Source organism: Heterodontus francisci, chromosome 11, assembly GCF_036365525.1.
Source record: "Heterodontus francisci isolate sHetFra1 chromosome 11, sHetFra1.hap1, whole genome shotgun sequence".
Classification (NCBI taxonomy): domain Eukaryota; kingdom Metazoa; phylum Chordata; class Chondrichthyes; order Heterodontiformes; family Heterodontidae; genus Heterodontus; species Heterodontus francisci.
In genome coordinates, this window is record NC_090381.1 from 81,417,562 (window position 1) to 81,705,919 (window position 288,358).

The 288,358-nt window shown below is 42.9% G+C and overlaps 1 protein-coding gene across 1 annotated transcript; it reads right to left on the reverse strand.

Annotated features, from left to right (window-relative positions):
* Nucleotides 1–25,454: 25,454 nt before the first annotated feature.
* atp11b (ATPase phospholipid transporting 11B) lies at nt 25,455–193,553 on the reverse strand. Its single transcript, XM_068042349.1, has 30 exons — nt 193,174–193,553; nt 183,863–183,979; nt 169,612–169,701; nt 167,552–167,632; nt 164,149–164,256; nt 157,125–157,253; nt 143,244–143,347; nt 143,047–143,094; nt 141,298–141,362; nt 135,052–135,133; nt 131,438–131,573; nt 128,045–128,242; nt 123,764–123,919; nt 122,217–122,389; nt 118,295–118,363; nt 113,497–113,570; nt 111,015–111,118; nt 107,089–107,270; nt 102,604–102,807; nt 101,023–101,176; nt 95,711–95,813; nt 94,555–94,700; nt 93,344–93,403; nt 87,937–88,064; nt 86,030–86,168; nt 80,582–80,647; nt 77,682–77,785; nt 76,082–76,247; nt 31,402–31,535; nt 25,455–28,492 (listed from the first exon to the last, which is right to left on the reverse strand). Exons 1-30 carry the CDS (start codon nt 193,198–193,200, stop codon nt 28,399–28,401), a joined length of 3,441 nt encoding a protein of 1,146 aa, XP_067898450.1. The 5' UTR covers nt 193,201–193,553; the 3' UTR covers nt 25,455–28,398.
* Between the last annotated feature and the right edge of the window lie 94,805 nt (nt 193,554–288,358).

Here is a 288,358-nt window from a genome sequence, read left to right on the forward strand (position 1 = left end):
ACAGCGCTGCATGGATGCCCAGTTTTGCATTGCTAGATCTATTCGAAATCTATCCCATGTAGCATGGTGGCAGTGCCACACAACACAATGGAGGATATCCTCAATGTGAAGACAGGACTTCATCTCCACAAGGACTGTGCGGTGGTCACTCCTAACAATACTGTCATGAACAGATGCAACTGTGGCAGGCAGATTGGTGAGGACGAGGTCAAGTATGTTTTTTCTTGTTGGTTACCTCACCACATACCCAGTCTAGCAGCTATGTCCTTTAGGGCTCGGTCCGTAGTGGTGCTGCTGAGCCACTCTTGGTGATGGACATTTAAATCCCCCACCCAGAGTACATTCTGCACCCTAGCCTCCCTCAGTGCTTCCTCCACGTGGTGATCAACATGGAGGAGTACTGATTCATTAGCTGAGGGAGGATGGTTGGTGGTAATCAGCAGGAGGTTTCCTTGCCCATGTTTGATCTGATGACATGAGACTTCATGGGGTCTGGAGTCAATGTTGAGGACTCCCTGGGCAACTCCTCCCACCTGTATACCACTGTGCCGCCACCTGGTGATGGTAGTGTCTGGGACATTAACTCAAAGGTGTGAGTATGACTATCAGGTTGTTGCTTGACTAGTCTGTGGAACAGCTCTCCCAACTTTGTCACAAGCCCCCAGATGTTAGTAAGGACGACTTTGCAGGGTCGATAGGGCTGAGTTTGCTGTTGTTGTTTCTAGTGCCAAAGTCAATGCCGGGTGGTCTGTCTGGTTTCGTTCCGTTTTATTGACCGTGTAGTGGTTAGATACAACTGAGTGGCTTGTTAGGCCAGACCAGATAAGGACAGCATATTTCCTTCCCTAAAGGATATTAGTGTACCAGATGGGTTTTTACAACAATTAACAATGGTTTCTTGGCCATCATTAGACTAGCTTTTAATTCTAGATTTATTAATTGAATTCAAATTCCACCTTCTGCTGTGGTGGGATTCGAACCCATGTCCCCAGAGCAATACCCTGGGTCTCTGGATTACTAGTCCAGTGACAGTACCACTAGGCCACCGCCTCCCCCTAGTGGCAATAATGGAAATGTGGCTTAAAAATGGTAAGGACTGGGTGCTTAATATACAAGGTTATAAAGTGTTCAGAAAAGATAGAGAAGGAAAAAAGGGAGGAGGGTTGGCAGTACTATTGGGGAAGACATTGTAGTGTTGGAAAAAGGGGGTGTCCTTGAGTGGGCAAGGACAGAATCCATTTGGTTAGAGTTGAGGAGCACAAAGGATATAATCACACTACTGGGGCTATTCTATCGGACTTCAATTAGTGAGAGTGAGAGAGAGAGAGGGAGGAGCAAATCTGCAGGGAAATCAGATGTGTAAGAACTCTAGAATGGTGATACTGGGGGACTTTTAATTACCTATATATCGATTGAGATCACGTTAGGAATAGAGGGAAAGGAGGGGGAGGAATTTCTTAAATGTGTTCAGGAGCATTTCCTTGACCAATATGTTCTCAGCCCAACTAGGAAGGAGGCATGGGTGGATCTGGTGCTGGGAGATGAGGTGGGCCAAGTGTCTGGGGGAACAGTGATCATTGTAGCAGAAGGTTTAGATTCTTAATGCAGAAAAGCAAGGAATAATATAAGTAGAACAGCTAGATTGGAAGTGGGCTAATTTCAATGCGATGAGAAGAGATCTAGCCAGGGTAAAATGGAACCAAAGACTGATTAGGAAAAAACTGTAACAGAACAATGGCTTATCTTTAAGGAAGAGATGCTTCAGGTGCAGGCTAGGTACATTCCAACAAGAGTGAAAGATAGGGGAACCAAAAACAGGGGTCCTTGGTGATGAGGGAGATAGAGATTATGATGAAACAAAAAAGAGGGTGTATGATGCAGGTCAGGTGAATTCTTCAAGCGAGAACCAGGCCAAATACAATAAGCTGAGAGGGAAAATGAAAAGGAAATAAGACTGGCAAAGAGAGCATCAAATAGCAGTCAATATAAAAGGGAACCCAAAAATCTTCTGCCTACCTAAGAGACATCTTGACAAATACACGAATAGGAAGGGAATAGAGGGATATGGGCCCTGGAAGTGCAGAGGGTGTTGGTTTGGGCAGGCATCGAGATCGGCGCAGGCTTGGAGGGCCGAATGGCCTGTTCCTGTGCTGTAATTTGTTCTTTGTACCTGTAAATAGTAAGTGGTTAGTAAGAGATGGGGTGGGGCCTATTCGGGACAGAGTAATAAATACTTACAGGCACAGGGCAAGGCTAGAATACTTAATGAGTACTTTGTCTTGGTGTTTACTAAGGAAAAGGAATCTGACAAAATATCAGTAGAAGTGGAGAGAATAGAGACAATGGATAGGGTAAAAAATGAGAGGGAGGAGGTACTGGAAAGGCTGGCTAGGCTTAGGATAGATAAGTCACCTGGTCCAGATAGCTTGCACCCAGGTTGCTAAAGGAAGTGGGGGTGGAAATAGCAGAAGGGCTTGCCATAATTTTCCAATCTTACCTAGATATGGGGGAGATGCCAGAGGTTTGGAGAGTGGCAAATGTGACACCCTTATTTAAGAAAGACTGTAAGGACAGTCCTAGTAATGTTAGGCTCGTCGATTTAACATTAATTTAGGGAATATGGGATTACTGTAGGGTTAGTATAAATGGGTGGTTGTTGGTTGGCAAAGACTCGGTGGGCCGAAGGCCTGTTTCAGTGCTGTATCTATAAATAAAATAAAATAAGTGATGGGTAATGTTTTAGAAACAATGTTCAGGGGGAAAAAAATCATCAGACACATGGAGAAGTTCAAGTTAATTAAGGAGAGCCAACACAGATTTGTAAAAGGGAGATCATACTTGACTAACGTAATGGAATTTTTTAATGAAATAACAGAAGGTTGAAGAAGGAAATGCGATAGATGTTGTCCATACGGATTTTAAGAAAGTGTTTGCTAAAGTACCACATAAAAGGCTAGTTAACAAAATTAAGACTCTCGCAATAGGAGGGTCAGTGTCCAATTGGATGAAAAATTGGCTTAAGGACAGAAAACAGCAAGTCATAAATGGTCATTTTTCAGACTGGAGGATGGTGGACAGTAGTGTTCAAGGTTCATGTTAGGATCACTGGTTTTTTTGCTGCAAAAAAAAAAATTACTTGGATCTTGAAATACAGAGTAGAATTTCAAAATTTGCTGATGATACCAAACTTGGAGTCTCAAGCAGTGAGGACGATATGAACCGCCTGCAACAGGGCATAGATAGGCTAGTTGAATGGACAGACAAGTGGCAGATGCAATTTAATATAGAGAAGTGTGAGATGATGCATTTTGGCAGAAGGGATCGGGTGAGACTTAATAGCGCAGTTCGAAAGAGTGTGCAGGAACAGAGGGACATGGGGGTGCAAGTGCATCGATCTTTGAAGGTGGCAGGACATATTAAGTGGTTAGCAAAGCAAACGAAAATCTTGGGCTTCAGAAATAGAAGTATGGAGTACAAAGCAGGGAAGTTATGCTGAACCTTAATAAAGCTCTGGTTAGGCCCCAACTGGAGTATTGTGTCCAGTTCTGGTCATCGCACTTTAGATTTACAAGAATGGTTCCAGGGATGGGGGATTTTAATTACAAGGTTAGGTTGGAAAAATGCGTTTGTTCTCTCTGAAGCAAAGGAAAGTGAGGGGAGTTTTCATAGAGGTGTACAAGATTATACCAGGCTTAAATAAGTTAGACAAGGAAAAACTGTTCCCATTAACTGATGGTACAAGGAATAGGGGACACTGAATGAAGGTTTTGGGCAAGAAATGCAGGGGGAATGTGAGGAAGAACTTTTTTACACAGTGAGCGGTAATGACCTGGAACTCACTGCCTAAGAGGGTGGTGGAAACAGAGACAATCAATGATTTCAAAAGGAAATTATATGGCCACTTGAAGGAAATAAACTTTCAGGGCTATGGGGATCGAACTGGGGAGTGGGACTGACTAGATTGCTCTGCGGAGAGCTGGCATGGACGTGATGGGCCAAATGGCCTCCTATTTTGTAAATGGCTGAGCCTTTGCTGGTTTCTAAACACTCCCCATCCTCAGTCTTACTACTATTCTTTAAAAGAAGAGGCTTATAATGTTGCAATCTAATTCTATCCTCAACTTCCATAGTAAGCCACAGATGGATCTTGCTGTGTTTTTGTTTTTTTAATGGAATGTATTTTCATTGAATGTTTTGAAATGTTTCTTTAAATGTTTCCCAGTGTTTATTTACGACTATACCTTTTAGTCTTTCTGCCCAACCAACCTTAGCTCTCCCCTCATACCTATGTAACTAGCTTTGTTGAAGTTTCTTATTTAGGACTAGAGTATGCCTCTCTCAAACCTAATATGCAATTCAATTCTACTATGATCACAGGGGAGGCGGTGGTGCAGTGGTAATGTTGCTGAACTAGTAATCCAGACTCCAGGCTAATGGTCCAGGGACATGGGTACGAATCCCACCATGGCAGATGGTAAAATTAGAATTCAATTAATAAATCTTGAATTAAAAGCTCGTCTAATGGTGACCACAAAACCATTGTCGATTGTTGTAAAAACCCATCTGGTTCACTAATGTCCTTTAGGGAAGGAAATCTGCCATTCTTACCTGCTCTAGCCTACATGTGACTCCAGACCCACAACAATGTGATTGACTCTTAAATGTCCTCTGAAATGGCCTCGCAAGCCACTCAGTTTAAGGGCAATTAGGGATGGGCAAGAAATGCTGGCTGGCCAGTGCTGCCCACAGCCCACAAACGAATAAAACTTCTTCCAAGAGGATCTTTTATTAATTAAACCTGCCTCATTGCCCAATACTAGATCTAAAATAACTCCATTTCAAGTTGGTTCCACAATGTATTGTTCCAGGCAACTGTCACAAAAGTATTCTACAAACTCATCTTCTATACCACCTTTGCCAGTTTGATTTCTCCAGTCTCTATGAAGATTAAAGTCCCTAATGATTATTACATTGACTTTGTTACAAGCTCCAATTATTTCTTGCTTAATGCTCTGTCCAATGGCGGCGCAGTGGTTAGCACCGCAGCCTCACAGCTCCAGGGACCCGGGTTCAATTCTGGGTACTGCCTGTGCGGAGTTTGCACAGTTCTCCCTGTGACTGCGTGGGTTTTCGCCGGGTGCTCCGGTTTCTTCCCATAGCCAAAGGACTTGCAGGTGATAGGTAAATTGGCCATTGTAAATTGCCCCTAGTGTAGGTAGGTGATTATGGGATTACTGTAGAGTTAGTATAAATGGTGGTTCTTGGTCGGCACAGACTCGGTGGGCCGAAGGGCCTGTTTCAGTGCTGTATCTCTAAATATAAAATAAATATATAATATAATTACTGTTATTCCTAATCTCCACCCAGACTGATTCTACTTGCTGATCTTCTGAGCCAAGATCTTTTCTCACTACTGTCCTTTTGTCATCCTTTACTATCAGGGCTACTCCTCCTACTTTTGCATTCTGCCTGTCTTTTTCAAATGTTGTGTACCCTGGACTATTCATTTCCCAATATTGGTGACCTTGTAATCATGTCTCTGTGATGGCGATTACATCTAAACCATTCATCTCTATTTGTGCCGATATTTCATCTATCTTATTACAAATGCTTCATGCATTCAGATAAACAGCCTTTAATTTTTTTCCTACTATTCTGTACATTAACCTTATTTGCTGATGCACTCTTACCATTAAACTCTGTCCCTTCCTGTCCCACTTTACTTGGCTTTACCAAATCACTACACTGTTCTATTGCCTTGACTGTTCTCTATAGATAGCTTAAATCCTCCTTCACCTGACCTCTCCCCAATTTTAGTTTAAAGCCCTATCCACAGCCTTATTTATAGGATTTGCCAGAACAGTTACCGTCTGGGAGAGCAGCAGAGAGGAGCGGACCTGTGGGAAGAACACTGAGCGGGGAGCCGATAAATAGAGCCCGAGGAACGCAGCCTAGAGCACTTACCTTCCAGGAGAGGAGTCCAGGCACGCTGGAGTTTGAAAACAAAGTGAGCAGTGACATCACAGAAAAGCCACAAGGTGATTGGTGAGTAACTGCCGTTAGGGAGTATTAGTAAATAGCTGGATTAGTAACTAAAGTAAAGAGAAAGGTGAGGTCTACAGTTTTTTTTTATATAATTAGTTTTTTTTTAGGGAATCAAGGTCCCTAGTGTAAATAATCTCTAATTTTTGAGAAATTTAAGGGAGTAAATTAAGGGTAAGTCATGGCAGGGCAGCTCAGCAGCATGGAGTGCTCCTCTTGTGCAATGTGGGAAGTCAGGAACACTTCCAGCGTGCAGGAAGTGTACCCAGTTGCAGTTACTCTAAATCCGCAGTTCGGATCTGGAGCAGTGGTTGGGGATACTGTGGAGCATCCGCGAGGCTGAGATCATCGTGGATAGCATATACAGGGAGGTTGTTACACCGCAGGTAAAGACTGCTCAGGCAGAAATGGAATGGGTGACCCCCAGGCAGCGTAAAAGGACTAGGCAGGTAGTGCAGGAGTCCCCTGGGTCGATCTGCCTTGCTAACAGATTTTCTGCTTTGGGTACTGTTGGGGGAAGATAGCTTCTCGGGAATGCAGCAAGAGCCAAGTCTGTGGCACTACGGATGGCTCAGCTGCACAAGAGGGGAAGAAAAGGAGTGGGAGAGCTATAGCACAGCCAAATATAGAAGAGAAACTAAGTCAGTCTGGAAGGCTGAGCAAATATTGACCTGTTAAGGCACAAGCGAATAATACAAGGCTGGATTGCATCTATTTTAACACAAGGAGTCTTACAAGTAAGGCCGATGAATTGAGGATGTTGATTAACACATGGGAATATATTATTGCTATCAGAGACATGGTTGAGGGAAGGGCAGGACTGGCAACTCAATATCTTAGGTTACAGAATCTTCAGGCCTGACCGGGCCGGGGCGGGGGGTAAAAGAGGTGGCATTGCACTATTGATCAAGGAGTCAATTACTGCAGTAAGGAGGTATGATATCTTAGAAGGTTCCACAAATTAGGCCATATTGGGTAGAACTTAAAAACAAAAAGGGGGCAATCACTTGGCTGGGTGTCTACTACTGGCCTCCAAACAGTCAGGGAGAGATAGAAGAGCAGATATGTAGGTAAATCTGAGAGAGGTGTAAAAATAATAGGGTAAGAATAGTAGGGGATTTCAACTTCCCCAATATTAACTGGGATAGACTTACTGCAAAATGCTTAAAGGGGGCGGAATTCTGAAAGTGCATACAAGAGAGCTTTTTGAGCCAGCACTTAGAAAGTCCTACAAGAGAAGTGACGGTACTGGACCTAATCCTAGGGAATGAAGCCGGACAAGTGGTAGAAGTGTCAGTGGGGAAGCATTTCAGGGATAGTGACAGTAACTCTAAGATTTAAGGTAGTTATGGAAAATGACAAAGATGGACTGGAAATAAAGGTACTGAATTGGGGGAGGGCCGATTTCAATATGATAAAACAGGATCTGGCCAAAGTGGACTGGGAGCAGCTACTTGTAGGAAAGTCTGCATCAGACCAGTGGGAGTCATTCAAAGAGGAAATAGTGAGAATTCAGGGCCAATATGTTCCTGTAAAGGTGAAGGGTAGGACCAACAAGTTCAGGGAACCTTGGATGTCAAGGGATATAGAGGATTGGATAAGGAAAAAAAAAAAGGAAGCTAATGGCAGATTCAGAGGGCTGAAAACAGTGGAGGCCCTAGAGGAGTATAGAAAGTGTAGGGGGTAATTAAAGAAGTAATTAGGAGAGCGAAGAGGGGGCATGAAAAAACACTGGCGGGCAAGATAAAGGAAAATCCCAAGGCATTTTTAAAGTATATTAAGGGCAAGAGGATAACCAGGGCAGGGCCCATTAGGGACCAAGGTGGCAATCTGTATGTGGAGCTGGAGAATGTAGGTGAGGTTTTAAATGATTATTTTTCATCTGTGTTCACTATGGAGAGGGATGATGTAGGTGTCGAGATCAAGGGGATTGTGATATACTTGAACAAGTTAGCATTGAAAGGAGGAAGTATTAGCTGTTTTAGTGGGCTTAAAAGTGGATAAGTCCCCAGGCCCAGATGAGATGTATTCCAGGCTGCCATGAGGCAAGGGAGGAGACTGTAGGGGCTCTGACACAAATTTTCAAATCCTCTCTGGCCACAGGAGAGGTGCCAGAGGACTGGAGGACAGCGAATGTGGTACCTTTATTCAAGAAGGGTAGCAGGGTTAAACCAGGTAATTACAGGTCAGTGAGTCTAACATCAGTGGTAGGGTAACTATTGGAAAAAATTCTGAGGGAAGGATTAATCTCCACATGGAGAGGCAGGGATTAATCAAGGATAGTCAGCATAGCTTTGTCAGGGGGAGGTCATGTCTAACAAATTTGAATGAATTTTTCGAGGAGATGACTAAATGTGTAGACGAGGGTAAAGCAGTTGATGTAATCTACATGGACTTCAGTAAGGCTTTGATAAGGTCCCGCATTGGTCAAGAAGGTCAGAGCCCGTGGGATCCAGGGCAATTTGGATCCAAAGTTGGCTTAGTGGCAGGAGGCAGAGGGTGATGGTTGAGGGTTGTTTTTGCAAGTGGAAGCCTGTGACCAGTGGTGTATCACAGGGATCAATGTTGAGACCCTTGCTGTTTGTCGTGTACATTAATGATTTAGACGTGAATATAGGAGGTATGATCAGTAAGTTCGCAGAGGATATGAAAATTGGTGGTGTCGTAAAAAGTGAGGAGGAAAGCCTTAGATTACAGGATGATATAGATGGGCTGGTAAGATGGGTGGAGCTGTGGCAAATGCAATTTAATCCTGAGAAGTGTGAGGTGATGCATTTTGGGAGGACTAACAAGGCAAGGGAATATACAATGGGTGGTAGGACCCTAGGAAGTACAGAGGGTCAGAGGGACCTTGGTGTACTTGTCCATAGATCACTGAAGGCTGCAGCACAGGTAGATAAGGTAGTTAGGAAGGCATATGGGATACTTGCTTTTATTAGCCAAGGCATAAAATATAAGAGCAGGGAGGTTATGATGGAGCTATATAAAACGCCAGTTAGGCCACAGCTGGAGTACTGTGGACAGTTCTGGTCGCCACACTATAGGAAGGATGTAATTCCACTGGAGAGGGTACAGAGGAGATTCACCAGGATGTTGCCTGGGCTGCAGCATTTCAGCTATCAAGAGAGACTGGATAGACAAGGGTTGTTTTCCTTAGAGCAGAGAAGGCTGAGGGAGGGCTTGATTGAGGTATACAAAATTATATGGGGCATAGATACGGTAGATAGGAAGAAACCTTTTCCCATAGTGGAGGTGTCAATAACCAGAGGGCATAGATTTACGCAAGGGGCAGGAGGTTTAGAGGGGATTTGAGAATTTTTTTTTCACCTAGACGGTGGTTGGAATCTGGAACACACTACCCGAAGAGGTGGTAGAGGCAGGAACCCTCGCAACATTTAGGAAGTATTTAGATGAGCACTTGAAACGCCATAGCATACAAGGTTACGGGCCAAGTGCTGGAAAATGGGATTAGGATAGGTGCTTGATGGCCGGCACAGACACGATGGGCCGAAGGGCCTGTTTCTGTGCTGTATAACTCTGATCCTAGCTTGGATTAAGTGAAGCCCATCCCAACTGAATAGCTTCCTCTTTGCCCAGTGCTGGTGCCAGTAATGCATAAATCAAAACCCTTTCTTCCTACACCACTCCGCTAATCTGCTTGACCATATGTCAATTGATGCCATGGATTGCTAACAATCCAGAGATAATTACCTATGATGTTCTGCATTTTAATTTGGACTCTAACTGCTCAAACTTGCAGCAGAACATCATTCCTAGTTCTACCCAAGTGGACCACCGCAACTGGATCCTCCCCTTCCCATTCCAAACTGTTCCCAGTGGTGAGGAGATGTCTTTAACCCTGGCACAAAGTTGTGGCTACAGAGAACGGAATCTATCAGCCTGACTATACTGTCCCCCATTACTACCACATTCCTTTTCACTCCTGCAACTTGAATGGCTTCCTGCACCATTCACCCTGCAATCCTTGTTCTCATCCACACAGGTAGCAAGTACCTTGTACTTGTTGGTCAAAATCAAGGGCTGAGGCTCCTCCACCACCTACAGCCTGGTTCCTCATACCTGCCTGACTTACTGTCATATTCTCCTGTCCCTGACCAACTTTAAAGTTCCAGTTAACCTAAGGGGGTGTGACTGCTTCCTGGAACAAGTGTACAGGTTACTCTTCCCCCTCCCTGATACCGCACAATGTCTGCAACTATAGACTTATACTCCAGCTACAAAATGAACTGAGGTTGCTTGAGCGGCACCTACCTCGGATATGGTTGTCCTAGATCACAATGCTCTCCACAAACACCCGTATGTTGGAATTACAGTGCACTTCCTGCCTGTCATGTCTGTCTGTCCTTATTTATTTGATTAGTTAATAATTTAGTAAAGCAATAGGCAGTTACAGTTTCCTAGCTTGGAGGAAAAAACTCACCACCTATCGGAAGTAAAACAAAGAGTAAAAAAACAGCATCTCCACACTTGCACCAAATTCCCGACTTCAGCACTCGTGTTTATGAAGTACTCTGTTTGCTGATCACTTTGTGCAGTAGCAAACACTATCTACTTTTATTGAGAGCTTCTGACTCTCTCCCAAGTTACAACTGCTAAGTCAGCTTTCTGCTGCAGTAATTAACACCTGCTCAGGTGACCACTTTCAGTTGATTGACCAGGCAGTTTATTAACTACATGTTTTAACTAGCTTGCTGTTTCTTTGACAGGTTGACAGGGCCCTCAACCGTGTCCGACCCATTTCCCGCACCTCTACCCTTACCCCTTCCCCTCCCAGAACGGCGACAAGATTCCCCTTGTCCTCACTTTCCGCCTCCATATCCAAAAGATCATCCTCTGCCATTTCCAACGTGATGCCACAACCAAAGGCATCTTCACCTCCCTTCCCTCGTCAGCATTCCGTAGGGATCGTTCCCTCCGCGACACCCTGGTCCACTCCTCCATTACCCCCAGTAATTGCTGTCATTGAAAGAGCTAGGAAGGGAATTCCAGAGCTTGGGGCCCAGAGGACTGAAAATTGCAAAGGAAATTGGTATGCACAAGATGTCAGAATTGGAGGAACAAGAGTACTTGGAGGGTTGTAGGAGTTCAGAGATCAGATGGGGTGAGAACATGGAGGTATATGAACATAGGATGTGAATTTTCAATTCAAGGTGTTGGGGGGAGGGGGGGCGTGGTGGTGGTGGGAACAGGAAGCAAGGTACTAGCTCAAAGGTTGCTTAGTGCTCCATTCACCCTATTAAATCCAATAGGTGTATTTATTTATTTAGAGATACAGCACTGAAACAGGTCCTTCGGCCCACCGAGTCTGTGCCAACCACCCATTTATACTAATCCTACACTAATCCCATATTCCTACCACATCCCCACCTGTCCCTATATTCCCCTACCACCTACCTATACTAGGGCCAATTTACCTATCAACCTGCAAGTCTTTGGCTGTGGGAGGAAACCAGAGCACCCGGCGAAAACCCACGCAGACACAGGGAGAACTTGCAAACTCCACACAGGCAGTACCCAGAATTGAACCCGGGTCGCTTGAGCTGTGAGGCTGCGGTGCTAACCACTGCGCCGCCCTGTACATAGATTGATTTATGTTTGTTCCAATATTGAAGGCAGCTTTCCTAATGGGACACATACCACATGCCGTAGTCCAGGGAAGTTAGGTACAGATAAGCAGAGCCAAGGTTTTGGGTTACCAGATCATACAGGAATACCATTATGTCATAAGGTATTCAATTAAAATCATTAGCAAAATCAATAAAAACAATGAGTTTTCTCTGAGCCATATAATCTGCAAGATATATAATTTGCTTCGATGTGTTAGTTTTGTTTGACTTAAATTGTTGAGGCAAAGAAATCAGTGGCTACATTATCTGCTGCTCAGTCTGTCCCATGAACAGTCATACACACCCTAGACTTCACGTTCTCCATGTGTCTCTTTTGAAAGAGTGCTTTGCACAATTGTTGTAGCATTCAGACCATCAACATGGTAAGCTGGTCCAGAAGGTTCGAACACATGGAATCCAGGGTGAGCTAGCCAATTGGATACAAAATTGGCTTGGTGATAGGAGGCAGAGGGTGGTAGTGGAAGGTTGTTTTTCAGATTGGAGGCCGGTGACCAGTGGTATGCCGCAGGGATCGGTGCTGGGCCCTCTGTTGTTTGTCATATATATTAATGACTTGGATGTGAATGTAGGGGGCATGATTAGTAAGTTTGCAGATGACATCAGAATTGGTGGTATAGTGGACAGTGAAGAAGGTTGTCTAAGGTTACAAAAGGATATAGATAAACTGGGAAAGTGGGCAAGGGATTGGCAAATAGAATTTAATGCAAACAAGTGCGAAGTGATGCATTTTGGGAAGTTAAACCAGGGCAGGACATATACAGTGAATGGCAGGGCCCTGGGGAGTGTTGTTGAGCAGAGAGACCTTGGGGTGCAAGTCCATAGTTCCCTGAAAGTGGCAACACAGGTAGTCAGGGTGGTGAGGAAGGCATATGGCATGCTTGCCTTCATCGGCCGAGGCATTGAGTACAAGAGTTGGGACATCATGTTACAGTTGTACATAATGTTGGTTAGGCCGCATTTGGAGTACTGTGCGCATTTCTGGTCGCCGCACTACAGGAAATATGTGATTAAGCTAGAGAGGCTGCAGAAAAGAATCACAAGGATGTTGCTTGGTTTGGAGGGCTTGAGTTATGAAGAGAGATTGGCTAGGCTGGGTCTGTTTTCCCTGGAGCGAAGGAGGCTGAGAGGGGACATGATAGAGGTATATAAAAGGTAGATAGCTAGTTACCCATGGTAGGGGTGACTATAACTAGAGGGCATAGATTTAAGGTGAGATGGAGGAGGTTTAAAGGGGATTAAAGGGGTACATTTTTCACACAAAGAATAGTGGGTATCTGGAATGAGCTGCCAGAGGAGGAGTTGGAGGCAGGAACAGTAGCAACATTTAAGAGGCATCTGGACAGGTACTTGAATGAGCAAGGCATAGAGGGATATGGAATTAATGCAGGCAGGTGGGATTAGTATAGATAGGCATTATGGTCGGCATGAACGCAGTGGGCTGAAGGGCCTGTTTCTGTGCTGTACGACTCTATAACCACTCCAACTTAGCAGTCACACTTTACCTTGGGAACATTATTTTGCTCAAGACAGCTAAGTTTATACTTGCCTTAAAGGGCACAATTGACCGCTGATATTTAGTAATAACAATTGAAACTTTCTGCACGACATGGAATGCAAGTTGAAACCTTTTGTTTTTGGATCTTGGCAGAATTGAGTGCATGCACAGTTACAGCTGTAGCACAGGGTGGGTCATATACCAAATTTTGTAACTGTTATGTAGTCAATTTAAGTCCCTTAGTGGACTTCAGGTCAGAGTCAGCTGAGACTCTTAAATTTGACATTAAGCTTGACAGTTTTCCAGATTCCAACACCATACTATCTTATCTGGGGAGTACAATCTAAAACTGAGTGATCAGTTCCTCATTTTGGGAGCTTAAGAGGGTTATTCCTTAATCATTGACAATGACTTCCTTAAATGCACCTCTACCAAGTATTCACCCTGCTAATGGCTTCAAGTCCACGCTTTATTCCACCTCACAGTTCCCAGGTGAGCAGTACCCTGATAGCTCCCACTCCAAAGGCCTTACTTAGTTCTCCTTAAGCCAGCTATCAAAAAGTCCAAAATGCTTCACAGGATGGGCTTGCACAGTGCTTCGTCTGGCCAATACTTGGCTGGTTAGTCAGTGCTTCTTAAAGAGGCTTACTATCAAAGGTGAAGTTCTGGTGTTAAAAAAGGGGCTGAACTGCTCTCAACAGCCCAATATAAAGTCAGACAATATTCCTTCCTTTGATGCTGAGAGGTGGAGATCCTACTTATGGTGTATCGAGGGAGGAAGACCCTACCGGGGCTGAAGAAAAAGCATAGGTGGCACCTGCATGGTGGAAGGTCATTGAGTCAGTCTAGTCACTCAACTCCCTTACAGCTAGTGACAACTGAAGAAGTACACTCATATCAGGAGCAAGACAATGCTGAGCATGCTCCTCAATTTTGCAAATATTTGTTTTTGGGCCCATCCAGCATGGTTCAGACACAAAGGCAATGAACCTACCATTCACCATAACTAAAACAATTGCATCCATGCTATTTGGAGAGCACATTTTATATAGAGCTATTTGCATTTATTTAGCACCTTTAACATAGAAAAAATAACCCAAGATGCCTCAGAGGTGTGACATAAAAAGGGAGGTGGAGCCTAGGAAGATATTCAGAGGAACGATAGTTTAGTCAGAGGTGGATTTTAAGCAGGGTTTTAAAGGAGGAGGGAGGCAAAGGGGTGGAAGAAGGGAATGTTACAGAATAGGACTGTGACAGATAAAGGCATGGCCATTAATGGAGGGGTGAAGGGGAAGCAGGGGCTGGACAAAAGGCTGGACTTGGAAGAAACTGAAATTTTGGTGGCAGCGTATGGAAAAAAACCCCATAGATTTGAAAGGTTACAGAAATAGAGAAGGGGTGACCCTGAGGGATGCAATACAAGGATGAGACTTAAATTTATGGTGTTGAGGGAACTGAGAGCCAATTATAGGTAGCTATATTAGCTGCCAGGCCAGTAGGATATGGGCAGCAAAATTTTGGATTAGCCGAAGTTTATTAAAAGTGGAGAATGGGAGACTGGCTAGGATTATTAGAATTAATTCTGTGCAGGTGATGAGAACATGAATAAGGGTTTCAGCAGAAGATGTGCTTGGGTAGGGGAGAAGGCAGGCAATATTAGAGGTGGAAGGTGGTTTATGGGGGTTAAAACCCCAGTTCAAGGTCAAGCATGAGTAGCCATTTGGGAGATACAATGAAACATTTTTACAATTTAAAACATGGGTGCACAGGTGAGTGGGAGTGGGTCTTGTGGGAGCTCAGGGACATGGCTGATGACCCTGACTCCTTCACGTGCAGGAAGTGTGTCCAGCTGCAGCTCTTAGACCGCATGACGGCTCTCGAGCTGCGGATGGACTCACTTTGGAGCATGCGCGATGCTGAGGAGGTCGTGGATAGCACGTTTAGTGAATTGGTCACACCGCAGATTAGGATTGCTGAGGGAGAAAGGGAATGGGTGACCAAAAGGCAGAGAAAGAGCAGGAAGGCAGCGCAGGAGTCCCCTGCGGTCATCTCCCTCCAAAACAAGTATACCGTTTTGGATACTGTTGAGGGAGATGGCTCACCAGGGGAAGGCAGCAGTAGCCAGGTCCATGGCACCGTGGCTGGCTCTGCTGTTCCGAAGGGCGGGAAAAAGAGTGGAAGGGCTATAGTCGTAGGGGATTCGATTGTAAGGGGAGTAGATAGGCGGTTCTGTGGTCGAAAACGAGGCTCCCGAATGGTATGTTGCCTCCCAGGTGCACGGGTCAGGGACGTCTCAGATCGGCTGCAGAACATTCTAAAGGGGGAGGGTGAACAGCCAGTTGTCATTGTGCACATAGGCACTAATGATATAGGTAAAAAACGGGATGAGGTCCTACATGCAGAGTTTAGGGAGTTAGGAGCCAAGTTAAAAAGTAGGACCTCAAAGGTAGTAATCTCAGGATTACTACCAGTGCCACGTGATAGTCAGAGTAAAAATGAAAGAATAGTCAGGATGAATGCGTGGCTTGAGAGATGGTGCAGGAAGGAGGGGTTCAGATTTTTGGGACATTGGGACCGGTTCTGGGGGAGGTGGGACTATTACAAATTGGACGGTCTACACCTGGGCCGGACTGGAACCAATGTCCTTGGAGGTGCTTTTGCTAACGCTGTTGGGGAGGGTTTAAACTAATGTGGCAGGGGGATGGGAACCAATTGAGGTCAGTTGACAGTAAGGAGGTAGTAACAAAAGCCTGTAAGGAACTAGATAATGAAGTCAGTGTGACTAAGGGGAAGAGCAGGCAGGGAGCAGATGATGAATATAAAGGGACTGGTGGTCTGAGGTGCATTTGTTTTAATGCAAGAAGTGTAGTAGGTAAGGCAGATGAACTTAGGGCTTGGATTAGTACCTGGGAGTATGATGTTATTGCTATTACTGAGACTTGGTTGAGGGAAGGGCATGATTGGCAACTAAATATCCCAGGATATCGATGCTTCAGGCGGGATAGAGAGGGAGGTAAAAGGGGTGGAGGAGTTGCATTACTGGTCAAAGAGGATATCACAGCTGTGCTGAAGGAGGGCACTATGGAGGACTCGAGCAGTGAGGCAATATGGACAGAACTCAGAAATAGGAAGGGTGGGGTAACAATGTTGGGGCTGTACTACAGGCCTCCCAACAGCGAGCGTGAGATAGAGGTACAAATATGTAAACAGATTATGGAAAGATGTAGGAGCAACAGGGTGGTGGTGATAGGAGATTTTAATTTTCCCAACATTGACTGGGATTCGCTTAGTGTTAGAGGTCCAGATGGAGCAGAATTTGTAAGGAGCATCCAGGAGGGTTTTCTAGAGCAGTATGTAAATAGTCCAACTCGGGAAGGGGCCATACTGGACCTGGTGTTGGGGAATGAGCCCGGCCAGGTTGTTGAAGTTTCAGTAGGGGACTACTTTGGGAATAGTGATCACAATTCCGTAAGCTTTAAAATACTCATGGACAAAGACGAGAGTGGTCCAAAAGGGAGAGTGCTAAATTGGGGGAAGGCCAACTACACCAAAATTCGGCAGGAGCTGGGAAATGTAGATTGGGAGCAGCTGTTTGAAGGTAAATCCACATGTGATATGTGGGAGGCTTTTAAAGAGAGGTTGATTAGCGTGCAGGAGAGACATGTTCCTGTGAAAATGAGGGATAGAAATGGCAAGATTAGGGAACCATGGATGACAGGTGAAATTGTGAGACTAGCTAAGAGGAAAAAGGAAGCATACATAAGGTCTAGGCGGCTGATGAAAGACGAAGCTTTGAAAGAATATTGGGAATGTAGGACCAATCTGAAACGAGGAATTAAGAGGGCTAAAAGGGGTCATGAAATATCTTTAGCAAACAGGGTTAAGGAAAATCCCAAAGCCTTTTATTCATATATAAGGAGAAAGAGGGTAACTAGAGAAAGGATTGGCCCACTAAAGAACAAAGGAGGAATGTTATGCTTGGACTCAGAGAAAATGGGTGAGATTCGAAACGAGTACTTTGCATCGGTATTCACCGAGGAGAGGGACATGACGGATGTTGAGGTTAGGAACAGATGTTTGATTACTCTAGGTCAAGTCGGCATAAGGAGGGAGGAAGTGTTGGGTATTCTAAAGGGCATTAAGGTGGACAAGTCCCCAGGTCCGGATGGGATCTATCCCAGGTTACTGAGGGAAGCGAGAGAGGAAATAGCTGGGGCCTTAACAGATATCTTTGCAGCATCCTTAAACACGGGTGAGGTCCCGGAGGACTGGAGAATTGCTAATGTTGTCCCCTTGTTTAAGAAGGGTAGCAGGGATAATCCAGGTAATTATAGACCGGTGAGCCTGACGTCAGTGGTAGGGAAGCTGCTGGAGAAGATACTGAGGGATAGGATCTATTCCCATTTGGAAGAAAATGGGCTCATCAGTGATAGGCAACATGGTTTTGTGCAGGGAAGGTCATGTCTTACCAACTTAATAGAATTCTTTGAGGAAGTGACAAAGTTGATTGATGAGGGAAGGGCTGTTGATGTCATATACATGGACTTCAGTAAGGCGTTTGATAAGGTTCCCCATGGCAGGCTGATGGAGAAAGTGAAGGCGCTTGGGGTCCAAGGTGTACTAGCTAGATGGATAAAGAACTGGCTGGGCAACAGGAGACAGAGAGTAGCAGTAGAAGGGAGTTTCTCAAAATGGAGACGTGTGACCAGTGGTGTTCCACAGGGATCCGTGCTGGGACCACTGTTGTTTGTGATATACATTAATGATTTGGAGGAAAGTATAGGTGGACTGATTAGCAAATTTGCAGACGACACTAAGATTGGTGGAGTAGCAGATAGTGAAGGGGACTGTCAGAGAATACAGCAGAATATAGATAGATTGGAGAGTTGGGCAGAGAAATGGCAGATGGAGTTCAATCAGGGCAAATGCGAGGTGATGCATTTTGGAAGATCCAATTCAAGAGTGAACTATACAGTAAATGGAAAAGTCCTGGGGAAAATTGATGTCCAGAGAGATTTGGGTGTTCAGGTCCACTGTTCCCTGAAGGTGGCAACGCAGGTAAATAGAGTGGTCAAGAAGGCATACGGCATGCTTTCCTTCATCGGACGGGGCATTGAGTACAAGAGTTGGCAGGTCATGTTACAGTTGTATAGGACTTTGGTTCGGCCACATTTGGAATACTGCGTACAGTTCTGGTCGCCACATTATCAAAAGGATGTGGATGCTTTGGAGAGGGTGCAGAGGAGGTTCACCAGGATGTTGCCTGGTATGGAGGGCGCTAGCTATGAAGAGAGGTTGAGCAGATTAGGATTATTTTCATTAGAAAGATGGAGGTTGAGGGGGGACCTGATTGAGGTGTACAAAATCATGAGAGGTATAGACAGGGTGGATAGCAAGAGGCTTTTTCCCAGAGTGGGGGTTTCAATTACTAGAGGACACGAGTTCAAAGTGAAAGGGGAAAAGTTTAGGGGGGATATGCGTGGAAAGTTCTTTACGCAGAGGGTGGTGGGCACCTGGAACGCATTGCCAGCGGAGGTGGTAGATGCGGGCACGATGGAGTCTTTTAAGATGTATCTAGACAGATACATGAATGGGCAGGAAGAAAAGAGATACAGAACCTTAGAAAATAGGCGACATGTTTAGAGAGAGGATCTGGATCGGCACAGGCTTGGAGGGCCGAAGGGCCTGTTCCTGTGCTGTAATTATCTTTGTTCTTTGTTCTAATATTGGCTTTTGTGGAATTGGGAGTTCCTTACCAAACATCCTTAAGCAGCAGAAAAGTTCCAACTGTGGGATTGAATGCTTGCACAGCTCTATCCCAGGGATAAAGTGGATTCGCTGCAGTTATTGATGTTGGATAAAGAACACCCCATTCTACTGAATATTTTTCCAGTACATACAATGACCATTTTGAAAATAAAGACACTTAGAAAAAAGGACAGCAGATGCCAGTTCTGAAAGTATAATTTTCTGAAGGTGGGCATCTACGCCAGGTGGATGAATACATGATCAGCCTTAGTACCACGTGCCAAATGAGGCCAAAGCGTGTGGAAGTCTGTGAGTATGTGTGATGGGGATGCATGATGTTACTTGACATGTCACTAACTCTGCACTTTGTTATGCAGGATGAACAGACACCATAATGCCCATAAGCAAGGAAAGACAAGGGGTGGAGGTTGGACATAAGGATACTTACCCCAGCTGAGGAGGGGGGTCTCCAGCTTGCAGGAGAGGAGGGAGGTTGAGCCATTGCAGATGGCGAGGCTGGAATGACCAGGCCTCGGGATGAAGAAGCCGACTATGACTATTTGAGAGCCCCTCTAGACTGGTCAAGGCAGGGGAGGTTTGTTCAGTTTGCTTACCCACTGTTTTTATTCATGTTTGCACTTGCTGCTGTTCAATATTCAGTCCGTTAACACCTTTTCTGTACTAATGCTTTGTCTTTCAACACACCATTAACATATTCTTTGCTCCATGACCTTTTGGTCAGTTATGTGGCCTTGTTATCTCTTGCCCCACCCCACTTGCTTATAACCTGCGACATTTTTAATATTTGTCAGTTCTGAAGAAGGGTCACTGACCCAAAATGTTAACTCTGCTTCTCTTTCCACAGATGCTGCCAGACCTGCTGAGTGGTTCCAGCATTTCTTGTGTTTATTTGAGGCAGGGGAAGTGCATTTTCAGCAAGCCAATGGTGTGTTCAGTGATGGCTCTGGTGGAGGTGTGAGCTTCATTGTATCACTCTTCTGCTGCACTCTGGGGATACCTCACTGGTGCTGTCAACCATGGCTGCAGGGAAAGCCCTCATCACTCAGTATCCAGCTGGGGCCTTAAAAAGCTCTGCGAGCTGGGAGATGTGCAAAATGTATGCATTGTGATAGCTCCCTGGAAAACGAGCACAGACCTGCATGATTCTTCGCTTATGGTCAAATCACAAATGCAGCTGGCTGGTCCCGGGATGCACTAATGGCCACGAGTGCAGTCGATGACCCCTTACACACTAGGAAAACGAGTGATGACCCTGAAGGCTGATGACCTTGCTGACATGACTGTAGAGGGCATTGATGGTCACCTTTATGCACCTGTGAGTGGCAGCCTATGATATTGCGTCACCTGTTGAGCCCTGAAAACCACTGCTGGCAAAATAAAAAGTGCTGCAGTCACCTCGAGGGCCACTGAAGGCATGGGGTTTCTACCAAATCCACATACCTCAGTGACCACTTCCAGCATATCCTCTGGTATTGCCTCTCCAACATCTGAAGATAGTTAGTCCTCATCCTCATCTACGATGCTTTCATTCTGAGCAGCCTCCCCCTCTGGTGCTGCCTGCTGGTGGCACTGTGGCCTCAACTGTTGAGCAGCAAGAGCCCTCCTTTGTCATATCCTCTCCTCACAAGGTTGTAAGAATATTGGGTGTATGAGACTCATGTTATTGCAGCACTATAACTGTTAAAAAGACAGTGATATGAGAACATGTTTATCTGTGATTTTCATCTACAGAACTAATGAGCAGTGAGTTTTTCACTCCTCCCATTGTCCACACCCACAACTTCACCCACCTAACACTGGCCGCCTCCCACCTCCATCTGCAATCCTGGCATCCATCCTCATGTGCGCTGGCAGCGACCTTGGACAAATGGTGCGTTTTAACCTCCGACCTGATCCTCTACCTTCCACTCGTCTCATCACCCTTGACCCATCCAACATAACCTTGCCCCCTTCCCTCGAATGCTTAAAACTCCCCTCGTCACAACTGAACTGGGCATGCCATCTCTACCCTCTATGCCTACACCAGTCTGTCGAAATGCCAATTCTGACCCTAAGCCCTCCCATCGTCAGCCTTACTGTTTTCATCCAAACCTGTGCCCTGTACTACGAGACCTTCGATTACCCAAACATAAATTGAGGCATTGAGCACAAAATCAGGGAAGTTATGCAGAACCTTTTATAAAGCTCTTGTTAGGCCCCAACTGGAGTATTGTGTCCATTTCTGGTCAAGAAGGTCCTTGAGAGATAGTGCAGAGGAGATTTACCAGAATGGTTCCAGGGATGGTGGATTTTAGTTACAAGGTTAGGTTGGAAAAGCTAGGATTGGTCTCTTTAGAGCAAAGGAGAGAGGGGAGATTTAATACAAGTGAACAAGATTATGACAGGCTTAGATAAGTTAGACAAGGACTAGGGGACACAGATTGAAAGTTTTGTGCAAAAGTTGCAGGGAGAATATGAGGAAGCGCTTTTCTATGCAGTGGGTGGTAATGACCTGGAACTCGCCGACCACAAGGGTGTTGGAAACAGAGACGATCAATGATTTCAAGACGAAGTTGGATGGCCACCTGAGAGAAATAGACTTGCAGGGCTATGGGGATCAAGCCGGGGAGTGGGAGTGGGACTGACTACATAGCTCTGTGGAGCACTGGCATAGACTTGAGGGGCTGAATGGCCTCCTTTTTTGCCGTAAATGACCATGACATGACACTGGACCTGCCCCCCTAACGAATCCCACTCCCCCCGTGACTGACTATTCCTACCGCCATCCAGTCCCAGGTTCAACCCACAGGACACACATGTGGACAGTAGTGACCTTGCCTTTAGAACCCTCATTCACCTCACCTTCACTGACTGCAACCCCACCACTACCACACCCAGGATGCTGGGCCCTTCCCTCCTTTGCACCTCCATGCATCCAAACCCAACCCTTTCATCCCTTGTATCTCTCCTCCACAGCTCCATTCGTCCAAACCCCAACCTTTCAACCCCCTTGCCAAGGCTGGAGCCAAACATCCATTCCATTGTTGCCCTTTCTTGTGCCGCAGAGATCAAAGAAAACTGCTGACCTCATATACAACTGCACAAAGACGACTGGTGCATGCCACCTTTAAATGAATGCGAACTGAGACCCACGAGATTCCTCTGTGCCGCGGACTAAATCTGGAAGGTAGAACTTAATTCAGTTTAATTACAAGATAATGAGTATTCATGGTATGCAGAAGTTGGAACCCGCCACAGGATGGGGTGAGGCCGGACCTGCCACAAACACATCACTGACTTAATCTCTAAATTTGAACCTGCCCTCAGGAAAGTGAAATTTCACCTCCTGCCTAATTAAGTCACCCCGCCCACCACGATTCCTGCTCTTGCAGGCCCCATAAAATTTCCCCTCTTATGTGCATCAGGGGCACACCACGACTGCTACAGCCGGCACCTACAATATGGACAATTTCATAGTAAATGAGTTATTTAAATCTGGATCTTACAATTGTTGTACATTAGAGTTACAAGCTGATGTAATTAATATTTTGCTGAAATTTTTCATCAAAATGTGAGTTGGAGTAAATGTTGCTGTGGACGATAAGTGGTTGTTCCTTGCACATTCAATCCACTTTCTAAAAGAATTTAGAAGCGGGATTATTCTGCAACCCAGTGGAAAACAAAGGCGTTTTACTGATCACCTTTTGAAACGACATCTGTTTGGATCTGTAGGTTGGTTGAAACCAGACAGACAGTCTCAGAAAACATTAGAGCTGAAATTCAAACACTGACTAATCCATTCAAAGAAAGGATCAGAAAAGTGGTAAAGGTCACAGTGATAGAACCTTTTAAAGTGGACTTTACTGTAATTCCTAATTAGTTCCATCAATTTTTAAAAATTAAATGATACAAAATATTTCTCTGGCAAAACTATAGGCTTGTATCAGAAAAAACAGCACTTCAATAACTTTTGATTTTCTTTTGTAAATGCCTTTGAGAAAAATCACCTTTTGAAGATAAGTAAACATTTATACATGAAATGTGGAAGTGAGATTTGGTGGTCTTAAAAAATTATAATGCAAACCCAGAAATGAGGAAGACTTGAACTGAATGGTATACTGGATTAGATATTCGCCATTCATCTCGAATTGGAGTCAGATCTGTCCCAGACTGATGGAATGAAAGGATCCTGGCAGCAGTACAAAGACAGACAATGAGAAGGGTTGGACAGTTGGCAGATAATTGGCAAAATCTGGAAGGTCTAATGAGAGAAATGGAAAACTATTGCACTGGTGCAGTACAGGATGCTCTTTCATAGAAGGGCTTCATTTTGCATCAAACTGTGCATATACTGAAATATACCTGACCAGAAGATGCTTAATCCCAATCCTGTAGCTAAAAAGATTGCATAACATTCCCCAAGACAGCCCTCACCACATTGAGCATAAAAAGTTGATTAACTTAAAAAAAGCTCAAGTATAAAGGAGAGCATAGGATGTTATTTTTCTTTTCATCCCACCAGCCTCCATATCCAAAGGATCATCCTCTGCCATTTTCGCCACCTCCAGCATGATGCCACTACCAGTCGCATCTTCCTCTCCCTTCCCCTGTCAGCATTCCGAAGGGATCGTTCCCTCCGCGACACCCTAGTCCACTCCTCCATTACCCCCACCACCTCGTCCCCGTCCCAGGGCACCTTCCCCTGCAATCGCAGGAGGTGTAATACCTGTCCATTTACCTCCTCTCTCCTCACTATCCCAGGCCCCAAACACTCCTTTCAAGTGAAGCAGCGATTTACTTGTACTTCTTTCAATGTAGTATACTGTATTCGCTGCTCACAGTGTGGTCTCCTCTACATTGGGGAGACCAAGCGCAGACTAGGTGACCGCTTTGCGGAACATCTCCGCTCAGTCCGCAAGCAGGACCCTGAGCTTCCGGTTGCTTGCCATTTCAACACTCCCCCCTGCTCACATCTCTGTCCTGGGATTGCTGCAGTGTTCCATTGAACATCAACGCAAGCTCGAGGAACAGCATCTCATCTACCGATTAGGTACACTTCAGCCTGCCGGACTGAACATTGAGTTCAATAATTTCAGAGCATGACAGCCCCCCATTTTACTTTCATTTTTTACAATCTTGTTTTTGCATTTATTTCATTTCATCTTAGTTTGTTCAGTTTGCTTACCCACTGTTTTTTTCAGGTTTGCACTTGCTGCTGTTCAATATTCAGTGTATTTACACCTAATCTGTACTAATGCTTTGTCTTTCAACACACCATTAACATATTGTTTGCCTTTGCTCTGTGACCTTTTGGTCAGCTATGTGGCCTGGTCCAATCTGCACCTTTTCCTTTGTTATCTCTTGCCCCACCCCCACCTCACTTGCTTATAATCTGTGACTTTTCTAATATTTGTCAGTTCCGATGAAGGGTCACTGACCCGAAACGTTAACTCTGCTTCTCTTTCCACAGATGCTGCCAGACCTGCTGAGTGATTCCAGCATTTCTTGTTTTTGTTTCAGATTTCCAGCATCTGCAGTATTTTGCTTTTATGTTATTTTTCTTCTTTAGTTCAACGTTCTTGGGTTAGTAATTCATGAGTTGTTGGCCCGAGTATCTTATGTAGTTTTGATGTGCTGGACAGTTAGAAAACGAAGTGAGAGGGATGGCTGACCATCTGATGAAGCATTGCCAGTGAGATAGCTTAGTGGACTTACAAGTGGAATGTTTCATGCCCATCAGTAGGATGAGTAATATTTCAACCACTAGATGGCAACAAATGGACCAGACATACTTTCCGTGATGATAGTGAGCCCATAAAAACTGAAGGGAAAGCTAGAAAAAAGTATTTATACAGAACGCAGTTAGAATACAATTTCTACCACAAAATTGAAGTAGACTCTCTAGATTCTTTTAAAACAGGTTACTTAATTGTTTCAAAAAGAGGGATATTAAACATTATTCACGTGGGATCTTGTCAGAGGCTTTTGAACATCTAAATAAACCACAGGAAATTCAATTATTATGTAATGTTCTCAAAAAGGCTGGCCAAGCATGATTTTCTCCTAAATTCATGTCAGTTCTTATATCTGCTCCTTATAATGGTGACCATGATTAATGTTAGGTCAATGGATGCATACTTGCCTGGTTGAACTTGTCCCCTATTATACATGTAGATTCTAGTTTTGCAGAACCTCACCAGTACTCAATGATTATTTTATGACCATGGCCATTGCCCGATGATATATTCCATCTGGCCCAGAGGATCTGTTGGTCTTCAGTCCTTTAATTAAGTTTATTCTCTACATTCAAGAAATTTAAAATGAACCTCTGTTACAATACTAGAAACATAATTCCTCTGTGTGCCCTTTAATTGTAACAAAAGGCTTGGTTAAATCACAAATATTTGGTCCAATTCACTAGAAGCTACAACATTGGGAAAGTTTTCTTAGCAGCCCTGAAGTTTTCCTTGTTCAATTACCTTTATTATAGTTAAGATTACATTAAAACAATGAAAAACACATTCTTATTTTAACTTCATTTTTTCCCTTGGTTTATTGGTAAATATGACCATAAATATTGTAGGAAAAGTTACACCAACATAGAGTGGCTTAGGAATGAGTAAATCAACAGAAGAACAATTTTAACAAAAACATAATGCAAACATACAAAACAATGAGAATCAGTGTATGAGGTCCAAGATTCTCAGTTTTTTATTGCTACGGATGTAAAACATACCAAACGCATCTGTGCCAGTACATCTTTCAGACTGAAGTATCACTGGAACAAACAAGGCTTTTGAGATTCTCTCAGCCTTCAGTATCTGCCTCATTATTTGCCAACATGACAGACGGTCATTTTCTTTCAGGTCACATTATACCGCTGCCATTTCCATCATAGAAAGAAGCTTTAAGAAACACCTTGAAACAGGGTAGGATCACATCACAAAAAAACTGGACCAGATCTACAGAGTTTTGCAAGCCTTGTAAAGGTTACATTTTAATAATGCAATTTTTTCCTTCTCATTAAACCCCATTTGCAAGGCACATTTCGTTCAGATTTAAATCTCAACTCACATTAAAAAGCATTTTGTAAACATTTCAAAATTTTGGAACACAATCATTGAATTCAATATTTAACTTTAACAGATATCCATGCAAAGCCAGCAACTGTTACAAATCTAACACCTTTAAAGTGGAATCTGCAGCTTTCCCTTTTCATGCATTGGGTAGGTGTCCATGATTTTGAACTGAACATATGAATAAATGAATTTATTGTACTATAAAAGATGTTTTCTGCCCAATGATAGAACTTTGGTCTTCCTAATTAGCTAGTTGATGGGAGTACAATTATCACCGGTTATTTTTTAAACGTCCAAATGTTACCTTAAATAGGAGTTTGACAGTGAGATTTCAATAATTTACTCACAAGCAGGATTGTCTATGCTGTATATTTAGCTGTGCGCCCTTGCAATCAAACACTGTAATCATTTGCTAAAATATAATGTCGTTGTCTTTTTCCTTCATACTTGCCTGACGTATTCACAGACAAATCTTCCCACTAAAATAGTGCCAGGTAGGACACAATATCCAAAGAATTTGACTGTATCTTGCACCCTTCTTACTGGGAAAACTTACTATGGAAGTATATACAGAAAGAAATCTCATTCATGTGGTTAATATCTGCAGCATCACAGATTGGCTAGTTCAAAAACAAGAAAAGGATTGTGCTGTGAGTAATCAATCAAAATTGTAATTTTTAATACTGTACTGACAATTGGGTAGGTAACAGTGCGTGTCTATTTTGGGAGAATATATTAAAATCCCACTGCTGTTTAATTACACTTCCACCAAATCATTTCATTAAAACTGATATAAAACGACAAATGCTAGAAATACAAAATGGGAAATTCAGGAATTTATGAATTTCCTATCTTCCACTGGAATAAACTTTGAATCTCTGCTGAGAAACTTTCAAATTAATAAAAGAAACTAAATCAAAAAGTAATCTCACTTTGATATTCATTAATCGCCTTCTTTGAAAAAGCATCCACATTGTAGCATTTTACTTCTCATCAATTACTGGTTAACTGCTGTTAATAAGTCAGTAATGGGAATGGTTTACATAATTCAGTTTAGTAACACTGAATATTCTCCAAAAATGTGGATATAGATTGGAAACATAAATGAACAGTGCAACTTGCAGTTTTTGAGATGCAATTGCAATTTGCCAACATTAACTTGTTGACAACATAGGCAATGTGATTTTTACATAGCAATCACAGAAACCAATCTGGTGTAAAGGTAGAACCAATTTTTATGGATGGCAAAAGTTTGTGGCGATTATCTAGATTACTAAATTTTTCTATACAAAAGTACAGGTACCAATGAATACTCCAGTATTATGTACAGCAATGGTTTTAACTTCCAAGATATACCCCATACCTCATCACCAATTTTAAGCAATTTTTTAAAAAAAACCTGTATCTAGTCTTGGGGTTCTGATAAGCACCTCAGTCTTTTGGTGTTTCCAAGTCTGCTGCAATAAGTAGTTGGCAAGTGCTGGAAGCTAAGGCAAACGGCAGAAATATTAGACACTGTTTGCCATTTCTGGATTCACCAGTCTGTGATTTTCCATCCATCCATTTTAATTGCCAGAACATTTCAGGCTAGTGAACTCAAACTGGAAGACCCCACCCATCACTTTTAGTGGCCAGTTTTGGAAACACCACAAAACCAGTTTTTGATCAAGACAGACCCTGTGCACCAAATTTATGAAGTTGATTTTTTAACATTTTACAAAAAAGTATTCTAAGATCTTAACTTGGCATACTCATTTACTGCAATTGTTGCACTAGCTCATAATCCAGTTCCAGCATTAACTGCAGACTGCTTCCACCCACATGTTCACTGTATTAGTCATCCAACAAAATACAGCAGGAGCAATTAGAATGGTAAGGACGCTACCAGTTTTTTGAGGTTGACAAGAATGAGTCACATGCCAGAAATTCTGCTTCCATAAAGTCACTTTTGAATGAACAGCTACTTTAAGTGCCAAAAAAAATTGATTGAGCAATAGTGCAGGTCTAGCACTAAAAAAAAAGGGGATGTACCAAAGGGAAGTTTCCAATATCCCACTCCCTAACCTCCCCCCTCCAAGAGCAAAAAAATAGAAAAATATAGCTCCAGAAATAGGACATCTTGTAAAAAGAGGAAATTGTGGTAAGTTACAACTATTTACAAATAAATTACAATCTTAACTGTCATTTTCTGCCCTGCTTTTTATACAATGCATTACCATCTTTGGGCTGTGATTGGATATATATGCAAAATTAAGACAGATGGCCAAGGATAGACCTTTACAAATATTTCCATCTTCCCCCATGACTCAGAATTAAATAGGGAATTGAGAGAACAAAACCCAACAGAAAATAACGACACAGCACCCACTATGTCTTCACTCAACTGTTAAACCCTTGAAGAATGTGAGGGACCATCCATTGATGAGAGAGTTAAGATGCTTCGGTCATTCGTGTAGCAGGAATCCAGATCATTCCAAGATCTAAAGAAAAAAAATATGCTTTGACAACCTGATACGTAGAATACGTTGCAATGTGGAAATTATGCAGATTTAAACTTGGTCGAAGAGCTTAACTGGTCAACACATTTAAAAAAAACTATCCTTAAGTTCTACGCCAAAGTCTCTAATACACCAAGAGTATTTAAATTAGTCAAAGTATATACAAATTCAACAATTTTAGCATTAACTTGTTTTATTAAAGACACATTGCACGGTTGTTAAAACTTGTAACAAAAATTCCTATTAGCTATTAACATTATAATGTGCTGTTCAAAATCATTTAATCTATGATGTCGCTAACTGGTAGGCTAACTTGTTCAAAAATCTTTGAAAAGAAAAATATTTTATTTTACAAAAGAAGAAATGATTACAAACCACCACTCTGGACTAAAATACATGATCACAGTCGACAGGCTGAAACTGCCTCAAAAGCTTTTCAATTCCTGCATGAACATTTTCAAACTTTAAAGTGATATTCCAGAACTTAAATTTAACCGCACAACTCTATTTGCTATTTAGGTTTTTTAAATTGATAAATTAATTGAATTTATCACATAGGCTAACCTTTTTTAAAATGGAGAAAGCTCAACGAAGGCTCATAGGTCAGGAAACCATCAAGGTTGAAAAGAGGAAAGGAAAGAAGATGAGATAAATCAAGTTAGGTGATGCCAAAGTTGGGACTTAAAATCTGCAGATGTCAGGGAAAACCAAAATAAAGGTAGGCCTTCCAAAGTTGAGGTGCAGAGAAAGAATGAATTACATTATAGGATGAGTCTTGATTTCAATACAGCAAGGAAGTATATAGAACGCTTGGGAAGAATAAGAGAAGTTCGGAGAAACCTACCATACTTACTATAAGAAATATTAACAAAGCATGGAATGAGAAAAGATTATCTGGTCAAACAAGCCCACATATCCCGAAGAGCACATACACTCTATCCTACCCCAACTGCTACCTGACCATTTCAACCTTCAGGAGTAACATTCTGCATAAAAATTCCAATCCTCAAAATGAAAACTCCATAATACTTATCCTCTGCCCTATTCAAAACCCAGCCTGAAGCACTCCATTATCCATCATAACTCAGGGGTGAAAATGTCATATGGAATTTTGGCTCAGTGGTAGCACTCTTATTTCAGTAAGGTTACGGATGCAAGCTCCACATCAGTGACTTGAGCCCATAATCTAGGTTGACACATCAGTGCAGTATTGAAGGACTGCTGCATTGTCTGAAATGCCTGCTTTTAGATGGGGTGTTAAACCGAGGGACCTGCCTACCATCTTAGATGGGTGAAAAAAAATCCCTTGACACTTTTGAAAAGGAGCAGGGGAATTTACCTCTCAACCATCTCATTACTATTTGTGCGACTTTGCTGAATGCAAATTGGTTGCCACATTTCCAAAACTGCTTCATTGGCTTGAAATGCTTCAGCACGTCTTGAGGATTTAAAAAGGTTGTATAAAAACAGAAGCCAGTTGCTTCTTTATTTAATCAATTCTATCTGTATCTACCCCAATACTCCTAATCCCAAAATTGGCTATGAAAGTTCATTTAGATTGATAAAAATTAAAAACAACTTACAATGTTTGTTTAAAGAATGCGGAATATTTACTGGTCCCCACATTGACATGTAACCAAAATATTGTCATAAAATAAAAAAAAAATGCTGTGTATTTTCAGTCTCCAAACATTCTAATGGGACAAACCACAGCTAATTTACAAAATAGAAAATGGATACCAGAAAAATTTAAATTTTTAACTACTTGACTGCTTTAAAAAGTAAATTCCTGTCAAAAATCTGGTGTTTTTACACCTGTAAATTTACTTTAAGGACACAATCTGCTTATTTTCAAAAACCATGCACATAGTAGAATGATTATTTTAGAAGAACAGTAAAGAAAACTATAAAAGTTTAGACATGCACGTGGATGAGAATTTGAACAGAATGAGTGAATGTTGAATTAATCATTAACAGACTTGATTCTTAATTGCTGTGATAATGAAAATGGCAATTTCAGTACCAGCAGACACTTCACGGCCTTTAGCCTGGTGTTAACCAGTAGGAACATCTGTTGAAAACTTGATGAAGCATAATGTGATTTTTTAAATTGAAGGACAGGGCAAATAAATTTATTTTAAATGTAGATTTAGCCCAGTAACTTGTTTGCCCTGAAATTTTTCCCCTCCAAAAGTTCAGTGTCAGTCATTTTAGAAAAGGAAAACATGGTACTTAGATTGTGAACTGCCATCTTATCGTTTGGTTGGGTAACCATACGCATAGTAGTTGAGGAGCCTTTCAAAAGAGTTTGGATGATTTGTAACCAGCAACTCAGGAAAAGTGAAAGAGTGAACAAATGCACAGACACCACAGATAAATTCTTAGCAGAAATTTACCACACTAAGATAGAGCTTGCGAATGCTTTAAAAATTAGGGGAGATGCGGTGGAGCAATACCCACAAAGTTATTAGTTGGTAATAACTATTCATTAGAAGAAAGCAAGCTCAACATAAACCTGAAGGCCCACAACACTACAAAGAACACACAGTTTGAAAAGTTCCCAAATCGACAGAAAGATACAACTTCTAATCATTTAGATAAAGTAAATGACAGGAAATTCTCACTTACACCCAACACAAAAAACAGACAATACAAAGTAACAAAAAAATCAATTTTCTTTACCTTACTGCTGGGATCAACCTCCCCCTCCCAAATTCCAATGCTAACTTACTGCTTGCCCAACACTTTTAACTCTTTTAGAAACAGGAGCAGTTTTTAGTTTTGTGGAGACACACCTACAGCTGTTCTATACATCAACAGCAGCAGGTTCCTCATGCTCCAGTTTGTAAGAAATATGCTTGCAGCACAGACTATTTAGAGAAATTCCACACCTGCTGACTTGCAAGGGGTTGCATCTTCCCATTATTTGATCTAGTATTCTTTTAAGAGGTGAACATGCTGTTTCTCCGCTTGAGCAACAGCAAATCGATTCCATACAGGTGATGCCAGAATTGGCCTCCATGAGCTGCAGGGGAAAATAAGCAAAAAAAATTATTTGCAAGGAATATGTGCAATAACATACAATACGATCCATTATTGACAAATATACTGAAAAATTGAAGGTATCGCCATTTTACTATGTATATTTGTAAATTATTATTTTGAATCAGTATTGAAATTTAACTTAACAAAATGGACAGATAGCTGGGACCTTTCAAGAACTGGACTCAAAATCTCAGCTTGATCATTTAGGCAAACCTTCTGGTTCTGAGCTGGGCTGTGTGATAAGACATGTTATCTTGATGGTTGGGGGTGGAAGAGCTAAAGATGAGGAAACAACAACAGGATGATGCATCTCACTCTACAAATGGGTACTTCATATGGAAACTCACTAACAAAGTGCTTTGCCCAGCGTGGGCCATTCTTCTGGGTTAAGGACAGTATAGTGAAGGATGGTGAAAGCTGATAACATTGGAATAAAACCATTTGGATAAAAATCAAGAACCTTTTATGAAACCTGTGCTCCCTACAATATTTACAAATGCACAGCTTTCATTACATGAATTGCAATGTATTATTATGCACAAAGACACATTGTACAGCGAGCTCGCCACTGGTATCAGACCCACCGGCTGTCCATGTCTCCGCTTTAGAGACGTCTGCAAGTGCGACATGAAGGCCTGTGACATTGATCACAAGTCGTGGGAGTCAGTTGCCAGCGTTCGCCAGAGCTGGCGGGCAGCCATAAAGGCGGGGCTAAAGTGTGGCGAGTCGAAGAGACTTAGCAGTTGGCAGGAAAAAAGACAAGAGGCGCAAGGGGAGAGCCAATTGTGTAACCGCCCCGACAACCAATTTTTCTGCAGCACCTGTGGAAGAGCCTGTCACTCTAGAATTGGCCTTCATAGCCACTCCAGGCGCTGCTCCACACACCACTGACCACCTCCAGGCGTTTACCCATTGTCTCTCGAGATAAGGAGGCCAAAGATTATGCACAAGTCAAAAATGCAACAAAATTTGTGGTACTATTAATTAGAAATATTAGCCAGCATGCAAGTAACTCTCAATCATCAGATGCTATGATTGGTATCTTGCCAAATCTGATAACTGGTATGTGTTTAATTCAAATCAGCTTGCGTTCTTTACCAAGAAGCCCTATTGTAGCTGTTACTTGGGGAGAAGAAAGGAAATGAACGGAAAGTCCATGGATGGTATTACATGCAAGGAAGCAGAGGCATGTGCAATGGAAATAATCTCAGAAGGAATTTAATACCAGTTATAACACAAACCTATATTCTATAGTGCATCAGATACAATAATATACAAAAATGAAACCACCACAGGTATAGTCTTCCTCACACTTCACACAAGCCATTTTTATCCTTTACAGGAAATAACTGAGAACACTGTTCCATTAAGAAATTGAGCTCCACACAGTCCAAGTGATCTTCTCCAACACTGCTGTATTTGGGATCTCATCCTAGATTGTACCCACAGTACTAAGATTAGAGAAAGCAGCATTGGGAGCCTAAGTAACACAAGAATACTGAAACCAATAAGAGTAGAGCCAGAAAAACAGGAATGAAGGAAAGATTGGGAGGGTAATCTATCTGTAGCCAATTAGCTTGTTTCAAATAGTGAATACTGCAAGTACAATAAGTAATCGAATGTACTTTCTCATTTATTCAACTTCATATAGAACACCAAATACATACAGGAACAATTGCTAGTCTCTGAGGGTGGCTTGGAGCACAAGAACACCAAAAAAATGTAATGCTGAACAGCAGAATAATTTTTTTTTAAAAAAAAGGTGACGAGCAAGCAACAGCCTGACGTTAGGTCATACTTACAGAATCATAACTAAACAATGATGTCCCAGACACCATCACCATCCCTGGGTATGTCCTATCCCACTGGCAGGACAGACCCACCAGAAGTGGCAGCACAGTGGTATACAGTCAGGAGGGAGGTGCTCTGGGAATCCTCAACATTGACTCCATACCCCATGAAGTCTCAGGTCAAACATGGGCAAGGAAACCTCCTGATTACCACCTACTTCACCCCCACCCCCCTTGGCTGATGAATCAGTGCTTCTCCATGTTGAATACCAATTGGAAGAAGATCTGAGGGTTGCAAAGGCACAGAATGTACTCTGGGTGAGGGACTTCAATGCCCATCACCAAGAGTGGCTCGGCAGCACCACCATTGACTGAGCTGGCCGAGTCCTAAAGGACATAGCTGCTAGATTGGGCCTGCGGCTGGTGGTGAGGGAACCAACAAGAAAGAAAAACATACTTGACCTCTTCCTCACTAAGCTACCTGTTGTAGATGCATCTGTCCATGACAGTATTGGTAGGAATGACCACTACACAGTCTTTGTGGAGACAAAGTCACATTGAGGATACCCACCATTATGTTGTGTGGCACTACTACTGTGCTAAATGGGATAGATTTCGAACAGATATAGCAACGCAAAACTAGGCATCCATGAGACAATGTGGGCTATCAGCAGCAGGCTTGTATGCAACCACAATCTATAACCTTATGGTCTGGCATATCCCCCAGTCTAGCATTACCAACAAGCAGGGGGACCAACCAGGATCAGCACCAGGCATACCTAAAAATGAGGTGTCAGCCTGGTGAAGCTACAGTATAGGACTACTCGCATGCCAAACAGCAGAAGCAGCATGCGATAGATCCCACAACCAACGGATCAGATCTAAGCTTTGTAGTCTCGCCACATCCAGTCGTAAATGGCGGTGGACAATTAAACAACTGACAGGAAGAGGAAGCTCCACAAATATCTCCAACCTCAACGATGGGGAAGCCCAGCGCATTCATGCGAAAGACAAGGGAAGCATTTGCATCCATCTTCAGCCAGAAGCGCCGAGTGCAGGATCCACCTCGGCCTCCTCCCGAGTTCCCCAGCATCACAGGTGCCAGTCTTCTGGATATTCCAATTCACTCCGCGAATTATCAAGAAAAGGCTAACGGCACTGGATTCTGCAAAGGCTATGGTCCCTGACAACATCCCAACAGAAGATGCTTGGGCCTGAAGACTTGTGCTCCAGAACTAGCCACGCCCCTAGCCAAGCTGTTCCAGTACAGCTACAACACTGGCATCTACCCAGCAATGTGGAAAATTGCCCAGGTATGTCCTGTCCACAAAAATCAGGACAAACCCAACCCGGCCAATTACCCTATCAAGCAGCACTTGCTCACTGATGCTCAGTTTGGGTTCCACCAGGGCCACTCAACTCCTGACCTCATTACAGTCTTGGTCTAAACATGGACAAAATAGCTGAACTCCATAGGTGAAGTGACAGTGACTGCCCTCAGTGACATCAAGACAACATTTGACCGAGTATGGCATTAAGGAGCCCTAGCAAAACTGGAGTCAATGGGAATCAGGGGGAAAAAACACAGCTGGTTGGAGTCATACCTAACACAAAGGAAGATGGTTGAAGTTGTTGGAGGTCAATCATCTCAGTCCCAGGACATCACTGCAAGAGTTCCTCATGGTAGTGTCCTAGGCCCAAGCATCTTCAGCTGCTTCATCAATGACCTTCCCTCCAACATAAGGTCAGAAGTGGGGCTGTCCGCTGATGATTGCGCAATGTTCAGCACCATTCGTGACTCCTCAGATACTGAAGCAGTCCTGGACATTATCCAGGCTTGGGCTGATATATAGCAAGTAATATTTGCACCACACAAGTGCCAGGCAATGACCATCTCAAACAAAAGAGAATCCAATAATCTCCCCTCGATGTTCAATGGCATTACCATTGCTGAATTCCCCACTATCTACAACCTGGTTGTTACCTTTGACCAGAAACTGAACTGGACCAGCCACTTAAATACTGTGGCTACAAGAGCAGGTCGGAGGCTGGGTATTCTGCAGTGAGTAACTCACCTCCCGACTCCCCACTTGCCTGGATGGGTGCAACTCCAACAACACTCAAGAAGCTCAACACCACCGAGGACAAAGCAGCCTGCTTGATTAGTGCCCCATCCACCACCTTCAACATTCACTCCTTCTACCACCGATGCACAGTGGCAGCAGCGTGTACCATCTATAAGATGCACTGCAGCAAATCACCAAGGCTCCTTCGACAGCACCTTCCAAACCCGCGACCTCGACCACCTAGAAGAACAAGGGCAGCAGATGCATGGGGACATCACCACCTGCAAGTTACCCTCCTAGCCACACACCATGCTGATTTGGAACTATATAGTCGTTTCTTCAGTTGCTGGGTCAAAATCCTGGAACTCCCTTCCTACCAGCACTGATGGTGTACCAGCATCCCAAGGACCGCAGCAGTTCAAAAAGGTGGCTCACCACTACCCGCTCAAGGGCAATTAGGGATGGGCAATAAATGCTGACCTAGCTGGTGACGCCCACATCCCACGAACAAATTTTAAAAAGTGCTGTTATTCAGAGGAATTTGGGTGTCCTAGTATATGGGATCGGTTAGCTCAGTTGGCTAGATGGCTAGAGTGTGATGCTGTAAGATGCCAACAGCACGGGTTCAATCCCCATACTGGCTGTGGCAGTTCATGGAGGCCCACTTCCTCGCCTTGCCCTACGTTTGCAGAGTGGTGTCCTATCAAGCTATACATTACCAACTGTCTCCAATGGAGAGAGATGCCTATGGCCCTTTGGGACTACAGCTTGAACAACAGTACGTGAATCACAGCAAGTTAACCTGCAGGTACAGCAAGCAATTAGGAAAACAAATGGTATGTTAGCCTTTATTGGAAGGTGGTCACAGCTTAAGAGAAAGGAAGTCTTGCTCCAATTACATTGGAACTTGAGACCTCATCTGGATTACTGCGTTTTGGTTTCCTTACCCAAGGAAAATATACTTGCCTGAGAGGGGTGCAATGACGGTTCAACAGATTGATTCCTGGTGAGGGGGCTGTTTTAAGAGGGAAGATTGAATAGAATGGGTCTATATTCTCTGGAGTTGAGAAAAATGAGAGGTGATCTCATTGAAATGTGTAAAATTCTTACAGGGCTTGACAGGATTGATACTGAGAGGGTGTTTCCTCTGGCTGTAGAGTCTGGAACTAGGGGTCATTTAGAACTGAGATGAGGAGAAATTTATTCACTCAGAGGTTGTGAATCTTTGGAATTCACCTCTAGAGAGGTGTGGATGCTCAGTTAATGAGTATATTCAAGACCAAGATTGACAGATTTCTGGCCAACAAGGGAATTAAGGCATATGAGGATAGGGCAAGAAAATGGAGTTGATATAGAAGTTTAGTCATGATCTTACTGAATGTCGGAGCAAGCTCAATGGGTCATATGGCCTACTCCTGCTTCTATTACTTATGCTATGCAAGTTGGGCCATGACTGGCCACGGCCCAGGAAAATGAGCTCCAACTTTACTTGATGACCCCAGACCTGGCAGGAAAATAAAAAGAAATCCACTCCACTATAGTATTTTATAATCTCCATTTAGTAATGATTTCCTCAAGATCCTTCTCCCAAAGAAAAAAAAACTGCTTACCTTCATGAAACTATTTCATTCTTTGTATACAAATAACTAAATCCCCGCTCATATCAACTAACAATATTTAATTTCAAAAGAAAAATATAACTGATGAATATAATGTTAATTTCCTGAGACAGCTGGAACAATTCTTTGGACAAAAGAGGTGTGGTGTGAAGCCTGCCCTACCTCTGCACCAAATGAAACAACATTTGGCCAACCATCTGTGATTTCAATTATGAAGGAAAATAAAGTTATTGAAATAATACTCTCCCTTCCTTTTTGAAAGCACTCTGTGTAGTTTAGCTCCACTAGTGCTAGTTCCCATTTGGATTCTTATCCAAGTGGCCGTCATTTATTTTGGGCCTTGAGGGTGAATGTTAACAGGTGTTTTGAACATCAGATCTGTGTTCAGTTTTGTCTTGCCCATCATCAACTTTCATGAGGGGGTCACTGGATATGGAGTTTTACTGACGGTGCTTCATTATGTGCTCCAGGTTAAAGATGGAAAAATCAAAGCACTCATTCTGAATTGAAAAATTAAGTTCACACAAAAAAGATTCAACAGGTTAACATTTTCAAATTCTACAGAGACAAAGCTGAGGAATAAAAGATCTCATTTTGCTACAAGCTTTCAAATCAAGATCTATAGAGCTATTTCAATCATCCCCATCAGAGACAGGTACTGGATAGAAATAGCAGCAATCTGGACTGTCAGTGAATTCAAATATGGCTCCTAGTCTGGATAGAATTTACAGATGTGACTTTAGATAGGACTTTTTCAGTGTTCACCACCTTTGATGCCCTCCTTTCAAGGTACTTTCTTGACCTATTGGGCAAACTCCCAATATCTCCTCCTTTGGCTCTGTCAATTTTTTGCTATATCTCTGAACTGCTTGGAAAAGACAACACTACAAATAAAAAAATTTAATTTGGATATTTGGATTCATTCAGGTAATGTCGATTTACTTAAAAATTTTATAACAAAAAACACATCTACTGCTCTTGCTGAGATGTGCCAATTCAGTGATGGGGAAACAATTTGGTCATCAGGGCTCGATATTGCTGGCCCTGGATTTTTATACTGGGTATACCCGGTCATGACAGTCAGTGAAAAATCACAATCTCAGTTCAGATCGTGTGATCATAGAAGTGTCTTTGCCTTTAAGGCTTGCAAAGGATCAGTATTGCTTTAAGAACCAGCAAGCCTCAGGAGTTATAGGAAGGTACGTTTCGTTGCCTTAGAAACAGCCATTTGGAGACTGCGATTCAAAGGGTGCATTCTCGTTACCATAGATACAGCCATGGGAGTGAGTATTAAGCGATACATTTGTTACAATTCAATTTTGAACTGGCTTTTTAGTTGAAGACAGTTTGTTCTAACAGAACACAGACACAGAGGACATGGACACAGACAGCTGTGGTGTACAGCACACCTGAAAAAGAGCTCTCAACCGAAGCTTAAACTGAATCTGTTTAGCTTAAACTAATCTGTTTAATTATCCCTCAAAATTCTAAAAAAGTCAAGCCAAAACAGAGATTTTTGGTGATTTAAACCAAAGGAAGGGAAGTTAGACTGTGACAATCATTTATCCCTCAAAAACTCTAAAGTCAGATTGATTCTATTGAAAGTGTCTGCAAGTCGTTAATTGTTGAAATTTGCTGGAGAAGGAAAGCATCACCTGGAGTTAGACTACGGATTGTTCTACTGTGGAAAAACCTTTTATCCGCATCAAACGACTTCAAGCAACATTCTGTGAGGACTTCAAGCAACATTGGACTGTAAATTTGCAAGGACTTTCATTTTTTTCTATTTTAAATGTTGTTTATATCTTCATAGTGTTTAAGAATTTAGTTCTTCTAATTAGTTAATTTGTTGGTTTAAAGACACCTGGTTTGGTTAGCCTCATTCAGGGGTTAATAGATGGAACAATTTGGCTGGGTCTTTCTTTAGTTTAGTTTTAGAGATACAGCACTGAAACAGGCCCTTCGGCCCACCGAGTCTGTGCCGACCACCAACCACCAATTTATACTAATCCTACACTAATTCCATATTCCTACCACATCCCCACCGGTCCCTATATTTCCCTACCACCTACCTATACTAGGGGCAATTGCTAATGGCCAATTTACCTATCAACCTGCAAGTCTTTGGCATGTGGGAGGAAACCGGAGCACCCAGAGGAAACCCACGCAGACACGGAGAACTTGCAAACTCCACACAGGCAGTACCCAGAATTGAACCCGGGTCGCTGGAGCTGTGAGGCTGCGGTGCTAACCACTGCGCCGCCCTATTTGGAAAGTTTTAAATGATATGTTAGGCGATCTGTGGAGCGACGGGATTGAATTAACATTGCGCTTCTCCCACCACAATCAGAATCATATATTTTGATTGGGGGCTTTGACTGGAGCGGTCAGTCATAACAGAAGCCTTCTGTTTGCCACAGCATGACCCATCAGGAATTTAAAAGTATTAACTTCAAACGTGCTCGGACCTGAAACTCCAAATAAAACCACTTATGACAGTGTCCCAATTCCTTAATATGTTACTGTCTTTTAATGCAACTTATGAATTACCCTATATGTGATTATGTCTTGGACAACCAACATCACCAAAAAACAGATGATCTGGTCTTGCATTCAGATACCATCCGTGTATAAACTGGCTTTCACACTTGCCTGCATTATGACAACTACACTTCAAAAGTATTCCATTGAATGAAGAACACTTTAGGATGTTCTGAGGGCATACTAATGTGCTATATAATTGTAAATTCTTTCTTGCTACATCATACATGCAAGACCACAGACAAAACCCTGCATATTAGAAATCAGGGCCTTTATATAGATCAAACTTGTCACCCATATTCAAAGGGTGACAGACTACTACAGAGCCAATTGTTCAACTTCAATCACAATTAAAAAAATCATGGAATCAATCAGATATAAACTTGAAGACTATCTGTATAACAGTAATATCATTAACAGCAGTCAACAAGAATTCAAAGGGAATATCCTGCTTGATCAACCTCCTTGACCTTTCCGAAGTGGACTGTTGTAAACCTGCAGACTTCAGGATGCATCTGACAAGGTTCCTCAAGAAAGATTATTAAGCTCTAAGCTGTAGGGGTTCAGAGTAAATCTTGGTCATGGGAAAGAAATTGGCTCAGGTGTTTTAAAAAAGGGTACTTGTTAGAGGAGTTACTTTGGGGTGAGCGTTGGGTGAAACTGCACCAGGGATCAGTGTTCAACTACCAATGTTTCTTATTTACATTAGTGACTTGGACAGAAACCCAATGCAAATTGGTCAAATTTGCAGAATATGCCAAATGAGTAGGATCAGTGGAATGAAGGCAACTTAGAAATTATAGAATGAGTTGGTCAAACTATGTAATAGAGCAAAACAATGGCAGATAAATTACAATCATAAAATAATAGAAAGTTTACAGCATAGAAAGAGGCCACTTGGCCCATCGTGTCTGCGCCGGCTGAAAAATCAGCCCAGCCTAATCCCACCTCCCAGCTTTTGGTCCATAGCCTTGCAGGTGATGGCACTTGAGGTGCATATCCAGACACTTTTTAAATGAGTTGAGGGTTTCTGCCTTTACTACCCTTTCAGGCAATGAGTTCCAGATCTCCACCATCCTCTGGGTGAAGAAACTTTTACCTCATCTCCCCTCTAATCTTTTTACCAATCACTTTAAATATATGTCCCCTAGTCACTGATCTCTCTCTGCGAAGGTAAATAGGCCCTTCGCATACACACTATCCAGGCCCCTCACAATTTTGTACATTTCAATCAAATCTCCCCTCAGCCTCCTCTGTTCCAAGGACAACCCCAGCTTATCCAATCTTTCCCCAAAGCTGCATTTTTCCAGTCCTGGCAACATCCCCGTAAATCTCTCCTCTACCCTCTCTAGCGCAATTACAGCCTTTCTGTAATGAAGTGACCAGAATTGGACACAGTACTCAAGCTGTGGCCTAACTAATGATTCATACAGTTCCAGCATAACCTCCCTGCTCTTATATTCTATACCTCGGCTAATAAAGGAAAGGATTCCATATATCTTCTTAACCACCTTATCAACCTGTCCTACTACCTTCATGGATCTGTGGACATTCATTCCAAGGCCCTTCACTTCCTCTACACCTCTTATTATTCTCGCATTGTGTATTCCTTTGCCTTGTTGGACCTCTCCAAATGCATAAAATTCAATTAGCAATAAAGTACTATTCGCAGGAAGGAAATTTGGCAACACATACTTAAGGAATGGTGAATTTGTAAGAATGACATTAAAAAAGATTTGAAAGTCTGAGTTGACTTGATGCTGAAAATATCCAATCACTGCAAAGCAGCAGTCAAGAAAACTAAAAGTTTAATTCTACAGCATTTACATAGCACCTATCAAACCCTCAGGACATCCCAAAGCACTTTACAGCCAATGAAGTATTTGAGAAGTGTAGTCACTATTGTAATGTATCAAGCAAGGCAGCCAATTTGCACAAGTAAGCTTCCACAATCAGCAATAGGACAATGCCTAGATAATCTGTTTTTGAAATGTTGGCCGAGGGATATATACTGGCCAGGATACAGGGAGAACTGCCCTGCTCCTTTCAAAATAGTGCCATAGGATCTTTAACAGCCACCTGAGGGGGCAGACTGGGCCTCGCTTTAAAACCTCATCTAAAAGACGACACCTCCAACAGTGCAGCAGTCCCTCAGTACGGCACTGGAGTGTCAGCCTGGATTTTGTGCTCAAGACTCTGGAGTGGGACTTGAACTCTCAAACTTCTAATGCAGGTGAGTGCTACCAGTGAGCCACAGCTGAACCCAAGTCAGGGAGAGTAATGATCCCTATACAGCTATCTGATCAGACCACACCTTCAGTACTGTTTGAAATTCTGATGTGATACAAGGGAGACACTCAAGTACTAGCAGTACAAAGGATCGCCACAAGGATGGTCCCAGTTCGTAGTTATGAGGAAGCACTGGAGAAACTTGGGCTCTTCAAATTTGAAAAGACGCTTTAGAGGAGGTATACAGGTTGTAAACACTATGCAACCAGGCAGAGAGTATCATGGATAGCACGTACAGAGAGGTGGTCACACCACAGGCTCAGACTCCACAGGAAGGAAGGGAATGGGTGGCCACCAGGCAGAGCAAGAGGACTAGGCAGGCAGTTCAGGAATCTCCTGTGGCTATTCCCCTGCAAAACAGATATACTGCTTTGGATACTATTGGGGGGAATGGCCTCTCAGGGAAAAGCAGCAACAGCCCATTTGTTGCACCACGGTTGGCTCTGCTGCACAGGGGAGGTGTAAGAAAAGTGTGGGAATGCAATAGTTATAGGGGATTCAATTGTAAGGGGAATAGATAGGCGTTTCTGTGGCCACAAAAGAGACTCCAGGATGGTATGTTGCCTCCCTGGTGCTAGGGTCAAGGATGTCTCAGCGTGACTACAGGACATTCTGAAGGGGGAGGGTGAACAGCCAGTGGCCGTGGTACACATTGGTACAAACGACATAGGTAAAAAAAAAGGATGCGGTCCTAAAAGCAAAATATAGGGAGCTAGGAAGTAAGTTGAAAAGTAGGACCTCAAAAGGTAGTGATCTCAGGATTACTACCAGTGTCATGTGCTAGTCAGAGTAGAAATAGCAGGATATATCGGATGAATATGTAGCTGAAGAAATGGTGCGAGGGAGAGGGTTTTAGATTCCTGGGACATTGGGACCGGTTCTGGGTGAGGTGGGACCAGTACAAACTGGATGGGTTACACCTGGGCAGGAGTGGGACTGATGGCCAAGGGGGAGTATTTGCTAGAGTGGTTGGGGAGGGTTTAAACTAAAATGGCAGGTGGATGGGAACCTTTGCAAGGAGTCATAAGAGGAGGGGGGATCAAAGACAAGAACGAAAAACAGTAAGGGGAATAAGTGATAGGCAGAGAAATCAAAGGCCAGAATCAAACAGGACCACAGTGAAAAAATAGAGGGAAGGGGACAAGTAATGTTAAAAAGACAATCCTTAAGGCTATGTGCCTACAGCGTGGAGCATTCGCAATAAAGTGGATGAATTAATCGTGCAATTAGATGTAAATGGGTATGATATAGTAGGGATTACGGAGACATGGCTACAAAGTGACCAGGGATGGGAAATGAACATCCAGGGGTATTCAGTATTTAGGAAGGACAGCCAAAAAGGAAAAGGTGGTGCAGTTGCATTACTGGTTAAAGAGGAAATTAATGCAATAGTGAGGAAAGGTATTAGCTCTGACGATGTGGAATCTGTATGGGTAGAGCTGAGAAACACTAAGAGGCAAAAAACGTTAGTGGGGGTTGTATATAGACCCCCAAACTGTAGTGGTGATGTTGGGAATGGCATTAAACAGGAAATTAGAGATGCAGGCGATAAAGGAATATCTGCAATTATGGGTGACCTTAATCTGCACATAGATTGGGCAAATCAAATTAGTCACAATACCGTAGAGGAACCAACTAGAGAACAGGCCATCCTAGACTGGGTATTGTGTAATGAGAGGGGAATTATTGACAATCTGGTGGTGCGAGACCCCTTGGGGATGAGCGACCATAATATGATAGAATTCTTCATCAAGTTGGAGAGTGATGTAGTTGATTCTGAGACTAGGGTCCTGAATCTTAGTAAAGGAAATTACGAAGGTATGAGGTGAGAGTTGGCTATGACGGATTGGGAAATGTTACTTAAAGGGATGACAGTGGATAGGCAATGGCAAACATTTAAAGAGCGCATGGATGAACTGCAACAATTGTTTATCCCTATCTGGAGCAAAAGTAAAACGGGAAAGGTAGCCAAACCATGGCTTACAAGGGAAATTAGAGAGATAACATTAGATCCAAGGTAGAACTCCCAGGTAGAGTAGTGGGGGTGAAATCCCTATAATCATGAGAAAAAATTGGATGCTGCTATTGGGGACTCTCAAATCAATCTGCATGGGTGCCCTAACAGATTGAAAGATCCTCCTCATCCCTTATTATCTTCTGGTATGCAAAGAACACCTAAATTTCTACTGAAAATGTATTTGCTGTCTTCCATTTGTCATATTTCACAAAGTGTTTTGAACCACTTAATAATCACAGATTAGCACTTTCACATGCAGCCTTTAAACACCAATATGCCTTTACTTTACTGCAGATATTCGAGAGCCAGGATGGGAATGGATCAGAAAAGCACCCTTGACTGCTGATGTAGTACATTTGATTGTGAAAGGCCATGTCTACCACATATTGAAAGTGGATCAGAACAGATTCCATGAGATCAAGAAGAAAACCAGACAAAACTTAGCTTTCACACAAAAGGTACACAAGATTGTGGGTGGTGCTGCACAAGTGATACAAATGCTGTCACAACTCAAAAAAGCCATTGTGTAAATGTTTGGTTTGAGAACAGTGGAAGTGATCACTGAAGCCTAATCGATGTAGTTCCCAAAGACAACATTAAGCATCTTTTTTCTCACTTTGCTTTCAAATATATCTAACTATATAAAAGTGCAATCTGCAGTAAGAACTAACCTCCTACATTTATATCCACCTTGCAGTAGGTACATACAAGCTACACTTAGGATTCCCATAGTATTCTCAATTATCTAATCTCCTGTACGTTTCATAGAACCAGGAACACCCAGACGCCACTGCACAACTGCATCATACACATCAGAAGATAATCTCAGAATTACCACTATTATAATCAGGCAAGAGCAGACAAACTGCTCAACTGGCCAAACATCTCTATATGGCTCGATGTTAAATTTTGTCTCACTTCAGTGATGTGCTTTGCGACATTTTATGACATTAAAAAGTTGTGTGTAAATGCAAGCTGTTGTCTCCTTCAACTGGATCCTCTCAGATAGCGAGAAATCCAAGAGGGCATACAGAGACCCAATTTCAAAACAGAGCCCATCAATAGTTTATGCCAACTCCTGCAGAAAATCTCAGCAATCTCTTGTACTAAAAGATTGTTATAAGATCTAGTTTAGTTTAGAGATACAGCACTGAAACAGGCCCTTCGGCCCACCGAGTCTGTGCCGACCATCAACCACCCATTTATACGAATCCTACACGAATCCCATATTCCAATAACATCCCCACCGGTCCCTATATATTTCCCTACAACCTACCTGTAGTAGGGGCAATTTATAATGGCCAATTAACCTACCAACCTGCAGGTCTTTGGCATGTGGGAGGAAACCGGAGCACCCGGAGGAAACCCACGCAGACACAGGGAGAACTTGCAAACTCCGCACAGGCAGTACCCAGAATCGAACCCGGGTCCCTGGAGCTGTGAGGCTGCAATGCTAACCACTGCGCCACTGTGCCGCCCCCTGTATAAATCAACCGGTTTGAGTATTATCAATTTGGCAACTTGTTTACTTGGGCTCTGTCCCTGCTCAGAACATCTGATATTTTCACCTCTGAACTGTTCAGTTGAAGCACCTAAAACATTCTAACAGCCATAATAAACTCACACTGCAACCCCATCTCTCTGTAGATAATATAAAATCGGCCCCATCATAATTCTGTCCAACCCAGTTAAAGACATGCTTAGTTGCTCTTTGCCAATAAAGGTCAAGCTGACTGCTGAGACAATTTTGCCAAAATTGAGACATCATTGCATCCAATTCTATGGGGAAAAAAAAGTTCTCACTTTTATTCATGTGTAAATTGGCCAACAACTTCCAGTGACTGCACATGCGCAGTTAAAGGCATAAATCAGGAAGTTGCTGTCCGAAATGCCCTGCTGCCAGGGATGTTCATTAATATACACAGAACAGTGTGAAGTTGCTGCGCTTACCTGACATATAAGCACTAAACTTGCCAGAAAAAATTTTGGCTTGTTCATTCCAGTATTAAGTACCCTTTTAATGGTGTGGCAATTCTTAAATTGAGTCAGAGGTTTTCCTGTTGGCGCTTGGAACTGAAATCAACCACTGAATTCATTCATATCAGCCTTCAAAATAGAAATTGGGTCTATAATGGTCTGTACCAGTACTCAAGCCTTAAACCATACAGGCCAATCTGTTTGGGCCAGTACTTTGGCTGACACCTTATTCTTTGCTCTGAGAAAGTACACATAATTGAGTCAGTTCTGAGCTGTTTCATGTTGAGGCTTGTTACTGGAATTGATCTGGATCAATAAGCAATTTGAAGTGACAGACAACAGTTTTGGGCAGTGCCCTAGTCTGTGCTCACAAAGCATGGAAACTGGCTGATGACTGGTAAGCAATCTGAATGCACTACTGAGAGGCATTAAAGGAAGAGATAGTGAGGGTTCAGAACAAATATGCTCCCACGAAGAAAAAAGGTAGGATTCCCAAATCTAGAGCCCCGGACATCTAGGAACACACAGGGTATGCTCAGGCAAAAAAGGGAAGTTAATGTCTGATATAGAAAGCTCAATACTGCAGAAAGCCTAAAGTAGTATAGAAAGTGAAGGGGTGAAATTATAAAGGAAATTGGGAAATTAAAGAGAGGGCATGAAAATATATTGGCAAGTATCAAAGATGTTTTTAAAGAGCAAGAAGAGAACTAAGGAAACAGTAGGTCCTACTTGAGACCAAAAAGGTAACCAGTGTGCGGAGGCGGAAGACGACAGCTTGGTTCTGAATGAATACTTTGCGTCTGTCTTTACAAGAGAGGGAGACGATGCTGACATTTTAGTTAAGGGAGGAAATAATCTTCTCTGGCTACAGATGTGGTGTTGGAGGTCTGCTAAGATACTTAATAAGGAAATGGTGGATGAAATCAACAAATATTTTGCTTTCGTCTTCACTGCTGAGGATACAAAAAAAAAACATTCCGGTAATAGCTGTAAATCAGGAAGCGGAAGGAAGAGAGGAACTTTGTGAAAGTACAATCACCAAGGAAGCTAACTGATGGAGCTGCAGGCTGACAAGTCCCCGGATCCTGATGGACTCCATCCTAGCGTCTTAAAAGAGGTGGCTAATGAGGTAGTAGTTGCATTGGCGTTAATTCTTTAAAATTCGCTAGATTCGGGAAAGGTTCCATCAGACTGGTAAGTAGCAAGCATAATCCCTCTATTCAAGAAGGGTGGGGGGCGGGGGGGAAAAGGGGGGTTTGGAGGCAGAAAACAGGTAACTATAGGCCAGTTAGCTTGACGTCTGTTGTGGGGAAGGTGTTGGAATCGATCATGAAGGAGGTTGTAGCTGGGTACTTAGAAAAACTCAAGGTAACTGGGAGTAATCAGCATGGTTTTGTGAAAGGGAAATCATGTTTAACCAATTTGTTGGAGTTCTTTGAAGGAGTGGCTTGTGCTGTGGATAAAGAAGAGCCCGTTGACGTACTGTACTTGGATTTCCAGAAGACATTTGACAAGGTGCCACATAAAAGGTTATTGCGCAAAGTAGAAGCACATGGTCTAGGGGGTAACGTATTATCATGGATAGAAGATTGGCTGGCTGGCAGTAAACAGGGTATGCATAAATGGGTCCTTCTCTGATTGGCAGGATGCGACAAGTGAAGTCCCACAGGGGCCTCAACTTTTTACAATTTATGTCAATGACTTAGATGAGGGGAGCAATGGCATGGTAGATAAATTTGCAGATGACAGTTAGGTAGGAAAGTATGTTGTGAAGAGGACATATGGAGCTTGCAGACTGATAAAGATAGGTTGAGTGAGTGGGCAAAAATCTGGCAAATGGAGTATAATGTGAGAAAATGTGAAGTTGTTCACTTTGGCAGGAAGAATAAAAAAAGCAGAGTATTACTTAAACGGAGAACGACTGCAAAATTCCGAGGTACAGAAGGATCTAGGTTTTCTAGTGCAGGGGTCACAAAAAGTTTGTATGCAGGTACAGCAAGTAATAAAGATGGCTAATGGAATGCTATCCTTTATTACGTGAGGAATTGAAAATAAAAGTAAGGATGTTATGCTTCAGTTATACAGAGCATCGGTGAGACCACATCTTGAATATTGTGTGCAGCTTTGGTCTCCTTATTTAAGGAAGGATATAAAAGCATTGGAGGTGGTTTACTAGATTGATACCTGGAATGAGCGGGTTGACTTATGAGGAAAGGACAGACAGACTGGGCTTCTTTTCACTGGAGCTTAGAAGAGCTAGCTTTCTCTGGTACTCTAATTTTACCTTCCTTATTAATCTTTTAGTCATTCTTTGCTTTTTTTTAAAAAATATTCTGTCCAATCTTCTGACCTGCCTCCCACCTTTGCACAATTAGAGGCTTTAAGTTTGATACTAATTTTAACTGTTTTAGTTAACCATGGATGGCGGGTCCCACCCTTGGAATTTTTCTCTCACTGAAATGCATCTATTCTGTGTATTCTGAAACATCCCCTTAAATGTCTGCCACTGCACCTCTACCTGATTTGCCAGTTCACTTTAGCTAGCTCTGTTTTCATGCCCTCATAATTGCCCTTATTTAAGTTTAAAAAACTAGTCTTGTACCCACTCTTCTCTCCCTCAAACTGAATATAAAATTTAATCATATTATGATCTCTGCTATCTAGGGGTGCCTTAACTATGAGGTCATTAATTAATCCTATCTCATTGCACAATACAAGGTCTAGTATAGCCTGCTCTCTGGTTAGCTCCAGAACGCTTTGTTCCAAGAAATTATCCCGAAAACATCCTATGTACTCCTCAAATCAAAACAAGAAATGCTGGAAATACTCAGGTCTGGCAGCATCTGTGGAGAGAGAGAAGCAGAGTTAACAAAGAACAAAGAACAAAGATAATTACAGCACAGGAACAGGCCCTTCGGCCCTCCAAGCCTGCGCCGATCCAGATCCTCTCTCTAAACATGTCGCCTATTTTCTAAGCTTCTGTATCTCTTTTCTTCCTGCCCATTCATGTATCTGTCTAGATACATCTTAAAAGACTCCATCGTGCCCGCATCTACCACCTCCGCTGGCAATGCGTTCCAGGTGCCCACCACCCTCTGCGTAAAGAACTTTCCACGCATATCCCCCCTAAACTTTTCCCCTTTCACTTTGAACTCGTGTCCTCTAGTAATTGAAACCCCCACTCAGGGAAAAAGCCTCTTGCTATCCACCCTGTCTATACCTCTCATGATTTTGTACACCTCAATCAGGTCCCCCCTCAACCTCCGTCTTTCTAATGAAAATAATCCTAATCTACTCAACCTCTCTTCATAGCTAGCGCCCTCCATACCAGGCAACATCCTGGTGAACCTCCTCTGCACCCTTTCCAAAGCATCCACATCCTTTTGATAATGTGGCGACCAGAACTGTACGCAGTATTCCAAATGTGGCCGAACCAAAGTCCTATACAACTGTAACATGACCTGCCAACTCTTGTACTCAATGCCCCGTCCGATGAAGGAAAGCATGCCGTATGCCTTCTTGACCACTCTATTTACCTGCGTTGCCACCTTCAGGGAACAGTGGACCTGAACACCCAAATCTCTCTGGACATCAATTTTCCCCAGGACTTTTCCATTTACTGTATAGTTCACTCTTGAATTGGATCTTCCAAAATGCATCACCTCGCATTTGCCCTGATTGAACTCCATCTGCCATTTCTCTGCCCAACTCTCCAATCTATCTATATTCTGCTGTATTCTCTGACAGTCCCCTTCACTATCTGCTACTCCACCAATCTTAGTGTCGTCTGCAAATTTGCTAATCAGTCCACCTATACTTTCCTCCAAATCATTAATGTATATCACAAACAACAGTGGTCCCAGCACGGATCCCTGTGGAACACCACTGGTCACACGTCTCCATTTTGAGAAACTCCCTTCTACTGCTACTCTCTGTCTCCTGTTGCCCAGCCAGTTCTTTATCCATCTAGCTAGTACACCTTAGACCCCAAGCGCCTTCACTTTCTCCATCAGCCTGCCATGGGGAACCTTATCAAACGCCTTACTGAAGTCCATGTATATGACATCGACAGCCCTTCCGTCATCAATCAACTTTGTCACTTCCTCAAAGAATTCTATTAAGTTGGTTAGACATGACCTTCCCTGCACAAAACCATGTTGCCTATCACTGATGAGCCCATTTTCTTCCAAATGGGAATAGATCCTATCCCTCAGTATCTTCTCCAGCAGCTTCCCTACCACTGACGTCAGGCTCACCGGTCTATAATTACCTGGATTATCCCTGCTACCCTTCTTAAACAAGGGGACAACATTAGCAATTCTCCAGTCCTCCGGGACCTCACCCGTGTTTAAGGATGCTGCAAAGATATCTGTTAAGGCCCCAGCTATTTCCTCTCTCGCTTCCCTCAGTAACCTGGGATAGATCCCATCCGGGATCCCATCAGGTCTGAGTTCTGATGAAAGGTTCCGTTAGATTGGGAAATAGCGAATGTAACTCCTTTATTCATAAAGGGAGGGAGACAGAAAGCAGGAAACTACAGGCCAGTTAGCTTAACATTTGTCTTAGGGAAAATGTTAGAAGCTATTCTTAAAGACTTTATAGCAGGGCATTTAGAAACATTCAAGGTAATCAGGCAGAGTCAACATGGTTTTGTGAAAGGGAAATCATGTTTAATCAATTTATTGGAGTTCTTTGAGGGAGTTACATGTGCTGTTGCGATCCGCTAGATGTATTGTACTTAGATTTCCAGAAGGCATTTGCTAAGGTGCCACGTCAAAGGTTATTGCAGAAAATAAAAACTCATGGTGTAGGGGGTAACATATTGACATGGATAGAAGATTGGCTAGCTGACAGGAAACAGAGAGTAGGCATAAATGGGTCATTTTCACTGACCTGAAACCTTAACTCTGCTTCTCTCTCCACAGATGCTGCCAAACCTGAGTATTTCCAGCATTTCTAGTTTTTATTTCAGATTTCCAGCACCTGCAGTATTTTGCTTTTATTTCTATGTACTCCTCATCTAGGCTACCTCTGCCCATCTGATTTTTACAGTCTATATGCAAGTTAAAATCCCCCATAATTATCACTATACCTTTCTGACACTACCTTCTGATCTTCTACCTCAGCTACACCTTTCTGCACTATCCCCATATCCCTCAACTCCCTTAGTATCTAAAAATCTCTCAATATACTTAACCAAGCATCCACAGTTCTGTGTGGTCAAAAACTCCAAAGGTTCACAACCCTTTGAGTGAAGAAATTTCTCCTCATCTCAATCCTCAATGGTTGACCCCTTATTGAGATTGCAACACCTAGTTCCAGCCAGGGGAAACGTTCTCCCAACATCTACCCTGTCAAGCTCTTTAAGGAATTTTGTTTCAATGTGATCACCTCTCACTCTTCTAAACACTCGGGAATACAGTCCTAGTTTACTCAATCTCTTCTCACTGGGCAATCCCTCATTCTAGGAATCAATCCAGTGAACCTTCATTGCACTCCCTCTAAAGCAAGTATATCTTCCCTTAAGTAAGGAGACCAAAACGATACACAGTACTCCATTAATAAAAACAGAAAGCACTGGAAATACTCAGCAAGACAGACAGCATCTGTGGAGAGAGAAACACAGAGTCAATGTTTCAGGTCGATGACCTTTCATCAGAACACAGTACTCCAGGCTACCTATTAATAGAGTGGGATTGAGTAGGACAAGTTAAATTGCTGTACTGGAGCAGTGACTAGTGTTCTCAAATGGAAAGCTTTGTAAGACTTTTATCTACCTATGTAAGTCAGTGCACTGTCCATATGAGCTGCTTTCAGAAAAGAAAAAAAAACACGTACAGATTTCGAGTGGCCTTTGACTATTTCCACATTAGAATACCTCATCCACCAGGAACGTAATCCACAAAAAACACACTTATTTTATTTATTCTTAAGACAGTTAATTTTTAAAAACACAATTTTTAAAACTGGTTAACTACTGTTACTTTTAAATGTGTGTGTGTGAATGGGGGCATTAGATTAAAATAAGTTATAAGGTCTTTAGATATAGGTTTTCTCTTAATAGTGTTTAAGATTTAGTTTTAATAGTTAGTTAATTTGTTGTTGTCTAAAGATACCTGCTTTAGTCTGTTTTATTCCAGGGGTTATTCGCGTTTAATTTGGCTTTTTTCCGATTGGGTGTGAAAGCTTAATAATATGCTACGACCTGTGGAGTGATGGGACTGAATTGACAGTGCATTGCTCCTGCCGTGGTTGTAACAATACCATTGACTAGAAAACAGACTAATCTGTTTTGATGGCAAAAAATGGAAACTGTGCTGATAAAAAATTGAATGAATGATAGGTTTAAAATTTCTTAGAAGGGATATTGTCTGTGGGACATTTCCCCCATAGGTTGGTTGGAATATTTTATGAAGAAGCTGAATGAATGGCAAACTATCAGGTTGTTTCTCAAATCTGAGTATTTTCCTTTTAAACACTTAATTACATGAATATCAAATGCATCAACATATTTACTTTTAGTGCATTTCTGAAATTAGTAAAAGCACATACAATTTCTAACTTTTTAAAAAACATCTGAACTTTCCTACTAGAATAAAACATATTTGAAATAAATTGATCTAACTAGCTAGCGGCTAGATGAAAATGCTAAAATATTCATTAGATAAAAAGTAATGCTCCTTTGTGCTAACTTTAAAAATAAAAAGCACTATACATGAGCATACAAATTAAGAACAGACCTTTCTGGAACAAAAGGTATTGCACTCTCCCAGAAGGAAAGACAAATATAAATACAAGGAACTTGATGACACAAACATACAAATGACATTGATTTCCAAAACAGCCCAAGCAGTTTCATCGTGTGCTTTAAAATACATTCTGCACACAGTTCCAAAGAGTAGCCACATTCAGTTAAGAAAATAAATATTTATTAGACCCATGCAATGCAAACAAAAATGTGCCACAGCTAATACTGGAGACATCTTAAGCATACGCACGCAGAGATTTAGTACAATACATGCTAAGCAGAGGGGCAAATTGCACTTAGGTTTCCAATCTTTTTACACTGTCAGAATGTGAATGGAACCATTGTGACTTTCAAAGAATTTAAAGCAGAATAAAGATAAAATTCTTAAAACATTACTTTTTCATAATATTTGAATGTATATTAGAGCTATAAATTAAAATTTGTACATACCCCCAAAAAATGAAAATCTGCATCAATACACTAAACCCTATTTCTAAGTATAATTCTACCCCAAGTAACCTCATAATTGGAAATGGTTGCTTCAACAGGCTAAACAAATCACTACATTTCTCACAAAAATGCTGTATTTTAAAGTTAGATCATAACTATCTACCATAAAGTGGCAGTAATTACAAAGAAAAAATGCATGATGAAATCAGAACCCATCACTGGATGCAATCACAATTACACAATTATCAATTTTCAAGATTCTTCGATTTAAATTCAAACAGAAATCAGGTAGCAATTTGCACGCCAATTTCATTTTCACCAATGACTCCAGTACATGTGGTAGAATACTCAGCATATTTTCCACTCCCATCTTTTGTACCAACTTGTACACATTTCACAGTCTTCTGAGAAGACTTCTAATTTTCTAGAGAAATTGAATAGTATAAAAATACAGGAGGTACTAAAAGGTTTCCACTGTTCAAAGTTAAAAAAAGTCATCTGGTCCGAATGAGATGCATCCTCAGTTGCTGAAGGACGCAAGGGTGGAGATTGCAGAGACTCTGGCAACAATCTTCCAATTCTCCTTAGATATGTGGGTAGTGCCAAAAGATTTGTAAAAGTATTTTTTATAATAAAACTAAGTAGTTGCTCAAACCAGCTATATTCCTTAAGCTGTACCAATTCATGCAAGTTTTCCAACTGGTTTTGCTATTTCTTAATAGGGAAGGAAGGCAGCCCTAAAGCAGGTGCTCGCTAAGCCATTATCCTGCATGCAGGTAGCTAGGTTTGCTTCTTCACCCTACCCCAATGTTCATGCCTTTTTGTCCTTGCCTAAGCACTGGTTAGTCCAATCATATCTGCCATGCAAATGACTGAGGAGCTGTCCCTTCTACTCTACCTAATCTTGCTCAGTTGATTCCTGGCCCTGGCCAGTGGCTGTAGAGCGATGTAGTCATCCCCTAAATCAACTCTGTTGATGTACATCTATAGAGGAATAGAAAAGGGATGGAACACACAATATATAAGTATCAAAACAGAACAATTTTAGTACCTTTTTCCAAGTAGACCATTAAAAACAAGTCATCTCAGATCAAGGTAATATTTTAATGCAGACTTTTAGTTTTGAAAAAAACATTTTTCCCATAATTATCGAGGGTAAACGAAAAATCTGCATGTGCTCTCCCAATGACGCAACAGCTAAATTCACCATGTGACATGATACGAGGGACAAACAAACAGTTTGAGACAATCCTAGGTTTGATTCCTGATCTATGCTGATCTCAGCTGGGCAGTGTGATGACCTAAATTGACTTTAGTTTTCTTTTGGGGCGAGGGTGGACCTCACTGGCTGGATTACAGAGACAGCTGGCTGCTTGGTACCAGAGGGCTGCCACAGCCCTTATAAACAAACTGAAAATGAATCACTCTTTCAGGACAAGAGAAAAGAAAGCTGAAGCATGGTTTTCTTTAGAAAGTATCACAATGGTCCACATTACAGTTGTATAATGATCTTTTCAATGTCAGACATTTGAAAAGTACGGACAGAAAGGGGTGCATTTTCCTAATTTGCAGAGTTAGTGTTTCAAAATGTCTTCAACTAATCGCATTTAAAAAATCATGGGTACTAATTAAATGGGATTATATCGTAAACTTTGAGAAAATAAATTTTAAACTTACCTTCATAACAAAATGGGCGAGTGTTTACTCTAAATGTCACTCAATATAGACCATCTATTTTAAAGGATTCCTGGGCCTCATTATATACAATGTTTATTAATTATTTTTATAAATTGCTTTAGCTGACTTTTAAACAATCCAATTCAAACTCTGTATACACTAACTTCAGCTCCAGTTGGTCTTCCATTCATTGCTGTTTGGAAACCAATTCAAACTAAAGATGGTTTCGTTGACCTGATTACAGTCACTACTGCCAAGCTCAAATTTAACTATAGAGTTGCACTGTTAACAGACATAAATACTTGGCGATTAGTGGTAATACAGTATTAGCGGTTCTACAAATGAGCTGATCACGCCTTTAACTCACCATGAAAGGATACTCCAAATTAAGTTTCACTATCTAATTCTTAGTAGATGGTCTTTAACTTGATGCTCAACTTGCAAGTCTCCTACCGAATGCAGTTAAGTCACATTTACTGAACAGTGCTTCTCTTCACAAAAAGTGAGCTCAAATTGAGGTAATTTTGGAAATCATTAACCCAGCCTAGATGCAATAAAAAAAAGCATTGTGGAGATGCAATTGTAAACTATAACATCTTAAACATTCTCTTCTTTTGAAATCAGATACACTAGGCAATATATTGAAAATATCACAATCAAAATTCAGCTCGAGAGAACTAGCTTTTTTTTTATTATTAAAGCCATCTTTCATTTAAGCAGTCACCACTTTCAGCACCCTCACTGACATGCTTAAGCATGTGAAAATCCAGCACAGTAGATAGCTAAAAAATATCTTGGTGGAATTATTTAGCCCATCACACACAAGCATCATGATTCTTTGTTTTATAGCAGGATATGAAGAAGTTTCAGATTTTCTGAAAAGCTTCCATTTTATCATAAAATGATGCAGCACAGGAGGCGGCCATTTGGCCCACTGTGGCTCTTTGATAGAGCTATATACTTGGTTAGGAAATTGAATGAGTGACAGGAACCTGAAAGCAGAAATAAAGGACAGGGACTCCGATTGGCTGAATGCGGCTAGTGGTATTCCACAAGGATCTTTCCTTGGCCCACTCCTATTTCTCATCTACATGCTGTCCCTTGGCGACATTATCCAAAAGCACAGCGCTAGTTTTCCCATGTACGCTGATGATACCCAGTTCTACCTTACCACCATCTCTTGACTCCAGCACTGCTGCTAAATTATCACGTTGCTTATCCAACATCCAGTACTGGATGAGCAGAAATTGCCTTTAATTAAATATTGAGAAGACTAAAGCTATTGGTTTCAGACCCTGGTCCAAACTCCCTTCTCTAGCCACCGATTCCATCCCTCTCTCTGGCAACAGTCTGAGACTGAACCAGTCTATTCACAACCTTGGTATCACATTTGACTCGAGATGAGTTTCCAGCCACATCTTAGAGCCATCACTAAGAAAGCCTATTCCCACCTCCAAAACATTGCCCAACTGCGCTCCGTCTCAGCTCATCTGTTGCCGAAACCCTCATTCATGCCTTTGTTACCTCTAGACTTGATTATTCCAATGCATTGCTGGCTGGTCTCCCACATTCTACCGTCTGTAAACTTGAGGTCATTCAAAACTTTGCTGCCTGTGTCTTAACCTGCACTAAGACCCATTCACCGAGCACTCGTGCTCGCTAACTTACATTGGCTCCCAGTCAAGCAAAGTCTTGATTTTAAAATTCTCATTTTTTTCCAAATCCCTTCATGGCCTCATACCTCCCTATCTCAATAATCCCCCTCCTACCTGAAAAGATTCCATAGATGTGTCTTTTTTTTAAAAACCAAGTGCACCAAAAGGACACTTGAGATGCTGTTTGAGAAACCACCTGCGCTGGAAGTCATGTGCTTTGGGGTCAGTAAACAACAGAACCCTTGGTGACCTGTGGAAAATGGTTGCAGAGAAACCACATGTCAATGTTTACGAAGGTCAGGAGGTCGACTCTCTGTTTGGAGTTTGGACATTGTTTTCAGTTTAGTTGGGTGTGAACAGTTTGAAGACAGTTGGTGTTTTTCCTGCCAAGAAAAAAGAAACCACCCAGCTCCCCTCTTTCTCTACCTCTTTGAAGAAATCCAATGTGGGAGAGCCAAAATTCCTGGTGCTGCATAGCTCCTGAGAAGCTGTAAGAAAATCCTGCGAAACAAGTGTGTGCTGGCGGAAAACCCTGATGTCACATTTCTCCTAGAAAGCCTACTAGAATAATTTTCGACATCTGCAGAACGGACTGCTTCTGAAATGATCCCAGTGACCTGTCTCCATATACATGGATGCCAGACCAAAAAAAGGGACAACTGACATCCTTCCATAACTTCTCTTTTTTTAAAATCAAGAATTACTAAGTATTTGGCCAAAGTAGTCTTTGTCCTTTTTTTTGTAACAGACCTCTGCAGAGAGAATTTCTGTATTTTTTCCAGTGAAAGTGTGAATGTAATTGAGGAATTTAAAAAGGGACCTTTCATATTTCAAGTATGTGTGTTAATGCTTTACTTCATTACTGGCTAAGTCTTGTTTCATAATAAACTGATAATTTTTTTGCTTATTAAAGAAACCTGGTCGGTGTATTTTATTCTGGGATAAAAAATAGAGTATATGATTGGCTATTACGGAACTGGGTAAACATGTAAATATATGTTGTGACCTGTGCAGAAGTGGAACTAAAAAAAGACAGCGCACTCCTCCTGCCTCAGTTGTAACAAATATAAGTTGCTGGGGGCCTCAACTATTCACCATATTTATGAAAGGATAGAAAGCCACATATCCACATTTTCAGATGACACAAAGATAACTGGCATTTTAATCACTGTAGATGGACGTATAAAATTATAAAGCGATATTGAAAGATAATATAAATAAGCAAAACAGTGGCAAATGGATTTCAATGTAGGCAAATGTGAGGTCATTCATCTTGGACCTAAAAAGGATGAAACAGGGTCATTTCTAACTGGTGAAAAGCTAGAAACAGTGGAGGTTTGGTCCATAGATCATTGAAATGTCATGAACAGGTACCAAGAAAAAAATCAAAAAAATCTAATGGAATTCTTGCTTTATATCTAGAGGACTAGAATACTAGGGGATAGAAGTCATGCTACAGCTATTCAAAGCCCTGGTCAGACTATACCTGGAGTATGGACAGTATTTCTGGGCAACACACCTTAGGAAGGATATACTGAAGATTACACAAACTAAGGTACTATCCCCCAGAATTTAGGTGGTGAAGGGTTGATTTGATCGAAGTTAAGAACATAAGAACATAGATTTATTTTCAGGATATTAAGGGCAAGAGATAGGGCAGATAGAGAGAAATTATTTATGCTGGCCTAAGTCTAGGGGGCATAGTCTAAAAATTAGAGCTCAGCTTTCCAGAAACAAAATTAGGACCTATACACAAAAGGGTGGTAAAATTTTGAAACTCTCTGCAGCAAACAGCAATTGATGCTCGATCAATTGTTTGGTTTAAAAAAAATTGAAATCAGTTTAAAACTAAGGTATTAAGGGATATGTGGCAAAGGTGGTATATGGAGTTCGGTCGCAGATCAGTCATGATCTCATTGAATGGCAGAATAAGCTCAAGGGGCTAAATGGCATACTCCTGTTCTTATGTTTTTATCCAACTAGTCCCACTCCCCTGCTCTTTCCCCAAAGCCTTTCAACTTTTTCCTTTCAAGTATATATCCAATTCAATTTAGCGTCCATATAGAAATTAATTTCCAGTACATTGTTCATTCATTATTACATAATAACAAAAAATTATCCCATCACAAAGTCTAAATTGATTAAAATGTTAAAAACTAATTCCAGTTCAGTAAAATAATGAGCCCCAATCGTACATATCCTCATCCATTCATCAAGCTGTTAAAAATTCTTAGACATAGGCACAAACGGGTTCAAGAGCCGACATGTTTTACATCTAAGGGATTGTAGCCTTTTCCCTGAACGCATCCAACAGTAACACAGATATGAGAGGTGATTCTCACTGTTCACAACACTCTTTACTTTCGTCAAAATTCTTCAAAAGCAAATTTAGTCAAGCAAGATCCTTCCTACCTGGTTCAACAATTTCTGTACCCTTAAAGAATCTCCATTCCCAAGACAACAGTACCAGGAGACACAGCCACCAAGAATAGCACTCTCAAATACAGCCGTATAGAAGAGGTTCATGATTGTGGGACCTACTCGAAAGGATTTTAACTTTGAGGTAGTATAATCGTGCATGTCCTTTGGCTACCACATCTCTACACTGTTTTCCCCCCCAATTCAACTTACCATCTACTTTGATACCTAGATACTTGTAGTTGGTGACTATTTCAAATGTCCACATCATGAATCTTCACATGAGCAATATTAAGTGGCTTTTTCCTGAAGTCTATAACTAGTTAGATTAGATTAGATTAGAGATACAGCACTGAAACAGGCCCTTCGGCCCACCGAGTCTGTGCCGACCATCAACCACCCATTTATACTAATCCTACACTAATCCCATATTCCTACCAAACATCCCCACCTGTCCCTATATTTCCCTACCACCTACCTATACTAGTGACAATTTATAATGGCCAATTTACCTATCAACCTGCAAGTCTTTTGGCTTGTGGGAGGAAACCGGAGCACCCGGAGAAAACCCACGCAGACACAGGGAGAACTTGCAAACTCCACACAGACAGTACCCAGAATCGAACCCGGGTCCCTGGAGCTGTGAGGCTGCAGTGCTAACCACTGCGCCACTGTGCCGCCCCATCTTATTTTCTTTCAATTGTTGGATCAAATGGACCAAAGTCAGAACAGCATCGTCCGCTGACTTATGAGGTCGCTAAGCAAACTGTAACTGATCGACATGTGGAACAAGAGGACCTAAAAGACGCTTTGACACAATGCACTCGAAACACATCATGACGATCTCACCATGTAACCCAAGTTTCTCATCACTGATAACTTTTAGTCAATCTCTTCTGTACTCTAAGGCCCGACATCCTTCCTAAAGTGTGGTGCCCAGAACTGAACACAATACTCCAAATGAGGCCTAACTAGTGTTTTGTAAAGGTTTACCATAACTTCCTTGCTTTTGTACTCTATGCCTCTATTAATAAAGCCAAGGATTCCATATGCTTTTTTTGACTACCTTCACAACTTGTCCTGCTATCTTCAAAGATTCATGCATTTTCATCCCGGGCTATCTTCTGTTCCTACAGCCACTTTAAAATTGTACCATTTAGATCCAATACAGAATTTGCTGACTGCTTACAGTGGTGTATTGTTGAATCTGATCACAGGCAGATACACAACACACCCTTTCCCATAAGTGCAGTTTTTTTTTGACACTGATGGTGAGGGGGTACATGACAGACAATCCATGAGCCTTTGGAGCTGGTTTTCTGTCTGGGCATCTAGTGCAGCATCATTAGCATATAGAAGTCCTATGATCAGGACATGCCGCACTTTTATCTTGATAGGTTGAAGAGTTTCCCGTCTGATTGTGTGTGGAGGTACACTTCTTCCATGTCGACTAGGAAAGCATAGGTCAGTAGGACAGAGAAAAAGATACAAAACAGAGTTGGGGCGAACCCGGTTTCACCTATCCTAGATTTAAAAACTTTTAGAGGTGGAGCTGTTGAACTGAATGGCGCCATGCATGTTATCCTGGAAGGACCCCATGAGACTGCGAAGCTTGGGAGGACAGCTGATTTTCTCCAGTATCAAGAGAGATCCGTCCTGCTCATGGTGTCAATGCTTTTGTGAGATCCACAAAGGCAAAATAGAGTGGTGTACACGAGTGTCATAGATAAAAATTCACACCAAGCCAAAGGAGATATTAGGAGGGGATGACTAAAAACTTGGTCAAAGAGGCAGTTTTTATGGAAGCTCAAAGCAAGAGGTGGAGAGGTTCAGGGACACAATTCCAGAGCTAAAGATCTAAACTGTTGAAGACATGACAGCTAATGATTGAGCAAAAGGACTGAGGGCTGCATACGAGGTAAGAGTTGGAGTTTTTGGACTACTAGACCAGTTAGTCTGACTCAGGTTATGGGCAAATGTTGGAATCTATAATCTAAAATTAATGAACATTTAGAGATGTGTATTCATAGATAGTCAGGACATGTTAAAGGCAGGTCATCTTTTTTAATTGACTGATTGCATAGCCAAAGGGTACACAGCAGATGTATGCAGATTTTCCGAAGTTGTTTGATAATGGTATATAACATTATATTTGATGGGAAAGAAATAATGAGTTAAGGTTAACTGTTGATTGGAGAAAAGTCAGAAATGGTGTAGCCTAGGTGCTGGGTCTATTTTTATTGAGATACGTAATTCCAACTTGGTCATAGGGAGCACGATATCGAAACTTGATAAAGACACAAAAGCAGGAGGACTGAAACGGCGAGGATTATGAAAAGACTTCAGGAGAACAGACAAGCTGGTCAGATACTGGGACAACTTCCACTGGAAGGCTAAAAAAAAAAATGTTCACAGAAGTTTTCAGCTGCCTAGGCCACAAGTTTCAGCATTCTCTCCCTAAACCTATCCACCTCTCCAGCTTTCTCTTCTCCTCTAAATTGCTCTTAAAATCTACCTCTTGGTCATCTGTCATAACATATATGTGGCTTGGTGCCAAATTTTGTCTGCTAATGCTCCTGTGAAGTAACTTGGGACACTTTTACTTCATTAAAGCTGCCACAAAAATGCAAGTTGTTGCTGAATTTAACTTATTTAGCCATCCCGGTTGTGAGTTTTCACTCAGGCTTTAGTTAGTTGTAGTACATTATTTATTAACTTGGCAAGCTTTTTTGAAGCCATTGGTAAATTTCACCAAATTGGAAGAGGATTTGAATTATACATGGCTAGTAATGTCCCACAGCCAAATGGCCTACCAACATTCAGTCTAGGTCACACATGGAACATATCCAGCTGAGTGAGGTACTGGACATCTGCTGACACCTTAAACTAAACCCCAGCATGAGCCATCGTCTTTGAGGGATAGACAGAAATAAGTGATAGATTTATGGACAACTGTAAACTGGGTTTAAAAAAAAAACTGGATAAAAAAAAGCCCCACACCATTATCCAAGTTGAAGTTCTAAGACAAATAAAATCGATTAGCCAAAAAATGTTCACAGATGAATCCTTTTGTAAAAGCATCCCCCATTCGTATAGTAAATAGGACAAATGTAGCTGTGCTTTTCTCGTTTAATCTCTCCTACCTTTCAACCCATCACAGACCTTCCCCTTTGCTCTTTTCCTGTTTTTGTACTTGCTCAAAACCGGTTACATTTCTAACCTTTTCCAGTTGACAAAAGGTCAATGACCTGAAACGTCAAATCTTTCTCTTTCCATAGATGTTGCCAGACCTGCAGAGTTGTCCCAGCATTGTTTTCATTTTATACTACACAAAGTCATTGTTGATTACTTCTGAAGGTTCACTATAATTTGTGGAAAGCGACTCAGTTAAAATATATAACTCCCTTCTTAAAAAAAAATGATGTGTATTGTCCATTTCTCTAAGGCCTTCAAAGTATCTGAAGCAATAACAGTACTATGTAATAAATATCTTATCCATGAACTTTCCTGCATGATCTGCTAGCGATCAATTATACGTGGTTTGAGTATTTTTTATGTATGGAAAAGCTGATGCCACTTCAAACCAACATTTATTAATCTGTGCTGCACAGAGAAACTGGTTTGCGGCTACAATAAAGGACTTGGTCCTTACCATACTATGAGATCATGTGTTAAGGGCAGAGACCTTTCATTTTATGATCTAAATATATATTCAGTTAAAAGCTTTCATTAAACAGGGCTATCTTTCTTATTCAAAAATAAAATGAAATAAAACCAACTTATTGCCACCTGCAGTTACTCGTATTGGTAAGTGAGTGAGTGCGGCTAATAATTCTTCTATTGCTAGAAGACTGTCTGGGAGGTTGGCATCCTCCTTTATAGAGTGGTACAATCATTATCTGGCTGGAAAAAGTAATGCAAAGGAGATAAAGATGGAAAACACAGCTGTGTATTTGCACAAAATAAAGCAAATTCTGTATAAAATGTTAATATATTCCAACTGAACTGTTAACTTCCCCATTTCTCTCCATTTTGTAACTTTTTTTCCAAAATATACTTTATTCATAAAAATCCGTAAAAAAATACATTACAAAACAGTTCCAAACAGCACTAAGTCAAAAAATACAAACAGTGCAAAGGAGATCAGTTTCCTTCAATACAGGATCAATGAGTTGCCTCACCACCCTTCCATTTCATTTTTCCTGCCATATACATTTTACAGCAAAGATTTTCCAGATACATTGAGGGGTTTTCCATGGATCCAGCCCCTCAGTTCAGCTTGGTGGGAGGACCTTACACAGTGGTCTTTCCCCATTGAGCCTTTGCTGCGGCTGCCCCAAGCTTTAGTGTGTCCCTCAGCACGTAGTCCTGGACCTTGGAATGTGCCAGTCTGCAACATTCGGTCGTGGACAACTCTTTGCGCTGGAAGAGCAGCAAGTTACGGGCAGACCAAAGGGCATCTTTCACCGAACTGATGGTCCTCCAGCAGCAGTTGATGTTTATCTTGGTGTGCGTCCCTGGGAACAGCCCATAGAGCACAGACTCCTGCGTTACAGAGCTGCTTGGGATGAACCTTGACAAAACCACTGCATCTCTTTCCACACCTGCTTTGCAAAGACACATTCCAGATGGAGGTGGGCAACCGTCTCTTCCCCACCACAGCCACAGCGAGGACATTGTGCGGAGGGGGTGAGACTTCGGGCATGCAGGAAGGATCTGATGGGGAGGGCTCTTCTCACCACCAGCCAAGCTACATCTTGGTGCTTGTTTGAAAGTTCTGGTGATGAGGCATTCCACCAAATGACTTTCGTAGTCTGTTCGGGGAACCATCCGACAGGATCCACCATCTCCTTTTCCCGTAGGGCCTTTGGGATATTCCGTGCAGACCACTGCCTGATGGATTGGCGGTCAAATGTGTTTTTCTGCAGAAACTTTTCCACGAAGGATAGGTGGTATGGCACAGTCCAACTGGATGGAGCGTTCCGCGGCAATGTGACCAGGCCCATCCTTCGCAACACCGGGGACAGATAGAACCTCAGCACATAGTGACACTTGGAGTTTGCGTACTGGAGGTTTATACATAGCTTGATGCAGCCGCACACAAAGGTGGTCATCAGGATGAGGGCGATGTTGGGTACATTTTTCCTGCCCTTATCCAGAGGTTTGAACATCGTGTCCCTCTGGACCCGGTCTGTTTTGGATCCCCAGATGACGCGGAAAATGGCTCGGGTGACCGCTACTGCGCAAGAGTGGGGTATGGGCCCGACCTACGCCACGTACAGCAACTACGTGAGCGCCCTGCACCTGATGGCCAGGTTCTTACCCATAATGGAGAGAGATCGCTGCTCCCACATGCTCAGCTTGTGTTGTACCCTGGCTACTCGCTGCTTCCAGGTTTTGGTGCACGGCCCGGCCCTTCTGAACCATATCCCCAACACCTTCAGGTAGTCTGACCTGACAGTGAAGGGGACGAGGATCGGTCAGCCCAGTTCCCAAAGAACATGGCCTCACTCTTGCCGTGGTTAACTCTGGCTCCAGAGGCCAGATTGAACTGGTCGCAGATGCTCATCTGTCTGCACACAGACAGCGGGTCCGAGCAAAAGACGGCGACGTCATCCATGTACAGGGAGGTTTTAGCCTGAGTGCCTCCACCACCTGGGATTGTCACCCCTCTTATGCTCGCATCCTTCCTAATAGACTCAACAAAGGGTTCAATACAGCAAACAAACAAGACAGGGGCGAGAGGAGAGTCCTGTCTGACTCCAGATTGTATCGGGAAACTTTCTGATTCCCACCCATTGATTGAGACTGCGCTACTGATGTTGGTGTAGAGCAGTTTGATCCAATTGCAGATTCCCTCCCCAAACCCCATTTTGGAAAGCATGTCCATCATGTAGGTGTGCGATATCCTGTTTAAAACCTTCTCCTGGTCCAGGCTGATGAGGCAGGTGTCCACCCTCCTGTCCCGGTCATAGTCTCGCGCTACTCAGGGATACGATCGCCTATCAGAGATCTCCCTGCCGGGTATAGTACAGGTCTGATCAGGGTGAATCACCAACTCCAGAGCAGACTTGACTTCACTGGCTATGACTTTTGATAGAATCTTGTAGTCAGCATTAAGCAGTGAGATGGGCCACCAATTTCTGATTTCTGCCCTCTGCCCCTTCCACTTGTAGATGAGGGTGATAATGCTTTTTAAAATAACCTATCACCTTGGGTGCCTTTCACAGTGTACTATTCCCCAAAAGAAGGGCCAAGCCTCAACTGATGACACTAAACAGCCTGCAAAGTGTATACAGCCATATCAAACTGAAATTCTTTCTCCCTGAAGGGATTGCACTTTGCTTCAACTCAGCTCTGTTTTCTCCAACCTTCCTGCTAAGATCTAGAATTTGGTGTGTTAAGAATTATTTGCAAGAACCCAGAACCCCCCTCTCCATTTTTGGCTTTTAGTTTAGGAGGCATTCCTCCACTTGTTCAGATGCAGGTTAGAATAATTTCTAAATATGGTAGGCATCTCAAGCAATAGTTGGGCTTAACTGTGTTCATACTTTAATAATAAATAGTCAATATCAATGCTTAATTTCTCATCTTGAATGAAAGCATTACTTAGTTAACATATCACGGGCTTACTGGACATGCACATGGATAGGAATTAGGATTTGAATGGAAATGTAGTTACAAGCATTAGATAAAGATACAGAATTGAGAATTAAGAGTGTAGTTGAACTCTATTCTAGCCTGTATTTGATGACCTCCTGGAGGTAAACCTCTCTGGGTATCACAAAACCTAGAAGGGGCTTGAGCCATGTTTAAGGATTTAAAAACAGGCTGACATCTTTCTGGCATGTCACTGGGTATGAAACTGCTATTGAAATTAACAAGAAAATCCAATGAATTTGAATTAGGAAGAACTTGCACTTCAATAGAAACTTTTAGGATCTCAGGATGCCCCAAAATATTTCACACCCAATTAAGCATTTTTGAGCTGTACTCACTGTTGTAATGCAGAGAAACACAGCAATCAATTTGTGCACAAGGTGCCTCAAATAGCTATGAGATAATGAATGACCAGGAAATCCAGTTTTGGTCTACATTGTGTGTTCAAATCCCTGCAGTGGGGTTGGAACCCACAACCTTCTGACTTGGATTAGAACACTACCATGGAGTCAAAGCTGACACCTGAATTAGCAGCAATTTATTTAATTTATAGTCAATTTATTTCTGACCAATTTAAACTAATCAAAATGCAATTTTGCAGCAAAAGGTAAATCCTCCAGAGATGTGAGATAGAAATGTGTTAATGTTGCACCAATTTTGAAATGATTGATATTTGTCTTGTGAACAAAGGAATCCTGAAGGGAAGGCACAAAAATATTATTCATGATCCTTTATGACCCGACAGATACTATAATTAATAAAGCTATTAACAATATTAACTATGGTAGTCCTGTTTGAATGTAGTTCAACCTGTACATTAATTACTGTAAATAGAATAGATTGAATGTAGCACCATACCATACAGAATTGTCTTAATCTTGGCATTAATTGATAAATCACTTTTATCTAGCAATATAAATTTCTTGGAGAAAAAGCACCATTCCATACTTGAACTGGCCAAGAAGGCAGAACAGTGAGTGACATTCTAGAACTCAAATTCCACTATGTTAAATCAAATCTGATTTTTGAAGAGAGATGATATTTATAGTTTCATTTGGCATTCAAATTATCATCACAATTGGGGCAAAAATGAATGGGTCCACCAGTTTATGAATTCCTCCACAGGAAGGCCCTTGTGGTATTTTCTCACATCAATCCAGCTGACAGGAGAAACTATTCAAAATGTTGTAAAGCATGCAATTCTTGCCATACATAATCTTAGCACCAGAATTTCACAAACAGAAGCTAAGGCAAAATCCACTCAGTACATAATAAAATGATTACAGAGTCAGATGAAATGTGGAACATGTGGTTAAACAATGTAACTGACTACAAATGTCTGTCATTATCTGTTGCCTGGGTAAGAAATAAAACATCTCATGCTAACTCAAGGATAACCACTAGGCCAGCCAACTGCTTGGACAGAATGAATAAGCCAAGCAGGGCTGAAGACCAGTAATTAGGTATTTTTAATGTGGCAAGGTTAGCTAGTTGCTGGAATTCCTTTAACACAAATGAAAGCTGCATGAGCTTATGAAGGTATAACTTGGCCAGATATGCAGTGGCCAATATAGATATTGCTAGGTTTCGTATCCCAAGCATGAAAAAACTAGACTCACGATTTGTGCGTGTGCAAGCTTTATTCAGATGCTTCTGATATGACCTCCTTTTTCCTCAACCGAGGATTTCCCCCCACTGTGGTTGACAGGGCCCTCAACCGTGTCCGACCCATTCCCCGCACCTCTACCCTCACCCCTTCCCCTCCCTCCCAGAACCGTGACAGGGTTCCCCTTGTCCTCACTTTTCATCCCACCAGCCTCCATATCCAAAGGATCATCCTCCGCCATTTTCGCCACCTCCAGCGTGATGCCACTACCAGTCGCATCTTCCCCTCCCTTCCCCTGTCAGCATTCCGAAGGGATCGTTCCCTCCGCGACACCCTGGTCCACTCCTCCATTACCCCCACCACCTCGTCCCCGTCCCAGGGCACCTTCCCTTGCAATCGCAGGAGGTGTAATACCTGCCCATTTACCTCCTCTCTCCTCACTATCCCAGGCCCCAAACACTCCTTTCAGGTGAAGCAGCGATTTACTTGTACTTCTTTCAATGTAGTATACTGTATTCGCTGCTCAGTGTGGTCTCCTCTACATTGGGGAGACCAAGCGCAGACTGGGTGACCGCTTTGCGGAACATCTCCGCTCAGTCCGCAAGCAGGACCCTGAGCTTCCGGTTGCTTGCCATTTCAACACTCCCCCCTGCTCTCATGCTCACATCTCTGTCCTGGGATTGCTGCAGTGTTCCAGTGAAGATCAACGCAAGCTCGAGGAACAGCATCTCATCTACCGATTAGGCACACTACAGCCTGCCGGACTGAACATTGAGTTCAATAATTTCAGAGCATGACAGCCCCCCACTTTACTTTCATTTTTAGTCATTTTTTCTTCCTTTTTTTTGCATTCCTTTTTACATTTTTTACAATTTTTTTTGCATTTATTTCATTTCATCTTAGTTTGTTCAGTTTGCTTACCCACTGTTTTTTTCAGGTTGTTTTTCTTCAGGTTTGCACTTGCTGATGTTCAATATTTAGTATATTCACACCTAATCTGTACTAATGCTTTGTCTTTCAACACACCATTAACATATTGTTTGCCTTTGCTCAGTGACCTTTTGGTCAGCTATGTGGCCTGGTCCAATCTGCACCTTCTCCTTTGTTATCTCTTGCCCAACCCCCACCTCACTTGTTTATAATGTGACTTTTCTAATATTTGTCAGTTCCGAAGAAGGGTCACTGACCCGAAACGTTAACTCTGCTTCTCTTTCCACAGATGCTGCCAGACCTGCTGAGTGAATCCAGCATTTCTTGTTTTTGTTTTATTCAGATGGCTGCCAGGTTCAGTCTTGGTTTCACTTTTGGAACCACAGCCCCTCAGGGTTGACTGACAACAGTAAGCAGTCTTACAAACTGAGCATAGAGCAAACACACACAACAATTTATATCAATGACTTAGATGAGGGAAGCGATGGCATAGTAGCTAAATTTGCAGATGACAAAGATAGGTAGGAAAGTATGTTGTGAAGAGGACGTAAGGAGCTTGCAGACCGATATAGGTTCAGTGAATGGGCAAAAATCGGGCAGATGGAGTATAATGTGGGAAAATGTGAAGTTGTTCACTTTGAATAAAAAAGCAGAGTATTCTTAAACGGGGAACTACTGCAGAATTCAGAGGTGCAAAGTGATCTGGGTGTTCCAGAGCATGAGTCACAAAAGGTTAGTATGCAGGAACAGCAAGTCATAAAGGCAGCTAATGGAATGCTATCCTTTATTACGAGAGGAATTGAAAATAAAAGGAAGGATGTTATGCTTCAGTTATACAGGGCATTGGTGAGACCACATCTCGAATACTGTTTGGTCTCCTTATTTAAGGATGTAAATGCGTTGGAGGTGGTTCAGAGGTTTACTAGATTGATACCTGGAATGAGCGGATTGTCTTATGAAGAAAGGTTGGATGGACTGGACTTGTTTTCACTGGAGTTTAGAAGAGTGAGGGGAGACTTGATTGAAGTATATAAGATCCTGAACGGTCTTAACAAGGTGTATGTGGAAAGGATGTTTCCTTTTGTGGGTGAGTCCAGATTAAGGGGGCACTACTTTAAAATTAGGGGTCACTGTTTTAGGACAGCAACAAGGAGAAATTTTTTCTGAGGGTTGCACGACTTTGGAATTCTCTGCCTCAGAAGGTGGGGTCATTGATTCCCTTGACTAACAAGAATCTAAGATATGAGTGTGAAATTCGAGACACAAACAGATCAGCCATGATCTTATAGAATGGCAGAGCAGACGCAACGGGCTGAATGGCCTACTTCTGCTCCCAGCTCGTATGTATGGTCGTAACATATTTCTCCCCTTGTAGACTAAGGAGCTTATTTTGAATTAAGCCTTCATAAGCAACAGGTATATATTAGCGTTAATTCTTAGAGTCCATTTGCTCCTGTAAGTACATAAATAATCTTCGAGATATGGAGGTCTTCTATAATGGCGCTGAGATTGCCGAAGATGTGGTTGTGGCTCAGCATGATCATTTTGAGGTAGATGATGAACATCACGATCACTAGTCGGAAAAGGAAATGTATTCTTGTAGTCACAATCAAAATCTCCAAGTCTACTTGCAATCAAGCACCTAGTGTTCCACTTGGTGTCATCATCCAAGAGATAAGCATTGGTACCAAGCATCTGCCTGATCTGCTTAGGTTGCGATAGAGAAAACGCGAGCTTGTGGTTGCGATTTGGACGTTTGATGTGAACCCAATCTCCAACTGCGAATCGTGGTTTCCTTGTGTGTGTTAGTTTATTAGAGTATGCTTTTACTTTGCCTGTTGCTTTGCGATTTCTTCTGCTTTTGCTCTGACTTTGTTATGGATGGCAGTGATGGCTGAAGAATGGTCAGTGGCATGCAAATTATAAGTTCGGACACTGTCTTTCCAGTCAGTATGTTTGAGGTGGGGGGGCGGTGGTGGATCAATTTGTGCGAAGTAGAATATGAATGGATTACTCAAACTGTTTCCTCTCAGACATGCTGGCTCTCAAAAACAGGCCTTGATCACCCTATTGAAACGTTTGACGCCGCCATTCGACTGCAGGTTGTATTGCGATGTCAGATGGTGGTTAATTCTGTAGCTTGCTAGAAACTCCGTGAACTGACTGGAAACAAACTGTGGTCCGTTGCCCCTGGTTATAGTCTCCAGCAAACCCCACTTGGTAAACAACTAGTCTGGAATATCAATAACCGAAGTGATGGTTGTGGAATTTTTTGTAGCTATTTCGGGACACTTGCTATGTAGATCATGAACAGCAAGCAAAACACGTCGATCGCTAGGCACTGCATGCACATCTCCGAAAGTATCTACTTGGAGTTGTTGCCATTGTTTTGGTGGCCATGGGGTCGGTTGTAGAGACGCAGATTTTTCTGAGATGAACTCTTCTCTGCGGCAATCTATTGCTGGACACCAGACTGCTTCATGGGATCATTGTTTCATCCCAACACCTGGATGTTCTTCATGGACAAGATGCAATACCCCTCAAGTTCCGCATGTGATACAGTTGTCAAACAATGCAAGCTCTTTGTGTACTCTGTAGCACAGGATCAGTTGCTCCTCTATTTCATGAGGTCAGTTGGTTTCTAAGTACTGGCTTACCTTCTGTAGTATGCTGTCTGCCGCCGACTCTGCCGTCAACTCCTCTTGCATCATAAGATTTGCTGTCACGTGCAAAATCACCGTGACTATGCAGTCTTCGATGTCGCAAGTCACTGCGCTATCGCTAACGCTGTCTGCAATAGTAGTGCGGCTAAGCAAGTCAGCTACTCGGTTGTGAACCTGCAAGATAGTCGACTTAAAAGTTGTACTGATAAAAGTGATCAGACTTCAGTAGATGCATAGAGGTCGATGACCAGATCCTGATGTGGTTAACAATGTAGTCAGCGCTTGATGATTGGAGCAGAGGGTGAACTTCCTACCATAGAGATACATGTGCCGATGTTCATAAGCGTAGACGCATGCTAGTGCTTCCCACTCTCAGGTGGAGTATTTGTATTCAGTTTCCAACATCGGGTGTGAAGCATATGCAATGGTTTGTTCGCTTCCTGCGATGTAGTGTTAGAGTAATACTCCTATCACATTTCCTGCGACATGCATTTCTGCATGTGAGTTGAAATGCCTGAGGACTGACTGAGATGCTACCTTCACCTTTAAATGTATCAAACGCTATTTTCTGTACAACTGTCCATTCCCATTTTCCCATTGCATATCTTTGCACAGTAGCTTTCCAAGAGGCTCCACGATGTTGGTATACTGGGTCAAAAATCTGTGAAAAAAGTTGGTAGTGTTGAGAAATTATGCCAACTCTTTCACATTAGACGGGGTTGGAAACTTTTGAATGGCTTTGATGTTGTCGTATGTCGGCTCTATTCCAGACGCTGTCACTTTGCACCCCAGAAAGTCAATCTCAGGTGCTGTGAATGTGCATTCATCCTCGTTGAGTGTGAAATTGCGTTGAGAGTCGAGCGAACACTACGGATAACTGATCGCGTTCTGCTTTGTCCCTTCCAGGAATATCCTTCCTGCATCGAGTCTGTCCAGTCATAGAGAGATACAGCACTGAAACAGGCCCATCGGCCCACCAAGTCTGTGCCGACCAACAACCACCTATTTATACTAAGCCTACATTAATCCCATATTCCCTACCACATCCCCACCATTCTCCTACCACCTACCTATCTACACTAGGGACAATTTACAATGGCCAATTTACCTATCAACCTACAAGTCTTTGGCTGTGGGAGGAAACCGGAGCACCCGGTGGAAACCCACGCAGTCACAGGGAGAACTTGCAAACTCCGCACAGACAGTACCCAGAACCGAACACGGGTCACTGGAGGTGTGAGGCTGCGGTGCTAATCACTGTGCCGCCCAACAGTCCTGTTAGAATTTTGTAGGTTTCTATGAGATCCGCTCTTTAGCGAATACAAGCCTAATCGACCCAATCTCTCTTCATACGTCAGTCCTGCCATCCCAGGAATCAGTCTGGTGAACGTTTGCTGCACTCTCTCCATAGCAAGAACATCCTTCCTCAGATAAGGAGACCAAAACTGCACACAATACCAGATGCGGTCTCACCAAGACCTTGTATAATTGCAGCAAGACATCCTTGCTCCTGTACTCTAATCCTCTCGCTATGAAGGCCAACATACCATTTGCCTTCTTAACTGCCTGCTGCACCTGCATGCTTACTTGCAGCGACTGGTGCACAAAGACACCCAGGTCTCACTGCACCTCCCCCTTTCCCAATCTATCACCGTTCAGATAATAATCTGCCTTTCTGTTTTTGCCACCAAAGTGGATAACCACACATTTATCCACATTATACTGCACCTGCCATGTATTTGCCCAATCACTCAACCTGTCCAAATCACACTGGAGCTTCTCTGCATCCTCCTCACAGCTCACACTCCCACCCAGCTTTGTGTCATCTGCAAACTTGGATATATTACATTTAATTCCCTCATTTAGATCATTTATATTGTGAATAGCTGGGGTCCGAGCACTGATCCCTGCAGTACCCCACTAGTCACTGCCTGCCACTCGGAAAAAGACCAGTTTTTTCCTACTCTGTTTCCTGTCTGCCAACCAGTTCTCTATCCAGGTCAGTACCTTACCCACAATTCCATGTGCTTTAATTTTGCATGCTAATCTCTTACGTGGGACCTTTTCGAAAGCCTTCTGAAAGTCCAAGTACACCTCATCCAATGGTTCTCCCTTATCTATTCTACTAGTTACAACCTCAAAAAAATTCCAGTAGGTTTGTCAAGCATGATTTCCCTTTCGTAAATCCATGTTGACTTTGTCCGATCCTGTCATTGTTTTCCAAGTGCTCTATTACATCCTTTATAGTGGACTCCAGCATTATCCCCACTACTGATGTCAGGCTAACTGGTCTATAATTCCCTGTTTTCTCTCTACCTCCTTTTTTTAAATAGTGGGGTTACATTAGCTACCCTCCAATCCATTGGTACTGTTCCAGACTCTATAGACTTTTGAAAAATGACCAGCAATGCATCTACAATTTTAGGGTCACTTCCTTAAGGACTCTGGGGTGTAGATTATCAGGCCCTGGGGAATTTATTGGCCTTCAATCCCATCAATTTCCCTTACACCATTTCCCTAATAATACTGATTTCATACAGTTTCTCCTCCTCACTAGACCCTATGTTCCCCAACACAGTGGCGCAGTGGTTAGCACCGCAGCCTCACAGCTCCAGCAACCCGGGTTCAATTCTGGGTACTGCCTGTGTGGAGTTTGCAAGTTCTCCCTGTGTCTGCGTGGGTTTCCTCCGGGTGCTCCGGTTTCCTCCCACAGCCAAAAGACTTGCAGGTTGATAGGTAAATTGGCCATTATAAATTGCCCCTAGTATAGGTAGGTGGTAGGGAAATATAGGGACAGGTGGGGATGTGGTAGGAATATGGGATTAGTGTAGGATTAGTATAAATGGGTGGTTGATGGTCGGCACAGACTCGGTGGGCCGAAGGGCCTGTTTCAGTGCTGTATCTCTAAACTAAACTAAACATTTCTGGGAGGTAATCTGTGTCCTCCTTTGTGAAGGCAGAACCAAAGTATGTATTTAATTGGTCTGCCATTTCTCCGTTCCCCATTATAAATTCCCCAGTTTCTGACTGTAAGGGACCCACATTTGTCTTCACATAGCTATAGAAGCTTTTATAGTCAGTTTTTACATTCTCTGCAAGCTTACTCTCATACTCTATTTTCCCCTTCTTAATCAATCCCTTTGTCCTCCTTTGCTGAATTCTAAACTGCTCCCAATCCTCAGGTTTGATGCTTGTTCTGGCTATTTTATATTTCTCCTCCTTGGATCTAATACTATCCCTAATTTCTTTTGTAAACAACAGTTGAGCCACCCTTCTTATTTTATTTTTGTGCCAGACAGGAATGAACAATTGTTGAAATTCATCCATGCGCTCTTTAAATGCTTGCCATTGCCGATCCAATGTCAGCCCTTTAAGTAACGTTCTCCAATCTATCATAGCCAACTCGCACCTCATACCTTCATAGTATCCTTTATTTAGATTCAGGACTCTAGTCTCGGAATCAACTCTCTCACTCTCCATCTTAATGAAGAATTCTATCACGTTATGGTTGCTCTTCCCCAAGGGATCCCACACAAGACTTATTAACTAATTCTTTCTCGCTACACAATACCCAATCTAGGATGGCCTGTTCTCTAGTTGGTTCCTCAATGTATTGGTCCAAAAAATCATCACATATGCACTCCAGGAATTTCTCCTCTGCAGTATTATTGCTAATTTGGTTTGCCCAATCTAGATGTAGATTAAAGTCACCCATAATTATAGTTGCACCCTTATTGCATGAGTCTCCAATTTCCTGTTTAATGCCATCCTCTACATCACTGCTGTTTGGGGGTCTATATACAACCCCCACCAACATTTTCTGCCCTTTGGTGTTTCTTAGCTCCACTCATACAGATTCCATATCATGATTCTCTGAGCTAATATCCTTCCTCACTATTATATTGATTTCCTCTTTTACTAACAATGCTACTCCACCTCCTTCCACTTTTTGCCTCTCATTCCTAAATATTGAATACCCTTGGATGTTCAGTTCCCATCCTTTGTCACCCTGTAGCCATGTCTTCGTAATCGCAACTATATCGTATCCATTTACATCTATTATCGGTGTTCATCTAATTCAGGCCTCTTAAGCAGACCCCAATTTTAATTGCACCATCACAGGTGGCCATGTCTTCAGCTGCCTGGGCCTTAAGCTCTGGAATTTTCTCCCTAAACCTGTTGCCTTCCTGCATCTCAAGACGCTCCTTAAAACCTACCTCTTTAGCCAAGCTTTTGACAATCTGCCCTAATATGGTCTTTTGTGGTTGAGTGACAAATTTTGCTTTATAATGCTCCTGTAAAGCATCCTGGAACACTTTGTTATGTTAAAGGTGCTGTATAAATACAAGTTATTATCCTCTAAAGAACTCCTCGTCAGCCTCCCATACTTATCCCTTCATAAATCCAACTTGTTCAAAATTCAGCCATCTATATCCTGTCCTGCAATTAGACTACTGAACCCTCACCTTCTCTTCACCAAACTAGATGGTTTTCTTGATACATTGAATTTAAAATTCTCACCCTGACCTTAAAATTGTCAATGACTTCAAGCCATCCAATGTTGCAATCTCCTGGGGCCTTAAGTATCCTCCCATACTTTTTTGGCCCTGTACATTCCACCATCCTTCAGACCACATTTTTGGGCATGTCTTCAACTGCCTCAAATATGCCATTAGGAAATACTAATCAAAGACTGCTTCTTGCTTCCATGTTTATGTGATGGGCAGCATGGTGATGACTTAATATGTTGAGAGTTGATCAGGCAATCAACATATCATGGTAAATTAAGCATTTACAATGCTTGTGCTGTTTACTCCTGACTCTTGCTACACACATATATTAACAAATCAGCTACGTAACAAAATTTACTTTGAGGGTTATGCTGCAACGTTTATATTCCTATTATGCTAGAATATTTATGCTGTACTTTAAATGGTTAACTGATAAAACATTCCAGTTTTATCACCCGATTTTATATAATCCTTGCACAAATTAGCAGGATACAACTTTCGTTATCTAACCATCACAATAACACCTGCACGTTGTAATAATTGAGAAAAGAATTATGCATGCATGAGGTGAAAGAGAAAAATATTGCTTAAAATAAAACCACTTTGACTACAACTATTATTTAATACAAAAACAGAGATTATAGTATCAACTAACACTGATTTTAAGAATAATTGCAAACATCTACTGTGTGGTACTCATACTGCAGTTATGAATATACAGACCATTATTACCAAATGGTATTTATCTGATGTGAAATGCAAGCTTATAAAATTCACGCATAAAGGTGATCAACTAAAATACCAAATGTTATTCAACTGGATTTTTTTTCTGGTAACCTGCATAACGATTTACACTCAAAAGATAAATCATCTGAAGTGTTCTATTGTTGCTACAGGAGCAACACTTACTTGCGATCTTTGTGCCAAGGTAGGTCGTGTATGTCTCCAGAATAGTTTCCTTAGGACATCAGGGAGCAAGCAGGCAACTACTATAACAATAACGCCAAGCCAGACTGAAGCACTGGACAGCAAGTGAATGAAGACACAGTACATTTCTTGTGATGGCAAAAATGGCCTGTAAAGAAAGAAATTGGAGATTAATTAAAAACATTGCAAGTACATTTTCCTGCACAGTCCTGTGAATCTCCTTAATCCCAGGCCACACCTTTATTTAAACGGTCTCCCAATGTGATAAACCACAAATGTCTAAACTTGCATAAAGAATATTTTAAATGCCTTTAGAAGTAAATACACAATTTAAATAAGCTGCTGTCACATAATGACATGCCCTTGAAACACGTCCAAAAATTGAATATTCATAAAAACTTGCTAACAAGCTTCATATTAATTGGATAATCCAACTCATTCTTCTTACCAAAGCATTCATTATTTTTGCATGATTTACTTTTCTTTACCAATGTACATAATCTAACATATTAAAGTAACCTTTATTCCAATCAGTGATTCAAAATACAAATTAATCAGCTGTTTCTGCTCTGCACTACCAAGTATCTAGAATTAGATAGAGCAAAATTAATTTCCAAATAGGTGTGCATTATAGCAACAAATGTCAAGAATGAGATACTGTAGACCCATAAACAGCTGGAAAAATACTACCAGCATAACCTAAAACCAATAGCCACAGTACGTTAAGACTGCAACATTTTTGACTCCTGAATTCAAAATATGAAATCTGAATGAACTATCTAATAGTACATAGCATATTGCACTTTTATAGTGCAATTTTGCACTTGAGATTAATTGTGCTTAAAGGGAAGATAGGGAACATAGCATTTCCCCCAGTGTGGCATCCAACATTACATGAAACATTTGGCAAGTTCAGGTGCAGATCCTTTTCACTCTGCCCAATAATATGCTTCGATTCCAACATAAAAGCACTCTCTTGCTATAGTGCGAACTTTCCACCTCCTACACCATCCATCCTTACAGTTGCAGTAAGATTGACAATGTAGTACCAATCCTTATCAACAGGTTGTTTTTTTTTTGCAATGGACCTGAATGTCACTACTACAACCGGATTGAGATGACTGGAATTCATTTCACAGAAAACCATTACAAACACAAGAGGGAAAGACTTTCTTTGCTCATTGGGGCTGATTATTATTCCAGCACCCAGATTCCAAATAACATTCTAACTCCCTGCACTATTTGTTCTTCATTTAGAGATAACATTTAATATACAGGGAAAACACCATTTCTAAATTTTATTTTATAGAATTGCTATAGAACGTGGATGTTAAATGTTCTGTCCTGCAAAAAAAAAAAATGTACATGTGTTTTGTATTTAATTCTTATGACTATTCTGGGCAAGTGCTAAAAGAAACTATTGAGCGCCCACAACCAAGAACTGAAATACAAGATTAATACACAAAATGCAGATCTAAGCCTCAGATTCCTATTTGCATTCAAATTACTTAAATATTTGTATTTTTCATAATAGAATACTTGATAAACTGTGTTCTGTCAGACAGTACAAAACACTACTTACCAAAGTACTGCTCCATAAAGCAAAGAGAATGCAAAGTAAAACATTATTGAACCCCACGTAACAAAGTGGTTTATCCAGGTCCAGTAGTGCGTCTCAATTCCAAGCTTGTTTTTTTTTTTGGAGAGGGACGATGGGGTGGGGAGGGGGGCAAACAGAAAGATTTAATTTAAAAAGAATCACTGGGAAAAACAGTAAAGGCACCAGCAGGGTTGGTATAAAACACTATCACAGCCAAACTTTAAAAGAAATTCCAAATAAAACAATAAAGCATCTAAATGACTCCTGGAACTTGCAGTTTCAATTTTCACATTAATAGCTTCCAAGGTCAGGTCATTACCAAAATTCTGAACAGATCAGGCGAACAATTAACCAAAGACAATATTTTTAATAGTTTTGAAATTTAATGAAGCTTCCACTTTGGGCAAAAGGCAATTATTTCAAGAACTTTTCACTATTCACTGCTACTTTTGATACCACTCTACCAAGGGCAAAATTGTTAAGTAACAGTGCCATCATAACTAAATCAAAACAAATCTAGCTGCTACTGAGCAGATCATTGGGAAAAGATGAGGTATGTGATAGATAATCATCAGTTAATGAAGCAGTCAGAGCCTGAGACATAGCAATGATAACTGAATCTAGAAATGTACCCAGAGAAATTTCAATGCCAGCCCCAAAGAGCTAAAGGATAATCATCCTTTAGATCAAAGGCAAACAAATTCTATTTTATTCATTCATGGGATGCGAGTGTCACTGGCAAGGCCAGCAGTTACTGCCAATCCCTAATTGCCCTAGATAAGGTCGATGAGCCGCCTTCTTGAACCAATGCAGTCCGTTTGCTGTTAGAGAGGGAGTTCCAGGACTTTGACCCAGCAACAGTGAAGGAATAACGATATAGTTCCAAGTCAGGATGGCTTGCGACTTAGAGGGGAACTTGCAGGTAGTGGTGTTTCCATGCATCTGCTGCCCTTGTCCTTCTAGGTGGTAAAGATCACGGGTTTGGAAGGTGCTGTAGAAAGAACCTTGGCAAGTTGCTGCAGTGCATCTTGAAGATGGTACACACGACTGCCACTGTGTGCCGATGGTGGAGTGAGCGGACATTTAAGTTGGTGGATGGGGTGATCAAGCAGGCTGCTGTGTCTTGGATAGTGTTGAGCTTCTGGAGTGTTGTTGGAGCCACACTCATCTAGGCAAGTGTATTCCATCACACTCCTGACTTGTGCCTTGTAGATGGAGGACAGGGAGATACTCCTCACAGAATTCCCAGCCTCTGACTTGCTCCTGTAATCACAGTATTTATTTGGCTGGCCCAGTTAAGTTTCTGGTCAATGGTAACCCCCAGGATGTTGACGGTAGGGGATAGTAATGCTGTTGAATGTCAAGGAGAGTTGGTTAGATCCTCTCTTGTTGGAGATGGTCATTGCATGGCAATTGTGTGGCATGAAGGTTACTTGCCATTTATTAGCCCAAGCCTGAATATTTCCAGGTCTTGCTGCATGCAGGCACAGACTGCTTCAGCATCTGAGGAGTTGCGAATGGCACTGAACATTGTGCAACCATCAGTGAGCATCCCTATTTCTGACCTTGTGATCGAGGCAAGGTTATTGATGAAGCAGTTGAAGATGGCTGAGCCTAGGACACTACCCTAAGGAACTCCTGCAGTGATGTCCTGGAGCTGAGATGATTAGCCTCCGACGACAACCACTTTCCTTTGCATCAGGTACGACTCCAACCAGTTGAGAGTCTCTCCTCTTTCTCCCCCTCCCCCCACCCCACCGATTCCCATTGACTTCAACTTTGCTAGGGCTCCTTGATGCCATACTCAGTCAAATGCTGCCTTGATTTCAAGGGCAGTCACTCTCACCTCACCTCTTGGGGCATACCACATGAATTAGATCAGAATAGGAAGGGGTCCTCCCAATTTCTTTGGTCCAATAAAGTAACAGGAGTGAAAACCTTTACCTTTGCTTAATGGGAACAAACTCTGATAACAAGCCGTGATAACGATAAATTTGTGAATAGGTGAAAATAATGAAATTTTGTCTCCTGAAAATGCTCTTAGATTTCTGTTTATTCTTGTCTATTATATACGACTGAGGAACTATCCTGTTTATCATAAGACTCTCAATTCTAGAGTCAGGTCGAAGGTCTCAGATGGGATCAATTCAAGATACCAAGTTACCAAGAGAGAGAGAAAAGGAGCCTTTATTTTTGGTGCATACAATCCCCTTTTGACTGCTCAAATCTTTTTTTATACAAAAAAGTACCAAAAAAAGTTCCAAATAATACGAACATTTCATGGCTCTTTTCAACTAATCTCTGCTTTGTGGAGATCATACTTTCACTTGTGGGAAAATCCAAAACTAGGCATCATTAATGCAAGATAGTCACTAATAAATCCAGAAGGAAAATGAGAAATTTCTTTCCTCAGTGTGGTTAGACTGTGGAGTGCACTGCCACAGGAAGTGGTTGCAGCAAATAGCTTAGATGCTTTCAAAAAATAAACAAGTGAGTACATGAGAAAAAAGGAAATAGAACAATATGCTGAAAGGCTGAGATAAGGTAGATGGGTTGGGGGGAGACTCTGAGGAAGAACATCACAAATTAGATGGGCTGAATGGCCTGTTCCTGTGCTGTATATTCTATGCAACACTTGTTTGAATTAGCCTTGACTCAATGATCTAAATTTTATAATTTTCACAATGCAGAGCTAACAAAAAGTTAGCCTTCAAAATCAGTAATAATTTTCAATTTTATGAAGGCATTTATCAGTGTTTATGTGAATCATATATCATGCCATTAAATGAATTTAGTACCAATATGCATTTTCCTGTACTAACATACTTTCAATAAATTGCCCCTTATTGCTTAAGCCCTCAGCTTTAGTAATACATACTTACCTTTAAAGTGACCGTAATAAACATAACTGTGAAGACCAGAAAGCCAAATGTCCAGTTTCCAAACATCTAAATGGAAAAAGTAGCAAGTTAAAACACAGGAATCAAAATCTTCCAAAATCCTCACAAATAATGCATATTAATGACGAAGAAAATGAATTAACTGGAAGTATTACCTTTGCTAGAAAGCAAGAAATCTCTCCTCTGTAAATTTCAACAGTTACAATATTAACCAGATCGGATAGCAATCTAAATAGACTAAGTTATTCATTTGGTTAAGTAGACTAAAATTACTTTTTAGCAATGATTATGAATTCTTATCAAATTCAAGAATAGCACGATGTGACTGAAGGTCAACTTATAAGCTCAACTGTAGTGTCTGCATCAAGATCAGTGCGAGTCAGCAGCGTCAGATTGTACGACTAAAATAAAGCAAAATATTGCAGATGCTAGAAATCTGAAATAAAAACAAAGTGCTGGAAATACTCAGCAAGTCAAACAGCATCTGTGGAGAGAGAAGCAGAGTTAACATTTCAGGTCTGAGAGTTCTGATGAAAGATCAAAAGCATTTGATACAGTGCCACACAACAGACTTGTGAGCAAAGTGAGGGCTCATGGAATAAAAGGGACAGTAGCAACATGGATACGAAATTGGGTGCGTGACAGGAAACAGTAGTGGTTAATGGATGTTTTTCGGGTTGGAGGAAGGCTGGTAATGGAGGTCCCTAGAGGTTGATGTTAGGATCCTTCCTGTTCCTGATTTTTAATGACCTAGACCTTGGTATACAGGGCAGAGTTCCAAAATTTGCAGATGGTACAAAACTTGGAAGCATTGTGAACTGTGAGGAGGATAAGGTAGAACTTCAAAAAAGGACACAGGCAGGTTGGTGGAACGGGTGGAGAAGTGGCAAATGAAATTTAATGCAGAGAAGTGTGAACGGATTCATTTTGGTAGTAAGAATGTGGACATAATAAAATAAAGGGCGCAATTCTAAATGGGGTGCAGGAGCAGAGGGACCTGGGTGCACATGTGCATACATCATTGAAGATGGCAGGACAGGTTGAGAGAGCAGTTAACAGAGCATACAGCATCCTAGGCTTCATTAATAGGGGCACTGAGTAGAAAAGCAAGTTATGACACATTTGCATAGAACACTGGCTCCGCCTCAACAGGAGTACCGTGTCCAATTCTGGGTGCCACACTTTAGGAAAGATGCAAAGGCACTGGGAGTGCAAAAAAGGTTTACGAGAATGAAATTCCTCATCCCTGGAACTAGTTACATGGATAGATTGGAGAAGCTGGGACTGTTTTCTTTGAAGAGAAGGTTGAGTGGAGATTTGATAGAGGTATTAAAAATCATGAGGGTTCTGGACAGGGTCTTCTTCTTCTTTGGTCTCCTTGTCTCGAGAGACAATGGGTAAGAGCCTGGAGATGGTCAGTGGTTTGTGCAGCAGCGCCTGGAGTGGCTATAAAGGCCAATTCTAGAGTGACAGACTCTTCCACAAGTGCTGCAGATAAAATTGGTTGTCGGGGCTGTTACACAGTTGGCTCTCCCCTTGCGCTTCTGTCTCTTTTCCTGCCAACTGCTAAGTGTCTTCAACTCGCCTCTCTTTAGCCCCGCCTTTATGGCGGTCCGCCAGCTCTGGCGATCGCTGGCAACTGACTCCCACGACTTGTGGTCAATGTCGCAGGACTTCATGTCACGTTTACAGACGTCTTTAAAGCAGAGACATGTGGATACCAGTGACAAGCTCGCTGTACAATGTGATAGATAGGGTAGATAGGGGGAAAACTGTATCCATTGGCGGAGGGATCGAGAACAAGAGGGCACAGATTGAAGTTAATTGGCAATTAGCGACTTGAGGAAAAACATTTTCGTGCAGCGAGCGCTTAGGATCTGGAAAGCACTGCCTGAGGGCATGGTGAAGGTAGATTCAATCGAGGCATTCAAGATAGAATTGGATTAGTATCTGAAAAGGAAGAATGTGTAGGGCTATGGGGAGAAGGCTGGGGAGTGACACTAGATAAACAGCATTTTCAGAGAGCCAGCGCAGACACGACGAGCCGAATGGCCTCTTCTATGCTATAACAATTTGGTGATACTTTACAATCATGTTTTTGGGAACCTTGCTTGTTAATCTCCCCCAAACCATACAGCCCTCCCAAATAAGCCAACAACTTCTACCGTTCTGAGAACAGGACTGACCACCGAATTTCCTGGCTGCAATGGTAACACTCATTTTTAGTGATCATTTCTAAAATAGGCCAATTTTCACAGTACTCCAGATTAATTTATTTCTAGATTAGTACAAATAGCAAAAAATGAGGTTTACCAATAACTCAAGCTTACCTACTAGTAAATATTACCATTTCTAAGTTGTCATGGCATTTTTGCTGCATTTAACTCCATTTCTAAATCAGTCGCAAATCAAATAATACATACTTGCAAGTAGGCATTGTTTCACATTGCTGCAGCTTGCTTTGAATGTCAAATATAGCACCATGGTCTTTTCTAACTTAGGAACAAAATGGTTAATCTCAGCAGATTCTGTACTGCTGTTGGGGACATACAGCTGATTTTAGCATGAAGCAAAAAACTTTTATATCAATGTACTTTACAGGTTATATATTTTAGCAGAAAACCTGTTAGACTGTTCATTAATGTCTCAAGAAAAATTACACTTTCGATCATGTACAGAAAGAAAATTATACAATTTCATTTGCTTCACACAATTCAAATAGTTGTAATAAAAGAAATCCAAAATCTAGTTTAGAAGTACAAAATAATTGCAACGCTGAATGATTAAAGTGTGAATGTTTGCAATTAGTAAAGTAAATCATATTGTATCCTTCAAACTGTAATTAGTTAGATTTATCTTTATGAAATCAGAAGGATTAATAATGTATAGCTTTTATCTCCTCCTGCCCCACCTCATCATAAATGTCATTTAAGATCAAGAACAGTCAACTCTTATCAGTTGTCTATTAGATTTCAAAATTTGAAGTCATGCATGCGAAGGGGGAAAAGGAAAAACAGTAGAAAACCAAAAGTTCAAGCAGAAGTAGGGTACAACATTTAATGTTGAATAATTTTTATAAGCATTCAGAAAAACATCAATTGGAAACACATCATTCCATTGCATGGAGCACCTTCCAGAAAGAAAAAACACTTTAGTTAGGGCCTTATCTCATCCTCAGACTGTTTCAAAGTCCTTCATAACTCTGTACTCCTCTAATTCTGTCCTTTTGGCATCCACGATTTCATAACTGCTGATTTACTCAAAATGCAGTCACCGCTGTCAGGTGGTTTATTAACACACATTAACCCACTATAGCACATGCCATTTGGACTAGCTAGCTTTATGCCACTGTTCTCAAAACTAAATAGCCATCATCTTTGTTATTTCCAGTATTATATTGATGTTGGATGCACTTAATATTAAGTCAATACATTTTGAACACAATTCCATTTTATAGGGTATGGCACACTGCATCTGAAGGCTCCAAACTCCTTAACCTAGATTCTGACTCCATCCCTCTCCTTGGCAACAGTATGAGATTAAGCCCGTCTGTTCGCAACCTTGGTGTCATATTGAACCCAAGATGAGCTTCTGACCTTATATGCCTACCATCATTAAGATCTCCTATTTCCACCTCTAACATTGCCTGACTTTGCCCGTCTCAGCTCATTTCCTGCTGAAACCCTTACCCATGCCTTTGTTGCCTCCTGCCTGGTCTCCTACATGCTATCCTCCGTAAACCTGAGGTCATTCAAAACTCTGCTGCCCATGTCTTAACCCACACCAAGTCCCATTCCCCTATCACCCCTGTGCCCGGTGACTTAAAGTGGCTCCTGGTCAAGCAACATCTTGATTTTAAAATTCTCATCCTTGTTTTCAAATCCGTCCATGGCCTTGCTCCTCCCTATCATTGTAATCTCCTCCAGCCTCACAATCCTCAGATCTCTGCGCTCCTCTAATTCTGGCCTTTTGGCATCCCCGATTTTAATTGCTTCACCAATGGTGGCCCCATCTTCAGTTGCTTAGATCCTAGGCTCTGTAATACATTCCCTCCACCTCTCCGCCTCTCTACCGCGCTTTCCTCCTTTAGGAGGCTCCTTAAAACCTAACTCTTTGAGCAAGCTTTCAGTCGTCTGACCCAATATCTCATTGCGTAGCTCACTGTCATAATTATTTTATAATGCTCCTGTCAAACACCTTGGGGTGTTTTATCACATTAAAAGGTGTTATATAAATGTAAGTTATCATTGTTGTTGTTTGTATAAAGGTATGGTCTGTTATTTATGCTGCGATGGAAACCACACCAGCCAAATGGAAACATACTAATTTCGTCATATGGAACACTATTTGAACTTTTACTGGACATCAAGCATAACTTGTTTAAAAAGACAGCAGAGCTGAATGGCTGAAAACATGGCTGCACATTTGCATTCTGTGAGACAGTTGCATAGAGACACAATGGAAGTGCTCCCTGATTCAATTAGCGAGATGGATTCTGTCAATAGTGATGATCAAAAGGCACAGATCCATTGTCTGTGTAAGAGCCAGTACTCCATCTCTCTCTCCCCCACCTCAAGTGTGACTGGAGAACTTTTGAAATCAACAATCCTCACAGACGATGCTGTTTCAAACCAAGAGTTGGTCACATGATTAACCTGCTGGCCAACCTGGGGACTTTTTGAATTGTGCCACACAGAAAGGGAGACTACAACTGAACTTCAAGAAGAAAGCATCCCTCTCTCTCTCAAGCAACGTCCCAGGGACCCACGGAAGCAACTTAAGCCTCAAGACAGAGGGCCTCTTCAGCCTTCTAGTACCAGTGAAACAAGTTTGAAAGTGCGCACTGGGCCCCAGTGAGAACTGCAAGACTTAACTTTAATCAAGGACTTTACATCCAAACTAAAGACAGTAACTGAATTCCATTTATTACTCCAAACCTCCCTTTATTCTTTCTCCCCCCATATCTATTTGTTTGTGTGTTTATCTCGTATGCATGCGAATGTGGTTGCATTGCGTATTTTTAGTAATTTTAACTGAGTTAAGAGTGATAAGGTTAATAAACTTACACCTTTCTAGTTTAAACATAAGAAAGCCTGTCTGATTAGTTCATCTGAAATTACAATTAGAGAGCAGTAAGTAAGGACTCACTAAGGTGAAACTAAAACACTGTTTTAAAAAGTTAAACCCTGTTTTGGCCAAATCAGGAAGGGGGCCAGAGGAGAGCCTGAGACCCTCTTCCTCACCTAGCCGTAACAATGCTGTTCAGAATATAAGCAAAGAAGATAGTTTTACTCAAAGAAATTCTAAAAGATGCTCAGTGCACGGCTCTTCATTGTATTTCAGTCAAATAAACTTTAAAATGGAAGAATATGCTAAGATGAATCAAAAAACTTTTAAACAATTTTAATATTTTTGAAATGTAAGTCCTACCTGACCATTTCCCATCATGGATGCATCATCTCCGCTCAGAAGGTAAGAACCAAAGAAAAATACAAAGGCATGACAAAATCCTAGCAGAGTCCAATACAGAAATCTTTTGAGGGACAAGACCTCATTTCTGCTAATCTCTCTGTAAAAATACAAAATATTACTGAGGTTATAAAAAAAAAGTATAAATGTTTTTAGTGAATTGACTACCTAAATATGGCATTTTGCAGAGATTTTAAACTTATTTTATGCCCATCTGCAAATTTATTCACAACATGAATACAGGACCAACACTGCCATGTTTAACTGCGGCCCTAACCAAGTAAACATATTTTCCAGCAAATCCTGGGTCTATAATGGTGAGTTAAAGGCACCAGCACTATTAGTGTGTGAAATATCTAGCAACTTGTGGAAAGGAAGAGATATGCGAGTTGTGAATTGCTGCAAATTGTTGGGCAACTGATGCTACCTCACAGTTAGCAAAACTAGAAATCACAATCACAAAGTTTCAAGAAATCACTATATCTGTTTTTACAGCACAAATGTAAACTCGCTATAAGAAGTTAGAGCTGCTGTTTAACACTGTAGGAACCGTGTTAATGGGGTAATCTATGTTTCCAATGGCCTTTCACTTAGAAACAAGTTATATCAGGGTCCTTACAACATTAAATAACAGATAAATAATAACTGTTCCACATGTGCCACAATGCATTCAACCAGGATGTAAACAAAACTGATCTGTTAAATTGATTTGCTGTGGATTCTGGATAAGAGTAAAGTCAATGCTAAATTCATTTCAGCACGTCAGGATTTAGACTCTCCCCTTCCCTCAAAGGATGTGAGCGTGCACCCACTAATTTGCCCCAATCCCTATGCTGATTCCAAAAGCAACACATGAATTATAAGACAATTAAAATCTGAACGCTGGGCAGCAGGTGGTCTAATTCATATTCAAGTGTCATGTTCGACATGCAAAAAAAAAAACTTCCAACTTGCTCACTTTCCTGAATGTAATTCAGTTACAAACTTGGTTTGAAGATGTCCAGGTTGCCATTTCAGAGCTTTGCTAACAATTCAAATCCTTAAATTTCACTGGTTATGGAGACATGCTATTGGTTTCATCATTTTCCAAGGTTCCCAGATGCCCCATAGAACTCTACTTCCAGAAAATTTAATTGAAGCTAAAGCGTGAGGGGAATAAAATCCAAATGTCAGTACTCACCCTGATATTGCCACATTAGTGGCGCAGTGGTTAGCACCGCAGCCTCACAGCTCCAGCGACCTGGGTTCGGTTCTGGGTACTGCCTGTGTGGAATTTGCAAGTTCTCCCTGTGACCGTGTGGGTTTCCGCCGGGTGCTCCGGTTTCCTCCCACTGCCAAAGACTTGCAGGTTGATAGGTTAATTGGCCATTGTAAATTGCCCCTAGTGTAGGCAGGTGGTAGGAGAGTGGTAGGGAATATGGGATTAATGTAGGATTAGTATAAATGGGTGGTTGATGGTCGGCACAGACTCGGTGGGCCGAAGGGCCTGTTTCAGTGCTGTATCTCTATGACCAGCAAATTCAGGGACATACTGTCTACCCTTTGCTCATCTTGGATATTACCACATTAAAAAACAAACCTAGAGAATAACTGAAAATGTAGCAGGAGCTCTGTCCATCCCAGAACTGGCCAGATTTTAGTTCCTTGGGACCACCCTCCACTAGCTGTTTGACTTGTTTCACGAGACTTTACCATTCTGGCTCCCAGGTTAAAATGGCCCTTTTCCTTCCCCCTCTTAATACTCAAAATAAGTATATACTTATAATCTGAATATTATATTTCATTGCCACAATTCAAACAAAGAACCCATGGCTTTCATTATGCATGTGGAAAAGAAATGACGAATGCAGTAATCAAATTCAACCTACTTGTACAATGCTGGCTTGCTCTGAAGTATGCGAGGGTGCACATCTTGTTCTAACAAACTGTACATAAGGATGGGTAAGGAAGTGAAGCAAATGTTGTACAGTGTCAGGTAAGCACCGTTATACAATGTCTGTAAGAAAAATACATTAACATGGTAATCTCGAGCTATTAACTTACACGTACATTTATTATCTGCACTGCTGCTATCCACCTTCCTGACTAACAAGGGCAAAACTTTAATGTAAAACATATATTACAACTGAACACACATAGAAAAAGGGTCACCAACAGAAAATGCTGGTAATACTCAACAGGTCAGGCATTATGAGCAAAGAAAAATCGACCTTTCATCAGGCCTGAAAACATTAACCGTTTTTCTCTCCACAGATGTTGCCTGAACTGCTGAGTATTTCCAGCATTTTCTGTTTTTGTTACAGATTTCCAGCATCAGCAGTATTTTGCTTTTGCACAAGTAAAGCAGGTTCAACTTTAATAAAGGTGAGGTAAGTACAGTCTCCAAGACAAATTCTAGAGTGTGTTTCTAATACATAAAAATGACATTTCAGGATCTCAATATTTCTTTAGAAGTTTTACACTTACGGGACGCTCACAATCTATGAATTGGTTCTTGAGAGCATTTTAACAGAAGTGGTTTAGGGAGGGAATTCCAGACCTTGGGGGTCTAGACAGCTGAAGGTACAGCTGGCCAAAGATGGGGTGAAGGATATCAGGGATGCAGAAGAGGCCAGAATTGGAGAAATGCGGATTTTTCGGAGGAGTATAGGGATAAGGGAAATGGCATAGACAGGGAGGGCAAGGCCATGGAGGGATTTGAAAACATGAATAAAATTTTAAATTTGATGCATTGATAAACTGGCAGCCAATGTAAGTCAATGAGCACAGGCGAGATGGGTCAACAGGGGTTGAAGAGAGTCAGAAAAGGGGTAGATCAACAGGCAATTTAAGCTCCTGGCTTAATATTCTTGTGGTTCGGTCTCAACCTTTGTCTGATAACGCTCCTGCGAAGCACCTTGGGACGTTTAACTACGTTGAAGGTGTTATATAAATGCAAGTTATTGTTGTCTGTTTCATATACATACTGTAATCCTAAATTGTAATCACTGCTGTATGAAATGTGACAATGGGCTTGAAGGGTAATTTCAAAGTAGACAATAGGTTTAGATGCATTTAACTGCTAATCTGATGGGGGAAAAAGAAAAATGGAGCTTGGGATTCTGTTCAGAAAACAGCAAAAATACTATGGCATTAACACTGTTGCAGTATGAGTGAACAGGAATTGGATTTGGCTGGGGTGGGGGTGTGCGAGGTGGCATATATTTTTCCATATAGTACAGAAAATCAAACAGAAGTCTGTAATATGCATACTGTTAGACTGTACGAAACAGTACCCTTAAAAACTGCTGCTTTAAAAAGGACAGCATTCTTTGGCAAAAGTATTTTGAATTTGGTCCTTGGGCATAGCTCTGATGCCACCCTTTTGATATCATGCATTTATCTTTCCCCCTTTTACAACTGGTTAGAAACCTAGAACCCCTCTGCCTGCTCTCCTTCTTCCCTCAAAAATCAATGCGAATATGTGAATAATTCCTTGACGTACTAGGGTCAGAAGCAAAGTAGTGAGAGGATAAGTGATAGTGTGATGGCATAGGACTAAAAAGTACAACTTCTTCTATCTTAATCTTTCCACCACCTGAGAAAAAAAAAAGTGTCTCAAAATAGAAGTTACACCAACAAATGCCACTTAAATTGCACCATTAAAAGCAATTTATATCGCTGTTTCCTAAATAGCAACCAAAACAATCACAAGAGTGATATTGTATAAAGAAAAAAAGCCTTCAATGAGATTGTTGTAGACACAGGAATAAAAACACACAAATAATTAATTAGAGATACAGCACAAACAGGCCCTTCGGCCCACCGAGTCTGTGCTGACCAACAACCGCCCATTTATACTAACTCTGCAATAATCCCATAATCCCTACCACCTACCTATATTAGGGGCAATTTACAATGACCAATTTACCTATCAACCTGCAAGTCTTTGGCTGTGGGAGGAAACCGGAGCACCCGGTGAAAACCCACGCGGTCACAGGGAGAACTTGCAAACTCCACACAGGCAGTACCCAGAATCGAACCCGGGGCCCTGGAGCTGTGAGGCTGAGGTGCTAACCACTGCGCCGCCCCACCACCACTGCTTTTGATGGCAGCATAACACTCAAATAAAAGGTTATTCAAGCTATTTCTTTTTTAAATTCAGAGAAATTGCATTGAATCCAGAAGTACAGGTAGCTGGTTGTGTCTGGGAGAATTGTTAAGAAAGAAACGTTTCCTGATATTTAAATTCTCAATCCAAATGGCAAGCTACAATTTCAAATTCAGAACCTCAAAATTTTTTGCACCATTTGCTTGTGGTCTCTTTCAAGTTTTATCTGTGAAATAAGTAAATGGAGTGCGCACCAACTACACGAGTCTCCCGTCATTCAGAAATTACTTATTCCACAGTCACCTTTTCAAATTGTTTCTGGCCTCTATGTAAAAATACACAGCCAAATATGCATTAAAAAGTCATTTATAAATATATATTTATTCCAAAGTGACTCCTGACAACACAGCGGCCCACTGATGTCATCAGAGCACTCCAAGCTGTGCACATGCGCAAATGGTCTTCTGCATTCTGAGATGCTGCGTATGCACAGCATAGGTCTTGCCTTGTCAGGACTAACAGGCGCATGCACAGAAAAACACACTCCCCCCCTCGGCCACTCACTCCAGGTTGCTTGCCTCCCGCTCCCCGCCTATCCCTCCAGACGCTAGCTCTAGGCCGCAGGCCGCTTCCCTCTGCCCGAAGCAGCAAAGCGGGCCGCGAGGGGTGACGGGGCAATGTAAGAGTCAGTGGCCGAGAGGAGGGCAGCGGCTTGGCCTAGAACTAGCGTCTGGAGGGAAGCGGAGAGTGAGCGGCCAGAGAGCGGGATGGGGGAGGGAGTGAGCGGCCGGAGAAACCTCTCAGAATTATGGAGGGTGTGCAGCACAGTCAGAGGTGCTGTCCTTTTGATGAGACTTTAAACAGTGCAATGCGCTCAGTGTATCAAACATGTCCAATATGTCCTGCCATGGGTTGAAGTTGTTTTTCTGTGATAAATTGAGCTGCGACATCTTTAACCCTGGCAGCAACCTGAACGTCGCAGACAGTGACGTTAAAGTGGATGAGGCTGCATCTGCACATGCGCTAGTACAGCGCCACCTAATGGTTGTGTTGTCAGCAACACAGCCTATTTATTAACAGTAGAATAAAAAGTTCACTCCAAAAATGCAGGAAAATGTCCTAGTGTGAAAAAAATTAACAAAATGCAGGTGATGCCCAGAGTAACCCTGCCACAGAAAATAAATTTTTGCTGAAAATAAAGACATGTTGTCGAAACTTTTCGTCTTGCACTCATCAGGACAATCCGCAAGAATAACCAATGTAAAGGAAAACAACTTATACTGCATGAGAAGTGTGTGCTGATTGGTTGGCAAGTGAACTCTGATTAGTGGAGGCATTGCCATGTAAAATGCACCAGTTGATGGTGACTGACAGTTAACTGCCAAACTTTGTTTGAAATTTAAACCAGGCTGCTTGACTAATTGGTCAAGGCATTGTCCTGAGGAATGAACCCGATTTATGAGGTTGCCGATAAGGCCAATCTTGTAGCACATGGAATTGCAAGAATCCCAACGCATGTATTGACCAGTGAAGGTAGGTTTGCGGTAGATCTTGCTAGAGAATCCCTTAACAGAGTTCTCAACTAGTATGTATAGGAAAGGGAGCTCATTTGACTGCTCCATTTCAAAGGTGAATGTGAGCGCAGGATGGAGCCCATTAAGACGTGTAAAGAAATTATTGCATGCAGCTGCGGATTCAAATACAGCAAATATATCTACATATCGGAAAAATGCAAGAGGTAGGAGGCTAGTGTCATTCCATCCAAGGCATGCTTCTCATGGAACCCAACAAAGATGTTTGCGAGAGCTGGGCCTAGAGGTGATGCCATGGCAACACCATCTATTTGGGCATACATGGTGTCATTAAAACTGAACTCAACTGCGCGAGTATTCATGCAATGGTGGTGGGTCTAGATCACCATGACATAGTGCTGCAGCACAAATATCTATGGCTTCCTTAAGTGGTATAGTTCCATGCGCTATAAGATCGGCCTTATCGGCAACCTCGCAAATCAGGCCCGAGCCATTTGCTCACCATGCAAGCTTGATGCTGAAATAGGGTGAATCAAAGACATCCTGCGTGACAATGGCTACCCTGGTCAGTCCATTTCTCGCTGTATATTGCGTAAACTAATGAATGGGCCTACGGCTGATTTTTCTGCCCTGAAAAGTGCCCAGTCTACCTCAAATTACCCTGGAAGGGTAATGTATCCCAAAATTTGAGCAACAGATAAAGCTAGCTGTTTCATGCCGCTACTGTGCAGTAACAACACGTTGGTGTTCGCCACTAACTGGACGCTGCCATCAAGCCAAAAAGATGTCCTGCCTATCACACAAATCAGTAATATGATATATGGATTTCTGTGCCTGCGTGATGCTTGGTATATAGGCCGCACGTCCCAAAGACTGGCTGATCGTATCAAACAACATATCCCTTCTGCTGTTCGCAACAGGCAAGGTACGAGCCGTACCCAACCAGCCCGTGTTTGCAAAACTTAAAACAGTGTGCAACATTAGATGTGATTCCGCGATTGGACAACATTTACTAAATAATCCACAGTCTGCTAAGAATTAGGCTGACAACCAACTCAAGATTGTCCAGTCAGGTTCACAGGGTGGCGCATTTGTGCATACTGGAAGCTACATATATTAACACACAGGGCCCTGTTCTTTGCAGACAGAAAGAATATATACAGACATTGCACCTGTTTCAGCTGAACAAATAAGTGACAGCCATTTGCTGGTTTATTCCTCAGGGCAATGCCTTGATCAGAGTCAAGCAGCCTGGATTAAATTTCAAACAAAGCTTGGCAGTTAACTGTCAGTCACCATAAACTGGTGCATTCTCCATGGCAACGTCTCTACTAATCAGAGTTCACTTGCCAACCAATCAGCACTCTCTTCTCATGCAGTGCAAGTTGCTGTTTTCCCTTACTGCTGTTTGTTGGTTATTCTTGTGGATTGTCTTGATGAGTGCAAGACGAAAATCTTCAACATTTGCAGCAATATTCAAGTTCTGTACTACTGAATGACCATTAAATAAATTTTACCTTTTCACAACTGCCACTCCCTTCAGAAACTTGTAAATACACCAATGACAACTGCCAGAAAAGAGGTAGCAAATATGCAGTAAAAGTTAATGAATTCTTGTCTCAAGCTCATTAATTTATAAAAAGTAACACTTACTTGTTGTGAAAACAAACAGAAGAATTGATATAAAAACTGAGGTGTGATAAAACAGACATTCTGGAAAAAAAATCAACAACACAGGATTGGTTAGCGTTCTTAATATGGAACCATGAGCCTTTGAAAAAAAAATACACTATATTAGGCAATTGTGAAATGGCGACAAAATCCACCTATCCCAAACTTTGATTCTGTTAGGATCCTAAAAGAAGTTAACAACTTTCTGAAAATGTTTTTTTTTTAAAAAACACTCCCTCGTTGCCATTGCCTAGTAGTACTTGCCCTACTAAACTGAAGTTCCCAGATTTGACTTCTGGTCCGTATGAGTTTGTTACCATCAGTCTAAACAGCACTTGGAGCTGCCCTAAGTTGCCCAATGTTAATGAAGGGAAAAAAGTCGTGCTGCCCATTCCTGATTTTGACGCTTGCTGGAACAGTTCATAAATGGGCAAGAACAAGATAGAGCTTGGGTGGGATGCCCTTCCCTCTCAAAACAGCCTGATGAAATTTACCATCTTGGTTCTTAGATGAAGAATAGGCATTTGGCCATGGCACCAAGTATCAGCTATGGCTCAGTTGATAGCACTCGCCTCGGAGTCAGAAAGTTGTGGGCTCAAGACCCACTCTAAAGATTTGAGCACAAAAATCAAGGCCGATACTCTGGCGCAATACTGAGGAAACACTGCAATGTCAAAGGAGCTATCTTTCGGATGAGAAGTTAAACCGAGGCTCCATCTGCCCTCTCAGCTGGACGCAAAACATCCCATGGTACTATTTCGAAGAGGACCTATTCCAATATGGAATATAGGATTCCTATATGGGAGTTATTCTTGGTGTCCTAGCCAATATTTATCCCTCAATTGACATCACAAACACAGATTATCTGGTCATTATCACATTGCTGTTTGTAGGTGCTTGCTGTGTGCAAATTGGCTGCTTGCATTTTCTACATTATACAGTGATGACACTTCAAAAGTACTTCATTGGCTGCAAAATGCTTTGGGATGTCCAGTGGTCATGAAAAGTTCTACTGAAATGCAAGTTTAATACATATAACGCCGGGCACATGCACACTGCACAACGGGAATCAGGAAAAAGGGGCAGAAGGGCAAGAAAAATTAGAGGAAAAACCATTGCGAATTAACAGACCGATGCAAAAATGTGGCCAAAAACACTGGTAAAGTTACAGAAAATTAATCAAAACAGCATACCTTATAAAAAAAGTACTGTACAAGGTGTGATATTCTAATATAATAGAAGTGGCCATGGACAAATAATAACTTCGTGAGGAATCTGAATCTTGCTATTGCATAGTCACTATTTCTCACTGCTTGCCTTCCTTCTTTTCCCATAATTCCTGTGGAAAGAAAAATGTTAAGACAACCATATATTGGCACTTTCATTTTGTGTTAAAATTCAGAGATCTTTAAATAAGTTACAATAACTAGTTAATAAAATTTAATATGCAAAAAGCAACAAGAACATACCATCCCAAGGATTTCATAATGAACACAGATCACACACTCATGATACGTTGGGAGAAACGTTATGAAAGGGGACCTAAAGCATTGCCAAAGAGGTAGATTTTGAGAAGGGTTTTGAAGTGGAAGGGTCTGATGGCTTAAGGCTCTGCCATTAGTAGCGGAACGTGGTGGTGAGAAAAAGTTGCAAAGTAGCCCAGAGTGAAAAGAGCAGGCTATCAAGGAATTATATGTTGTACAAACTATTTCTAGTGTTGAGGTTCAGAGGGCACTCAAATCATCTCAAGTTAGAGCAGTACTGATCAATCCAGAGGTCTATTATATTTACATGTTTTGTCAACTAAAATGTATCACATATACACACAATAATGCTGCAATTTAGTTTTAGACATGAATTAACTAATTGGAAAGTTCACATAGGTTATTGGAGAATACCTTAATGCATTTTCCTCTGATCTTGACCTCACTTGTGTTTAATTTGGCAGAGAAGCTCAAACCTTGATAAGAAATGAACTATATGCGACAAGCCCAATTATTGGCTCATTCGCCAAAGATACCTATAACTTAGTGCAGCCAATTATAGAAAGTATTAACCCAAATGTTAAGTACTTGAAAATAGTTTTCATCAAGTACCCACAGAGAAAATAAAAACTGAAATGGTTGAAAAATGTGTGCTAAACACTTATTTTGTGACAAATATACATGAAAAATAAGTCACATTGATCGGAAACATTCCAATTAATTTACTGACAGACGTTTGGTGCATCATGACTCATTTTCAGCCACTATCCCCAGGAACTGTTAAACCCATTACAATTCTGCTCATTCATGTGATGCACAGAAACAGTAGCAATACACAAATAATTTGGCAACTTTGTTTACATACCTATGCCAATATTTGCTTCCATTATCATGCTAACATCGTTTGCACCATCACCAATTGCTAAGGTAATAGGCTTGGCTGGCGATGTCTTTAAAAGCCTGACAACCTGAAAATATACAAAAACTATTACAGACTTTAAGTCGCACGATACAAGTCACAAGGCATGGTACACAAAGAACGACATTAATGAAAGCAAAATTTCATAACATTAATAATGGGTAAAACCTGATGTTAGATCCTTTATCTGTTTAATGCTCTCAAAATGGATAGAAGCATAGAAAAATAGGAGTAGGCCATTCGGCCCTTCGAGCCTGCTCCGCCATTCAACATGATCATTGCTGATCATCCAAACTCAGTAACCTGTTCCCGCTTTCTCCCCGTATCCCTTGATCCCATTAGCCCTAAGAACTATATCTAACTCTTTCTTGAATATATTTAATGATTTGACCTCACCTGCTTTCCGTGGTAGAGAATTCCACAGGTTCATCACTCTCTGGGTGAAGAAATCTCTCCTCATTGTCCTAAATGGCCTACCCCTTATCCTTAGACTGTGACCCCTGGTCCTGGACTCCCCCACCATCAGGAACATCCTTCCTGCATCTAGTCTGTCCAGACCTGTTGGAATTTTGTAGGTGTCTATGAGACATCCTCTCATTCTTTTAAACTCTAGCGAATACAAGCCTAATCGATCAAATCTCTCTTCATACCTCAGTCCTGCCATCCCAGGAATCAGTCTGGTGAACTTTCGTTGCATTCCCTCCAGAGCAAGAATATCCTTCCTCAGATAAGGAGACCAAAACTGCGCACAATACTCCAGATGTGGTCTCACCAAGGCCTTGTATAATTGCAGCAAGACATCCTTGCTCCTGTACTCGAATCCTCTCGCTAAGGCAGCCAACATACCATTTGCCTTAACTGCCTGCTGCACCTGCATGCTTACTTTCAGCAACTAGTGCACAAGGACACCCTGGTCTCGCTGCACCTCCACCTTTCCCAATCTATCGCCGTTCAGATAATAATCTGCCTTTCTGTTTTTGCCACCAAAGTGGATAACCACACATTTATCCACATTATACTGCATCTGCCATGTATTTGCCCACTCACTCAACCTGTCCAAATCACACTGGAGCTTCTCTGCATCCTCACAGCTCACACTCCCAACCAGCTTTGTGTCGTCTGCAAGCTTGGATATATTACATTTAATTCCCTCATCTATATCATTAATATATATTTGTGAATAGCTGGGGTCCTAGCACTGATCCCTGTGGTACCCCACTAGTCACTGCCTGCCACTCGGAAAAAGACCAGTTTATTCCTACTCTTTGTTTCCTGTCTGCCAACCAGTTCTCTATCCATGTCAGTACCTTACCCCCAATCCCATGTGCTTTAATTTTGAATGCTAATCTCTCATGTGGGACCTTATCGAAAGCTTTCAGAGAATGCAAATACACCTCATACACTGGTTCTCCCTTATCTATTCTACTAGTTACATCCTCAAAAAATTCTAGTAGATTTGTCAAGCATAATTTCCCTTTCGTAAATCGATCTGGTCATTGTTTTCCAAGTGCTCTGCTATTACATCTTTAATAATGGAGTCTAGCATTTTTCTCACTACTGATGTCAGGCTAACTGGTCTATAATTCTCTGCTTTCTCTCTACCTCCTTTTTCAAATGTGGGGTTACTTTAGCTACCCTCCAATCCGTTGGAACGGTTTGAGTCTATAGACTTTTGAAAAATGACCAGCAATGCATCTACTATTTCTAGGGCCACTTCCTTCAGTACTCTGGGATTTATCAGCCTTCAATCCCATCAATTTCCCTAACACCATTTCCCTACTAATATGGATTTCATACAGTTTCTCCTTCTCACTAGACCCTATGTTCCCCAACATTTCTGGGAGATAATTTGTGTCCTCCTTTGTGAAGGCAGAACCAAAGTATGTATTAAATTGGTCTGCCATTTCTTTGTTCCCCACTATAAATTCCCCCGTTTGTGTCTGTAAGGGACCCACATTTGTCTTCACTAACCTACAGAAGCTTTTACAGTCAGTTTTTCTGTTCTCTGTAAGCTTACTCTCATACTCTATTTTCCCCTTCTTAATCAATCCCTTTGTCCTCCTTTGCTGAATTCTAAACTGCTCCCAATCCTCAGGTTTGCTGCTTGTTCTGGCCATTTTATATTTCTCCTCCTTGGATCTAATACTATCCCCAATTTCTTTTGTAAGCCATGGTTGAGCCACCCTTCCTGTATTAGTTTTGTGCCAGACAGGAATGAATAATTGCACTTCATCCATGCGCTCTTTAAATGCTAGCCATTGCCGATCCACTGTCAACCTTTTAAGTAACGTTCCCCAATCTAACATAGCCAACTCGCGCCTCATACCTTCATAGTTTCCTTTATTTAGATTCAGGACTCTAGTCTCAGAATCAACTCTCACTCTCCATCTTAATAAAGAATTCGATCATGTTATTGTCGCACTTCCCCAAGGGACCCCACACAACGAGATTGTTAACTAAGCCTTTCTCATTATACAGTACCCAGTCTAGGATGGCCTGTTCTCTAGTTGGCTCAACGTATTGGTCCAAAAAACCATCACGTACGCATTCGGGAATTCCTCCTCTACAGTATTATTGCTAATTTGGTTTGCCCAATCTATATGTAGATTAAAATTACCCATAATTACAGTTGCATCCTTATTGCATGTGTCTCTAATTTCCTGTTGAATGCCATCATCTACATCAACAACCCGAGAGAAAAGTAATCAGGCACTGCAGCTTAAAGCATGGCCACCCGACCTGAACCAGACCAGACCTGACGACACGTGTCGGGGTCGGGTTCGGGTTGAGTCGGGTCTCTCTTCCAGGTCCGGCATTCGGGCTCGGGTCGGGTCGGGTCGGGTCGGGCTGTACGTGGACACAGTGCTGCATTGCTCAGGGAGGAAAGTAATCTTCAAAATTAACTATTATGGTGGTTGCGTCGGGTGCGGAAAAAAAAATCAAAGGACTTGGGCCCGGGTCGGTTTTGGATTGGATGTGGTTGGGTCGTGTTTCAATTTCATACCTGAGCAGGCCTTTACTGCAGCTACAACTCACTGAATATGGTAGCAATCTGCACCCACCATTGGAAAATAATTGCTTCTGATTCACAAATGCTTTGAAAGGAGTAAAAACAGAAAGGGCTGGAAACACTCAGCAGGTCTGGCAGCACCTGTGGAGAGAGGATAGTAGTTACTGTTTCAGGTCTGTGGCCTTTCATCAGAACTTCTAATTCTCATGAAAGGTCATAGACCTGAAACGTTAACTCTGCTTCTCTCTCCACAGATGCTGCCAGACCTGCTCAGTATTTCCAGCACTTTGTTTTTATTTCAGATTTCCAGCATCCACAGTATTTTGCTTTTATTATGCTTCTAAGGGAGAATGCATGAGGCTAAATTGCAGAGGCTGCAAGAATAAACTTTTAAGATGGTTGATGCAATACAGTCTAAAATACACAAGTCATTGAGTCCATGGGTTGTGACAAACTTGTCCAACCTATGTACCTCACATGTTGAAATCAGCTCCCGTGAAAAAAATATCTTCCAAAGACTAATAGGATATCTCTCCATTGACTAGCAGCGTCAGAACTTGCCATATTTTACATTTTCTATCAACTGTGGAGAGTATGCCTTCATTAGCCAATCATCTAAATAGAGTCAGACATATTACCCTTGCTGTGAAACTACAAAAATGCACTTGGTAAATGCCATGAGACAGATGCTGTCAGGCAAAAAGGAAAGCACAATGTACAGGTAGTACACTTCAACACACTTTGTTCTCTTCCTTGACTTTAATATGATGTGCACAGTCATTAGATCGACTGTGGCTATAGTGTCTCCTGAGCATACTTGCTCCCATGGTCTGTAGCAGGGTAATCACTTCAAAGTGAAGGCATTTATAGCCCTGATTCAATCAAAATCATCCATTATAAAATAGAATCATAAAATAGTTTACAGCACAGCAGGCAGCCATTTAGCCCCTAGTGCCCATGCAGACTCTCTGTAAGAGCAATTCAGCTAGGCTCACTCCCATGCTCTTTCCCCATAATGCTGCAATTTTTTCTCTTCAGATAATTATTCAATTCCCTTTTGAAAGTCACAATTAAAACTGTCTCCACCACACTCTCAGGTAGTGCATTCCAGATCCTAACCACTTTTTTAAAAAAAAATTCATTTCATGGGATGTGGGCAAGGCCAGCATTTGTTTCCGATCCCCAATTGTCCTCAAGAAGGTGGTGGTGAGCTACCTTCTTGAACTGCTGCAGTCCATCTCACGTGTATAAAGGTTTTTTATGTTGCCTCTGGTTCTTTTGTCAACCACCTTAAATTGGTGCCCTCTGGTTCTTGACACGTCCACCTATGGGAAAAGTTTCCCTCTATCTACTCTACCTAAATTCCTCATGATCTTGAGCATTTCTATCAAATCTCCTCTCAACTGTCTCTTCTCTAAAAGGAGAACACCAACTTCTCCACTTTATCCACATAACTGAGGTTCCTCAACATTGGAACCATTCTTGTAAATGCCTTCTGCACCCTCTTCAAAGCCTTCACATCCTTCTTAAAGTGCAGTGCCCAGCATTGGCCACAATATTCCTGTTGAGGCCAAACCAGGGTTTTATAAAGGTTCATCATAACTTCCTTGTTTTTGTACTATAAGCCTCTATTTATAAAACCCAGGATCCCATTGAGGACTTCAAAGGAAAATCTGTTCACTGGTCTTACAAAACCATTGGTGATCACAGCAAGTAACAGACCCTATGACACATTGTTCAAAAGTACATTGTGCCCCCATCTTGACTTTCTCAAGGAAAGCACTTCCCCAAATTATGGAACAATGCCTGTGAAGGAGGACTGCGTCACATATGCACCTGACTAAATTTGTAGTCACCAGTCCTTGACTGACGTACAAAGTTTCCAGCAGGGGTCTCCAAACAGGTGCAGCTGATTTTCTTTTCACTAGCCCAGTAAGATCGAGATGAATTGTCGCATTGTCGCTTGAGATAAGAATTGGGATGAAACCTATAAACTTCATGATCTGATCTAACTAGGAAATACATTTGCTCCATTTAGGCATCAGAGAGCAGAATTTTAAGACTTGTATTTGCATTCTGGTAAAAGAAATGAAATTCTATACCAACATACTCAAGGATAAGGTTTTTGGTTCTATTATCATACTACACGGCAGTTTGATGTTACCAACTTAACACGAACAACATGAGACATTGCAAGAGTAAGTTCGATTTCTTTGAGTCCAACTGTGCATTTGAGTATGCAACTTACTTTTGCTTTTTGTAGGGGTGCCATTCGGCAACATAACACAGCATTGCAGTTTTTGCTAATTTCCATGAACAGTTCTTCATGTCCCCTGAGTGCAATTGAAAGGCTGGTTCCATCTACAACCAAGCCATGCTGAATCACATGATCCTGTTTTATTCTGCAATCATAAACCACTTGTTAAGTTCATAATTCAGATTTCTGAAGCTTGCTATACAGCAAACTCATTTGCATAAACTATACACAGATAAAACATTGCCTCCGCCAAGGGGAAAGAGGGGAGGAATCTTGCTCATTCCGCTCACACCAAACATTGCTGCCTTCTTCAACTCTGCCACATCAACAATTGTGGCCACTATCCACATTTCCCTCCACAATGTTCTTTCACTCACAAAGCCCTTGCCATCCATAACACTGTGACCATGGTTTCGACAGAAACTTCTCTCATGGGTGACAGCACCATATCCCTTATTGAAACTTCTTTGCCTGTCTGTACTGTCCACCATCTGCCCATCCAAACCACCACAGTAATAGTGTGGGCCTCATCACCAAATCACATTTCGGTTTCTCTGCTTGCTCCTCCTTAAAGCACCTTCCGTCCCTCCTGCCTGTCCTTTAAATTCCCATTCGCCACTACCCTGCCAAGCCAATTTTTTTTTTTAAAAACAGATATTCTCCTTCCAACACCTCTGCCTTTGCATTGCCAGCTTGCTTGTTTGACATCCAATCCTGCATAAGTAACAATTTCTTCCAGTTGAACAGTGGGAAGACCAAAGCCATCAGTCTTCGGGCCCTGACAAACTCTGTACTCTTGCCATTGATCCTACCCCCCTTCCTGGCCACTGGCTTACAATGAACTAAATCATGGATGACCTCTGTCCTATTTGACCCTGTGCTGAGTGTTTGATCCAATATACTCTCCAAAGACTGCCTACTTCCACCACTAACCCTGACGACCTCTGCCCCTGCCTTAGCATATCTGCAGATGAAACCCTTCTCCATGTCTTTGACACCTCCAGGTTCAATTACGTTCAATGCTCTCTGGGTCAGCATTTGATCCTCCACTCTTCAAAAGCTGATCCAAAATTCTGTAGCTTGTATGCCATCCGGCTCACCAATCACTCCTACTCTCTGACCTAAATTAGCTCCCAGTCGCTCAGCAACTCAAATTTAAATTTCTCATGCTCATGTTCAAGTTCCTTCATGGCCTCCCTCTCCTCCTTTAAGGCCCTACTTAAAATCCACCTTTTTGACCAAGCTCTTTGCCACCTTGCTTCATATTTCCTTCTTTGGCTCAAGGTAATTTTTGTTTTATTATGCTTTTGAAGTGCCTTGGGCTCTATCCTAAAGATGTTATATTGATAGAAGCTGTTTGAGGGCCAGAGGATTTGAAAGAAAATGTAGTTATGAACAGTGTATGTTAATAGTAAAGACAAATATGACTGTTACTGAAACTTTTAAGATTTACAATATTCAATTATTCATGAATGATTTTACTAGAACCAATTCTGTAATCATAAAATACAAAAAAATTGTGTGGAATAGGTTAAATAGACCACAGAAACTTTTCAAAGAGAACATGATTACCTTCTATCAAGCGTTTGAAGTTGCACTCCACATTCACTGTCTGATTTCTGATTAGTAAGTTCCAAAATGTTCATGTTCCTATGAAAATGTCCACTTGCTAAACTCACACTAATTGCAGTTTCCTGTTTATCTCCTGTAAGAACCCATACTTTGATTCCTGCCAATTTAAGAGCTTCTATCGTCTCTGGAACTTTGTCTTGCAACCTGGAATAGGAAACAAAGCAGTCAAAATACTTACAGTAAGCAACATAGGTCCAATTAAAATTTCTGAAGACTATTCAGTAACATTGGCAAAGTATGCATATAGGTGGACTGCAACTCAGAAATTATCTCAGCTATGATACCTGATGGTCAGAAACACTCATTTCCTGGACTTATACATGTAAAAATTGCTATTTGTCTGAGGTACCAAACACCATGGAATCATACCTAGAATGAGTCCTCATTTTTTGGAGACTAAAGGAAAATGGGAGCAGGTGAAAACAAGACAGTGAAAACAAAATTATGTTCAAATTCATGTTGCTTCGTGAGGGACACATGAATAGGCCACATTTTTAAATCAAAGCAAGCTATTTTCATTTTTAATGAGTGACTCTTACCAGGTCATTGTTCTAAAAAAGGGGTGAAAGTCAATCTTCATAGATCCAGGCCCTAGAGGTAGTGCAGTTCAAAGCCAACTAGCTACATTTTCATTGAAGAGAAGACCTCTAAACAACACCTCTATAAGCTTTGGGTCTTCTTCAAAAACGCAACTTGTATAAATCCTTCTAAAACTATACAAGATTCCTATCTGGGCAGAGAAAGTAGATGTGAAACAAAACTTTCAGATATGCCAAGAAAGCAGGACAGAAGAGCACAGGCTCAGAGATATGAAACTCAAATTTAAGACCAATGAAGGAAGTATTTCTTAGCAGAACAGCTGAAATAGGTTATCAGGAAGAGTGGTTAAGGCAAAGATACAGATTAATTTAACTGACAGCTGGAAACTGTGATGGAAAGATGACAGAATTGGTACCTCATATGATTAAATAAAATGATCTGAGGACCCTTCACCTGAACCCTTCTTTGAGTGAATTCAGTGCTACTTTTCTCAAAGATTAAGTTAACTGAGTAATCAACATCTTTCAGTTAAGAAGCCCCATATCACAAAAGAACACACTCAATCTCATCAGTTGAGATGAGCAGCTCTTTTCAAAATAATGTAAAACTTTATACATTAGTGGTCTGTGGTTATGTGGCCAGCAGAATCTTACAATGCACTATCAGGCTCTAATAAATGGGGGCACAAAACTGAAATGTATTGAAGATGTTATGTCTAAAACACAATGCTCCAGACAGCTAAATAATACGGTTGAGAAATGCCTCAATAAAAATGTATTTCACTTTAAAGGAATCAAAACACGAGCTCACAACAGTACCAACGTCTGAACTTTGAGGTTCAAATTGATACTCAAATAATGTGCATTACCATCATCACCTGACTTCATCAAATGTTCTGTACAACTAAAATCAGTTACAAATATAAAGCATAAGAATAGATTACTTACAATAGAGAATCTTCATCATAGTATGATCAATTTCAACATCGAGCCACAATCAGGAATTGCTGTTATCTTACAGGGGAAGTTACCAGGAACACTGTCACTTGAACTTCATATTTTGGGATTCTGGTGACCTTGTCTCTAACCCTTACGTATCACAGCATCACTTTGAAACAGGCCTGCACTCCTCTGTTTGGCAATGGCAACAATAAAACCTGCAGGACCACCGAGAGCACTAACATTTTACAGTAATAAATAACTGTCAAAAAGAAAATTGAGATCTGCCAGGAGGGTGCTTTATATGCGGAGGCCAAAGCTCAAAGAATGACGAAGCCTTAGTCTACAGTAAGTAATTATATTTTTGTTTTATTTGTTCATCCTCCACATAAAGTCATTTTTTCAAGCAGCATTATCCAGAGAAATTGAAGTTTCAGGCCATCTTGGAAAATAATAGAGCACTTTTTGTCAGGGCAGAAAAAAGATTTGTGACAGTGTAAAAGCTGCTCTAGGCAACTATCTTAGAACAACCTTGAGGGAACTTTGCACAAGTTGGTCCAACAAAAAACTAGCACACAAACTGAGCAAGCTTCATCCTATTTGGCAAATAATATAAAGGATTTACACTCAACTATCCAGTTTGTCAACTTAATTAATTGTCTGAACTGCTAAAGGTCTTTCATCCCAATAGTGTAATAAGCTGATGACCTAGCCACAAAAACCAAGTGGTACTTTCTTTCGTAAGAAATGTTAAATGGTTGACAAAATTTGGTCAGTATAATTTTCTGACATTGGTGAAATGCAAACAATGTTAAGCAGAGATGGAGAATTAACTTGACAAACAAGCTGGATCTACCAATGAAAGACACTCACTTGCTTTTCTTGTTTATGATGAAGGCTGGTAAAGTAATAGTCTCAAGAGATTTCACAAACCCAGGGATTGATAAGAATTTGACTTGAGCTTTAATTCCAACAAGTTAAAGTGTCATCCAGGGGCAAACTAAGGAGCAAGTGATTGCACTAATCAAACATACTTGCTAAATAGATTAAGTGAAAAACTCTATTACTGCATCTGCCAGATGTAAATCTCAGGAAGAGATGGCAGTCATATGGACACTCAATGAATTTGTAGAAATTCCAGCAATCCAAAAGAAATATTGGTATATCACCCTACATATTTATACTGATCATTTGATATCAATGCATGAAGCAATTCCAGTTAGTATGCTAAATTTTCCACGTGGAATTGTTCCGAGTGACCAGCATTGTTGTTAGGAATGATTGGTGGACTCCCAACAGGTAAAAGCCATGCATTTGAAGAACCATGCTGACAACTATATGTGTCACTGAGTTAGTACCATAGTCAAAGCCCTATCAGTGCAAAATTAGTGGCGAGGTCAATGTAGATGAAAGTTATTTGAGGCTGAGGCCAGTGCTCTGAGTAGGACCAAAGACAGCATCAACGGTGGTGATGCCCTTGCCTGTCAGTCAAAAATTAGGAAGCACTGGTCATTCTACTATTGCCAGTGCTAGCAGAAGGCCCAGCATCCAAATCTAAAGATAAAACTAATTTGCAGCATGGTTGCAGGCAATTTTGAGGAACACTGTACCTTCTTGGCTCTGGGAATTAACAAAAACTCAATTAAACCGATGCAGCTTTATGGGAACAATCCTGTAAATTCTCCCCCATTTCTGACCCTGTCAAGGGGGTTCAGAGATGTTTCACTGGACTGGATATCTTCTTGTGCAAGGCGAAGTTAAACTTGGACTACCAGGAAGCCAGAAACTGTTTTCAATTATTTAAGCCAAGCATGTTCTACTCTTGAAACAAATCTGGAATAATTGTGAGTGTCTCTCACAAGGAAGATCTATGGCATCCTACAAAAACACTGAAGCCAACATTAATCAGCAGCCTAGAATTAACTGGGGTCAGGTTGATCATCATAGCCTTGCAAGTTTCCATGAAAAATAGTTCATCAAACTTCATCAAAACTTTAAAAAGAATCATTGATCTATGTTCTTAAAGACTAGAAAGAGACTAAAGTGGCTGAAAATAATATAGGAAAATGTGGGAAGCTGCCTACTGCCTCAAATAGGAAAAAGAAAGCAGAACACTTGCCTCTTCAGTGACACTGTTATAACAGGATGGGAAAAAGGTCATCTCACCCAAAGAGTACAAAATTTTTAATAGCAATTCCTGACTGTACATGGAGGTTGAATGAGATTTTGAAATAAGCAGAATCCACATCAGGAACTGGTGGTTAACACAAAATGTGCCACTTACTTCTCTGGCAATGTGTCAGGTGCCAACTTCATTTCTTTCCTGAAAACCACCATCTCCTGATGTGCTCCTTACCTTCACATTTGCACATGCAGGATGGCTGATGAGGAAAACATACAACATACAAACCTGAATTTTAATTCCAAAAAGAACGTAAGTATCCTAGTATTTTGGTAATTCTCTGAATTCAGTTAACAGTTTAATTGAGTATTGGTGGAACTGTATTCATTTCCAGGACAGGACTAAACACAACAATAAAACAAGACATCCATTGTGCATCCTCAAATTGCAATAAAACAAATAATTGGATTGATGGAAACGCATCATTAAGCGACTACTGGTTCCAGCACATTTGAAGTTACGTTGACACGAGTTAAAAAAGGAACTGGATTTTCATAAGTTACAGCATACATGGTGAGAGCTGATGGCTTCAAAACAGATGAAACAAAATATTTTTTGCCTTCTACTATAGACCAATCAGCAATATTTCAGAAGTATCCACAGCATAAAAACTTCTTCATCTACAGAATTTGTTCTCAGAATAATTACATCATTATTTTAGACTCTCTTCCTATTTATTTACATAACTCATTAACTTCATGGTAAAGTAAGAGTATTCAAAGATATCTAACTGGAGTAACAATAATGACAAAGCATACAACATACTTGTCCTCGACTCCAGAAACTCCCAGCAGGTGCAGGTCTCTCTCAATGAAATTGAAAACATCTGCTACTTCCTGTTCGCGCTGCTGCAGAGAAGTCCTGGCTGTAAGAAGCCGAGATTCTATATCCTCATACTCTTTTCTGGATAAATATTTGCATGCTACACACAGTGTTCGCAGTCCTTTCTAGGAAGAATACGAAAAACATCTGATTTATATAGCATCTTGAACATCCTCAGTGCGTTCCAAAGCACTGCACAGCCAATGAGGTTGTTATTTTTTGAATTGTAGTCATTGTTAGGCAGGGAAACGCAGCACTCAACTGTGCACAGCAATATCCCTCAAGCAACAATGGGCTGGATTTTGCAGTCAGCGGCAAAGCAACAACGCTTGCCGCTGACTTCAAAGAAAGCTGCCCACAAAGATCCAGTGATCTGTGGTGCAGATTACCCCTTTCCTGATGGCAATTTAAATCCGGCATCAAGTCAGCGAGATCCCTTGGCATGGAGCTGTGATATCAGCAAGCAGGTAAGTAGCCAATCACATTGAAGTATTCCAACAGAGCAAACCAGCAAGTTAAAAAGCACTTCATCCTACACGTTATTAAAATTTTCAGATAGCGAAATAAATGATCATGGCTGGATTAACAAGAAAACTTAAATGAAAGCATACAAAGTTTTGTTTTAAAAAAAGCAAAATTATGAAGAAATGCGACATTTCATCAATATAAGCTTTTCGTGGCCAGTGAGGGTGTTTAGCAGTAATTATGAAGTTAGTACACTTTTTAAACACCTCATTCAACAAGGTTCTACTTTTTCAAGAGTTTTTACAGAGCGACTAACAGTGAAAGTTCTCATCAATTTAAGATTCCAATTGATTGCACTTTGGGGTGTCTCAACAGCTCACCGTCTGAAGTATAGAATCACAGACAACAACTTCTGGATTTCCTCATTATTCTGTGCATGTGCAAGCTCCAGAAGTTGCTGCCAAATTAACTCAGCATTAGCATCCCACTTCCATGTTTCCTGACCACTGCCAGAATGTTGGAGTGATGACAACCTACACTCTGTCAAAGAAAGGATTGCAATTTAAAGGTACCTTCAGGGGTTAGAATGGCTGCAGCCAACGTTTTGAAGACAGAAGGCCCAGCAAGGATGCACCCCCCCAACCACTAAAAGAAATATGATGTGCACAATGTGGACTCTGAAGTTTTTCCCCATGTCATCAATAAATCATGCATTATCTCCTTCAAGGACCTTGAACAACAGAAGGTGGTGGTCAATGAGTCCTTAGAGGAGGGTGAGCACTCTGAGGATGCACTGCCAAATGATTCATGTGCACCCTCCACCAATACAGATACACACACCTTGTTGGGTACTGCAGTAGGTTGTCATACAGTGAGGTGCACATCACAGGTGAGCAGCTGCTGGAGATAGGGATAGCATTGGAGAGTTCGTCAGCAGGAGCAGGATAATCCCAAGCAATGCTCAGCCTGAAGTAGATGTTGAGCCTTGGGGGGGGGGTGATCCACGAAAAGGGAACTGTGGAGCAGCAACGGGAAATATGTGCACTTCTGTCAGTATTTCCAGAGCCAGTGAGCATCCTAGGAGAGAGATTGGAAGAGTCTATCTCTAGCTCAAGTGCCATGATGCCTCAAGGCATTTGCAATCTCCACCTGCATGGAAAAATCAGATATGACAGGCAACTGAGTGTGTGTTGTCCCAGACAGGATGGAGGAAAGTCTTGCCTTGGTGGCTCAATACCTCACTGAAATGCAGCAAGTGCTCTGAAGATGATGGATAAAGGGCACATGGAAGCAGGGACTCTTAAGGTGCTTCCACTTCTCATTCATTGTCCTCCTGTCCCCAGACAGAGCCCCCCATGCTGCCTCCTGCCCTGGGTCAGGTAAAGGTGGGGCAGTCTTTGTCAGGGTCCTCTGGCTTATCCTCTCTTCCTCTTCTAAGGATGCAGATCAATCTGCAACTTCCTCTTCCTGCAACGTCATTACTCTCTGCAGCACCATGTTCTGCAAGGTACAGCAGACCACAACATTCTGGAAACCCTTGATGGGGCATACTAAACACCCCCAGAACTGTTAAGAACATGAACTGCATCTTCAGCAGCTCCATGGCTTGCTCCATGATCACCCTTGTGGTCATGTGGTTCCTTTTGTACATATCCTCTGCATCAGTGCTATGGCTCCTCACAGGAGCCACCTGCTCATGCTGTGTGGAGGTGCAAAAACCTGTGGTAGATGTAACTGCAGCAGAATGACTGGATCATGGCAGCTCCCTGGTTTTCTAGTGCAGACATGCATGATGATCTTCTGATGGTCACACACAAGTTGAACACAGAGGAATTGGAATCCCTTCCGAATGATGAACACTCCAGGCTGATCTGAGGGCCCCTTTGATTGCCATGTGTCAAGGACTCCCTGTGCCTGTGGTAATCCAGCCACTGTGACATTACTGTGAGCCTTTTGGGTCTGACTGGCCTCAGTAGCAAAGTGGGCATAACTGGAGGCCATGGCAAACAAGTCATCAGTCACTTGGCAGATGCACTTGTGGCAACAGATGGAGATCCTGGAGAGGTCATCAGAAAATCCCTGGAAGTACCAAGAGGGCAAGATATTCAGGGCTGTGGTGACCTTGACGGCCACTGGCAATGCTTGCCCACTTGGTCCAGGAAGCTGCAGATGTTAGCAATGACCTGAGCTTCCTGAGGGATTACTGTCCCATCACGTCGAGGAAGCTAATCCTCTGTCTGTATACCTTAAGCTGGGGGTATCACCTCCTTCGAGTGTCCATCCACTCTGTCCTGTGGAGTGGCATATCGTTGCGCAGAAGCAGCTGTTGGTGTGGCTGTTCCTGTTGTTTCTCATCAGAGGTCCATGCTATAGCTGCATAAGTTCCTCCCATGCTGCAGTGAAGACTGACAGCAGGGAAGACCAGATCAAGGTGAATAAAAGTTCAAGGCAGGCGAAATGACTTCCAAAACTTTGGAAATCACCTACGAAAGTGAAATCAGGCTCTCAGAGCAAGTCCTGTGAGCTCAAGCCTTTCACATAGGGCGGCCAGCAGCTATGCAATTTCACTACTTAAATTCTTGCAAGCCTGTCAAGTTTCATTGAACAATGGCTAGAACACAGTGGGGAGCCTTGTTGATGCGGGCGAGATCCACACAACTTTGAAAAACCATGCGCTGGCTGATAAAGCTAGAATCCTGGGTTAAATCCACAATTAATTTACTATTTAAATATTTAAAATACTTAAGATTTTTCCTCTCCTCTCCAAAAATGCCCTGGTTAAACCTTGAAGTGGGTGGATCACGTCAGGTTCCCGACCCACTGGCACTTTTCGGGGCTTTAACTCCCCACCCGCACACGCCCCTGCAACCCCACTTGGCAATAAAAATTATGCCCCTTATTTCAATGCGAACTTTTAAAATCGACAAAATACTTCAGTGCCAGCCACAGCACTCCCTGTATACTTTCCAAACTTTCGCCCAGTATAGAAAAGCTCCAAAAAGGGTACAATTGCACCAGCAGCCAGAAGAAATAATCAATCATCTAAACTATAAGTAGTTCACGATACCATTAAATAGCAGTGGTGGGGAGGTCCTTCATAACACTTAACACATGTTCAGCTGTACAAAGTAAAGATGGGGCATAGGCTGGACAGTGGCTTTCAAAAATGGCAGCACTGACATCAATTCAGTGGACTGACATCATAATCTATCTGCTTTGCATGCTGCTGGAAATAATTAGGTCCATGTATACACCTCTTTAACAAGATGGCGTCCGGATGCATGCGTGTACTCCCATCTTGAGCCCCATTTGAGCATTAAGAGGCCATCTTGCACCTAAAAAAAAAGGGGGTTACAGAGCCCAATTTCTCCCCCATAATTCTACAGAAAAGGCACATGACTTACCATCGCAAGTTCATCCACATGTGCACTCATCAGAGATACTGCCCCACTTTTGGCTAATGGGAGGATGGAAGACTCGGCCCCTTTAGTGAACATAATCATCTTGCCTGAAACAAAATGTAACAAACTCTCAATGAGAAGAAAAAATATTTATTTACATGTAAATTTGTTGAATGCTTATATTTTCATTCAATATTCTATGCATCTAAGTTGCTTCAACACTACTGTCCCAGAAAATAATTTTAAACGTAATAGCAAAACATGTATTGCCCACTATACAAATGGATGATGAAAATCGTTGTTAAATGGATCAGACCGAAATTCAGAACTGACGTGCATGTGTTTGCATCGTTTCTAAGCCAACTGTAAAAAAAAAGTTACAAAGAAAAAAGAACAGTACAGCACAGGAACAGGCCATTCAGCCCTCCAAGCCTGCCTAAACTAAAACCTTCTGCACTTCCGGGGTCCGTATCCCTCTATTCCCATCCTATTCATGTATTTGTCAAGATGCCTCTTAAACGTCTCTATGGTACCTGCTTCCACCACCTCCCCTGGCAACAAGTTCCAGGCACTCACCACCCTCTGTGTAAAGAACTTGCCTCACACATCCCCTCCAAACTTTGCCCCTCTCACCTTAAACCTACGTCCCCTAGTAACTGACTCTTCCACCCTGGGAAAAAGCTTCTGACTATCCACTCTGTCTATGCAGCTCATAACTTTGTAAACCTCTATCATGTCGCCCCTCCACCTCCGTCGTTCCAGTGAAAACAATCAGAGTTTATCCAACCTCTCCTCATAGCTAATGCCGTCCAGACCAGGCAACATCCTGGTAAACCCTCTTCTGTACCCTCTCCAAAGCCTCCACGTCCTTCTGGTAGTGTGGCGACCAGAATTGCACACAATATTCTAAGTGTGGCCTAACTAAAGTTCTATACAGCTGCAGCATGACTTGCCAATTTTTATACTCTATGCCCGACCGATGAAGGCAAGCATGCCGTATGCCTTCTTGACTACCTTATCCACCTGCGTTGCCACTTTCAGTGACCTGTGGACCTGTACGCCCAGATCTCTCTGCCTGTCAATACTCCTAAGGGTTCTGCCATTTACTGTATACTTTCCACCTGCATTAGACCTTCCAAAATGCATTACCTCACATTTGTCCGAATTAAACTCCATCTGCCATTTCTTCGCCCAAGTCTCCAACCGATCTATATCCTGCTGTATCCTTTGACAATCCTCATCACTGTCCGCAACCCCACCAACCTTGGTGTCGTCCGCAAACTTACTAATCAGACCAGCTACATTTTCCTCCAAATCATTTATATATACTACAAACAGCAAAAGTCCCAGCACTGATCCCTGCGGAACACCACTCATCACATCCCTCCATTCAGAAAAGCACCCTTCCACTGCTACCCTCTGTCTTCTATGACCGAGCCAGTTCTGTATCCATCTTGCCAGCTCCCCTCTGATCCCATGTGACTTCACCTTTTGTATCAGTCTGCCATGAGGGACCTTGTCAAAGGCTTTACTGAAGTCCATATAGAGAACATCCACTGCCCTTCCTTCATCAATCATCTTCATCACTTCCTCAACAAACTCAATCAAATTAGTGAGACACAACCTCCCCTTCACAAAACCATGCTGCCTCTCGCTAATAAGTCCATTTGTTTTCAAATGGGAGTAAATCCTGTCCCGAAGAATCCTTTCTAATAATTTCCCTACCACTGACGTCAGGCTCACCGGCCTATAATTTCCTGGATTATCCTTGCTACCCTTCTTAAACAAAGGAACAACATTGGCTATTCTCCAGTCCTCTGGGACCTCACCTATAGCCAATGAGGATGCAAAGATTTCTGTGAAGGCCCCAGCAATTTCTTCCCTTGCCTCCCTCAGTATTCTGGGGGTAGATCCCATCAGGCCCTGGGGACTTATCTACCTTAATGCTTTGCAAGACACCCAACACCTCCTCCTTTTTGATAATGAGATGACTGAGACTATCTCCACTCCCTTCCCCAGGCTCATCATCCACCAAGTCCTTCTCTTTGGTGAATACTGATGCAAAGTACTCATTTAGTACCTCGCCCATTTCCTCTGGCTCCACACATAGATTCCCTTCTCTGTCCTCGAGTGGGCCAACCCTTTCCCTGGTTACCCTCTTGCTCTTTATATACGTATAAAAAGCCTTGGGATTTTCCTTAACCAAAAGGTGCTTTTCAATTCAATGCCATGTTAGTCCTGCCAGCTCCTAGTGCATAGTTGTGTAATTAATTGGCAAGCCAAGCTTCATCATCCATACTTTTGCTGTTACACATTCAGTCCATCAACAGTATTAGATTGTCTCTGCTACTTTTGTGCTAACTGAATATATAAAGTTCATTTTTATGTTCTAAGCTTTCCCTTACATGAACACATTTATTGTACATTAACAAAATGAATCTTGACATCTTAAGTTCTCATATGTAGTTAGGATGTATTAACATACCCTCTGGTGTTTCTACAATTACACTCATTCGCCTGCGATCTGCATCAAACTCTAAAACATCTAGAAGTTTGTACCTGTAGAAAAGGAACAAATAAAGTTATCGGCATCTTAAGGAATTTTTAACTGCTAGCTAAATAATATCACAAATATATTTGAGATCTGTATTTTCTGTATCAGTACTGCCTTTATCTCATGTCAATCATGTGGCATATACAACAGTACATAAGAACATAAGAAATATGAGGAGTAGGCCATTCAGCCCCTCAAGCCTGCCCCGCCATTCAATAAGATCATGGCTGATCTGCCCCAGGCCTCAACTCCTCTTTTGGGCCTGCTCCGCATAACCCTCGACTCCAACATTTCAAAAATCTATCTACCTCCTCCTTAAATACATTTAGTGACCTAGCCTCCACAACTCTTGAGGTAGAGAATTCCAGAGATTCACCACTCAGAGAAGAAATTCCTTCGCATCTCAGTTTTAAATGCGACCCCTTATTCTGTAACTATGTCCCCTAGTTCGAAATTCCCCCACCAGTGGAAACATATTCTCAAGTTCTACCCTGTCACGCCCCCTTAGAATTTTAGATGTTTCAATAAGATCATCTCTCATTCTTCTAAACTCCAATGAATAAAGGCCTAACCTGTTTAGCTGTTCTTGATAAGAGAACCCCTTCATCCCAGGAATCAGCCTAGTGAACCTTTTCTGAACTGCCTCCAATGCTAGTATATCCTTCCTTAAATACAGGGACCAAAACTGTACGCAGTACTCCAGGTATGGCCTCACCAACAGTTGTAACAAGACTTCCCTATTTTTAAACTCTAACCCCCCAGCAATGAAGGCCAAAATTACATTTGCCTTCCTAATTACTTGCTGCACCTGCATGCTAACTTTGTGCTTCATGTACAAGAACACCCAAATCCCTCTGTACTGCAGTATTTTGTAGTCTTTCTCCATTTAAATAATCTGCCTTTTTATTCTTCCTACCAAAGTGGATGACCTCACACTTTCACACATTGAATTACATCTGCCAAGTTTTTACCCACTCAACCTATCTATATCCCTTTGCAGATTCTGTGTCATCACATGTCTTCCCACTTATTTTTGTATCAGCAGCAAATTTGGGCATACTACACTCTGTCCCTTCCTGCAAGTCATTAATATAGATAGTAAATAGTTGAGGCTCCAGGACCGATCCTTGTGGCACCCCACTAGTTACGGCTTTCCAACCTGAAAAAGACACATCAATCCTGACGGTCTGCCTTCTGTGTGTTGGCCAATCCTCAATCCATGCCAACACATTACCCCCAATAGCCTGAGCTCCTATTTTATGTAATAATCTTTTATGTGGCACCTTATCGAAAGCCTTCCGAAAATCCAAATACACTACATCTACCGGTTTCCCTTTATCCACTTTGCTTGTTATATCCTCAAAGAACTCTAACAAATTTGTCAAACATGATTTCCCTTTCATAAAACCATGTTGACTCTGTTTGATTGCATTATATTTTTCTAAACGTCCTGCTATTTCTTCCTTAATAATGGACTCTAGCATTTTCCCAATGACAGGTGTTAATCTAACTGGTCTATAGTTCCCTGCTTTCTGTCTCCCTCCTTTCTTGAATAGGAGCGTCACATTAGCGGTTTTCCAATCTGCTGGTACCCTACCGGAATCCAGTGATTTTTGGTATATTACGACCAATGCCTCCACTATCTCTGCAGCCACTTCTTTTAAAGCCCTTGGAAGCAGGCCATCAGGTCCTGTCTGCCTTTAGTCCCATCAGTTTGTCCAGCATCTTTTCGCTCATGATAGAGAGATTGTTCCAAGTTCCTCCCTCCCATTTACACCTTGCTTATCTATTATTGTTGCGATGTTTATAGTGTCCTCCACTGTGAAGACCGATGCAAAATATTGGTTTAAATTATCTGCTATTTCCCTGTTCCTTGTTATTAATTCCCCAATCTCATCCTCTAAGGGTTCAACACTTGCTTTAGCTATTCTCTTCCTTATTATATACCTGTAGAAGCTCTTACTGTTTGTTTTTATATTTCTTGCCAATTTACTCTTAATCAATTTTCTCCCTCTATTAGTTTTTTAGTCATCCGCTGCTGGTTCCTAAAAAATTCCCAATCTTCAGGCCTACCACTAGCTTCTGCCACTTTGTATGCCTTTGTTTTTGATTTGAGACTCTCCTTAACTTCCTTTGTTATCCATGGGTGGTTCATCGTTCTCATAGAGTCCTCCCTTCTGACCCAAATAAATGTTTGCAGAGTGTTATGAAATATCTGCTTAAAAGTCTGCCACTGTTCATCGACCTTTATTTCCCTTTAGTCTATTTTCCCAGCCCGCGTTATACAACTATCTTCATACATCCATATTCGCCCTTGTTTAAGTTGAGGACACTGGTTTGAGACCCAAGTTGATGCAGACGTCAGGCAAGCCCACCCACCGGCCAACTGAGGCACACATTATTTTGCCACATGAACATTAAAACTTTAAATTGTGGCTGGGAAGAAAAGAGGCCATAACACAAGGAATTGCCAAGCCCCTGACTGGAAAGACATTTGCATGCGAGCAGTGTTGGAACAAGGGACACAGTCCTTGCTTCCCCAATACACAGAAGGGGTGGTCAGACCAGTTTAGTCACATGACTAGCTGGCTGTTGGTTTTTTGAATTTGAACTGGACACAGAATTTTATATTCAGAATGCTGTTTGCTCTTGGACTGAGAACACCTCCCTCCTGTCTGCTCTCATCTCACCAGCTTCGGAAACCACTGAAGACACATGAGCCCCAAGAGAGAAAAGTCTCCTGCAGTGAATGAGGTTTAAGAATACTGGGCGCCAACGAAAAGCAAGACTATCTACAATAAAAGACTCTACGGAGAGCTGGAAACACAAACAGTAACAAGAAACCCCCTTCAGAGACTGCCTCAAACCCCTCTATTTTTCTTCTGCTCCTTTCTGTCCCTATTTGCATGTGGGTATCCCATGCACGCTAGCGTGGGCGGATCGTATATCCGTAAGCATAAACTCTAATTCGGTTAAAGTTTTAATAGATTTCACTTTTCTTCTTTTAACCTAAGAAAACCTGGTGTGCTCATTTCTTTGCCTTATAATTGGAAAGAGGTGAACAAGGATGCACCAAGGGGGGAGCTCAAAACACAGTATTTAAAAATTAAACACTGTTACAATAAGTCCAGGTGAAGACAGTAAAAGACCCCTAGACACCTTTCTCACCTGGTCGTAACATGATTTACTGCATTTTTCTAATGGACTATATAACTTGGCACTGAAGCTGCAGCAGGAACATGGAAAGCAACATAAACTGTACCTTAGGTCACAGAGTACATATGAGCAACTTCATGGGTGTTGATCTCATAATTATGACCAATACTCAGGCTGGTTTCCACTAAGTGCAGCATTGATGCAAAGTGAAACAGCTTAGCACCAGCACTACAGTTGCAGTGTAAATGCGTGCTTAAATACATCAAACAGTAATGGTGGGTAGGTGAAAATGAAATGAAAATTTAATCTTTAATACACAGTCCAGAAAAGCAAAAAGTTCCCAAGTTTGATTCCCATCTACGGTGAGAATGCCAAGTTCATCCAGAACAGTGGTCAGGATTTAACCCTGGTCGGAAGGGAGCCAGCCACCGACTAAAAAGTCAGTGGCAAACCCGCTTCCGCCTGGCCTGGGTAACCGACCCGTATTCTGCAGGTCCCCAGCCTTTAATTGTTCTGAGGCAGGACTTCCACCCGCTTGAGGCAGTAAGTCCTGCCTAATAGAGCTGCCAGCCAAAAGAGCAGGCTGGCAGCTCTGTCCCAGCAGCGCCACCGGGAGTGGAGGCCACTGCTGGGACTGCAGCCCAGCCTACAAATGATGATGATGTCGGGGAGCCCCGGACCCAAGGTATGTTTTTGTTGCCTTGCTGGAGTGGTCGGTTGGGCCCCGGCGAGGCAAAGGTGGTCAATTGGGGGGACAGGGGTAGTGTTGGTGGTGGCTAGGACAATGGGGGCGCCCTTCCATTGGGCACAGGGTGCCTGATCAGGAGGTCCTCCTCTCCCCCCACTGTCAGAAAGCCGCCTGCTTTCGTGAGGCAGCTTTTCTCGGGTCCAGGACGCCCGAGTGCCACGCATAAAATCCCCGTGGAGGCGGACAAAGGCCCGTAGGTGGCCGTTAACTGGTCACTAAAGGGCCTTGATTGGCCTGGGGCGGGCGGGCCGTTTTTCACCGCCGCTGCTCTGCGTAAAGTGGCAGTGGAAGTGGGAGCAGGTCGGCAAGTGCACCTCGAACCTCCCGCTCCATTTATCGCCACCCCGCCCCCATCCCGCTCTTTGGGAGGGTGGGGGGGGGGGGGGCGGAAAGTAAAATTCAGCCCAGCATTGCAATTGGTCTCAGGACTCTTTAGTTGAGGTGGGTAAAATAAGCAGAGGTCCCGTTTCTATTTGTCATCCAGTAACCCTTGTGGGAAAGTCCATCTTTATGTGGATGTTGGATGGGCACAGATTGGGGAACAACTGTTATCTCCCAACACTCTCCTGACACTCACAATCCAGGCTGACACATGAAGAACAAGACAGCAGAGAGCAGGTGACACCAGTGGAACCGTACCTTAAAACATGGTTGCATATTCAGGAAACAAGGAGAAAAATCAATAAGAAAGATAAGATCTCATCTCCAGGTTTGCATGTAGTTTATAATATTTTAAATGCCTGAATTTAAATTTTGTAAGTCATGTAATCATTCCTCCTCACAATTCGATAAAACATATCAAGGCTGTGTACAAAGTTTTGTTACCTTTCCTCCTTTCCAAACGTGTTAAGTAATATATTTCTCTCATTGGATCCTGCAAATGTAACTCCAATCCTACATGAAAGAAATAAAATCTTAAATGCATTGTTCAAAACAGACAGCATTATGACAGAAGTTAACAAATGGGTGTGAAAAACCCCACTATAGACTCATTTTAATAGGAAAGAACATGTCAGATTCATTGCTCAGCCGAAGGCTCAATATTCTAAACATCTGGTGCACCAGATTCAACATTGGTTCACAGGAAAGTCTATGTTTGCCCATGGAAACTGTTAATGAATTAAATAAAAAGTATTTAAAAATCTCTTAGATCATAAAAGGTGATGATATACAAGCTGAATTCCACACATAGTGGTAGTATTGTACATCACATTGCCATGGCAAAATGGTTTGAACTTTCACATTTAAGAAACGTAACTCTCCCAATTGGTTGAGTGCATCACTGCTTGTAGTATTGAACACAGATACCAAGAAGGTCCCAGATTTGATACCCATCTGTGTTGTATCAATTCAGCTCAACCAGAATGATTGTACAGATACTACAAATTCACCACAATAAACCTGAGCTCAATGGTGAATAAATTAGCATTTAATACACAGGATTAGTATGCAATAATCCCCACTGGAAAGCACAAGTGTCTTTCACTGGGTGAAGGCAGAATTGGGCTCCGCAATGATGCCCCATTTTCAAATATTCTCCGACTCTTACTAGATATATGAAGAATGATCAGGGCGGCACAGTGGCGCAGTGGTTAGCACTGCAGCCTCACAGCTCCAGGGACCCGGGTTCGAATCTGGGTACTGCCTGTGTGGAGTTTGCAAGTTCTCCCTGTGTCTGCGTGGGTTTTCTCCGGGTGCTCCGGTTTCCTCCCACAAGCCAAAAGACTTGCAGGTTGATAGGTAAATTGGCCATTATAAATTGTCACTAGTATAGGTAGGTGGTAGGGAAATATAGGAACAGGTGGGGATGTTTGGTAGGAATATGGGATTAGTGTAGGATTAGTATAAATGGGTGGTTGATGGTCGGCACAGACTCGGTGGGCCGAAGGGCCTGTTTCAGTGCTGTATCTCTAATCTAATCTAATCGTGTGTATCAGGCAACATAGAACTAACAGCACCTGTTCAATAATATTCTTGAATGAGTCACTGCTGTCAAGTAAAGAATAGGTGCAATGGTAGGCAAAAAAAAACTCCATATGTGGATGTTGGGAGGAAATTTGATTTGGCTGAAATATCTCCCAAGGAAAAGTAGAATAAGTAGGCATCTGGAGTAACAGGAAACTGGCAGTGCCCATGCCACTGTACTGTAGCCTGTATTACCACTTTTGACAAGATGGAAAACATTGGGACAAAAAATGATAGCTTCATTCAGTAATGTACTTCAGAATGGAGGATGGCTTTAAAATAACTTTTGCATTTCATTATTTAATCAACCAACCGGCACTTGTATAGCACCTTTAACATAATATGTCTCAAGTCACTTTCTAGGAGTGTTCCAGAACAAAATTTGACACTTAGCCACATAACTAGATATTAGGCCAGACGACCAAAAGCTTGGTCAAAGCAGTGTCTTAAGGTAGGAAAGAGGCACAGAGATTTAGGGAGGGAATTCCAAAGCTTAAGGCCCAGCCAGCTGAAAGCACGGCCACCAATGGTGGAGCAATTAAAATCTGGACTGCTTAAGAGGCCAAAATAGGCGGAGTGCAGAGATCTAGGGGGAGTTGTAAGGCTGAAGGAGATTACAGAGGTAGGAAAGCAAGAGGCCACAGAGGGATTTGAGAATTTTAACATCACGGCGTTGCTTGACTAGGAGCCAAAGTGAGCACAGGGCAGATGGATGAGTAGAACTAGGCGCAAGTTAGGACGCAGCCACTGAGTTTTGAATGACAAGTTTGTGGAAGCCAGAATGAGAGAAACAATGCGGCCATGAGCGCATTGGAATAATCAAGTCTAGAGGTAGAAGAGACATGGATGAGGGTTTCACCAGCACGAGTGAAGGCGGGGCCAAATCAGGCGACGTTATGGAGGTGGAAAACAGGTGGTCTTAGTGATGGCACAGATATGTAGTCAGAAGCTTATCTTAGGATTAAAGGTTGTGAACAATCTGGTTCAGCCTCAGTCAGTTGCCAGGGACAGAGATAGAGTCCGTGGTTAGGGAACTGAATTTGTGATGGTGACCAAAGACAATTGCTTCGGTCATCCCGATATTTAATTGGAGAAAAAAACATTTCTACTCAATTACTGAATCGCGGACAAGCAATCTGACATTTTAGAGACCATGGTTATAATTAGTGATTATAGTAAGATCGAATTCAGCTGAAAGAATTACTTTCTTCATATTTAAGCTGCCAAGCTGCTTTTATTTGTTTTTGCCATTTGCAGTTCGTATTTTGCCAAAGCTCTGGTACTATCAAGTTTGCTTTATTTGCAGTGTCGGGTGGATTTCACAGTTTGTGTAGCAAAAGGGCACATTACTTTCAATTCTGGCTGCCAAATATTTTCTATGAAGAAAATAAAGGTATACTCATCAACGACAAGCCAATCATAGTATTAGCCGATACATGCAGGTTGCGCAGTCATTCTGCCGACAACTAGAAAACAATACAGCAGGTGCCTTGCCAGTGAAAGCCAACTACATTGTTGCTTCACTATCAAGGGGGCGATGGGTGGAGAAATAAACCTAAGGCGATTGCTCTTCTGGAAGCAGTGGCATACCATTTATATTATCGTCAGGGCTATAGTCAGTTGGGCATAAAACAGATTCTCCTTAATCTTTTAGATGGAAGATGTGCACAAAAGCAGAAAGTGGCATGAATCTAAATGTGTGATATTTTGTGCAAGTTAACATGAATGCAAAGTCAATAAACACTTCACTTCTGCCTTCATTTTTAAAAACAGACCAACACCACTGTGCAAAATGAAAAGATGGAAAAAAATAAGAGGGGTGGGGCAAGGGGGGAGAAAGCAAGGAGCGAGGGGGAGGGGGGGGGGGGGCGGTTGCACTTGTACTTAAATTGTGCCTTTCATGACCCACAGGACGTCACAAAGCGTTTACAGCCAATGAAGTCCTGCATTGAAATGCCAGCTAAGACTATATGCTCAAATGTTTAGAGTGGAGCTTGAACCCAAAACCTTCTAACTCAGGAGTCAACGCGACCACTGAGCATATAGACATATTTGGCAACATTTCTCCTCTTCTCAGAAACCAGTCTTTACTAATTCCAGAAAGCTTACTCAAGCGGTGACAGTCAAAAACACAGGGCTAAGTGGAAGATTACTACAGCTTAAAACTAATGATTTCACTCCATGAGAGCATACTGCAATACGTGCAATGAACCCTTGGTGTATATTAACATATTTCTCTGAACGCACTTTATGCATGAAATTACAGCATTGCTATGGAAATGTACAATAATCTATTGTAACTGACATAACGAGAGCCCCTCAAACACAACTTTATTGGCATCAGATCCACAAGATAAATAAGTATATGAAACTTAATATGTGATCATTTGTTAGAGTTACACCATGGATGTGATATGCACTGGCAAATGCAAAGGTTGCTTGGCGAGGCAACTGATTTACAGAATGCCAACTAACCTCTGGCTGTCAATTCACCATGGAGGACATTAGGTACTGCATTTTCATTTGTCCTCGTTTACTGACCCACCATGGAGTAAAGGGTCGAAATAACTAGAAATGAGGATCTCCACCTCCTGTTATGGAGGAGGATAGCCCAGCATAATCATTGAAATGAAAGTGATTGCTTCCTTATACAAACGTTCCCATGATTCCCATGAGTTGCTCAGAATAATTTCAGAATTCAGATTTAACTAAAATAGGTCTAAATCAAAAGATTACATACATCTACTGAATGTATCAGTTTATTGTAGGAAAAAGTCCTTACTTTCTGGCAGCTTCTACCAAAGCCTTCTCATCTGGCGAGGCAGCATAGTATTGCACATTGGACGGATCAGCAATGACATGCCTCAAATTTCGTTTCTGGGTCTCTTCCCGGTCACTAATATGCACTGTGTGACAGAGAGATATTGCCTTCAAGAACATCTTCTCCTCATTAGTCTGGGAATTGAAGCATGGAAAAGTCAGAACACTAATACTCATTCAGGCAAATATTGCCTTTTGGAAAATAAGGGGCAGATCATTTAAATATTGACATTCTTGAGCACCTTTGATTAGGAACAGATATCAATCAGGACACCTGTTCCTGATTAGCATCCAGCAACACATGCAAGTCTGTAACGGTCACCTCAGTGATGACATCAGGTTCAGGATTAACTGAATATCCTCCCAACAGTTATTGTCTAGGTTAATGCAGGAAGAATGGGCATTTGGGTGAAACACTGGAGGATGTCCTGTCACAACTGTACCCCAGCAAGTTGTCAACGTCCATTTTGAAAAGGAATAAAAAGGTCCATATCTTTCATGATACTTATCTGTTTTTCAGTGAAGGTACAACTCTTGTCCTTAATTTAGTTAGTGTTCTCAACAATTTTCAATATACATAAAAAAGCAGAAACCTACAGGAATGCTGCTAGTACATCAGCTGCTTGATAAAGGCAATAGTATTGAAAACATCCATTATAATCCACATGTGGGTCTGTGTCTGTCCTTGTGTATTGGTTTTAAACCCGTGGGAGATGATGAGGGCTGGGGTAGGATACAGTCCTTTCCCTTCTGAGATAAAGGTTCAAATCCAGTGCAACTCAGTAGAGTGACAGTCTGTTCGCTATGTAATGAGTGAAATAAACCTCAACCCAATTCCTTGCAGGTAATGACCTACAACATAAATACGATAATGACACAAATAGGCAAATTCACAGACAGGGCATAAGAACACTTGATTTGAGAAATGTTAAACTTGACAGTACTTGTAGTACACAACAGGAAATGTTAAGTTTGAGGTGATATTCACATTTGTTAGGCAGAGAAAAAAAATATTTTGCTTTATATCGGTCCTATGGCCTGCCTGACCTATGACAACTTTATACCGATACTACATGCGAAAATAAAACAAGTATCCATTCACTACCATCGACATTGTTCACATTGATGAGCTCAAAAATATAACTAAAAAAGAAAAATGTAACTATCCCTAATCCATGTACAATAATATTCTGAGCCAGAAAACAATGAAAAACCTGACACCTCAGCCTGTTAAACTACTTGGATGAGCAGCGACCTGCTGGGGACAGGCATATTGACCAAGACATTTGAGTAGTTCTTTTCCAATCAGAAGTCACATGGTGGATCGCCAGGTTGTATTTTTAAACAAAAATGAAACAGTAATTGTCTCCCAGACATCCAAGAAACATTTTTAACCTTTTTTACCTCTGAATATTTAAATGTTCTTTGCTCTTTCCATCCAGCATATCGCTTAACTTAAGAATTAAAATCATGTTATATTTGCTTTCCCATATTTTGATAGGAACTTACAAAAGGTGGGACATTTGCTTCAAAATTTCCAGTCACTCCTTCAGGGACCAAACCGCCGTTAATGTATTCGTATTTAACGCCATTAATGGAGCATTCCCTGAACTTCATTTCATTTTCAGTCAGCGTTCCAGTTTTGTCTGTAAACACGTACTCCACCTAATTGTAAAAAAAAGTACAGAAATCACATTTGTTGTGACACTTGTACCTTTTATTTAAAACACACAGCTCCCTGATCACTCAGAGAGTAAACGCACCACTTACTGTGGTACTCAGCTAGAGACCAGGAAGGTCCCATTTTTCATCACTGGTGTCTCCAGAGTTGTCCAATCCCAACCTAGCAACAACTGGCTTCAGCTACCCTGGACTCGGAAGGGGAGAGCGCCAGAAAATGATTGCAAAAACATAAAAAAATGATTCAAATAAATTATACTGCAAAATTACTGTCTTTCAACTGTAACTAAATAATACAAATTCAAAAATCCAAACCATTTAATTTTGCATGGAGAACAAAAGATCACTGGCATGCTGCATTAGCCAAACTCTAACTTGACACGGTCCACACTCCCCAAAAATTCTACTACACAAATACTTGCAATATAAATGCATATTAAGCATCCTATTATAAACTTGATTATTTGTCTCAGAGGCAAGACTGCTATCAACTGGACTAAGCAGCCACTTCACATTTATTTATTTTATTTATTTAGAGATACAGCACTGAAACAGGCCCTTCGGCCCACCGAGTCTGTGCCGACCATCAACCACCCATTTATACTAATCCTACATGAACACCATATTCCCTACCACATCCCCACCATTCTCCTACCGCCTACCTATATTAGGGGCAATTTACAATGGCCAATTTACCTATCAACCTGCAAGTCTTTGGCTGTGGGAGGAAACCGGAGCACCTGGCAGAAACCCACGTTGTCACAGGGAGAACTTGCAAACTCCACAGAGGTAGTACCCAGAACTGAACCTGGGTCGCTGGAGCTGTGAGGCTGCAGTGCTAACCAATGCGCCACTGTGGTGCCCGAAATGACAAAGAAATTCAAGTGACATCACTACCATGGACCGAGCAGATGGATATGTGTCAGTCAAGTGTTAGTTTTATTAAATTACTAATTTTTCACTGTTGAAATTAATTTGATGGTATTTCCAGTGTGTTTTAGATCGACAGCTATAATTTCCAGTGCCTTTAGTTAACTTTTCACTATTTCAGTAACGCAGTCTTTCAGTGGTCAGTTTCTTAGAATTTTATTGATCAGTGTCATAGACATCAGTTTTAGATTTTCAGAGTAAGTCTCAAGTGTTTTGGAGCTTGAAAAGCAGCAAGAGTCAAGGAGTCACTGCACTGCATCCAAGAGTCAGAGTTACCCTGAACGTACATTCCAGGATGTGGTCATCCCACAACCACAGAAGTTGCAGAAGATGAGGGACAGGGCGACCACCAGACAGAGTAGGAAAAAGGCACAGGTAATGCAGGAGCCCTCCAAGACAATGGCACTTGCTAAATGGCTGTAAGGTTTTGAATATCGGGGAGGGTGACTACTTCTTAGAAGGATGCACTAAGCATCAAATTCTCAGCACCACAGGAGATTTGACTACACACAGGAGAAACAGTAAAAGAGAGGGATGTTATAATTATAATATAAAGAGATTTATATGATAATTATATAAAGAGATTAAAAAGATTAGCATTAACAAAAGTTGATAAGTCACCTGATCCAGATGGAATGAATTCTAGGTTGCTAAAAGAAGTAAAAGGTAGAAATAGCAGAGGCATTGGTCACAATATTTCAAATCTCATTGGATCGAGGGGTTGTGCCAGAGGACTGGAGGGTTACTAATGTTGCACCACTATTCAAGAAAGGGGAGAGGGATAAACCAGGAAACTACAGGCTAGTCATCCTGACATTGGTAGTGGGGCGTTATTAAAACCATTACTTGGGCCAAAATAAACTTTTATTCGGAAAGGCATGGGACAATCAAGGAGAGCCAGCATAGATTTGTTAAAGATAAATCATGTCTGACTAACTTGACAGAATTTTTTGAAGGTTATCAAGCAGTGCAGTAGATGCGTATATGGACATTTGGAAGGCATTTGACAAACTGCCACATAAGAGGCTTATTAAGAAGATGGAGGCCTATGCAATTAAGGGGAAAGTGGCAGTACAGATACGAATTTGGCTCAGTGACAAAAAGCAAAGGGTGATGGCGGATGGACATTGTTCAGCTTGGATCTGGCTTGTAGTGGTTCTGATAAAAGGTCACAGACTTAATACATTTACTTTGTTTCTCTCTCCACAGATGCTGCCAGACATGCTGAGTATTTCCAGCATTTTTCTGTTTTTATATTACTGCAGTGGCATTTCCTAAGTGTTGATTTGGGTTCACTACTCTGCAATTTTTTTTTATGAACGACCTAAACTCAGATGTGGGCAGATGATACAAAACTTGGAAAATAGTAGATGATGAGGATAGTTATAGGCTTCAGGATGGCAGACAGGATGGTGAAATGGGCAGAAGCATGACAGATGGAGTACAATGCAGAGAAGTGTGTAATGATGGACTTTGGAAGGATGAATATGGAAAGACAGTGTACTATAAAAGGCACAATTTTGTAAAGTATAGATGAGTACAGACCCCTTGGTGTCCATACATGCAAATTCTTAAAAGATGGCACGACAAGTTGATAAGTTAATTAAAAAGGCATATGGGTTACTTGGGTTTATAAATAGAGGAATAGAATATAACAAAGATCAGGCTAGAACTTTATAAATCACGGGGTAGGCTTTAGTGGACTATTCTGGACACCACCCTTCATAGTCACAGAGTCATACAGCACAGAAACAGGCCCTTTGGCCCATCGAGTCTGCGCCGGCCATCAAGCACCCAACTATTCTAATCCCATTTTCCAGCACTTGGCCCGTAGCCTTGTATGCTATGGCGTTTCAAGTGCTCATCTAAATAATGTTGCGATGGCTCCTGCCTCTACCATCTCTTCAACCTCTTCAGGCAGTGCATTCCAGATTCCAACCACCCCCTGGGTGAAATTTTTTTTCCTCAAATCCCCTCTAAACCTCCTGCCCCTTACCTTAAATCTATGCCCCCTTGTTATTAATCCCTCCGTTAAGGGAAAAAGTTTCTTCCTAGCTAATCTATCAATGCCCCTCATAATTCTGTATACCTCAATCATGTCCCCCTTCAGCCTTCTCTGCTCTAAGGAAAACAACCCTAGCCTAGCCATAGCTGAAATGCTCCAGCCCAGCAACATCCTGGTGAATCTCCTCTGCACCCTCTCTAGTGCAATCACATCCTTCCCATAGTGTGGTGCCCAGAACTGTACACAGTACTCCAGCTGTGGCCTAACTAGCGTTTTATACAGCTCCATCATAACCTCCCTGCTCTTATATTCTGTGCCTTGGCTAATAAAGGCAAGCATCCCAAATGCCTTCCTAACCACCTTACCAACCTGTGCTGCTGCCTTCAGCGACCTATGGACTAGTACACCAAGGTCCCTCTGACCCGCTGTACTTCCTAGGGTCCTACCATCCATTGTATATTCCCTTGCCTCGTTAGTCCTCCCAAAATACATCACCTCACACTTCTCAGGATTAAATTCCATTTGCCACTGCTCCGCCCATCTTACCAGCCCATCTATATCGTCCTGTAATCTAAGGCTTTCCTCCTCACTATTTACTCAGTAAAGATGAAAAGGCATTAGAAAAGGTACAGAGGATGCTACCAGGGATGAGGGACTTCAGTTATGAGGAGAGGTTGGAAAAGTTAGGTCTGTTCTCCTTGGAACAAAGAAGGTTAAGAGATGACCTAATAGCAGATTTCAAGATGAGAGGTTTGGATAGAGTAAGGAAGGAAAAAATATTCCCTCTGGTGAGTGGGTCAACAACTAGAGGTCACAGATTCAAAATCATTGAGGGGAGTTGAAGAGAAATGTTTTCACTGTTGTCAGGATCCAGAATGTTCTACCTGAAAAACGTGGGGTGGAAGCTGATTCCATAAATAATGTTAAAAAAGGGAGCGAACAGGCACTTGAGGATGAAAACAACTTGCATGGTCACAGACAATAAGCAGGGATGCGGGATGAAGCACGAATGCTCTTTCAAAGAGCCAGCATAGGCATTCAGGCCGAATGGCCTCCTTCTGCATTTTAAGTTTCTATGATTATAATGATTACTTCCGTTGAGAAGTGCCAAATGGGTCCTCTCAGATTCATCAGGCTTAATGCTGAAAGATGGTTTACCAACAATTAATTCTCACCTGCCCAAGCTCCTCATTAAGATCTGATGTGTTAACCTGTGCACGCTGACCTGACGCTTCATGGTACAAGTCAAGATCCCACACAATGAAAAAAGATCCCAAGAACTTCTGCATCTCAACGGTAACATAGAGTGAAATTGGAATGATGAAATTGTACAGCACCAGGAAAGCCAAGAAATCAGATATACCGGTCAGAATCTACGAACAAAACAAGTAGTACGCCATTAAATAAAACACCAATATGACAGCTATATGAACAGGATACATTTTGAAAACATACATATTGCTGGCTTCATACATTCTTCATTGCAATTTTTTTTCAATTCTGTGAAATACATTTACAAGTCAAAAGGTTGATCACCAAGCTAAAAGAAAATCGTCAGCTCCCCAAGTTCTTCAAAACATTACAAATATTGAATTTATCCTATATTTTGCCTCTCAAATCTAGGTGCTGACAGCATGTTAAATATCAAAAGCTTCGCATGAACCAATACCTGAAGGTAGCGTACAATTGGGGAGTTGGGGACTGGCGGCGAGGAGGTGATCCCACCCAAGGAAAGTTGCTTTCTCCTGTCTGGAAACTCAATCCTATGAAAGCTAGTCAGGCACAACTAAAATTTATTTTAGTTAATCACAAATCCAGATGAGTCCAGCAACATTAGAAACTACCGGACTTATTACTGAGTGCTCCTGCAAGTGAAGCTGGTGTTAGATGCCCAGTTGTTTCAACTTCCTTTCAGAAGGAGTCACATTTTCCAACTACTGGAGGATTATTGTACGCTTGCAATTGGAAGACAGATGGTTAGCTGCTGTGGAAGCCTAATTTTTTCTGATGTTCGAGGATCTTTAGGAAAGGCCATCTGGACAAAAGATTATGGAACTAGTGTGCAGCAAGTACAGCTGACACTGGCTAACATTCAGATGAAATCTTTTCAACACCCAGTCAGCTAAATACCACAGGTAGTCTTATGTTAACAAAGTGGTCCTTTCACACAGCCAAAGTATGCCCTGGCTATAATCCTGCTGCCCAAGACCATCCCTTCGAATTCTAACACTTGGAGATCACAATGGAGGTCCTGATTTTCCACCATGCTGAGTAGGACAGAAAACAGATAGGAACATAGAACCAGAAGTAGGCTGTTCAGCCCCTAAAATCCATTCTGCCAATTGATCATGGTTAATCTGTATCTTAAATTAATTTATTTGTTTTGGTTCTGTCACCCTTAATACCCTTGCGTAACATAAACCCATCAATACAAAAACAGAACACTGTGGATATTGGAAATCTGAAATTAACAGAAAATGCTAGAAATACTGAGCAGGTCTGGCAGCATCTATAGACAGAGAAACAGTGTTAATGTTTCAGGTCTGTGAACTTTCAGCAGAACTGGAACAATTCAGAAATGCACTAAGTTTTGAGCAAGTGGAAAGGCAGGGGTTGGGGAGGGGGGAGTACGAAAGGGCAGGTCTGTGATCGGGTGGAGGGCAGGACAGATTAAATGACCAAAAAAAAGTGTGCAAAGCCAAAGGCAGTGGTAATGGGACAAGTAAAGAAACAAAAAAGATGTGTCGAGAGGAGGTGTGAATGGCAAGATCATGAATATCTGCCTTCTGAAAGCAAAGGAAAAGAAGAAAAAAAAACTAGCAAAGAGAAAGGAAACAAAATTGAGGCAGAGGCTACCATCCAAAATTGTTGCACTCAATACGGAGTCCAGAAGGAAGTTAAATGTCCAGTCGAAAGAGGAAGGGCTGTTCCTCGAAGTTGCTCGATAAACCTATCAATCTCAGTTTTTAAACTTTCCACTGACTTGGCTTCAACTGTTTTTTGGGGGCCTCGCTCTAATTTTAAGGTTATACCCCCTTGTTCTGGACTCCCCCACCAGAGGAAATAGTTTCTCTCCATCTACCCTACCAAATTCTTTAATCATCTTAAACACCTCAACTGAATCACCCTTAATTTTCTGTACTCAAGAGAATACAAGCCTAGTCTAAGAAATTTGTACTCATAATATAACCCTTCTAACACCAGTATCATTCTGATAATCTGTGCTGCATCCCCTCAAAGGCCAATATATCCTTCCTGAGGTGGTACCCAGAACTGAACATTGTATTCTAGATGGGGTCTAACCAGAGTTTTACATAATTGTAACATAACTTCTACTCCTTTGTAATTCAGCCTCCACAAGCTTCATTCCATTAGTCTTCTAAATTATTTTTGACCCTGTTCACTAGCTTTTAGTCATTTCTGTACATGGACCCCTAAAATCAGTCTGCTTCTCCAGAGTTCCCAGCTTATCATTTATAAAATATTCTGATCTATATCCAAGTCCAACCAGATGTCTTCACACTTCCCCACAGTGAAATCCATCTGTTACATTGAGCCCACTCATTTAATCTATCAATGTCCTTCTGTAACTTTCTGCTATTCCCTACACTGTTTACTGCGGTACCTAACTCTGTCATCAAACTTGGATATATGGGTCTTTATTCTTTTATATAAATATTACATTATAATTGTAGTGAGGCCTCAATAAAGATCCCTGAGGTCACCAGCGGTCACATCCTGCCAATTTGACTACATACACATTATGCCTACTCTCCATTTCCTCCCTCCCAATCCCATATGATATTTTCGGATGTACAATACGAGGGAGTTATTTGGCATACAGGCTAGTCCAGTCAGCCAAAAGTAGACAAGTACTTAAGCAGTGGACTAAGTTTTTACTGTAAGTCGACCCTCAAATTGATAAACACAAGTTGCAGCTTAAACTTCACTGCACAATTACTAAATCTGGGCATGTCAGGCAGTAACTAAGAACACACAGGATCCAAAAACAAAGACAAGAATTTGCACAAATCCCATGAAAGAAGAAAATACCCAGTTGCATTTTGTACCTATGAAAGCTTCTTGTAATTTTTTTAAATCTGGAATTGAAAGCTAATCTCAGTAATGGTGCCATGAAACCATCATCAATTGTCGTAAAAACCCATTTGGTTCACTAATGTCCTTTAGGGAAGGAAATCTACCATCCTTACCTGGTCTGGCCTACATGTGATACTAGACCCACAGCAACATGGTTGATTCTTAACTGCCCTCTGAAATGGCCTAACATGCCACTTAGTTGTCTAGGGCAATTAGGGATGGGCAACAAATGCTGGCCTTGCCGGTGACACCCACATCCCATGAAATAAAAAAAATCCTCAGTTGTAAATAATAAAGTAAAATTTTTCACTTTAAAAATGGGAACCATCTCAAAAAGGGTTATATTCAATGCAAATATGCATATAGTACAATTAAGCATTTAATATTGAAAATAACATTTGTAACTATTTATGTATATTCAGACAAAGTTTAGGAGACACTAAATAAAGTTATAATCTGTCCATACTCACTTTGCTGCTATTTTTCTCCTGTACAGTTCTTTCATTGTATGAAGGCTCATACCGCCAAGCATATTTCAAAATGGTACTAATAATTGCTTCAATCACAAGAATTCCCAGGAATACTATCAGAAATGTGTTCATAGACCTAGACAGAATGGAAAAAATTATATTTTACAACATTTGCTTGCTGAGATTATCATTTCAGAATTGTGCATGCATACTATTAAAATTGTACACTAATAACATCTATGATTAAAAACTTTATATCTGTACTTAGCTCCTCTCTAAACAAAAGCATAAGAAATAGGAGTAGGAATGTTTAAATCATTCAGTAAGATCATGGCTGATCATCAATATCAATTCCACTTACCCACTCTACGTCCATTCCACTTGGACTGCCCATCATTTTGCTTTTGACACACATTACTTGTCTACTTTTTTCAATTATAATTTCCTATGCCACACTTATAATGGAAAATGTATCAGTAAACATGTCACGCATAATTTGGCCACGAGTTGTGCAACCAAGCCACTAAGTTCCCAAAAATGCTTCAATATTTCTCCTCCCCATCTAACATTTCTTTCCTTAGTAAGTGAAATTTTTAATGTCCAAAATAAGTGTTTAACAAAAATATTTTGAAGATTTAAAAATTACAATCTTCGCAATAATGTGATTAAACATATCCACTAAAATGTCTTGTGCCTTTTAATACCTTCATTAAAGTTTTACTTGTCGGCTGAAGAGTCTTCAGTAAGCATGATATTGCTGTTGTTTCTACCCAGAACAGTGATGCAGAGTGTGAAATCTGGATTATTTAATCTGAGTATGTGCAGTGTACTTAATAACCCAAGATGCAACACTTTGGTAGAGTCAACAACACTGAAGAATTTTTTCCTTCAGCTTCAGTTGAAAGCTAGGGGACAATTTTCAAAAGCTTTTCATAAAATGGCAGCTCAGTGCAGGAATCTTCTGATGACACTCAATTGTTCTGCGTTCAATAAACTTTAGAAAACAGAGCGACCCGGGTTCAGTTCTGGGTACTGCCTGTGCGGAGTTTGCAAGTTCTCCCTGTGACCACGTGGGTTTCCGCCGGGTGCTCCAGTTTCCTCCCACAGCCAAAGACTTGCAGGTTGATAGGTAAATTGGCCATTGTAAATTGCCCCTAGTGTAGGTAGGTGGTAGGAGAATGGTGGGGATGTGGTAGGGAATATGGGATTAATATAGGATTAGTATAAATGGGTGGTTGTTGGTCGGCACAGACTCGGTGGGCCGAAGGGCCTGTTTCAGTGCTGTATCTCAAAATATAAAATAGACTGACTGTGACCATGGTAAGTGGGAAAGGGGAGGGAGTGAAAGGGCAGAGGGGGAGTTAGAGTGTTTTTTTTGCATATAATGCTATTTCAACTTTCAAAAACTAACTTTAACTTTGTCCCTATCCGATTCTTACACCTGTGCTTTTGACTGTTATAAAAGATAAATGTAAAAAGATTACCTGTAAAAAAAAAAAAATTTTAATTCCCAAGACCTACATGTGTCAGAGAGAGCGAGTGTGCAGGTGGGAGCGAGAGCAAGGGGGTGTGAGCAAGAGCAGGCAAGACAGCACATGTGTGCTTTTTAAAAAATATATATAAAATTGAATTTTGCAAACAAACAAATCTGCTCAGGGAAATCAGCTGAGGGCCAACTGACCTCTGATCTCTCTCCATCTGAAGGGAGTGGAAATCAAGGAGTGGATAGAGGGTTAAAGGTGAGGTGAGGGACAGCAGAGGTAGGAGGATTAAGCGGTGGGGAGATGAGCTCATGTCTGAGGATATCTACAAAGCCTTTAAGAGGCTCTACTCTCAAGTTGTTCTTTAAGAGTGGTAATGTTGAATTTCAGACTCAACACCTGCTTTCAAACTCTGGTTAATATTTGGTTAAAACTGCAGAGACCTATTGGACTATCCTTTGCAGAACAAAGCTCTGATTAGATGGTAGGAATATTTCAGAAAAGGTCTCCATTAGAATGGTCCTGTCCCAAGCTCTCTCAAAATTAGAGAAGTTTTAAACGAACTGTTCCCAGAAGAAGCCATACTTAATATTGTTTGGTAAGGTTTACCCAGGCTAGTTGACAAAGATTTGAATTCAAGTTAATAAGTAAATTTAAAACTGATCTCAGAAAACCTGTCCTTATCAAAATTTGAGCAATTTACTGGGTGAAGTTTAAAGAAATTGTAATGTTTTCTTATCCTTATGCTTTGGGGTTGGGGGGCGGGGGGGAAATGATGGCGTAATGGTAATGACAGTAGACTAGTAATCCAGAGGCCCAGGCTAATGCCCTGGGAACATGGGTACAAATCCCAACAAGACAGCTGGTGGAATTTAAATTCAATTAATAAATGCAATAAAATAAAAATCTGGAATTGAAAGCTAATCTCAGTTTCATGGCACCATTACTATTGATCATCGTAAAAACCCATCTGGTTCTCTAATGTCCTATAGAGAAGGAAATTTGCTGTCACCCGGTCTGGCTGACATGCGACTCCAGACCCACAGCAACGTGGTTGACTCTTAAATGCCCTCTGAAATGAAATGGCCCAGCAAGCCTCTCAGTTCAAGGGCAATTAGGGATGGGCAATAAATGCTGGTCTGCCAGCAACGTCTACATCCCACAGAACCATAGAAAAGTTACGGCACACAAAGACGACTTTCAGCCCATCGCGTTTGTACCAACTGAAAAAACTAGCTGCCTAATCTAATCCCATCTCCCAACAGCTGGTCTGTAGCCTTGCAGGTTACAGCACTTCAGGTGCGTGTTCAGGTACCTTTTAAATGAGTTGACAGTTTCTGCCTCCACCACCGATCCAGGCAATTAATTCCAGACACCCACCACCCTCTGGGTGAAAAATTTCTTCATATCCCCTCTAATTCTTCCACCAATCACCTTAAATCTGTGCCCCCCTGGTAACTGACCTGTCCATGAGGGGAAACAGATCCTTCATGTCTACTCTATCTAGGCCCCTCATAATTTTGTACACCTCAATTAAATCAACCCTCAGCCTCCTCTGTTCTAAGGAAACCAACTCTAGCCTATCCAATCTTTCCTCACAGCTGCAATTTTCAAGCCCTGGCAACATTCTTGTAAATCTCTTCTGTACTCTCTCCAGAGCAATTATATCCTTCCTGTAATGTGACCAGAACTGTACGCAATACTCCAGCTGTGGCCTAACCAGTGTTTTATAAAATTCCAGCATTACATCCCTCCTTTTGTATTCTATACCTCGGCCAATAAGGGAAAGCATTCCATGTGCCTTCTTCACCACTGACCTGCTACCTTCAGGGACCTGTGGACATGCACTCCAAGGTCTCTCTACCCCTCTAAATATCCTCCCGTTTATTGTGTATTCCCTTGCTTGGCTTGCCTTCCCCAAATGCATTACCTCTCACTTCTCAAGAAACAAGCTCTTGTTAAGGGAGTTTAAAATGTGATTAGTTGATAGATAGGTTGAGTTGGAATACTAGAGTAACAAGCTAGAAGGGCTGCTTGGCAATTTTGTTTCCATCCTTAAACTTTATTATTTTCCTCATTTCAAGAAAAATACTCAGTTTTTCTCCTCTAGAAATTCCAGTGAAAATAACTTACTTTTCTACAGAGGAACGTTTCTGTGATTTGCTCTTGTAATTCAAAGCAATCTTCGCATCCATTCCTGTGTAAACAGCCACACCTGGAAATCAGATGCGATAATTTACATTATAAAAAGCTCAGTCAGCTGACTCAAAATGGCATAGTTCAGCAAAAATATGAAATGGTTTCCAGTTCCTGCCTCAAGGACATATGGTATCAAGTTTATTTAATCTAACACCTGCATTCGACATTCACATAATTCAAATTTACAAGGAAAAAAACAGATAGCAGATTGAAGCAGATTAACATTAAAGAGAAGTAAAAGACTTTGAACAAATTGTTTACAACAAGTTTTAGAGTAGAATCATCTCTTCTGGTAGAGAAGGTTACCATAAACTGAGATCATAAATATAAGTTATTTCTGTTGTTACCCAAGATACCTGTTGCTTGAGAAAAATTAATTTCCATGTACAAATAGTAATTACTGTTATCCTACATGAATGAATCATTTAGGGTCCGAACCCCACTAAATAATGTGTGCCAGTGGGCTATTTTGGTCAGATGAGTTTCCTTCTCCAATTGACATTAAAGGCAGGTGATAAGCAAAGATTAATTTGATCATTAACTGAGCCAGAAAAGTGCTCTTGGTCAAGCAGTATTTCTAAGAAAGATGTCATGTTTACGAGAAGTACGACAATGAAAAATTACAGACTAAAACTAAAGAGTTATAAAAACTGACTTTAGCTTTTTTTTTAAAAATGGACACTACTGCCAAAGATGGCCGCATGTGTATTCAAACATGCTCCATTTAGAACAAGGAACACCTTCAAAGTTAAGATATATCAATTGCATCCATCCTGAATTGAAAAGGTTCTTCTGAAACAAAGAAGGTCTGAAGTAGCCACATCCTGGGCCATTGTCAGTCACCACAGGGATGAAAATACCTGTCTCCCAGCAGATGCAAGATGTAACAAATTTTTATCTTAAAAAGGCAGCCTGAGAAAGAGAAGGAGAGAGAAAAGGAGAGAGAGAGGAGAGAAGGAGGAGGAGGAGAGAGAGAAGAGAGAGAAGGAGGAGGAGAAGGAGAGAGAGGAGAGAGAGGAGAAAAAGGAGAGAAGGAGGAGAAAAGGAAAAAGAAAAAGAGAGAGAGAGAGAGAGAGAGAGAGAGAGAGAGAGAGAGAAAAAAAGAGAGAGAAAAAGAGAGAAAAAGAGAGAGAGAGAGAGAGAAAAAAAAAAGAGAGAGAGAGACCCAGAAAGGAGCCTCACCAAAAAGCTTGTATCCAGTTAAGGGGCTGGAGAAAATACAGCAGGCCAGAAGGGAAGAGCCTTGTTGTAGAATTCTACATTGTTACTTACGCAGCAATGAATCAGGAGTGATTCAGTTTTCAACTGACCTTTCAACCAAAAGAGAAACCTACAAACACCTCAGGCCTGCAACCGAGAACTTGACTTCCGAGAGGATTCAATAGGTTTGCCATGACCTGCAAAACCCTAACTCCCCTGAAAACCGCTTAACCCTTTTCCTTTCTATCTAGTGTGTGTATGCTTGTGGATGCAGTTGTGCCAATTTTAGGATAAGGCGTATTGATCAATAAATAATTGATTTTCTGTTTTGAAACCTACAAGAAAACCTGTCGCCGTCTATTTGACATAGAAAACACTAAAGGGTTAAACCCTAATAACAAAAAGCACTTGCTGCGATCAGGTGGGAGTTGAACAGTGGGAACAGCCCAAATCCCTCACCACATGGCCGTAACAAAGACAAATCATTGAAAACCATGAGGCTTTCATCATAGTTCCAGCACCAATAGATGAAGCTTTTCCATTCAGCATTATAAAGGTTGAGGCTTTTCTGAATGCAAAGATTGTTACCAATTAGGAGTCTGAGCAGACCATTTTGCTAAGCTGCATGCCCCTGTAAAGCACCCTGGGGCATTTTATTTTGTTAAAGGTGCTATATAAATACAAAGTTGCTGTTGTCATCAACTGAAGGCACTAAGTTACTGTGCTATATCTGGCACTCCAGTTGAGTCAATTCTTTGTTTGCATGGATTCTAATACTGAGAAACATGGCCATAAGTAAGGGGTTAACAACAGCCAGTTGTCTCCACTTGGATTTTGAGAGTGGTCCTTGAAAAAAGAGGTACTGGGCGCATGCATACCATTTTCCATTTCAGGAGATTGGCACGATGTTGAGGACTACCTTAGGCAAAACCTTGGTAACCACTTGTTTCGGAAGGTAGTCACGAGCCGTCCTTCTGAAAATTCTAATTCTTCAAAATGGGATGAACAAATTTGGGATTAAGACTGTATACCCAACAGCTGAACCTCATCAAATGTTAAAGTAAGCATAGCTATATAGTTTACCGCCAGAGGTAGAGAGATCCATATGATTTCACTCATGTCAGTGACTCATTTGCAAGACCCTGATACACTGTCGGTGAGAATGTTCTCTGTGTGCTTGTTTGCAGACCTAATTATTGTGTAGTATTTGAGAGAGTATCAATTACTACAGCAAAAGATAGCAAGAAGACTGCAGTTACAAATCAGGCAATGTATACCTCAAGGTCACTAGGCTAGACGACTAAGTTTCTTCTGGTTGATTTTTTGGAACAAGATGATGCTAATGATTTTGCCAGAAGACAAATGAAAAAGGTTCCAAAAGCTTTACGTATCCCAAATAGTCAGTCTTAGCAGTAGGGCAGTGTCCTAGGCCCAACCATCCTCAGCTGCTTCAATGACCTTCCCAACATCATAAGAACAGAAGTAGGGATGTTCGCCGATGACTGCATAGTCTTCAGTTCCATTTGCAGCTCCTCAGATAATTAAGCAGTCTGTGCCCATATGCAGGAAGACGTGGACAACATTCAGGCTTGGGCTGATAAATGTTAAGCAACGTTCGTACTACACAAGTGTCAAGCAATGACATAAGAACATAAATAGGAGTAGAGGTAGACCATAAAGCCCATCGAGCCTGCTCCACCATTTAATATCATGGTCGATCTTTTACCTAAACTCCACTTTCCTGCCCGCTTTCCATATCCTTAGAATCCAAGACACCAAAAATTTGTTTAACTCAGCCTTAAATATATTCAATGATGGCACATCCACAACCCTCTGGGGTAGAGAATTCCAAAAATTCACAACCCTTTTCTCATCAGTCCTAAATGATTAGCCCCTTATCCTGATGCTGTGCCCCATTGTTCCAGATTACCTGCCAAGGAAAGCTATGCTTCAGCATCTACCTTGTCAAGCCCTTTCATAATCTTGAACGTTTCAACGTGAGCACTTCTCATTCTTCTAAACTCGAGAATAGCGATCCAATTTACTCAGCCTACCATAGGACAACCCTCTCATCCCAGGGACCAATCCAGTGAACCTTCACTGTACTGCCACCAATGCAGTATATCCTTTCTTAAATATGGAGACCAAAACTGCACACAGTATTCCAGGCATGGTCTCACTAATGCCCTGTACAACTGTAGCAAGACTTCTTTATTCAAGTATACTGCAGCGAGTAAATCACCTCCTGGCTCCTCAAAGCTTTTCCACCATCTACAAGGCATAATTCAGGAGTGTGATGGAGTACTTTCTACTTGCCTGGATGAATGTAGCTTCAACAGCATATTCAGGACAAAGCAGCCCATTTTAATTGGCACCCCATACGCAAGTTCAAACATTCACTCCCTCCACCACCAGCACACTATGGCTGCAGTGTGTTATCATGGAAGTGTTTTTTTTTAATGCTTAAAAAAAACTAAAAGGGGTCTTTGTGTCTTTAAAACGGAGAGCAGTTTTTATATTCTCTGGGAACAGTGTGTGCGAGCTGCAAGCCTGTTTGCTAAGCAACAGCGAGACAGAAGTCACATGCCATATTGTATCAGTTTGTGTGTAAAGACTGGCTAGAACCGGTTTGAGCTGGCAGACCAGCGAAGCGCCCTCTCCTTGAAGGAAGGATTTATCTCTCTCTCAGCAGAAAATCTACAGTGGCCTACAGACTGTGTTTCGCTTAAAAGGGGAAAAAGACCCCTGGAAAGGAATCTTTGCATTGTTGGAGGTAGCAAATTCCATTTTACTCCAGTCTCTGCCTCAGGAGTGACTTTTAGTTGTCTTTTGTGTTTCTGGGAGTTCTGGAAACTCAATAAAGGTTCTAATGATAGACTGCTAATTAAAAAAATCTAATTAAACCTGTCGTTACATTCCTTGTTGAAAGATTTATGTGACTCTTAACTGCAGCTGAAGTGCCTTGAACGCGTATCCATTACAGACTGTTCATCAACTCGCCTGGAGACTTCGAGTGGCATCTGAGTATTCAACTCTCGGACGCCTCACTGATGCGGAAAAGTAACCAATCAGGACTTACAACTCAGTTGTTTTATTATTCCTAAGAAACAGCTCTAATTTAAAACATCATTTTTTTTTTTAAACGGTTAACCGTTGGTTTTTGAATGTATGTGTGCGCGCATGAGGGTTAGGAGGAATAAGAAGTTATGAAGTCTTTTCAGACATAGATTTATCTCAGTATTGTTTAAGATTTAGTTTATTAATAAATAGTTTATTTGTTGTTTAAAGGTACCTGGTTTGGTGAGTTTTATTTTTGGGGGTTAATAAAGTGATTAATTTGGCTAATTTCTGGTAGGTGGGAAACTTTAATAATATGCTGTGAACTGTGGAGTAGTGGGACTGAATTGACAGTGCATTACTCCCACCTTGGTCGTAAGTGTACTATCTACAAGATGCAGTGCAACAATTCGCCAAGGTTTCTTTGACAGTCCCTTCCAAACCCGTGACCTCTACCACCTAGAAGGACAAGGGCAACAAGTGCATGGGAACATCACCTGCAAGTTTCCCTCCAAATCACACACCATACTGACTCAGAACTATATCACCGTTCTTTCATTGTCGCTAGGTCAAAATCATGGAACTCCCTACCTAACAACACTGAGGGCCGACACCACACTGAGTGCAGAGCTTCAAGGAGGCAACTCACCATTGCTTTCTCAAGGGCTATTAGGGACAGGCAATAAATACTGGCCATGCCAGCAACACCCATAGTAAATAAAGCAATTGATACTGCTACTTGGATTACACCTAGCAGAGAAGAGTACCCTGAATGACTGAACTGCTCAAGCAAGACTACATGCAAACGGTCGAAAAACATTCTCTGAGCTGGGTCTCTTTCACAGGCTTTAAAAGGGGAAATTTTCTTCTATTTTATAAATGAAACCCTATACACAAACTTTAAGACTTGCTGGATGGCGCTCTCAACCTCCTCCTCCTCACCCATACTATTGGCTTTAGCCCTTCACCTACATTTATCAGAAATAGAAAATACAGCTTCTTTACTAAAGGAACTTTAAGCCTTGAGATCTGCAAGAAACAAATCCAATTACGCATATTTGTGCAGCACATTACTAACTGCTGCAGTTCAGCCATCTGTGCAACATTACCTATTTTTTCTACAACTTGCCTTAGGATGATTGAGATAGTTAAAGAACAATTAAAGTGCTTAACACCTGTATAAATATTGACCTAGTACGTCTCATAACAGGCTTTAAATCTACACTGCATGACAACTTTCTGTCCTGAGAGTTGTACTGTTTCTAATTTCTCTTAGGATGGACTGGAATATCATTCTGTAGGTTACTTCATACATCTCCAAATGGCATTATCAAGTCAAAGTGATCTTCACCAGAAATTCTTGAAAGATAAAATTTTTTAAAGTATACTTATGTAGAGCTACTGCTAGAATTGCACTGGTGCTCAGTGAACAGAAAAAAAAAACTGCTTGGGATATGTGAACACAACTGCCAGTGAATACAGGAGAATGTAAAACTAAGGAAACAAAACTGCATAATGAAGCACGCCAAGGAAAAAATGACTCTCCATAAACTCTCTCCTCATTCCTTTCCGCTCTTCCCAATGAAATATTAAAATTTGTACATAATTGAGCAAATTATAAAAGTTATCTGAAAGTCTATGGACAATCGAATTGCTCAGTTCATTCAAAGCAAAATGGTGTTTAACTCAATGCTCAATCTAATTGAGATAAATATATTCAAAGCTTGTGAAGGACACACATGGCAAGAAAAGATTTGCAACACATTTCAGATAAAAACACTAGTATAGTTTCAATTTAAATAAAATTTGAACAGGACTGAAATATAAACTGGTCTTTTTTACTGCAAATTTCATGTCGACCCTAGTCAAAAGTAATTTTATTCAATGAAGAGGATACAAAATAGTAGAAACAAATCTTAGTACCAAAAACTTCATTGGTATTTTTCAAACTTGCGCCTCTAAGTAGGAGGTTTTCTGGTCCCAGAGGTCTGAAGAAATGAAAAAAAAAAGTCATTACACTTCAGCAATGCTTCCATCTAAGCTTTACAGTCTGTCTAACAATATACAAATGTAATACTTTTTCATTGCAGAAGACATTATACATTATAGTAATAAAGGTGATTTCTGGTCTCCCATTGGATGCAGTCCTGAAAGACAACCTTAGCCCCCTTCACATTTCCCTCCAAAGAAGTGCCAAGTGGCCTTTTTCTGTGCTGTAAATTCTCTATGATTCTAAGCCATTTGTTCATTCACAAACCAAGCTCTTGCCATTCACAACCTTATGTGAATGATCACACTGACACCCTGCTCTTAGCTAAAAACTTAGCTTGCAAGTGGTGCCACATTGTCGTTACTAAACCCACCCAGCCTAATCATACTTCCAATCAACTTCTCACCCAAACCACTGCAGTGGCAGCGTGACCATCATTAAATCGCACCTTGGTCCCTCCTTCACTCCTCTGGTACTTGCTCTTACTTTGAGCACATCACCCCTTTCAACTGTTCTTTAAAATCCTAATAGGCTATTGCTCCACAAGATCCACTCCAAATTTCTCACCAAGATATCCTCCCCCTTTTCTCACTCAGCCTCTGCACAGATGCATTCCTCAACCTCACTGATTTCATACTTTATCGCAGCACCCCTTGCCCCTCTCTGCTGAATTCATTGCCCTTCTTTCCTAAACCTCTCCCTCAATATACCACCATATTCCTGGCCACTCCCTTGATTATGCCATCTCCTGTGACCACTCAATTCCCATCACCACCTCCAACCACTTCCTCGTACCTCTCACTACCTACAATCCCTACAGACTTCCAACTCTACTTCCTCCTGCTTCAGTCCCAGAATAAAACTCTTCCAGTCACTTAATCTGCACTTTCTATATCCCAGCTGCAAAGCCTTCTGCCCTCTATTTACCACAGTAGTTCTGCAATTGTTGATCTGCTTAATCCCTCCCTCAAACCTACCTTTGATGTCTTTATTTCCAGTAAAACCCTTAACTTTCTCCCATTCTGGTCAATCCTGCACCTTTGGCCTTCATTTTCATTCCAAGTCTAAATGGGGGAAGGGGGCGGGGGGGGGGGGGGGGGGGGGGAGAAAAGAGAAGGAGGACACAGAGCTGGTACAAGCACAGTGCTACCAAAGGTATCCAGAAAAGCAGTAAAACTCGAGCCCTACACTTCTGAAAGTGGAGCAGCCATTAGAAAAGTACATTATTGCAGTGACTTGAAATACCAAGGTGATAACCATATAGGAAAGTTAAATTACTTTGGTATGAATTATTTATAAATTTTGTACAGGTATAAAACTGGGCTGGGACACAATTCAAGACAGCATGTTAAAATCACTTTCAAAAAACCTTAAACATTTTGACTGGCTGCTTTTCAGGTGTTTGCTGGATGTTGTCTCCAGCTGCTTAGTAAATGGCGTGGTGAATAAGTGAAATCCATTAAGCGATCAGCACTTAAAGGATAATGTGCTCTGATTGTCTGATGACTATTTTATCCTTCGCAGTTCTGTCTTCACAAAGTATTCCCAAGCTTTCTATGTTGCCTTTTGGCAAAACTAGAAGTATTTTACAATTTCTGTCTCAAAGTTGTGGAGAATTTATAGGTAAATATATTTATGACAGAGTGCCTTTTGTAGCAAACCAGATGGTAAAATTTTCATACCGCAGTACGTCAGTTGGCTTTCCTCTTATTGTAATTTGACCAACAAATCTGTAAATAAAGAATAGTTATTAAATACTGACAGGGAAAATAGTTTTACAAAGAAAATAAAGTTAATACTAAAACTTGTTACAGAAGTAAACAGTTTCACAAATAGCAGATCAGATTCACTACAGCTCAATCATATGCTTTGATCTCACCTATACAAATCTGGTTCTGGCTGGTGACAGGTTATGACAGCCCTCAGTGTCTCTAGCTGAGTAACAGTCTGCAACTTAGCTATTTCTGGAACTGCACGATGTGTCTAAAAGAGAGCATAACAAAGCTTAAATTTTTTTTTAAAAATTGCATGAAGCCGACACTTCAATAAACTGCTTAAGCACCTAAAGGAAAGTTCAGTATCATTTTTCCTCACTGCAAGTGTTACAATGAAATTTGAGAATGTCTACCCATTGCCCCAGTTATTTTCATAAATAACATTTCACAATGATTTCTGATATGAAAGGCCACCCAGCCCATCTTAATTCATCCATCCAGAGATCAGAGCGTGCTCCCGATTTCAGAATCCAATTATTTAAAAGAAGCCTTTACTGGTTTAGGGAGGGAATCCCTAAATCCCTCCACCTTTAAGACTCTTTAAAACTACCTCTTTCACCAAAGTTTTTGTCAGCTCTCCTAATGGCTCAGCGTCCATTTAAGTATGATTATAATTCCGTGTAGTATCTCAGGACGTTTTCCAAACAATTGTAAGACCCTTGCTCCCCACCCCACCCCCACAGTGGAACATTTTTGAAGAATCTTCCCCACCTCCACACTGATCATATCGTGAAAATTTTGCAGCACCTGAAGAGTCATCCATCTACCTCACTCACCAACTCCATTACAGAGCAATGTTGGAGTTCTACCACCTCCCCACCCATCACAGGGATAGTTATTCAACCCTTTTATTACCACCACCCTCCACCCCACCCAACCACACCTATGTCAATTATTTCACCCTTTTATGTATCCCGTCCCCAGTGAGTAAATCATCATAAACATATAAATTCTTCCTCCCCCCTGCAAGTTATCACAAGTCTTCAATCGCCCATCCCCACTACAGAGCTTTCCAAGTTCTTGGAAATCTCACTCCTGCTGAACAAGTTTAGGATCCCTGCACAGCCATTCCCCATCCAAATCAAGTTATCATCATTCTCCATAGTAACGAATGGAAATCTGAATGCTCAATGAGCATAAAATTTTAACACCAGTTAACAACCTCGCCATTCCAGATACCAACATCTCCCCGCTCCCCACCAAGATTACCCACTTCTGCAAAAGTGGCATTTGTCACTGCCCGTATTCATCATGAAAATGGTAATAGCTGGAGCGTTGCTGCAGCTGTAATAATTTAATCACCAGTTAACAAACACCATTACTGGCCTAAACAGTCTCCATTTTCCTTCTCCAAGTGTATCTACCAGCCAACCCTAACCCACAAATCATCTCTACCTCTTCCTCACTGAACTCAAGTGCCAACCAGCCTCCACTCCACTCTCCCAAAATCGTTCCTGATCAACTTCCCCCTTTGAACCCTACCACCACTGGGCAGGCTTGCTGGCCAGGGCCTCCTCCCCAAAATGAACATATGTACAGAAATACAATCCTTTCTACTGAAAGCCAACCACCCCTCTATAACTGCTCATCATAGTGAGCATTCCATTCCTGTGGTCAAGCTTACATAACCACTCCTCCATGAAATATGTCTACTGGACATGACTCCCCACTCCCGGTGTTTACCAGAAGCACAATTTCCCAACAAGAAAACCATGACCTCACACAAAACAACAATCATCAGCACTCACCCATGCAGGTGAATTTTAGGCTCCTTTCACTAAGGATGAATCCTGGGTCAGCACCCCAATCCCTCTAACCCAGGTGTCTGCCTCCACTCTGGCCCTTGATTCAAAAAGTCATATGTTCAGGCCCAATTCTAGAGACTTCAGCATGCAATCTAGCTTGACACTTCAGTACAGTGCTGAGGAAGTATTGGAGGTGTCATCTTTCACGAGAAGTTGAACTAAGTCTCTTACATCCACCTGAGGGTAGGCAAACATCCCATGGCATTATTCAGAAAGAAAGAGTTCTTCCAGTATCCTGCCAACCTTGACCCTGCAACATCACAAACAGATTATCTAGTCATTTACTATATTGCTGTTTATGGGTCTTGCTATGCAAAATTGCCTGCCTTGTCTCTTACATTACAAAGGAGATTACAATTCAAAAGTAGTATTTAACTGCCTTTGAAATTCTTTGGAACATTCGGAGGTTGTGAAATGCAATATATAAATGCAAGTCCTTTTTTCTCTTCCTGCTGTCTGTCTGTCCACCCTACCTCATTCCTGCAATCTCCTCTAGCCCAGCTCCCAGCACCCCTATCGGCCTCCTCCTGCTCGCCTGCCAAAGTTCATTTCTGCCCCTATCTTTTTACTCTGCTTGGCCTGAATACTACACTTGCATCGACTTCCTGTGTGCAATGTCACAGGAGATTGATTGATTAGTACCTCTATAAGTTCACTTTGCAGATATCTCCCTTCCCAAAAAATCCAAATCTTGCCATTGTAACTCATTACAGCTTTACTTGTTGTGAGCCCTTCGTAATCCCTGTAGGATTTCCATCTCATTAACAGTGAAATCCTCGATTTTACTTAGGTGAACTTAGTTTGGTGAGGACATGCCGCTTATATCTTCCCTAGCAAAATACTGGAGGAAGTAATACAGGAAGATAGGAACAGGAGGTCATTCAACTCCTTGAGCCAGTTCTGCCATTGACTTAGATCATGGCTAGGGTAAGTACTGTAACTCAATTCACATGTCTTTGTCCCTTGTTCCATAGTCCTATTTCAAAGAACAGGGAAGTTCTCCTCAGTATCCTGGACAATATTTATCGCTTAGCCATCATCGCTTCTGGTGATTATTTGAGACACCTTGTGTACAAATTGGCTGCTGCATTTGCTTGCATTAGGATAATGACTATACTTGAAAAAAAACTTCATGGATGTAAAGTGTTTTGGGACTGCCTGAGGTTGTGTAAAGTACTAAATAAAGGCAAGTGCTTTCTTTTAGGTAGTTCTAAAGTTACATGTCTAGATAATACAAAAAATGGCAACGTGGTTGATAATAAGGAAGCTGTAAACTGCAGGAAAATATCAATGGACTCATCAGGTCGGCAAAACAGTGGCAAATGTAGTTCAACCTGGAGAAGTGTGAAGTAATGTATTTGGGGAAGGCTAACAAGGCAAGGGAATACACAATAAATGGTAGGATACTGAGAAGTGTAGAAGAATAGAGGGACTTTGCAGCGCATGTCCACAGATCTCTGAAGGTGGCTGGACAGGTAGATAAGGTGGTCAAGAAGGCAGATGGGATATTTGCCGTTATTCGCCAAGGCATAAAATATAAGAAATAAAAACAAGAAATGCTGGAACCACTCTGGCAATCTGTGGAAAGAGAAGCAGAGTTATGCTGGAACTGTATAAAACATTAGTTAGGCCACAGTTGGAGTACTGCATGCAATTCTGCTCACCCGACTATAGGAAAGATGTGATTGCACTAGAGCAGGTACATAGGTTAGTTATGATGTCGCCTGGACTGGAGAATTTTAGTTATGGAGGAAAAATTGAATAGGCCAGGGTTGTTTCTTCCTGAAACAGAGGAAGCTGAGGGGAGACCTAATTGAAGCGTATAGAATTATGGAGGACACTAGATAGATAGGAAGGTCCTATTCCCCTTGGCTGCAGGGCCCATAACCAGAGGGCATAGATTGAGGGCAAGAGGTAGGAAGTTTAGAGGGGATTTGTGGGGAAATATTTTCACCCAGAGAGTGGGGGGAGGATCTGGAACTCACTGCTTAAAAGGGTGAAAGAGGCAGAAACTCTCAACATTTACTAAGTACTTGGATAGACATTTGAAGTGCCATAACCTACAAAGCTAGGGGCCAAGAGTTGGAAAGTGGGATTAGGCTGTATGGCTACTTGTCAGTCAGCACGGACACGATGGGCCGAATGGCCTTTTTTGCTTTAAATTTCTGTGATTCCAAGATTCCATGCTGAGTTAGCTAAAGGATAGTGGAACAATTATCCTGACATCATTCTTGCAAACTACAGTCTCCAACCTCTCTTTTCTCTCCAAAGTCCTTGCACGTGTTGTCGCCTCCCAATCTGTTCCATGTTTCCTGGAACTCTATGCTTAAATCCCTCCAATCAGGTTTCTGCCCTCGCCACAGTACTGAAACAGTTCTTAAAGTCACAAATGACATCCTACGTGATCGTGACAAAGGTAAACTATCCGTCTTCATCCTTCTCGACCAGTCTACAGCCTTTGACACAAATCCCCCTCCAACGCCTCTGCACGGTCATCCCGCTGGGTGGAACTGGTCTCACTTGGTTCCAATCTTAGCTATTCGATCATAACCAGAATATCACTTGCACTTGCTTCTCTTCCTGCACCACTACCTCGTGTCCCCCAAGAATCTATCCTTAGCCCTTATTTCTCATTTACATTTCTCATTTAGATGCTGCCTGGCACCAACATCATCTGAAAGCACAGCGTTACTTTTCACATGTACGCCGACAGCTCTCAGCTGTACCTCCTCTCTCAACTCCTCCACAATTGCTAAATTATCAGCTTGCTCATCTGACATCCAGCACTGGATGAGCATAAACTTCCTCAAATTAAATACTGGACAGACTGAAGCCATTGTTTTCAGGTCTCGCTCCAAACTCCATCCCCTAGCTACCGAATCCATCCCTCTCCTTGGCAACAGTCTTAGACAAAACCAACCTGTTTACAATCTTGGTGTCACATTTGACCGAGATGAGCTTCCGACCACATACTCGTGGCCTCACGAAGACTGCCTGTTTTCACGTCCATAACATCACCCCACTTTTCCCCGTCTCAGCTCATTGGTTGGCGAACCCCTCATTCATACCATTGTTATCCCTAGATTTGACTATTCCAATGTACTCCTGGCTGGTCTCCTACATTCTACCCTGTGTAAACTTGAAGTCATTCAAAATTGTGCTGCCCATGTCTTAACTCACAGAGTTCCATTTCACCTCTCACCCTCATGCTAGCTGACCTACATGGGCTCTCAGTCAAGCAATGTCTTCATTTTAAAATACTCATCCTGTTTCAAATCCTTCCACAGCCTCGCCACTCCCTGGGCTGAATTTTTGCACAGGGTGCAGGAAATGGAAGTTGGGACTGTTTCCTAGTCCCAAACTCACCCCCAGGGGAAAACAGAATTGAGTCACAATTTTCATGGGGCAACTCCTTAATTGGTATGGAGATGGGTTTGGTGGCCAATTAGTGGCCGCAGGTGTGGGAACAGAGGTGGGCTAGCTGAAGTGCGGGCCTCATTTAAGCTCACCACGGCAGCCATTACTGCTGGGAGTGGTGAAGCAGCACAGAGAAGATGCCCATTGAGCCTTGGCTGGATTGCTGTCGCAGGAAAGCTGGAGGCCTGGCACCAGGGCAGCCCTTCTTTTTTCTGATAGCAACCTGGAGGTCAAGATAGAGGCAGTTAGGGAGAGGAGGGAGGCCCTTTTCCTGGAGGTGATAGGAAGCGGCCACCCATTCAGACCAAACAGGCCTGGGTCGAGATCACAGTCATTGTCAGCAGCAGAAGCGCTGTAAGTTGAGTCTGGACCTATGTAGGAAAAGGCTCAATAACCTCATATGCTCTGGCAAGGTGAGCGTAACCCACATTCCACAGGACAGGCCTCTGGCTATTTACCCTCCAGCAGAAACACCAGCTGAGGAGCTTCAGAGCACTTGCTGCTCCTGAACATGTGAGGACTGTGTGCCAAGGGCACTTAATGACCCCTCAGAATGGTTTAAAGCTATAGTGCCACTGAGGACCTGCCAGCACTGAAACATGCACCCTCCAAAAGAACTGGAGCAGCCATCAATGGCTACAGAGGACACCACTGCCTTACCATGCTCTTTTGTCTTTGTAGCAGAAACAGGAAAATATGCCCATGTAAGGGCCCAGAGAGACAGAGGAGTACCATACTTTCAAATCAGAGCAATGGAGGATTGAGATGGAGATAGTCAGAATCGCGGATCAAGAGGAAGTTGGTCCTGGCAAAATGGGCATTTATGGTTGAGATGGTGATTGGAGGACAATAAGCCCATCAAGAGGGTGGATTGCACTCCACTCTGTTCGACAGCATGCCAAACACTGATTTGCATTGGGAAGCCTCCGCTCTACAAGGGCTTTAGCTCTTATGATTTCTTCTAGTATCTGCCACAGATGCAGACTACCAACCTTCCAGGATCTTTCCCTCGCCCTCTGAGGCGCAGATAACAACCAAGGAACTGAAGCAGCATTATCACACCTTACAAGCGTACTATCCACCAGTGCAGATATGCCCTTAGTGGGTCCTCACACGTTTAGATAGGGTGGCACTGGGTCAGGAGTACAGCACTAGTGTGCAGGAGGAGCTGCCAGAGGTAAAGGCAGCGAGGACAGACACAGCCTTGTTCCGTTCAACACAGATGCAGGGCCTCAGGAAGCACAGGAAAAGGAGGCTCTAACTAGACCAGCAGATGTGCACCCAGACGCCAGAACTGCCTGAGGCAGTATGGGGTTATGGGCAGAGAATGGAGGAGTCCATTCAGCTCATGCGTGCCACCATGTCTCAGGGCTATGAGCACATGTGCTCCTCCATTGAGTGGCCAACCTCAGGCAGAGCCATGTGCAGCAGCACCCGGAGTGCATGCAGGAACTGTACACTGGTGTCCACAGGATGCATGCCACACTATCTAGCCCGGACCGATCAGTAGTGCAGGCGGCAGAGAGAAGTTTGGAGAGGATGCCAGTTGCGCCCCTGCTTGTGCTCCCCGCCAGCCATCTGGAGTGCCCGACAAGAGCGGAGAATGTCACCGAGGAGCATGAGGGTGCCTCCCCTCATGGGGCGCCATCATCATCCTTAGCCTCCTTGGCTCCTCTGACAATGGGAGCCACTGTGCAGCATGGCCAGTGATATAGGCTGGCTAGCAACGAGGCAGATGCAGCAGCCTGTAGAGATGCCCCCACAGACACTTCCATGAAGAGGACGATCGCCATGTACATCTGAACTGCAAAGACAGGCGAGGAGGCTGCCTCCACCTCCTCCGAGCCCACAGAGAGCACCACGTAGAAGTGGCTGAGTGCGAAGCATTGAAGGGGTCAATGGGGTGCCTATTTAATGTATCTGTGCAATTTTGCATTATGTAAATAATGACACGAAGCCACATGAGAGACGCCTTTTATTGATGGCAGCACAAGAAGAGGTATCAGATGGAGGAGGATATCAAGGGTTCCTCAATGGTGACGGTGAAGCCTTTGGACAGATGTGGTTTCTTCATTGGCAAGACTTGGTGTGCCAGAAAGCATCTTCCATGCATGTGTTAGCATAGGTGCCTCAGAGTTCTATACCATGCTCTTCATCTTGGGTCAGAGGGGCTCAGTTAAAACCTTCCTGAATAAGATGAACTCTGACATTTACGGCATCCTAACGGAGCCATTGCACCTCGCGCAGTGCCCAACCATCTCCCTCAGTGTCCTACATCCTCCTCTTCCACCTCCTGCCCTTCCAATGAGCAGTCTCCCTCCACAGCCTCACACCTTTATGGACGGCCATGTTATGGAGTGAGCAGCAGGCCACCACAATGACAAAGACCCTTGTAGGAGTGTATTACAGGACATCACCCAACTGCTCTAGGCACCAGAACCGCATCTTCAGAAGGCAGATGGCCTGCTCAATGGCGTGCCTTGTGAGCAGACGGCTTTGGTTGTAGTGCCTCTAGGCCTCCATTTGGCGCTCGAGTGGGGGCAAGTACCCATATCTTCAAGGGCTATCCTTTGTCAGCACGGATCCATCTACGTAGCTTGAGGGGTGGAGTGAAGAGATGCAGTAGCCTGGACTGGCAGAGAATGAGTCATGGTAGCTGCCGGGAAAGTGCAAGTGCACACATGGAGGAAGCTCTTCTGGTTGCAACCAGTTGAGCATTGAGGGAGCGGAAGCCCTTCCTGTTTGACGAATCGCACTGAGTAGTCAGTTGGTACCTTGATGGCTGCAAATCAATGATGCTTTGCACCTGGGGGAAAATCGGGCAATGGAGGTGAAACCCACTGCCCTCTGGGCCTCGAGGCTGACTGGATTTCAATGCACTGTCCAGCTCTGGCAAAAACGGCATCAATGAGCTGCAAGATGCAGTGGTGGGCAGCCATTTGACATTCTGGAGGGAGATGTGTGCAGGAGAGTTTAGTTTAGTTTAGAGATACAGCACTGAAACAGGCCCTTCGGCCCACCGAGTCTGTGCCGACCATCAACCACCCATTTATACTAATCCTACACTAATCCCATATTCCTACCACATCCCCACCTGTCCCTATATTCCCCTACCACCTACCTATACTAGAGGCAATTTATAATGGCCAATTTACCTATCAACCTGCAAGTCTTTTGGCTTGTGGGAGGAAACCGGAGCACCCGGAGAAAACCCACGCAGACACAGGGAGAACTTGCAAACTCCACACAGGCAGCACCCAGAATTGAACCCGGGTCGCTGGAGCTGTGAGGCTGCGGTGCTAACCACTGTGCCGCCCTAAGAGGTGAGAACTGATCCTCTGGCAGAGTCTACAGGGTCAGTAGCACGGGTGGGGGGGGGGGGGGGGGGTTGGTGAGCTGGACAGGAAGAACGAGGGAAAAAGTGAGATGCGGCAATTGTGGTTGCTGCTCATAACGGGCCAGCGCCAAGTGGCTCGATGAGACCTTCGAAGGATGCCAAGAGAGGCATATAGGGAAACTGTAAGCTTATCCAAAAGTCAAGCCTGGGACGGCATCAAGTAAGCAGGAAAGTCAAGGAATACTGAATGGTTGGTGTAGGGAACTGTGTAGGCAGAGTACCTTAGAGTGGAGAAGTGAAAGGAGGCATGACCATAGGAGAGGGGGTTCTAGGAATGGTAATTAGCAGTTAGAAATTGTACTGGAGAGGGTACGGAGGAGATTTACCAGGATGTTGCCAGGACTGGAACAATGCAGCTATGAGGAAACATTGAATAGGCTGGGGTTGTTTTCCTTGGAACAAAGGAGGCTGAAGGGAGATCTGATTGAAATGTACAAAATTTTGAGGCCTGGGTAGAGTGGAGGTGAAGGGCCTATTTACCTTAGCAGAGAGGTCAGTGACTAGGGGGCATAGATGTAAAGTGATTGGTAGAAAAATGAGAGGGGAGATGAGGAAAAGGTTTTTCACCCAGAGGATGGTGGGGGTCTGGAACTCTCTGCCTGAAAGGGTAGTTGAGGCAGAAAACTTCAACTTATTCAAAAGGAGTCTGGATATGCTTCTCAAGTGCCATAATCTGCAGGGCATGATCAAATGCTGAAAGGTGGGATTAGAATGGGTGGATGGTTTTTCGGCCAGCATAGACACGATGGGCCAAGTAGCCTCTTTCTGTACCTTAAACCTGCGATTCTAAGAAACAGCAAAAGTGGAAATAGTGATAGGCTCTGGTCTGGAACAGCAGTCATAACGCACAAGCGAATGGACACAGGAAAAGCTCCTGCTACATAGGTCTGGTTACATGTAAACCAGATAGTAAAGAGGAAGAAGAAAATAGATAGATCATAGGAAGGAGTCCAGAGTTAACGTCAGAGGTCCCATGGAGGGATAACAATGACTTCGGTAGGATGGAGTCAGCAGGGAGCATCAATGAGCTGTTGCCCGAGTTTAGAGACAGGTGAAGTGAATGAAGTCCAGAAGCTATTTGAGGGTAGGTATCGGAGGACTCAATAATGTAGGTATTTTTGGAGGAATAAGGATACAGGAAGTGAACAGTCAGTTGCAGGACCAGAAAATTGAATAAATTGGAGGACACAAAATCAGAAGCAGCAGAGGTTTGTTTCAGCCCAGGTGAGTGAATTTCTGGCCAGATACAGACTGAAGCTAGAAACCAGTATAACCACGGCCAGTCACAGGCGCAGCAGCAAACGGAGTGTCTCAGTCACAGCAACGGTGGGGAAGGGCAGTAAACTAATGAAAGTTATTTTTTAAATGGCAAAGAGCAGCAAATCAGTAACAAAAGTTGGGTCGTATATTATAGCCAGTGTAGTCTGTTACGATCAAGGTGGGAGTAATGCACTATTAATTCTGTCCCACTACTCCAAAGGTTACACATTAGTAATGTTTCCCACCTATTGTAAAAGTTAACACTATTTGTCCCCCAGAATAAAGCACACCAAACCAGGTTTCCTTAAACAGCAATATTAACTAATAAACTAAGTCTTAAACAATAATGAGATAACAATGTGAAAGGATCCTTTTCAAACTTCTTATCGTCCCTAACCCTCATGCGCACACACACACACACATTCAAGGAAAAAAAACAATAAACTGGTTTTAAAAGGATGTTTTGGTTTACAACGGTTTCTTAGGAACAATAAAATAATTAAGTTGTCACGTTCTGGGAGGATACTTCCAGGTTGCCGAGGTATCCCAGGGTCGAACAGTCACATGCCACTCGAAGTCTCTCCAGGCGAGGTTGATGAACAGTGTGTGATGGGTAGGCATTCAAGGCACTTAGTTTGCAGCAGGTGTCACACAGATCTTTCAGCAAAGGGTGTAGCAACAGGTCTGCTGGGTTTTTAAACAGCAGTCTAGCAATAGAAGCTTGCAGGATCTCCCAAAACACAAGAGGCAACAGCAATCACTCCTGAGGCAATAGGAATCTGCTCCCTTTTAAAATGCAGGGCTTCCTCTCAGCAAAAAGAGCCTTTCTCCACAGAGTACAGCAACTCCTCTTTTCCTGGGTCTTTTCTCTCTCCAGGCAGACCACAGCAAACACCTCCAATGTAGTATCTTTTTACAAGAGAGGAAAGCCTTCTTTTTCAGGAGCAGGTCTTTTTCTCTGGTCTGCAAAATACAGATCCCTGCCTGTTTGTTCTGCCTCCTGCCTGTCCAGTTCACTGGTCTTTTACAAGGCAGAAGTGAAACTGAAACTCAATCAAGTCATGTGACCAGTCATTTCCTTTGCTGTTGTTTGGAACAGGTGTCTTGCTGTTCAAACACCAAGTTTCAGCATTCAATGTTCACCGAAAATCCTTTTCCTCAGCCTTTAACACAGAATTCTCAGCTTTCAAATAAAAAAAACCTCTTATGACAAGTCCATAGCAGAAGCGCCTTCTTGATGACAACAGAAGGCCAGGAATTTGAAGCCAAATTTGAAAAGATCTAGACTTAGATTTTTCCAGATCTTTTCCACAGCTCACAGATCAAAAAAAAATATAGACTGAAGCAGGATCTTACAGTTTATTTCAATGTAGTACAGAGCAGAAACGTGGTCATGATGTCCAGAGAAGTCCCAGGAACTTGAAGCTAAATTTGAGAGAAAAATCCACGTCTTGGTCTTTTCCAAATCTTTACCAGAGCTCACAATGCAAGGTCGGGTGATGGGATTTGAAGTAACAAGACACAGGCCGTTTAAACTAACAGTAAACGAAATTTGGGCTTAAATTCACGCATTGCTGGAATCAGAGGAACTTTAACAGCAGGAGAGGGCATTTTTGGGGCAGGGGAAGGGCCAAAGAGTAACGGGTAGCAGTGGATGGCCATGAATAGACATTCATAGTGAGGAGCTCCCTAGAGAGTCAACTGCCCAGGAGCCATCTTGAATCCCAGTGCAGCCAATCCTGCAAGATCCTCCCCACCAACATCTGGAGACTGGCACCCAAGTGGGAGATGTACCAAACAGGCATACTCAGTCATATCTCTTGCAAATAACATCTCACTACTCCATCACCATCCCTGCATATGTCCCACAAAGACAGACCCACTGGAGTCTTTAAATATGACCCTAGCAAAGGCTTTCTCCGTGACACTAAGGAGTGAGATGCCTCTAATATTTGCAGATTCGTCTGGCGCCTTAGTTTCTGCATAATGTGATGATTTTGGAGTCAAGCGTCTCTTGTGGAACGAAGCCCACTCTCCAGCAGAGAAGGAGAAGGGCATAAATGCATGGCAATAGATGGGACTTTCCGTGCTTGAGCAGTTCAACTGGGATTCCATCCTTGCCTCTTCCATCCCTTCTGTTCACCAGGCGGTCTACACAAACTGACTAGATCCCACAAATCCCACCCAGACGCCCCTTGCATTGTTACAAACATCACATCGAAAATTACGCTACATTCTCACATATCTTAAACTGAACTGGTTTTGAAAACTGCAACTGTACTTACACACTGAGGTCTCATGAAAACAGGCCATTCAACCTAGCCAATCCATGCCAGCATTTACTCTCCAGACAAGTATTTAACAATAAGCAACTTTATTGAAGAAATTTCACATCACTAGGAATAGTCCATTTGACCACAGATCAGCAATGCACAAGTATTCCTAAATTGACAAGATCTAGTTCATTGAAATGCTGATTTTCTTTGGAACAAAACCTTGCACATACGTTCCCGTGGAACTCTCTTTTTAAATGAAAAAATTTAAGATAAATATATTTACAAGATAAAGTGATCAAGTAAGTAGTCCAAAATTTGAGCATTGCTGAAAAGAGACATGCTGTCAAAGCTTTTCGTCTTGCACTCATCAGGACAACCACAAGAATATCAAGAGGGAAGCAACAAATTTATACTGTATGAGGAAAGTGCTGATTGATAGAGGCATTGCCATGTGGGATGCACCAGTTTATGGTGACTGATAGTTAACTGCCAAGCTTTGTTTGAAATTGAAACCAGGAAACTTGACTCTGATTGATCAAGGCATTGCCCTAAGGAATGAACAATCAAATGGCTGTCACTTTTGTTCAGCTGAAACAGGCGCAATGTGTGTAGATGTTCTCTCTCTCTGTAAAGAACAGGGCCCTGTGTATTAATATATGTAGCTTCCAGTATGTACAAATGCACCACAGAATTCAACTGCATGAGTCGCTGAGTTCATAAGTTCAGTGAATACTGATTCACGCAATGGTGGCGGGTCAAGATCGCCACGATATAGTGCTGCAGTGCAAATACCTATGGCTTCCTTAAGTAGTACATTGGTGAATAGGCTAGCAATGTGATGTATGAATTTCAATGCCAGTGTGATGCTAGGTATGTCCCAAAGACTGGCAGATCATATCAAACAACATGTCCCTTCTGCTGTTTGCAATGCACAAGGTACAGGCCGTACACAACCAGCCCGTGTTTGCAAAACTCAAAACAACATTAGATGTGATTTCTGCGATTGGACAACGTTTGCTAAATAATCCTCAGTGTGCTAAGAATTACACTGACAACCAATTTAAGATTGTCAGTAGGGCTTGGGTGTGGCGCATGTGTGTGTACTGGAAGCTACATATATTAACACACAGGGCCCTCTTCTTTGCAGACAGAAAGAATGCGTGCAAACATTGCGCCTGTTTCAGCTAAACAAAATAAGTGACAGCTATTTGCTGGTTCATTCCTCAGGACAATGCCTTGACCAGGGTTAAGCTGTCTGGTTTAAATTTCAAACAAAGCTTGGCACCTAACTGTCAGTCACCATAAATGGGTACATTTCTCCACGGCAACGCCTCTATCAATCAGCGTTCACTTGCTCATACAGTATAAAGTTGTTTTCCCTTACATGGATTATTCTTGCAGATTGTCCTGATGAGTGCAAGACAAAAAGCTTCCACAACATCTCTATTTTCAGCAATACTCAAGTTCTGTACTAACAAACAACCAAGTCCAAAATTCTAAGTTTGTGTGCATCACAATGTGGCCTTTTACTGTATAAAAACCCCCCATAAAATCCAACTATTTGTACCCTGAAAAATACACAGCTACTTAAATTTTGTTTACAAAAGTAGAACACAGAGCTCATTTACAAAGAGCCAACTTAAAGCAGCAACGCTTGCATGCTGCAAGTCAGACTAGTTTTACATTTACAAAACTTTGTAGCAAAAAAAAGTACCATCTTAAATCCTTTAAAAATAAATTGTTGCAAATCATTTTTTCAAAGCACTCCAAAACCTCTACTTTTCATTGGCATGTTAACAAATAATTTCTTATATAAGCAAAAATGACTACCTTCAAATTTGTTTCTCCATCCAAACTCGCTGTAGTGACATAACATGTCCCGTCCTTTCGGTCAGTTGATAACAGCACTAAATCTGTGGGAAATGTTTGATCTTTTTCTATTCTGACAATGTCACCAACCTAGAAGTAGAAATAAAAGGCTAAATATTTCAATGGGAAACAACTTAAAAATTTGACAGTTTCATTATCATTTTCAACTCCAGTATTTTAGGATTTCTTTGGCTGTGGGCAACACAGACTAATCTACATTTATTACTCATCCCTAGTTGCCCTGAGAAATGATGGTGGATCACATACTTGCTTTTTGGTGATTGATTTTATAACCAAGCAGTTTGCTGGGCCATGTCAGAGGGCAGAAACAGAGTTCTGATCTATTAATACTGAAATAGTGGCTTGTTCTGTTGACTTAGTTTACACACTTGGCATGGAACAATACGTCAAGGAAACAAGGTCGACTAGGACCAATGAAGATCCCACTGCTGTCAGATCTTACACATCAAATTGCAAAGGATTATGGTGTGTATTTGGAGGACCAAGGACACACTCAGAGGCCTTTTTATCATTAAGTACAAGACTGGAGTCATAGAGAATAGACTGGGTAGAAGTGGCGTGCTCCCTTCCCTTTATACAAGCAGCTTTCATGCATACAAATCATATTTATTGACCTAAATTTCACAACATGGTGGGGTTTCAGCTCTCAACCTCTGGGTTCTAGTCCAATACCTTAATTGCTGTATTACTGTACCCATCTGTAGCCAAAGATTTGCATAGGCCATTCAGCCCCTCAGGTCTCCTCTGCTATTCAATTAGATCACAGCTGAACTGCACCCCAAGTCCATTTGTGTCATCTTTGCTCTATATCCCTCGATAGCCTAATGAAAAAAAATTCTCTCCCTCAGTCTTGGAAGCACAAATTGTCCCAGCATCCTCTTGGGAGAGTGCTCCAAATTTCTACAGACTTAACATTTCAGGTCAGTGACCCTTCATCTGATGAAAGATCACTGACCTGAAACTTTAACTCTGCTTCTCTCCCCACAGATGCTGCCAGATCTGCTGAGTATTTCCAGCATTTCTTGTTTTTACTTCAGATTTCCAGCATCTGCAGTATTTTGCTTTTATTTATCCAAATTTCTACGCTTTGTGAAAAAGTGATTCCTGAGTTTGCTCCTGAACAGCCTAGTTCTAATTTTATGATATCCCCTAATCAAACTAAATGACTTGATTAAATAATTCCATATACAAATTATACATATTGGAACATGACACATGATGTTCCCTGGTTTTCACTCTGTTTGCTTGTATCGGCCATAGCAGTGAGCAGGGGGTTACAACTGGGCTATAGAAATGAGGAAGAAACATGTAATGTTCCTGCTACTATGTGCTATCCAGTACCCTCAGCTTGAACTGCATACGTCCAGACATTGGGGAACAACAGAACTGAACTCAACTGAAGTATCCCATGGCCAAATGCCCTGCAGCACTCCTTCACTGTCCAGTTCTATATCCTTGTGTGGCTCCCTTCCTACTAGTCTTGACAAAGCCAGCATGTCTCCAGAAACAGTTTCTCCTACTTCGCATGCACCAAGACCTCTAGATTCCATTAAGGGTTTAAACTTGGTAGCTTCTTCCTTATCGATATATTGTCCGATGGCAACATTATCCACAATTACAGGCTCAGCTTTCATGTGTCCATTAGTGATACGCAGCTCAATCTCACCATGATGAGTTACAACTTCAGTGATTCTGACCACCTTCATCTTGCTCACTGACCTCACTTCCACATAGCTCAAGCCCATGTCTGTCCATCTGCTACAAACTTGTGCTAAGATCTATGCAAATAAGCGGATGTGATTGAAAAGTGAGCTGAATGTATGTGTATAAATGGAATGTCTTTAGGTACAAGTATAAACACAAGTAAATTAGCTGAATAATATTGGCGCGAGTGAGTGGGAAAAACATAGTTATATGTCTAGCTATGATTTAAAGTAATCTTTGAAAAACACTGCACAAGTTTCAAACTTGTCTCAACCAAACTGATGGAAGGTGTTGTCGCCACTGCTATTAAGCAGCTCTTATTCAGCAACCTGCTCACCAATGCTCAGTTTGGGTTCTGCCAAGACCACTCGGCTCCAGACCTCATTATAATTTTGGTCCAAATGTGGACAAAAGAGCTGAATTCCAGAGGCAAGGGGAGAGTGACTGCCCTGGACATCAAGGCAGCATTTGATCAACTATGGCATCAAGGAGCCCTAGCAAAATTGAAGTCAATGGAATCAGGGGGGAAACTCTCCACTGCTTGGAGTCATATCTAGCACAAAGGAAGATGGCTGTGGTTGTTGAAGGCCAATCATCTCAGTCCCAGAGTTTCTCAGGGTGGTGTCCTAGTGCCAAACATCTTCAGCTGCTTCGTCAATGACCTTCCCTCCAACATATGGTCAGAACTTGGGATGGTCACTGATGATTGCAGTGTTCAATTCTATTCATAACTCAGATACTGAAGCAGTTTGTGCCCACCCTGTAGCAAGACCTGGACAATATTCAGGCTTAGGCCAATAAGTGGTAAGTAACATTTGTGCCACACAAGTGCTGGGCAATGACCATCTTAAACAAGAGAGAATCTAGCCATCTTCCCTTGACAGTCAAGGGCATTACCATCACTGAATCCCCCACCATCAACATCCTGGAGTTACCATTGACCAGAAATTTAACTGGACCAGCCATATAAATACTATGACTACAAGGGCAGGTCAGAAAATGGGAATTCTGTGGCAAGCAACTCACCTCCTGACTCTCTAAAGCCTGTACACAATCTACAAGGCACAGGTCAGGAGTATGATGGAATACTTTGCCTGGATGAGTGCAGCTCCAACACCACTCAAGAAGCTCACCACCATCCAAGACAAAGCAGCCCACTTGATCAGCCCCATCCACCAACTTAAACAGTCACTCCCTCCACTACTGACAGTGACAGTAGTGCGTTCTATCTACAAGATGCACTGCAGCAACTTGCCAAGGTTCCTTTGAAAGCACCTTCCAAATCCACAACCTCTACCGCCTATAACAAGGGCAGCAGGCACATCAGAACACCACCATCCTGCCTTGGAACTATATTGCCGTTCCTTCACTGTCGCTGGGTCAAAGTCCTGGAACTCCCTCACTAACAGCACTGTGTCTGTACCTACACTACATGGGCTTCATTGATTAAAGATGATTCCATAGTCAGGGGGACAGACAGGCATTTCTGTAACTGCCATCGTGGTGTGTTGCCTCCCTGGTGCCAGGGTAAAGGTCGGCACGAAGAGGGTGCAGAATATTCTGCAGGGGAAAGGGAGCAAGACTGAAGTTGTAGTACCAACGACATAGGGAGGGCAGGTATTAAGTCCTATGGTCCAACTTACAGGAGCTAGGGAGGAAGTTGAAAGGTAGGACCTCTAAAAAGGTAGTAATTTCTGGATTACTCCCAGTGCCAGCTGCTAGCAAGAGTAGAAATGGGAAGACAGGGAGGATCAATGCGTGGCTTGAGGCATGGTGCAAGAGGGAGGGCTTCAGATTCTTGGGGAATTGGGACCAGTTCTGAGGCAGGAAGCACCTACTCAAAAGGGACAGGGACAAACGTCCTTAAGGGAAGGTTCAGTGTGGTGGGGAGGGTTTAAGCTAAATTGGCCAATGTAGCCACCAGCATGCAGAAAAAAAGAGGAATAAGGGTGTATAAAGGGAGCGTTGGATAGTACTAGAGAAGGAAGATGTCTTCTTGGTGTGTCGCTACACTTTCCCTCGCCACTGTTCCACGCAAGCTCTGACTTGAGAGTTGAAGACCTTCAGATCTTCAGGGCTGCACAGCTCTGGTAGTAGAGGGCATTCTAGCAGAGGTTTCATCATTTGGGATGCCTCTCCATAGTCAAAGTTGACAGAATTCGTTTCACTGTCCCACTTCTACATAAGGGCTATGCAACAGCCGACACCAATCCTGAGGCAATTGTAACAGCCAAGTAGGTCATGTTTCATTGGCTCCTGATGGGAGGGTATCCTCCAGGTCATTGGTCAACAGTACAGGCACACGTGTTGTCTAATCAACAAGGCAGCAGCTGTGGAGGTTACAATCTAGGGACCGGACCATATGCAAGAAGCTGCCCCTCGATTTGAGTCTCTTTGTTGCTGTCTTTTTCCTGGGAGACAGGATGACAAGGGTCAGCGGTCTGCTTTGTCCGTTCTACTCTTCATGTAACTTGCCTCCTTATCATGGGTGGAGCAATATGAGCAAACAGGTGCAGATCGGCCACTTATGTGAAGTGATTCATTTTGGTAGGAAAAACATGGAGACAAAATATAAAATAAAAGGGTACAATTCTAAAGGGGGTGCAGGAGCAGAGGGACCTGGGTGTATTTGTACATAAGTCATTGAAGGTGGCAGGACAGGTTGAGAGAGTGGTTATTAAATTGTACAGTATTCTGCGCTTTATAAATAGGGGCATAGTACAGGAACAAGGAAGTTATGTCGAACTTGTGTAAGACACAAGTTTGGCCTCAGCTGGAGTATTGCATCCAGTTCTGGGTGCTGCAGTTTAGGAAAGACGTGATGACATTGGAGAGAGTACAGAAAAGACTCAAGAATGAAATTCCTCATCCCTGGAACCAGTTATGAAGATAGATTGAAGAAGTTAGGGCTGTTTTCCTTGGAGAAGAGAAGGCCGAGAGGTGATTTGATAGAGGTATTCAAAATCATGAGGGGTCTGGACAGAGTAGATAGAGAGAAACTGTTCCCATTCGTGAAAGAATCGAGAACGAGAGGGCACAAAGTATTTGGTAAGAGAAGCAAAAGTAACATGAGGAAAAACTTTTTCACGCAGAAAGTGGTTAAGGTCTGGAATGCACTGCCTGAAAGTGTGGTGGAGGCAGGTGCAACTGAAGCATTCAAAAAAGGGAATTAGACTGTATATGAATTGCAGGGTTACGGGAAGGCGGCAGAGGAATGGAGCTAAGTAAATTGCTCTTTCAGAGAACCAGTGCAGACACGATGGGCCAAATGGCCTCCTTCTACACTAACAATTCAGTGATTCTGTAATAATCAGGGGGAAAAAAAATCTCAACACAGTTTGAGTTCATTAAGGAGAGCCAGCACGAATTTGTACATGGCAGATCATGCTTGACTAATCAATTGTATTTTTTGATGAAGTAACTGAGAAGGTTGAAGGAGATGCATGGATGTTCTCGATATGGATTGAGAAAGTATTTGACAAAGTACCACATAAATGGCTGGTTAACAACATTGAGGCTCATGGAATAGGAGGGTCAGTGTCAGCTTGGATAAAAGATTGGCTTAAGGACAGAAAACAGCGAGTCATGGCAAATGGCTGTTTTTCAAACTGGAGGATAGTAGACAGTTGTGTTCCCCAAAGTTCAGTGCTAGGTCCACTGTTAGTCGTTACAGAGTCGCCCCACTCTGGTCATCATACTATAGAAAGGATGTGAAGATCCTTGAAAGGGTGCAGAGGAGATTTACGAGAATAGTTCCAGCTATCCTGTTATCGCTAAAAGGTTAGGTTGGAGATGCTGGTGTTGTTCTCCTTGGAACAAAGGAGATTGAGGGGAGATTTGAAGAGGTGTACAAGATTTTGGCATTTAGATAATGTAGACAAGGAAAAGCTATTCCCTTTAGTTGATCGTACAAGGATTAGGAAACACAGATTTTAAGGTTTTGAGCAATAGATGTGGACGGGATACGTAGCCAGTCCTGTCGCATGTGCACATTTAACTTAAACGGACAGTAAAAGATTAAGTGGCTGTACTGCAAAGACAATTTATAAATTGACAACCACCAGAAATGCGCCAAGCTTTGTATTCCAGGAACCAACAGGACTTTTAACTGAACTCTTAAAGCAAACTGGGAACTGAAATGAAATTATTCATGCAGACACTGACATGATGGATTAACTTCATGAATATGATAACCAGGTTATAGCTGGAGCAAATCATACCACATAATGGGTTTTCAAACTTAAGTGACTGTCCTGACCACTGTACTCCTGTGCCCAAGCTGTTAACAGGACTTACAAAATTACAGCCATGGTTCCACAATGTTTGAATCGGCCTCCATTTCCAATGGAAATGTTAATCTCAAACTTGTTACCGAAGGTAAAACTCATTCACCAACCTGATCATGCTGATAAGCCCAGAATTTTCCCCATCAAAACACCTGTATGTGTTACTGGGCTATTCAAAAACTCAGGACGTGGAAGTGATCAAGTCGAGCAGTCTATAGATTGCAGCAAAAGATTAAGATCTGAAGGGGGGGTATTGTGTCAATCATTCTTACGGGTGTGACCTTTGTACTATAAGTGTGTCTTTAGGACAGACTGGGCAACATGCAAGGATAAGTGTGGGTGAACTCAATCACCTGCACAGCTGGGAACAGACTCCTGAGTGAGAGCCGGGGTGAGTAGTGTTTGAAATTAAAGAGAGTCAAAAGGGAACAGCATATGTGGGTACTGATTGAAATTAAAAGGGAACAGTGTTCCAATGTTAGTATGTTATCCATGGTACAATATCGTTAAAAGAATAACGAGTTGTGAGCCTTAACTATTTTACCTCACCTGGACAGGTTTAGGTCAGACTCTGGAATTAGAATACAAGAGGGAAAGTGTGGGTTCACCTACCTACAGATGTAAGGAAGAACTTTTTTTTTAATGCAGCGAGTTGTAATGGCTTGGAACTCCTGCCTACAAGAGTGGAGGAACTGGAAATGATTAATGATTTCAAAAAGAAATTTGATGGGCACTTGAGGGAAATAAACTTGCAGGGCTATGGGGATAAAGCAGGAGAATGAGACTGACTGGACTGCTCTACAGATAGCCAGCATGGATTTTGCCATTATGATTATGACTCTAAGACAGCTCACCACCACTTTCTCAAGAGCAATTAGGGATGGGTAATAAATGCTGGCCTTGCCAGTGACACTCACATCCCAAGAACAAATAAAACAAACTTTAATGCACAACAAAAACTGGAAAAGACTTACTCTTATGTTTTGTGATCGTGTCTGGACAAGGCAACCACTTCGAATCACATACACAGGAGTGTTATTTACTTCATTGTCTGCCTTATGTCGTAACCAATCCTCGTAGCCCTAAATAAATAAAATTTCATCATCTATTTTAGACATGAATTCAGACTTCTTGCCATGTCCATACCATTTCAGAATACAGACAAAACGCATTCTGCCAACACTGTTTAAGGATCAAATGTACCATTTATTTTCTCTTTACTAACTATTTTTGAAATGCTGTGGCACTTCCATGGTTTCAGTACAAGTTAAGTTTATAAAAATGCCTGCTGATTCAAATGTTTGTACTATTTTACCTTTTCACAACTTTGAAAAGTGCCTTACAATGGTACCTGGCATGGGCGAACAAACCACTCTGGGGCATTTAACTATAACAGTTGTCAATTAACTTGCAATTAGCTTTTTCAACTCCTTTTAAAAAGCGATGATGGGGAAAAGGAGGGAAGTACTCATTCATTTACCTTTGAAGCTTCATGCAGATTAAATATTATGCATCACCACCGATTCATGTTTCAGCTTAGATCAGATTAGTACTAGGCATTGAAAATTTAAGTAACTTTGCAGATAAATTACAATGTATATATCCAAAAATAGTCATTAAAACAGTATTCCTCTTAAATTTAGTGTGATATGCAAATAAATGTAAATGACCTCTGCATGGGGCATATATATTTGGTAACTTTGAACAAAGCATGTACAAAGCAGGATAAAACAAAGCACTTAAAACTTAAGCTGAATGTACAATGTCAGTGTGAAGCATCGCACTTCCACTAAACTTGTAGTGCAAATCTGGAATCAGGACCTGACCTTACTAAGGGGCGGCGCAGTGGTTAGCACCGCAGCCTCACAGCTCCAGCGACCCGGGTTCAATTCTGGGTACTGCCTGTGTGGAGTCTGCAAGTTCTCCCTGTGTCTGCGTGGCTTTTCTCCAGGTGCTCTGGTTTCCTCCCACAAGCCAAAAGACTTGCAGGTTGGTAGGTAAATTGGCCATTATAAATTGCCACTAGTATAGGTAGGTGGTAGGGAAATATAGGGACAGGTTGGGATGTGGTAGGAATATGGGATTAGTGTCGGATTAGTATAAATGGGTGGTTGATGGTCGGCACAGACTCGGTGGGCCGAAGGGCCTGTTTCAGTGCTGTATCTCTAAACACTAAACAAGTAGAGAGTCTCATTCTGTTTTGTCCCATATAGGTTGGGCCTTAACTTCAGAATTCTATCACATAACTTTACCGTTGATGCAAAGTTAATGCACCAACTCTATCAACCTGGTGCAAATGCAGCCTTAGACTAGGTGAAGTTCACTATACACGGCAGTATTTGATAAAAAGAACCATCTTTGCAGTGTGTCCAACTAAAATCAGTTTGTGCAGAATGCCCTATTCCCTTTGCTCATTTGACAATAGATAGCAGCACCACAAAAGATCAATATAATCAAGGAAGCAAAGGTGGGGAGAAAGGCATTACCTGGAAAAAAAATACAGACAGAACTAAAAAAAAAAAAGTGAACTGCTTATACAGTGGTAGAAATCTTTCCATATGCAATCAAAAATGCAACTTTTTCTCCAAATTGAGAAATCAAGTTAAGAAAGCTCATAGTCAGGACACCACAAAGGCTGGAGAAAGGGAAAGCTTATATTTTAAAAACCTGTAGTCTTCTACAGTTTTGATAAAGGAGGTAGATAATGGGATTGCATACCCGCCAGTCATGGGTGTAGATTAGTCTGTGGATATTAATATTCAAGAGAAACGGCACTATGCTGAAATTTGAAATCAAGGAATCAGTTAGGATCCTCAAGAAGGCAAGGGAAGAAAGAAAACTGTGACAGAGGACTGCAAGGTGACAAATGTGATGCCCCTTCGAAAAAAATAAGATAAATAAGTCATACTTCAATTGTTGGCAAACTATAAAATTCAAGAACATGGGAGGAAGTTACTAAACGTTTGAAGAAACACGAGTTATTCTCTACAGTGAGGACATGATTTCTGAAAGGCACATCATGCTTGACTAACCTCATCTTTGACAAAAAACAGAATAAATTAAGATGTGTAAATGCAGTGGGCATGGTTCATATGGATTTTCTAAGAGCATATGACAAAATACTACATTAGACATACAACATACCTTGTATTTTCACATCATCTGAACAGCCCAAACAATGTGTGCTGGTATTTTTGTATTGGTACACTAAAGGCGATTGAGCGGATTATGATAAGTCACATGGCATAGCGTTCTATTAGAACATTACAACGCATTACAACGCAGTACAGGCCCTTCGGCCCTCGATGTTGCGCCGACCTGTCACTTCTCAGAGATTTGCCTACATATCTGCTCTTCTATCTCCCTCTGACTATTTAGGGGTCTATAGTACATTCCCAGCAGTGTAATTGCCCCTTTTTTGTTCCTTAGCTCAATCCATATGGCCTCATTTGATGAACCTTCCAACATATCATCTCTCCTCACAGCTGTAACAGTTTCCTTGACCAGAATTGCCACTCCCCCTCCTTTCTTATCCCCCTCCCTATCACATCTGAAAACCCTGTAACCAGGAAATCCTGTCCCTCCTTAAGCCTTGTTTCTGTAATAGCTATCTGTCTCATCTATGCGATGAAGCAATTTAAAAATCAAACGACACTTTGCCCAGCATTTACTTGATTTGCCTTTGGAGAGACTAAAGGGGTACACATGCTTAAGACACAGATATGATCCAGATCACAAGGAAGCTACACTGTTACGCTCCCAGGTCCCACTATCATGCTAGCAGTTACAGGCAGTGGGAGTCAACTTCTGTAAAAAGACAGTCAGCCTAACCACTTAACAGAGTGACTGATTAGACAGAGTGCAAGTAGATATTTGGGACAGTGACAAGTGCTTTGTTTAGCATTTAATAATCTGTTATGCCATTGGTCATTTTCAACTTTAAATTCTGATATTAAATTATGAAAATAAAATCCATATCAGGATTCAAATGCATTACACAACAGGGGCACTGAAATGTGACATGGATAACTGTTAAAGGGCCAAAAATATTTTTGCTGAAGAATAACACCCTCAAAACTCTGAAAATATGATGGGGTTTCTTATCATTGTCCCACCCTTGGGTGCTATTCCAGAGTAGTAGCATGTAGATTTCTCTCCACTAACTGAACAAAAAGACTTATCACAAGAATAAAATGGACTAAAATCAGTCTCAGTTTTTCAAATACCTTAGTGACCAATTTCAGAACGTGAGCAAGATGTCCATCTGCCTTCTTAGTCAGAAATGGTTTAAGTAACCAACTCAACCAAAGTAAAAAGAATTTGAAAAATATTTAATTATTTCAGGGCTAATAAATAAATACTAGCTTCATTTCTTACCTGTTTGATTGCAGTTACTGTAATTACAAAAAACAATGGCAGTCCACTGGTGTAAGGGCTGGTAGGAGTATCTATCATCAGCTGGAAAAGATAAAAGGAACCAATATGAAAAGACAACTTAAAATTCCATAAACTATGTGAATGCATCAATGTACACGTTTTGAAACCTTGACTGAAAGATATAGCACAAGGCCAAACTCACCCTTAATAGTTCTAATTCACACTGTTGGCAATAAAATGCTGACTAGGGAGCACATATTGGACCAAGATAGATCAAATTATTTCCATAGCAGCGAAAATATATGTGGAAAATGAACTGAAGATGATCGATTTTAATGGTGCCAGAGGATGGTATTACTCAAATACATTCTTTTCCTCTCCTCCACAAACCACAGTATAGGTCTTTCCTTTCCCAACAACTACTGCCAGGTCACTTCTACCCTCTGAGCTTAAAAACCTATTGATTTTACTATTAACAGCAATCCCAGAACAGTAACTACAGCTACATAGAGATAATCTTATATTGACAAAGGTGAGAATTTTTGAGAATGCGTTTCCTTCCCATAGGAGAAGGGGTGGGTGGGTCCTCTGAAAATTTAGATTCTCGACATAGTTTAGTGTATTCCAGCATTTTTGAGTAGAATTTGTCAATAAGCAAAGATTTTCTGAAGTGCATACTTCACATCACAGAATATACCTCAAATTGCATCACAAATTGTTACAAGATATCATGGATATTGTGGCAATCCATTTACAAAATATATACACTTGTTTCTGACCATTACTTTCTTATGCCTGGGAATTACTGTTGGTGTTACCTTTGTGTTAAGCTTTAAACTTCTGTTAAGCATTCTCCTAACATAGCCAATAATTTCTAGGCTTTGGTTTCAAAATTAATCAACATAGTATATATAGTATGAAAATAGCTATTATGGCAACTTCCAAGAGTGTAAAAATCTTCATCAGAAGATGACGAATGCTCATATCATCTTGCCTTGGTGCATATGCTATTTGTATTTTTGGAGCCAGAACCTTAGCCTCCAAAAATAGACTGGGGAGACTCTGTATAGGCTCAGTGACATACTGGGCATACTTTTGCCTCAACAAAAAAGTGTGTCTACTCAGAATAATTGCTACTGCACCCCAAAATCTACAGAACAAACTTGTCCTCTCAAATTTTAATCTTAAATATTTGAATGCAGAAAACTTGTTGTCAATGTCAACCCAAGTCTTCCAACAGTTCATTAATCAGGTAGCATTGCTCACTGTAACAATAAAACTCAATGAGTGATTATATTTTGTGTTGTGGCAAATTTTAAAAAGAAATTCATTACAAGTCATGATAGATATTTTCAGTATTGCAAAGCACAAGGAATGGTGCTGCAGGACAGCTTAAAATGAAACAATCCATGCACAATGAGAAATAGAAAAATTGGTCACAAAAACAGGATTAACAAAACAGAGGTTAACATGTGATTCATTTTCAATTTGTTGAAGATTGGAATCAAGATTCACAAGTATAAAGTTTACAAAACATTGCTATTGCTATCAATCCAATGAATGGTGTCTTTTCCTCCTCCTTCTCCCCACTTTAATTCTGGTATCTTTGCCAGTCAAATTTAATTTCCAGCACAATTACTGAGAATGTGCCGGTGCAGAACTTATCACCAACAATTTTGAGCCGAAGGCCTGTGACAAAGAAATAGTTTGTAAAAGAAATTGGATACATCAATATATTCCAACTTTTAGCCCAAATTGTCCTCCATATTAGTATTGTTTGTAAGATTAACTCAATGCTTTCAATGTCTTATTTGACTTAATTTATATACAAAAACAGGAACACACTTTCCAGGTGGTCATAATGTCATTTAAACACATTGGCAGTAATATAACCTCTGGTTCCCAAGTCTGAATCACGGATGATAAGTGAGTGGGGTGTTCAATGTTCATAGTGAGATCAATTTTAGAACTAAATATTTGTTTGCTAATTAAAGGCTTCAACCAGTTGTGGCATGTTCAACCCCATGATAAAGTTTCATACAGTTACTAGGTACACTTACTTGTACAAGAAAAATTACAAGAAAGTAGAAATTGGCTATTCTTCTGAATTGTTCAAATAAATTCTTTGGGATAAAATTCCATATCGTGTACTGTAAGGGGAAAAGAAAGCCATTATACATAAATTACAAAAATGAAAGGCGCATTAATAAGTGACTGAAACGCAAAGTAGATCTGTTTTATCAATTAGACCTATAGAGTCTTGCTTATCTGGAATAAGGCCAATTCATTTTGGTTAAAATTTATAACCTCTCAACATAGATCACTCAAAAACAATATACAATTTTAAAATGCTTTAATAAATTTGCGATCTATCTTAGCCTGGGAACACAAGAAATAGGAGCTGCAGTAGGCCATTCAACAAGATCGTGGCTGGTCTTCTACCTCAACTCCACTTTTCCACACTATTCCCTGGTTTGTTCTTTGTCCTTTTCCATAGTCAGCCTAAACCTTATGATATAATGATCACTGTCCCCTAAATGACCATCAACGAATACTTGATCCACTTGGCCCAGCTCATTCCCAAGAACCAGGTCTAGCAGTGCCTCCTTTCTCATTAGTTTGGAAACATACTGCAGAAAATTTTCCTGAATACACTCTAGGAAATTTTGCCCCTCACTACTATATTCCAGTCTGTGTTTGAGTAATTAAAGTCCCTTATAACTACGCTATAATTTCTGCACCTCTCGAATTTCCAGAAAATTTGTTCCTCCACGTCCTTCCCAGCAGTTGGTGGCCTATGGACAACACTGAGCAACGTAACTGCACCTTTTGTGTTCCCTAGCTCTAGCCAAATTGATTTTGGCCTCAACCCCTCTGGGACATCCTTTTTCTCCAGCACTGTAATGCTCTTCTTAATCAATGCTGCCACCCTGTTTTCTCTTCCCTATCTTTCCTGAACACCCTGTATCCAGGAATATTCAATACCTAGTCTTCTTTGAGCCAGGTCTCTGTTATAGCCATATTATTAAGAGATTACTTCTATTTCTTTTTTAAAATGTTATGGACATTGATTCACCTGGAATCTTGAAGAAGCTGAACTTAGTGTTTTTTTTTGAAAAGGAAGGCTTGACCGGAGAGTAAACAGTTACTGGAAGGCACCTGCTTTCAAAGAACACAGCAGGGGTTAGCTTGAGAAATATTTGGTGAGGGGTGACAAGCCAAGATTTATGGAGGTCACAGGACTTGGTTCTGGGAAGTTTGAGTTTAATTTTGAACTGTTTTTTAAAAATGACAGTTGGTCTTTGGCCTGAAACAGAAGAAAGCTGCTTCCTGACTTGCCAGAAGAAAGCTCACCTCTTTCAAAATAAGTCCTGCATGAAGAGATTCCTATTTCCTCCCGTATTTGAAGCCTGTACGATTAAAGAACTTGCATGTCAAATGTGTGCAACTGAAATCCTTGCTGCTGCCTCCCTGCTGCAAGACTTATTTGGAGCCTTCTGTTGCTGCAACCTGGCTGAAACCTTCTATAGCTGCATCTCTTGGAAGCCTACCAAACTGGTCAACATCATCGCCTGGAAAGAACTGTTCTAGGAAGATCCCATTGACAGCCATCAACACCTTTGGGACACCTCACCGAAACAAAGGACTTCCTTCCATCCCTTTTTTTCAGCCCCAGTGTTTTATTTATTTCTTTGTAACAGCTGCAAACAAAAAGGTTTTCCCGGTTAAGCGGCACTGTGTGTGCGCGTGAGGGCTACGATAAATAAGGGGCTTTAATATTTCAATGTGTGTGTATGCTTTACTTTATTATTGGTTAAGACATGGTTTATAATAAACCAATAATTTTGTCGTTTAATAAAGAAACCTGGTTGGTGTGCTTTATTCTGGGGACAAAGATTATCTGACTGACCGTTTCGGTAAGTGGGAAAATTTAAATATATGTTGTGACCGATGGAGAAGTGGGTCTGATTTAACAGTGCACACCTCCTGCCTCAGTCGTAACATCAGATTTCCACGTCAATCTGCGCCTGTAACGCACCAATCTCATTTACACTCCGTGCATTCACATACATGCACATTAACCCGGATTTAGACTTCATTACTTTCTCCCTTACTCTAACCCCACCTAATAACTTACTATTCTCTACTCCAGTGCTATCCATCTTTCCCAGTATTTTGTGCACCTTGGTAGTCCTCTGATATTTCCTCCTGGTTCCCATACCCCTGCCAAGTTAGTTAAACCCTCCCCAATAGCACCAGCAAATGATCCCACAAGGTTCACTAATGTCCTTTAGGGAATGAAATCTGCAGTCCTTCCCTGGTCTGGCCTACATGTGACTCCAGACCCACAGCAATGTGGTTAACTCTTACATGCCCTCTGAAATGGCCTAGCAAGCCACTCAGTTGTATCTAACCGCTACAAAGTCTACAAAAAGGAATGAAACCAGACGGACCACCCAGCATCGAGCTAGGCACCGGAAACGACAACAGCAAACCCAGCCCTGTCGACCCTTCAAAGTCCTCCTTACTAACATCTGGGGGCCTGTGTCAAAGTTGGGAGAGCTGTCCCACAGACTAGTCAAGCAACAGCCTGAAAATGTCATACTCACGGAATCATACCTTACAGACAATATCCCAGACGCTGCCATCACCATCCCCGGGTGTGTCTTGTCCCACCAGCAGGACAGACCCACCAGAGGTGGTGGCACAATGGTATATAGTAGGGAGGGAGTTGCCCTGGAAGTCCTTAAAATCGACTCCGGACCCCATGAAGTCTCATGGCATCAGGTCAAACATGGGCAAGGTAACCTTCTACTGATTACCACCTACCGCCCTCCCTCAGCTGATGAGTCAATACTCCTCCATGTTGAACACCACTTGGAGGAAGCACTGAGGGTGGCAAGGGCACAAAATGTACTCTGGGTGGGGGACTTCAATGTCCATCACCAAGACTGGCTCGGTAGCACCACTACTGACCGAGCTGGCCAAGTCCTGAAGGACATAGCTGCTAGACTGGGTCTGCGACAGGTGGTGAGTGAACCAACACGAGGGGAAAACATACTTGACCTCGTCCTCACCAATCTGCCTACCACAGATGCTTCATTCCATGACAGTATTGGTAGGAGTGACCACGGCACAGTACTTGTGGAGATGAAGTCCCGCCTTCACACGGAGGATACCGTCCAGCGTGTTGTGTGGCACTATCACCATGCTAAATGGGATAGATTTCAAACAGATCTAGCAATGCAAAACTGGGCATCCATGAGGCGCTGTGGGCCATCAGCAGCAGAATTGTACTCAACCACAATCTGTAACCTCATGGCCTGGCATATCCCCCACTCTACCATTACCGTCAAGCCAGGAGACCAACCCTGGTTCAATGAAGAGTGCAGGAGGGCATGCCAGGAGCAGCACCAGGCATACCTCAAAATGAGGTGTCAACCTGGTGAAGCTACAACACAGGACTATCTGCATGCCAAACTGCGCAAGCAGCATGCGATAGACAGATCTAAGCGATCCCATAAACAACGGATCAGATCTAAGCTCTGCAGTCCCGCCACATCCAGCTGTGAATGGTGGTGGATAATTAAACAACTAACTGGAGGAGGTGGCTCCACAAATATCTCCATCGTCAATGATGGGGGAGCCCAGCACATCAGGGCGAAAGATAAGGCTGAAGCATTTGCAACAATCTTCAGCCAGAAGTGCCGAGTTGACGATCCATCTCGGCCTCCTCCTGAAGTCTCCAGCATCACAGATGCCAGATTTCAGCCAACTTGATTCACTCCGCGTGATATCAAGAAACGATTGAAGGCACTGGATACTGCAAAAGCTATGGGCCCTGACAATATTCCGGCAATAGTACTGAAGACCTGTGCTCCAGAATTTGCCGCGCCCCTAGCCAAGCAGTTCCAGTACAGCTACAACACTGGCATCTACCCTGCAATGTGGAAAATTGCCCAGGTATGTCCTGTACACAAAAAGCAGGACAAGTCCAACCCGGCCAATTACCGCCCCATCAGCCTACTCTCAATCATCAGTAAAGTGATGGAAGGGATCATTAACAGTGCCATCAAGCGGCACTTGCTTAGCAATAACCTGCTCAGTGACGCTCAGTTTGGGTTCCGCCAGGGCCACTCAGCTCCTGACCTCATTACAGCCTGGTTCAAACATGGACAAAAGAGCTGAACTCGAGAGGTGAGGTGAGAGTGACTGCCCTTGACATCAAGACAGCATTTGACAGAGTATGGCATCAAGGAGCCCTAGCAAAACTGAGGTCAATGGAAATCAGGGGGAAAACCCTCCACTGGCTGGAGTCATACCTAGCGCAAAGGAAGATGGTTGTGGTTGTTGGAGGTCAATTATCACAGTCCCAGAACATCACTGCAGGAGTTCCTCAGGGTAGTGCCCTCGGCCCAACCATCTTCAGCTGCTTCATCAATGACCTTCCTTCAATCATAAGGTCAGAAGTGGGGATGTTCGCTGATGATTGCACAATGTTCAGCACCATTCGTGACTCCTCAGATACTGAAGCAGTCAGTGTAGAAATGCAACAAGACCTGGACAATATCCAGGCTGGGCTGATAAGTGGCAAGTAACATTCGCACCACACAAGTGCCAGGCAATGACCATCTCCAACAAGAGACAGAATCTAACCATCTCCCCTTGACATTCAACGGCATTACCATCGCTGAATCCCCCACTATCAACATCCTAGGGGCTACCATTGACCAGAAACTGAACTGGAGTAGCCATATAAATACCATGGCTACAAGAGCAGGTCAGAGGCTAGGAATCCTGAGGTGAGTAACTCACCTCCTGACTCCCCAAAGCCTGTCCACCATCTACAAGGCACAGGTCAGGAGTGTGATGGAATAATCTCCACTTGCCTGGATGGGTGTAGCTCCAACAACACTTAAGAAGCTCGACACCATCCAGGACAAAGCAGCCCGCTTGATTGGCACACCATCTACAAACATTCACTCCCTCCACCACCGACGCACAGTAGCAGCAGTGTGTACCATCTACAAGATGCACTGCAGCAATGCACCAAGGCTCCTTAGACAGCACCTTCCAAACCCGCAACCTCTACCAACTAGAAGGACAAGGGCAGCAAATGCATGGGAACACCACCACCTGCAAGTTCCCCTCCAAGTCACACACCATCCTGACTTGGAACTATATCGCCGTTCCTTCACTGTCGCTGGGTCAAAATCCTGGAACTCCCTTCCTAACAGCACTGTGGATCTACCTACCACAAATGGACTGCAGCGGTTCAAGAAGGCAGCTCACCACCACCTTCTCAAGGGCAATTCAGGATGGGCAATAAATGCTGGCATAGCCAGTGACGCCCACATCCCATGAATGAATTAAAAAAAAAAATCAGTCCCAGCTCTGTTCAAGTGCAACACGCCTGGCCTGTGCAGGTCCAACCTTCTCCAGAATTGGTCCCAGTGTCCCAGGAATCTAAAACCCTCCCTTCCTGCACCATCATTCCAGCCACACATTCATCTGCACTATCCTCACTATTTTCTGCAGGACCAGATCCCTCTTCCTACCTATGTCGTTAGCACCAATGTGGACCACGACTGCTGGCCGTTTACTCTCCCCCCTCGGAGTGCTCTGCAGCCTTCAGTGGCATCCTTGACCCTAGCACCAGAGAGGCAACATACCATCCTAGATTCACATCTGCAGCCACAGAAATGCTTGTCTGTTCCCCTACTGATTCTCCGATCACTATTGCTCTTCCAGTCTTCCTTGTGCCCACCTGTGCAGCTGAGCCACCCACAATGTCATGGCCTTGGTTCTGGCTGCACTCTCCAACAGAACCATCACCTTCCTCAGTATTCAGAACTGAATACATGTTGGAGAGCGAGACACATTCAAGGGTCTCCTGCACTGCCTGCCTGATTCTTCTTGATTGTCTAATGGTCACAAATTCCCTCTCTCCCTGCATACTCTTAAGCTGCGGGGTGACATCTGTAAATGTGCTATCCACGAAGCTCCCATCCTCATGAACGCACCGCAGTGACCCAGCTGCTGCTCAATTTCAGAAACTCAGAGTTTAAGCTGCTGCAACTGATGACACATCCTGCGCATATGGTTATCCACAACCCAAGAAATGTCCTGGAGTTCCCACATAGCACAGGTTCTGCACTGCAGAGGTTGGAGCAATCTGCCATTCCTCGATCGATTAGATAATAAACCTTGGTACAACTAAATCCTGCTAATACTAATAACCTTACCAATAGTAATATATTTTACCACTAGTAATAATAACCTTACTACTGCTAATACTAAACTTTACCAAGACTAATCTACCATACCTCTTAACAGACCCTACCAATACTCAAAACGCTACCAACAGTAATAAACCTTATTTAATAAAAGACAAGACTCACCAGCTACCCATTTGTTATTAATAGTTAATATTTTAAACATTTTGAAACTCCCAGTTGTTTAGACGGAGTTGCTAAGCAGCAAATACTCACCAGCCAATCAACTCACCACTTTCCTGTGATGTTATGGTTTGATTCTTTTTTTCCAAATTCTGGCATGTAGAGGTAGTAGGTTCCTCGCAGATCCAGCGCCACGCCAGACTCTCTCCAGTTAAAGTTCAGCTTCTTTAATCGACAGCTCTCTCCCTCTCAGTGAGGACCGACTACAACTCCTTTGACAGCTCTCTCACACCGAGATTACCCACTGCAATTCCTTTGATTGAAAGCTCTCTCTCTTTCTCAGAGAGCCAGCTGCAGCTCCTTTGATTCACAGATCTGAGTGCCCACTGCAGCTCGTTTCATTGACAGCTCTCTCTCTTTGCCCTTTTATCCCAGTGTGCTCGTGGACACCCTGCAGTTCTCACTGTGCTATCTCTATCGATCACCCCTTTCACCTCACCGTGCTGTGGGCTTCCCGATGTCCGGAGAAATGGCAGATGGAGTTTAATCCGGACAAATGTGAGGTAATGCATTTTGGATGGTATAATGCAGGTGGGAGGTATACAGTAAATGGCAGAACCCTTAAGAGTATTGACAGGCAGAGAGATCTGGGCGTACAGGTCCACAGGTCACTGAAAGTGGCAACGCAGGTGGATAAGGTAGTCAAGAAGGCATACGGCATGCTTGCCTTCATCGGTCGGGGCATAGAGTATAAAAATTGGCAAGTCATGTTGCAGCTGTACAGAACCTTAGTTAGGCCACACTTAGAATATTGCGTGCAATTCTGGTCACCACACTACCAGAAGGACGTGGAGGCTTTGGAGAGGGTACAGAGGAGGTTTACCAGGATGTTGCCTGGTCTGGAGGGCATTAGCTATGAGGAGAGGTTGGAAAAACTCAGATTGTTTTCACTGGAATGACGGAGGTGGAGGGGCGACATGATAGAGGTTTACAAAGTTATGAGCGGCATGGACAGAGTGGATAGTCAGAAGCTTTTTCCCAGGGTGGAAGAGTCAGTTACTAGGGGATATAGGTTTAAGGTGCGAGGGGCAAAGTTTAGAGGGGATGTGCGAGGCAAGTTTTTTTTTTACACAGAGGGTGGTGAGTGCCTGGAACTTGCTGCCAGGGGAGGTGGTGGAAGCAGATACGATAGCGACGTTTAAGAGACATCTTGACAAATATATGAATAGGAAGGGAACAGAGGGATACGGGCCCCGGAAGTGCAGAAGGTGTTAGTTTCGGCAGGCACCAAGATCGGCGCAGGCTTGGAGGGCCGAATGGCCTGTTCCTGTGCTGTACTGTTCTTTGTTCTCAGTGCTTGGTCTCGCTCTGCCAACCCTTTAACCCCACAGTGCTCGCGGGCCCCTTGTTCTTGCAATACTGCATCATTCCTTTTGCCCCACTATGCTCGCAGGCCTTCCGCTGTCCTCAGTGCTCTCTCTCTTCGCCACTTCCATCCCACTGTGCCAGCAGACCTCCTGCTGTTCTCACAGCATGTTCTCTCCAGCGCTCTTTTCATCCCGTGCTAGGTGTGACTCCAACCAGTGTAGAGTTTTCCCCTTTGATTGCCACTGACTCCAGTTTTGCTAGGGTTCCTTGATGTCAAGGGCAGTCATTCTCACCTCACTTCGAGTTCAGCTTTTTGGCCCTGTCGGAACCCAAACCGAGTGTCAGTGAGCAGGTTATTGCTGAGTAAGTGCCGCTTGACAGCCACTGTCAATGACAACTTCCATCACTGTACGGATTGATTGAGAGCAGACTGATATTGCGGTAATTGGCAGGTTGCATTTGTCCTGCTTTTTGCGTACAGGACACATCTGGGCAATTTTCCACATTGTTGGGTAGATGCCAGTGTTGTAGCTGTACTGGAACAGCTTGGTTAGGGGCGCAGCCAGTTCTGGAGCACATGGCTTCATTACTACTGCTGGATTATCAGAGTCCATAGCTTTTACAGTATCCAGTTCCTTCGGCTGTTCCTCGATATCACATGGAGTGAATCGAACTGGCTGAAAACTGGCATCTGTAATGCTGTGGACCTCAGGGGGAGGCAGAGATGGATCATCTACTTGGCACTTCTGGCTGAAGATGCAAATGATTCAGCCTGGTCTTTTACACTGATATTCTGGGCTCCCCCATCATTTAAAATGGGGATATTTGTGGAGACCCCGCCTTCTTTTAGTTAATTGTCTACCGCTATTCATGACTGGATCTGGCAGGACTCCAGAGCTTCAATTTGAATCATTGGTTGTGGGTTCGCTTAGCTCCGTCTATTGCATGTTGCTTCTGTTGTTTGACATACATGTAGCCCTGGGTTGTAGCTTCACCAGGTTGACATCTCAACTTTAGGTATGCTTGGTGCTGCTCCTGGCCTGCACTCTTCATTGAACCAAGACTGATCCCCCAGCTTGATGGTAATGGTAAAGTGGGGGATAGGTCAGGCCATGAGGTTACAGGTGTGGTTGAATACAATTCTGCTGCTGCTGATGGCCCACAGTGCCTCATGGATGCCTAGTTTTGAGTTGTTTAAAATCTATCCCATCTAGCACAGTGGTACTGCCACACAACACGATGGCGGGTACCCTCAATGTGAAGACAGGACTTTGTCTCCACAAGGACAGTGTGGTGGTCACTCCTACCAATAGGCTCACGGGCAGATGCATCAGTGACAGGCTGATTGGTGAGGATGAGGTCAAGTAGGTTTTTCCCTCATTGGCTCCCTCACCACAGACCCAGTCTCACAGTTATGTCCTTTAGAGCTCAGTCAGTAGTGGTGCTACGAGCCACTCTTGGCGATAGACATTAAATTCCCCCACCCAGAATACATTCTGTACCCTTACCACCCTCAGTGCTTCTTCCAAATGGTGTCCAACATGGAGTACTGATTCATCAGCTTGGGGGGGGGGGGGGCGCGCACAGTAGGTGGTAATCAGCAGGTGGTTTCCATGCCCATGTTGATTGTGGGGGATTCGCCACATTGTATTCCATCTACCATCTTCTTGTCCACTCACCCATCTGTCTATAGCCCTCTGCAGTCTCTCTTCATCCTCCTCACCACTTACTTTACCACCTAACTTTGCAACAGAAAACTTGGACATGTTACACTCAGTCCCCTCATCTAACTCATTAATATAGATTGCAAATAGCTGAGGTCCAAATACTGATACAAACATAGGAACAGAAGTAGGCCATTTGGCCCCTCAAGCCTGCTCTACCATTCAATACAATCATAGTTGTTCTGTTTGTGTTTCGAATTTCACATTCCCATCTACGCCTGATAACCCTGGATTCCCTTGCCTAACAAGAATCTATCACCGCCTTAAAAATATTCAATTACCCCGCCTCCACCACCTTCAGAGGCAGAGATCCAAAGCCGCAGAACCCTCAAAAAAAAAAAAAAATTCTCCTCATCTCGGTCCAGAAGAGCGACCACGAATTTTAAAACAGTGCCCCCTAGTTCTGGACTCACCCACAAAAGAAAACATCCTCTCCACATCCACCTTGTCTAGACCATTCAGGATCTTATATACTTCAATCAAGTCTCCCCTTACTCTTCTAAACTCCAGTGAAAACAAGCCCATCTGTCCAACCTTTCCTCACAAGGTATCCAGGTATCAATCCAGTAAACCTCCTCTGAACCGCCCCCGTAGCGTTTACATACTTCTTTAAATAAGGAGACCAAAACTGCACACAGTATTCGAGATGTAGTCTCATCAATGCCCTGTATAACTGAAGCATAACATCCTTACTTTTATTTTCAATTCCTCTCGTAATAAAGGATAGCATTCCATTAGCCTTCTATATTACCTGCTGCGCCTGCATTCTAACTTTTTGCGACTCATGCACTAGAACACCTAAATCCCTCTGCACTTCGAAATTCTGCAGTTCTCCGTTTAAGTAATACTCTGCTTTTGCCAAAGTGAACAATTTCACATTTTCCCACATCGTACTCTGCCAGATTTTTGCCCACTCACTCAACCTAACTATATCGGTCTGCAACCTCATGCCCTCTTCACAACATACTTTCCTACCTATCTTTGCATTATCTGCAAATTTAGCTACTGTGCTATCACTCCCCTCATCGAAGTCATTGATATAAATTGTAAAATGTTGAGGCCTCAGCACAGACCCCTGCGGGACTCCACTCATCACATCCTGCCAATCAGAAAATGTCCTGTTTGTTCCTACTCTGTTTTCTGTCCATTATCCAATCCATGCTAACATATTACCCCCATCCCAGGATTCCTAATTTTGTGTAATAACCTCGTGTGGCACCTGAAATGCTTTTTGAAAATCCAAATACACTATATTCACTGAATCTCCCTTATCCATCCTAATAGTTACTTTCTCAAAAATATCTAACAGATTTGTCAAACACTATTTCCCTTTCATAAATCCATGTTAATTCTCTTCAACTATATGATGATTTTCTAAGTGCCCTGTTACCACACCTCTAATAAATTGCAGCATTTTGCCTGCTACTGATATTGGACTAACTGACATATAGTTCCCATTTTTCTCTTTTAAAAATAGTGGAAGTCATGTTTGCCACCTTCCAAACCTTGAGAACTGATCTAGAATTTATGAAATTCTGAAAGATCAAAACCAGTGTATCTATCATCCCTGCAGCGACCTCTTACAATCGTAGGATGCAAGTCATGAGTCGAGGGGATTTGTCACCACTTAGTCCCATTAATTTTTCCTGTACTATTTCTTATACAGATTTCTTCAAGTTCCTCATTCTCGTTAGACCCTGATTCCCCATTATTTCTGGAATTTTTTTGTCTTCTCTCAGAGGGTTGTTAAACTTTAGAATTCTCTTCCCCAGAGAACAGTGGAGGCTGGGTCATTGAATATATTCAAGGCCGAGTTAGGCAGATTTCTGGTCTACAAGGGAGCTGGGGAGGGGGGGAAAAGGGGGGGGGGGGGGGAAAAAGAGGGGCAGGCAAGAAAGTGGAGTTAAATCCACAATTAGTTTAGCCATGATCTTATTGAATGGCGGAGCAGGCATGAGGGGCTGAATGGCAAATACAAATGAGATACAAAAAGTTATTGGTTTAACGTCTCGGTCACCTTTCTCAAAGAAACTGGGATCAAAGAACAAAAAGAAAAAAGAAAATTACAGCACAGGAACAGGCCCTTCGGCCCTCCAAGCCTGCGCCGATCCAGATCCTCTATCTAAACCTGTCGCCTATTTCTAAGGGTCTGTATCTCTTTGCTTCCTGCCCATTCATGTATCTGTCTAGATACATCTTAAAAGACGCTATCGTGCCCGCATCTACCACCTCCGCTGGCAACGCGTTCCAGGCACCCACCACCCTCTGCGTAAAGAACTTTCCACGCATATCCCCCCTAAACTTTTCCCCTCTCACTTTGAACTCGTGACCCCTAGTAATTGAATCCCCCACTCTGGGAAAAAGCTTCTTGCTATCCACCCTGTCTATACCTCTCATGATTTTGTACACCTCGATCAGGTCCCCCCTCAACCTCTGTCTTTCTAATGAAAATAATCCTAATCTACTCAACCTCTCTTCGTAGCTAGCGCCCTCCATACCAGGCAACATCCTGGTGAACCTCCTCTGCACCCTCTCCAAAGCATCTGCGTCCTTTTGGTAATGTGGCGACCAGAACTCCACGCAGTATTCCAAATGTGGCCTAACCAAAGTCTTATACAACTGTAACATGACCTGCCAACTCTTGTACTCAATACCCCATCCGATGAAGGAAAGCATGCCGTATGCCTTCTTGACCACTCTATTGACCTGCGTTGCCACCTTCATCCTACCCATCAACCAGATTACAAAACAACGGTCAATAACCTCATTATTAATGCAAGCATGCAAGCCTGCCCTCTTTCGAAGAGGCAACGTACAGTTTGGTGTTGTCATTGATTTGCCCCAACTTAATCTTCTAACGAGATAATAGGAACATAGGAAGATAGGAACAGGAGTAGGCCATTCAGCCCCTCGAGTCTGTCCCGCCAATCAATGAGATCATGGCTGATCCACGGCCTAATTCCATATACCTGCCTTTGGCCCATATCCCTTAGTATCTTTGCTCAACAAAAATCTACCTATCTCAGATTTAAAATTAACAACTGTTCTAGCGTCAACTGCTGTTTGTGGGAGAGAGTTCCAAACCTCTACCACCCTTTGCATGAAGAAATGCTTCCTAACATCTCTCCTGAACGGTCTGGTCCCAATTTTTAGACTATGCCCCCTAATTTTAGAATCTCCAACCAGTGGAAATAGTTTATCTTTATCTAGCCTGCCTTTTCCTGTTAATATCTATAATATCTATAATAACCACTGCTGAAAACTTCCAAGAGAAACTATGAAAATCTTCACTACCACTGATGTCTGAAATGAAACAAAGACGCTAAAACCATCAAACATTATAAACTACTTTAACTTTCAGCAAGTGGTTCAGGTCTGGAATGCACACCTGACAGCATAGTAGAGGCAGGTTCAACTGAAGCATTCAAAAGGGAATTAGACTATTATATGAAAAGGAAGAATGTGCAGGGTTACAAGGAAAAAGGCAGAGGAAGGTAACTGAGTGAATTGCTCTTCTGGAGAGCCGGTGCAGACACGATGGACCAAATGGCCTCCTACTGCACTAACAATTCTGTGATTTCTACTTGTGGGCGAGTTCAAAACCAGGAGTCAAATATAAGGGTTCCGAAGAAGGGTCACTGACCCGAAACGTTAACTCTGCTTCTCTTTTCACAGATGCTGCCAGACCTGCTGAGTGGTTCCAGCATTTCTTGTTTTTAAGTCAAATATAAAAGTTGATTTAAAAAAAATCAAACAAGGAATTCAGGAGAAATTTCTTTACCCAGAAAGTAGTTAGAATGTGGAACTTGCTACCACATGGAGTAGTGGAGGTGAAGGGCACAGCTGCATTTAAAGGGAAGCTAGATAAATACATGACACACATGGGGATGAAAGGATATGCTGATCGGGTTAGATGAAATGGAGTGGAAGGTGGTTCCTCTGGAGCATAAATATTGGCATACATCAGTTGGACCGAATGGTTTATTTCTATGTTGTAAATTCCATGTAACTAGACGACCAGAACTGGACGCAGTACAGAAGGGCCCTGTTTAATAATGACTCCCCCTGACTTATATGCCTTCGTTATCTCTAAACTACATTTCCAATGTTTTCCTGGCTGGCGTCCCATCTTGTACCCTTCGCAAACTTGAGCTTATCCAAAGCTCTGCTGCTCATATCCGAACTCACACAAAACCCTGTTCACCTATCACCCCTATGATCACTGACCTATGGCATTGATGGACCAGAAACGCCTCGATTTTAAAATGCTCATCCTCGTTTTCCCAATCCCTCATGGCCTCCCTCACCTCCGTAATCTCCTCCTGACCAAAACCTTCTGAGGTCTCTACCCTTCCACGATTCTGATCTATTGCGCATCCCCGATTTTTATTGCTCTACCTCTGGTGGTCGTGCCTTCAGCTGCCTAGGCCCCAAGGTCCGGATTTCCCTCCCTAAACTTCTCCACCTTTCTCTAAGGTGGTCTTTAAACCGCTCTCTTTGACTAAGCTTTTGGCACCTGTCCAAAATCTTATGCAGCTTGGTGTCGGGCTTTGTTTGAAAGTCGCTCCTGTAAAACGCCTGGGGATGTTTTCCAATGTTAAAGGCACTATATAAATGCAACTTGTTTAATTACTACAGCTATGCTTCAATGGAAAAAATCTGAATAATCAGATCTAAACTTGGAGAATATTACAGCAGTGGTCACCATGACAATCACATAAAATTAATTTTCTATAAATTACAAGAATTACTATCACAAAATGGATATGTATTTGAAAAAGATGTTACAAAACAATCATCTGAATTACATTTCTCCATACCTTGGATGATATCATCCTATTGTCTGGAAACTTCTGACGAACAAAATGACCATAGTGGGGGAAGTGATTGGAAACATAAATTGTCCTCGTGGGACACTGGTGTAGGGGGTCAATTCCCTGAAAAAGAAAAGAAATTTGTTACTGGACGCATTTTATATAATAGAAACTAGAAATTTCACCATCAAAATTTAAATTTCTGGCTTTTACTGAGTGGACAGTACTCGCAACCTATTTTCCTGAACCTGATTAGTAAATGTGATCACAGAAGCACCTTAAAATTGAGAGAAATGTAGCAAATCATACTTGATAAGGATAGCATCTTGGAAACAATACGGAGCTTAAAAGGCAGGTGGAAACAGTTGACAGAATTTAATGTACATTTTTGTTAAAGCTGAAACAATAAGCATAGATTCAATATATCTACCATAAGGAAGTAAGAGTAGGGCAGGTGCCTCCAAGATCTATTGAAATGGTACATTTCGAAGGTGGGGAAATCCAGAACAAGGGCAGAGGTGTTTAGGATAGAATTCCAGAGTGTGAGGTTGAGATGGTTTAAGAACAGAGAGAAGGGGAATACAACCAACCAAATTTGGAACAGCCAACTAAAGTTAATAAGTGTACACTTGATAGATGACTGCGGCAGTACTGGATATTAAACAGATGGCAGAGTACTGGATCAGCTAGAATTGTGGTAGGATTAAGCTCAGGTGGTCAGTGAGAAGTGTGCTGGTAAAGTCAAGTTGGGTGGTGATGATGTTTCAACAGCAGAATGAAGGTTAAAAAGGAAGAGAGAACACTATCTTTGCAAAACAAGCAGCGATAAGGAGATGCCAACTTTAAGTCTCTGGATTGGAGGAGAAAGGAAACACTGAGGGAGGTAAGGTGTTCTAATGTTGCGTTAGAAAGTTGAAGGAGGAGACGGGTTGAAATCAGGATTATTTGCACTAAGTTTTCTTTAATGTTCATGATTCACTTTAAATGTAGCTTTTAATACATTTAAATTTCCTACATACATTCGCGATTTCTTAATGCAATTTAACAATGAAGATGATGCAGGAAGGAGGAAGAGTTTGTAGAAAGGCATATTTAGAGCTCAGGAGAAACAAGGAAGTTTACAGCAGCAGTCACATGGATACTATTGATACAGAGCAAGATGAGAAATGTGACAGATGTTCCAGGATTTGGCAGTTTTATCCCCAATTCTGTGCAGGACTATGAGAAAGATGCCAGGAGAACCCTCCAAGTCATGAGAGTTTGACAGATTTGAGCTTTATAAAGAAATATTAAAAGTTGAAGCAAAGTATTTAGCATAAAGGAAGTCTAGCTCATGAGGCAGCTTTTGTAATGGATCTAAAAATTCCAACTGATAAATTACACCATTTAATATTGTCAAACAAGCATAAAATTAGAATAAGGGGAGTTGAATGTATCAATGCAAACATTTACAACAGACGGAAATCCACTTAATCACAATTGCATTTGTGCTTCACCTGCTTAGTCGTCTGGTTTCTCTCTTTTAAATTACAACTTTTCAACTTCATGTATGAATGATAAATCCTCAGGGGACATTCTCTGTTCTTTATAAACAAAAACTTACAAGTCAATTTAAAAAAAAATCCTTTTTCCTACTGCCATTAAGAGCTTCATGTACAATTTCCATTCCTGTTAACACCTTCCTGTAATTTCAATGATGCCTCTGTGTATCCTGAAGTGGTTCTAACGGACCCCTTGAAAACTGACACGCAATCTGATTTTATTTGTTCATGGGATGGGTGTCACTGACAAGGCCAGCATTTATTACCCATCCCTAATTGCCCTTGAGGTGATGAGCTGTTGCAGTTGTTTGGTGTACGTACACCTACAGTGCTTTAGGTCGGGAGTGCCAGGATTTAGCCCCAGCGATGAAGAAACAGCGATGTATTTCCAAGTCTGGATGCTGTGCAACTTGGTTGGAAAGTGATGTTCCCATGTGTCTGTCACTCTTGTTCTTCTAGGAGATAGAAGTCACAGTTTGCAAGGTGCTGCTGAAGTAGTCTTGACAAGTTGCTGCAGTGCATCTTGTAGATGGTACACAATGCAGCCACACTGTGCCAGTAGTGGAAGGAGTGAATGTTTAAGGTGGTGGATAGGGTGCCAATCAAGCAAGCTGCTTAGTCCTGGATGGTGATGAACTTCCAGAGTGCTGTTGGAACTGCACTTATCCAGGCAAGAGGAGAATATTCCATCACACTCCCTACTTGTCCCTTGCAGATGGTGGACAGGCTTTAGAGAGTCATATGGTGCGTTACATACCACAGAATACCCAGCCTCAGACTTGCTCTTGTAGCCATATTATTTATGTGGTTCATCCAGTTAACTTTCTGGTCAATGGTTACCCCCAGAATGTTGATGGTGGGGGATTCAGCGATGGTAATGCCACTGAATGTCAAGGGGAGATGGTTATTACCTGGCACAAATATTACTTGCCACTTATATGCCCAAGCCTGAATATTGTCCAGGTTTTGTTGCAAGCAGTCACAGACTGTTTCATTATCTGCGAAATTAGGAATGGAACTGAGCACTGCAATCGTCAGCAAACATCACCACTTCTGACCTTATGATGGATGGAAGGCCATTGCTGAAGCAGCCGAAGATGGTTGGGCCGAGAACATTTCCCCGAGGAACTCCTGCAGCAATGCCCTGGAGCTGAAAATGATTGGCCTCCAACAAGCACAACCATCTTCTTTGGCGCTAAGTTATGATCCTAGCCAGTGCAGACTTTGTCCAGTTCATGCTGTCTCAACGTCAGGAGCAGTCACTCTCACTTCACCTCTGTAATTCAGCTCTTTTGTCCTTGTTTGGACAAAGACTGTAATGAGGTCTAGAGTGGAATGGTCCTGACATAACCGAAACACGAGTATTGGTGACCAGGTTACTGCTGAATAAGTGCCCCTTGATAGCACTGCCCACATCACCTTCCATCACTTTTGATTTTAACAGAATAGATTGTTCGAGTGGTAATTGACCAGATTGGATTTGTTCTGTTTTTTGTGACTAGGATATACTTGGGAAATTTTCCACATTGTCAGGTAGATGTCGTGTAGCAGAACTGGAACAGCCTAGCCAAAGGCGCAGCTCGTTCTGAAGCAGAGATCTTCAGCATTACAGCCAAGATGTTGTCAGGGCCCATCGCCTTTGCTGTACCAGTGTGTTCAGCCATTTCTTGAAATTGCGTGCAGTTAACTGAATAGGCTGAAGAATGGCATCATTGATGGTGTTGACCTCAGGAGGTCGATCATCTGTAAAGCACTTCTGGCTGAAGATGGTTGCAAATATTTCAGCCTTGTCTTTTGCACTCACATGCTGAGCTCTGCAGTCATTGAGGATGGGGATGTTCATGTTCTCCTCCTCCTATTAGTTGCTTAATTGCCCACCAGCATTCATGACTGGATGTGGCAAGACTGCAGAGCTTTGATCTGATCCGGTGTTTGCGGTACTGTCCATAGCATGCTGTCCCCACTGTTCAGCAAGCATGTTGTCCTGCTTTCACCAGGTTGGCACTTAATGTTTTAGGTACACCTCCGTGCTGCTCCTGGTATGCTCTCCTACACTCCTCACTGAACCAGGGTTGGACCACTGGCTTGATGGTAATGGTAGACTGAGGGGTATGCCAGGTCATGAGGTTACAGATTATGGTGAAATACAATTCTGCTGCTGCTGCTAATAGCCCACAGTACCTCACGGAGGCCCAGTTTTTAGCTGCTAGATCTGTTTTGAATCTATCCAATTTAGCATGATGGGAGTGTCACACAACACCATGGAGGGTGTGCTCAGTGTGAAGGTGGGTCTTCGTCTCAACAAGGACAGTGCAGTGGTCACTCCTACCAATACTGTCCTGGGTGAATGCAGTAAACACAAGTTTGTTAGAATGAGATCAAGTCGATTTTTCCCTTGTGCTGCTTTTATCACCTCCTGCCGCAGGCCCACTCTGTCCTTCAGGACTCAGCTAGCTCAGTCAGTCGTGGTGCTAGAGCTATTTTTGGTGATGGGCATTGAAGTGCCCCATCCAGATCACATGCCGTGCCCTTGCTACCTTCAGTACTACTTCCAAGTGGCTTTCAACATGGAGTATTGATTGATCAGCTGAGGGAGGGCAGTAACTGGTAAAAATCAGCAGATTTCCTTACCCATATTTGACCTGATGCCATTAGACTTAATGGGGTTTGAAGTCAATGTTGAGGACTCCCAGTAAGAATATGTCAAGTTGTTGTTTGACTAGTCTGTGGGACAGCTCTCCCCATGTTGGCACAAGTCCTCTGATGTTAGTGAGGAGGACTTTTAAGGGTCAACTAGGTTAAATGTGCCTTTGTTCTGTCTGGTCCAGAGGTTGACGCCAGGTGGTTCAATCAGTTTTAATCTTATTGGATGTTTTTGTGGCAGTTTGATACAACGGACTGGCTTGTCAGGCCATTTCAGAGACAGTTAAGAGTCAACCACATTGCTGTTGGTCTGGAGACACATATAGGCTCAAGGACAGAAAGTGCAAATCTATTGTGCAAAACACTAATAGTTCCCAGAATGCTCACTTCCACTGGAAACTGAAGTTACTTTCAAAGGGCGATAATAAGGATGCCTGTCAAGTGGCACCGGCACCCAGTAAGGATAGTGTCCCATGCTCAGTGGCAATTGGCAAAGAAGATTCTTATTCAGTTTACCTACAGGCAGGAATTCAAAAGACATTTGATAAGTTTTTAACCAAAGGAGACCCATGTATGACCCAAATGGTACATGTTTTCTTGGGAGTCAGCTTCTAAGCAATGTTAGCTCGTGGTTAACGTAATACAGAGGAACAAAGTACGGCTGAGGATTCAGATTTAGAAAGTGTGTGGGTAGTGCATGCTCAGCAGCACTGCAAACCACTTCCAGCGGTAACCTCCAAAACCCGGAGAGGTGTTGTTTCACGCTAATAACTTACATTTATATAGCATAGCAAGGCACTTTGCCGGAGCGTTAACAAAATTTAACACCAAGGCACACGAGATATTATGGCAGATGAACAAAAGCTTCAAAGAAGTCGGTTTTAAAGGGGCATCTGAAAAGAGAGCGGCAGAAAGGTTTAAGGAAGGAATTCCAGAGCTTACAGCCTCAGCTACTGAAGGCATGGCCACCAATGGCAGAACAATATATATATATATTGTTCTGCCATATATATATATTTTTTTTAAATCAGGGAACTGCAACAGGCCAGAATTAGAGCACAACAAAGATCTGGGATTGTAAGGCTGAAGGAGGTTACAAAGATAGGAAGGCATAGGGTCATGGAGGGATTTGAAAACAAGGATAAGAATTTATAAACAGAAATTGCTCGATGTCAATAAACTTGATGTTTGGAAATTGCTTTAATGTGCACTGGCCCAACAATGCAGAACTTCTACTTGATAGCGAGCTAAATTTCAAATTCTACATATGCTCCAATACCAAGTCCATTTACTGGCATCTGCAAAATTTCACCCTGCCCACGCCCCTACCCCTATCTCACTCACACTGCTACTGAAACACTTACCCATATTTGTTGTCACTTCAAGTTTCAGCTTCTCCAACACCCTCATGAGTTCTGTGCTTCACCCGACACAATCTATAACTCACCCAAAACAGCAGGTCCCACAGTAAATGATAATGAGCTGATTACCAGAAAATAAATCAGCACACATGGATTTTATGCAGGAGAACATTCAATTTTGATGAAAACAGTTAAACCAAAGTTACAGGCTCTCGAGTGATTCAGCTTGTTAACTCTGAATACTGAGTAATACAATTTATATAGAGTTCATCACAGCATTTTAGAAGAGGATAAGCCAAGTACACCAAGTAGGAAGTAACTGAATTTGAGTGAGAAGAGAAAACCAAAGGCAAACAGCTAGGTTTTAAGAAGCATTGAAAAGCACGGAAAAAGCTAGTACAGCAATTCTCGAACAGGATTTCAGAGGTTTAAGTGACTGAAAGATCAGCCTCTGAGGGTGGAACACTTAGTGTTGAACAACAGTAATCCAGAATCAGAATAGAAGGTAGGGCAGAAGAAGTTTTGCCAGAGAGGGAAAAAACTGAACGAGGGCAAAGAGCTTGTTGTTTTTTTGGGAGACAGGGATTCAACAAAGCTGGCCAAGAACTGGTATAATGTATGAGCATAACTTTGACTCGGAGCGGACAGTTCTCGATTAGCTGAAGAGTGGAGATAGGAAGGCCACCGCGGAGTACGTTTAAGAAATTGATCCTAGCCCAAATTTCCATGCCCAAATTATTTATGTATGGCAAACAGATCCCAACAGAAATTCTTGGGCTATGCTGTTATATCTTAATGATCTGAGAAACGTTTATTTTCTTGTCCTGTCTGCATTATCAACCTTTTTTGTAAGTCCAACCATATTACATGAGAATTGATTTTCATACATTTATAAGAATTTGGTTAAATTGGTCAAACATGATCTACTCATCATTTCAGACATGTGATAAGGAATGTTTTTAAAGCAGGCTCTCAACAGATGACACCGAACCTTACTTCACCACCACCTCTCTCAATCCCTTCAACCATCAGGTTGCTTATCTGACATCTGGTTTCGAATGAGTTACAATTTCCTCTAACAAGTCCAAAACCATTATCTTCACTCACCACAAACAGTTCACAACCTTGGCACCTTTTTAACCTTGAGCTCAGCTTCTAGCCCCATACTCTCTCCATCACAAAGACCACCTCCTTCCACCTCCATAACATCACTGGTCTCCAGCCCTGCTTCACAATCTACTGCTGCACTACTCATCTGTGATTTTGTTACCTTCAAATTCAATAATTCTAATGTTGACCCAGCTGGCCACTCATCTTCAGCCCTCCATAAAGGTGAGCTCACACAAAAGTCTGCTACCCACATCTGAACCTGTACCATGTCCCACTCAGCCATTACCCCTGTGCCTGCTGACCTACATCAGCCCCCAGTCTGCCAATGCATTGATATAAAATATTCCCATTCCCACACAAATTTCCCCTCCACCGCCACTGACTCTGCCTCTTATTTCTGTAACCTCCTCCAACCTAAGAACTCTATATTCTTCAACTCCCCAATCCCTTCACCCACCATCAGCAGCTGTGTCTTCAGCTGTTATAGGTCTTTAGCTCAAATGCCCTCTCTAAACCACTCTCTTCCTTTGACACTCCTTACAATGTTTCTTTAACCAAGCTGATAATCATACATCCTAATATCTCCTCCTTTGGTTCAGTGCCCACTTTTGATGTGCTTCCGTGGAGTGCCTTGGGATGTTTTCCTCATTAAAGGTGCTATAGCAATGCAAGTTATTCAACTTTCCTACAAATATTTGTAAATGATTTGTAGCAAATGATTTATGTGATGTACTAATACTACACGCTCCCAAAAGATTCAAATCAAGAGCCTACACTGGCATAGATAAAATAATCACAGTTCTTGGTGTTAGCACAGCTCAGTGCAGCACTCTGGCCTCTGTATCAGGTCATGGATTCAAGCCCTACTCCAGCCATTTAAACACAATTCAAGATGGTGCGTCAGTGCAGCACTGTCAATGTGAGAACGATTCCTTTATTCCTACTTTGTTTCCTGCCTGTTAGCCAATCCTTAATCCGTGCCAGTATATTACCTCCTAACCAATGTGCTTTAATTTTGCTACCCAACCTCCTGTGGGGCACTTTATTAAAAGCCTTCTGAAAATCCAAGTATACTACGTCCACTGGGTCAACTCCCTTTTATCAATTCTGTTAGTAACATCCTCAAACAAATTCGTCAGACATGATTTTCCATTCATAAATCCATGTTGACTATGCCCAATCAGATTATTACCCAAGTGTTCATTTATCACATCCTTCAGAATAGATTCTAACATTTTCCCTACCACTGAAGTAAGGCTAACAGATCAGTAATTTCCAATTTTCTCTCTCCCTTTTTAGTGGGGTGACATTTGCTACATTCCAAACTGCAGGAACCATTTCAGAATCTATAGAATTTTGGATGATCAATGCATCCACTACCTCCATAGCTACCTCTTTCAACACTCTATGATGTAGAATATCAGGTCCTGGGGACTTGTCAACCTTCAGCCCCATTAATTTCTCCAATACACCCTTCTTACAAATACTAATTTCCTTCAGTTCCTCATTCTCCCTAGTACCTTGGATTTCTTGCATCTTCTTCAGTGAAAACAGACACAAAGCAATCATTTAGTTTCTCTGCCATTTCTTTATTCCCCATTATCAATTCTCCTGACTCTGCCTGTAATGGACCCACATTTGTCTGAGCCAAACGTTTCCTTTTTATGTACCTATAGAAGCTGTTACAGTCCATTTTTATGTTTTTGCTAGTTGATATTCATATTCTATTCTCCCTTTATCAGATATAAAAGATATGAAATCAAGTTAGGCAATAAACGGGAGCGGAGATTACATCAGCCATGATCTAATAGAATGCTGGAACCGGATTACGTGGCTGAATAGCTTACTTCTGTTGCTGTCTTTGCCGTTTGTGAAATGTTGCTCTGTTGTTGCTGCTTTTGCTTACATAGCATTGACCAGTCTTCAAAATTAATTGGCTGTCAAGCTCTTTGGGACGCCCTGAAGAAATGCAAGGCTACTCGGAAAATTACAACACGTTTCGAGGAAAGAGAGCTTTTTTCGCAATGAGTGAATCACTTAAGATGTTCATTCCATCTCTCATAGGCGCGGTTTTGATATTTTCCACTGTGGCGTCACAGTTGCTTGCTAAGTCAAAACGATTGAAATGATGTTTAATAACATTCACATACCGCCTAAGCGTGCAAACAACTCACCGATAGCAGATGTACAAGAAAGCAAAAAAAAAACACTGAAAAATAGCCAGCAGCCCGTGAAACGCGTCCTTTCCCAGTACATTTTTTAAAAATCCCAGTGACAGGCCCAGCAACTGGTGTTGGTAAGTAACTTATAAGTGAAAACCCAACTTGAATCACTGACACCTTCAACCCAGGTCAACAATGTTAGAACACTCTAGATTATGTAGAGAATTTTTTTCTAGTTAAAATATCTGTTGCTATAACTCCACCAGAAACTGCGAAATCTAAGTGAGAAGCCATTCCAGTCCCAACCGCCACTTGACAAATAGCAACTTTTCCAACTCTCCAGCCTTCTAAATACCACCGCACACACAGCAGCAGCAGCGCTCCATTAGAAACCACTGTCCCGGGTCTTAACCACACGAAGCGGGCCAGGAAGGAGTCAACAGTCAGTCTCAATCCAGCCACCGGCCGGCTTTACAAACCAGAAGCGGCATTCGACTTACCAGCTGCTGCCGTATCCAGCGGATCATGGTGCTCCAGCAGGGCCGGCAGAGAGAGAGAGAGAGAGAGACAGCGACACCGACTAACTGTACCGCCTTCCCCCCTGCCCTGGTTGCTGATATGTCCAGGCCGCTAGCTGAGGTTCAGCCCCGGGCCGCGGCCTACAGCCGCTCGGTGAGGTTCAGCCCCGGGCCGCGGCCTGCCACTCTGTCACCGCTCGCTGAAGATCAGCCCCAGGCCTGCACTCTGTCGCCGCTCGCTGAAGATCAGGCCAGCACTCTTTCGCCGCTCGATCAGCCCCGGGCCGGCACTCTAGCGGCGGCCTGCACCCTCATCATAAAGTCGCACTAGCCACCGGAAACAGCGCCATGATGTCATCCCACTTCCGCCGAGGGGCGGGACTGCTCAGCAACTTCTTTGTCATGGAAACACCAACATGCGGAATTTGGAGATGCCACCACAGCTTGCATTTATACAGCACCTTCAACGTAATTGAAAACAAGTCTCAAAGAGCGGTTAGTGTCCAAGTTTTGACAGAACCAAATTACGCGACATTAGGACAGGTGACCAAAAGCTTGGTCAAAGAGGTGGGTTTTATGGAACATCTTAAAAGAGAGAGGTGAACAGGACTTCCAGAGCTTAGGGTCGAGGTGCTTGAAGGCACAGCTACCAATGGTGGAGTGGCAAGAGGCTGGAATTGAAGTAGCGCAGATATTTTGGAGGATTGTAGGGCTGGAGGAGGTTATAGAGATAGGGAAAAGTGAGGCCATAAGGAATTAAAAATAAGGATGAGAATTTTAAAAACAAGGTGTTGCTTAGCCAGGAGCAGAGCCCAAAGGTGATGTGTGAACAGGACTGAACAATTTAGGATATGGGCAGCATTGTTTTGACTGAGCTGCAGTTACAGAGGTTGGAGGTTAGAGAGTGGCTAGGAGAGCATTGATATAGTCAAGTCTAGATGTAACAAAAGGATGAATGAGGGTTTCAGCATTGGAGGCAGAGGTGGAGAAGGGCAATATTATGAGGTGGAAGTGGATGGTCTTGGTGATGGAGAGGATATAACCCGTGGAACCACATCCCAGATATTGTCAGCCCTAGTTACTACAGATTATGTTGGTGCTTCATGTTACAATCAAAACAACATCTCTAGTCGACTGAAAGTAAATCATACCCACATCCCATGAATGAATTTTTTAAAAATCAAAGAAATTGAATATTTCAGTTGTTAAAAGATAATTATTTAATTGCACCAACAAACCTGTGGAAATCAAGTAATAAATTGAACTTTACAAGATAAGATAGAAATAACACCTGCAGATGGAATTCGAATACTTTTAGTTGCAAACAACTCCTGCTTAACATGCCTTTAATATTGAGGTAAACTGATAAGTTTAGAGACTGAAGTGTGGAACTTGAACACAATTAAGATGTTCAAAAGTCTTAAGGGGAAAAATTCATTTTCGATCTTCCAACTCATTTTGAGTGTAAACCTCATTTTTGAACAGTCACATCATCTATTGTACTATAAATGTTATATCTGCATGAATTTACCATCTACAGAACTGTGCTTCCTGTTGACACATTCTGGCACTTTTTAATCAACTTTTTCCATTTTAAATTCCTTTGTCCACATTTATAATAAAAACTTTCTGTGTAAACTTGTCATGGTGTAATTACACCTTTTTTGCTTGGTGGCATTGTAAGTTGTTTTGTACCTTGTAGCCTCTCGGCCCATACAGCAGCGAAACTTAAATCAGGATTTTCACGGAAAGGGGTCAGCCCTGACATCAAGACCATATGCAGGTACCGAGCCCACGCAAGCAGGCAGCAGGACTGGAATAGCAATCTTCCCCAAGGCAGCCTCTTAATGGGCCGCTATCAGGCCCACCGTGCTCCAGACAGCCAGCTCAATCAGAGGGACAGCAGCACAGATCCTCAATAGCACCACTGAGATAGGTGGCAACTGCTGAGACAGCAAGGATAACGAGAAGGCGCCTCCACCCTGAGGCGCCTTTACAGAGGAGAAAGACACTTAATTTTTTCTGCTGGGGCCAAGCAGGCGGGCCCCTGCGTCAGGAGCCTGAACCCGCTCCAGCGCCGGAGTTGGGGTCAGCCATTGCTGTCGCCAGCCCCCTCCAGTTCCGACAGCCCCCATTACATACCCCCAATCCCCCCCGCTGCCCCACCGGGGGCCATCTCCATGCAGCTGGCAGCCTCCCCAGTCAGTGACCCGGGAAGATTGCCCTCAATTGTGCTTTTAAGTAGCTAAGTTAGCTGCCCACCTGAATGGCAGGTGGCCGAGTCACTGCCATCCCAATGCGGCTCCCTGGTATTTTACGAGCAACACCGCCCCACACCTCCACCCCCCCGCCCCGCCTCTTAGCCACCCGAAGCCTGTAAAATCTCGCCCTTAGTCGCTACAATCATTCTTTTGCAAATTGCTTTAAATTTTGCTACTTAACTAAATTATAATATTAAATCGAAGCAAAAATAAGGGCAGAATCTATGACTTGAAAATGGTTACTGAATTACATCTGATCCAATTATCCCCTACCCTCTAACTACACTTCATACAAAGACTGCATTTGATCCTTGCTTTCCATATGCAAAACCATGTAAAATCAACTAGATGTTATGTATACTTCTCGTTACTACGTTTACTGGTACACCCAGTATCAAACAAAATAAGTGAAATATTTGTGACAATTTTAAAGCTTCTGAGAACCAATAGCAGCCTCTATATTCCTCACCAAATCTAACTACTCTTTGTGCATTCAACACTTGGCTATTAGTGGGTATAAAACAGACTGAAATGGAAGTGAGCTGCTTAATCTTAAAATTTCTTTGTTCTGGAGGTCTACTAAGCTTTCTTGCACAGCTTATATATCCAATTGGATGGCATGTACATTTTTTTGTGACTCCATCAAATAAGTGGCAAACTATATTTTTTCCTGTGCTGGATTTTTAAACTTATAATATTCCTGCAATACTAAATGCAACAGATAAGGGGTTGACTCACAGGACTACACATAGAACGTTTATTTACTCAACAGTAGACCAGCAGCATGAATATACATTTAGGGTGACAATGGTAATTTAAAGTGTTAAGGAGCTATTCAGAGAGAGCATTATGTACAATCTGAAACGTTGGGCTGGATTTTGTTCTCCCCAGGCGTTGGGCTCCCTGGTGGGGGGGGGGGGCCTGAAGATGCCTCCGGATGAGGCCCACCATGGACCTTGATGCCGGGAGGGCCCGGCCCAATCCTCCCAGCAGCAGTGAGGGTCCGTGGTGGCTCCCCAGCAGCCGGCACTCCTGTACCTTCAGATCTCCATCTGGGGAAACGCAGCACCACACTGGTGGGGAGGGGGGAATGAGGTAGATTTGTCAGTATGGTGGTGGGGTGGGGTCAAATAAACATAATGGGTGTAGGGGGTGGTGGGAAGGGCTGATCCTTAAACTTTGTGCAGTTTTGGGAGGAGTGGTCAGATGTAAAAGTAAGTGTTTTGGGGGGTGGAAATGGCAAATAGTTAATGTACTTGTTATTGGAGGGGAGGGTGGGAAAGGGGCGTTATTAATTAATTTATTTAATTTTGGGAGGGCTACCTCTTTAAAAAAATTAAATGTACCGGTAGGGCTGGCTGCCCTTTAAAAATAGCACCAGCGCCTGCGCACAGGCAGCTGACGCCATTTCTGGGGACGGACAGCCCGCCTCCTCCCTGTGATTGTGGGGAGGGGGGGGGTGGTGGGTGCGGGCTGCCCCGGCTATTTAAATAAGACACCGCATGGGCAATTGCGGTGGCTCTTTGGCATGCGGCCCGTGCGGGCAGGTGCCAGCTTTTGAGATTGCTGCTGAGATCAGCGGCAGGCTCTTAAAATGCAGCCCATTTTGTGTGACTGTGAGAAAATGGCTCCTTGTAACACTTGAAGGCCCATAGTGTCATCCCATCCCATCTGCATTTTGTAGACTTATGCACACAGATGCTTGAGAGCCTCCGGTTCATACATGAGGGGTAAATTCGGTGGACGCTTGAAATGAGGCAGTACTCACAAGTGCTGTATTAGCATCCCTAATCCGATTTTCTGCAAGGAGCATGGCGCACTGTAATTCCTGCAGTTTCACCGATGCCGTTGCATAAGGAAGGAGGTGGGCTGGTGGTTTGGCATCATTCGGGTCACTGTGCTCGTTTGCACCAAGCAACCTGGACGCCAGCAATCTACACGCGTGAAGGTCCTTGGAGTGGTGCGGAAATTGGGTTCACAGGGGTTTCAACCAGCAACCATGGCCTGAAAAAAAAAATAATTGCTAATAGATTTTTTAAAATATATTAGCCATCTTATAAAGAGGAGAGGTGATTACTTGCAGTCTTCACCTTTTAATGCAAGCCGGCCGCATTGCATCCACTTGCACTTTGCAGTGTCATATCTTTCCCACCCCTGCATCCCAATGGCTGCCCAAGATGCAGCTAAACTGATGTAGGCGTCCATCTAATTTATTTATTTAGAGATACAGCACTGAAACAGGCCCTACGGCCCACCGAGTCTGTGCCGACCAACAACCACCCATTTATACTAACCCTACAGTAGTCCCATATTCCCTACCACCTACCCACACTAGGGGCAATTTAGAATGGCCAATTTACTTATCGCCTGTAAGTCTTTGGCTGTGGGAGGAAACTGGAGCACCTGGCAAAAACCCACACAGTCACAGGGAGAACTTACAAACTCCACACAGGCAGTACCCAGAATTGAACCCAGGTCCCTGGAGCTGTGAGGCTGCAGTGCAAACCACTGCCACTGTGCTGCCCATTTGGTAAAGTCAGGAGGGCTGAGCAGCAATGGATTGGTGGAATAGGAATGATAAGTTTTGGCACCATTGTGTAAGTAGTAAAATGTTCTGCCAATTTTTTCATGATGTCTTCACTTCAATCTACATGCTAGTCGTTGGAATGTTTTCTCTAATCCACCTTTCAAAAAAAGTGAAAGAAAGACTTGCATTTATTTGATGACTTTCACATTCTCAGGGTGTCCTGAATTACTTAAATGTATTGTTGATATTATGGCATAGAAATACAAGGGCGGCGCAGTGGTTAGCACCGCAGCCTCACAGCTCCAGCGACCTGGGTTCGATTCTGGGTACTGCCTGTGTGGAGTTTGCAAGTTCTCCTTGTGACCGTGTGAGCTTTTGCTGGGTGCTCCGGTTTCCTCCAACAGCCAATGACTTACAGGTTGATAGGTAAATTAGCCATTATAGATTGCCCCTAGTATAGGTAGGTGGTAGGGAATTCTGGGGATGTGGTAGGAATATGGGATTAATGTAGGATTAGTATAAATGGGTGGTTGATGGTAGGCACAGACTCGGTGGGCCGAAGGGCCTGTTTCAGTGCTGTATCTCTAAATAAATAAAGTACAGTAATTTATCAATATCAAAATTGTTGATATGGGCCAAAATGCTATTACCACATCCATTAACAAGAGCATGTTGTTATTATTTGGAGTATTGGTCTACCCTGAGGCACAGTGCGGCTTTCGAGCAGAGAAATCCGCCATATGCTGTACTCTCTTCGCCAGCTACAGGAGAAATGCCGCGAACAACAGATGCCCCTCTACCTTGCTTTCATAGATCTCACCAAAGCCTTTGACCCCATCAGCAGACGTGGTCTCTTCAGCCTACTAGCAAAGATCGGATGTCCACCAAAGCTACTAAGTATCATCACCTCATTCCATGACAATATGAAAGGCACAATTCAGCATAGCGGTGCCTCATCAGGCCCCTTTCCTATCCTGAGTGGCGTGAAACAGGGCTGTGTTCTCGCACCTACACTGTTTGGGATCTTCTCACTGCTGCTCTCACAGGCGTTCAAGTCTTCAGAAGAAGGAATTTTCCTCCACACAAGATCAGATGGCAGGTTGTTCAACCTTGCCGGTCTTAGAGCGAAGCCCAAAGTATGGAAAATCCTCATCAGGAAACTCCTCTTTCCTGACGATGCTGCATTAACCTCCCACACAGAACAGTGTCTGCAGAGACTCATCGACAGGATTGCGGCTGCCTGCAACGAATTTGGCCTAACCATCAGCTTCAAGAAAACGAACATCATGGGGCAGGACGTCAGAAATGCTCCATCCATCAAATTCGGCGACTACGCTCTGGAAGTGATTCAAGAGTTCACCTACCTAGGCTCAACTATCACCAGTAACCTGTCTCTCAATGCAGAAATCAACAAGTGCATGGGAAATACATCTGCTGCTATGTCCAGACTGGCCAAGAGGGTGTGGGAAAATGGCACACTGACACAGAACACAAAAGTCTGAGTGTTTCAAGCCTGTGTCCTCCGTACCTTGCTCTACGGCAGCAAGGCCTGGACAACGTATGTCAGCCAAGAGCGACGTCTCAACTCATTCCATCTTCGCTGCCTCCGGAGAATCCTTGGCATCAGGTGGCAGGACCGTATCTCCAACACAGAAGTCGTCAAGGTGGCCAACATCCCCAGCATATACACCCTACTGAGCCAATAGCGCTTGAGATGCCTTGACCATATGAGCCGCATGGAAGATGGCAGGATCCCCAAGGACGCATTGTACAGCGAACTCGTCACTGGTATCAGACCCACTGGCTGTCTATGTCTCCGCTTTAAAGACATCTGCAAACGCGACATGAAGTCCTGTGACATTGGCCACAAGTCATGGGAGTCAGTTGCCAGTGATCGCCAGAGCTGGTGAACAGCCATAAAGGCGGGGCTAAAGAGTGGCGAGTCGAAGAGACTAAGCAGTTGGCAGGAAAAAAGACAGAAGTGCAAGGAGAGAGTCAACTGTAACAGCTCCGACAACCAATTTTATCTGCAGCACCTGTGAAAGAGTCTGTCACTCTAGAATTGACCTTTATAGCCACTCCAGGCGCTGCTCCACAAATCACTGACCACCTCTAGGCGCTTACCCACTGTCTCTCGAGACAAGGAGGCCAAAGAAAGAAGCATGAATGTAAGGTTAACCAGTCAGATTAGTGACTATTCTGTAACATATCTCATTAAAATGAAAGTTTAAAATAAGTAAATTAGAGAGTTTACTTCTTGGGATAATCCAAGCAACTCCTGATTAAAATCTACTATAAAAAGGAAATTTCAAAACCAAATGCACTCATAACATTTGTACAGCCATGATGTATTTGCTAAAACGCTTAAAATAAATTAAACTGGGAAATGACTGAAAATGTAGATACAGTGAATGTTTAATTGTGTTGTGTCTCATCCTGCTGAGCTGTTATCCTGTAACAAAGTGGAGGAAGTAACAATATATTGTTTCAAAACATATAGACAAAATGGTATTGCTTCATGCTTACGTGGTCAGTAAGATAGGCAAATATGTGAATTATCAAAATCTCATGGTCTCAGTAAGAGTTTCTCTCCTGTGTTAAATTCTAACTGCTATATAATCAAGTAGCTTGGTAATTTCAGCTGTTCACACATCTTACAATTCAGTTTGACTTAATGACTCATTAATACAAATATTGTGTTGAATACAGTAAAATAGAAATCTAAATCATTAGAAGTTCTGTGTAGAACTCATCACACTAAATCTGTTGCAGAGGAAAAGAAATCCTGCTATAATTAGCTCAAGCAAGCTCCAAAATTACACTGATTTACTGAAATAGAGAACAGCAAAAAACCTGCAGCAGCCTAACCACTGGAAAGGCTGCAATTTCAACAGCAGCCTTAGCTGCTTCCCATCCATCACTTTGCCACAAAGCTAATCTGCCTCCAAGCTCCCCTCCTCTCTGAGCTCTGAATCCAAGTTTCTCTTTCATCCCCCCTCATGCTCGCACCTAGAGTGTTTTTGCAGATACCTTAGCTTGTATAGTGTATCCAAGAGAAGACCTAATGAAGGATTGTTCATTTCAAGAAAGCTGATCCTTAGGTGGCATGTTAGTTGAGTCGAGGATTCTGTGCCCTTTGTACTTCCTCATTTTTCACTTCTGAGTTAGTTCTTGCTTCCAGATTGAATTTAACGTACTTGGATGGACTTTCAGTGGAAATATGAAACACTTTGTTCCACCAACAGCTTTGCAATAAAGATGCACTGAAATACAGAAGTTCTGGTATATATGACACAGGCATAAAATAAGTTAGTTCTGATGAAAGGTTGTTAACCTGAAACGTTAACTCCATTTCTCGCTCCACAGTTGCTGCCTTCCTGCACTTTGTTTTTATTTCAGATTTCTAGCATCTGCAGTATTTGGCTTTTGTATAAAAATAAGTTAGTTCTGTGTATCTGAGATATTGACGCAGAACAATATCCATGTGGTTTTCAGTTATTATAAATTGAAGTCCTTTTTTTAGCAGAATAAACATTATGTACAATGCTTTTACACTAATTCTGTTGTTTTGGCAGTTATTTTTCCTAAGCAACCTGTTCCATTTACTTGTTGAAAAACCTAACTCACTTTCAATTGGAAGTATTTTAATCATCTAATTGCTAGCAAAGTCTTTTTTGCTGGATAGTGTAGCTTTTTTAGTTAGATGTATGCTGTTTTTTGATTTCAATTTCATTTTAACACTTTTTTTATGATCATTGATCTGCGTAAGGCAGAACTGCACTTTGTGGATTATTTGCAACCTTGCCTGTTATAATGGTTGAAGTGCCCTAGGACTCTTCTTTTTCATGTTAGTGTTCAATAAATAATCAATGAGTTTGCCAAATTATTAGACTAATGCAACAATTTCCATTTTAAAAGCTGTGGTTTTCCCTGATTTCCTTTGGTAAAGTGCATCCATCAGCATAGCTCAAGTACTTGCTCCCAGTAATTGCAAGTAACATCTGATTGGTGGCTGATTCAAGTGTGCCACCAAACCATCTTTAGCAGACATGGCAAACTGAAGAATGAAAATACAACATTATACTGCCAAAGAGCTACATTTGCATCCCCAGTGACCTTTCCACTGCAACCACCACTGAAACAGGAATACCAAGAAAGAAATCATGAAACTGATCCCATTACTGTGAGCCCTGATATGCTTCATTACCAAGTCTGCCTCCACCCAGAAAAACCCTGTACTTTTCCATCTCGTCACAACCACCAACAGCAGTTGCAGACACCACAAATCAGATGCAGGCTCCACTCCAGGCAACAGTACCAGGCCTCTTTGCCACAGAGGTAGACGGTGTGTCAGAGCCTATGGCTGTGCCATCAGTGATGCTTTGAACAGAATTTTAACCTTTGCACCCGCTTGCAGTGGGGGAGGCCAGCAGCTGCTTGTGAACCCAAAAGATCTAAGAGAAGGCTTTGGCATGGCTTTTTAACTCAGCCACAGCATTAGCATCCTACTTCCAGGTTTCCCAGCCAATCGGAGTGAGTGGGTATGATCACAACACACCTGACTGTCAAAGGATTTTTATTTAAAGGGACCCTGGGTGCAATCTATGACTCACTGAACTTGTGGAATCCAGCCATTGCAACAAATCTGAAGGCCCTTTGTTCTGACTGCTATCATCATTGTCAAAGTGGACATAAGTGTCGGCCTTGGCAAACATGGCATTAGTCACTTGGGGAATGCACTTGTGGGCAGCAGATTATGAAATCCTGCGGCTGTCACCATCAGTTCCCTGGAAGGAGCCAGAGCCAAAGCAATTCAGGGCTGTGGTGACGTGACTGTCACAGGCAATGCACGGCCAACCTAGCTGATGTCAGCAATGACCGGCTGAGAACATTAGAACCTCCTTGAGTCACTGTTGCTCAGTCACGTCTGTAAAGCTGATTCTCTGCGGTACATCCTGAGTTGGGGGTATTGCCTCCTGTGAGCTGGAGCTCTGTATTCATTCCCTCCTGTGGAGTGGCAGGTGCTGAGGAGAAGGAGGCTGCTACTCCTCATGTTGCTTGCTACTGCTCATGGGGTTGCTGTTGCTGATCCTCTTTTTCCTCGTCAGAGGTTGAAGGTAGAGTTGCATAAGCTGTTCCCGTGCTGCTTTGAAGGCTGACAGCTAGGAAATGCAGATGAAAGTGAGAAAAGTCCAGGGGAGCAGAAATGACCTCCAATGTGTTAGAAATCACGTGCAAAATTTTGAAAGCACACTAAATCATATGTTAGTGGATCTTCCATGGCCTTGCTCCGGATAAGTCAGGGAATGTGGTCTCTCTTTTCTGTCTCTTGTTTTTTGTTGCTCTGTCTTTTTTCCCCTCCCTTTGTCTTCCACTGAATTTCTCTTTCCCATTTCTCTCTGTGCTCTTCTGTTTCTCATTTTCTAAGATTCAACAAGTCCTGTGAGCCAAAAGCATTTCACTTAGGCAAAGAAGCATCTGTCCTGGATCAATGTTTGAAGGCTTTCCAGCCTGTCAGTCCCATCAATCCCTGCTGTGCTCTTGCCTTGTTGACCCTGGTGTGTTTTACACAGCCCTGGGAATCCATGCTCTGGCAGTTGAAGCCAGAATACAGGGTTAAATCTACAGTTAATTTGTTTTCACGTATTCAAATCACTGTCTTGACTGTCCCTCAGTTTGATGCATCCCTTGCAGTGACAAAGAATTATGCTACAACAACAGAAGCATTTGTCATGAGATGCCAGTTGACCACACTTGATCTTAAGTGCCTTAGTGTCTGCCAGTCTGAAAATAAGGTGCCTAGATTTCAGCCAGTCTACCCAGAACCATTGTAACTTTGGGAATAATTTAGCTTGTTCTAAGATTCTAACAATGTAGGCAGTTGCTGCCATTACCAATAAACATATTGATATAAAAAGCCACAGAAGGTTTTCAGATATCTGGGTCTTGTGCCAATTCTCCTGCATTCCCTCCTTATAAATCTAATTTTAAGTAAGTTGATTGTTTCTTGTCACAAGGTTCCACATTGAAGATTTTGGAGGAAAACATCCCAATATTCCGCAAAGGCCATGTATACTTTATTTCGAAAATTATTCTAGAAAAGCAAAATAAGAATTACTGCCTCATTAAATATGCAATCTGTACACATACAAAGAAAACATGCAAATGATGGAAATTTATACCAAAGTAGCTATGAGTAAACGATTATTAAACAACTCCTGTTTTTAATACAATCATATGTTAGTGGATCTTCCATGCCTTGCTCCGGATAAGTCGGGGAATGTGGTCTCTCCTGTCTCTTGTTTTTTGTTGCTCTGTCTCTTTTTTTCCCTCTCTGTCTTCCACTGAATTTCTCTTTCCCATTTCTCTCTGTGCTCTTCTGTTTCTCATTTTCTTTTCAGGTTGGTGGTGGTGGGTAGCATGGCGGGCAAGACGAACGGCAAAGGGCTCAAAATCACGTTACCAAGGAGTAAAGATATGCTTGGTAGGCCTATCTGCTCTCTCCACATCCATCCACCTCACCCCTTCCATCGTACTTTCCCCCACTTATTCTGACCACTACTTCCTCGCTGCCATTGTGCCCCTGCTTGTTTTCCTTTGCCCTTCTATTTTGTCCTGCATCCCTCACAACCTCTCTATCCTACCATTTCTCCTCCAGATCACCTCACCATTGCTTTCCAGTTTCTCCGGAGTCACTATTCACTTTCCTATTCAACCCCATCACTTTATCCATCAACCCACAACCCCTCTCTCCTTCCCGCCCCCTCCCCCCCAACCCCCTCACTTCCACTGATTGAGTATGGGGAACAGGAAGGGAGGGTGTGAGGCCTATGAAGTGGTTGGGTCAGCAGTGTGAGGGAGGCAGGAGAGAGACTGTAGGGAATGTGGCTGGCAAGTGTCCAGACTGGTACCAAGTCCAATGGCAAGAGCCGTAAAGTGGGTGGCTTGAGTTTCAAAGTCCTATGTTAAGGAGGACAGCAGACCAGAGGAAGCAGCTGTAAGACAGTAAGTAAAAATGCACTTGAAAGAAAATGTAATTTAGAAATATATATATTTAAATAAACTTAAAATAATAAAAGGTTAATACATTTAAAAGAAAAACTTACCTAAAGCTCACCTGCAGTTCTACCTGGCTGACAGAAATTAGAGGAGCAAGAGCACCACCTAGCATGAAGAAGCCTGAACTATAAATAATTGTATGTACAGAAACTTAGGTAAAACTGCAAGTTTAAAAGCAATTCTGTTATACCCCAGGTGTGACTGCCAGGCATGATAGAACAATACGTAAGTGTGGATGCTCATCCAGCTCATCTCCTGGTGATGGGTATGAGCATTGCAGTTGGCCTGCGAATCCCTCGGTTATGGAGGGCCCTTGCCTCTTAACACTATCCTGGAACTCCTTACCGAACGGCACAGTGGCGCAGTGGTTAGCACCGCAGCCCCACAGCTCCAGTAACCCGGGTTCAATTCTGGGTACTGCCTGTGTGGAGTTTGCAAGTTCTCCCTGTGTCTGCGTGGGTTTTCTCCGGGTGCTCCGGTTTCCTCCCACAGCCAAAAGACTTGCAGGTTGATAGGTAAATTGGCCATTATAAATTGCCCCTAGTATAGGTAGGTGGTAGGGAAATATAGGGACAGGTGAGGATGTGGTAGGAATATGGGCTTAGTGTAGGATTAGTATAAATGGGTGGTTAATGGTCTGCACAGACTCGGTGGGCCGAAGGGCCTGTTTCAGTGCTGTATCTCTAAATCTAAAATCTAAATCTAAACATTGTGGGAGCACCATCACCACAAGAACTGCAACAGTTGAAGGAGAAGGCCCACCACCACCTCAACGGAGCTAAGGATTGACATTAAGTAGCGCCTTCGCAGTGTTGTCTGCACCCCAACAATTATTTCTAAAAATCTAGTACATAATTTTAGGTGAGAATGGGGTCAGGTTCAGTTATGATGCACTCCATGGTGGAACATCCTTTCAGTACTAAATTCTATGTAATTCTGTGGCCAATTGATGGAGGACAGCAAGCAGTATTGGGTTGAGATCCAATTGTGGAAGGAGATAGAAGAAGGCAGTCCTGAGAGAGAGCAGCAAGGAGAGGGATTGGGATCACTGGGTCAGAGGCCCACTATCAAGACCTCCAACGTAGGTGACGTTATAGAAAACCTGCTTCGAGGTCGTAATTGGAGGTAACTTGCCTGGATGGGTGCAGCTCCAACAACACTCAAGAAGCTTGACACCATCCAGGACAAAGCAGCCCACTTGATTGGCATCCCATCCACCACCTTCAACATTCACTCCCTCCACCACCAACGCATAGTGGCAGCAGTGTACCATATACAAGATGCACTGCAGCAACCCACCAAGGCTCCTTCGACAGCACCTTCCAAACCCGCAACCTCTACCACCTAGAAGGACAAAGGCAGCAGATGTGTGGGAGCACCACTACCTGCAAGTTCCCCTCCAAGCCACACACCATCCTGACTTAGAATTATATCGCTGTTCCTTCACTGTCGCTGGGTCAAATTCCTGGAACTCTCTAACAGCACTGTTGGTGTACTTACACCCCAAGCACTGCAGCGGTTCAAGAAGGCAGCTCACCACCACCTTCTCAAGGGTAATTAGGGATGGGCAATAAATGGTGGCCTAACCAGCGATGCCCATATCCTCCAAATGAATTTTTAAAAAGTAAGATTACTAGGCAAGTTTAATCATGAAATAAGAACATGACGGGCAGACATGATGGAACTAAGCATGACAGAGATAGGCATGATTTTGCAGAAAATAATGCGACATTTACAGGATTTTTAATATATTACTAGTCAATTTTCCATAGGATCGCACATGGGGAATCAAGACCAAATGTAGCCTTCAGGTGAATTGGGGTTAGAAGACAAGGAATAATTGAACTGTTAGGGAAATAAATAATGTTGGAGCATTGGGGTGTCTTGGCAGTACAGGTTGAGGAGCTGGGATATGCAAAACTGAGGCACTAAACCATTACATTTTACAGGATACAGAAATTTATAGTGGACAAAACTGACACAGAAATGTAACATTATGAAAACAAGATGCAAGCTTCTGTAGCATATCTGAAGAGTCCAGATGAAGATTCTTAATATGTTACTAGATGATCTCCTGTACTGCATTTTAGCTCAATACTTCTAGTCTTTAGCCACCCAGGGTTGGGGTTGGGCAGGTCAGTGGATATTCTTCTGGGCCTGGTGAAGACAGCCATTCACAGGTCCAGGATGTATGTGGCCCATGTCCAGGGAGGGGATTATCACTGGCTGTCTGCCTGTCTTACACTGTCTAGTCAGTGGCTTTGGAGAGGAAACATGCAATGTTCATTGGTGCACTTGGAGTCTTCCATGACTGGAGGGCACCATAAGGCTTAGAGAGTCTTATTGATACTGATAATGTTGTGATTTAAAGTGTAAGTTTCTTTTAGTTTAATTAGATTTTATGCTTAATTATATTTGTTTAAAGGGGCATTTGTGCAGTTGCATTTCTGTTAGTGACGCTGGGTCAACCCAGCATCACTCTATTGGTTTATTTAAAATTGACAATTGGGAATCAAAATCAAGTAGGATCTTCACATGAAGCAGGGTTAGATGGTGGGAGATAACCGGACCAGGACTAAGGGAAGACTTGAGGCTGAAAGTCTGTAGAGACAGGGAAAGGTAGAGTGGAGATATTGTTACCCCCACCTCAGCTAACTCTCATTCCTTCTCTCTCCTACTGCTAAAGACCGTCAACTGTTATACCTTACAGTGTATTCTAAGCTTTAAAAATTTCACGGGATAAAAGTTCAATACACAGATAAAGAAATAATATATAAAATAATGGTCACACCTTTACAGTTTTTACAGAATTATGGACAGAGTAGTGGAATTCAATTTTAAAAAATGGAATTTCATTTAGTCACTGAAAATCAATGGCCCTATTTTTATTTCCTACGTTCTAAAACAGAAAGCCCTCTATCTCATTAGGAACAATGCCACAGGCTATATATGTGTATCTTGCCTTGTGATATTTTTCCAACATTGTAGATGCTACATAAATACAAGCTTTTGTTGTTGAGGTAATTGCATAATTAAATTTGACATTAGAAAGTGATACAGAATAAGCGGCCTTAATTTTTGAAATCATTTACATTTACTAAACTTTTCATGTCCTGTTAAATAGGACCTCTTCAACCATTATGCAAATAAGGTCTGCAAATTAAATTACTGTTTTAATTTAAGTAGATTATATGAGTCATTTGAATATTTTCATTGTATAACAAGGCATTTAGGATGACAGATGCACATAACAGAAGCAGTTTAGTTTAATGATATACCACATACCCAAGTTGATGTTAAATTAGGCTTGGAAAATTCAACAAAACTGAAGAGAGCAGTAAAACTCACCCATAATTCTTGCACAATTTTTTCTCATACTAAGTGGCCTATTCTTTGGAGAATATGACCAAACCAATCATGAAATAAAATTTGAAGCTGCAATTGCACCACTCACAGCACTGTCAATTTCATTTTAATATGACTAACTTTGAATTTTACAAAACTTGAAGGAGATGGTCATCTTTGCCATGATGATAAGGAGATTGAAGAATCGCACAGTATTTTTATCACAATGATATCACAGAAAAGTAGAAGAATACTGTTTTATAAATATAATATTTCAGTGTGAATTATGCCATTGCATTGTTTCTCTGGAAAAACAAATGTAAAAGCAATTCCCAAAACCTTTTCCAGGGCAATTGCACTTTAGAGCAAATAGATTTTAAAATCACAAATTGCATTTTATCCTGCAATCCAATTTACAGTCTTAAGAGCCAATGATCTCAGAAGACTCAATCTCTTCTCAGCTGCAATCTGAAACTGAATTACATTCCAACCTTGAAGTTCCCTGTCCAAACAATTAAACTCTGAATGACCAATGAGTCTATATTTATTAAACCTTTATACTTTATGGCCCTAAAGGGGCACAGAGCTCCTCCTTCGCATAATAATCCTCCATGACATTTTTTTAAATTTATTTTTTTATTAGAGATACAGCACTGAAACAGGCCCTTCAGCCCACTGAGTCTGTGCCGACCAAGAACCACGCATTTATACTAACCCTACAGTAATCCCATATTCCCTATCACCTACCTACACTAGGGACAATGTACAATGGCCAATTTACCTATCACCGTCTTTGGTGGTGGGAGGAAACCGGAGCACCCAGCGAGAACCCACACAGTCACAGGGAGAACTTGCAAGCTCCGCACAGGCAGTACCCAGAATCGAACCTGGGTCCCTGGAGCTGAGAGGCTGCGGTGCTAACCACTGCGCCACTGTGCCGACATAGTACAGCACATCTGTCTTTATAAATAGCATATCATCCAATCTTTCATGAGCAGCATCAATGTAATCCATGGTAATATATTAAAAATAATACCACAGCATGCTCAAATTTCAAACTATGAACATCACAATTTATTACATATGCAAAACAATTTTTTTTTAAAAAAGTAAAAAAGCATCTTATTTAATGCTGGGTGCTTTTGGCAAAAACTCGCAAGTATTTTCCAATTTTTGACGTTCTGTGGCCAAACTACAAAAGATTCTGGAAGGCAATAGCTGAATAGCATGAAATCTAAGTATCCCAGGCAATTACAATGAATGTCGAAACCCTGCAGCCATGGAATTACCAGTATTTAAGCAAAGCAAATGGCAAAGGAAAATAAATTAAAGTAAAAGCTTCACACCCACAACCTGATGGAGCAAGTTTCCAACCTCCCTCCTCCCCTCCCCCATACCTTCGCCACCGAGCACATCCCCCACTCCTTCTGAGCAAGTTTCAAGCCCTCCCCCCCACCCCTCCACTGACCACATCTTTCCCCTCAACCACCTGCATTTCTCCTCACAGGTTAACCCATACCGTCTTTAATTTTCCCTATTTACAGTAAGCCCTATCTGCATTTCTTATCTCATTCTTATTGCACTCCCCCACTCCACCTTCTGCTGATGGCTCACTATCAAATATTTCAAACTTTTCCCATTCCCGATGTATCTGAAATCTCTGCACTCAGCACTAATCAATCTCCTATGCTCCCTCCAGACTTGAATAATGGTACAGTCCTTCCAGAATTGGCTATTGCTGGTATGAATCATTGAATTCTGAGATATCTAAACAATAAATACAGATGGTGTAACTATTTAGAATTTTGTACAACATATGCCCATCCAAGTCATTCCATCCTATGGCCTTTCCCACTTGTTAGTTTTATCTGTGCTTAACACCCTTACTGTAACTACAAATTGTAGCTGCGGGCTTTCAGCTGGAAAGTGTCAAAAGGTTCCTTGTTTTAATTTTTGTGCGAAGGAAGTATTCAAATGCCATAGTTTCTTCTAATAATGGCTTGCCTGTAGATTTCAGTCTACAGTCATCAATACAGAGGACAGGGCAGAGCAGGGCTTACAAACAGCAAGTTGTGTTATGTGAACTTTTAGCACCAGTGTCAATCTCAGCTGGGAGATCCACAACTTGCAGGGTACACTGGGAGCCTTGCTTCTGATATTTGGGACACTTCTGCCCCTTTAAGATCCCAGCTTTGGAACTGCTGGTGCTTCCTCATTTGCATTGGCAGACTCCCTCTTTACTGGTGGGAATACATCCTGGAGCCTGTGTGCATCTGCAATGAGCTCCAATCCAACAGAATGGAACAGTCATGGAGTGGATGCAGAGGGTCAGGTGCAAATCTCATCGCACCAGTACACTGCCCCAAAAAGGAGAAGTCCTCCTGAAAGATCAAGTTAATTTGACAATGATGGTGTCAATGTCGTTGAAGATCTTCTAAATCTATTCATTACAGGGGCTTTAAGATTAACAAAAGACAAATTTTGCCAATATGTTTTTGTTTTGAAATTCTTTTCTTTTGGGCCTCCTTATCTCGAGAGACAATGGATACGCGCCTGGAGGTGGTCAGTGGTTTGTGAAGCAGCGCCTGGAGTGGCTATAAAGGCCAATTCTAGAGTGACAGGCTTTTCCACAGGTGCTGCAGAGAAATTTGTTTGTCGGGGCTGTTGCACAGTTGGCTCTCCCCTTGTGCCTCTGTCTTTTTTCCTGCCAACTACTAAGTCTCTTCGACTCGCCACATTTTAGCCCCGTCTTTCTGGCTGCCCGCCAGCTCTGGCGAACGCTGGCAACTGACTCCCACAACTTGTGATCAATGTCACAGGATTTCATGTCGCGTTTGCAGACGTCTTTATAGCGGAGACATGGACGGCCGGTGGGTCTGATACCAGTGGCGAGCTCGCTGTACAATGTGTCTTTGGGGATCCTGCCATCTTCCATGCGGCTCACATGGCCAAGCCATCTCAAGCGCCGCTGACTCAGTAGTGTGTATAAGCTGGGGATGTTGGCCGCCTCAAGGACTTCTGTGTTGGAGATACGGTCCTGCCACCTGATGCCAAGTATTCTCCAGAGGCAGCGAAGATGGAATGAATTGAGACGTTGCTCTTGGCTGACATACATTGTCCAGGCCTCGCTGCCATAGAGCAAGGTACTGAGGACACAGGCCTGATACACTCGGACTTTTGTGTTCCGTGTCAGTGCGCCATTTTCCCACACTCTCTTGGCCAGTCTGGACATAGCAGTGGAAGCCTTTCCCATGCGCTTGTTGATTTCTGCATCTAGAGACAGGTTATTGGTGATAGTTGAGCCTAGGTAGGTGAACTCTTGAACCACTTCCAGAGCGTGGTCGCCAATATTGATGGATGGAGCATTTTTGAAATTAAATCTACGGATAACAGAAAAGCATAAAGATGGTAAGAGGATAGTTCTAATTTGTGGTTGGAATCCAACTGGAGAGGATGTTTAAATGGAACCTGGAACAAAGACTTAATATAGGGGCCAGATGTGCGTTTAATTAATGAAACTGGGAGTTTTGAACCATGCAGTAAGAGCGACTGTGAATCTGGAGCTGGAAATGAATGTCCGATGATCTATTAGTTGCTCTTCATGAGTTTCATTATAACTTAAAATCATAGCTTTTTTGTTACAAAATGTCACAGCTATTTGAATATCTGTAGAAAAAACAACTAAGTATTTTTGACACCTTCACAAAAGAACTCAAGAGCCAATTATCAATTATCAGAAACTCTCAAAAACTTCTTTTAATTAAGAATAAGCCACTAGGGTTAAATAAAGGTATGTGCCACATAAGTGACTAAACCTATGCTTGAGGATGCACTGTAATGTAAGACAGTTAGAGTCAGTGTCTGATTTATTGAAGTAATACAATTTAGATGGATGGTCATAAGAAACATATCACTGCCTGGTTTTGCTTTTAATATTGTTAATCATTTAGGAAGCGTGACATGTTTTGGGATCTTTTGACCATTTTTCCACAGAAAGGATATGGAAGAAGTTCCTTTAAATCTTGTGTTTTAAAGTATTATGTATTCATGCAAGTTCAAAGAAACGAGGGATTGTAGTGAAATGGGAACCTGCAAAGGAATTCCCATCTTCATAAACAAAAATGATCCCACTCCAGCAACATCAACTAATGCAAGGAAAAAAATGGAACTCATTATCAATGTTCATTTAAATAAAAACATAAGTTTGGAATCAACTTTAAGAATTGAAACCTAAATATAAGAATCCAACTTCAATCAGCTAAGCCAGTGAGCTAGTCATGCACCCACACAATGGGCAGGATTTTGTTCCCAGCCTGAGGTCAGGTTCCGTGACGGGAGTCAGGGTGGGGGGGTTGGTGGTGGGGGTGGAAATTTGGAGTGGTAGCAGCTGCCATGAAACCCGATGCTGGGATGGTCGGGCCTGATCTTCCCGGTGGCGGGGAAGCTCGGTGGCGGTCCCTTCATCGCTCTGTGATGGGACCCGACTTCGCATATTTAAATAACACATTTGTATGAATTAAAATATAAACCGCAGCGATCTTACCTTCAGTTCCTGATCTTCAGCACAACGAGCGGCACTCACGCGCCTTTACTTTCCCGTCCAAGGAAAGCTGGCACCACCGAGGTGGGGAACAGGTGGCCTCTGCAGTTTGTGTATAGGGAAGGAGCGGGGGGGAAAGGGGTGAACTCTGCACTTTGTTGAACTGTCTGAAGGGCTGGCAGTCTTTTAAAAATGGCCAGCAACTGCTTCACATCAGTGACGTCGTGAACGGCATCGCCAATACCACCCAGCCACGTGATTGGGGGAGGGGGGCACGGCCACCATGAATATGTAAAGTGGCCGCCTGCTGCAGAATCGCAGCAGCATGGCGGCATGGCTCCCATGGGGGACGGCCACCATTTTCCGCACCCGGCGGCAGGACTATATGGGTGAATGCTGAGGGTATGGTTTGACAAATGAATGCACATTTTGGCATGGGGCCTCCTTATATTGATTTCATCTTCACAATGAGAATTGTGCTGGCGAGCAGTGCGGGCTCCCTTTGCCTGATATTTTCTTCATGATAACATATAATATGCTACAGATTGGATATCTAAGCATGACCTTAAACTTAGAGCTAGGCGATTTAGGATTGATGTCAGGAAGTTTCCAACACACAAAGGGTAGTGGAAATGTGGAACACTCTCCCACAAAAGCTGTTGAAGCTAGTTTGATTGAAAATATCAAAACTGAGATTGATAGATTTTTGTTAGGCAAGGGTATTAAGGGTAATGGAACCAAATCCGCAGATGATTTTTTTGCTCACTCAGAAACACTGCAGCCAATTTTTTTAATTCATTCAAGGGATGTGGGCGTCACTGCCTAAGCCAGCATTTATTGCCCATCCCTAATTGCCCTTGAGAAGGTGGTGATGAGCTGCCTTCTTGAACCGCTGCAGTCTTTATGGCATTGTAATGCCATCAACACTGCACTGGCTGAAATGAGCTAACCCAGCACAAACCCGGAAGCAAATGTGTTTAAGCATCATTATAAATCATAGGGCCTAATTACACTGACTCGTGATCAGTTCCCATTATTATGGTTTCATTTTCATTCAAGGTTCCATATTCTTAAAGCATTTAGACTCCACATCTCATTGTTTGTTATTAATGTCAATCTTTTTTGATTATGATCATTACAAACTGCTAGGTCAATATTGAGCAAAAGACTCACATGATCCCAGTTCTGTATTGTACACATATTTATTATTCATTAGGTACTGTTGCATACATTACTGCTTGAAGCATTATGGCTTCAAATCTGTGCTGCTATTTAATTCTGAGAATGGGCAGAGGTGACACCAATACTGCATTTAAATTGTTTACAAACTGTCTGCACTGTTACTGAACCTTGTAATATTCTCTGGTGATTCACTGTCTTTCGCTGATAAGGGACAGAGACAAATGCTTGAATGTTTAATGTTTCATTAATAATTAATTATGAACACATCAAGGAAAACAAAATAGGTGTTTTGTTGCTCATATCTGCAAGTTGCCACAACAGAATACATTTGGAATGGCTGTAGTAGCCCCATTTGTTTTCATGAATTTTTGTTTTTCACAATGTTCTCCTTTCTGTCTCCACTGATGAGGTTTATTTTCTTTATTCCAGTTTATTCTCAGTCACCATTTTTATTTTGTTCATTCTTTTCTCATTCCATTCGCTTTTCAGAGCACCTTGTTAATTAAAGCAGTTTTGCATCTTAATTTGAGTTTGGAATTAAATGGATAATATTTTGCCAACAATTTGCCAATAAAGATACATAATAAAACAAACAACATATTTCTGAATAAACTACCAGCAGTGTAAACCCCTGCTACCTTAACAGGGCTGGCTTTTTCAATGCAGTTAGGTTGAGAAGACTGCAGCTGGATGTAGTCATCCCCATTCCCAGGTAATACATGCTACAGGGCTCAGAATCATGTCCAGCTGCCCTGGAGGGAAGCAGGGCAAAAAGTTATCTCTAGTAGTATTCCACCTCTGTGATTAATTATTTAATCTGGGCTGCTGCCACAGTGCCAAAACAAATTACATTTACCACAATTTTATTGGCTAGTTATGTAAAGCAACAAGTGGATCAAACAACAGTACAACAAATTTTAAAGGCCATCAGTTTGAATTGGCGGATGTAAAGGCATCTGTTCCAGTAAATTGTCATTTAGCATGTTCATTTATCAGTACTGCTTTTCATTTTCAGATCCATTGCTTCCTGATTACCACACATAGTAAATAAAGCCATCAATGGGAAAATAGTTGGTGCTTTCAATCTCACAATTGGAAATAACCCATTTGACTAATGCAGATGTGTGTGGTTTACAAAACCATGCCATTAAAAATAGAAAATGGTGACCAAGAACAAAGTACAAAGCAAATTACAGTTTAATGAGACATAATTTTAAATTCTAGTGTAGGAATACATAAACCAAAAAAGTAACAAAATTGTTGAAAAACTTGAGCTACTGCGGTCAACGAAATTAACAAAGTTTCTTAAGTATTATATGACAGGATTGCAGAAAGGAATCTAAAATGTTTGGCTACATTCAAATTCGGCTATAATTAAATATATATATTGTGATATACTTGAACATATTAGCATTGAAAGGGAGGAAATATTAGCTGTTTTAGCAGGCTTAAAAGTGGATAAATCCTCAGGCCCAGATGAGATGTATCCCAGGCTTTTATGTGAGGCAAGGGAGGAGATAGCATGGGCTTTGACACAAATTTTCAAATCCCCTCTGGCCATTGGAGAGGTACCAGAGGACTGGAAGACAGCGAATGTGGTACCATTATTCAAGAAGGATAGTAGGGATAAACCAGGTAGTTACAGGCTAGTGAGTCTAACATCAGTGGTTGGGAAAATATTGGAAAAAATTCTGAGGGGCAGGATTAATCTACACTTGGAGAGGCAGGGATTAATCAGGGATAGACAGCATGGCTTTGTCAGGGGGCAATCGTGTCTAACTAACTTGATTGAATTTTTCGAGGAGGTCACTATATGTGTCGATGAGAGTAAAGCAGTAGATGTAGTATACATGGATTTCAGTAAGGCTTTTGATAAGGTCCCGCATGGGAGATTGGTTAAGAAGGTAAGAGCCCATGGGATCCAGGGCAATTTGGCAAATTGGATCCAAAATTGGCTTAATGACAGAAGGCAGAGGGTAATGGTTGAGGGCTGCTTTCGCGATTGGAAGCCTGTGACCAGTGGTGTACCACAGGGATCGGTGCTGGGACCCTTGCTGTTTGTAGTGTACATTGATGATTTAGACGTGAATATAGGAGGTATGATCAGTAAGTTCGGAGATGACACGAAAATTGGTGGTGTTGTAAATAGTGAGGAGGAAAGCCTTAGATTACAGGGAGATATAGATGGGCTGGTAAGATGGGTGGAGCAGTGGCAAATGGAATTTAATCCTGAAAAGTGTGAGGTGATGCATTTTGGGAGGACTAACAAGGCATGGGAATACACAATGGATAGTAGGACCCTAGGAAGTACAGAAATTGAGAAGGACCCTGGTGTACTTGACCATAGATCACTGAAGGCAGCAGCACAGGTAGATAAGGTGGTTAGGAAGGCATATGGGATACTTGCCTTTATTAGCCGAGGCATAGAATATAAGAGCAGAGAGGTTATGATGAAGCTATATAAAACACTAGTTAGGCCACAGCTGGAGTACTGTGTACAGTTCTGGTCACCACACTACAGGAAGGATGTGATTGCACTGGAGAGGGTGCAGAGGAGATTCACCAGGATGTTGCCTGGGCTGGAGCATTTCAGCTATGAAGAGAGACGGAAAAGGCTAGGGTTGTTTTCCTTGGAGCAGAGAGGACTGAGGGGGATATGATTGATGTGTACAAGATTATGGGGGGCATTGATAGGTTAGATAGGAATAAACTTTTTCCCTTAGCAGAGAGGTCAAGAACCAGGGGGCATAGATTTAGGGTGAGGGGCAGAAGGTTTAGGGGGGATTTGAGGAAGCATTCTTTCACCCAGAGGGTGGTTGGAATCTGGAACGCACTGCCTGAAGAGATGGTGGAGGCAGGAACCCTCACAACATTTAAGAAGCATTTAGATGAGCACTTGAAATGCCATAGTTATGGGCCAAGTGCAGGAATATGGGATTAGAATAGTTGGGTGCTGCATGGCTGTCACAGACACGATGGGTCGAAGGGCCTGTTTCTGTGCTGACCTTGGAATTTCAGCTTCACTAACAACTTTTGCTGGGCTCCAGGTTTTTGTGATTGGATCCTGTACATGTTTGTCCTTTCAACAGCTCGGGTAGGGATTTAGCATATTTGTTGAAGTGTTGCTCTCCTCTTACCTGTGCTTCAGTGAGTTGTTGTCTCACTTCCTCCTGGTCACTTGAAGGATGTATTTTGCTTGGCAGAGTTGTCTTATATTTTCTTCCATTTAACAGCTCTGCAGGTGATTTCATGTCAGCCTTGAGAGGTGTGGATCAGAGTGACAATAAGGCCAAGTTTGGGTGTTCCTTCATCTCTTGGCATTTCACAAGTGTTTTTTTGACCGTCTGGACATGTCTTTCTCTCAATCCGTGTCCCCGTGGGTAGTGTGGTGATGAGGTGATGGTGTTGAACCAATACTGGTCAGCAAATTCCTTAAATTCTCTGGATGTAAATTGGGTGCCATTGTCACATATTAACCTTTCAGGAATCCCTTGCTCAGTGAACAGAACTCGTACTGCTGAGATTATTGTTGTGGCTCTCAAGTCTTTCATCTTTCAAATAAAAGGGAATTTTGAGTAATAGTCCGCGACTATGAGATACCATTCGTGATTATGTGTGAATAAATCGACTCCTGTCATTGTCTGGGTGGTACTTCAGTCGATATCATCTCCTTTTTCTGTTGGGGTTTCTGTACTTCTGGCATACATTGCATGTAGACACCATATGTTCGATATCTTTGCCTATCCATTGCACAGCTTATTTGGCTCTGAGCTTACACTTCTCCATTCCCATATGGCCTTCGTGTATCTTTTGGAGAAGTTCTTCCTGCATTGTTTTGGGTATGATTATTCTGGATCCGGATCTATGAAAGACCTGTACTGCTGTATTGCTGGCTCTGTGTGCTGTATCTTATCAGGCCATCCCTGGATCACTTGCTGAGATAGCACCTGTAATTCCTCATCTCTAATTTGACTCAGTTTCGGTGGTGTTATGTTCACTAGGTGATGAATCTTTATGCCTAGATCTTCTATCTCATGTTTTCCCTGTGGCGACAAACAAGATAAGGTGTCTGACAGCACCATTTATTTTCCTGGTTTTTTGTTGTTTTCTGGTTCTCAGATGTTGGAAAGAATCACACTTTAAACTTAGAAAAGACTGAAGTCAGTCTTGTTTATAGCATCATGCTTTGTGCTGTAGAACCTGAATCAACTGGTTCTTGTGTTACATATAACATGACTCCGCAGTGCAGCCATGAATGTGGCCCCCTACTGGAACATTTACACATAACAACTAGTTCCTAACACTTTACAGATAGTATAACAATATATAACATATATAACAAAAGTGCATGCCCACAAAATGGAGATGACATAGACAGGCAAAGGATTTGTACTCTGTACAGTATTCTAGTCAAGGGAACCAATTTGATCCTTTCGCTTTTCATATTCTGATTCGTGAAGTTTAAAAAAAAATAGACGAACAAATAAGAAATAATAATCATTGCAATTTCTAGAACTTTTACTATAATGTAAATATCAATGATGTTTGGTAAAGACTTGTAAACTTGATTTTTCTAAAAGTTCACCAGATTCTGTGCTGTAAATGGATGAGCTAATATTTTCTTATCTCTTTCCTCAGTGCCATGTTTTTGAGTTTTCAGCTAAATATTTTAGTAGGGTTCAGTGTCATCGACCACTCATAACCAGTCATCACATCCCTTAGGAAATGTAGTATGCCTTTACCTGTCCAAAATCTAGGTAAACCATCACCCTCCATAAGAACAAGGGTGACCGCGTTGACTGCAACAAGTACCGTGGAATCTCCCTGCTCAGCATAGTGGGGAAAGTCTTCGCTCGAGTCGCTTTAAACAGGCTCCAGAAGCTGGCTGAGCGTGTCTACCCTGAGGACGGTGTGGCTTTCGAGCAGAGAGATCCACCATTGACATGCTGTTCTCCCTTCGCCAGCTACAGGAGAAATGCCGTGAACAACAGATGCCCCTTTACGTTGCTTTCATTGATCTCACCAAAGCCTTTGACCTCGTCAGCAGACGTGGTCTCTTCAGACTACTAGAATAGATCGGATAAAAGCAAAATACTGCGGATGCTGGAAATCTGAAATAAAAACAAGAAATGCTGGAACCACTCAGCAGGTCTGGCAGCATCTGTGGAAAGAGAAGCAGAGTTAACGTTTCGGGTCAGTGACCCTTTTTCGCAAAGATCGGATGTCCACCAAAGCTACTAAATATCATCACCTCATTCCATGACAATATGAAAGGCACAATTCAGCATAGCGGCACCTCATCAGACCCCTTTCCTATCCTGAGTGGCGTGAAACAGGGCTGTGTTCTCGCACCTACACTGTTTGGGATCTTCTTCTCCCTGCTGCTCTCACATGCGTTCAAGTCTTCAGAAGAAGGAATTTTCCTCCACACAAGATCGGGTGGCAGGTTGTTCAACCTTGCCCGTCTAAGAGCGAAGACCAAAGTACGGAAAGTCCTCATTAGGGAATCTATCTTTGCTGACGATGCTGCATTAACATCTCACACTGAAGAGTGTCTGCAGAGACTCATCGACAGGACTGCGGCTGCCTGCAACGAATTTGGCCTAACCATCAGCCTCAAGAAAAGGAACATCATGGGACAAGACGTCAGAAATGCTCCATCCATCAATATCGGCGACCACGCTCTGGAAGTGGTTCAAGAGTTCACCTACCTAGATCAACTATCACCAGTAACCTGTCTCTCGATGTAGAAATCAACAAGCGCATGGGAAAGGCTTCCACTGCTATGTCCAGACTGGCCAAGAGAGTGTGGGAAAATGGCGCACTGACACGGAACACAAAAGTCCAAGTGTATCAAGCCTGTGTCCTCAGTACCTTGCTCTACGGCAGCGAGGCCTGGACAATGTATGTCAGCCAAGAGCGATGTCTCAATTCATTCCATCTTCGCTGCTTCCGGAGAATCCTTGGCATCAGCTGGCAGACCCGTATCTCCAACACAGAAGTCCTCGAGGTGGCCAACAACCCCAGCACATACACCCTACTGAACCAGCGGCGCTTGAGATGGCTTGGCCATGTGAGCCACATAGAAGATGGCAGGATCCCCAAGGACGCACTGTACAGCGAGCTCGTCACTGGTATCAGACCACCGGCTGTCCATGTCTCCGCTTTAAAGACGTCTGCAAACGCGACATGAAGTCTTGTGACATTGATCACAAATCATGGGAGTCAGTTGTCAGTGATCGCCAGAGCTGGTGGGCAGCCATAAAGGTGGGGCTAAAGTGTGGCGAGTTGAAGAGACTTAGCAGTTGGCAGGAAAAAAGACAGAAGCGCAAGTGGAGAGCCAACTGTGTAACAGCCCCGACAACCAATTTTATCTGCAGCACCTGTGGAAGAGTCTGTCACTCTAGAATTGGCCTTTATAGCTACTCCAGGCGCTGCTTCACAAACCACTGACCACCTCCAGCCATTGTCCTTCGAGACAAGGAGGCCAAAGAAGATCTAGGTAAAAAATGTTGAGATCTAGGTATCACTGGGATATGCTACATGCCACAATGTGATCTTCGCTTTTGCGAGGTGGATTGAGCATACACTCTCTCAAACTGAAATTCAGGCTATAAACAAACAGACAATTTATTTACCTCAGGCCACCCATTTTTCACCTTTAACAGGTAGGAGGCTGCTTAAATATGCAATTGGGGGTCTATGCCAATTATAGTACCCTGTTTGCAATTTTCAAGTACAAACATGTGCTATGCATGCTTGCAGCATTTGTACCAGGCATTGCACAATCAAACCAATCATCTTCAAAGAGACTTTTGGTAGTCGCTCAAAAAAATTATGTTACAAACTTTTAATATTTTTTGTCGAGCCGAGAAGGACTAGAGGTGCTCTTCCTGATCACCCCTTCCCCCCCCACGAAGATCTGGCCTGCTGCCAGCCTGTTTGAGGCCCCACCCAGGATTGCCTCTCCTCCCATAGAATCATACAACACAAAAAGAGGCCATTCAACTCATCATACCAGTGCGGCTCATTGAAAGAGCTATCCAATTAGTTCCTCTACCTTGCTCTTTCCCCATAGCCCTGCATTTTTGTTTTCCTTTTCTACTATATATCCAAATCCATTTTGAATGTTTTAATTGGATCTGCTTCCACCACTCTTTCAGGCAGTACATGCATAACAACCCATTCCATAAACAAAAATTCTCCTCATCTCCCCTCTGGTTCTTTTTTTCAATTGTCTTAAATCTGTGACCTCTGGTTACTGACCTACCCATCAGTGGAAACAGTTTCTCCTTATTTATTCTGTCAAAACCCGTCATAATTTTCAAAACCTGTATTCAATTGCCTGTTAACCTTTTCTGCTTAAAGGAGAAATATCCCAGCTTCTCTAGTTTCTCCATATTACTGAAATCCCTCAACCCTGGTATAATCCTGGTAAACCACTTTTGTACTTCTCTATGGCCTTGACACCTTTCCTGAAGTGTGGTGTCCAGAATTAGATACAATGCTTTAGCTAAAGCCTGAACATTGTTTTATTAAAGTTTAGCATAACTTCTTGCTTTTGTATTCTCTGTCTCTATTTATAAAGCCAAGGGTCCCATACTTTTTAAACAGTTTTATCAACCTGTCTTGCCACTTTCAAAGATTTATGTCATTAACAATAACAATTTCCATTTATATAGCTCCTTTAACTTAGTAAGAACGTTCCAAGGCACTTCACAGGAGTGTTATCAACCAAAATTTGGCACTGAGCCGCATAAAATGATATGAAGGCAAATGACCAAAAGCTTGACCAAACTGGTAGGTTTTAAGGAGAATCTTAAAGTAGGAAAGAGAGATAGAGAGGTGGAGAGGTTTAAGGAGGGAATTCCAAAGCTTAGGGCCTATGCAGCAGAAGGCACGGCTGCTAAAGGCAGAGCAAATAAAATCGCAGATGCTCAAAATGCCAGAACTGGAGGAGCGCAGATATCTCAGAGTGTTGTAGGGTTGAAGGAGATTACAGAGATCAGGTGGGGGGGGGGAGTGGGGGTGGGGGAGTGGGGGTATGGTCGGGGGGGGGGGGTGGGGGTTGGTGATGGAGGGTAGCCCAGTAGAGATTTGAAAACAAGGATGAGAAATCTAATATCAAGTCTTTGCTCAACTGGGAGCCAATGTAGGTCAGTGAGCTCAGGGATGATGGGTGAACAGGACTTGGTGCAAGTTAGAATATGGCCAGCAGAGTTTTGGATGAGCTTAAGTCTGTAAAGGGTGGAAGATGGTAGGTTGGCCATGACTGCATAGCCTAGTCCAGAGGTAACAGGCACAGATGACGGTTTCAGTAGCAGATGAGCTAATGCAGCGTCAGATTCGGGCCATGTTACAGAGGTGAAAGTAGGCAGTATAGTACAGATATGTGATTGGAAGCCCATCTCAGAGGCAAAAATGACACTAAGGTTGCAAACAGTCTGATTCAGCCTCAGTTGCCAAGGAGAGGATGGAATCAGTGGCTAGTGAATGATGTTTGTGGCAGGAACCGAAGACAGTGGCTTTGGTCTTTCCAGTTATCAGGTTGGAGGAAATTTCTGCTCATCCAGTACTGGAAATAGGATAAGCAGTCTGACAATTTAGGGACTATAGAGAAATCATGAGAGGTGGTGGTGATGTAGAGCTGGGTGTTGTCAGCTTACCTATGGAACCTAGTGCGTTTACGGATGATGTCGCTGAGGTTTGTTGATGTCTTTTGTTCTGTCGTGTTTTCATCTCCAGGTATCTTAGTTACTACTCCCTCCTCCCTCCCAGCCTGACTTGCTAGCTGGCTAAGCGTGGAAGCCAACCAATTTCCCATCCTTTCAGAACCAATTCGCTAGCAGCATACTAGTGAAGTCCAGGCCTCATGCTGGCATGAATGGGTGGGTAGGTGGAGCTTGAAAATCACCTTCTATATGTTACAGCCATTCAAAACTTTCCTGATATGTATCAAAACAATAAAAAGAAAGATTTGTATTTATATAGCACCTTTCACAACCACAGGACATTCCAAAGCACTTTACAGCCAATGAAGTACTTTTGAAGTGTAGTCACTGTTGTCATGTAGAAAACGCAGCAGCTAATTTGTGCACATCTAGCTCCCACAAACAGCAATGTGTTAATGACCAGATAATCTCTTTTTGTGATGTTAATTTGAGGGATAAGTATTGGCCAGGATACCGAAGATACCTCTCATGCTCTTCTTTGATGGACACGTTTATTAACCACACAACCACTAGATGGCGCACTATGGACATAGTGCATGGAATCTTTTACCTGAGAGGGCAGGTCGGGCCTCAGTTTAATGTCTCATCTGACAGATGGCCCCTGACAGTGCAGCACTCCCTCGGTTTGATTTATGTATTCAAGTCCTGGAGTAGGACTTGAACTCAAATCCCAAAAACAACAAAAATGATTCTCCCTGAGCTATTTCTGAACAAGCATGAGACCATGAAAATGAATGTTCACTTACATGGTGATAAATGAAATGAAATGAAATGTAACAACCATGTAATAAATGAAATGAAATGTGATAACCATGGAGGCATACCATTCCAAACCTTCTGATTGTAAACTGTCTAACTGGGTTGAAGCAACCACACAGAACTCCCTCAGTAAGATGCTTCTCACCTCAGAGCTAGCCAGCAAAGGACAACAGACAATCTTTGATCCTGTCCTTTCTCATGGGCGTCAGACATAACTACCTTTCAAAACCACTCCAGAATGTTTGGTGTGTGTCAGATGTTTTCATCAAACTATTTTAAGATTCTATGAAAACATGACAGGACAAAAGACATTAACAAACTAAACAAAAAAAAAACTGCAGGTGCTGGAAATATGAAAACAAAAACAGAAAAAGCTGCAAATACTCAGCAGGTGAGCACTGCTCGATGGGTGTTTTAGGACTGGAAAAGGTCTTGGACCTGAAACGTCGACTGACTGACACTCTGTTTCTTCACAGATTCTGCCTCATCTGCTGAGTATTTCCAATTTTTTTTCTGCCATTATCAAAATAGCTCCTTTAATTACATAGATTGGCTGAAATTTTACATTGTTCAAACACAGATGATGCTTGAGGAAATTGCCCAGAACTCCATGTGGTTCAGAAGCTTCAAAATTGATAGCTAGGTCATTTAAAGGAATAAGATATTAATCTTGCTATGATCCCACTGGAATCGAAACCCAAATGCACATTAATTGACTTTTGGCCTGCCCGAATGTAATTGGAATGTTGCGCTTGAAGCAGGTCAGTAACTTTATCCACAAACATGTTGCAATCTCAAACTTTACAAATGCATTGTTCTGAACACTTATAAACAGCAGACTTGATAGACAGACTAAACCAAGCAGCAATATTGGAGAACATCACTTAAATTCCTTCATGATGAATCAGAATGCAGCACCAAGATTTAAACATTCAGATAAAAGCAAAATACTGCGGATGCTGGAAATCTGAAATAAAAACAAGAAATGTTGGAAATACTCAGAAGGTCTGGCAGCATCTGTGGAGAGAGAAGCACAGTTAACTTTTCAGGTCAGTGACCCTTCTTCAGAACTGGCAAATATTAGAAATGTGAAAGGTTTTAAGCAAGTAAAGCCAGGATGGGGCAAGAGATAACAAAGGAGAAGGTGTAGATAGGACAAGGTCACAGAGAATAACCGACCAGAAGGTCATGGAGCAAAGGCAAACAATGTGTTAATGGTGTGTTGAAAGACAAAGCATTAGTACAGATAGGGTGTTAACGGATTGAAAATTGAACAACCGCAAGTACAAACATGAAAAAAAAGTGGGTAAGCAAACTGAACAAACTAAGATGGAATAAAATAAAATAAAAATATATAAAAAAGAAAAAATAACTAAAAATAAAAGTAAAATGGGGGGCCCGTCATGCTCTGAAATGATTGAACTCAATGTTCAGTCCAGCAGACCGTAGTGTGCCTAATCAGTAAATGAGATGCTGTTCCTCGAGCTTGCATTGATGTTCACTGGAAGACTGCAGCAATCCCAGGACAGAGATGTGAACATGAGAGTAAGGGGGAGTGTTAAAATGGCAAGCAACCGGAAGCTCGGGGTCATGCTTTCGGACTGAGTGGAGGTGTTCCGCAAAGCGGTCACCCAGTCTGCATTTGGTCTCCCCAATGTCCTCCTCCCAGTAGATGGACTGCGAGGACTCTCCCGCCTCACCAAGGTGGCCTGGATGGAGGTAGCGGAGGAGGTCTTGAACCACGGGGTCACTCGTAGAACATGGGTGCAGTGCTGAAAGCGCATTAATGACTTGCTCAGATCAGCAAGGGTAAGTGGTCTTGGCGAACCTGCTCCATTGTTTTATTCCATGGCTCTGTGTCTTTAAGGCAGAAGGTAAGCAATGAATGCTTGGAATGCGTGAGCAGCCTTGGTGCCAAGATGAACATTGGCATTGTTTATGTGATTGAATGTGTCATATGAAAGCCAATGCAGAATGAGTGATATTGATACACGTATGCAATGGTTGTGATGCATCATTTGCCATGTCATTAAATCTGCATTGTCTTCTGCAGGATAAACAAAGCCACAACCAGCATGAGTGTGTTAAGATGGGAGGAGGGGTCCCTGATATAAGGCTGCTGACCATGGCTGAGGAGGCCGCCTCTGAGATTGCGAGAGAAGAGGGAGGCAGGGTGAGCGTAGATAGCGAGGCAGGAGCCACAAAGGCATAAGGATGAAGTGTCATCTCTGCTGTTGCAGCCAAATGTGGAAACTGAAGGAAATTGTGTGAACTCATGTGATGCACATTCTTAACGTGCCTCTGTTTGTGTCTCCACTGAAGGTGCCTGCACTCAAGTCGCAGAACGCCGCATGGCCCAAGAATCCTCCTCTGGGGAGGAAGAAGAAGCCAGTGTCCCAGCGGGTGCACCGTCACCTGCCTCTTCTTCCACCTCCACCAGTGCAGATACAGCCACACGGTATCCGTGGGATTAAGATTAGAATCTGGGTCACAAGCTGGTGCGTACGGCACAGACACATCCCACCAACTGAGGGAGCATGTGCTCCATGCAGCAGAGACTAAGCGAGAGCAGGACCAGGAACCTGGACCTCCCTCCAGCTGCTCCTTACTCTCAGGGAGACAGATGGAGGAGGAGCGCATTCCAGCTGCCCTGGGGCTTTCCTTTCAGGACATTCCCAGGGTAAATGGCGTCTCGTCCTCCCCCCCCCCCACCCCCAACATTGATCCTCTTATTTCCAGCAGGTGAGCACACGGGGATACTCAAGCACCATTGCTGCAGACCTCCAGTAGGATGGAGCCATCCAGAGTTCCTCCAGAGGATGCCCGCCACAGTCATCCACAGCAATGGGGCAGCGCACTGAGCAGACTGCCTCCACCTCAGTTGTTAATGTCGGGGTAGCACCTAGACATAGTGGGAGAAAAAGGAAATTGAAAGAGTTTTAAACATGAAGGTGGCTTGGGTGCTGTACAAATTGTCACAATTGAAAAGATTTATTAGTACATTTTTATTTCATGCAAACTTTGATCCACTCTTGGTAATTTTTTGCTTGGTTACAGATGGATATAAAAAGTTTTTTGGGGGCCCATGGCAGGAATGCAATGATGTTTGCAAAGCATCTCAGGAAATGTCCTGTGTCCATATCGCATTGGAATTTGAACCTTCACTCTTCAATGATGGCTGTTTTCCTATTGATGATTAGTAACTTTTTCCAATACTGTCATGCCTTACTTTTGTTTTCTATAGTCAGAACTTAACGTTACTTACGGTGGTGTGTAGTCGCATTCATCATAGCCATAGATGATTTCAAATGCCAATCACATGGAAGTGCAGCAGCACTTGGTTAAGATTGCAGAGATGAATAAAACCCCACACAAAAGGGAATTTTCTGTGGGGAATTGTTATGTTTCTCTTCCCAACGTTCCTTGATGATGGTGGCTTATTGTAGGCTGAAATGTGCATAATGAGGTTCTCGCTGATGTCCCTTGCATGTCTTTCCATGGCCCTCATATTGATAAAGGCATCATTATCATTGTTGTCCTCCTCCTCACCTCTTCATAGTCATCCTCTTCTGACTGGTGTTCCTCCTGTTCCTCCGCCTCCAGAATGTTGCCAAGTCTAATTGCAAAGTTGTGCAAGACACAGCAGACAACGTTTATTTGTGACATTCTCTGTGGCTCATACTGAAGAGCCCCTCCAGACTGGTCAAGGCAACAGAATTGCATTTTCAGCATGCTATTGGTGTGTTCAATGATGGCTCTGGTGGATGCGTGACCAGCATTGCACCTCTACTTCAGCAGCGCTTTGGGGATGATGTACTGGTGCAAAGTGGGTAACCCTTGTCACCCAGGATCCATCCATCCACTTTGGCTCATTCCTCGAAAACTGCTGGCAGCTGGGAGTGTCACAAAATGTAGGAGTCATAACAGCTCCCTGGGAAACGTGAGCAAACCAGCTGTACGTTTGAAGAGTGGAAGCCTTTATGATTGACAAAGACAGCAGGCTAGTCCCAGGGAGCTCCAATGGCCGCATGAGTACAGTCGATCACCCCTTGCACTGTAGGGAATCCAGCGATGGTGCTGATGCCCGCAGATCTTGCTGCCTGGCTGTCCTCCTCTACAGTTAAGTAGATGAAATCATTGGCATGTTGAAAAAGTGCATTGGTCACCTCTTTGATGGACCTGTGGGTCACAGACTGCGAGGTGCCACATATGTTGCCATGGATCCCTGGAAGGAGCTGCTGGAGAAAAGATTGAGTGCAGCAGTCACCTTAAGGGCAACTGGCATGGGATTCCCATCAAAGCCAATTGGCTGCAGGTCATGCTGCAGGATCCTACAAATTTCAGTGACCATTTCACGTGACATCACGTGACAGGCGTCTCTGGCATTGCCTCTCTGACATTCGTAGATAATTTGTCTTGGTCCTGGGGATGCGATGACGTGCCAGTGCCCGTCTTCGATAAGGCCATTCCTGGATGTTATCATTCGGAGCATCCTCAACTTACTGTTCTGCATGTTGCTGGCGCTCAGGCATCATGAGTTGAGGGAAAAGATCCCTCCTTAGTCTCTCCCTTTGTTCTTCTTCCCATGGTACTAGACAAAGAACGCATTTGTTGACAACGCGAACGGTAGGTTGCGCTGTTTTGGCACATGCGCAAATACAGCATGTGCCACGAAAACATCACAGATTGCGACTGTAGCAGCTGCCAGGACTAAAGATGGCGCTGCTCAAAGAATCACACAGAGGCAACCTAACGAACACGTGGCAGTATACAATGGCCGGAGTGAGAGAGCAGCACGGGGGCCGGGGAGAGCAGCACGGGGGCCGGGGAGAGCAGCGCGGGGGCTGGAGGAAAGTGGGGGGGGGGGTGAAAGAGAGGGGGGGGGGAAGAGAGGGGGGGAAAGAGAGGAGGGAGGGAGGGGGGGAAAGAGAGGAGGGGGTGGGGAAAGAGAGTGGGGGGGAAGAGAGGAGGGAGGGGAGGGGAGGGGGGGAAGAGAGGAGGGAGGGGGGGAAGAGAGGAGGGGGGGAAGAGAGGAGGGAGGGAGGGGGGAAAGAGAGGAGGGGGTGGGGAAAGAGAGTGGGGGGGAAGAGAGGAGGGAGGGGAGGGGAGGGGGGGGAAGAGAGGAGGGAGGGGGGGAACAGAGGAGGGGGGAAAGGAGAGGAGGGAGGGGGGGAAAGAGAGGAGGGAGGAGGGAAAGAGAGGAGGGAGGGAGGGGAGGAAGAGAGGAGGGAGGGGGGGAAGAGAGGAGGGAGGTGGGAAAGAGAGGAGGCAGGGGGGAAAGAGAGGAGGGAGGGGGGAATGAGAGGAGGGAGGGAGGGAGGGAGGGGGAAAGAGAGGAGGGGGGAAGAGAGGAGGGAGGGAAGGGGAGGGGGGAAGAGAGGAGGGAGGGGGGGGAAAGAGGGAGGGGGGGGGGAAAGAGGGGAGGGAGGGGGGAAAGAGAGGGAGCGAGGGAGTGGGGAAAGAGAGGAAGGAGGGGGGGAAAGAGAGGAGGGAGGGGGAAAGAGAGGAGGGAGGGGGGAAAGAGAGGAGGGAGGGGGGGAAAGAGAGGAGGGGGGAAGAGAGGAGGGAGGGGGGGAAAGAGAGGAGGGGGGAAGAGAGGAGGGAGGGGAGGGGAGGGGAGGGGGGGAAGAGAGGAGGGAGGGGGGAAGAGAGGAGGGAGGGGGGGAAAGAGGAGGGGGAAAGAGAGGAGGGGGAAAGAGAGGAGGGAGGGGTAAAGAGAGGAGGGAGGGGGAAAGAGAGGAGGGAGGGGGAAGAAAGGAGGGAGGGGGGGAAAGAAAGGAGGGAGGGGGGGAAAGAGAGGAGGCAGGGGGGAAAGAGAGGAGGGAGGGAGGGGGAAAGAGAGGAGGGGGGAAGAGAGGAGGGAGGGGAGGGGAGGGGGGAAGAGAGGAGGGAGGGGGGGAAAGAGAGGGAGGGAGGGAGGGGGGAAAGAGAGGAAGGAGGGGGGAAAAGAGAGGGGGGGAAAGAGAGGAGGGAGGGGGAAAGAGAGGAGGGAGGGAGGGGGGAAAGAGAGGGGAGGGAAAAGAGGAGGGAGGGGGGAAGAGGGAGGGGTGGGGGTGAAGGGCGTGAGTGGGGGGGTGGGGGAGAGTGGTGGGGGGGGGATCAGCGGAGCGGAAGAGGAGTGCCTTTTTCTGTGCATGCGCCAGAAACACAACAGCAAAATACTTACCGACCAGTCCCTGGACCCGGCGACACCGAGCTCTTCGCACACTCGCTCCCCGCAGCTCTCTACAGCCTCTCGCATCCGGCCCTCTCCATTCAGCCGTTCCCTCCAGTTGTGGATGCCCAATCCAGTTGCTTCTCCCCTACTTCTCCACAGTATTTCAGGCATTGCAACTGTCTGGTCCCTGCATTTTGCATGCTCCCTCTCCCCACCCCTCCCTGCTCTCCCCACCCCTCCCGCCTCTCCATCTACCCCCCTACCTCCACCCCTCCATCTACCCCCCTACCTCCACCCCTCCCTCTACCCCTCTACCTCCACCCCTCCCTCTACCCCCCTACCTCCACCCCTCCACCACAGTTGAATATCTGAAGTGCAGTTGCAAAGTCGAGGAAATAGCATGCAAAACAAAACCTCAACAATTCTGGGGTTAATTATTGAGAAGTTTTATTAAGTTCATTAAGCATCCGAGGAACTGCTGTGCATGGATACATGAGTGTTGTGTTTCCAGCATTCCCGTTAGACAGACAGGCCGAGTCTCTGCTATGCACAGCTAAAGAGATTGTTCCTGGAGAGCCTTGTGGTGAATGAACGCTTGGCTCTCTATTCCACTACTGTACTGTCCATGTGAAGAAGGCAAAGTCACAAGAGTCTGAGCTCAGTCTATTCTTGTTGAATGTTCCCCAAACGCATCCCAATGTGCACTCCCACTTCATCCATAAATGCAATGTTCCTTTCCACATCGTGACCAGCTCTGCAGCATGATCCAGTTGCCTTCGTTGCTTGAATGCTGACCTTAAGTCTCAAGGATTGTTTTCTCGACGGCATGTTTTACATGAAAAGAAATAAAGCAAATCAGAGTCAGAGCTTGCCTCCCTCCATCCACTGAAATTACTGTTGTGCACACCTTTTAAGTTCTGCAGTGAAGGCACCAATTGATAACGTCGCCAATGAAGCACTTATTACCCACCTCAGATGCAGGAATCAGCACATCCTTGCGTCCTCTCCTGCACAGCCTCCTTTGCTTGAATGCCGTCCTTAAGTGTCAAGGATTGTTTTCTCAAGGGCACGTTTTACATGAAAGGAAATAAGGAAAGAACATCAGTGTCAGAGCTTCCCTCCCTCCAATGAAATTACTGTTGAGCATGCTTTGTGTTCTGCGGTAAAGGCATGTACTGATAACACCGCCAATGAATCACTTAGTACCCACCTCAGCTGTAGGAGGCAGGATGATGTTACTGCCCCTATCTCGTGATGGTTCAATGCTGCTCTCAGGGAAAACATGAATGATGTGAGGGTGCTGGAAAAGAAGCACATTTCTTTTGGGCTATGAACATAAAGCAGGCCATTTAGCCCAGCAGTTCCCTGCTGGTGGTTATGTTACTCGTGCGTCTTCCCATCCATTCCCATTTAATCCTGCCTACTACTATCACCAGTTGTGTTCACAGCAAGAGCATTCACATTTCTGCTACCACTGGACACGGCATGCTTGTTTCCTTTAGTGCTCAGTCTCTTCTTGCTGAATGTTCCCCAAGTGCCTGACCCCTTTGGACGCCCTCTCTGCTTGACAGGCAGCAGCTGGCAATTGCGGAGTCTCACAAGGCTCTGCATGGTTGTTTCAAAGGCGGATGGGGAAACAGGTGGCTGTGTGCCCATGTGCACTGCTCTGATGGGTGTAGGAACAGGTGGCTGTGTGCCCATGTGCACTGCTCTGATGGGTGTAGGAACAAGTGGCTGTGTGCCCATGTGCACTGCTCTGATGGGTGTAGGAACAGGTGGCTGTGTGCCCATGTGCACTGCTCTGATGGGTGTAGGAGCAGGTAACTGTGTGCCCATGTGCACTGCTCTGATGGGTGTAGGAGCAGGTAACTGTGTGTCCATGTGCACTGCCCTGATGGGTGCAGGAACAGGTGACTGTGTAACTGAGCAGCAAGGAGAGGGTACCACAGGTAGGGGAAGTGGAGCTTTGAACAGGCAGGCATATGTATGGTCCATCAGATCATTAGGCCAGGGGGTGAGACGCTCATGATCCAGGGTTTGTGACACGTGACTGATGTCCAGCGCGTGGCCACCTCCATCCGAAGGTGCCTCCGGGCAATTGTTGGGCATAGTAAATGGCTCCATCTCATCAGCCAGTCCTTGCTGCCAGCGGAGAGTCTGTTGCCGCAGCCAGTCCAGTCTCCTCACGGGAAACATGAGATGAGATAAGAAATACAGAATGCACTCCATTAAAACGTTACAAAAACGAAAGTGACCGTTAAGACGGTAGGTTGCAGCACATGTACTGCCTGCACACAGCAACTCACAACAGGGACTGGAGAACATGCGGTGGCCCAGACAATGGAACTGTTTTCCGAGCAGCTTACAACAGGGACTGGAGAACATGCGGTGGCCCAGACAATGGAAATGTTTTCAGAGCAGCTTACAACAGGGACTGGAGAACATGCGGTGGCCCAGACAATGGAAATGTTTTCAGAGCAGCTTACAACAGGGACTGGAGAACATGCGGTGGCCCAGACAATGGAACTGTTTTCCGAGCAGCTTACAACAGGGACTGGAGAACATGCAGTGGCCCAGACAATGGAACTGTTTTCCGAGCAGCTTACAACAGGGATTGGAGAACATGCGGTGGCCCAGACAATGGAACTGTTTTCTGAGCAGCTTACAACAGGGACTGGAGAACATGCGGTGGCCCAGACAATGGAACTGTTTTCCGAACAGCTTACAACAGGGACTGGAGAACATGCGGTGGCCCAGACAATGGAAATGTTTTCAGAGCAGCTTACAACAGGGACTGGAGAACATGCGGTGGCCCAGACAATGGAAATGTTTTCAGAGCAGCTTACAACAGGGACTGGAGAACATGCGGTGGCCCAGACAATGGAACTGTTTTCCGAGCAGCTTACAACAGGGACTGGAGAACATGCGGTGGCCCAGACAATGGAAATTTTTTCAGAGCAGCTTACAACAGGGACTGGAGAACATGCGGTGGCCCAGACAATGGAAATGTTTTCAGAGCAGCTTACAACAGGGACTGGAGAACATGCGGTGGCCCAGACAATGGAAATGTTTTCAGAGCAGCTTACAACAGGGACTGGAGAACATGCGGTGGCCCAGACAATGGAACTGTTTTCCGAGCAGCTTACAACAGGGACTGGAGAACATGTGGTGGCCCAAACAATGGAACTGTTTTCCGAGCAGCTTACAACAGGGATTGGAGAACATGCGGTGGCCCAGACAATGGAACTGTTTTCCGAGCAGCTTACAACAGGGACTGGAGAACATGCGGTGGCCCAGACAATGGAACTGTTTTCCGAGCAGCTTACAACAGGGATTGGAGAACATGCGGTGGCCCAGACAATGGAAATGTTTTCAGAGCAGCTTACAACAGGGACTGGAGAACATGCGGTGGCCCAGACAATGGAAATGTTTTCAAAGCAACTTACAAAGGCAGAGCAACTTACCTTGGAACAATCTCCTGTGTCAAATAAAAATGAAGCAAGTCTCCAAAACGAATAAATAATTCAGATAAAATGCGAGAAAATGCCCGACGAAACCTCTCCTCCTTCCACTTTCAAAAAGTCACGCCGTAGCTGTGACGCATACGCAGAGGCCAACCTGGCGCGTTGCCCGAGGAAGACGACGTAACGCGATGACGTCATCTGCACATGCGCAAAACGGTCCTGGCAATCCGGACCGCAGCGCATGCGCAGAGATCAGGAGACCGTGTGCGCATGTGTGTACCGCGTCATCTGCGCATGCGCAAAACGGTCCTGGCAAGCCGGACCGCAGCGCATGCGCAGAGGGCATGAGACCGTCTGCGCATGTGCGCACCGCGGCGCATCCTGATGACGTCGGTGATGATGTAGCGTTGTCATGAATTACTTTGCTAGACAAATTGGGTGTATGAGACCCATGTCGCTTAGTCTTTTCTGAACAATAAATAAGCAATCAGTGATTCAGCCCTCTATTGCTATGAGCTGAAACATCGAGGCAATGAACAGCTCCCTCATATCTGCCCTCAAATTACAGCCAGGTAGAAGACACACCCACTCTTGTTTACCTCCTCCTTGCAATCCTTGAGTATCTACGTGATTTCCATTATCGTTGGAGAAGATGGTGCGTGTGGAATTCTGGGAAAGTCTCCCCACCTTCCAACCTCCTCATGCAACCTTCCAGCTTGAACCCATCACCCTTGACCCCCCCAATGTTACTGTTACCCTTCCCTCCATTACCATTGAACCTCCCCCCATTACGGTGCACAGTGTAATCATCAATGTATTCATGCCATCCCTCTGCCGCTTTCCTACTCCTGTTACTATCAATATGCCGATTCTTATCCTTGAACTTCCTCACATTGAACTAACCATTGTTGCCGAGTCCCCGCTCCTCTGAATGTGAAGCTGTCAAATACCCACCCATTAGTCTTGACCTTCCCTGCTACAGAATCTATTTTCCCCCATTGACTGTGACTGTTTCCTCTGCTAGCCAGTACCCTTAATTTGCCCCAGAGCTCTGTGATGTTGACAGCACTCATCCCTCCATTTAGGCCCTTGCCAAATATCTTCACACAGTACTGATCTAATCCACCCACCATCCCTGCAGCTGCCAAAATGCACCTTCACCATCAATATCAACCATTCAACAACCTGGAAACTCCACTCACTCTCCCCTGCTCCTCCATGCACCCAATCGCCCCACCCTTCCCTCCCCGACTACCCTCCCCTGCTCCTCAATGCACCTGATCAACCCCACCCTTTCCTCCCCGACCACCCTCCCCTGCTCCTCCATGTAGCCCCCGCACATGCCATCGCCCCCATCTCCTGAGATGATTCACCCTTGCTGGTGCCAAGCCTGGAGGCAAACATCCATTTCAATGCTCACATGGAGGTAAACATCCATTGTAATGCTGGTCTGGAGGTAAACATCCATTGTAATGCTGGTGTTAGTTTAGCAGATGAGTTACAGAGAGAAGAGCACAATCCTGAGACTCACTACACAAATTTGACTGCTGCACACCATGTTGTACATTCGTGAACCGGGTGGCGCGGGAATATTGCTTGCCGTTCACTTAATCTGGCGGGTAGGACTAAATTGTAACTATGCTTAGGGTAATGAATATTCATGTAATTTAAATGAATGCAAAGCTGCAATCCGCCACCGCGCTGGGGGATCCCCAGAATGCCGCAAACCTGTCACCGACTTAATTGTTCTAAAGTATCTCACCATCGGGAATCTGATAAAACACCTTCCACCTAATTATATCACCCCACACACCGTCAGGGTGAGCAGCATAAAATTCCCCCAACATTGCAGGTCAATAACCTTTTGTCATCATGGATTCCAATCCAGGGCGGGACTTGGATAAAGATGCAGGTGTAGGAGAGGCAGAGCTATGGCCTAGCATAGGGTATATACAATGCTAATCCTTCCTTCACTCTCTATCCTTTAATGATACAATCACTGACACCAGCTCCATCCAGTTCCTTAGAGAAGGTAACTAGGCAAAAATTTGTAATAAATACACATTATCTTCACCCTTCATAGATTCTTACAGCATGGAAGGAGGCCATTCAGCCCATGGTGCCTGTGCTAGCTCTTTGAATGAGCAGTTGTGCTTAATCCTACACCCCAGCTTTTTGTTTGTAGACCTGTAAATTTCTCATCCTCGAATACCTGTCCAACTTTCTTTAAAAATTACTAATGGAATTAGCTTTTTCTCTTTGAAGCTGCAGATGTGGCAGAAGAAAGTGTCTTGGGCCTCCCAGCTCTGGCATCACCAAGCATCTCAACTGGCACCCCCATCACACAATCTCACTCTAGCAAGAGGTGTCACTGTTCCACCCAGCCTGGGGGATCCAGCTATTGGGTGAACCACTGTGAATGTGGGCAGAAGCAGGTAAAGATGGCACAGGAGGAGCAGAAGGCACCTGGCCAGCAGATCGTCTTGCTTTCATTCATCCGCAATTGATAGGACAGGAACCCTGATCTCTGGGACCCCAATTTTAAAAGAAAGAGATTTTCAGAGCGGGAAATTGGGAGAAACTACAAGGGAGCTTTCAACATACAGGAACTATAGTGGAGGATTCCACATCAGTCCTGTGCAGCTCCTAGTCGATGGCTGAAAAGCAGAGCTATAGTCCCATGACCAGCTTATTCACCATATTTCTAACCAGGAATGATGGTGACCTAAAAATACAGGGGGGAAAAAAGTGACAAATATGGATTAAAAGATATTTTAAAAATTGCCACTTTCTCTCCTTAACTCCTCAGAATGTTGATTCCTTGGACAAAATATTTTGAGTTTTAATGGGCCTTGCACACAGCAGATGGTTTATCAGAAAATTACAGGTTTACTGCCTTCAAAGAACAAAGAACAAAGAACAGTGCAGCACAGGAACAGGCCATTCGGCCCTCCAAGCCTGCACCGATCTTGATGCCTGCCTAAACTAAAACCTTCTGCACTTCCGGGGACCGTATCCCTCTATTCCCATCCTATTCATGTATTTGTCAAGATGCCTCTTAAACTTCATTATCGTACCTGCTTCCACCACCTCCCCCGGCAGCAAGTTCCAGGCACTCACCACCCTCTGTGTAAAGAACTTGCCTCCCACATCCCCTCTAAACATTTCCCCTCTCACCTTAAACCTATGTCCCCTAGTAACTGACTCTTCCACCCTGGGAAAAAGCTTCTGACTATCCACTCTGTCCATGTCACTCATAACTTCGTAAACCTCTATCATGTTGCCCCTCCACCTCCGTCGTTCCAGTGAAAACATTCCGAGTTTATCCAACCTCTCCTCATAGCTAATGCCCACCACACCAGGCAACATCCTGGTAAACCTCTTCTGTACCCTCTCCAAAGCCTCCACGTCCTTCTGGTAGTGTGGCGATCAGAATTGCACGCAATATTCTAAGTGTGGCCTAACTAAAGATCTGTACAGCTGCAACATGACTTGCCAATTTTTATACTCTATGCCCCGACCGATGAAGGCAAGCATGCCGTATGCATTCTTGACTACCTTGTCCACCTGCGTTGCCACTTTCAGTGACCTGTGGACCTGTACACCCAGATCTCTCTGCCTGTCAATACTCCTAAGAGTTCTGCCATTTACTGTATACTTCCCACCTGCATTCGATCTTCCAAAATGCATTAACTCACATTTGTCCGGATTAAACTCCATCTGCCATTTCTCCGCCCAAGTCTCCAACCGATCTATATCCTGCTGTATCCTCTGACAATCCTCATCGCAATCCGCAACTCCACCAACCTTTGTGTCGTCCGCAAACTTACTAATCAGACCAGCTACACTTTCCTCCAAATCATTTATATATACTACAAAGAGCAAAGGTCCCAGCACTGATCCCTGCGGAACACCACTCGTCACATCCCTCCATTCAGAAAAGATGTATCAAAGGCCCCTTTGGTGGTATGGGATCTCAGAAGCATAGAAACATAGAAAATAGGAGCAGGAGTAGACCATTCAGCCTTTCGAGCCTGCTCCGCCATTCATTATGATCATGGCTGATCATCCAATTCAGTAACCTGTTCCCGCTTTCCCCCCATATCCTTTGATTCCTTTCGCCCCAAGAGCTATATCTAACGCCTTCTCGAAAACATACAATGTCTTGGCCTCAACTGCTTTCTGCGGTAGTGAATTCCACAGGCTCACCACTCTCTGAGCGAAGAAATTTCTCCTCATCTCAGTCCTGAAAGGTTTACCCAGTATCCTTAGGCTATGACCCCTGGTTCTGGACTCCCCCACCATTGGGAACATCTTTCTTGCATCTACCCTGTCAAGCCCTGTTAGATCGATTCTGGGTACTGCCTGTGCGGAGTTTGCAAGTTCTCCCTGTGTCTGCGTGGGTTTCCTCCGGGTGCTCCGGTTTCCTCCCACATGCCAAAGACTTGCAGGTTAATAGGTTAATTGGCCATTATAAATTGCCCCTAGTATAGGTAGGTGGTAGGGAAATATATAGGGACAGGTGGGGATGTGATAGGAATATGGGATTAGTGTAGGATTAGTATAAATGGGTGGTTGATGGTCGGCACATACTCGGTGGGCCGAAGGGCCTGTTTCAGTGCTGTATCTCTAAACTAAATTTTATAGGTTTCTATGAGATCCCCCCTCATTCTTCTGAACTCCAGTGAATATAATCCTAACCGACTCAATCTCTCCTCATACGTCATATGGAAATGCTCCTTACTGGGGTACAGTTCCAAAAGAGCTGATTGGCCCCAGTACCTCAACCAATTGTCCATTCTTCATGTATAACTTGAGTGTAAATGTTGGCAGTGCTACTTGACTGTGGAGGACATCAAAGTTGAGCTCAACCCTGTTCTCACCTGACAGGAGTATTTAGCAATCTAGGGGCATTGGGGCCAATTACTGCACAATTTTTCCCACCCAGCTGACATCAGCTAACTCAGCACACACCAGGCACTGAATTTGGGATCTTCCTGTTCTGTATGGTTGAGCTTCCAACTGGGTAAATTGCTCACCTATCAGATCAGAATTTAAAGGTTCAGTATACAGTACCTTATTCTGAAAAAGCACAAATATCCTGAAATGACATTTTGTGGGAACCTGTAAATCACATTTGCAAGTAACAACCATTGACACTCATTTTCATTTAAAAATGTGACTTTTTGGATGTACGTTAATATGAAAAATAAACTTAACCTCATGGATTAAGATCGTTTTGCAATCTGTTTCAGTCTTTCTGATTGTAAACCTTATTTCTAACACTTTTCCCATTTTCATAGTGATAGCATGTGAGATAGGATTGTCGGAATGCCTGATAATGAGGCTCTGTGCATTCTGTGTGCCACCTGCTGGCCACTGTTCCAGAATACATTGAAAATAAGCAGGAATGGCAATCTTTAAAGAGCAATGGATTCTTAGTGCTACCAAATAACAACCAGGCTTCTCCAGTACACTATACTACTGCATGTCTTTTTACAGAAGACAGCTATAAGTGAAGAACATACTGACAATGAAATAATGACATTGCCCATTCTTTCTTTCTTTTGGGCCTCCTTATCTCGAGAGACAATGGATACGCGCCTGGAGGTGGTCAGTGGTTTGTGAAGCAGCGCCTGGAGTGGCTATAAAGGCCAATTCTGGAGTGACAGGCTCTTCCACAGGTGCTGCAGAGAAATTTGTTTGTTGGGGCTGTTGCACAGTTGGCTCTCCCCTTGCGCCTCTGTCTTTTTTCCTGCCAACTACTAAGTCTCTTCGACTCGCCACAATTTAGCCCTGTCTTTATGGCTGCCCGCCAGCTCTGGCGAATGCTGGCAACTGACTCCCACGACTTGTGATCAATGTCACACGATTTCATGTCGCGTTTGCAGACGTCTTTATAACGGAGACATGGACGGCCGGTGGGTCTGATACCAGTGGCGAGCTCGCTGTACAATGTGTCTTTGGGGATCCTGCCATCTTCCATGCGGCTCACATGGCCCATTCTTTACTGAGCAACAAAGGAATACATGTTCAAGAGCAAAAAACTGCAGATGCTGAAAATTTGAAATAAAACAGAAAATGCTGGAAACACTCAGCAACTCAGGCAACATCTGTGGAGAGAGAAACCAAGTTAACCTTTCATCAGGTCATCAACCTGAAACATCATCGACCTGAAACGTTAACTTTGTTTCTGTCTTCACAGATGCTGCCTGACCTGTTGAGTGTTTTCAGCACTTTCTGTTCATATCAACGGAATACATCTGTTAACCAGTTACCCAGACTCTGCTGCCATTTCATTTTGCAACTAACTATCCAGGACAGACTTTAGATTCTAAAACAAAGCGATCAAATTGTAACCTACAGTAATCAGGAACTCAAAAGCCACGTTAAGCAACTTAAACACGTTTTCCTGTTGACATAATCCCTTTACATGTGAAATTTATAGAACTGATGTAATCTAATTTTTCCAAGGTTAAATAATCTCAGTTCTCCTCAGTATAGTAGAAAAACGTTTCTACATCAGCCCAATGTAGTCCTGTTAAACCTCTTGTACACTCATTGCCCCTGAACTGATTCTGTAGCACATTTGCACCAGTTTGTAATACTTCTGGAATTTTTTTTATTTAACAAGATCAAATCCCACCCTGAGTTAGTTGATCTCATCTGTAGGCAGGAAAGGGATTAAGAAAAGAGGTGATGGGCAGAGAAGCCACAACTGATTTCATAGTCTCTGGACTATGGAGAGGAAAAAGTTAGTGAAGATTCCTACTCCTAAGCTCTATCCAATAATTCTTACTGAAAAGTACCTACTTGTGGATATCAGGGGTGGACAGGATCAAGCTGATCTGTGGTTGAATAATCTCAGAAAATGGATGGCCCAGACTCCTGTGAAAATGGCAACTTGGACGAGGTATTGGAGGAGTCAGCATCTTCAAGAAAGGAGGGAAAAGTGAAAAATGGATGGGAGGTGGAGGGTGGTGGGGTGGGGGGGGGGGAGAAGCAGGAAAGAACTAGGGAATGGGAGACAAACCGTTGGAATGTTAGTCTTTGAGGAAAACCATAGTTAATCAATTAATTTATGGCACTGCATCTGTTTTACTCCATTATTTGACTTCCTTGTTCATTTTCTTTTTATTTCTATACAGTGTAAGTTGTGGCTGAAAATAGGTGTGATAATGGAGTTGGGTTATCTCAAGAAATCAACCCAAGAAAGAAACTGAATTCAACTTTACTGAGCTGCTTTTCAACAAACAAATGAAGTACAGCTTCTTTCAGTTCAAGAACAGTCAGTTTTTCAGAAAGAATGTAGAAATTGATTTGTTCTGTCGCTGCTTTGAGCAATGCAATAAATGCATCTCCATCTCTCTGGAAACAAGCAAATTATTCCTTTGCAAGCGAGTGAATATTGAAATAGATTTCAAAGTCACATTAGCAAATTCTAAAGTGTATTAACATTTAAATTTTCCTATTATTCTATTTTGTATTATAATATTCATATCATGAGGCTCCACTATAAATACATTCTACATCCCTGCATCTCCCCTTCGTGTTGCCCATAGTATGTCATAAGATTCACCTCACTCTCCTACCCAAAATTCTACTCAAAATGTTTATTACAGTTTAAGAATTCTTTCCAGTATCAGTTCACTTTTCATGAGTTTAAACCTATGTCCCTTTAAAAAAAAAGACTTTCCCCAGCTCTGTAGTTGTTTGCCTCTATTCCTCAGAGAATAGCTGGCAGAGAACCAAGCTAGTAATGAACCAACTTCAGAGTATTTGTGAGAAAGGCGGGGGAAAAGCCCTCCTGTTGTCCTGCTACTAGTGGATCCACTGCAGGTGGATGAGCAAGGGAGTGATATTAATTTCAAAGAGTACAATGGGAGTGGGAGAGTGTGCCTGCCAGAACAAAAAATTGGGAAGGAAAGTAAAGGTAGCACTTTGAATGAAACATTGATAGGCCATCTGAAATTCACTCTCTGATGTCAGTGTGCTATTTTATAGGATGCCTGAACAGGGTTAGTCACTGACATTTTCATATCAGAGTAGAAGAGCAGGTTTATGGTTGATACAAACAGTTGTGCAAGTGTTAGGACTGTTGAAGAGCAAGTCTTCACCCCATCCCACCCACATCCTGCCTAATATCCACTTGTGCTAGTGCTAATTCAAAATTAGCAGTTACAGTAGAAAATGAGTGTTGAATTTCAGGCCATCATTTGGCTTTTGCCACTTTAAACAGCATCACATTGCTGAATTTGCAGTGAAAGGTTCGAGAGTAACTTGCAAATCTGGTGCAGAGTGGACAACGACACTGCAGTCATTCGCAAACTGTAGATCATATATGCCTATGATTGTCAGTTTAGTTTTGGCACAGAGGCGACCGAGGTTAGTTTTCCATCTAGGCAGTATTTAATACTCACACCAGAAGGCAGTTGATCTTTGATGAGGTGAATAGCCACTGTCAGATAGATTCTAAATAGTATGGGGGCTGTCACACAGCCTTGCTTGACCCCAGTTAGGATTTTGAAGGTGTCTGTTTCAGATCTCCCACTCAAGACAGTTGTAGTCATATCATCATGGAGCAATTGCAGGATTGTGATGAAGTTTCTTGGATATTCAAATCTTTGAAGCACCATCCACTTGCGATTTACTGAGCCAAATGCTTTGATCAGGTCGATGAATGCAATGAAGAGTTCCTGGTGTTGTTTTCAACATTTTTCTTGGATTTGTCTGGCAACAAAGACCATGTCAGAGGTTCTTCTGGAATGTTTAAAGCTACACTGTGTCTCTGGGAAGATTTCCTCAACCATAGGAATAAGGCGATTCAGGAGAATGTGTGTCAGGATTTTCCTTGCTTTGGACATGAGGGAAATACCACAATAGTTCCCACGGCATGATTTATCTTCTTTGAAGATAGTGGCAAGGCAAAATGCCTGCAAAATCAACCCTGATGGACTGGACACTGAGGCCGGAATTTCCGCCCCCCCCCCCGCCACAACGAGCGGGCTGGTGGCAGGCAGTGGGGGGGAGGCGTGGGGCTGTAAAATTGAGTGGGAGGCGGGGGGGGGGGGGCCATTCCCGGCCCTGCCACAGTTTTACACGGGGCACGGCAGCAAGAAATGTCCTGCCCGCCCCAGGCCCAAGAAGCCCCTTAAGTGGCACTTAAGGGCCTCTGCCCGCTGCTGTGGATATTTTACCCTTGGCTGGCATGTGGCTGAGGCCTCAAAAACCCCGCTTGATGAAAATCTTGTGGGCTGGTGGGGGCCCTGCTGATTGGGCACCCTGTGCCCAACGAACGGCCACCCCCAAAGCTCCAACTGCCCCCAATGCACAACACTTCCACTGCCCCACTAACTGACCCCTCCCTTGCCTCGCCGGGGCCCAACCGATCGTCCCTGGCGAGGCCCTAAAAACGTAGCTTCTTTCCCAGATCGTCCTTCCTCTTCCTCCTGAAGCTGGGTGTAGTCCCAGCAATGGCCATTACTCCCGATGGCGTTGCTGGAACTAAGAGCTGCCGGCCCGCTGGTTGGTCAGGAGTTCCATTAGACGGGACTTCCTGCCTCAAGGAGGTGGAAGTCCTGCCCAAGACCAATTAAAAGCCTGCGGAGCGAAAAATCCCAGTCGGCCTCCCCAGGCCTGGCGGAGGTGGGCTCGCCACCGACCTTTTGGCCTGTGGACGGGGCCTTCTGCCCAACGAAAAATTCCGGCCTATGTCCAGATGGCTGAAAACCGTCTCCCCCGCTGGGTCCTGTTTTCTCAACTCTCAAATGGCCAGCGTTCCAGGGGAGGACAAAGAAAATGCTTCAAAGACACTGAAGCTCTCTTTGAATTGCGGCAGCATTGATATTGATGACTGGGAGGAGCTTGTTACCAGTCGTTCAAAATGAGAACAACCTGTCCGTCAAGTTGCATCATGCTTTGAGTGCAAACACATTAATGCTGAGGCAGAGCGGTGGCAGAAAGGGAAGAAAAAGAAGCAAATCCTGCACTCTGAATCCCACTACCTCGTGGGATGTCCTGCCCCATGTGTCCAAACATCTGTGGGTCGAGAATGGGCCTGTTCAGTCACATGAAGACCCATGGCAGAAATTTGTACTCATTAGTAGACATCATCCTTGAATGTAGGGACAGTTGACGGTGATGAATCACAGTGTCTAAGGACAAGCAATGCATCTAGCTTGTGATTTTTTTGTTAAAGTTTTCATATGCAAATCCCTCATTGTATAAGATACTGAAATGGCCAGTAACAGTATTGCAGTGCAATGTGCATCTTGGTGCACTGAGGGGAGCTCTGAGCTTACAAATGGGTTCTAATTACACTATAATGCTAAGGTTGTTTCAAAAAGGATTTATCCATAGCATTTTGGTTCTTTCATAGAATGAGTCCATTTTGGCCTACCCTGCCTGTGCCATTGCTAGCTGCTCATAAGACAGTGGATCATAATTTCCTATAGCAGGGCAATGAATGCCGTCCACCATTAGTTAGACTCACCCTTGCCCATTTAATTGTAATGATATTTTGAGCCACATGTTACTGAACATGTGAACTGATAATGTTGCAGTGAGAGAAACTGAGAGAGGAATTTTATCCTCTTCCCAGCGGCGGGTTTGGGGGTGGGGAGAGCATGCCATTGGGCGTGATGGTGGTGGGGGGACCCCGCCTTCACCGAAATTAAGTCCAGGGCGGGCAGGCCTGTGAATGGCCTTCCCAACCCACCACCAATTGAGGCCCTTAACTGGGTAGTTAATGCCCAATTAAGGGCCTCATCCTGCCACCGTCGCAATTAGCCCAGCAGTGGACAGGCCTGTCGCTGCATGGGGAGCATGGCAACGAAAAATGTGCGAGTTGCTTGCCAGCTCCAGGGTGGCGTGGGTGGGGGGGCGGGGTGGGTGTTGTCCCTCATAAAAAGGCACTTAGTGGGTTGAATTTTGTTGAGCTCCCGACGTCGGGCTCTGTGGTGGGAGGGGCTGGAAGATGGCAGCGGTCCGCCATGGAGACCGACGCCGGGACTGCTGGGTCCGATCTTCCCGGTGGCAGTGAGGCTCCATGGCAATCCGGCTACTGGACCTGACTTTAAATATTCAAATAAACTTCATGAATACATTTATCTACAGTTCCCCGTGATCCTACCAGCTGTCCAGGATCTTCCCTGCGACGGGCGGAACTCACGCACCTTCACTTTCCCATCCAGGGAAAGCCGCTGCCACCGAGATGGGGAAGGGGGTAACTTAGGATTTGTAATGTAGTGGGGTGGGGGGGGGAGGTCATCTCTGCATTTCTAGTGTGGGGGTGGGGAAAGGGGAGACCTCTGCACTTTGTGCAGTTGTGGGGTCGAGAGGTCAAAAGTTAAATGTAAGTGTTTTGATGGGGGGGGGGGGGTGAATGGGGCAATCATTTATTTCCATTGTATTGAGGGAGGGTACGGATCAGAAACCTATTTAATGCAGTGGGGGTGGTGGGGTATGGGGTTTTATTGTGCAGGTCTGGCAGCCCTTTAAAAATGGCACCGGTGCCTGTGCAGAGGCAGCTGACGCTGTTCACGACGTTGCAGAGCCCGCCCCCGCCATGCGAATGGGGGGAGAGCGGCCGGCCCTGCATATTTAAATGAGCTGCCATGTGCTAGATCATGGTGGCGTGGCGGCACGTGGCCCGTGCATGCACGCTGCCACACAGCAGTGAGAAAAGAAAATTCAGCCCAGCGTCTGGGACCTTGAATCAGGAAGGGGGGGCCCGTTGACACTCACCCGCCTGCCCTTGCTGCTGATCCCCCCACACCCCCCCTTCCCCACGTCCCCCACCCCGCGAGACCCCTCCCACCCTCATCTACCTGTGGCCTGTGTTCAGTGCCGCTCCTAGGCCTCGGTTGGGTGCTCCACCGGCAGCAGTTACTGCCTCCATATTGGCGCTGCTCAGTTAAAGAACTTCCAGCCTCTGACTGGCTGGCAGCTCTCAGACGGCGGGACTTCCGTTGCTGGGGTCCTTGATCCTGTGGAAGGCCTGCCGCTGTCCATTATAGTGCCTAATTGGCACTCGATTCGGCGGGCCTCCCACAGAAGGGGTGACGCAGGGTTCTCGACGTTGCTTTTGCCAAAGGTCGAGACCCCTGTCACCTGGATAAAATTCCAGGCTGAGCATCTGGGGAATGAGTAAATAGGGCAAGCAACTGTGTATCTCCTTAACCAATCAGATTGAGGAATTGTGAAATTAACAGCACAAAGACTGAGAAGGAAGTGTAAACTAGAGTGGGTGAATTCAATGTCAAATCAGGTATAGAAAAGAAATAAATAGAGGGAAAGAAAGACTGCATTAAGGGAGAGAAAAAAGGCAGAAAGAATAAGTAAAATAAAAATTTTAATTTTAAATTTTGCATTTTTAAATTCTCCAGCAACAATTAAAACCCGAAGAAATGACATTCCACATCTGTAATAGTCAATTTTCAGCACCGGAGAAGTTGACTGGCAGTAAATTAAACTTATGACATAGTTAAATAATTACTTAAACTTAAATTGTCAAGAGTTAACTTTCTATAGTGAGTTTAGTTCATATCTACCAGGCAAATATGGCAACCTCATGCTATTCAATGCATTGCAATGGTGAGCCAGACAGCAGGATGCCAATTTTGGGAAGCAAACAATGGAGCTATGCAGCTAGGACAGCAATGTTTAGATTTTCATGTTGAAACGCACATATACCTTTGCCTAAATTTGCTGTACCATTTGCACTTAAATAAAGGCGAGTGCCATAAGCCACATCGTTATTTTGGAAGCAATTTATGGCCTATCTACACTAACTCCATTTCCTGCTGTCTTGCCATATCTGTTAATCTTTTTGATGTTTCCAAGCGTTTATCTATTTTCCTCTGAAATGCGATTGGATCAGCTTCAAAAGCCACTTGCAGTAATGTATTCCATATTCTTTTAGCCACTTTATGCTTCCTGATGCTGCATTTAGTTTATAGCATTATGGCAGCCCCAACTTTAAATAAATCACAATAAAGCAAACAAGATGATCTTGGCTGTGCTGCCTGTGGAGGATCTCTCAAAGGAGATAGTTTATGGCCCTTGACAGCAACAGAAGTAGTACCAGAGAGACAGGGGTGGTAAGTTTTTCAGGAATCCAGGCAGTGGAGGAGTTTTACACTTGCTTTGATGTAAATACTTTCCCCACCTATTGTAGCAGCTGCAAACTGTGACTTAAAAACTGTGCATCATTCTCTCCTTTCTCACTTATCGCCACTTTCTTCTGTCTTTGTGCCTCCACAATGTCAGTGTTAAGTTGAAGGCCCAGACTAGTTTTATCATGGATATCTTTACAGTTGTTATCAAGGCTGCATATTATCAGTAAGGATATACACATTAGTATTCTTTGACCATCCTGTCTTGCGCATTCCTGATTTTAATCGTTTCACTATTAGTTTCTGTTTCTTCAGCTGTCTAGGCCCTAAACTCTGGAATTCCCTCCCTAAATCTGTCTCTCTACCTCCTTTAAGACACTCCTTAAAGGCCACCTCTTTGACCAAACTTTTAGTCACCTGTTCTAATATTTCGTTATGTGGGTCAGCGATAAATTTTGTTTGATAACGGTCCTTTGAAGTACCTTGGGGCATTTTACTCTATTAAAGGTGCTATAATAAATGCAAGTAGTAGTTGTTGTGTTGTTGAGATGGGGATGCTTTCAGATTGCAGTGCCCAATCTGGTGATCCAGCCCCAAGCCAGGATCTGTCATCTCTCATACAGATAATTGTGTCTAAATATTGGATTATCAACAAGTTTAATAAAATTATTTTTGGTGCAATTCAACAAAAACAACTTGTATTTATATTGTGCCTTTGATGAAGAAAAATGGGCACTGAACAAAACAAAGGACATATTAGGAGGGGTGACCAACAGCTTGGACAAAGAGATGGCTTTTAGGGAGGGTCTTAAAGCAGAAGAGAAAGCTGGAGAACAGAGGGGTGCAAGGAGTAATGTTCCCTCTAATTTATCTTTGTTGTGCATGGCCTGTTTATTGCACTACATAGTATGTTCAAGATTTCTGCACAGCCATATAGGTTAGAGGGAACATTGGTAGGGAGGGAATTACACTGTGTTGGACCTAGGCACCTAAAGGCATGGCCTCCTGTGATATGGTGAGGAGAGTGGGGATGCACAAGAGTCTAGAGTCAGAGGAATGGACAGTTTGGGGGGCTGGAGGAGATTACAAAGCTAAACCAGGGTGCGACAATGAAGAGATTTAAACACAGAAATGAAAACTTTAAATGTAAAGCATTGGAGGACTGGAAGTCAATGTAGGTCATCGAGGAAAATGGGAGCGGGGTTGAGGGGAGTGCTTGTGGGACAAGGAATGTGTGAGAGGTTCTTGGCACATTATAGGATATGGACAGCAAAGTTTCAGATGAGCTGAAGTTTACAGAAGGTGGAGGATGAGTTGCTGGCTAGGAGAGCATTGGAATTCCTTATGTCTGCTGTGTTTTCTGTGGTACTTTGAAGTCTACATTATAAATGCAGTAATATAATAGTTCACTGTTGTATATTTCAAAATTCTGGCAATATTGTTGAGTCATTTCAAATGTTGAGACTTTGCAGTTGAACCCAATGGTTCTTGGATAGTTCATGGTTGGCATGAAGCATGGGGAAAGCAGATTTTTGTGTGTGTGTTTGGTGGATTAGAAAACAAATCTTCGGAAAGACTTTGATGTTAGGCAAACATGCAACTGAAAAGGGCAACCACAGTCCTAGCTTTCATCTCACAACATATGCACCTGCAACCAAACATAACATCTGATGGGAAACAGCAGTCCATGCTGGGCGTGTATCAATGCTGTGTCTGGACAAGTCACAGTCCAATTGATTAACACATGGATGATTTTAACTAGCGAGGACACAAACCAAGTCTAGATATGGAAGAAAACTTGGTTAAATTGAATATTTGTCAGAAGAATGTCCGTCATATTTTTGTGGAAAAAAATGTTACAGGATAGTATAAATATTTGAATTTTCATTCATCGTTAAATTGTTTCTTACAAATTTGGATTAGGGACAGTACTTTTAATGTAAAGCTCTCTCCTCACTTGGACAAAGTGGAAATATCCTTAAGAAAAAAGATCTTGTTAGAAGACATTTCAATTTTAGTTTGTCCTCCAGAGAAGGCGTCTTGACATTTCTCGGTCTCCACACTCAACAAACGCAACTATCAGTCAAAGCCATGAGTGGGCAGCTCACAGAGAAATCATATTGATTAGTATCCTGTCTTGTTGTGGACGTCAATTAATTGAATTGGGAAATCCATTTCTAATGAGCACAGTTTTGGAAAGTGGTTACGTCCATTAAGAATTTACCCGAACTCCTGATCAAACCATCCCTTTTATACGGAAACGGACTTTTACCAGGAGGAGGGCCCATTCTCATTTTCTCCCACCCTATTAAGGACAGATATAATTCCAACAGAAGATTTAAAAAATAAAACAATACATATTTCTAATTTGTTTTTATATTCAACAACAACAACTTGTATTTCTATAGTGCCTTTAATGTAATAAAATATCCCAAGGTGTTTCACAGGGACATTATAAAACAAAATATGACATCATGCCACATATGGAGAGAATAAACCTCCTCAAGGGCAATTAGGGATGAGCAACAAATGCTGGACTTGCCAGCAAAGCTCACATCCCATGAAAGAATAAAAAAAAGGCAGATGACCAAAAGCTTGATCAAAGAGATAGGTTTTAAGGTGCATCTTAAAGGAGGAAAGCAAGGTAGAGAGGCGGAGAGGTTTAGGGAGGGAATTCCAGAGCTTAGGGCCCAGGCAGCTGATGGCATGGCCACCAATGGTGGAGCAATTAAAATTGGGGCTGCTCAAGAGGCCAGAATTAGAAGAGTGCAAATATCTTGGAGGGTTATTCGTTAATATTGTTTGGACTGTTTTTGTTTCAGCATTGATAGCATCATCAGCAGAACCTGCTGGGATGACTTCCTGAGTCTGCAGTGTGACAATCAAGTTATATTGCATATTGTGAGGTGCCGAATTTATCACCCTGAGATCCTTTTCAACTTCACCTCTAGCTGTTTCTACACAACCCTTAGCATACATAGGACACCTGTATGTCCATCAAAATGCAGTACATTGCACTTGTCTGTATTGAGTTTCACCTCCCATTGTTTTCAATGCATATTCTATTTCCATGGGTTAGAGTGCTGTTCTCATTTACTTAAAATGTAAGTGGAAAGACATATAGAGTAAGATGAAGCAGAAAAAGGGCCATATGACAGATGTCAGCTTGATAATACAAGTGAGAACTATAAAAAGTTCAGAGGGGCAGTGAGAAAGGAAATAGGCAAAGAGAGAGTATGAGAAGAGACTAGCAACTAACATAAAGGGGAATCCAGAAGTCTTCTATAGGCATATAAATAGTAAAAGGGTAATCACCAGTAGATGGGACTGATTAGGGACCAAAAAGGGGATTTATGCAAGGAGTCAGAGAGCATGGCTCAGGTTCTAAATGAGGACTATGCATCTGTCTTTACCAAGGAAGAAGATGCTGCCAAAGTCATAGTGAGGAGGAGGTAATTGAGATACTGGATGGACTAAAAATTGATAGAGGAGGTATTAGAAAGGCTGACTGAACTTAAAGTTTAAACGTCCCCAGGACTGGACAGGATGCATCCAAAGATGCTGAGGGAAGTAATGGCAGAAATTGTGGAAGCACTGGCAATAATATTCCAGTATTCCTTGGATACAAGAGAAGTGCCAGATGACTGGAGAATTACAAATGTTACACCCTTGTTCAAAAAAGGTTGCAAGGATAAACCCAGCAACTACAGGCTGGTCAGTTTAACCTCAGTGATGGGAAAACTTTTAGAAACGATAACCCGGGACAAAATTAATAGTCACATGGAAAAGGGTGGATTACTTAAGGAAAACCAGCATGGGTTTGTTAAAGGCAAATTGTATTTAACAAACTTGATTGAGTTTTTTGATGAGTTAACAGAGAAGGCTGATGAGGGTAATACGGTTGATGTCATGTTTCATGTTCCAAAAGTGCCACTTAAAAGGCTTGTCAGCAAAGTTGAGGCCCATGAAATAAAACGGTCAGTGGCAGCATGGACACAAAATTGGTTGAGTGACAGGAAACAGAGTAGTGGTAAATGGTTGTTTATCGGACTGGAGGAAGGTATATAGTGGTTTTCCCCAGGGGGCAGTACTAGGATATATATTAATGACTTAGACTTGGGTGTAGAGGGCACAATTCCAAAATTTTCTGATGGCACAAAACTTGGAAGTATTGTGAACTGTGAGGAGGATAGTGATAGACTTCAAGAGAACATAGCCAGGCTGGTGGAACGGGCGGACACGTGGCAGATGAAATTTAATGTAGAGAAGTGTGAAGTTTACATTTTGGTAGGAAGAATGAGGAGAGGCAATATAAACTAAAAGGTACAATTCTAAAGGGGATGCAGGAGTAGAAGGACCTGGGGATATATGTGCACAAATCATTGAAGGTGGCAGGGCAGGTTGAGAAAGTGGTTAAAAAGGCATATGGGATCCTGGATTTTATAAATAGAGGCACAGAGTACAAAAACAAGGAAGTTATGATGAATCTGTATACAACACTGGTTCGGCCTCAATTGGAGTATTGTGTCCAATTCTGGGCACTGCACTTTGGGAAGGATGTGAAGGCAATAGAGAGGGTGTAGAAAAGATTTAGGAGAATGCTTCCACAATGAGGGGCTTCATTATGTGGATAGATGAGAGAAACTGGGGTTGTTCTCTTTAGAGAACAGAAGGTTGAGAGGAGGTTTGATAGAGGTGTTCAAAATCATGAGCCATCTAAACAGAGTAGATAGAGAAAGACTGTTCCTTTGGCAGAGGGGTCGAGAACCAGAGGACACAGATTTAAGGTGAATGGCAAAAGAACCAGTGGAGACATGAGGAAACTTTTTTTGCACAGCAAATGGTTAAGATCTGGAATGCACTGCCTGAAAGGATGGTGGAGGCAAATTCAATTGTGGATTTCAAAACGGAAGATGAAAAATGTGCAGGGTTACAGGGAAAGGCTGGGGAAGTGGGACTAGCTGAGTTGCTCTTGCAGAAAGCCAGTGTGAACACGACGGGCTGAGTGGCCTCATACTGTGCTGTAACCATTCTATGATTCTAAATTACCATTTTAACTTTAAATTCAAGACATGAATTGGAATTAAAAGATATACTCCTGCTGGGTGTTTGACATATTTGGACAACCTATTTTCAGCTGGAATATAAAAGCATTCGGAACAAGAAAATTAAAAGGTCATCCAATTTTATTAATAATTTATAAAAGTGCCAATTAGTATTTCAGCAACCTGGTTGGCACTGAACTCAGGTACTTTAGATAAAAAGAATGATTCCAATAATTACCTCAAACAGGACCTTTTGACCCAGGCAAATGCCATTCCTGTTCTCTTATCAGATTGTTCACATTAATGAGGGTGGAAGGAAATGGTATGCAAATGTTTCACAAGGGCAGAATATCACATCATCTAGCATCCCATGGGAACCAAGTTGCCCTTTCAATTTCGACTATAAAAGGCTTTTAAATATTTTATCCATTTTGTAACATACCAATGCTTGCAGTAATATGCTGTGTCAGGAGTGCACTAATTATCTGAAATGATAACATCCATTAAAGAATGAGAGACTTAACTGAAACACCAAGGGACTCATTTTCAATTTTTTCCCCTCTAAATGCAATATAGACCAGAGTAGTGAAATTGCACTATAAAATTCTGGTTTATATTCAGGCAGGACAGTGGGGCACACAGTGGGTAGAATTTTTGATCTCTGGAGGAGGTGGGAGCAGAGAGGGGAGGTCTGGAAAATTGGCTTCAGAGAGCGGTGTGCTGGTTTGCTGGCATGTTCTCACCTCCAGGCCATTTTAGAAGGCAATGGTTAGGGGGGTGAGGGGCGGTGATGTTTTGATGGCTACCCATCCTTGCCAATTAAGGCACTTAAAGTGCCTATTAAGGGCACTGGGAAACACTGACTGGGATTTTCCAGTTGGCAGTTGGGTCCCCTGCAGCGGCCAAAAAACAGCCAGGGGATGGAGGCGGCCTCCTGGCAGCAGACCAGGTTGGGGGTGCGGGGGAGGGGTGCTAGTTCTGTACCCTGCTAGGGAGTCTCCCCCACCCCTGAACCTGCCATTGCCATCTGGCTACAGCTGCGGCAGCTGGCAGTCCAGTGGAGTAGTTGCCCCTCCACAATGACGGCTTGGAGGCTGTGGCCTTGTTACATTGAAATTTTCTTACCTTGTCTTCAGAGGGCACCTCCATTGAGAGGCCAAAGTGTCATTGCTGGAGGGCCTGCTACTGACCCTCTAGCTTTGACAAATGCTGCAGAGAAAGGCTATCTCTAAAATAAATGGGTGAATACAAGTCATCAATTGTCAGATTGTTTTAGAAGAAAAAATGCATGTATGAATAAATTGTTAGGGGTCCTAAATGAGGGGTGTCTCACAATGAAATGTTTTGTACAGAATATGGAGGTTTTTGATTTATTTTGTTTTGAAATTTTAAATGTACATACTAACTCTAATTTCATTTAAAGAGTGAGAAACAAATCTGTTAATGGTATATTAATTGTGTTTAATTGTATGCAGGTGCTGGGCATTACCTGAGGATTCACTTGAGCCCCTATAAAGAAATGCTGACTAAAACTGTGGTTGTTGGGTTTGTTGGTGCCTATTTGTAATGTGTAACTCTGTAAATAAATAGAGAATTTCCATCCTTCATCAACAGTCTTTCTGGAGTAGAATAGCAGGTTGACTGGAAATAAACTGAATGGAAGGAAAATTGATCTTTTTTGTTTAAAAAAGTGACCCCTACAGACCCTTCAATCCTGCCATTTTTTTTTGATAATGATTCCACTCGATATTTATCATCAGTCAGCATTTTCACATGTACTTTCTCTTCCCCTTTATTTTTTCAAACTTGGGTATTATCCTGTACTTCTTTAAGCCCTTAAAATACATGAGAGTGAGAATGGAAGTGTGCTTTATTTAACATATTTTCAAAATTAGTGAGTGAAGTACATACTGGATTTTATGCATATACTGGAATAGATATGTTTGGCAAGATTAGGATTAATTAGAAGAAATATCAAAAAGCTTGTTCAAATTTACTTTGAAACAAACTAGCAAAACTTTGGCTGGCTTGCTTATTTTGGAAAATGAACAGTATGCAGGTAGTTACTGATGTTACAAAGCATTATAACTATGCATTAGAATCTGCTTATGTTGAAATAAGATATGATGAAAAATTGCCACAATATCTTGAATCATTTAGCATGAAACTGAAGTGAATATTCCCGTTATATTTGAAATTATTCTCATTTATACTGATTATTCTAGTTATAATGAAATAATTCCTAGTTTATAGCAAATATTCCAGTTACAATGAAATTATCTTTAGTTTATAGTGTTAGTTGTTTTCACATCAAGCATTATAATTTTTTTTCGACTGACAAAGCAGCATATCTGTGATAAATTGCTGTTGATGTGCTGACAGCATCTCTTCATTACACACTTTAAACTACAGTAAGTTAATCTCATGAATGTTATTTCATTCAGTGATACGATAAATTAATTGAAACATTGGTATTTTTCCCACTATCAACAGAGCATCCCAACTCACGATAAGTGCACTGACTGACATAAACTGAAGATAGAGACATTGAGTACAGAGGCTCTTCCACATCATTGCATAATCCCCCCGGCATATGTACTTGATATACTTGACGCATCATCAAGTTAAGCCGATAGTATTTCTTTGTTGTAGGTCTACTCAGCCTAGATGCCAATATTGTTTAGTGTAAATCCACCCCAAATTCTTTTTATTAAATCAAGGTTCTGGCCTGCACACAATTTTCTGGTTTCCATTTTTAAGATGTAGCCTGCATATATAAGTTGCTCTTTCAGAACACATTCTGAGATGTATCTGCAAGACTGGAATAAAATGAAGTATTTACCAACATACTAAAACCTTGTTTGATGTTCTCTTATAGAGGAAGAGGTGAGCAGAATTACAAACCAGTGCATTAAAACTCTTTATGGCTTGAAACAATATTCAGTGTGGTTTGAGCAAGTGCTGTATACCTACAATTTAGAGCCATTAAATCTGTAACATCACCTCAGGAAATTACTATAAGTATACACATATTCATTTAAAAATGTTACTTGCATGTTAAAGCAACTGAAACTACATTCATTTCTGAATTAATGTCACTTAGATCTTTCAGAGACAAAAAAGAAAGTTGAGAACTATCCGTAATCATTAAGTACAAATTTGATCTAAGTGTTTCTGCAGAGAAGGAAGTGTTTTATGATTTGGATTGGGTAAACACAGTACACCAACATTCGTGTTATTTTCTTACACAGACCTTTTGGCATGAAAAACCTCATTCTGAGAAAGCTCATTCTGAATTTTATTTTTTTAACCTTTGTGCACTACCAGTGATCCATGAACCAAGTAGATGTGTCAGCTAATGGGCTCTGCTGACTGCTACTGACACACGAGACAGCTTTTGCACAAGAGCAGAGGAATGTTCAAGCTGTTTCTTGTCTGAGATGCTCAAATGTACTCAATATTTTGAAGCTAATACCTTAGTGTTTGTGGAAGTTTAGCTTTTGGAATCTAGTAGCTGTCAGTAGATAAATCCTACCAGGTGGTCTATGGGTGTAAAAAAAAAATATCATTTGGACCTTTAAACCAGGTTCCTGTTGGTCTTGGATGGTTGCATCTGAGGAGCTCTTCATGACATTTAGCTGAACAGAGATTGTCTAGTGTTACAGCAGAAGCTAATCGGTCTGCATTCAGTAGCTATCATTTCCACTGACCCAAAAGAAGGAGCAGTGTGCACGCCCGTGTACTATAACAGAGAAGGCAGTATCAGCTGGCAATTAGGGCCAGTATCCAGTACATTTAGTCTACGGAGGAGGGAATGACCACTGCAACATGGCTTATTGCCAAACAAAGGTGACTTGATGCATGAAAAACACCACACAAAACCCACCTGGACAGTAATCAAGTCACAACTGGTGTAATAAAGAGAGGGAAACATGGTAAGGCACTTAAGAAAACAACTTTTTTGATGGCATGTACATCCTATTGGTTTAAACTGTGCAAAATACTCTGGGTATCATGTCATATCTGGAGTTGCAAGCTAAGTGTTTGTGGTTAGGTGCATGGAGGTCTAATGACAGAAGAAGTGGCAGAGAGATAAGAAGCAGACAGGAAGCCATGGAGAGGCTGGGGCAGCTCATGATGGAAAGAAGGAAAGAATGCACATCATTCACGATGCCTGCCCCCAAAAAATGCAGCAGCATCACAAGTGGAGACAATGGATAACATAAACTAGAGTAACATACTGCTTGGCTTTTAATGACTCTGAATTAACCCACTCTCTGAATAGTAAAATTCAATCCCATCATCACTTATTTGCTTATAATAACTTCTCTGTTAAAATGCATATAATATTTTCTCTCAAAGTTTTTGAATTACAGGTTTTGCCTGGCTATGAGACATTAACCATGCTATACTCTTATAAGAAACACAAAATACTTGGGTGCCAAGAAAGTGTGAGTAAAACTGTTCCTGTTTTGGGAAACTGACTTCCATGTGGCATTCACTTGCTTGCTTTTAATTCATTTGTGTGCTGGCCATGCTGTGTGCTACTGTATAATGCAGAGACCAGTTTCTAATTTACAGGCAGCCTTAACCAGATTCATAGACCCACATTTTGAAGGGTCTATGATCATGTTGGTCCCAGATAGATAAGGTCAGTTACATTATGCAATGTAGACTACAGAAGGAAAATGTGCCATCTGCAATTGACTGCACTACTGTAATTTAAAGCACTTCAAAATTCCTGTTATGGTGATGTACTCCTAATTTTCACTTCTGCTGGTGAAATAATTGTTGGCTACTCTCTGTTCTTCCTTAGTTGTTCATTCAAGGTGAGGAACTTGTCATATGGGGAACAATGGACTCATGTCTTAGAATTTAGTGGATGCCAGTACATTTAAAAATTACATGCAGAGAAATAAAAACTAAATGTAATTGTACATATCTGTTAAGATTATAATGTTTATTGTAATTTAAGATAAAAAGAGAGAAAAAGAAATCAAGGGAGGGAAAGAGTGAAAACTAATAATGAGAAAACTAAACAGATTTACTGTTTGCCTGAGATAGAGCACTGTATGCAGTTTCACCCTTCTGGGACACTTCACATACTTAAGTCCTAGAAGTTAGGTTCTAGTTAGCAAAGTCTAAAATTTAGGGTAAGCTTGAGTTTAACCAGCTAAAAGCACATATCTGATTCATAGCATGTGGAAGCTTTCTGCAGCTTATCCACAGACGCACCCTATTCATGAGGACATTAGCTTGCAGGGTTAAGTGACGCTGAGATGGAAGAACGTCACATCTAGTGAAACGTCTACCCCTCATGTGCCATTATTGAGCCAGATTAGCTTGTCCAGAATCAACACTGCCCTGGACCACGACAGCCCTTGGACAATGAAATCTACCACAGAAGCTTGACTTATCTGAAATCTTCCATCGGCAGGCATGTAATCTTGAAGTTATTTGATCCCAAAGGGACAGCATTATCTCCTTCATTCCCAACCCAAAGAGGAAAGTCGCGAGTTGGTCATTAGACAACTGACAAGCAGACAACAGGCATCAGAAATTCCACAGGAATGACATGGTGAGCAGCACAACTCCCCATATAATGTGTCAGTGCATTGTCATCACCTCCTGACCACGGCACGGACAAACACCTTACCCCATCGAACTACAATTTCACCAAATAGAAATATAAAGCTTGTGCAGCAGCTGTTTGCCCTTCTGCAATCCAGTCTTGATTGGTACTGCATTCTGGCTATGTTCTAATAACTGGCCTCCATGTAGTGCCTTCATTCCAAGTCTCAGAATTTCTTCATCAGCTATAAGACTGACATCCACCTTTATTGTGGTGTAAAGAACTAGGAAGGGCAATTTATGACACACCAGTCACTTTGATATTCAAGACATCCAAAAGTCCATTGCAACTAGGCTTACTCATGCAATAGGATTTCGGAAAGAGATATGCCTACTCTGAGGCGTACGTCCCCTCTCGGGTCCTAAACAACAAGTTAATGCAGGCCTGACTCTCTGTCTCCCGACAACTGTTGCCTCTTTTTGTTTCAAATTCACCTCACATGGACTGAAGAAAGCCCATCCGTTGCATTCTTAACTTCGGAACTGTGAAAAACATCTGTTTGGGCCTTTTATATATGGCACAAGCTTAACCACATCTGTATCACAGCACCTGTCAGTGGAGCCAGAACATATTTAGTTCAACTTTGCAGCACAGTGAGCCAACATAACATACATAGGTAAATATTGAGGTATGTTTTACTAATTCAATGGTAATCGTCTTGCAATAGTGTGGAACTTCTGAGGAATGTTAGGCACAGAATAAAGATGGGAAATCCGATCTTGTTGAATTGTTAGATAAAATATCATTGCATCTGACTTCTCAGACAAAACTCAAATGATTTTGTGAAACCAATTACAAAATTGCTTTAAAAATATCCACTGTGGTTAATTGGACCGACCATGGGAAAAAGTAACAACTTTTACAGTGAATTTGGACTGCATTCTACCAAAAGCACTGAAACTCTGGGCTGGAGTTTATGGAGGCAGCAGGGGACCACTGCCAGGGCCTAAAGTGGGGCATGAGAACCTGCTTTGGTGGTCAGTGGGATCTGGGGCTGCCATTCCTATTAAAGATAGTGGCTCGTCCCAAGAGCTACCAGCCATTCAGATGGCTGGCAGCTCAGCAGCCTCAGCACTGTCACTGCTAGCGGTGGCCACTGCTGGGACTGCATCTACAGGATGAGGGCACATTGATGGCTGTGCACTCTCAAATGCAGGCAAGTGCATTCAGGCAGGCCCTGGCAAGTTGGGAGGGGTTGCTGAGGACAGGCGACACCGTTGCTGCGGGGGCAGCCTCCCCAAGCAACGGAGGGCCCCCCCCAAGTGCTGGTAAAATGCCAGCGGAGGCGGGAAAAGGCCCTTAATTGGGCATTTAAGTGGCTCAATTGGGCTCCAGTCAGATGGACCGTCTGCCACCTTTCCCACCACTGTCAAGGTGGCATGGTAGAGAGAAGACGACAGGCACGCCACCTGCACCTTCCCACACCATTTTGCCAGCCTTCTCCTCTCCTAGTCCATCCCCAAAGGGCAGGTAAAATCCAGACCTCTGATTTTATTGATAACCTCAGTGTCTTCAAAAAACAACCCTCACATGCGTGCTGCTATTGTTCTTCAGTGACTTCTTTGCCTGCACTCATCACATGCACAATCCACCTCATTTGAGACCTTACCTCCAGAGCAACAGAATTTGAGGCTCACATTCTTTGCCTTCTGCATCCTTTCTCCCCAGAACAGCAAGAAAAAGGATAAGGAAAATGAACAAGGAAACAGGTATAAAAACAGAACATGCTGGAAATACTCAGCAAGTTTGGCAGCATCTGTGGAAAGGTAAATAGAATTAACGTTTCAGGTCGATGACCTGAGAGGAAACAGGTACTATCATAGAATCATAGAATGGTTACAGAAGGAGGCCATTCAGCCCATCATGTCCATGCTGGCTCTCTGCAACAGCAACTCATCTAGTCCCACTCCCCTGCCTTTTCCCCATAACCCTGCAATTTTTTTCTCTTCAGATAATTATCCAGTTCTCTTTTGAAGGCCTCAATTAAATCTGCCTCCCCCACACTTGTGATTTCAGCAGTACACAATACATTCAAGAAAAGCAAATGCCTAAAGAAGGTTACAGTATCTGAGAGGTCACTAAGATTGATTAGAAGCATAACTGCACAAAATTGAGGTATGCAGCAGTGAATGTCGCTTCAAAGTTTGTATTTATCACAGAGACACTTTGGATCCCTGCACAGAATACAAAGCTGCACATGGTACTCTTCCTGTGTGACAGTAATCCTCAGCAATCCTAGTAAACTGTTGGAGTCTGAGCCTGTGTTGCAGCAGCCTAAGCTTGTCTGAGTGCAGTCTCAGCATGCATGGTAGGAAACTGTCCTAGCGTAACTTCATTCTAAGCTTCTCCTGCAGCACCCAGACATTGGGTGGTTTCTGCTTGTGTTGCAATGGATGCGGAGAGTTCAGCCATCTGACATTGAATCATAGATAGGTCTGCAAGTGTTCTCATGGAGTTGGTCACTATTTCCAAGCAGATAAAATGGCTCCAAGCTCTGTGCGAAATCCTGTGCAAAGTTGCTGCTGGACTCTTCCATGCTCGACACTGGCCGTAGGCTTTCTGACAGGCCTGCCAATGCACCAAGCATTTCGGTGTATATACCCATCAGTCTTGTTCTGTAGGCTGCACCATCAAAGTCATCGTCTGGTTCCTCTGCAGCATGTACAACCTCATCCTCCAGCGAGCTGACATCAGTGCTATATTTCGTCCTTGCCCTGGCTGAAGCCACTCATACTTGGTGTCTGACCATGTGCAGCTCCTGCCTCAAAGCAGTCCTCTAAAGTTCATACCACATCACTATGTATCTGAGCTGATGGCTTCAAGTGTGAAAGCGAGTGACGTTGTTTCTTCCTCATCATTGTCTTCCTATTCTTCCACCTCTTGCTCATCCACCACTGCCTGGCCAGGTTGCAGTTCTTGGGTATCTGAAAGGAGAAAGGCACAAGGATAGAGTTGTTGCGAGAGGAGTGGGGGAAAGCAAGAGGTGCATGCTTGCATCATCTGCAACTTGTAAATCAGAAGAGATTGTGGGATGATGGGAAGGTGGGATGTGGGGAGGGATGATAAAGTATGAACATATGTTCAATGCTTTGAACCACATCATGGCTGCTCCAATGAGCGCCATCTCCTCCATTGGGGAAAGGACATGCAGCCATGCCTGCCTCCACCAGTTAGATACTACTACCCCTGGTTATGTGCCACCTTGGACTGCAAGAGAGAGGGAAGTGTGACAGTGAGTGTGGTGCAATGTGTTTGGGTGATATGGCTGCCATGGGTTGAATAGCTGCCAATGGGTGCAAGCTGTGAGATGGGAGTTTGCAGAAGTGCTAAGTGTGTGAGGGTGAGGTTATGTTATGCATAAGTCATGGTGAATAGAGGTTTTTGGTATGTGAGTGATTGGGGTATGGTGCAGTTGGCCTGATTTAGTATTTGAAGATAAATTTATTGACCTTGACCATTTGTGCGAGGTCATTGAACTTCTTACCGCACTGCATCCAGGTCCTTGGGGTTAGATTCCTGGCATTGACCTCCACAGCTATCAGCACCCATTGCCATTGAAGAATTTTTCTGGAGGATCTCCTAGCTCCCTGCGGACAGAGCACTTCCTGTGGAACTCCTCCACCAAGGCATCCAGTGCAGCGCCAGTGGACCTTAGAGCACACTGTTGTATCATAATTCAGTATTCTTTTTTGCTCATGTTCCCTTTTGCAATCAGCTCCAGCACTTAACATATTTATAAAGGATAGGAAGAAAAGAAAAGGAGGGGTAGCTCTGTTAATGAAGGATGAGATCAGTACAGTAGTGAGAAATGATCTTGACTCAGAAGAGCAAGATATAGAATCAGTTTGGGTGGAGATAAGAAATAGCAAAGGAAAGAAGTCACTGGTGGGAGTATCACAGAATTGTTACAGTGCAGAAGGAGGCAATTCAGACCATCATGTCTTCATGGGCTTTCTGAAAAAGCAACTCCCTCAATTCCATTCCCCTGCCTTCTCCCCGTAACCCTGCACATTCTTCCAAATCATATAACTGTCTAATTTCCTTTTGAATGCTTCAATTGAATCTGCCTCCACCACGTTCTGAGGCAGCGCATTTCAGACCTTAACCACTCGCTGTATGAAAAAGTTTTTCCTCGTGTCATTTTTGCATCTCTTACCAAATATTTTAAGTCTGTGCCCTCTCATTCTCGATCCTTTCACGAGTGCGAACAGTTTCTCTCTATGTACTCTGTCCAGACCCCTCATGGTTTTGAATACCTCTATCAAATCACCTCTCAGCCTTCTCTTCTCCAAGGAAAACAGTCCTAACTTCTCCAATCTATCTTCATAACTGAAATTCCTTATCACTAGAGCCATTCTCATGAATGATTTCTGTACACTCTCCAATGCTCTCATGTCTTTCCTCAAGTGCGGCACCCAGAACTGGACGCAATACTCCAGCTGAGCCCGAACTAGTGTCTTATACAAGTTCAACATAACTTCCTTGCTCTTGTACTCTATGCCCCTATTAATAAAGCCCAGGATACTGTATGATTTATTAACCGCTCTCTCAACCTGTCCTGCCACCTTCAACGACTTATGCACGTGGACACCTAGGTCCCTCTGCTCTTGCACCCCCTTTAGAATTGCACCCTTTATTCTATATTGTCTCTCCATGTTCTTCCTACCAAAATTAATCACTTTACATTTCTCTGCATTGAACTTCATCTGTCACCTGTCTGCCCATTCCACCAACTTGTCTATATTCTTTTGAAGTTCTACACTATCCTCACAGTTCACAATGCTTCCAAGTTTTGTGACATCTGCAAACTTTATAATTGCGCCCTGTACACTAAGGTCTAAATCATTAATATATATCAGGAAAAGCAAGGGACCCAACAATGATCCCTGGGGAACTCCACTACAAATCTTCTTCCAGCCCGAAAAACATCCATTAACCACTAATCTTTGTTTCCTGTCACTCAGCCAATTTCGTATCCACGTTGCTACTGTCCCTTTTATTTCACGAGCTACAAGTTTACTCACAAGTCTGTTGTGTGGCACTGTATCAAATGCCATTTGAAAGTCCATGTGCACCATTTCAACAGCATTGCCCTCATCAACCCTCTCTGTTACCTCCTCAAAAAACTCCAGCAAGTTAGTTAAACATGATTTTCCCTTAAGAAACCCATGCTGGCTTTCCTTAATTAACTCACATTTGTCCATGTGATTATTGATTTTGTCCTGACTTATTTTTCCTAGAAGATTTTCCATCACCGAAGTTAAACTGACTGGCCTGTAGTTGCTGGGCTTATCATAACACTCTTTTTTGAACATGGGCGTAACATTTGCAATTCTCCAGTCCTCTGGCATCACCCCTGAATCTAAGGAAGACTGACAAATTATGGCCAGTGCCTCTGCGATTTCCACCCTCACTTCCCACAGTATCCTTGGATGCATCTCATCCGGCCCTGGTGCTTTATCCACTTTAAGCATAGACAGCCTATCTAATACTTACTCTTTATCAATTTTGAACCCCTCTATTGTCTGACTTATCTCCTCTTTCAACATTGCTTGGGTTGCATCTTCTTCCTTGGTAAAGACTGATGCAAAGTATTCATTTAATACCTCAGCTATGCCCTCTGCCTCCATGTGTATATTTCCTTTTTGGTCTCTAATCGGCCCCACTCCTCCTTTTACCATCCTTTTACTATTTATCTGCCTATAGAAAACTTAGGGATTTCCTTTAATGCTAGCTGCCAGTCTCTTTTCATGCTCTCTCTTTGCTTTTCTTATTTGCTTTTTCACTTCCCCCCTGGACCTTCTATATTCAGCCTGGTTCTCAATTGTATTTTCTACCTGGCATCTGTCATTAGCACACTTCTTCTTCTTTATCTTAATCTCTACCTCTTTTGTCATCCAGGGAGCTCTGGATTTATTTGCTCTACTATTCCCCTTCGAGGGACCATACCTTGATTGTGCCTGAACTATCTCTTCTTTGAAGGTAGCTCATTGTTCATCTACCGGTTTTCCTGCCAGCTTTTGACTCCAATTTATTCACCCAGCTCCATTCTTACCCCATTGAAGTTGGCCTTCCTCCAGTTTATAGGCCCCCTTACAGTAGCTACACTGTCGGACAGAATATAAATCAAGAAATAATGGGGGCTTGTAGGAAAGGTACTGCAATAATCGTGGGTGATTTCAATCTTCATATAGATTGGACTAACCAAATTGGCAAAGGTAGTCTGGAGGATGAGTTCATAGAGTGCATTGGGGCAGTTTCTTAGAACAATACATTCTGGAACCAACCCAGGAGGAGGCTATTTTAGACCTGATAATGTGCAATGGGGCAGGATTAATAAATGACCACATAGTAAAGGATCCTCTAGGCAAGAGTGATCATTTAGTTTGAGGGTGAGAAATTTAGGTCTGAAACTAGTGTCTTAAATAAAGGCAATTACAAGGGTATGAAGACAAAGCTGGCTGAAGTGGACTGGGAAATAAGTTAAACGGTAAGACAGTAGAGAAGCAGTGGCAGACATTTAAGAAGGTATTTCATAACTCTTAACAAAGATATATTCCATTGAGAAAGGAAGACTGTATGAGAAGGATGCACCATCTATGGCTAACTAAGGAATTTGAAAAAATTGTATGAAAAGGCATATAATGTTGCAAAGATTAGTGGTAGACCAGAAAATTGAGAAAATCTTAGAAACCAGCAGAGGATGACTAAAAAGTAATAAAGAGGGAAAAATTAGAGTATGGGAGTAAACTAGCAAGAAATATAAAAACAGACAGTAAAAGCTTCTACAAATGTATAAACAGGAAGAGAGTAGCTAAACTAAGTGTTATTCCCTTAGAGGATGAGACTGGGAATTAATAATGGAAAACAAGGAAATGGCAGAGACTTTGAACACATATTTTGTATCTGTCTTCATAGTGGAAGACACAAAAAGCATCCCAAGAATACTAGAAAATCAGGAGGTAAAAGGGAGACAGCAACTTTAAACAATCATTGTCACTAGAGAAAAAGTACAAAGAAAACAAATGGGACTAAAGGCTGACAAGCCCCTGGACCTGATGACCTGCATCCTAGGGTCTTAAAAAGTGGCTGCACAGATGCATTGGTTATAATCTTCCAAAATTCCCTAGATTCTGGAACAGTCCTAGTGGATAGGAAAACCACAAAAAGGCATTTGAGTCATTTACAGTACAGAAGGAGGCCATTCAACCCATCGAGTCCTTGCTGACTCTCCACGGAGCTACCCGGTCAGTTCCACTCCCCCACTCGATCCCCATAGCCCTGCAAGTCTATTTCCTTCAAGTGACGAACCAATTTCCTTTTGAAGTAATTGATTGTCTCTGTTTCTACCACTCTTGTAGGCATTGAGTTCCAGGTCATTACTACTTGCTGCGTAAAAAAAGCTCTTCCTCATATTCCCCCTGCATCTCTTGCCCAAACATTCTTCCTAAAGTGTGGTGACCAGAACTGGATGCAATACTCCAGTTGGGGCATAACCAGAGCTTTGTAAAGGTTCAACATAACCTCCCTGCTTTTGTATTCAATGTCTCTATTTATAAAGCCCAAGGTCCCGTATGCTTTACTAAGTATTCTCTCAATATGTCCTGCCACCTAAAAGATTGATGCACATGCACCCCAGGTCCCTCTGTTCCTTAACACTCTTTAGAACTGTGCTATTAAGTATATATTGCCTCTCCCTATTCCTTCTGCCAAAATGTATCACCTCACACTTGTCAGGACTAAATGTCCTGACGGGGTCCTAAATCCTATGGAAGGTCCGCCGTTTTCCAGTTCCTGATTGGCATTAAATTCGGTGGGCCGACCGGAAAAGAGGCGACAAGGGGATCTTGGCGTCCCATGACATCGTGACCCCTGCCGCCAGCATAAAATTCCCCCCAATGTGTCTGCAAAGAGATATAGGTAGGTGGACAAAAATTTGGCCGATGGAGTATAATGTTGGAAAATGTGAGGTTGTCCACCTTGACGGGAAGAATAGAAAAGCAGAATAGTATTTACATGGAAAGAGACTGCAGAATGCTGCGGTACAGAGGGATCTGGGTGTCCTTGTATATGAATCACAAAAAGTTAGCATGCAGGTTCAGCAAGTAATTAGGAAGGCAAATAGAATGTTGGCATTTATTGCAAGAGGGATGAAGTATAAAGGTAGGGAAGTATTGTTACAACTTTACAGGATATTGGTGAGACCGCATCTAGAGTACTGCGTTCAGTTTTGGTCTCCTTACATAAGGAAGGATATACTTGCATTGGAAGCAGTTCAGAGAAGGTTCACTTGACTGATTGCTGAGGATGAAGGGGTTGTCTTATGAGGAAAAATTGAGCAGGTTGGGCCTATATTTATTGGAGTTTAGAAGAATGAGAGATGATCTTATTGAAACATATAAGGTTCTGAGGGGGCTTGACAGGGTAGATGCTGAGAGGATGTTTCCCCTCATGGTGAAATCTAGAACTAGGGGGCACAGTTTCAAAATAAGGAGTCTCCCTTTTAAGAAGGAGATGAGGAGGAATTTCATCTCTCAGAGGGTCATTAATCTTTGGAATTCTCTTCCCCAGAAAGCAGTGGAGGCTGGATCATTGAATTTATTCAAGGCTGAGTTAGACAGATTTTTGTTCGACAAGCGAGTCAAGGGCTATGGGGCGCAGGCAGAAAAGTGGAGTTTAGGCCACAATCAGATCAGCCGTGATCTTATTGAATGGCGGAAGAGGCTTGGGGTGGGGGGGGGGGGGGCTGAATGGCTTACTCCTGCCCTTATTTCTTATGATTTTATAAGTATAATTTTATTGCTCCAGCCAGAATGCACTTCTCCTTTAAGAGGTGCAGGCTGGCATTAAGAAGTGCAAGCTAGCTTTAAGTGTTGCTAGCGTTGCACAAACTTGGGCCCCCTGCTGAGGCATGTAGGCACTCAGCATTGTGTTTAGCACTGGCTACACGCAGCTTTCATGCAAATCAGCATGCAACATAACATTTGCATGCTGCCTGCACCAGAAACAATGGGCACAGGTTAATTAGGCACTGTGATATTTCCACCCTTATTTTGGGTCCTGTCCAATTTTGCGGCCTGCTGCTTCAGTGAGGATTCTTCAGTCTTATTGGTTGAAGAGACATGCTGTTGATTGCCCTGCACAGACATGCCACAGATATCCTGTAAAAGACACTGTGTTGAAAAGGATCTTTAGAAATTTTAAGTTGTTGATCAAATGCTCCTGAACAGCCTGTAAGCATAATGATTGGTTAACACCATTCCTTCACTGCTAACTGTGAAGTCTGGACCATTAAAAACACAACTCTGGCAATACCAAATGGGTCCTGGTCTGGATAAATTTGGTATGTAGAGTCCTATTGTACAGACAGATTTATGAAGTTTATTTATTTTATTTTATTTAGAGATACAGCACTGAAACAGGCCCTACGGCCCACTGAGTCTGTGCCGACCAAGAACCACCCATTTATACTAATCCTACAGTAATCCCATATTCCCTACCACCTACCTACACTAGAGGCAATTTACAATGGCCAATTTACCTATCACCTGCAAGTCGTTTGGCAGTGGGAGGAAACCGGAGCACCCGGCGAAAACCCACGCGGTCACAGGGAGAACTTGCAAACTCCGCACAGGCAGTACCCAGAATTGAACCCGGGTCGCTGGAGCTGTGAGGCTGTGGTGCTAACCACTGCGCCACTGGTGTTCTAGAGCCTCCTGAAGGAGGGTAATCTGCTCATCATATCTGTTCTGGCTTCTTGCTAGTGCAATCCAAAACTAATCTCTCTAGTCCTGTGTCTTCCTCTGCTGAAAATATTTATCCCATTTTTCCATTAAGTTTGCAATGACCTCTGCCTTAACCATTTCTGTGGCCAACCTCTGCATAATTAAATTTTCCTTAACCTCTTTCCTGACTTTCAATGGTAATATTAAATTGTGACCCCTTGTCACTGACTTCCCATCCAGAGGAAATAGTTCTTTTCTCTTCACTCGATCAAAATTCTTCATGATGTAAAATCCTCCATCAAATCTATTAGTCTTTTCTGTCCCAGTGGAGATAGTCTCAGTTCTCAAATTTGCTCCTGATAACTTTAGTATCCCATACTTGGCATTATTCTTGTGAATCAATGCTATATTCTTTTCATGGCTTTAATGCCGTTTGATGCATTTTATTGAGAAAGCAAGTGAAAGGCATATGCATGTGCAGTTCCTTTGGGGTAGATTTTCATCTGTGCTGGTTAGGCATTTAACATCAGCTGGGTGGAGCAGAACAAGGAAATCGCACAAGGAAACACCTACGCCAGGAACAGAACTTGCCCAATTTCCTTCCATTGAAATGAACAGAATGAAAATCTGGCAGGTTCTATAAGGGGATGCAATCCTCTCTGGCATGAGTCGGTGGATATGTTGGCTTTCTTTAGGGATGCCTTGAGAACGTCCCTATAGCTTTTTCTCTGTCCCCTGGAGTCTTTTGCCGCAACAAAGCTCAGAGTTGAGCAGTTACTTCGGGAGCCTGGTGTCAGACATGCGAGTGACGTGACCCGCCCAACGAGGCTGCTTTTCATTGATTAGCACCTTGATACTGGGAATATTGGCTTGGGAGAGGATTCTGATATTAGACCTGCCAATGAATGTGAAGGATTTTGCAGAGACAGCGTTGATGGTATTCCTCCAGTGCCTTGAGGTGCCTACTATAGATTGTCCAAGTCTCTGAAGCATATAGGAGCACAGGGACCATTGCTTCCCAGACTGATCTGTGACCTTAGTCCCGGGTTTGAGGTCCTGGTCATCAAATACTCTCTTTCTCAGTTGGCCGAAGGCAGTGGTGGTTTCATCATCTAAATCTACCTTAGTTGAGAGGAGACTTCTGAGGTATGGAAAATGGTGCATCTTTTCCAGGGTCTCACCATGGATCCTGGTCAATCAAATGATGCCAATGCAGAGAGTAATGGAGCAAAACTACTTTGATGAGACAGTGCAATCAGTGGAGGGTCATGGTGACCATTTTTGTAGGTGTCTGGGATGCAGGCATGGAGCATATGTTCTTGTTAAGTGATCAGGTCTCGGAATCAAGCACAGAGATAGGCAAAGGCCAATTTGAGGTCCTGGTGAGTTAAACAAAGTTCAGGATATTTTATATTGCCAACAGACGTTTGATTTGCCAGACTTCACAAGCAAATCCTATATCCATTTGCCACAGATGATGCACATTTTGTACAACTTAAAAAGAAACTTTAAAATAGGAGAGACAAAGCAAAATACTGCAGATGCTGGAAATCTGAAATAAAAACAGAAAATACTGGAACTACTCAGCTGGTCAGGCAGCATCAGTGGAGAGAGAAACAGAGTTAATGTTTCACATCGATGAAAGATCTGGTGAAAGGTCACTGACCTGAAATGTTGGGCAGGACTTTTGCCCCAATATGTGATGGCAACTGAGGTGGGCCGGTGCATAATTTCATGCTGTCGGCTGGCATGCTGGCTTACCGGCACCATCCCACACCCAGCCCCCCATGCCATTTTGGGAAGGCCGGATTGGGGGCGGAAAGGCTACCCATCTGCAAGTGGTAGCTAGCTTGTTATGAAATTTAAAATAATAAATAAAAGGCACATTAAGGTCATTGATGAAGGGCCCCACAGCATCTGTATTCTTGTACAAAAGATGCACATTTTTGGTTGGGCACCTACCTTGACGGTAGGAAATGGTATGTATGACCAGAAAATCACACTGTTGGAAATCACATTGTTAGCCAATACAGGTGGGCTGAGGGATCAGAATAACCCTTCTTTGTTCTGCACCATCCATCTCCAGAAGGGACTGAAAACAGTTTATGAGATGTGTCCTGTTCTTAGAAGGACTTCAGTACGTAAATTTGCTGCTAAAAAAGTGGCATGTATTTTAGAGAGATGTACTGATCTGCACTGTCTCTGGAAAATGGATGTGAAGTCATGATCATTTTGCACTGAATTCTGTTGGGAAATTTTATATTAGTAAAACAGCATTGTAGCCAGAAACAGCTGCTTATCCCCAAGGCATTAATGCCAACTTCTGATTGAGACACTGAAATTGCCTTTGGCTGACTACACCCAGCCTCAAGCTGAGACATGTTTTTCTTGCTTATTTATCTGACTGCGGGATTTGTTTGATAGAAACTATCTGCTCTGGCTACTGGAGGTGGTTTTGTGTATCTAAGGCACTTTGAATTGGTTGATCAATATAAATAATGAAGGTGCTATTAATCAAAGTCTTATTTGAACAGACTTTTCAGTCACGGAACTTGAAAACAATTACAGAAGGACAAAGCAGACCTGAACTGCCACAGTCTCAGCAAGTAATAATGTTTTTAAAAATTTGTTCATGGGATGTGAGGGTCACTGGCAAGCCCAGCATTTGTTGTCCACTCCTAATTGCCCTCGAGAAGGTGGTGGTGAGCCGCCTTCTTGAACCGCTGCAGTCCATGCTGTGTAGGTACACTCACAGTACTTTTGGGGAGTGAGTTCCAGGATTTTGACCCACTGATAGAAAAGGAATGGTGATATATGGGATATGCTGGGCCTTGAGGTTACAGATTGTATTTGAATACAATTGTACTGCTGCTGATGGCTCACAGTGCCTCATGGTGCCCAGTTTTGAGCTGCTAGATCTGTTTTGAATCTATCCTATTTAGCACAGTGGTAGTGCCACACAACACGATGGAGGGTATCTTTAGAGTGAAGACAGGACTTCGTCTCCACAGTGGTCAGTTCTACCAATACTGTCATGGACAGATGCATCTGTAACAGGTAGATTGATGAGGAACAAGGTCAAGATATTTTCCTGTTGTTGGCTCCCTCACCACCTGCCAGAGGTCCAATATGGCATCTATGTCCTTCAGGTCTCAGCCAGCTCAGTCAGTCGTGGTGCTACTCTTGGTGATGGACATTGAAGTCTCCTACCCACAGTATATTGTGCCCTTGCTACCCTCAGTGATTCCTGGTGTTCGACATGGAGGAGCACTGATTCATCAGCTGAGGGAAGGCAGTAGGTGGTAATCGGCAGGAGGTTTCCTGGCCCATGTTTGACCTGATGCCATGAGACTTCATGGGGTCTGGAGCCATTGTTGAAGACTCTAAGGGCCACTCCCTTACAACTGTATACCACTGCCGGTGAGACAGGACATACCCAGGGATGGTGATGGAGCAGTCTGGGACGTTGGTTGTAAGGTATGATTCGATGTGTATCTCACTCTGTACAGTGAGATAAATAATGGGACTCCTTGGTTTATCCAAAATAAACTGCTATTTGGTGGTTTATTTTTCCACAGATCACATTTTATTGTGCATCTTGTTTATACAATGTTTTTGGCTGATTTTATGAGTTTATTTAATTTCAAAGGAATAAGGCAATGCAGTCACAAGTCGTGGGAGACATTGATCACAAGTCGTGGGAGTCAGTTGCCAGCATTCGCCAGAGCTGGCGGGCAGCCATAAAGACAGGGCTAAATTGTGGCGAGTCGAAGAGACTTAGTAGTTGGCAGGAAAAAAGACAGAGGCGCAAGGGGAGAGCCAACTGTGCAACAGCCCCAACAAACAAATTTCTCTGCAGCACCTGTGGAAGAGCCTGTCACTCCAGAATTGGCCTTTATAGCCACTCCAGGCGCTGCTTCACAAACCACTGACCACCTCCAGGCGCGTATCCATTGTCTCTCGAGATAAGGAGGCCCAAAAGAAAGGCAATGCAGTGTTTCATTTAATGAGGACTCACTGTGATAGAACTATGATGCAGTGATGTGCCTGTTGGTGAGTTTATTACTCTGTTTTTCTTCAACTTGTATAAATCTTTCATTTTTTTTACAAAATGGAAGGAGAGGAACATTCTGAGTTTTTAAATAATTTTTGACTCCATGCAATTTATAGGCCTTACTGTTTAAAGATGAGGCATTAATAAAATGTTTTAAAACACTAGGGGTGACATTAACCCTGTCTGCCCTGCCAAAACCAGTGGACAGGTAGATAAAACTATCAGGGAGCATTATCCAGCAACATCCCGCTGCCTTCCAGTTGCCTTCCATTTTAACCTGCTGTTCTGAGCAGGTGGGAAGAACTCCCACTGAATGCTATTTTAATTAGTGGCCTGAGTGGGGGAGCAATTGTGCCTTTCCCAGCAGGCCCACCTAACTGTAAGTTGTCAGGGCCTGAAGAGGACTAAGCAGGGAAGGTTTTTAACTTTTCTTGTGGAACAAGGAACAGCAGGAATACGTCCTCAGGACCCAGAAAGAAAGTTTCGACCTTTTCTGCCCCAAGCTCCACCCGTCCCCCTCCATACTTCCCTATAGTGAAGCCCACCCAAAACCTTCACCCTGTGACTTACATGAGCAAGACATTGCATGCCATGTCCAATAACTAGCTTCTATTTCACGCCAGTATTGGATGGGAAACTGGCCTGTGCCTGAAACAAAGATGCTTTGCATGTGCAAATTAGGGCTCTAAAGCCCGTGTAAATTTGGGTGGTGGGCTGCCCACATTCAGGAAAAATAGGTCTACATGTGGCCTAATCTTTAAATAAGACTGGTGAGCTGCAACCACCTGTAAGGCGTGCCCTGGCAACTCACTGGAGAAGTGTCTTTGGAATCTGAGTCTGCTGCATCGCCAGTAACAACCTTCAGGTAATTGTTTAAAGAGGAAGGGAAAGAAATTTGGAGGTGGAGACTGTAAGTAGATTGCAGTGGGGGCAGGTTAAAAGGCATGGAGAACACAAGAAATAGGAGCAGAAGTAGACCATGTGGCCCATTGAGCCTGATTCGCCATTCAATACAATCATGGTTGATCTTGGGCTTCAATTCCCCATATCCCTTGATCCCCTGCGAGACCAAAAATCTATCTATCCTAGCCTTAAATGTATTCAATGATGGAGCATCCACAACCCTCTGGGGTAGAGAATTCCAAAGATTCACAATCCTTTGAGTGAAGTAATGTCTCCTCATCTCAGTCCAGAATGATTCACCCATTATCCTGAGACTGTGTTTCCGTGTTCTAGATTCCCTGACCAGTGAGAACAATCTCTCAGCTTCTACCCTATCGAGCCCTTTCAGAATCTTGTACGTCTCAATTAGATCACCTCACATTCTTCTAAACTCCAGAGAATATAGGCCCAATTTACTCAGTCTCTCATCGTAGGACAACCCCCTTATCCCAGGGACCAATTTAGTAAATCTTTGCTGCACTGGCTCCAGTGCAAATATATCCTTTCTGAAATGTGGAGACCAAAACTGCACACAGTGGGCTGGATTTTATGATGGGTGGACGGGAGCTGGCCACTGACATAAAAGTCGGTGGCGATCCCGCATCCGCCCAGCCCGGGGATCTGACCCGCATTTTACGGGTCCCCAGGCTTTAAGTGTTCAGAGCCAATTATCGGGCCGGCAGCTCTTAGTCCCAGCAGTGCCACTGCAAGCGGTGGTCACTGCTGGGACTGCAGCCCAGCCGAGGACATGGAGCCGGGACCGAGGTAAGTTTGGTTTATCTCGCAGGCAGATCGGTAACGGCTCGACGAGACAGGGTGCGCCTCGGGTCCTGGGGGTGGTTGGGGAAGCGGGGTTGGCCCTCAATCAGGCATCTTGTGCCCGATTGTCAGGCCCCCCACCACCCCGGTGCATTGGAAGCCCGCCAGGTATCGCAGAGCGGCCTTTCATGTCTACCAGATGCCTGCTTGACACAGGTGAAATACCTGTGGAGGCAGGCGAAGGCCCGTTAAGTGACCACTTAAGAGCCTTGATTGGCCTCGGGCGGGTGGCCAGTTTCTTGCCCCTCCCTTGGCCCACATAAAGGGGAACGTAGGCGGAAGCAGGCCAGGAAGGCCTCCCGGAGCCTCCTGCTCCATTTTACACCACCCTCCCCCCCACTCCACCACCATCCAGCTCGCTGGGGTAGCGTAAAATTCCAGCCAGCATTCCAGGTGCAGTCTCACCAAAGCCCTGTACAATTTTAGTAAGACTTCTTTATTCCTGTACTCCAATACCCTTACAATGAAGGCCAACATGCCATTTGCCTTCCTAATTGCCTGCTGCACCTGCATGTTAACTTTGTGCGTTCCTTGTACAAGTACCACCAGTCTCTCTGAACATCAACACTTACCAGTTTCACACCTTTTAAAAAATATTCTGTTTTTCTATATTTTGACCAAAGTGAACAACTTCACACTTCCCTACATTATACTCTATTTGCCATTTTGTTGCCCACTCACTTAACCTGTCTATATCTCTTTGCAACCTCTCTACATCCTCCCCGCAGCTTACCTTTCCACTGAGCTTTGTATTATCAGCAAACTTTGATACATTACTCTCTGTCTCTTCATCCAAGTCATTAAGATAGAGTGTAAATAGCTGAGGCCCCAGCACTGATCCTTGTGGCACCCCACTATTCACTGCCTGCCAACTTGAAAATGCCCCTTTATACCCACTGTCTGCTTCCTGCCTGTTAACCAGTCCTCTATCCACGCTAATCTATTACCCCAAAACCATAAGCCTTTACCTTGCCTATCAATCTTTTATGTGGCACCTTATCGAATGCCTTTTGAAAATCCAGCTATACATACTGGTTCCCCTTTATCTACCCTATTAGTTATATCCTCAAAAAACTCTAATAAATTTGTCAAACAGGATCTCCCTTCAGTAAAACCATGCTGACTTGTTATAATCATACTATGCTTCTCCAAGTGCAATGTTAAGACACCTTTAATAATAGTTTCCAGCATCTTCCCAACAATTGATGTTAGGCTAACTGGCCCGCAGTTCCCCATTTTCTCTCTACCTCCTTTCTTGAAAAGTGATGTAACATTTGACAACTTCCAATCTGACGGGACCATTCCTGATTCTAAAGAATTCTGGAAAATCATACCCAGCGCATCCACTATCTCTGGAGGTTGATAGAATTTCATTATGTTAATGCACTGTGACAGAGGGGTGGAGATAGTTAATTCTTTAAAAGGTGGGTCTGCAGGTAGAAAAGATCATAAAAATGGCAAATGGGATTCTGTGTTTTGAATATAAAAGGAGGTGATGATGAACCTGCACAAGACACCGGTTTAGGCCACAGTTGAGGTATTCTGTGCTGTTCTGAGCACTACATTATAGAAAGGATATTAGAATCATGGCAAGGTTAAAATGAAGATTCATTAGAATTATAGCAGTGTTGAAAGTTTTATATATGGTGAAGGAATTGAAAAATCGAAGCTATTTTTCACTGGATAGGTTGCAGTCCTGAAACATTAACTCTGTTTCTATCTCCATAGATACAATCAGACCTGCTGAGTATTTCTAAGATTTTTTGTTTTTCTTTCAGATTTCCAGAATCTGCAGTATTTTGCTTTTGTATTAGCACAGGCAGGATAGACTGAATGGACTCTTATAGTGTTATGATTTCTGTGTAGAAAATACTGCTTAAAATAGTTATCTTCAAGATATAAATGCTGTAGTGTATTGGCCCCTGTCATTAGCACAGGCTCTAATGTTAGACTTGAGAAGGAGGAAAAGGCATGTAGGAGGTGAGGGCAGGATTTTGCTGCGTAGTTATTGGGTTGGTAGCCATGTTCCCTCTAAGCTGCAAGGCCTTTAAGTTACCCTGCCTGCACGGCTGTGCAAAAGTATTTAAATGGGCCATGCACTTAAATGATTTGGCCACGCACCACAAAAAAAATTAGAGAGAATGTTGGTTAGCAAGAATGGGAAATTGGCAGGGAGCAGGTCTGATCTCCATTGCCAATTTGAAGATTTTCTGCCGGAATTGATAGTAAACATTGATGGGTTGCACCTCAACAAGACCAGGAACAATATCCTTGCAGGAGGTTTTGCTATTGCTGTTGGGGAGTGTTTAAAATTACGTGGCAAGGGGATAGCAACCTAAGAGTAGATTCAGAAGGGAGAGAAGGCAAGTTAGAAATGGAAGTCTCACAGTCTTAACTGTTGGTGGGAATCTTGGGGTTTGTGTTGTGACTTCGAACTTGTCCTGTTGGCAATGGAATTGCTCAGCACTCCTTGGTCTGAAACTTCTTGAATTTGACAGTGGCTCCAACACAACGTTGTGCCACTGGACATTCGGATCTGGTATGACCATACGAACATACGAATTACTAGCAGTAGGCCACTCAGCCATTCGAGCCTGCTCCGCCATTCAATAAGTTTATGGTTGAACTGATTTCTCCACATTTCCACCTTCCCCCAATAACCTTCCATCCTCTTGCTTATCAAGAATCTATCTACCTCTGCCTTAAAAATATTCAAAGACTCTGCTTCCACCGCCTTTTGAAGAAGAGAATTCCAAAGACTCACGACCCTCAGAGAAAGAAGTTCTCATCATCTCTGTCTTAAATGGGCGATCCCTTATTTTTAAACAGTGACCCCTAGTTCTAGATTCTCCCATAAGGGGAAACATCCTTTCCACATCCACCCTGTCAAGACCCCTCAGGATCTTATTCTTCTAAATTCCAGCGGATGCAAGCCTAGCCTGTCCACTCTTTCCTCGTAAGACAGCCCACCCTTTCCAGATAGTAGTCTAGTAAACCTTCTCTGTACTGCTTCCAAAGCACTTACATCCTTCCTTAAATAAGGAGACCAGCACTGTGCACAGTACTCCAGATGTATTCAATTCCCCTCACGATAAACTATAACATTCTATTAGCTTTCCTAATTACGTGCTGTACCTGCATACTAACCATTTGCAATTCACGAACTAGGACACCCAGATCCCTTTGAATCTCAGAGCTCTTCAATCTCTCACCATTTAGATAATATGCTTCTTCTTTATTCTTCCTGCCAAAGTGGACAATTTCACACTTTGCCGCATTATATTCCATTTGCCAGGTCTTTGCCCACGCACTTAACCTATCTATATCCCTTTGTAGCCCCCTTATGTCCTCTTTACAAGTTACTTTCCTACCTATCTTTGTGTCATCAGCAAATTTAGCAACCATACCTTTGGTCCCTTCATCTAAGTCATTTATATAAATTGTAAAAAGTTGAGGCCACAGCACAGATCGTTACATCTTGCCAACCAGAAAATGACCCATTTATGCTGACTCTCTGTTTCCTGTCATCTAGCCAATCTTCTATCCATGCCAATATGTTACCCCCTACACCATGAGCTTTTATTTTCTGCAATAATCTTTGATGTGGCATCTTATCAAATGCCTTCTGGAAATCTAAATACAATACATCCACTGGTTCTCCTTTATCCACAGCATATGTAACTACCTCAAAGAACTCCAATAAATTGGTTAAGCATGATTTCCCTTTCACAAAATCATGTTGACTCTGCCTGATTATCTTCAAATTTTCTAAATGCCTGCTATAATGTCTTTAATAATAGCTTCCAACATTTTCCCTAAGACAGATGTTAAGCTAACTGGCCTGTAGTTTCCTGCTTTCTATCTCCCTCCGTTTTTGAATAAAGGAGTTACAGTCGCTATTTTCCAATCTAATGGAACCTTCCATGAATCTAGGGAATTTTGCAAAATTAAAACTAACGCATCAACTATCTCACTAGCCACCTCTTTTAACAGCCTAGGATGATGTCCATCAGGACCTGGGGACTTGTCAGCCCACAGCTCCAACAATTTGTTCAGTACCACTTCCCTGATGATTGTAATTTTCTTGAGTTCCTCCCTCCCTTCCATTTCCTGACTTACAGCTAATACTGGGATGTTACTTGTATCCTCAATAGTGAAAACCGATGCAAAATATCTGTTCAATTCATCTGCCATTTCCTTATTATCCATTATTAATTCCCCAGACTCACTTTCTATAGGACCAACGCTCATTTTGTTAACTCTTTTCTTTTTAAAATATCTATAGAAACTCTTACTATCTGTCTTTATATTCCTAGCTAGCTTTCTCTCGTACTCAAATTTTACCTTCCTTATCAATCTTTTATTCATTCTTTGCTGTTTTTTTACATTCTATCCAATCTTCTGACCTGCCTCCCATCTTTGCAATTATAGACTTTTTCTTTAAGTTTGATACTATCTTTAACTGTTTTAGTTAACCATGGATGGCAGGTTCCACCCTTGGAATTTTTCTTTCTCGTTGAAATGTATCTATTCTGTGTATTCTGAAATATCCCCTTAAATGTCTGCCAATGCATCTCTATTGACCTATCCCTTAACCTAATTTGCCAGTTCACTTTAGCTACCTCTGCTTTCATGCCCTCATAATTGCCCTTATTCAAGTTTAAAATACCACTCTTCTCTCCCTCAAACTGAATGTAAAATTCAACCATATTATGATCGCTGCTACCTAGGGGTGCCTTAACTATGAGGTTATTAATTAATCCTATCTCGTTGCACAATACCAGGTCTTGTATAGCCTGCTCTCTGGTTAGCTCCAGAACTTATTGTTCCAAGAAATTATCCTGAAAACATTCTATGTACTCCTCATCCAGGCTACCTCTGCCCATCTTATTTTTTCAGTCTATATGTAGGTAAAATTCCCCCATAATTATTGCTGTACCTTTCTGACAAGCTGCCATCATTTCTTCCTTTATACCCCATCTTACAGTGTGGTTAATGTTAGGTAGCCTGTACACCACTCCCACAAGTGACTTCTTGCCTTTATGATTTCTCATCTCTACCCAAACTGCTCCTACATCCTGGTCTCTTGAACTTAGGTTATCCCTCTCTATTGCGCTAATACCATCATTAATTAACAGAGCTACCCCTCCACCTTTTCCTAGCTTCCTGTTCTTCCTAAATGCCATGTACCCTTCAATAGTCAGGTCCCAATCAAAGTCATCCTGCAGCCATGTCTCTGTAATGGCTATCAGATTGTACTTATTTATTTCTATTTGCACTCTCAGTTCAGCTACATGCATTCAGATACAGAGCCTTTAGTTTTGTCCTTTTATTCTTTTTGGAACCTCTAGCCTTATCCGTTGATTTACTCTTAGATTTGTACGCTCTGTCCCTTCCTGTCACAGTCTGCTTATCATTTCCCATATTAATACCTTTCTTTCTTGCCTTGTTTCTACTCCTTGATTTACCATATCCTCCCAAATTTGATCCTTTGCCCCCACTATTCAGTTTAAAACCCTCTCAATTTCTCTAGTTAAGCAGCTCGCTAGAACACCAACCCAGCACAGTTCAGGTGTAGACCGTCCCTAAGGTACAGCCACCACTTTTCCCAGTACTGGTGCCAGTGCCCCATGAACCAGAACCCACTTCTACCACACCAGCTTTTGAGTCACACATTAATTTCTCTAATCTTATTTGCCCTATGCCAATTTGCACGTAGCTCAGGTAATAATTCAGAGATTATAAACTTTGAGGTTCTGCTTCTTAATTTGGCACCTAGTTCCTCATACTGTTTATGCAGAACCTCTTTCCTTGTCCTGTTTATTTTGTTGGTACCTACATGGACCACGATGACTAGATCTTTCCCCTCCCACCGTAAGTTCCTCTCCAGCCCTGAGCAGATGTCCAGAACCCTGGCACCGGGCAGGCAACACAGCCGTCTAGACTCTCGCTCTTTGCTGCAGAGAACAGTGTCAATCCCCCTAACTATACTGTCTCCTACTACCACTACATTCCTTTTTTCTCCCTCCACTTCAATGGCTTCCTGTACCATGGTGCCATGGTCAGGTTGCTCATCCACCCTGCAGCCCCCACTCTCATCCAAACAAGCTGAAAGAACCTCAGACCTGTTGGACAATCGCAAAGGCTGAGGCTCCTGCACTCCTGCCTTCTGGGTCCCCTCACCTGCCTCAGCTACAGCCACAATCTCCTGTCGCTGACTACTGACCAAATCAGAAGACCCTATCCTAAGGGGTGTCACCGCCTCCTGGTACAAAATGTCCAGGTAACTTTCCCCCTCCCTGATATGTTGCGGTGTCTGCAGCTCAGACTCCAGTTCAATTACTCTGAACTGAAGCTCTTTGAGCCGCAAACACTTACTGCAGACGTGTTTGCCCTGGATCACATTGGCATCCAGGAACTCCCACATGCTGCAGCCGTGAAACATCACCTGTCCTGCCATCCTTAATGTGTTTTAATTAACTACTTTTATTCAATTATTTATTTTATTTTTTCTTATATATTTTATTAAACTTACCATTAGTTCCTTTACTATTTTAAACTTTAGGATTAGAATGGCCCTTAATCACTTACCAGATACTCACCAAACAGGTAGCTTCTTCCCAAACCAATCACCTACCTGCTTGCCTGTGATGTTTGATGCTATGTTTGATTTAAATTAAATCAAAGTAAAAGCTTACCTGTATACTCACCCTGGTGGCTCTCTGCTTCCTTGCTCTCTCTGTTGATTGTGACATCACTGGTCATCATGGTTCTGGACAAGTGCTGCCAACTTCTGCTGGATTCCATATTCCATCAGTCGGGTGTTGAACACAAACTTTTTGTCTAATACTGAGACTGGGCAATTCTTTGCCTGCATGATGGTCATGAGAGTTTTTCCTTTTTTCTTGCCAGTCGAGCAATTCTTCCCTCGACACTGGAAGTGTTGCCAGTTGATGACCGGGTAGGTTTGCACACACTGGCCTGCCAAACAAACACTCGGCTGGAATTGAGATTGTTGCACTAAGTGGTGTCGCTCGGAGACATAACATAACAACATGTCGATCATGTTTGGTCTGTCGGCATTTTGTGATCAACAATTTCAGAGTGCGAACCATACACTCAGCTATGCCATTAAACAGAGGATAATATGGTAATGAAGTGGTCCCCTATTTGTCACACATGGCCTTAAATGATTTTCCTGTGCACTGGGGTCTGTTTTCAGAGATGGGTTCCTGTGGTGCCCCAAAAAGACTGACGATAGAACTTAAAGTGTCCTCAATGGTTGCACTTGATGAGTCATGCAGCTGACAAATGATGGGGAATTTGGAGAAATAGTCTGTCAGGAATATGAAATCCTCTCCATGGACAGTGAAGAGATCAGTCGCAATTCTAGTCCATGGATATGCAGGAACTTTATGGGGTAACAGAAGTTCGCCCTAAAGACTGAGCATGGAACTTGGCATGCCTCACAGTTCTGCATAGCTGTTTCAATGACATGCTGTATCCCAGTCAATAAATTGATTCTCTGGCCAACTGCCTTGTGCAGTCTATATCCATGTGTGCTTGATGCAACTGTTGCAAGATATCCTGTCTGAGAGATTTTGGAAAAGTACTTGTTTGCCTTTAAAGATGACACCCTGGAGATATTGCAAGTTCATCTCTGAATGGCTAAAATGGTTGAATAGCCTCTGGGACGTCCTGGAAAGACTCTGGCCAGCCATCAATCTGAGTCTTCCAGAGCTGCTGCAAAGCAGGCTCGTCAGATGTTTTCTGATGAAGTTGTTGACATTTGTACGTGCCAAAGCACATAGTAGAGTCAATGATTTCCATATTTAGATGGGTACTTGAAACACCATTGCATACAAGGCGACGGGCCAAGTGCTGGAAAATGGGATTCGAATAGATAGGTGCTTGATGGCCAGCACAGACATGATGGGCCTGTTTCTGTGCTGTATAACGCTATGACTCTAATGAGGAAGACCTGAAAATCCAATGAAATGTTACCGGTTTTGGACGGGTTGGGCTAAGTGATCATGGTACTCCCAGTCGTAACATTGAACTTTAGCAAGCAGATATTGTAGTCAAGGTGGTGCGTTTGCCAACCAGATTTTTAAAAATTCATTCATGGGCTGTAGGCGTCGCTGGCCAGACCAGCATTTATTGCCCATCCCTAATTGCCCTTGAGAAGGTGGTGGTGGGCTGCCTTCTTGAACCACTGCAGTCCATTTGGGGTAGGTACACCCACAGTGCTGCTAGGAAGGGAGTTCCAGGATTTTGACCTAGCGACAGTGAAGGAACGGCAATATAGTTCCAAGTCAGGATGGTGTGTGACCTGGAGGGGAACTTGTCGGTGATGGTGTTCCCATGCATTTGCTGCCCTTGTCCTTCTAGTTGGTAGAGGTCGCGGGTTTGGAAGGTGCTGTCTAAGGAGCCTTGGTGCATTGCTGCAGTGCATCTTGTAGATGGTACACACTGCTGCCACTGTCCGTTGGTGGTGGAGGGAGTGAATGTTTGTTGATGGGTTGTCAATCAAGCAGGCTGCTTTGTCCTGGATGGTGTCGAGCTTCTTGAGTGTTGTTGGAGCTGCACCCATCCAGGCAAGTGGAGAGTATTTCATCACACTCCTGACTTGTGCCTTGTAGATGGTGGACAGGCTTTGGGGAGTCAGGAGGTGAGTTACTCGCCGCGGGATTCCTAGCCTCAGACCTGCTCTTGTAGCCACGGTGTTTATATGGCTACTCCAGTTCAGTTTCTGGTCAATGGTAGCCCCTAGGATTATGATAGTGGGGGATTCAGCGATGGTAATGCCATTCAATGTCAAGGGGAGATGGTTAGATTCTCTCTTGTTGGAGATGGTCATTGCCTGACACTTGTGTGGCACGAATGTTACTTGCCACTTATCAGCCCAAGCCTGGATATTGTCCAGGTCTTGCTGCATTTCTACACAGACTGCTTCAGTATCTGAGGAGTCGCGAATGGTGCTGAACATTGTGCAATCATCAGCGAACATCCCCACTTCTGACCTTATGATTGAAGGAAGGTCATTGATGAAGCAGCTGAAGATGGTTGGGCCTTGGGCACTACCATGCGGAACTCCTGCAGTGATGTCCTGGAGCTCAGATGATTGACCTCCAACAACCATAACCATCTTCCTTTGCGCTAGGTATGATTCCAGCCAGCAAAGGGTTTTCCGCCTGATTCCCATTGACCTTAGTTTTGCTAGGGCTCCTTGATGCCATACTCGGTCAAATGCTGCCTTGATGTCAAGAGCAGTCACTCTCACCTCACCTCTGGAGTTCAGCTCTTTAGTCCATGCTTGAACCAATGCTGTAATGAGGTCAGGAGCTGAGTGGCCCTGGCGGAACTCAAACTGAGCGTCACTGAGCAGGTTATTGCTAAGCAAGTGTCGCTTGATGGCACTGTTGATGACATCTTCCATCACTTTACTGATGATTGAGAGTAGGCTGATGGGGCGGTAATTGGCTCGGTTGGACTTGTCCTGCTTTTTGTGTACAGGACATACCTGGGCAATTTTCCACATTGCAGGGTAGATGCCAGTGTTGTAGCTGTACTGCAACAGCTTGGCTAGGGGCGCGGCAAGTTCTGGAGCACAGGTTTTCAGTGCTATTGCTGGAATATTGTCAGGGCCCATAGCCTTTGCAGTATCCAGTGTCTTCAGTCGTTTCTTGATATCACGTGGAGTGAATCAAATTGGCTGAAATCTGGCATCTGTGATGCTGGGGATTTCAGGAGGAGGCCGAGATGGATCATCAACTCAGCACTTTTGGCTGAAGATTGTTGAAAATGCTTCAGCTTTATCTTTCGCACTGATGTGCTGGGCTCCCCCATCATTGATGATAGGGATATTTGTGGAGCCACCTCCTCCAGTTAGTTGTTTAATTATCCATCATCATTCACAGCTGGATGTGGCAGGACTGCAGAGCTTAGATCTGATTCGTTGGTTATGGGATCGCTTAACTCTGTCTATTGCATGCTGTTTACGTAGTTTGGAACGCAGATAGTCCTGTGTTGTAGCTTCACCAGGTTGACACCTCATTTTGAGGTATGCCTGGTGCTGCTCCTGGCATGCCCTCCTGCACTCTTTATTGAACCGGGGTTGGCCTCCTGGCTTGATGGTAATGGTAGAGTGGGGGATATGCCGGGCTATGAGGTTACAGATTGTGGTTGAGTACAATTCTGCTGATGGCCCACAGTGCCTCATGGATGCCCAGTTTTGCATTGCTAGATCTGTTCAAAATCTATCCCATTTAGCACGGTGGTAGTGCCACACAACACAATGGAGAGTATCCTCAATGTGAAGGCAGGACTTCGTCTCCACAATGACTGTGCGGCGGTCACTCCTACCAATACTGTCATGGACAGATGCATCTGCAGCAGGCAGATTGGTGAGGACGAGGTCAAGTATGTTTTCCCCATTTGTTGGTTCGCTCACCACCTGCCGCATACCCAGTCTAGCAGATATGTCCTTTGGGACTCGGCCAGCTCGATCAGTAGTGGTGCTAACGAGCCACTCTTGGTGATAGACATTGACGTCCCCCACCAAGAGTACATTCTGTGCCCTCGCCACCCTCAGTGTTCCTCCAAGTGCTGTTCAACATGGAGGAGTACTGAGTCATCAGCTGAGGGAGAGTGGTAGGTGGTAATCAGCAGGAGGTTTCCTTGTCCATGTTTGATCTGATGCCATGAGACCTCATGGGGTCCAGAGTGGATCATTTCAAGGGGTTTGTGAGCCGTTCCGACGATGAATCTTTTCCCAAAGAAATATGTATGGAAATGCTTGATTCCGAAGACAAGGGCTAAAGTTTCCCGCTCAATGTCGGAATAATATGTTTGAGCATTTGAAAGACTCTTGGACATGAATGCAATTGGCTTTCCTTTCTGAAGAATGCATGCTCCAAGGCCCTTTTGAGATGTATCGACGTCTAACCTGATAGCCTCTGATGGGTCATAGAATTGGAGCGTTGCCCGTCCCTCGGTCAGTGATTTCTTCAGGCCAACAAATATGTGACAATCTTCGTGCTATACAAATGGAACGTCCTTCTTCACGAAATCTCGAAGAGACGAAGATTTGAGAGCAAAATTCGGAATATATGCCGATAAGTTGAATGAGCCTAGGCAACTTTGCAGATCTAGGTTGCCTTTTGGGTTTGGCATTGCAGTGATGTCCTCCAGCTTGGCAGGGTCAGGATAGATACCTGCATCTGAGTAGACGGACTAGAAGAAATTAATCTGTTTCACGTTGATGTTGCACTTCTGGCTGTTAAAAACGTGTCCCTCTTGGCATACTGCTTTCATGAGGAGATGTAGGTTATGGTCATGCTCCTACTTCATTCTACCAACAACAGCAATGTCACCTGCTATACAGATGCATCCTGGGACCTCGCATGTGATGAAGTCCATATGTTGCTGGAAGAGGTGCTGGCTAATGGACAGCCTGAACGGTAGCCTTTGCAAACAGTATCTTCCAAATGGAGTTCTTGAGATAACTGTGCCAATTGAACTGATCAGTACCCATTTTTGCCATCCAGTTTGGAAAATAATTTAGTGTTTGCAAACTTAGGGTTTATTTCCTCTAAGGTTGGGATCTTATGTGGGCATTGCTTCAGTGCCGCATTTAGACCTCTTGGGTCAAGACAGACTTGAAGGGAGCCAACTTTCTTTACCACACATGTGATGGAGCTACACCAATCAGTTGGCTGTGCTGGTAATGGTGCCAATAGTAGATGAAGTGCACAGGGCTTGTAGGCTCTGCATGCCCATAAGGATGGCTTCAAATTTATGACCACTTTTAAGCAATGCGTCTAAACTGTAGCCTTTGTGTGGGTCAAGGAAGTCTTTTTGGAATGCTTCAATGGGAGTGGAAACTATCACAAGCTCAATAATCCTGTCAGCTAGTTCAGCCTCAGAAAAATCGCAAATCATGGCCCTTATCTCTACATTGAGTCATGAATTGGTCTATTGTCTCCTTTGGCTGCTGGTGGAATGACAAACTCGAGATGCTGTATTCTGAAGTTGAGTTCGACTTTCAACTGGTCTTCCAATGTGGACCATGTTTTATTCAGGTCTTTTAAGTCATCTTCCGAAAGACCGGATGTATTTAAACTATGAAGGTCTTCATTTCCAATGGCCATCCTAACTTTAATTGCTTGTCTATCTGGCTCAGCAACGGTCAAGTCAAGATAACACAGTTCCATTCTCTGTCTGAATAATTTAAATTCAGTGAGGAGGTCTGCTGCCTTCTAATTTAGGGATGGAAACTTCATGGTCATTTTGTCTTGAACAGTGTCAGTGGCAGGAATAAAGATTTAGTTTTGAACAGCCTTAAAGGGCTTGCCCTTTAACTGGCAGTACAAGCTTTCTTTGTAGGCAAAAAAAACTGCTGCTTTGGAAAAAGAATTCACTGCTTGCAGTTGCACAGGCTACCACAGCCTAATGGAGCGGTATAGAGAAAGGCAGTGTAAGAACGTGGTGTCGGCTTTGGGCTCACACGCTATCTTTAGGCCCCGCACACAAAGAGCGATTTTGGTGCCCAGAAGCTCTCCTGGTGAATAATGGCAGTGGGGAAAAAAAAGATTTTTTTTCTTTTTCACTTTCCTGATCAGCTATGAAACGGTTAGTAATGGAGCTGAATTTTTTTTTATATATAGTTTGCCTGAGACCTTCAAGAGAAAAAGGAAAATAGATCTGAAGTTCTTCTGCCTTCCCAAATGCCTGGAGGGTGCCACACATGGATGCTCCTGACTGGCTGTGTCACGATAGATCAATCACCGCCCACCCCACCCCACCCCCCCTCCCCACCGAACACCCAATCAGGTGGCCTGTCAGTGATAATGGTGCTCCCACCCCACGTAGCTCTGCCTAGTGCACACTTCTCTGAGTTGGCTTTTGACGGAATGCTTCCTGCACAAACCGTTATTGCAGCTTGATTCAGACTCACGTTCCCTTAAAGTAAAGCTGTAGAATCTCAGCATGATGTACGATGTCCTGACAATGCAGACCTACTGTGTGTTCGCGCCAACAATATCACAGAGTCACTTACACAGACTTCAACGCTGCCGCAAGAATCACAGATGAACCTGATGAGCTTGCAAACCTTCACTCTGGAGCTTCTGTAACAAGTGGGGGGTTCAGCTTTGCAGGATCTGCAGAAACTTGAAGTATCTTCAACAACTACCAGCTGCCACCATATTGTGTTCCCTCTTTCTTGATGCAAACACACCAATCACACAGACGAAATTGGCAAATCTAATGGTGGGTTCTTCTAATGAAGATACTAACTTATATACAGCAATACTGGGAAGGCAGGTTAACACATCTTGTTTCTGTAGCTGCTTCCAACAACTGCTTAAAAATCACATGGGTCTGTATATAGTTCCTGCCTGGTGATGGACAGCCGTTTCAGGTATGCCCCTTAAAGTAATATCACAACACTGGACAGGTAGATAAGGTGGTTAAGAACGCATACGGGATACTTGCATTTATTAGCTAAAGCATAGAATATAAGAGCAGGGAGGTTATGCTGGAACTGTATAAAATACTAGTTAGGCCACAGCTGGAGTATTGTGTGCAGTTCTGCTCACTGCACCATAGGAAAGATGTGATTGCATTAGAGAGGTACAGGGAGATTTACTAAGATGTTGCCTGGACTGGAGAATTTTAGTTATGAGGAAAGATTGGATAGTCTAGGGTCATTTTCTTTGGAATAGAGGAGGCTGACGTGAGACCTAATTGAGTGTATAAAATTGTGAGGGGTCTAGATAGAGTGGATAAGAATGCCCCATTCCCCTTGGTTGAGAGGTCCATAACCAGGAGACATAGATTTAGGGTAAGAGGTAGGAGGTTTAGAGGAGATACGAGGGGAAAGTATTTCACCCAGAGTGTGGTAGGGATCTGGAACTCACTGCCAGAAAGGGTGGTAGAGGCAGAAACCCTCATAACATTTAAAAAGTCTTTGGATGGACACTTGAAGTGCCGTAACCTACAAGCCACGGACCAAGAACTGGAAAGAGGGATTAGTCCGGATAGTTAATTGTCGGCTGGCGGGACACAATGGGATGAGCGGCCACCTTCTGTGCTGTAAGTTTCTATAATTCTAGGAATACACCTGCCTGTATTTTAGTAGAACAACCCTTTAATTTTTCAAACCGCCTTCTGCTGCCTAGGTAATGCTGGACCTTAGGAATGCAATGGTGTCTCTGAATTTCAGCTTTTCTAAGGTGTTGTTAATGACAGGGAATATATTGAATAATGCATTCCCATCATTAATATGCAGTTGGACAGATTTCCTGTGACAGGGATTCCATTGTGATCCTGATCTCCAGCAATGCTAAGGTAGTAGAAAGGGCTTTTAAACTTTGAAGGGCTGCATTGCCATGCACAGAGGCATTATTTGCACTAGGAAAAATTGATGGATTTTAAAACATATTGAAAAAAATTGCCCAAGTTGATTGGCACCATTGGCTAGACTCCAATGAAATATTGCCACAGGCACTTCCTCCCGCCCCACCCGTTACGGGTGATATTGTGATAACAGTCGGAATCCACCACAGTAAATGAGCATGATCCTGGAAGATCTGCTTTGGTATGATGCAACGTTTGCTCTGCATCCAATCCAGTGTGATTCCTGCTGAATCGGAAAATCTAGCTTCAGACGCCAAAAGTGTTTGGTCTGTCGGAGTCAGCTAGTGCTGATTATATTGGTGAAGGTTGTTTGAACATAACATTTGAACTGCTTTGCACTATGGGCATATTTTCAAGTCAGGCTCAAAACAAGCCCAACATTGGGTGAAGTGCAGCTTCCACCCGAGGCCACAGTCGGGAGGCCTGAACCATTTTCGGGTTATTTATTTATTTAGCAAATGCAAATCCCCAGAGCCAAGCCATAGCCTCCTCATTTGCTGAGTTTAAGGTGATTAGTCTGCCATTTAGGCTGTAGAGGGGACACTCCTTGGTAATGTGCAGCATTGTTTGTATCTCTCCACAAATGCATCCACAAAGGGGTTTGTACTGAGGCCCAGCAGTGGAGGTTGGCTGCACAGGGGCCCTGGCTTGTCTTGAACCTGTTTAGCAAGGAGCACTCTTCCCCTGGGAGCTCAAAGCCTGCCATTTGACAGATGAGGTTTGTCACAAGGAACTTGTTAGTGACTTCCTGTGTTTCCCATTCCTTGATCCAGGTTCAGGCCTCTTTTAAATTTTACTGATGAGCTGCAGGCAATAAACAGGTACTTAGCTCGAGCTCATCAGTAGGTCCTGCAGGAGGCAAGGTGGGGGTGGGGGTGGGGGGGGTGGTGGAGAGTGGATCTAATGGGGGCAACTTGAATGAGCCAGCGGTGAGCATGAAGAGGTGCAGCCAAGAGAAGACTGCTGGAGGTTGCTCAGAAAAGCTTTTGCTTTTTAAAAAAAATAGATTTTTGTGAAGCCATGATAAGCATTGCTGCTCCTCCTGACACCACAAAACTCTTAAACTAAAGTGAAAAAAAAATATTTTTTCTGAACAGCCGCCAGTGGCCCATTTAAGGTCCCTCAACACCTTAAAAAATTGGGATTAGCATGTACTTCATATACCCTACCCTGTTCCCATCAGAAGTCCAACTGGGATCTTAAAATCAGTATAAGACCCCAGTTTACATATTTAAACAGCCTCCTGCTTGTTTTGGGTGAGAGTGATGGGTGTTCATTTAAAGGCCAGCTTCAAAATTGAAACAGGTGGGCAAATAGGTGTCCAAGGTCCACAGCAGATTTTTCTCTGGTAGGTTCCCTCTTTTCAGGTGAGAAATAGATGGCCAGCA

Coding starts and splice junctions, on each gene's coding strand:
- atp11b (XM_068042349.1), bottom strand. CDS start 193,200: ATGATCCGCTGGATACGGCAGCAGCTG. Junction 135,134..141,297: donor AAATACCAATGAAGTTTTTG/GTACTAAGATTT, acceptor TCTGATTTCCAG/GTGTGGCTGTTTACACAGGA. Junction 102,808..107,088: donor GTTTCTGGAGTCGAGGACAA/GTATGTTGTATG, acceptor TTCCTATTCCAG/GTTGCAAGACAAAGTTCCAG.